Genomic DNA, 269,486 nt, shown 5'->3' on the forward strand with positions numbered 1-269,486 from the left:
TTTAAGCTCCACAAAATCAAATACTTTGAGTTCATACACAGCCACTCCAAACGAAAACCCACGCCATATAATTATATGTTACATCAAAAGATATCAAAGAATCGAATATAGTAAAAATCTATGGATTTGATTTCATTTATATTAATCCGACATTAACCCATCCAATAAAAATGAGTTAAAAAGGGGAAGGAATGATTCATAGAAATCATTCTAAACAAGAAAGGGTTTTTAATTTCTTTTAAAAAAAGAGGCATAGTCAATATAAATAGGCAGTATTTAAATAAATAAATGAAGAAAATGGTGGCCTTGGAATTTCTTGTGATGGAAGGTTAGAATCAGCAAAGGCTGTTGAAGTTCATCACGTCACCTTTATGTGAACCAATTTCATTGTCAAAAGGACAAAAAAAAAAAAAAAAAAAAAAAAAAAAAAAAAAAAAAAAAAAAAAAAAAAAAAAAAAAAAAAAAAAAAGAAGAAAAAGATGAGGAATTGGATTGGATTGTGGATTGCTGACTTCGGGTTTCTCATTTGTCAATCACGTGGACAGCACGTCATGGTAGACCACAAAACTTACAGCAATAACTTTTTAATTTTTAAATTTTCTATTGTAGGCCAACCTGATAAGATCAATAACATTTAAAGAAAAATCCTACCAATCCTAGAAACATACGAAAAGGCAATAAGAAAGGGGGGGTCTCCATCAAGCAAGGCCAATTTAGAAATTTTGAACACAACTAAATTACCCATCACAGAAGGAATTGTGATGAATTATGCAAGTTGACCAGTTCTTCACCCAACCACTCTTATAAGCTGTTTGTTTTGGACGAACATTAAATAAGAGAGGTTGCTTTGCATCCCTGCAACAATGACATCTATCTATCTATCTATCTTTCTTTTTATACTTCTTCCCCCCTTCAATCTCTCACCAAAATCAAAGCTAAAAATCATCTTAATCCCATCCATCCCACAAAGTTCCGGTTGGTGGGGTCCACTTACTGTAAGCAAGTGAGGAACAATCAGCCTCCCCTTTCACATCAATGTTTAATCAACCTACTCATACTCTTCTCCAGTTCAATGGTTCGTAAATGCCTGACATTTTGAGACACGCATTTCCAACTTTTAATGGAAACACTTGCAACAAATGCAATATTCAAATTAAATGAAAACCGGGCAGAAAGGTCGTACCTGTAATTGGCCACATTTCATGCCCAGCGGTTATATACTCAAAACACTTCCTGCAAAACAAACCATCTGCAAGACACTTGGGGCGTTTAGATGGTTCAGCCAGATATACAAGTAGATGAGGAAAGATATCTCCAATCTCCATGATGGAGGGCAACCCTACCCACAGACCCTATCTACCATTTAGATGCCGAGTACCACTTGCCGTATAATACAAGTTAAGCTTTCAAGTACCGAACTGTACAAACAAGTTTATCCTGAAACTTTTTTTAGCTGCATTTACCTCAGCAACAGGTTAAGTATCATCCTATTGAGGTCTGAAATCAAACAGAATAACCATCAAGGAAAAAGTCCCTAAAGAACTTCGAAACAAATTAGAACTGTATGCAAAGTCCATATCAGTCCAATAGATTCAGTAACTAGAGCTGTTTTCTCCTAACCTATTTACCTCAATAAGAATTTGCATATCATATTCATATTTTCTGCCAATCAAACATAAAGGAGTACGTATTTCAATAGAAGTTCACATAATTCCATCGTCCATCAACCCACCTAGAAGGCTCATTCTACTCCATCATACAAAACCCATCTCATGTGTTTAAAGGTTGTGACTAGTTAGAAATATACTACACGAACACTAGAAAGGATGAACATTTTTCTAGAAGGCTTGTCTTTCTTTTCCAATTCAGATATTTTCAGCCCGAAACTTCCAATTTCAATGGTGAATTTGCTCAGAAAGCTAAATATCAAATATTTTTAGTGAAAGACGAGTCATTCATGAGGCAGTCAGGACCATGAAAAACTAATCGCATTAAATCAAATGACAAAAACAAACAAAAATGGTGAGAAACTCCAGGCAATAATTCCACACTAGTGTGTTATCTTCGCTTACATGCGAGGATTACAACTTTTGAGATCACTCATATCTACTTAATGTTTACTCTTCCTTGCTAAAAGGTCCAGATAAGGGGAAAAAGATTGGCACTGCAATGCCGAAGTTGCCAAACTCTTTTGGATCCTACAGAGTTCTTACTCATTTTTTCCAACTTGGCTAATTTTATCTCCTGAAGATTTAGGCGGAGGTGGCTCAGAACATGCCTTCAGAACAGCCTCATTCTGGAAAGAAGGAAAGATACGAATTTAGTTACATCAAAAAATTTAAATGATAAATCTAGAATCGGTAGAGTTCCATTTTGTAAAATAACAATATATAAAACAAGAACAACAGCAGAACAGAAATTCGAAATAGAATTCCATGGTAACTACCAAAAGGCCAAGCATGTACATCTCCAAAGTACAAATACAGAGGTGTAAAAAAATAGAAAATTTGGCTTGGTTCGAGAATGAACCACCTTCAGATGGATGCATTTGAGAGGCATAATTTATACAAGTCAACTAAAAATAAAATTGTATTCGCTCCTGAACAATAAACAGTCAAAAGCCGCAATTTTCACCATACATAAGACTAAACAAATACCTCCACAATATTGTTAGAAAGAGAAAATCCACTCATGAAGAGTAATCAAGACTTGACATAATGTCCTTTTTAGCATATAAATTTGACAATCATAACAAGATAATTCGATTAAGTAAAAACTAATTACGTGAACCTTTTAGTCACTTTGCCAAGACTTATAGAATAGTATACATTATCCTTTCTGATGCAATTCTAACAGCTAAATAGTGAATATCTATGCTGACCCTCAAAATTTTTATTTCACCGAATAGACATTCCACTTTATAAACTTAAGGAGGCAAGAGATAAAGCTAATGGGGGCAAAAGTCTCTTACTATTCTTACATATGATTTCCTTAGGGATAGGGTTCGTATCAGCTTCCTTCAAGGACTTGTGAATGATATTATCAGGGGGGAAGATATATATTTAGTACACCTTCGGATGTTTCTAAGACGTTTTGAAGAACTCAACAATAAATCCATCAAGACCCAGAGCTTGTTGGAAACCAAGCCATAAATAGAAAGGAAATTTTCCTCCTTTGAAATCAGCATTTAGGGGTGAGCTTTGAGCGATGGAAGTTGGTTTCATTCCAAGTTTGAAGCTAGAAATCTGATCCCCTTTTTCATAATTCAGTCTATGAATGAAAGAAGAAATTATTTTTTCATTTAAAGGTGCTTTATAAGGCTGCGCCATCCAGACTGAGGATTTCAAAGAAAAACTTTCTTCCTCTTGCTGTCAATTATTATATGTTAGTTGGAAACTTCATCTCCTCCCTCCAATGTGAGAGATTTGCACAGTTGAATCCAAAATTACCTTCTTCCATCAACAAGGTTTTGGAGTTTGAAATAAACGGTGCTTTTAAAGGCCTTTCAAGATGTGTCAAGAGGGGCAACATCTTCCAACTCATCAACTGCTTTCAGATCAACAAGATTGTTGGCATTTTTGAGAAAATGTTGCCAAGAGCTTCCTAATTCCATCTTTCCAGCAAAGACTTTATTTTTTAAGATTTGTTAATCAAGCCATGACCTGGCCAGCCTTCGAAGGGAGAAGCCAATTTTCAAGATTCCATAAAAAGGCGATATGCTTAAGCCACATTTACACAAAATTGAAAGATATAAGGGCCCATTTTAATTAACACCAAATGAGAATCAGAAAATGATCTAAGGCAAACCTCTACAGTCATGAAGCTGAGAAATCTATGGAAGAAATGTAAGGCTACTGTTGCTTTCCCAAGTTTGATGGAAGTTTTTTTAAAAAAAAAACTTCAATGGCTTCATCCTCTCCAAAAATCAATCTCCCTGCAACTCTGTTCAAGTGGTCCCTTTCCTTCTCATTAATTAATTAATTAATTTATTTTTCATTTTTATACCCATGAGTATCCCAGCTATTGGCTCATTGTGTGAATGCAAAGTTTGTTTCGTACAATAGCAAAAGTCCATGGCTCGTTGTTGGTATATGTAGCTACAGATGTAAGCTTATGAAGGTCCATGTCCAATGGTCCTTGCCCCTCAGTTCCTCGACCAGAAAGGCTATTTTACACATTGCTCGGTTGATTAAACTTGCTTTCTATGTGTCTACCTAATTTTGAGTTAGTCCATGGAGATTTTTATACAAGGTTTGCCTAAATTCTGCAACTTGAATGAAAGTAATCATCGATATGAACCAAAAAGATAATATTTCATGTTAAGACATTCTTCTTTTTCGGATAAGATGTGTCACCAAAACATAAATAAGTGCATGAAAGGAAGACTCGAAGGGAAGAAAACACATTCTCCAACTCATTCTAGCCAAGAAAGTTACAAATGGATCCCCATAGCATGAATCGAAATGAATCACAATTACAAACTCTTTAACTAAGAAACTCCATCTAGAAGCTAAAAGGTTATGGAGAATCTATTTTCTTCCAAGATAGGTAAAGAAGACTTTTTTTTTACAAATGGTATTCTGATTCGGAACCATCCACCTGAAGGTTGTTTTACCAAACTATCTCTATTGGCAAAAACTCCAAAAAATTCTAATTAGAGACAGGTGACTAGAAAATCGTGAGGCCTAACATTTTTAGTTTAGAAGAGCCCCTCTCACATTTGGTCTTCACTGTTAACTGTTACGAATGTTTAACATGGTATCCAATGTTTTCAACATGGCTTTCAGAAATGTCAGTCCAATGCGTATATAAAATCAAAGCGATGCTCCGACATTAAGGGGATTAATGATTCGATGTCATCGTCCAGTTATATCTAAACCCCTGAAGTTCTACTCCTAAAACCGACCCAGAGCAAGATATGACGGACAATCGAGTACTGACAGAACTCTCCAGAGACCCTAACGGCGACCATAAACAGCGAAGTGATATTGAGATTGAAATTGAGAGAAAACCTGCCAAACACGAAGAAGCCTTTTTTTGGCGTTGGCCTTACGGGTTGTGGTGAGCTTAATTCTCTTCCAGACTAAACCTCCAGAATCGTGCTTCTTCACAATCTCCAATACCCGAGTCCCCCAAAATGCACCCGCCATCTTCCTTCCCCTTCCGCTTTCTCGATTCCGAGCGTGGCCCAGCTGTATGCCCGAATTCCCCCCCCAAAAGCTTCGGTTTTATGGCGCACTCACTCAACCCCCGCGAACACAAACAATAACGTTAATAGGTTAAATTACTCTCCTCAATTACTAAATCAAATTATACACTAAAAAGCTTTTGAATATTTGAATGAGATTAATTTCATAATTCATTAATCGGGGAACTCATATTTCAGTAAATAAGAAATGTACAGTTTCAACGAATTTGATTATTAAAAATAAAAGATGGATACCAAATTATTTCAATTAATTATATTTAATAAATTACTAATTTACTAAACGTTTCAATAGATATTTACTTACAATAATTAATGTACTTTTATAAATGATAATTTATTGGATTTTTTTTAATCAATACATTATTTTGAATTTATTACCATCAAATCATTAATTAGGTTAATTCAATGCATTATTATAAAAATTAAAAAAAATATATATATTATAGGTTGATAAATTAACTTTAAAAAAAAATAATTTAATCCAATATTTCTCTAATTTGCCCCCTACTCTCCGTTGCTTTGGCTCACAGTAAAAGTTCATTGTGGAGTTTAAACCAAAAAATAAAAAAAATAAAAAAAATAATTCCAAAAGTAAAATTGGGAAATATTAGGAGAGTTTGGTAAGGTGGTGGTGGGCTCGCCGTTTTCAAACCCCTGCATTCCCCTAAATTTCTTGTCTCATCGGATCTAAACCTTTGCAGCGGTCCAAATCCATATACGCCGGCCGAGCTAAGGTTCATATTATTCGCCTTCTTTGTTTATCCATGAATCTGATTCTCTTTCAGCTGCCGCTTTTTTTTCCATTGTTGAAGCTTTGCAACCTGTTCAATTGATTCTTCGATTCAGGTTTTGAAATTCTGCTACAGTTGTTGTTTTTGCAGATGCATCTGGTGTATCAGATATTGTTGTTTTTGTTGATATTGATGTTGATGTGTTTGTTTTCCTTTTCCTATTCCCCTTATCTTGCTGAAGTTGAAAGTGAAACTGGATTGCATGTCGGTGAATTGACGTCTGTGAGATACTTTGATGTTTGAAATGGAACTGTGAGTTGGATCGTTTGAAATGTATAAGCTTTTGTTTTTTCATTTCGCAGAGCTGTCTTTCGCGCGAGAAAAATGTGGGGAATCGTTCGGAAAAAAGTTGGAGCTGGAGCCTCCTGTATTCTGGTCCTGTTCCATGCACTTGAATGAAATTTCTCTTTGCATTGGATAGAAGATTTTTTTCCAGTGATTTTTATGCTTTCTGTGTGCGCGTTTTTTTTTTCTTTCCAGACTTCCGGCCAGGCTTTGCAGAGGCTTCGCCCTGCCGCCTCAGCATCGAGATACTATTCATCTGCCGCAAAAGAGGTAGTATACTGTCTCGTGTCCTTCGATACTTTATCTATTCTTATTCAGCCTCAGCTGGTGTTTTTCGTAGTTTCAATACATCATGTCCTTCTTGCTTTAGGATTCGGGTTGTTAGGGACCATTTTTCGATATTGTATGCTGAAACATTTTAAGAGCACAGTAATTTGGTTTCTTCTCATCAATAATGGTTAAGGTTCCTTTTATTTTTTCGTTTTGAAAATAATGTTCAGGACTATATTTTTTCCTCTCTCACTTTTGAGCGAGTTATTTAGTCACCCATCTATTAGATATCTGTGCATGATTTAATGACTTTCCATTTACTCTCTCTCTTTCTCTCTCTTTGAGCTCATTCTGTCGTATTATAGTCGAGGAATGTCTGTCCATCATGCTGCTCAATTTTGTTGTTTAAAAACGAAAGGCTAACATTCTTTCGTAAACTTATTCCAAATATGCACAGATGACTGTGAGAGATGCTCTAAACTCTGCACTTGATGAAGAAATGTCTGCTGATCCTAAAGTTTTTCTGATGGGTGAAGAGGTGAGGGAGAATGAACATGAATCCATTTGTATATTATATTGACGTGTCTATCCTTATGGCTAATTTCAAACATTCTAACGCAGGTTGGAGAATATCAGGGTGCCTATAAGGTTAGACATGTTAAAGAGATGATATCTAATTCATGTGATATTTGAATATTGTATCCGTTTGTATTGTGCATTTCAACAATTGTTGGCCTTTCTCTCCCCTTCAAGTAGATAACCAAAGGGCTTCTGGAGAAATATGGTCCTGAGAGGGTTCTTGATACCCCAATCACAGAGGTTGGTGTTTCATCCAGGATATATTCTTTTTCCTTCAATTTTTATTGAGCTATTTTGAATTTTTCACTGCTATGGTAGCAAAATATATTAAAGGAAAATGATTGTTTTCTTTCTGACCCAATGTTCTCTAAATTTATGCAGGCTGGGTTTACTGGTATTGGCGTTGGCGCTGCTTACCATGGTCTGAAGCCTGTTGTGGAGTTTATGACATTTAATTTCTCTATGCAGGTTATAACAATGAATTGCATACAATTCATTTTCATCATTTTAATTGGAATTTGGTTATTCACCATGTACAAGGATCCCCTCGTGTGTTTTCTGCTTGTATTAGCTAACTCTAAAATCTTGGTTCTGAACTCTGTCTGCTTAACGAAAAACTGATGAATGTGTTTTGCTGTTGCCTGGTGACATGTTCTGGTTTCTTTCATTAGCTGGTTGGAGTAAATTTTGATTCCAAATCATCTGGGAGCAGTGGTGCCAACTGTTAACTTTATTTGGTATTTTTAGTTTTTAAACTGGATTAGTTACAGTATTTGTGTGTTTTAAATAGTTTGTAATGTTACATCCACCCATATGTTGAGGATTGACGATAGCAAAAACCTGTGGTAATATTGAACTGTTGTTGCACGTGTATTCCCCTTTTGAGTTATAGTAAACACGTCAAATCCTCGTAAGGGCTTTGACTAAAATAAAGAGGTCAAAGAAAGCTGCAAGGATTAAGTGTCTTACCTAGCATTTGTAGCGCCATAAAGTTATATGAATTCCAATATATATATTAAAATGTATTTGTTTCCAGTTTTAATCGTTTGGATTCTGTATATAGCTTGATTTTTCATTTTTCTTCTCATCTGGAGTTTGTCTTTCTTCATGTTAGAGTTGTTTGCCAATTGAATTGTTGAACTGTCCTTTAAGCATTTATGTTGTTGTAATTCATCCTGTTGTTCTGTTCTCCAACTTTTTGCCTTCACATTGCTTGTCTTTGGTATGCAACTATATTTTAGCTTTCTCAGGGCTCAAGTCTAAATGCTTATGTCCAATTTATTTTCCACCATATTGATTGTTTCTACTATTTTATACTCCCAGTCTCCTTTTTCAATCATTGTTTGTCTCAGCTCTTTGTCATTACTGTAGGCCATTGATCATATCATTAATTCTGCGGCAAAAACAAATTATATGTCAGCTGGACAAATTTCTGAGCCAATTGTCTTTATACTCCCAGTCTCCTTTTTCAATCATTGTTTGTCTCAGCTCTTTCTCATTACTGTAGGCCATTGATCATATCATTAATTCTGCGGCAAAAACAAATTATATGTCAGCTGGGCAAATTTCTGTGCCAATTGTCTTTAGAGGACCCAATGGTGCAGCTGCTGGAGTTGGTGCGCAGCACTCTCAGGTTGATTTTTTTTCCTTTCCTTTTTACCTTTTGCGTGTGCATGTGATTGTATATTAATGCCTAAAAAATTTGAGTTAACTTTAGGTCTTTCTTTCTAAAGATTTTGGTAATTATTCGCTAGGCCTTATGCATTTGGATTGGTTGGAGCTCTTTCTTGTTGTTTTTTTCAGGCTATTTTCAGTTTGGTTCCTCTTTGGGCTGCCATTTTCTAGGCTCGTCTTTTGTTAATCTGTTTTTCTGTTGTCCTTTAGTTGACCTTTTGGTATTCTTTCTTATTTTGTTCTCTATGAGTGTTTAATTTATCAATGAAAAAACAATTTTCTACTCAACTTCATATGGTGAATTTGGGAAATCCATGCAATGTGCTTCAAATTTGCCTGTGCAGTGTTATGCAGCATGGTATGGCGCCTGTCCTGGCTTGAAAGTCTTGGCCCCATATTCATCTGAAGATGCTCGTGGGCTTTTAAAAGCTGCTATAAGGGATCCAGACCCTGTGGTGTTTCTTGAAAATGAATTATTGTAAGTGGTGAAAGAATTTGCTTTTATACTTTCTAGGAAAATAATTATTAACGATGTGCTCTGTTGCCTCAGATATGGTGAATCCTTCCCTGTTTCAGCGGAGGTCCTTGATTCCAGTTTCACTGCTCCCATAGGAAAAGCTAAGGTGATTCTGTTGTTGCTTTTGATATATTTCAGAAGATAGTTTCTGTTTTGGTACTCATCTTACGTTTTTAACTTTATACCATTTCTTTTTGATAGATTGAGAGAGAAGGGGAGGATGTGACCATTACTGCTTTTTCAAAGATGGTGGGATATGCACTTAAGGTTGGTATCCTTCAGTTATTTGGGTCTTGGGGTTTGGTTGTTTATTTAACTTGCCATGTCAAGGACTAATTTGACCTGTGAGGGGCAAGTTAAGTTCTTCAGTTGGTGAATATTATTTGAAGTACAACTTCTTGAATATGCATCTTTAGAATTGCTGATGAGAAGCGAGTCTTTTAGAGACATTTTGTTCATAAGAATGTAATATAGGAGGTTATCTTACTCTTCAGGGCTTTTTTTCATGATTATGTTAGATTTCAAGGAAAGTCTTCTTGGGTTCCAAAAGACTCCTTACGCACTTTATGTAAACAGTGATAGTTTTGCATTAGCTCAACCAATTGAGGTGGATCTGAAGATCGTACCTTAAGATGCTAGATTGTTTTTCTGGCAACTTTTAGGTTGGAATAATGGGAAATTATAAGAGATTTTCCTGGGTGTATGTGATCTTAAATTTTGATGCACATCTTTAGCGATGTTTAGAGTTTCTTAGATCCACGACTAACTCTATTGCTTGAACTATCAGGCAGCTGAAGTACTTTCCAAAGAAGGAATTAGTGCTGAGGTAATTTTTTTCTAGATGTGTTCTTTTAGATGTTTGTAGATTGATTTTGTTTTGTTGATCAAAAGTGTTATGGCCTATTTTGTTGGTATAGGTTATAAACCTGCGCTCTATTCGACCACTAGACAGAGCCACAATTAATGCTTCAGTTAGGAAGACCAACAGATTAGTAACAGTTGAAGAAGGGTTTCCTCAGCATGGCGTTGGAGCTGAGATCTGGTTTGTGATTTCCCCCCTCTTTTCACATTTATTCACCTTCTTGATTGACATTGTAGACGCCCTATTAACTTAAAGTGAATATTTTTTTTTTTATGTTGGCAGCACATCTGTTGTCGAGGAAAGTTTTGGCTATCTTGATGCACCGGTGCAGAGGATTGCAGGGGCTGACATTCCCATGCCTTATGCAGCCAATCTCGAAAGGATGGCTGTCCCTCAGGTTCATTTTCCCCACCTTTTCTAAAAGCCTTTTATCCCCTGAAAAGTTTAGTGTAATTTCAATAGAGTGAGAGAGAAGAAAGAACTCGTCTAGTGAGATAGATATATGTCGCTGATCTAGCATCCTTCTTCAAAAGTTCATTTGACACAGTGCCAGAGATAAAGAAAAACTATTAGTCTTTTGTCAAGGTAACAAGACCCATCTATTGTCTTTTGAGAAATTAATTTCTGTCAAAGGCAGTCCCAGAAGTTATGTTAAGGAGGGAGTAAAATTGTACTTTCTAATTTACACAAATCTTTCAATTCTTCAAATTAGGGCCAACTTTTATTTTGTTTTTGTTTTGTTTTTAATATCCGTGAGTGGCTAGGATAGCTTGGGCACACTTTGCTTAATCTCACAGGACAATCGACTAACTCTAAATATTTGGGTGCCAAGGAAGCTCATAAAGTATTAAATCTTAGGTAGGTGACCACCTTGGATTAAACTCATTTCCTCCAAGTCTTTTATTCAACCCATGACTCTTATTGTCCACCAGACCTATCCAGCCAACTTAGATCTAAGATTTTTAAAAATCATAGTGATAAGATAAGGAACCACTACAAGGGGAGCAGGATTCGGATTACCTTTTTGATCGAATCACTCCACAAGTAAGATCGATCATGTATAGCTTGAATGATTCTTGTTGATCAAATATCTCAAACACTTGTTTGAGATTCGAATCACTCCATAAACAAGATTGATCATGTTGAGCTTGAATGATTCTACATGCAATCTAAACTCCATAGAATTGCAAATAAACTTAGCCATTGGCTAAACAAAAGCACAAATGCTTCTTTTACTATATTTTTCAAGTCTACTTACAAATACAACATACATGGCTTTATATAGCCTCAAAATGAAACTACTAAAGGCATTTCAAGAGTTGTAGCATTCGTACTTAATGACCTTAATTAACCATTATGTAATTGTAACCTAAAGTAAATTAAAAGTCTTAAAATACATTAATGAAATACAATAACTCTAAATTACTCTAAATTGTAATCCACTCAAAATTCAAAACATGAAACTTCATTCTTCTTCAATGTGGCATGAATTGAAATATCTTTTGATAATTTCAACAATTTTTTCTTCACATCTTCATTGAAGCATATTGTATGACTGATGTCTCTTGGTTCATATCATATAGTTTTTTTGAATCTAAGACTAACTAAAACTCCCCCGTCTTTCTTGTTTGTTCCACTCCTGATAGACGGTTTTCTTTTTTTTGCTTGATGCTAATAATTGTATAGGTTGAGGACATCATTCGAGCAGCAAAAAGAGCATGCTACAGGGCTGTACCATTGGCGGCTTCCGGTTGATTTTACTCTTCCAATCTTGAAAAAAAAATTCCATCTTAGGGGTAAGATTTTATGACTTCTTTGTCCTTTGCCGTTCCTATTGTCTCAATCCAGGAGGAATTTCACTCTTCCCTTGTACAATAAAACTATTTGCTATTTAAACTTCACTCGCCTTTTAGCCAAGACAATTACATCCATTCTTTTAACGGGCAAGTCCAATCAAACTACAAAAGGGAATGATTTGGCTTTTAGTGAATATATTTTGTTGGGACTTGTAAAATAATAATTGGCTTGGCAGATGCAGGAAATTGTACATTGTTTCTGTGATGGTGTCTGATCTGGGGACGTAACCAAGTTGTTAAAATGACTTGGGAGAATGTTGTCAAAGATGGGAATTTCATTTTTGTCAACTCTATTTGATAGTCACATGCTTCCTTCTTCTTCTGCTTTGCGCTACTGATCCTTTGCTTGTCTTGTAAGTTCGAATCTTCCATCGCGCCTGGTTTTACATTATGTCCACACCAATTGGACCTACTGATTTTACATACATACATGCATACGAATTTCATTTTCTCTTTAGTTCTCTTCCCCCACTCCACACCGATTTTCTCCTACTCTCCTCACTTCCATGGCTTGAAGCTGAAACATAAAATAACCTGTAGTAATAGACGTTGTCGGACAGTGGTTTGGCATTCTAAACCCCCACTTTGCGCCTATTGCAGAGAGCAAGTAGTGGGTTGGGGCCGGTGTGTATCAACTTGTTACTCCAGACAATCTGTAGTTGAAGTGAGATGGGTAGAAAATTTTCATGGATTTTAAGGTTTCTGAGATTCTCTTGCTCCAGATTCTTTCATGGCTAACTAGTGGCTGTGGGTTTTATCTTTTGGTAATATCACATAAGTTGGTTCAGGTCCTCCTCCATAAAATTAAGTCATGAAATTAAATGATTTTCAATCCTCATCGTAGATTTTAATTTACGAAGAACCCTCAGAAGAAAGGAAAAGAAAAGAAAAGAGAATCATTGTATAAATCGAGAACTTCCAACACTTGGTTCATTTTGGTCCAGTAAGAAACGAAGTCAAAGTTGTTGAACAAAGAAAAATCTGCTCTGCTGTTTCCAACTTTGTGTCTGATGGGTGTTCTTTCCGGTTCCTTCTTAATTTTGAAGACCTATCGATTCTTTCACACTGCCCACTTTTGGCTGTCTCCATGATTTTTATTCACACCACGCAATTGTAAATTGCCGAATGATCAAATGAAGTTGGCTTCTTAATATGAATTAAAACATTTTGAATTGCATTTTTCTTCTAGTTGAAAACCCTTAATTATTGATTATTTGTTTTATATAGTTCACATTATGTTTCCATCACATCTAATTCCCTTTTCAATGCTAATTGTGTGATCAATTTAAACACTCATTAATTTTCCATTAATTAATAGCAACAACTATTGACATTCATTACGAGATTCTGTAGTTCCGGTAGGTCTATTTAAGATTCACACTGTTGACTAATTTATCAAATAATGTTTTGTAGAATGGTAAGAAAACTTAGATGAAGTAATTGAAATTTCTTATTATTATTTTAGAAATGATTTTTCAATATTTTTAGATACTTATGTATACCAACATCTTATCGAATAAAATGACAATATGCTTACTTTAGATTTATGTGAAATAATTTCTTAAATATAAATTTCTTTTTCAAAGTTGAATAATATTTAAATACATTAAGCTTAAAAATAGAGGATACTTTTTATATTAAAAAAAAATCGGTAAAAGTCAAACAATTTTGTGGCACGACTGTAATGATGGTTGTTGCCAGGGCGACAACGTGGTATAGAAGGTTTGACTGGCTGTTGACCTTCATTATTTTTTCTACCTGTGGCCCCTTCAAATTTTGAATATTTGGAAAAAAATATTATTATTTATCATTTTTATTCGCCTTAATAAGTTGAATATTCTTTTATTCCTTTTGCAAGATTTTTTAACTTTTTATTATTAAAAAAAATCCAATTTTCAATAACTTTGAAAATAAGTTTTCCCCCATAGTCTATTGTTTGTTTTCAAATGTAGCTAAGAATAAAATAAAATGTTGTTTTGAAAATAATAGTAAAAAAGTGATTAAATTACATAGTTAACCTTAAAACAAATAATAAAATAAATATTCATGTTTTTTTTTAGTATGAGTATAAAAAGGCGACCAAATTTTTAAAAATAAAAATAAAAGAAACCTAAATGGTATTTTTCTGAAATTTCAAATTGCTTTAAATGTGTGGATTAGATCTCACGTGCGGCACCTTGAAATATAAACTCATTACAAGAAAAAGAAAATTAAGAGAAATTGCAAGTAAAAAGCACGCTTTCCAACTTACGTGTAGACGACTTATGAAAAGTTGTTTTTTTTCTTTTAATTTTGTAATATTTTAAAAAACTTAATTCCAGACCATTTAAAATATTGGTGTAATATTATTCCATACTACTTGTTATATTGACAAATATTTATTAATGTAATTATTATTCCACCCCACATTTATTGTTTTATTATTATACTTTACTGTCCCAGCAACATTTCTTGCTATTTCCTAGAATTAAATTAAAACTCTGATTTTTATTTTTTTTTATAAATTAAATAGTTAGTTGGTGACTGAAAAGGATCATTTAAATGGCTCCCATGAATAATGAAACTTCTTAAAATAAAATAATGGTTTAAATATATATTAAAAAAAAAAAAAGTAAATATATGTTTGACCATTTTTTCTATATCGGTCCTGATTTAGACAAATAAAAAATGATTCCAAGATTACAATAAAAAGAATATTTAAATAAAAATAAAAATAGTGGTATCCGCTAATCAACGAGAACACAGTCAAACTGAAATGATCAATTCCACTAATTTTGCGCACTACTACGTGGCCTTCACACACGAATTTNAAAACGGAAAATTTATTTTTTTTTTCTTTTAACAAATAAAATTAAAGTCAAGATGTAGAAGAAGAAGAAGAAGAAAGGAGCTTTGAGATTTTTTTTTTTTTTTTTTTTTATTACAATTTTGGGGATAAAATTGTGAATTAATAATTATTATTTATTGAAATTTGGTTCTTCCCTTTCTGCCTGACGCAAGCTGAGAATGGAGGAGTTTGAACGAAGAAAAAAGTGGCATTGAGATTGAGGGCTTTTCTTCATCTTCCTCATACTCTCTGCATCTTTTGGTTTTCCCCTTCTACACTTCACCAATTGCTTCGATTTCGCAAAATGAAGACTTCTTTGAGGAAGTTCAAGGGTTTTGGACTGCACAGGCACGAAGCTAAGGACCGTGTAGATCTTCGTCCTTTGGCTCAATTGGATGAGCTTGCTCAGGCTTCTCGGGTATTCCTTTTTTTTTTTTTTTTTTTTTTTTTTTTTTTTTTTTTTTTTTTTTTTTTTTTTTTTTTTTTTGCTTCCACCCTTTGCCTTCTTGGGGATGAATTGCGGAATTGACACGGAATTGCGAAATCTAGACCAGGGCTCCCCCAGTTTTCTTCTATTTCATCCTCAGTTTTTGTTTTCCTCTTTTCCTTAATCTAGCTCTGGAACTGATCCTTACTATTGGGATTTTGTTTCTGGCAATTAATTGAGATTTGTTAGATGCACGAGGAAGAATGGAAACGGGAATTTTAGGGTTTTTCCTCTGTTTCTCATCTTTTCCTTCTTCGTAGGAGTGCTTCAGGATTGTTTTAAGTGTTGATTATGTGAAATTCTTACTGGTTACTGTGGTATTGTGCTTTCAGGACATGGAAGAAATGAGAGACTGTTATGATAGCTTACTTTCTGCAGCTGCCGCTACAGAAAATAGTGCTTACGGTAACTTCTAGATCAACCAATGTTCTAACATATCGAGTTTCAGTCAACTCTCTTTTATATCTCTTACCAGCTGCTTGAAGCAGGAGGCTATTATGCTGCCTTACTTTATTTGCATGTTTCCCTTACATTTTCTCTGCAAACAAAATGCCATAAGATCTGAATTTTATGTTTGCAATGGTCTTATTTAATTGTAGATTGAAGGATGAGGTTGATATCGGTATACATGCAATTGAAAAGGAATGAACGATCGAAATTTTCAATAATATTATTGAATCAAAATTTTCAGGATGCTTTAATGCATAAAGACGTGAACTCTATGCCTCCTTTAGCCAATGTCGTCGCACTGTTAATTATTATTTGGGGCTGTTATTTTCAATTCTCAAGCAAAGTGGTTTGGTGGATTTTCTTGTTTTGTTAACTTTTTTCCCAGATGATTTCCTTAATAATATCTTCATACCTCTAGCTTTTGTATCCACCAGCTTTGAATGTGTCTATATATGAATGACAGAGCTAAAATTTGGCTGATCGATCCACTTAATTTGCCTCCTTTCTCGAGGAAAATAAACAGTTACTACCATAAGGAAATTCTGCAATATTCAAATTTATGTCTTTGAATGCATAATGCTGCATGACTCTTTTACTTTCATGATATATAATTTTGAATTTGAGCCTTCTTAAATCTATGGGTATGCCAGATTTTAAGATCTCCATCTCCGTTGGTATAACTGGTCCTGCAACTTTGTTATTTAACTATGGTTCTTATGTCTTATTTTTAGAATTCTCAGTCTCGTTGCAAGAAATGGGTGCATGCCTTCTTCAGAAAACCGCACTGAATGATGATGAAGATAGTGGTATGTAAATTTAAATTCTCTCAATGCCATTATTACAATAGGTGTGTAGGGATGACCATCCACTGATATTTGCGTTGGTGTATCTTAAATCCTGTTAGTTAACTTAGTTTAAGGACATACAATTTCTTGGTGTGGGCATATTTATATCCAGAACTATGTTTTTCAAGTAGGGGGTTATGAACGGATGTCTGCTCATATTTCTTTTTGCAATCCATGTTGCAACTGTTATGTTCTCGAGCTTTCCTCCTATTTGAATTGGTGTTAGTTTGTTGAGTCTTGAGATTTTGGTGCATCCCTTGCATCTATTTATTTTAGGTGGATTATTATTATTATTTTTTTTTTTTTTAATTTGATTGATGCCTCATTCTCTCGATAGCAATCCTTTTGTTGATCAATAATTTTTCTGTTACTGGTAAAAAATAATAGTTTAGGCTAATTGCATGGAGCTATTTTCTGGTTGAAGCTTTCTTATTAGTTAATTTTTTTTAGTTTTGTTATTACTATCTCAAACTTGCAAATTATAAGTTATGTATCTTCTACCCCCATGCAGGTAAGGTTCTGATAATGCTGGGAAAGGTGCAATTTGAGCTCCAGAAACTCGTTGATCGATATGTGAGCTGGCTTCTTGCTCTCCCTCTCTATTTGACATTCTATCTACCTATGTATCTATTGTCAAAACTCTTGGGTTTTGAGTGCTAAATTCAATTCTACTTAAATTTGTCAGCGCTCTCATATTTCACAAACAATAACACGCCCATCTGAATCTCTTCTGAATCAACTTCGAACAGTTGAGGTATGTCCTTTATGGAACTTTGATTAACTGTATATGGCAGCTGTTCTTCAGATCTCTTATTGTAATTAGTACATATACTTTGAAACTGGCCATACTAGCTTGCTTCTGTCCATCACCGTTCCTGATATTGTTTGGGCGTTCATGTATCTATGGGCATCTAGTTTACAGCAATGAAGTTTGTGTTGAAGATTAAGCACGTCCTGCATAACTACTTCTAAACGGTGAAGGTTTGTTGTTGGCTGCTGTCCCCATCCCTACCCTTTGGTTGTATGTGGGACTTTTTACTGGAATGATACGTATAGAATACTAGAATAATCTGAACAAAAGTTTTGAAGGATGAGATACATTCTTTCCCCTCCTTTCTCTTTTCCTGTTTTAGACAGTAAACAGATAATTCTTCACCAAAGGCTGAGATGCTTTGGAAATTAGAAATCCTAACTTTTTAAAGAAATAATGAAAGCCTTGTTCACTGTAGCTAATTCTCTCAAATTGACACATGTTCAAGAGTTCAAAGCATTCAAGTTTAATGACAGATTATTCTCTTGTTTTTAGTTGTTATCCTTTTACCATTTTCCTGTTGCTTGTTTATTTCCTATGATCTACCGCCTTTGCAACCTTTCAGTTCTTTCTGCGTGCATGTGTGTGTTAATCTTGGCATGGTCATTGGATTGTGTTTAAAACTTCACATGATGATCGGATTAACTATGTATAATATATTATGACTGAAATCTAGATTTCACTCTGGGTTTTTTACTGTTTCCCGTACCCCATTTATCTTCATTTCGTTTGTGAATAAATTGCATTTAACACGCTGTAAAGGTAACAATATTGTGTATGTTTTCATTGTATAATTGTTTCAATTCTGACCATCTTTTGAATAGAATATTGATATGAAGCACTTAACATACTGGCCTTCACTTGGGTGCAGGAGATGAAAAGGCAATGTGATGAGAAAAGGTTTGTTGCAAATAACTGTTCTTACTTAAACCCACATGTATATTGAAACCTGGTTGGTGGGTTAATTTACTTCCTGAAGATGTTCTCCTATATCATTGTATATTTCACAGAGAAGTATATGATTACATGAGACAGAGGCATAAGGAGAAGGGGAGGTCAAAAACTGTAAAAGGGGAGAGCTTTACATTGCAACAGTTGCAAGCAGCCCGAGAAGAATATGATGACGAGGCAACACTGTTTGTTTTCCGGTTGAAATCTTTGAAACAAGGACAGTCTCATAGTCTTCTCACACAGGCTGCACGTCATCATGCTGCTCAGGTTCAGTTTGTCCATTTCATGGGTCTTCCCTTTTTTCCTTTTAAAATTTTTCCTCTGAAATTTCTTTTTGATGATTTACACCATCTCCTGCTTGGAAACAGCTATGTTTCTTCAAGAAGGCACTTCAATCTCTTGAAGCAGTGGAACCACATGTTAAATCACTGACAGAACAGCAGCACATAGATTACCGATTCAGTGGACTGGAAGATGACAACGTGGATGATGGACATAATGATGGCATCGATGATGATGATGATGGCTATGATGAGGGTGATGATGGGGAATTAAGTTTTGATTATGCTCAAAATGATCGCGATCAAGCTATTTCAACATTACGAAGTTCTGAGGTGATCAGTTAATTTAAAACAGTGACCCCATAATTTGTGAAGTCTTTTCCTTTCATCTGTGCATTTCATGGGAACATTTGAAACAGGGTTGAGGGGAACAACTCTTTGCGATCATTCTTTGTAGATTTATCTGATGAACTCAATTCTTTTAACTTAAATTTATATCTTGGAGGTCATGGGTCTAAATCATTGTAGTCACCTATATGGGATATGAAATGTCCTATGAACTTCTTGAATATTCTAAGTTTGCTTCTAAGGTTGCTTATCCAGAATATATACATTCATATATTCCAAGGTTGAAGTTGTCTCATTAGATTAGTAGGCGTACATAAGCTACCAAAAGTTGACTTGGAGTTCTATCTCTAGTAATTTTTCATTTGGGAAAATGATTTGTTGTGTACCATGTTTATTTTTATGCAGTGTGTTGGAAAAGCAGGATGTATGGGTAGGAGAAGGGGGATGATACATGTCTTAGTTGTTGAATTTAAGCTCTTAAATATATGCTAGTTGTGTAATATATGTTTCAATGATGCAGTTGGACCAGCCAGATCTTGCATTTCATCATGTGGAAGCTTTGAAGGTGAACCTAGTTTACTTTAAATTTCTTCCCTTGTGTTATTATCCTGGAGAGACCATTTTGTAGATTATGTAGATTCAAGATATCACTTATTTTATAATGTTGGTTAGTGTATAAGTACATGCACTGCATGCGTCACATTTTCCTAACTTGATGGAGTACTGGACTTTGGCAATAGCTGCGTTTCTGTACCAATTTCACATTTAACATCATTGATTCATGAAAGAAAATGCAGTCTTCCATCTTCATAAATTTATTTTTCTACGTGGCCATGCAGGAAAATCTGCAAAGAAGTCATAGGAATTCTTTTTCTTTTGGTGGTAGAACAGTAAGCCAGTCTGCCCCACTTTTCACCGATAAAAAATTTGATGCTGCTGAAAGAATAAGACAGATGCAGCCTTCATCAACCCGGAGGTTCCATACATATGTTCTACCCACCCCAGCTGATACAAAGGGTTCAATTTCTGGAGTTCCCGGAAATCCCATGCCTAACACCACCCAGACAATACATCAGCAAAATTTATTGCAGCACTCGTCCCCATTGGAGCCAAGGAAGTATGACAAGCTAATGGGAGATGAAAATATATCAGGTTATGGTGCCGCAAAGGTGCAGTCTGTACTCAAGGAGAGCAACACTAACGCATCTTCCACTCAGTTACCTCCTCCTTTGTCTGATGGTTTGCCACAGCACAGTCTAGCTGCTGCTTCTGATGCTAAGAAAATTAAGAGACTAGCCTTTTCGGGCCCTCTAATAGGTAAGCCATCAACTAACAAGCCTGTTCCAGTCGAAAACCCCCAGTTATTTTCGGGACCTCTCCTACGAAATCTAGTGCCACAACCGTTGTCATCATCACCAAAAGTGTCCCCATCTGCTTCCCCTACTTTTATTTCCTCACCTAAAATAAATGAGCTTCATGAGCTTCCTAGGCCTCCCATTAGTTCAACATATAAGCCATCAAGACCCTTAGGTTTAATTGGTCACTCAGCTCCTTTGATATCCAAAAGCCAAGGACCCTCTGCTGCAACTCAAACGGTTGTAAGGAGTACGGCATCTCCATTGCCAATGCCTCCTCTTCAAACCATCACACGCAGTTTCTCCATTCCTTCCAGGAGTCCTAGGGAGACAGAGACCTTATTTCACGAGCCAAAACCTCTGGAAACCATTCGATCTTCTGAAATGTTATTAGACACATCTTCACCTCCCTTGACACCACTTATCTTATCTAACAACCAGAGTCATACATCAACAGGTTCAGAGAATGGTCCTGCAGTTAAAGGTAATAAAACCCTTTGCTATTGAATATTCTCTATGTCTGGAAGTTAACTTTCCTAGTCGCTTATGACTTCTCATGAATTAGGTAGTACACAAATTGTGAATCTTCAGTTAAACTTAAAGATTTGGGGTTTTAGATTGAAGCATGGGGTGGTTGACTGTGTAGTTACTTGGATGAATATGAGATGGGGCATTCATTTCAGTTTCAATTTGTTAGGAGTTCATGACCATCTCAGTTTAACTACCAACGATGAATGCACAGGGCATCTGGATACTTGATTCCCAAAAGATGTTACCTATTCCTTACTAGGTTCAACGACTTTTCTGATTTCTAAGGCTAGATTGTGACAATGATAAATGGTATTACCGTATTTTGTTTACAAGTAGATAATCTCCATGTTGCTTTACACTGATAAATATAGTTTTTGGTTTTTGAATCTTTTATCTATCCATATACAGATTCCAATGATAATAAGATGACTCAGATCTATTGAAAATTTGCTAATTTGTGGCTAGCATAAAAGCATTACATTAGCGATCAGTGTATGTCAATAAAATATATCTTTCTATGACTTTCATCATTGCCCAACCTTAGTCTGCACATAGGTTTAGACAGATTTAGATTTGGATGTTCTTTTCCATCTTTATACTAACTATAAGATGAAGATCAATCGAGATGAATATCTTAGACATAATGAGGGCGGGAATGAGACCCATGGGAACCAATGTAGAGAAAAAAGAGACCAGAACACGTTCAGTAAGCAATGCAGGGTAGTTTGAGGTTGAGAAGATTTTTCATTTTGAGGTGGTTATGGGCACTTTCCATGAGGAACACATAAATCATAAGTGTTGAACTATGCTGAGTTGAGCTAGAACTAAGAATTAGGTTGAGTTTGCTGGAACAAACTAACAAGATTGCTTCTTAATTATGTGGTAAAAACTCAGAATACTGGAGAAGAAAGGTAGATAGCTTTTTGTGGCTTGTTTTTGACATCCTTAGATTTGCCTCTGTTTCTGACTATATTTGTCTTGTTTGCCAGTATTGATGTATTTCTTTGCAACAGGTGCAGATTGAGGAAAACTTTGTGGAGATTATAGTCTGTTGGTCGCAGTGAGAACTGGCCGGGGCAAAAGGTAGCTGTTCCCAACCATCATGCAGTACAGGTCTTACGTTGTAAATAATTCCTCCATCTATTCTGTTCTGTTTTCATGGTGATCACTTGGCACGTAATTAATTAAATAATTGCCATGGCGTTCATCATCAAATGAGTTTTGTATCTCCCCAAGCAAGTAATGGAAAAAAGAACACACCCCACTCCCCCCAAGCAAAAAAAATCCAGAATAACAAAAAATATTTTCCCTTCCAATTTTGTACCCTTTAGTTTCCATTTGTTAGGTTGAGAAATCAACGCTCCTACAAAATGTTGAATGTACTGTGACTTTCTTCTTTCATTCATGGATCAAGTAACCTTTCTTCAATTGATATGTGAAGACTGTGTACACAAATTCCTCTTCAGATGGCACTTTTGTGTAGAGTTAACCTGTACTAGTATTTTAGTTTGTATATGCGATTATGCATTTGGGGTGTACTTGTTAGATTTGAATTGTGACATCGAGTTACATGTATGAGGGAGTTTTTTTTTTTTTAATTTCCTTGTCATGAGTTTATAATCTTCTACCGCACTTACAAGCTTTCGACTGCACATAAATTTAGGGCATATTTGGAATGGCTTTTCAAGCCTTGAAAAAAGGGGTTAAGATGTCGTTCCAAACATAAACCCTTCTCAAGTGTTTTGAAAAGTTATTGTAAACAAGCTATTAGAAGTTTGCAAAGGTTTTAGCCATCTATTGTTTCATACCATCTGGAGAATATGCTACAACAATCTAGTTATATTATTTTAGTTTAGACCATCACAAATCTTGATTTATGAAAGTTGTGAGCCAAACATCTCCCAATTCAATAAAAATGTACATTCATTTGATATTTCTTACACATTAAACGTGATGGAATATGAAGCTTTTGTGAACGATAGTTTTATTATTACTTAGCTATGATTAAGTTGGTTTGCTCTTATTTGGCAACGAATGGTTTCTGCACTGTTGAGCTACAAAATTCCTTTGCTATATATATTTTTTGTTTAGTCTAGAATTTGCAGGCTCCAGTTTCCAATATTGGTCAAGACCTCAAACATCTGCCGGGATGATTTAGAAAGCAAACTACTAACCAGAATGACCTCCCAAAAGTAAGCATTACAGTCTTTTGATATGGAATATTAAGTGATACTATTTTTACAATACAGAATCCTCTCTCCCCTTTTAATTGAGGCACATTAAGTCAAACATCAGCATGTTCCTCCATTTTCATATCTCACAAACCCCATTAGTTCTGGCCCCTCCAATCTCGGGTTGTTCTTGAAACTGCATCAATCAAAACCGTGAAACGAAAATGAAGCAAACATCTATACAAAGCAAATGGATCATCTTAAAAACCAATCAATTCGATCGATCACCTTTCCTCCGAGAACTTGGAGAAGGAACCTGATATTGGGATCGTCCCGCACAGATCGTTATCTGACACATCGCTGTGAAGATGGAATTGTTAGATCATCACAGGCTACTTGTGATGAATGCAAGACAGAGAACATGAAAAAATTTAATGTACTCACATGATTTTGAGGCTGCCAAGTTTGGTGAGTTGCCTTGGTATTTTACCAGTGAGCCTGTTCCCATTCAATCTCCTGTAGTTTCACATGAACAGTTAAGGATCATTCATAAAGGTTAAATTAAACTAGTTTAGCTCCTAAACCTTCTTCGATATCAGTATGAAAGACCAAAGAAAGAGGCACATTTAAGAAAGAAAAGACTGACAGGAAGTTGAGATTGGAGAGGTTGGAGAGGGAAGGAGGAATGGGGCCAGTGAGGTTGTTGTGGTAGAGATCTAAGCTGATGAGGCTCTTCAGCCGTCCGATCTCCTTTGGAATTGGACCCACCAATTCATTCATGTACAATTCCCTGCAACAACCAGACCCAACGCCCAATCCCACATTAAAGTTTGCAATAAATAAGTTTTCAAGAAAGAATCACCAAACCCAATTTTTTTTCATGTTCATTATGATCCTTGTAGTGGTTGATTGACTTGGGAATTGGAGTTGGTGACTCATTCTTAAATGAACCCTCCAACTTTCCCATCTCTTACCATTTTCTGCTCCCCAAGTCTCTGCTAATCTAATTCAAATTTGTGTGTTGGAACATAAGTGAATGAACAAGAAGATGTTACTCACAAATATTGAAGGTGGTCGAGATTCCCCAACTCAGGAACCAAGTTGCCAGACAACTTTGCATTTCCAAGATCGCTGCAACACAAACAGGACATGTGTGTCAAAAGAGTTGGAACACAAAAGGGGCTTGGTAGAAAGTGGAGAAAAAGAAGATATTTACAGGCGAGTGACGCGGTTAGCAGAGTCACAAGTGACATGGAACCAAGTACAAGGATCAACAAGAGTTGGATCCCAGCTCTGTAACACATTGTTTGGATCCTTCACTGATCTCCTCAAGGCGTACAAAGCATCCCCTATGTTCATCCAAGCACTGCCCCATCATTAGTTAAAGAAAAAAAGGAGTTTAGTTTATTTGAAGGGGTAGGTTGATTACCTTCTGAGTTGGGAGTTATGGGGACCAACAGATTTGAGAGCACAAAAACAGCAAGAGGAAGAAGAAGAGGAGGGAAGGTTGCCATTGTCAAGCAGTTGAAGGGGGAACAAAGATGAAGTTTATATATATATATATTTTTCAGAGAGAGAGAGAGAGAGAGAGAGAGAGAGGGAATTGAGAAATTGGAAGCGTGAAGAAGAATTTATAGAGCCCACAAAAGGGAAGTGGCTGCTCTTGGCTATTGGCTATTGGCTATTGGCTTTTGGCTTTTGGCTTAGTGCTGCGCTGTGTACCAATCTTGACGTCTTGTTTTTGTTGTATACTTCCTCTGTCATTTTTGGGAATTTTGTAATTGGTACCACAAAAACTGTACAACTCTTCCATGTTTTCTTGGAGGATTTGGGGCGATTGTGCGGTGCTCCTCCCTCTCAGCAAGTGAACCAAGGCAACTTAAGATAGCATCGTCTATGACCAAGTAACATATGCTCAAGCTTCTGACTTCATTTTAAGAAAAAAGTCTTAGAGAGTTTGAAAGTAAGATTGAAAGAGAAATATTGAAAGTAATGTTATATGTCTACCAACCCAACGACTTAAATGACATATAACTTTTGTGTGCAGCAGGGAGAAAAAGGTCCCGACTTTTGATTAATCTCTATTTTAAAAAAAGTCCTGACTCGAGATGATTTAACTTCTAATTTTTTTATGTCTCTCGATTGCTATATCATCATAATGTTTATATGACAAATTGAAATGAGATTCTGGGTGAGGGACATGTTTGAAAAATGTGGTCCATGGATGGAATGTGACCATACCTATCTCTATAACTTACTTTTTCCTACTCACCTAATAAAACCCAAAACAAAAATGGTTGGTAAGAAAAGCATCCGAGTGGTTATTTTTTTTTTAATAAAATTTAAGAGATTCTTTAGACTTCTAGTTTATTCCTAAATAAAACAAAAAAAAAAAAAAAACAAATCAAGAATAAAATTCAAAAAAAAAAAAATAATAAAAGAAAAAGAAAAGGAAGAAGAAGAAGAAGAAGAAGAAGAANAAGAAGAAGAAGAGTGAGTGGGAGGAAGAATCGGATACTCAAAAGGTGTAGAAACCACTGACATTTGTTTATTAATTTTTTCGTCAATAATTATTAAAGTAAAGAAGAGAAAGAAAAAAGAAAAAAGAAAAAAAAACATAAAATAGGAATAAAAGTTTGACTCCTAAAAGTGTGCTTTTCTATGTTATCTTTTGATTGAGATTTGGTTCACCTAAAAGCACCACTGCCCATTGCATTCCATAGTTTTATATAACCAATGGAATTTTCGAATAATGCCTGTCCCAACCCTATTTTATTATTCTCTTTGTAATTTTAATTCTTTTTTTTTTTTTTTTTATTCTACCTTTGTTCCACAACCATTAACACCCATCTCCATCTCCTTTCTCCTTTATCTACTTTCATTTCTTTACTCACTATAACATTGTCCAGATTTTCCTTCTTTTGATCCGTTCGGTATGTGGTTGTGTTTTTAGCCATTCAAGTGGGTACATTGAGATCATGAGCGTTGTCTTGATCATTGGCAATGAAGATTACATAAAACTTGTCGTGATCATTAATGTCATTGACCCGAATAAACCAGGTAGGCCTGAATCAATATTAGTATTGTATTTGATTGGGAAGTGTTGGAGAGTAAAGGAAGTATGAAAATGGTGGGTATTATACGAGGGAGATGGGGTGAAGAGGAAGGCCCACTTCGGTTAGAGGAGAGTGATAGCACATTGCAGGCATGTGAGAGACTCTTCTTTTGATGCCTAATCACCAACATAAATGGGTCCATTCACATCTCTTACTTTTGACTTTCTATCTTTACCAAACAAACACTAAACTAATTATTTAATTATTCACGGGGAGGACAAAAAATGCTAGAAGAATTATTATTGGTATATGGGGATAGGCTTATTCTTCTCCTACGGTCGTCGAATCTTGAATGACTATGTTTTTTGTTCTTAAATTTTCTTTATTTGTTGGTGTAATTAACTTGATTATTGCTTGAAAATGAAAATGAAAGGTGATAATCATAGTCCACCCGTTTGAAAATGACCCTAGTTGGGTAGGATATTAATGATGATAAACATATGTCCTTAAAAGAAGTGATTTGACTAAGTCTCCTCGACCCAGAAAAATAATAATAATAAATAAATTGTTTTCCCTCCATTTTTCTATCCAATTCTTCATAAAGAAAGGTGCAACAAAAACAAATAATGATGCAAAAAGTTGTCCATTTTCCTCCCCTCTGAGAGTTTAGTCACACAAACACCAAGCTCCTTGTTTCTTGGAGTACGTCGCAAGTCACTCGTACAAATATAACATTTTTATTCCGAGGTCACTACGCAGCCTTTACGAGTCTTAGTCTACTTCGGACGCGAAGCAAATAGAAAATCTTTGATACATAGAATTGGAAAAGCTTTTATCATCGTCAAACTCAGTCCTATGCTCAAGTTTGACCCAATTATCGATAAGGGTAAAATATTCTTAAAATGATGAAAATGGAGGAGGGAGTTCATGTGGATGATAAAAGTTATCTATCCATTTCTTTTTCCAAAAGTGTGAATATCATTTCAAATGCATATGTGATATTGACTCTGTTTTCCACTTACAAAATCAATCATCAGCAAAAATCTAAATTGACAAAGAAAGTTCATCTTCCTTTACACATCAAAGCTGCTGCCCAAATAATTAAGAACAATAAAGATTGCCTGAAATCACATATTCTGTTCTATTCTACCACTTTATAAGGTGCTTAACCACAGAGAACACGGAAGTACATAAGATGCACCCAACTATTACTCTTGCATACACAAGTTTACTTTTAAATTATTCCGAAAAAGTTCATTTTTCATACTAACTAGAATACACGTGTTTGTTCGTTTTTTCGTTGTCTTTAATAAAATAAGCATTCTTCATTTAGCTAAGTATATCTTAGCCAAACACACAATGTTGTGTATATTGTATGTTGAAGAAAATGAGGACAAGGAATGAACTGTCCTCTACGGTGACGCATAAAAAGATTCTCTGAGAATAGGTGCTGGGGAGGGGTTTGATCTATAGAAATAGCCAACACACATTTTGTAAGTCCAATTATACAGAATATATTCCGAGACAGAAACCTCGGTGAGTGTAGAGTGCAGTATATTGTTGTGGGTGGGGCTGCTCCTAATTTTAACTTATAACCCAAACTCCAATGAAAACATACATACATACATACATACATACATACCTAATATCTCCTTTTGCTTCAAAAGGAATGGACTGCACTCTCGCATTCAACATACGAGGAGAGGCTTTAATTCTACCTGATTTATGAGGAAGGAAGGAAAGGTTCAACATGGGAATGGAGAGTCATGTACTGTAGCCAAGGATGACTTGCCTGCAGCCTGCAACTTCATGAAGGGATCTGTAAAAAGCTGCCCCCTGCAATGGCATACTCATGCAGGCAGTCTCTTTGGCTATCGAGACCGGCTCTTATTTCCCATGCCGAACTTTCGCTTCCAGATTGAAAACCTCTGCAATCGACTTCGATTGTCTTTCTCTACATCTGCATCTGGGCAAGACCCCCTTGAACTCAGGTATACCATCTTTTCCGAGATGTTTCTCATTGTTTACTTGCGTGAGTGATCCCAGATCCTCATCGCTCATCAGAATCCAAGTCCCCTCAAACCAAGCAGGCAATAGCAAACCATCGATTATGCTCGACTTCATTTTGATATCGATAGCCAAATAGAGAAGAAAAAGAAAATCCCATCGTTGATTCATCCAGATGATGAGGTGCATGCTCAAAATGTAATTTGAGAGAGGTTAGAACAAATGGTGTCAGGAGATGCAGATAGTGAATGGCCACGGGAAATTAATTGAACAAACGCATATACCCATTTCAACTTATGAGGTGAATGATCAAGAGGTCTATGAAATGATTCCTCCAGACTAAGCTAGCGGTATTATATATCAACAACAATGCCAATGTAAGAACAAGTTATTTACAAGCGGTAAGTTATAAAAAAACATGTACTTGATTCTATCACAATTGTATCCAAACCTTGCCTATCCCTAATTGTAACAAGAACATCTCAAAAATAGCACAAGAGTATAGCAAATAAAAAACATGTACTTGGTTCTATCAAATAGCACAAGAGTATAGCAAATACTGACTGCAGACAATGCAAAATAGCCACACGATAAACTAGCAGCTCGTAAAAATCAAGCAGGCAATGCAAAGCTTGGCTGTGTCCAGTGTGGAGGATCCATCACAGCACACGCATCCGATTTCTCAAAATCACCAACCTAAGGAAATATGATAGTATCATTAATTACTCCAATTATCTATAATAGAGCAAAGTCTCAAATAACCAATATGCAGATAAGAAGAAGCAACTGAAAGAATTAAAAATGACAGGAAATAGTCATACCTTTTCCTTGCAGCTGGGACAATAGTGATACTTATGCCAAAGGCAATCCATTGAAGGACAAAGAAAGCATACTCCCAACATAAATGGCATCATACAACCGACGACAGCAGCTAAACTTATCTTCGATCTGCAGAGATCATGGAAGCATCACAACCATATGAAGAGGCATAACTATTTGACTGTTAACACAAATATACGACATCCACCTCTCTCCCCTCCTATATCTACACTATGTCCAGATAATTATACACAAAATTTTGCTGCCTAACCATGATAAATCATATTGGTGCCCTGCTACAGCAAGTCTTGAACATACGAGTACCAACATTTTTGTCAGTGTATATACAATCCCAACATTTGGTCTTATATTTGATTAGGCTACTCTCATTAAAAACTGAAATTGTAACATGATAACCTATTTGATTTATGCTATTATTGTAATTTTCATTGTTGCCGTTGAAGAAAGAAGGAACAGAACATTAATTTTAACGCACACCAAGAAACTAGATTGATTGATAAGTTCTGAATGGTAAAATTTCAAGTGTCCCCACTAAATAATGCTATTTTAAAGAAGGGAGCATCTTATGTAAAAGTATGCAATTTGAATGTTTCTAAAAATGAAAATGATTTAAAGCCAAACAAAACTTTGTATGGTGTAAACCATTTGCGAGCCCCTGAGTTTGTACCACCTTGCACCTGCGCCCTGACTGAGTGTTTATACAAATTTGAAAACAAAGTAACTGCCCTTGATCCAATTAGTTTTATGTAAGAAATCAAACACAAACAGCAATCCCTCAAAACGACCACAACCTGGTAAAACATTATTGGACAACAGTAAAGTTGGGCGTCAGACGATTTTGAAACCAATGTAAACGAAGAAGTGTACTTAAACACCCAACCAACAACTATTTCAAAGACATTTTGAGTATATAGGGTAAAAGTCACTCAAATCATTTCAGTTAATTGTTAGAGCATAGCAGCAACAACCAGACAGTTCCTGCTTATGATGTAAGCAAAGTTTCACGACCCACGAAATCCAATAGCGACAAGTAATTTTAATCCTAAAGAAGAAAATTAGGTGAAAGACAAAAATGGGGAAGGCCCATTGATCAATCAAATACAAGTTCCAATAAACGAAGTAAAAAAATTCAATGCCCAAAACCGTTCCTGAATTCACGATTCAAGTAAAACAAACAATGGGATAATCATCGGTTAAAACAGAAAAAGACAGCTACCGGACTATTAGACACAGAAATTCAAATAGATCAAAGAAAGGAGACAAAAAAAAAAAAAAAAAAAAAAAACCTAGACGCAGAGATAGAGAGAAGGTAGAAAAGGAACCTGATGGAGGTGAGACCGGAATTTCCACAGTAAACACAGCAGTAAGGAGCAGGAGTGTCGCGGTACATGGTTTGGTGGATAGGAACTCCCTGGGGATGGCCAAAAATGGCGTTCGGAGGGATCTGTCCAGCCTGATAAGAGTTATTGCCAACATAGAATGGAATTCCGACGACCGGCTCATCGTTCTTCGACATTTTCCCTAAGCTTTTTCTCTGTGCTGCTCGGCCGGCGATTCGGAAAGTTGTTGGAATGGAAGTCAATGAAATTGTTGCAGGAGAAGAAAGGAGAAACGGTAGAATTACGATGGAAGCAAAAGGGTCGAAATTTCTCGTCAAAATATTCTTAAAAAAAAAAAATAATAATAATAATAATAATAATAATAAAGGAAGAAAAAAATGAATTATTAGCTGGCATTAGTTTGGGTTGGGCCCACACGGAAGCCCACCGTAAAGTATTTTTAAATGGAACATTCAATCAACTAATTACTTGGAATTTATTTGGGAAAATAGAAGCAAAATACTTTATAGTTGTAATTAAGTTTCAATAGTTTTTGAGAGCAGGCCATGAATGATCCAAATTGGTATGAGAATGAGATGAGTATTGTTATGGGGTGAGTTAAAAAGGAGTGTAGAGTTGAACTTGTATGTCTATAAATGTAATCTCTGCATGCAAGCCTACTACTAAACTACTCTGAATTAACTCCATCTCATAAATATTGTATTTCAGACATATAAATGACAATGATGATGTACAAGGGTAATATGGAGATTTTGGGAATTTAGGTTTGGGTAGGCCACAATTATCCTATTTGTTTTTGTGTTTGAAATGGTGGGATTGGAAGGGAGAGAAGAAAGGAGGAGGGGGTGGGGGCTGGGCGGATGGCAGAAGGCCGCAGGGAATATTTGTGCAGAAACAGGGAGAAGCTCGTGGTGTCAGAAGCACTTGGGTACGCAACTTTTCAGAAACATCAAATTAATTTAATTTTAACCTAATTAATAAAGATTCCCCCACTTCCTGCCCAAATTCCTCTTTTGCCCTTCTTCTTCTTCTTCTTCTTCTTTTTCTTTTTTTTATTTAGCATAAATGTTTGAATTTTAGTGGGCGAGGAGCAAAGCCCCAGCCTTGGTTTGGTTTGGGAAAGGAGCGGATCACTCGCCCCAAAATCCAAAACAAAACAAATTAAACTCCCCCTTTGAGGCGCGCGTGAGGCTGCTCCAATTTCCTCTCTTCACTCACACCTGGCACCATTTCTGTTTCTACAGTTCCGAATATATGGGTCCCACCTGAGATATTCTCAACAACTCCCACGCGCGCCTTCTCTCCTTTCTTTTCTTTTCTTTTCTTTTCTTTTACTAACTAAATAAATAAATAAATAAACAAACAATAATTTCATCTTTTTATCATCCCACGACGATAATACGCTTTTCCGTATTCTCATTCTTCCTTCCATCTCATCTCTTCTTCTTCTTTTTCTTCTTCTTCCTCCTCCTCCTCCTCCTCCCCTCCTCCTCCCCTCCTCCTCCTCCTCCAGATGAAATCTCCCGATATGGCGGCGGTTACTGATTCCCTCGAGCAGTCTTTCCGTACCTTCTCCCTCAACCACCGTCTGGTCTCACCTGCCCCCTCGGCCGGTGTTCGTAGGTCGTCGTCTTCTTCTTCTTCCGCCGACGAACGTCATCTTCCTCTTCATCATCATCATCATCGCTTCGACACAACCTTGGAGCTCAACTCTCACATCTCCCTCCCTCCTTTCTGGGAACAATGCCTCGATTTGAAGGTCAGGATCACCATTACCGCCTTTCGCTTTCTGTGTTTTGCGTCTTAATTTTCATTGATTTCAACTCTCACTTCTCTCGCTTTGTTTCTCTTTGTCTTTTTCTCTCTTGTTCCAGCTTCTAATTCTTTCGTTTTCTTTTTCTTTTTTCCTCTTCTTAACCTGCCTTCATTTATTGCGGAAGGGCGCATATGGCAGATCTTTGGAAATTCTGTTGTCTTGTACTTTTGTTTAATTTTCTGATGATTGTGTGTTCGAGAGGGAGCTTTCGTTTCGATCTTTAATTAATGCGTTTCTGAATCCATAAATTTGTCTTTACGATTAATGCCTTGCTTTCTAAATTCTCTCTCCTTCCCATACGGACTCCATCCGCCCTTCCCAGGATTCGGATTCCAAACCCTAGAATTAATTAATTTCATACTCCCTTTTATCGTCCGCCATTTTCAGTTTTCTTTTCGTACGACCTCAGAAAAAGCTTTCTGGATTTCGGATTCCCTTGCCTTCTTTCTTTCTTTCTTTCTTTTGTTTCTTTTGTTTCATTTTCTCCTCGGGAACACTAAATTAACTTTTCCATTCTATTCCGTTTGACTCTCTAGACTGGGGAAGTCTACTATAGAAATTGCCGGACCGGAATGAGAGTAACGGAAGATCCGAGGACAGCGGAAGCACACGGCCGAGATTTATACTCGGAAGATGACGACGACAACGATGCGGATGAGAGCTCGTCGGACGACAGCAGCGAGGAGTCGTGTTCTTCGTCGTCGTACGGTGCTAGTAGGCAGCAATACCCGCCGGGAAAGGAGGAGGACGTGCTAGTGGTTGCCGGATGCAAGAGATGCTTCATGTACTTCATGGTGCCGAAACAGGTTGAAGATTGCCCCAAATGCAGCAGCAGTCGTCTTGTTCATTTCGATCGCTCCGAGGACAGTAATGGCTTCCCATAAAAGAACGAACCACAATTTTTTAAAAATCAAACTGTGTTTGGGTTAATTCTGACATAATCATTGATTCTTTCTCTTTGGATTAATTTGGTGAGCGAAGGCAAATGGGGTTTGATTTCGTAGCTCGATGTATACGCCTCTCTCCCTCCCTTTGACGTTGTTTTATGAGTTTTAATTGTATGGATATATATTTTACAAAGCTTGAATTGAGAAGCTAAAGAAAAAGAAAAGGAATCTGGGGGGGCCGCCATGGATGTGTGAGTGGGAGATGCAGAAAATATGCAGGCATGAATGGGATGATGGTCAACGACTCAAACGAGGAAGAAGGAATAATATTTTGCTCGTGAAGACAGCAACTCATTGCTTTCATTATTCCACAACCCTCTCTGATTGAATCGTACGCAATTAATTTTAATTTTTATGTTGTTTTTTTTATATGAATAATAATGTAAGGAAGTAATTAGAATGGAAATGAAAATGAGACATCCCACACACAACATATGCACAAAGCATGTTAGGGTACGACTCTATTTATACCTGCTCTTCATAATAAAAATGTGAAACCCTTGCTCTTTTCTCATCCCTAATGGTGCATAGTAGCATAATCATATCGTCTTATATTATATCATAGATCATAGATAGGGCATGGTAAATTGCTATTATATCATAGATCTTAGATAGGGCATGGTAAATTGCTATCATATCATAGATCATAGATAGGACATAGCAAGTTGCATAACTAAATCATCTATCATGCTCATCATTTGTATCAAAATGAGTATACGTACATACTTTAATCATCCATCATCCTTTCACAGGTCAGTTTTTTAGTCCATTCCATCATAATTCATCCTAAAAAATGAATACTAGCGGAGTTTTTGAATTACTACTGACCTCTATGGAAGATGATTATGGTCTGAACCGACCATTTCTTCTACCTTGCAAATTTTAGCACAGGCATCTGTTCTTTCCTGTTCTCATTCAGCAACTCTGGTGATTGTCTTCCACCATGAATTTTTTCAATTCCTCCTACGAATCAAAAGAAGCAACTGTTGAGGTAATTAAATTGATTGGGACCATAATCACCCAAAGTTGTTGGTTAATCAGAGGGAGAAAATAAGGGTTTAAAAACCCTAAAGACATACTGTCTTGAAGCAAACTTGAATCTCACAAGTGTAGATGTAATGGATTGGGTCTACAAAATAAACTTGAACTACGCGGTAAAAGCCCATAAAACTCCACAAAGAGTTGAATTGAAATGACCACTCATTTCTATTATATCCATGCCCCCAAAGAGTTCTCACTACTACCGCTATATCCAAACTAATACTCTTTTCTTTGGATACTTTTGGCACTTCTATTTAGAGAGGTTGTTTAAATGGCTGGGATCCGCTTCCAAAGAGATGAAGAATCTAATGGAATAGAGTATGAACGAAAAGCTTTTCTTTCTATTAACTGAATCCGCTTCCAAAATAAATAGAGAATTTCAAAGAGATATATATTCATATATAATTTTTTTTTTTTTATCAAATGACACGTCAATTTGGTTTGGTCCAGTTTTTGTTTTAGCTTAAATGAACCAAATCATGGCTTAGTGGTGCATAGAATTGTATTGTAGCCAAATTCATTGATGATGACAATTCAAGAACTAACGACTTTAATTCTTTAACATTACAATCTAAGTTTGACTTTTATTTATTTCCATTCTTAATTGGTGCCCACTTATATTCAAAGTCAATGCTTAACACTTCATTTTCGACCACGAGCTAACAAGCAAGACAATCATATTAGAGACTTTAAGGTTAAGGCATAATCTATGGCGGTCATAAATTGGAAGACTTTAAGATTAAGATAATTATATTGGAGACCATAAGTTTTAAGTTTAAGACATAATAATCCTTTTCCAATCATTAATTATGATATGATTATCCCTTATGGATTGGATAGAATTTGGTATTCAACAGCTATGGCTATGGCGGTTCAATGTGCCAACATCTATGAACTAAAACCCAACAAAGTGGTTGGAAGAGAACAAACTATGGTAGTCTACCAAGGGATGGTGTGCGGTGGGAGGCAAAGAGGATGGTCAAAGAAAGGCTACATGAATGGATGGAGGAGATGAAATCAAACTTAGTCAATGAGTTCGAGTTCAACAAGTATGGTATGAGAATTTGAGCAAAAATATATACCAATGACTATTGAACTATGCTCATTTTAATGAACTGACGTTAAAGACAAACAGGGAGGCAATATGCAAAGCATATTTCTTCAACATTCTCCACCTCCCCCCTTATTCCAATGCAATGTATAGCACACTTCATTTTGTTCTTAATTATGTTTTGAATTAGGAGGAGGAGATAACGACATGGTCAAAAAGGCACAAAACAACAAACCATCAAACATATATCTCTCTTCTAGACATCGCCACCATTTCTAATTTTTCCGAACCCACTTTTGGGGATAACAGTCTCAATAATAAATACACAATAAACATCACGTTTCAAATAACCACCGCTACCAATTGACTTCAAAAGTCTACCAAAATAGATAATATTCAAAGAACCGAAATTCCAGTACAACTTTGATTCCTTAAATCCCAACTTTCAAGCCAAAAAGTTGGAATTCAACCGGCAAGAACAAATAAAAAGAAAAGTCAGGTAGCATATAAACAAATAAATAAATAATAAAGCAACAGGGAATGATCAATGGAAGTAGGAAGTCTACCCCAGTACCAGAAGTTGCCATAACATAATGTGGCCTATGGCTATACAGAGGGAGTCCAAAAGGAGGGCATGAAATTAAGATTATATCTATATATTTATATATAAATATATTGTCATAATCTTTTTAATATTTCTTAACTAAAAGCGAAAGAGAGATTATTTGACTGTGTCAGAAGACGCGTAATGTTGATCTTGTCCATCTTTTCAGGTTAGGTGGGGGCAGGGGAAGGCATATGGTGAAGCCGTAGTCAACCTGTACACACAACACAATCAAATATATAAAAGCTTTCCTTAACTATTCCCTTTTCTTTCGTTGTTGTTTATTCCATCGAAACAAGTAAAAGTAAACAAAAACGCACAAAAGAAAAATGTGAATAAATGAGAAGCATCCAGGAAGTTTCATGGAACTGAATCCAATCCTAGTTTTTTTATGCCACAAGTCAAAAAGGGAAGCTTTCTTGCCTGACCCTCCTAAACTCCTCTACCGTCCACCCACTTCCCTACAAAGTCTTTCAACTTGTGTAATACCCTTTATTTATTCTCTAAAAAATTACTTTCTTCACAACGTTTTTTATATGCTAACTGAATTTTAAAAATTCAAAACCATGTTAAGTATATGCATTTCAAATAATAATAATAATAATAATAATAATAATAAATAATAATAAATAAATAAAAACGAGCTTCTTTCAAACAAACCCCTAACTTTTGCCACAATTTTTTCCAAGGGTCCAATCCCAACCATTCTCCATAATACATACACATTATTTCAGTATTATTATTTATAAAAAAAAAAAACGGTTTTAAATTCAATATTAAATTTATTATCATTTTGGTTCTCTACTTTTAAATACTTAAAATTTAGTTATTGGTCTATCAATAAATTTGAAATTCAATCTAACAGTGTGAAATCTATTAACAAACCATAAGAACTATCTAGAGATTAAATGGGATATTTCAACAATAAAATGACTTTGTCAGAAATAATAAATACAGTAATAAAATGAACCAGGGAAGGCCTTAAAGGCCTTAACCAATCCAGTTTTATACTATCATTCACTCAAAAAGCTATCAAATGGAATTTCCCTATCTCAACTCTCTTCCAACTAAAAGTTCGCTTCTCTTCTCTCGTACTCTTTATAGGCGATACAATCAGAGAAATCAATATAAGAACAATAATCCTATTTTTTTAGAAAAAACAATTTATAATTATTACAAATCAACAGTATCCACCCATCGTTGTTTTCAATAAACCGGCCTAAGCTACCAAAGAATAAGACTACACACCGAGGGAAAAAAGCTTAGCAAGAATTTTGAAGGCAAGTACAAAAAGAACAAATAAGGGATAAATAAATAAATTGGAAAATAATAATAGCAGTGTGTGATGGATTTCTCTTAGTTATGCAAATTTAGTTTACAGGGAATATGGATCATTACCTCTCCTTACGTTTCTCCAAGAATCTCTGAAGCGACTTCTTCCTTGCAATTGGTAGATCTGCTGAAAAAACGCAACTAATTAGCATGTATTTTAGACAAAATATGAAAATAGTAAAAGGAAATGCTGATAAATATAAATATCTTCATAAAAATATATATATTATATATCAGTTCAGTACAAGTCGGTGGATGCTTAATCACCTCCGTCGAGAGATGCAAGCAACCGTTGCTGGCGGTCGGTGGATGGGATTGCAACCGTAGGATTCGCTTCAGCTTTTCCTTCCGCAACGAGTTTCAGAATGCTCTCGGCCTAAACGAATTTTTTCACGCCACAAAGAAAGAAAGCGATTGATTAATTAATCGGGAAGCAACAAAAACAAAATCAGTTACAGAAAAAGAAAAAAAAAACTGATGTAAAAGTCGTGTACGTAAGACGATGATACAGAGGTGGAACGAACCTTATCACGAGGAACGTCAAAAACGGCGACGGTTCCGTTGTAGAAGATAGTCATCGGAGATGTATGTTGAAGAGATTCAGAAGTCGGCCTGAGAAGCAGAAAGGGGAGCGAAAACGATGAATTCGGAGGAAATTGGAAACGGAATCGGAAACACGCTGAAGTAGGTAGGATTTTGTGTAATATTACCTGAAGAGAGGGTTATAGAGAGGCAAAGGCGAGAGAAGGTTGTGGTTGGCGTCCTTGGGAGTGGGAGGCAGAGCAATGGAGGCAGATCCAATGACAGATTTGAGAAGCTCGGGGTTGATCTTGGAAATGGCGCTGTGAATGCCTGCAAAGAGAGAAAAAGAGAATTAGGCAAATGAAAAGGAAAAGTAAGATATAATAATAGGGATTGGGGAGGAGAGGAAGAGGAGGACCTCGAAAGCTTCTCTTGCGGTGAAGAAGGTTGTGGAACTGAGACCTGGAGGAGGCCTTCTTCTCGAGGCCGAAGAAATCAAGCTCGACAGTAGCCCTAGCCATGGCGGGAGAATGGAGGAGGAGGAAGAAGAAGAGGGAATTAGAGGAAAATAGCGTTACAGAGAGTTACAGAGAGGGAAAGAGACGGAATATTGAAGTACTAAATAAATAAGAGAAAGTTGAGAGTAAATAGTAAATGAAAGGCACGAGCTACATGGGATGACCGCTTTAATGCGACACGTCTTCCACGAGGCCTTTAACTTCTATGAAATAAAAAATCTAATTTAATAAAAATACATTAAAATTTTATATCTCATCTCAAAAATATCTTTAAATTTAAATTTTTAATATTTAAAAAAGCACGGTCTTCATTCAAAAAATACCTTTTTAACTTTTTTTTTTTAATACATTTTTAATTTTCGTTTAAAAAATATCTAAAATTTCAAAATTAAAACACCCAAACGGACAGAAAATTAAAAATAATATTAAAAAGTGTAGAGATATTTTATGAGCTTTTAACAAAAAAAAAAATAATAAATAAATAAATAAATAGACAAACGGAAATTACTATAGAATTTATTTGATTAAAATAAAAAAAGAAGAAAAACATGGGATTTTATTGATGTTTGGTGTAAAATAGTATGGATAAATAAGAAGTAGACATCGTCAAAGGCGGAGTAATTGGTTTGAATTTGATTTGTTTGAATAAGAAAAAGAAATGTTAGGAACATTAATTTATAATACAGTTTAAGGAAAAGTGAAATAAATATGAATTTTAAAATAAGAAAATAAGTAGTTGCTATTTGAACCACTCTTTGTCGTGTGATAGGATAACAATGACACAAAATATGTTATAATATTAAAATATTCAAATATTAAATTTGAAGAATATATTATAATATTATATTGAAGTTTTTAGAGATTAACCTTTAATTTTTTTTTTTTTATGAAATATTATTAGATTTAGCATATTGTCTTTATCTTTTTAATAAAAAAATTATATTAGAAAATAAAAATTATCTAAAATAATTTAATTGAATTAATTAAAATGAATAATACATAGGTGAATTAAAAAAAAATGAAGAGAGGACTCATTCAAACTGTTATTTAAAAATTTGATACCATTATTTTACTAACATGAAAAAATGGTGGACCTATTTGAGAATTTGACTATTCTTATTAAGTTTGGAAGAACAATATATTTTTATGAATTTGACCAAAAATATTTTTTTTAAAAAGGAAAATAAATTGTTGGGTGACCTTACTATCTTTGTATTTATTTTTTATTTTTAGTGCAAAAAAGTAAAAGAAAAAAAAAAAGAAATAGTTGAAAATTGGAACCAATTTGTGAGAACCAGGAAAAATAAATTGTTGAAGTTCCATTTATATCCACGACTTTCCCGTTGGAGCCATGATTCACGAGATAATTGTTAAGCCAGTTTTTTTAATAATAATAAAAACGTACAGGGTTTTGGTTTGGTGTGGTGGAGTGTTGTTGCGCTGCGTGTTGTCGTGTCGGCAAAGACACGAGGATTTGGTGATTTCCATAATTGGACGAATATTGGGCCTTAAATTTGGGCCCATTTGGACATTTGTGGCCTTTTTCTCCCAGGTGACTTGGCGATTAAGGAACACGTGACTCAAATGTCCTTTATCCAATCACATTCCTCCACGCATGCCATTCCTATATCCACGATGGTTGCTGACACCGCATGTTCAAATCGGGCCATTGCCAGCCAATCGGATCCCTCCGTGGGCCCCACCCATGGTTTTTCAGGAAACTCGGGACTTGTTTAGGTTACAATCAATTTAAAATTACGAACGCTAATACTTTATTGGAATGTTTTATTAATTGTTTAATAGCCTATGCATGTGTGTATAATTTCACATATTTAAACTATTTTAAGCTTTTAGGTACAAAAACATATACATATTATTTTATTTTTCTTAAACTTAGACAATTTAGACAGTAATCTTTAATTACACAATATCGTTACATATCTCATCTACATGCATAGTATTTAATTTTTATCTATATTATTTACCCTTTTAATAGGCCTTCAATATGATCAAAGTATTGTTGGGAGATGTTTAATATTAAAAAAACAAAGGAACAGAGTGATGTTCTTCCACGTAGACGCCGAGATGGATTTGGACATAGATCCTCGTTTCGGTACACTGAAACGGGCTGAAGCCCCATTTAAGGGTATATGGGCCTGTTAATGGGCTTGCTTATTTGCTCGCGCTTATTTCACAACACTTCCCAACATATGCGAACTTCATAATGATTTTTTTTTTCCTTTTTTTTTTAATCTTTTTAAAAAAATCAATTATCTATTTGGTTGCAACTTTTTTCTGTAATATTATATAATTTTTATATATAATTAAATTTTATGAACTAATATTTTTACAGCAGAATCCCAGTACAAAAAATAAATTAATACACTATTTGTGAAATATCTTTTTATTTTTTCTTCTCATGGTCAATTTGATGCTAGTTACCGATATATTTTTTTTTTAAAAGTTGATTTCAATGATTAAATATAAATTGATTGATTATAAGTATATCGATCTTTGTTTGATCTAGACAAGGACATAGAAATATGATTTAATATCATACCCACGTATGTATACATCTTGGGAATATTAGTTTGAGCTGATATATGTTTTTACGGTATTCTATTCTTGTTAAAATAGATTAGGTTAAAATTGTGATATTAAATTAAAACATTTAGAAGAAATAAAGTATTGAATATTGAGTTGTATAATTAAAATAAAAAGAAACTGAATAATGACAAAAAAGACTTTGCAATAAAATAATAATTTGGTAAAAACGCAGCGGCTTTGCGTTGCGTTGTTGGAATTATTAAACCAGCTTAATCATTACAAATGTATAATTCGTTATTTTTAATTCAATTATTTAAAAATAAAAAGAAAAGAAAAGAGTAAATAAGAAAGAAGTACGTATTGGGCCCACCGGGGGTGGCCCCCCCATGAAGTCCGGCTTTGCACGCGCAGTCAGGTTCCAGTGGGACCCACATCCCGCGCACGTCCATGCAAACACCTCCCCTCTCTGGGTCCCACTTTCCACGCACGTCCATGCTGTCTTTTTACCCTTTCCCCTATCAATTTTTTATTTTATTTTATATTACACTCTTTAATTTCATTTCATCCTACAAGAACCAAAAATAAAATAAATAATTTAATCCCGACCTTTCTTTTATTATTTTTTTAATTAAAAAACAGACAAATCTGCCACCAATGAAAAAAAAAAACACGACTGCAGCTCGAAATCCCAGAAAATTCTACTGAAAATTGTTCATACTACTTAGAACTGGTTGATTCAACAACCAGTGTAATGTAGCAATTGGAAGAGTACGTGCATACTTCATACTAATGAGTTGACTCACAAAACTTGCATTAACTCGAGCGTTGAAGTATGCATCTCGAGCTCAATACTGCAATAACGATGCATAGTCCTATCTATTTTGGAGGGCGAATTTGATGATTAAAATGATGGTACTTTTTAACACTCATCAACAAGTAGAAAACATTTATAGCTTTTGTTAATACCCTTTTTCTAGGTGGTTTCGATGCATAAATGATTCAAACTCCACAATCTCATTGCATACGGTTAAATTCTGTAATAATTAATTGTTTTTTTTTTTTTACATTTTTTATAATAATAAAAAATAAACAAATAAATAAAAGAGATGAAGGCTTATATTGGAAGGCAACAAAGCAATTTTGATGAGAAAGTCGGAACCCTTTTGCCTTTTTAATCATTTCTCCCACAGCCCACTAGAGAGGAGAAGGGATCAAAACCTTTCAACGTTATATATATTTATATATAAATTCAGACTTGAATGAAAGTAAAAAGGCAAAAACAAAAACAAAAACAAAAACTGAATCTTAGCTTTGCCTCTAAGACTTGTCTCCATCACAAGATTGTGTGTTTTTTTTTTTTTTTTTGGTGGGGCTTACCACTCATATTCACTCCTCATCCCTCATTTTCAACATTTACGTTCTAATTTTAAATAATTTGAACGGCGCCTCTAAAATATTTCAACTAATTAAGACATATATTTTAGTTCCACATATTCAAACGAGTTCTATGGAGTCCCATGTTTGTGCAGCTCCACCACATGCATGCACTGACATGCACACTCATTATATCCACGCACACATTTATTCATTTTATGCACACACCCAACTCCCCACTTAATATTATTATTTAATCTTCATTTACTTTTTGACTATTGTTTTTTTAATTCTTTGATACACAATGAGGCTATTATTTTCAACCTTCATTCTTGAATTATTCCTTCATCATTGTAATTTTTAACCTTTTTCGCTCTTTTCTTAATCTCTTCTATTTTCAACATGCTCATCTATGTTTATAAGAATCACACACAACCATCTACAATTAAACAAGAATTTGTCTCCAAAAGACACATACTCAATCTCCCCTCCTTTATGCTTCCTGGTCTAAATTGCTTCAAGATCTCTCTAATTCAAACTTTGACCAACAATAACTTCAACCATTTTTTTTCTGAACAATAAAGACAAAAAAAAAAAAAAAAAAAAAAGAAAACACTAGAATGTTGAGTTAGTTGAATAAATAGGAGGGGAGAGTGTGTGTGGTGTGGAATAAGTATGGTGATGGTAGTGATGATGGCATGATGATGAGATTAAAGGCCAATATGAGAAATATTGATTTTCCTTTTCTTTTGTTTTCCTTTTTTGGCGGGGTTGAAAAATTATAATTATTAATATATGGTATGAAGTGGGGAAAGGTAGTAGGGATTAGCCTACATTTCTTTAATGGGAACATTCCCACCTTTCTAACACTTCATCAACTACTTTTAAGCCCGTGTCTGTATTTTCAGGCCTTGTATATTTTTAAATTACTCGAGCGGAAACAGTTGCTAAATTTTATTAAAAATGTAAAAATACCAGATAAAACCCTACCATATATTAATTTAATTTTTTTTAAAACAAACTTTTAATTGTATATAAAGAAGAAGAAGAAAAAAAAAGAAGAAAAAAAAAAAAAAGTAGAGTGGAGCGGCACATGGTTAATTTGGTTACGTACCCATAACTATTTAATTTAATCAATTTATATTTAATTTGTTAAAAAAAATTAAAAAAAAGAAAAGAGAAAAAAACAGGACAGCCTCCATGGCTGATGCTTCCCATCCCATGTGTCGTTTTGTATGTTTCGATTCTCGGATCGAGGACGAACACCATCATTATCATTCTCTCTCTCTTCTGTTTTTTTGTTTTTCTTTAATTTATTTTAATAATTACCTATTTATTATTATTATTAGTTTTCTTTACTTGGGTTGTTCTATTTTATATTAATATTAATATTCCCCCACTGGATTCCTTTTCCTTTCACTTTTCGTGATCTCCATAAAAAAAACTGGTTCTCTCCTAACTCCATGACTTGGGGTTTTTTTTTTCTTTTCAAAATAAAACGGTAATTACCTGACTATTATGCATAAAAAAAAAAAAAAAAAAAAAATTAAAAATTTGTTATTACAGGAAAATATATCACTTGTTTATGATTGAGGTTGCAAAACATAATCACATATAACACGGTTATATTCTCGATTGAAGAAATAATCTTTTCATATTGTCTTTGATCGAACAAAATTAATGAATGTGTGATTGAAAAATAATAATGTTGGAGAGTAAAGTTAAAGGTGTAACAGGTGGGATTCCTTTTTCCCCAATTCCCCAAACTAAAATGTGAGCTAAATGAAAAGGACCCTTTTTGTGATATTGTAAAATCGACACCCTTTTTCCTCTTCCTCATGTTGTCTTCTCATACATACCCTCAAACCTTTTTTCAATTGAAAATGGTTGGAGTTTCACGTTGGATATATAAGTAAGAGACATTATCTTATTCGTATAATACTCTTTTGAAGAAACTAAAAATAAAATCACTAGAACTAGAATTTATATGGAGAGCGGACCAATTAATTAAATTTTATTTATTATATATTATTGTGAAAAAAAAAATAAAAAATAAAAATGGATTTGAATTATATAGGTCAGCTTATTGGTGTGTGTGTGTGTGTTTGTTCCTCTCTGTGTCGACCCACAAACTTCCAAACAAAGAGAATTAATGGGAAGTGAGATTTGCAGCATCCATTCTCTCCTCCTTCTCGTCTCTTCTGCACTTTCCCAATATTCTCTGCTTTTCTCTCATATTTATATACATAAAATTCCCTCCCTCATGCCTCCCTCTTCCTCTCACCTCCGCCTCACATGAACCAAATGGTCCCTCTACCTCCGCCTCCTCCGCCGCCTCCTCCGCCCTTCCCTTTTCCTCTCATGAATCATTTTCAACCTTTCCATAACAATTCTAACAATAATTCTCTTGATCATCATCATCATCATCATCTCTTCCCTCTTCAACACCATCCCACAACAACTAACCAAACCCCTTCCGCTCCCAAAGATCGACCTCTTCACGACACCCCCGACGAGGGATGGCTTCGCCTTAGCATCGGAGCTGCCACTCCTGATGTTGTCGTCCACCATCATCGTCCCCAACCGCCAGGCTTCCGCTTTGGATTGACCGAGCTCGATTTATTGTCCCCCGGAGGCCTCAGTTCCAAAGGACATGAGTCATCCAGCGTTGGGGATTCTTCTCCCGGGATGGTTTTGGCTCAGCCGCCACCCGAGCTTAATTGGACATTTAGACCTATCTCCTCTCATAACCCTTCATCCTCTAATTGTTCTTCCTCTTCTCTTCCATACGGACCTTACTTTTCCACGCCCTTTCAACTCCACCCCGGACTTGACTTAGTTGCTGCTGCCACCACCGCCGCCGCCGCTGCCGGACCCAGCTCCGACAACAACATCAGGGTTGTCGACCCTCCTCGCAGCCCTCATTCCGGGATTTGGTTTTCTCTTCAACCTTGGGAATCAAACCAGTAAGAAAACTCAATCTAATTACACCCCATATCTTAATTCTTTGTGCAATTCGTATAATAATTTCTTGTTTAATTTTTGCAATACAGAGGGAAACAACCGGCGTTGCCTCAGAGATCCAGCTACTTGCGAATCAAGTATTGATTTTTTTTTTCATCTTCATTACTCAAAATTGGTTCTTTGTTAAGTAATTAGCACGTGGGTTTTATTTAGAAGTGATTATTTTGAAATTTTGGGTGTAATAATTAAATTTGATCTTTATGAAGGGATGGAAGGATGACAGTTCGATTACTAATCAAGTACTTGGTGAAAAAGCTGAGGCTGGATAACGAATCAGAGGTATTTATGAACAACATAATTTCTTTATTATTATTATTTTTTTAATTTTTGATTTGTTACCCAGAAATCAAACTTGTAGAACATGAAAGAAACAGCACAACTAAAGTAAACACATAAGGGTTATATTTTACATTACATTAAAAGCTAGAAAAACACAACAAAAACAGAAATTTAGGATTAGTTTAAGAAACCTATGGGTTTGATTGAGATGAAAAGCTTTTGTCTTGTCGAAATCTAGGGAATTGGGGTTTTGTTGTTTCTAACAACTGGGGCTCAAGCTTTCATGTCTGCTTCGTTACGGATGCTTGTTTTTTTTTTTTTGGTTGGGTAACAAAAAAGAAAGCATAAAACATACACTAACCAACAACCGCTCCCCTTTCCAAAACCTACAAAAAATGAAAAACATTACACTTCCTAAACCTAAAACTTAGAAGAAGGGTTGCTATTTTGCCATTTTCAGAACCAAACCAAAAACTCTTCCTCAACACCATATAGCGAACAACCTAAGCAACGACAACCTTAAAATAATCGAAAATAAAAACTTCTCAGCTAAACAGTTTAAACAGATCGAAAAAAGCCGCCTAGAATAGGTGTAGCCACTTATTGAAATGTGATAATTTTAGGTATTATCCATACATGTTACTTCAATTAATGAATGGAAACTGCTTAAATGTTCATTAGAAGTGTGTGAGGGTTAAAATTGTTCATAATTGTTGCATTATATTGCTTCTGCCTTACACTTCATGATGAAATACCCACTATTATATGTCTTCTTTTCTAATAATTGCATTGCCTTAAAAGTTTTCTTCCTACGCATTATAATTTTTTTTCTCTCCATTATTTGTGCCTAAAGTTAGCTTTGTTTCGCACGAACGCAACCATTTTCTCTTTATTATTATACATTTTCATTTCTACGCTCATTCCTTTAACCAATGGCATGCAATCCCAAGAGAGCCTTTCTTTTTCCCTTTTGCACTCGATGCATTATGAATTGCTTTCTTTTCTATCTTTTCCAACTGGAATACTATACGTCGTCAAGATTTTAAAGGGAATGATTCGGAAAGTGTTTGTTTTTTTTTCGTAATTTCTCGGGTTTCGTTCTTTGTAAGGAAACCCGAGAAAACGAACGTATAAGGTAAAGAAGATTTAGTGTGATATTTTGAAACATGCATGCATGATGATATGAATATACATGTGTGTAACTATTCCCATGATCATCATTCATGCATGTTCTTCATGATGCTCCAAACAATATCAAACCAACACTGAGCTAATCTCTTATTTTATGTTCAAAAGACTTTGTTTTTGTTTTTGATATCTTGCATTTATTCTTTGAAACGGACTTGGGATAATACAAGTATAGAAAATTAGGAAGCAAGATCATTAGGGTTGTCTTAATCAACAAAATTAATTCTCTTAATTATTATGTCTATGTTGATTTCAAGCCAGTTGTCTTTCGTTTTTAAAAATTATTATACATATGTTTGATTATTTAGGATATGTATATGCCATAATCAGACATTCCATTCGATTAAACTAATCATTAACTTGTGTCTAAGCATTATTATTGTTATTAATTAGGAGTCAACTCTAATTATTGATTTATGGATGCATTTGTTTTTTTTTTTTTTTTTTTTTTTTTTTTTTTTTTTTTTTTTTTTTTTTTTTTTTTTTTTTTTTTTTGTCTTATTGCATGCTCTTCATGTCATGAACAGACAGCTATGTCATGCCTTATTCTATTCATAGGGAGAAAGAGAGAGAAGAGTTAGGATGGTTGACTAATTAGGGCTAACTCCTTCCTTCATCGAACAAATTAAAATATTAACCATTTTAAGTTTATATTTTTTAATGAAAGATTAGAGGTTTAAATCACTGTTTTTTTTAAAATGGTGTTGGTCTTGGTTTCTTTTTAATATATATTTTAATTGTATATTGGAGTATAATATTATTTTATGTTTCTACGTGCCGCCTACGTATTCCATATACGGATTGGACTGGCATGCATGGAAAATGCACAGTTTTTTTCTTTTTTTTTTTGGAAAAAATATGCAGTTTGAAATGGAATATAGATTAAGGAAAAAGAAAAGGTACAGAAGTAGAAGGGAAGGGATGGGATGAAAGGTGATATCATCGTAGGGCCAGGAAACTTCCACCTCACCATCTTATGTCATGCTTTCGTCTCTGCCACCTCACCATCTTCTCCTTCCCGTTTTCATTTTTGCTTCAAAAGTTGTAATCAAAGCCTTTCTCTCTCCTGTTATTTATTTATTTTTTTTAATAACCAACCAATGAATTGAAGAGAGATAATAATAAAATAATAATAATAATAGGAAGAGTTAAATTTTTTTAATTTGAAGGGGAAAAAAAAAAAAGAAAAGGGAATGATTTGAGGTATTAGGACTGTGAAAGAGACTTGCATGAGCATGAGATATAAGATTTTGATAATACGAAGTGGGGGAATAGGCGCAATACTATGGTTGGTGGGTCCTTTTATTCATTAGGGTTTCGGGGCGACATTGTCATCTTGTTCATGATTACGTTGCAGTAGCTCAGCGCTCAGGCCGTCCCTAGGTTTATGGATTTGATATTAGGTTTATGGATTTGATATGAGTTTATAATACAATGAAGGTTGATTTCAGATAGAGATACGATGCAGAGGAGAGAAGGTGGAGGGTTGCTTGACGATGCAGCATGTTAGAGATACCATTTGGTGCTCCAAAGACTCAACGCTTACAACTTTGCTTCCAAATTCCTCAACCATTGATCACATTATGGTTCTTCACTACGCCATTCTTCCCACTCTTGACTCTTCTTCTCTTTCTTAATTTATTCTAATAATCCCATTATTACCATCTTAGTATATCATTATTATTATTTCTCTAATCCAAATCTTCCTTTTCTTCTCCTTCTTACCTAGGGTTCTCCCGCTTTAATGAATTTACATTGTTATTTAACCCCATATTTCTTACTTTATTAATCAAAATAAGTTATTATTAAGTTATTGTTCTTAACCTTCTTTTATTACTGTAACCATTGAATGAAAAGGGTAAATTTTAAAAACTTCTAAAATAAACAAAAACTTCACCCCAAATTATGTACTCTATAAGTTATGAAAATGACCTAGATTGGGTCAAGCCCAAGAAAACGTATGGACAGAAGGAATTCAACATTTGCTTGGGCTTGGGCTTGGTCTTGGGCTTGGCTCTCTTATTTGTAGGCTAAAACTATTTGTTCCATGGGCTTAAGTTACATCTTTTGTACGTGAGCTTTATCTAAGAAAATATGAAGGGAAATGAAAATCAACAATAAAAAAAAAAATTAATAAATAAATCGTATTAGAAAAGTATAAACCAATTTTATTTGTACATGTTATCTAATAAACAAATAAAAAAGTTACATGCAACAAAAGAATAAATAAAGAATATAAATAAGGGGGTGATTACAAGTGAATGGGATTGGGCGACGAGGAAGGAGTCGACGTTGAGGTCCACAAAGTGAGAATAGTTGCCTACTTGGCACCTGACGGATGACTGGTGGCTGACTGGTGGCTGCTGCTGCTACGACAAAAATACAAATGCGATTATGTGCAACCTATTTTACCTTTTCTGGATCGCTGACGTGTACGCCCCGATTTCATTCACTCCCTTTTCCCTCACTTTCCCCCACCGCCCCCTCTTTTCTTTATTGATTTTAATTTTTTTTTTTATTATTATTTCCATCTGCCCCTTACTCGTCTACTCCCTTCGTTGTATATTCTTCTTCCCGTCCGCCTCGATTCCCAGTCGGGTTAGGTTATAGTTCGTACCTCTCACCAGTTTCTTTCTCAACGCTGCGGATTACAGATCTCATATCAATTTTCTTTCTTAATTCAATCAACACTGCGTTTTTCTCTGTTCTAATTGGATCCCTCCCTAAGAAGAAGAAGAAAGAAAGAACATCGCCAATTCCGAACTATTTTAATTTAATTTTTGAATGTCCGGAGTGTAATTTCGGTTGGAGATCCATCGTTTTCTTTTGTTTTTCTCGTCCCTCGCTTCCTCCACTTTCTCAGCAATACTATTCATGGACTTTTCAGATCTGATTCGAACGATTTTGTCGAAATTTTCCAAGAAACCCTAGGTGGTGTTGATGGGGAAAGACGGGAGTGTTAAAATTGAAGGCGTCGAAGAAGGGGAAGTCTCTTTTACAGCTTCGGTTCAGGAGATCAGTGAGGAGGATTTTATTAAGCTTGAATCTGGTCCTAAGGTAGTGCCCCCCAAAGATTCCAATCGGGAAACTAGAGTTTGGACCATGAGTGATTTGTATAAGAATTATCCCACCATGCGTCATGGTTATGCTTCCGGTTTGTACAATCTTGCTTGGGCACAGGCCGTGCAGAATAAGCCTCTGAATGATATTTTCGTTATGGAGGCCGACCCCGAGGAGAAATCTAAGCGGCCGTCTTCCTCTCCTTCTGCGGATGGGAAGGGTGATGGCGGTAGTATAAAAGAAGAGGATAGAGTCGTGATCGATTCTAGCGGTGATGAAATGAATTGCGATAATTCGAATGGAGAGAGAGAGGAAGGGGAATTAGAGGAGGGTGAAATTGATATGGATACGGAGTTCATGGAAGAGGCTGTTGATTCCAAAGCAATGTTGTCCGACAGTCATTCTATGATTGATAGTGAGGGTCAGGAACTTGATTTGATGACTAAGGAGTTGGACGACCAACTGATACTGATTCAGAAAACATTGGATGGTGTTACAATCGACTCGGCCCAGAAGTAAGTGAACCGATTTACTTGAGTTTTCGATCAATGTGAATGGTGTTTTGTGATGCGCCCCCGATATGAAATCTCTAGGCTCTGGAATTGACAACCTGATTTCTTTCTTATAGATCGTTTCTGGAAGTTTGCTCCCAACTACAGAGTTCTATAGAGATGTTTTTGGAATTGCTCCAGGTAAAGGTAGTCCCGAGAAAGGATGCGCTCATTCAACGGTTATATGCTGCTCTTCGAATAGTCAATTCTGTAAGGCATCTCAATAATTTCCCGCCCTCTTTCGTTTGGCGAATAAATTTTATTTTGCCGGAAATCTTATTTAATGTATATTATTGATTGACGATAATGACATTGATCACTGGAGACGTTTAATTTTCATCTCAGGTGTTCTGTTCCATGAGCCTCAATGAAAAGGAGGAGTACATGCAACATTTGTCGAGGTTTTTTCTCATCCTAGTCCGTAGTTTCGTATTCATTGTCGAGGGTTAGTCTATTTGTTCACCATCTAACGACCAATTGCTGTGATGCTGTTCATAGGTTGCTTTCTTATGTTAAAAATTGCGATCCTCCTCTCTTTTCTCCTGAGCAGATAAAATCGGTACAGTAAACCATCCTTAGTTTGCTTGTTATAATCCTTGTGATGATGTTGATATCTTATGAATGCGATTTTGGTGTGTTCTAGCTAAAGTCAGAATATTTTCTACAGGTAGAGGTCAAAATGCCATCTACAGATTCCCTCTTCCATTTGCCCGGCATGAGAGCCAGTGCTAAAGAGGTCGAGATCCATATGCCTAATGGGGTGAAAAATAAGGATTCCTATTCTGCATATACAAATGCTGGTCAACATTTGACTTCTTCAACTAAATTCCCTTCGAACTCCATGCCTGTAGGGATGACAGCAAAAAATAGCCTAAATATCTTATCAGAAGGTTTGCAATCTGGGGTATCTAGCCTAAAGGGTAGAGCCCCCCTACTCCCTCTGTTAGACCTTCACAAGGATCATGATGCAGACAGTCTCCCGTCGCCTACTAAAGAAGCTCCTACAATTTTTTCTGTCCAAAAATCAGGGAATACCCCTGCAAAATTGGTCTTTGCTGTAGATGGATCTAGATCGCATCATTATGAAACTGATGCTCATAAAGCTGTTTCGACCTATCAACAGAAGTTTGGTCGAAGTTCCTTTTCAATGGCTGATAGACTTCCTAGTCCAACTCCTTCTGAAGAATATGATGGGGGTGGTGATATTGGTGGGGAGATTTCTAGTTCTTCCATTATCAGAAGTCTAAAGTCTTCAAATTCTTCTAAACCGGGTCAAAATGTATCAAACTCTGCCTCTAATATATCTACCGGTCTGTTTTCTAGCTTGGAAAGTTCCAGCACTAAAGGACTGATTAGTCCTCTAAATGTTGCTCCTCCAAGTTCTGTGTCAGATCCAACAGTTAAGCCTTTAGCAAAAAGTAGGGACCCTAGGCTACGAATTGTCAATTCTGATGCAAGTGCAATGGGTCTTAATCCACGCACAATGATTTCAGTGCAGAATTCTTCTATGTTAGAATGTGCTGCAACCATAAACTTGAGAAAGCAAAAGATGGATTTGGAGCCTAATACAGGTGTCCCTGAAATAAAAAGGCAGAAGATTGGATCTCAGAATCATGCAGTAGCTGCTAGTGATGTGAGAGCTGTCCCTGGAAGTGGTGGCTGGTTGGAAGATACCATGCCCGCTGGACCCAGACTTCTAAATAGGAATCAGATGGAGATTGCTGAAGCAAATGCAACTGAAAAAATCAATGTTACAAACAATTCTAGTCCTGGAAACGACGGCTGGCCTACTATAAATGCTAGCAATGATGCTTCCTTGCCCTCACTGTTGAAAGATATTGTTGTGAACCCAACCATGCTCCTAAATTTACTTAAAATGAACCAAAAGCAACAATTAGCTGCAGAATTGAAATCAAAGTCGAGTGAATCTGAAAAAAATACAATTTATCCTACGAGCTTGCGTCCTTGCCAAGGATCTAGTCCACTTATAAATGCTCCTGCTGTGACCTCAGGAATTTTGCAGCAATTAGCAGGAATGCCAAGTGTACCAATAGTGGTTGCTGAGGTAAGCGATTGTTGACTATTTCACAACATTTAAATTTATGCCCAATATTTTCCTATGCTCTTCTTATGCATATCTGTTTTTCAAAGGGTGCTTCTTTGCCTCTCCCCATGTGCAGTATAAAATTTCTTATTGCTTATTGTCTTCGTGATAAGAGATTGCCTTCCAATCAAATGGTTGATAATTTCCTTTACACAAGTGCTTGGGTGACCTTGCTTCTAATCTGACTCAAGAATTTAACAAATGACATTTTGGTTATGATTGTTCTGGTATGACCCAAGTATTTATCAAATGCCAATTTTTTTTATTTAAACCGATGGTGGAGCGTGTTTTTTCCTCCATTTTTGGCATGTTATCTATGCTGTTGAAGCATTTGTGACATTGTTTATCATTTCCTGTGCATTAAAGTATCTGTATTTTTATTCTAGATTGGTATTGTGTTTTTTTTTAAATATTGCACATCTCATCATTTTCAGAGTCATCAGGATGATTTGGGAAAAGTTCGTATGAAACCTCGTGACCCTCGCCGTATCCTCCATGGTAATTCTCCTCAGAATGTTGGGAGCTTGGGAAATGATCAGATAAAAGGAGTTGTACCAACTACTCCGAACTCAGAAGGATGTAAGGACATACCAACTGGGCATAAGCAGGAAAGCCAGGGAGATTTGAAATTAGCTTCTTCACCAACATTACTACCTGATATTGGTAGGCAGTTCACTAACAATCTGAAAAATATTGCTGATATTATGACTGTTCCCTCGCCACCGACTTCACAGAATTCATCATCAAAGCCAGTTAAATTGGGCAGGATGGATACTAATGTTGTAGGGTCAAGCTCTATAGACAATAAAGTTGTGACAACTGCTACCCAAGAAGGAGATATGGTTGAGCCCTCTCGTTCACAGGGTACATGGGGAGATCTTGAGCATCTATTTGAGGGCTACGATGACAAGCAAAAAGCTGCTATCCAGAGGGAGAGGGCAAGACGAATACAAGAGCAGAAAAAAATGTTTGCTGCACGTAAACTCTGCCTCGTATTGGATCTAGATCACACACTTCTGAATTCAGCTAAGGTTTTTTTTTTTCTTCTTCTGATAACTGAAATTGATTTTCACTATCAACTCGGACTTTCAATTTCATAACTTGGTATGATCTCGTTCTAGTTTGTGGAAGTAGATCCAGTGCATGATGAAATTTTGAGAAAGAAAGAGGAACAGGATCGTGAGAAGGCACTGAGACATCTTTTCCGATTTCCTCATATGGGAATGTGGACAAAACTACGGCCTGGGGTCTGGAACTTTCTGGAAAAGGTATGTTGAAATAGTCAAAGACTGTTTTTCCTTTTTTTTTTTTTTTTTTTTTTTTTTTTTTTTTTTTTTTTTTTTTTTTTTTTTTTTTTTTTTTTTTTTTTTTTTTGCATTTTATTTTCCTTGAGTTACAATTGGATAATGGATGTTGACTGGGTAATTTGGTGTTTGTGTTTTCTTTTGCATTTTAGGCCAGCGAGCTCTTTGAACTGCATCTGTACACAATGGGAAACAAGCAATATGCAACAGAGATGGCAAAAGTGCTTGATCCAAAAGGGTCTCTGTTTGCTGGGCGAGTTATTTCTCGAGGTGATGATGTAGACTTAGTGGACGGTGATGACAGGATACCCAGGAGTAAGGATCTGGAGGGTGTTTTGGGCATGGAGTCTGCTGTTGTTATAATAGATGATTCCATCAGGGTGTGGCCACATAACAAAATGAACTTGATTGTTGTAGAAAGGCAAGCATATCATCCATCCCTCTAAACAATAAAATGTTTTTGTGTTTGTTGATCTAAGAATTTGAGATCTCTTGAATTTACTTGTTCTGGCTTCAATGCAGGTATACTTTCTTTCCTTGTAGTAGGCGCCAGTTTGGGCTTCTGGGGCCTTCTCTTCTAGAGATTGACCATGATGAGAGACCTGAAGATGGTACTTTGGCATCTTCACTGGCGGTAATTCTGTTGCTCCACTTGTTCACCCGAGTGCAATGAATTAATTTATTTTCCTCATCGTCTTGTTCTTTGGTCTATTAGGTTATCCAGAGCATCCACCAAACTTTTTTCTCCCATCCTGCATTAGATGAAGTAGATGTTAGAAATATCTTGGCCTCCGTGCAACAAAAGATTTTGGCTGGTTGCCGTATAGTGTTCAGCAGGGTTTTTCCGGTTGGTGAAGCAAATCCGCATCTGCATCCACTGTGGCAGACAGCAGAACAGTTTGGCGCCGTGTGCACCAACCAGATTGATGAACAGGTTACTCACGTTGTTGCAAATTCTCTTGGGACTGATAAGGTACTGTGCCACTCACTTTTAACTATGGACTGCGGTCTGATATACTTGGGAATTCATTATTCCAGTTTCTCATCAACTTCTACACATATTCGGTGAGGAAATATTTGTTGAAAACTACCTGTAGACCTGCTGTTAGCTAAAAGTTTGCAGACAGTTTGAGGATTGGGAGGGTACTTTAGATGCATTGATTTAAATGTACTAATTGAACCTCCTATGAGGTGTGTTGATATTTCTGTTTGCAATTGTTTTGTGCAGGTGAATTGGGCTCTCTCCACGGGAAGATTCGTGGTCCATCCAGGGTGGTGAGTTTCCCATTCGCATGTGTTGTTTATATTAGATGTTGAAGTTAGTTATATTTGCACGTTAACCTTTTTTGCGTAATGCACAGGGTGGAAGCATCGGCTCTGCTTTACCGGAGGGCAAATGAGCAGGACTTCGCCATTAAACCATAATCCAACCAACCCGCAACCTTAACACACCTCTTGCTAAATTAAAACTGAAAGGTTTAAACCCAAGATGATATAACACGGAGAAGAAATTCCAACACAACAACACGGTGCCTTCATATTTGGGTTGGAGTGTTGGGCGCAAAGCCCAAGACTAAGAGAGAGACATACTAACTCCCTATTTAACACGCCCTACAGCTACAAGAATGTGTCCAAAGCCCAAAAAGATTTGAGATTACACTCAAATTATGTGGCCCCGATTGATTTGAGAGTGACTTGGGGTTAGATTTGAAATAATCAACGGTTAATGGAGGGAGGGAGGGGGAGAGTTGCAGAGAGATTGAGACAGGCGGGACGGTCCAATTTTCGCTAGTGGTGGGGGGGGGGGGGGGGGGGGCGAGTCTAGATCCAACTCAACGTCGGAAGTTTTTCATTTTCGTTTGTTTTTGCTTTGAGCTTTTTTTTTTCTAAATTTTTTTTTATGGCTGGAATTGCATGGGAGAATACTTGGGATTTTTTCTCTTTAATTCGTCCTGCCCCCCAATTTGAATGAGATGAGGAGAAGGCATAATAATGCAAGAAGATTGGGCAGATGATGATGGTCGGTCGGGGTAGCAGATTTGTGCTTCTTTTTAGCTACAAACAAGTCTGTGTCAGGGGAGGAATAAGGTTCTCAGAAGATGCATTATTATGCTTTATGAAATAGGAATCGTGGGGGGGTTGAGTGAAGATTAAGTAGGACATGGCAAAAGGCTTCCTTCCTATTATTTGATGACGATATAAATGAGGTCAACAATCCTTCCTAATGGGACCAATTTTGTTATTCATTTTCAATCCTCCTTTTTTCCCTTCAAAAATAGAAAATACATCAAATTGGACAAATTGGACAAATTGGACAAATTTTAAGCTGATTTTTTAAAATATTTCTGTTTTTAGAACTTGGATAGAAGACAAATGGAATTGGGCTAATGGGTTTGGTTTGGTTTGGTGGCTGTAACGAAGGCAGGCCTCAATGAGATTGGTTAAATTATCAACATTTTAAACTACTTGGTAGTTGCAAGATAGATGTTAAATCATTGATTGTGGGGATATGGATGAAATCAATTTGGGTGTACCGAACCAACGCCATAACTCGTCCCCCAAATTTCAAGACGGTATTAACCACATAATTATGTGTCATTGCTAAAGTCTTAGCATGGAGTATAGCACCAATCCACCATATTGGATCCACATCGCTAACTCTTCTAATCCTTCTACATTTGCCAATTCGTTGCTCCATTTCAGGAAAAAAGAAAAAGAAAAAGAAAAAGAAATGAATGTTCAAACACTAAATATGTAACTTGAGTAATGTGAATAATACATTCTAGGTAGCTATAATAAAAGAGGAGTGAAAAAGTCCACACCCATAAAAAGGTTCTAACATTTATATCGATTTGAAACTGGTCCAAAATCAAATTTTTACCTTGTCGGTGTGGTTGAAGATAGAACTGTTTTTTTTTTTTTTAATATAAGAATCAAATTGTTTTTATGTGAAAGTTTATAGACTAATAAAAAATTGTATCCTAAAAAAAATGAAATTAGTAACTCCATGTCCGGTTTTAAAAAATTACTTATTGATTCTCTTCAACTAAAAAATAATAATAGTTAAATCTACCTACCCATTTATTTAGACCACGAAAATTTGCAAGGAATTTAGGTCGTTAGGTTTTGATAGGAAAATTATTTTTAATTATTTTAATCTAACATTTATTAGAGATCCATTGTTTAAGTCCCTCTAGTCTACGTACCTTTTTTTTTTTCTTTTTTTCTTAATACCGAAAATAAGAAAATCTGCGGCGGCTGTTTTCTTCCCCTTTTCAATGTTCGTTACAGCGTCCATAAACTGCGCTGGCTCTGTTTCTCTCGCGATTCTTCCCTCCAAATTCCCTCACTTCCCAGAACTTGGAACTCTTCTTACCATTTCTTACTAAATCTTTGTGCTTCTCCGATCTCTTTCACCAAGCTGCTGCTACTGTAGATGGATGTGAAACGGACTGAGAGCCCGATTTATGCTCGCCAATGGAGCAGCGAATCAGGCAGCACAGGTGGTCCCGCTTCGCCGGCGATGTCGCCGGCGCGCGGCCATCACGCTCGATCCTCCTCCGTTTCTGGAATTTCCAACTTTAAGCGCACACAGAACTTCGCTGCAAAAGCTGCGGCTCAGCGGCTTGCTCAGGTTATGGCTTCTCAGACCGCCGTTGACGACGAAGACGATCAGGACGATTTAGGATTTCGTTATAGTGCTCCTCCTCCTATTTCGTTGTCTAGGAATGTTAATAACGGTGGTAGACTTGCTGTTCCTACTGCGAAAACCACTAGATCTCCCTTCTCTGGGGTAAGTTAAATGCCTTGTGCTCGAGTCTGATTGATTTATATTGTAACTGAAGCGGACTACTTCTGTTTTCTGCTTCTTTGCACATTGTCTTCTGCTCTCTGTTCCCGACTCAATTTTTTCTTCAAGTAGGTCTGCTCGGTGTAAATGTTGGTTAATATCTGTCTTGAGTAACTTAATTTGGATTTCTTTAAAAAAAAAAATATATATATATATATAGATTCACGGATCCTTCCTTTCAGGAATTGAATGCCATTTTTCGTTAAATTAGCAGGTCTTCCTAATAAATGTTCCTCCGGTGCTTTACGCTCCATCTGTTCTAGAAAGGCGATAGCCAGTTATCTTTTCTGGAATGAGAACACCGCTGAGCTGATTTCTGACGACTAATCGAATTTCTCTTTTGCGACTTCTAATTAGTTAGCCAGAAATTTTTTAGAAGACATTCCTTCAGTTCGTTCCACTTCAGCAGGAAGATCGTCAATATCTCACCTTTCACTGCCAGTGGCTCCACCCAAAACAACACTGAGGACGGCAACTTCAATGCCACCCCTAGATCCGCCTACTCAAAGAGGAAAAAGGTAAATCATTTTGACTACGACGTAGATTAGAAAATCAAATTGATGGTTCGGACTGTATGAACACAATGCAAGTTACTTATCTGATTCTGACATCTATACTTCTTTCTGTTTTTTATGGTTTTTCTCTTCGTTTGGAATTGAAACAAAGCCTAAACAAGTTTAATAATGAATTGGTGGTGGTTGGGATTTGAAATAAGTTCGTTCTTTCTACCTTTTGTTTCGGCGGTAAAATTGCCCACTGGCCCCAACAAAAATGTAAAAAATAGATAAAAAGAAAAGAACTTGAACTTTAAGATTTCTTTAGTTTCCTCAATATCTAGGAAAAGAAATATTATTTCTTGCTGAGTGATGCTTGAAAATCTCCTTCATAGTTACCTGAGTTGTTGACTAATTTGATTATCCTTCTCAAGTCAATGATTTGTTATTCTGGGTAATGATTAAGTTAAGAGTACTGTTAGAAACTTAAAAATCTTGTTTGCCCCTTACATTGATAGCTGCTACATCTCTGGAAATATAGCCTATATTTTCCATACGTTGCTTTTTCCTGGTATCTGCTGATGAGAGTGGGATAGTTCTGAGGACAACTACTATAGTATAGAATATCAAAAAATTGGTGATTGATAAATGGAATACTGCAGATGCTCATCAGATGCAGTGCGTTTTAATACTAAAGATTCAGGAGATCAGCGAGAAGCATCTGGCCTTCGTGATGAAGTATGTCCATAGCATTATTGTTTCATATCTGAATGGTTTGATTGACTGTGTGACTGTAAACCAGCATGTCCGTGACAATGCTCCTTTTCCAGTCTTCGAGTACTTAAAGGTTTTCAATTCTCTGTGCTGTAGCTTGATATTCTACAAGAGGAGAACGAGAACATTCTTGTGAAGGTGCTTTGATTTTTCACTTTTTCTTTCTTTTTCACTGGTTTTGAACATTTTGTTAAATATCCTTTGTGCTTAAATTTTGTACTTGGGTATTGTTTACAGCTCAGGCTTGAGGAAGAGAGATGTAAAGAAGCAGAAACAAGAGTTAGGGAACTTGAGAAGCAGGTAATGCATACATCATTTCAATATAATGTTCATTACTTGTGCTTGTCTTTTTCTTTGCCATGGAAAATCTTTTCTCAGAAGCAATTTGGACGTGTAATGTGCTTCAGATTTGTATAACAGCATCAAGTGTAGCCACCCAACCGTGAAGAAAGAAAATAAATGAGAAATTAAGCGTAGCCACCTAGAAAGGACAGGAAGTGAGAAAATTTTGATATTTTGTCATGTGGTGAGAAACTAAAAGGAGTAAACAGATCTGAGGACAAATAAAAAGCTTAGAGGAATGTTGGTTGTGTAAGAAAATGAGTAAAGAAAGCATTGTGTTAAAATGCGCACAGCTCTTCTAGAAATGCCTGGCCTGATAGGAGAAGTGATAATATGGTTCGTTTTAGGATGCTACTGGCGATGGACCAATAAGAGAACACGTAAGATTAGTTAATAAACTGAAATGAAAGAACTAAATAAACAAAATAGAAAAGGAAAAAGAACAATGTACTACATTGATGTTCAATGAAGTGTGAGCTTGAGCGAGGTCCTTCACCTGATAGGTTAAACGTCAAAGTCAGCTTGTGACCAATAGAGCCCAAGCGTAGGTCTTCGAAATGGAAGTCTTTGTATTCTGAATTATTTACTTTTGTCTTTACTGTTTGTTTTGGTGATCCAATTTTCTTCTGGAACTTTAGTTTCACTTTTGTACTACGGTGACAAAATACATGTGATTGATGTGTTTCTAAGTTATCAGGTTGCTTCTCTGGGAGAAGATGTTTCTTTAGAAGCCAAACTTTTGAGCAGGTCAATGCAAGTTTAAGTTAATTTCATTGGATTGTTTTCCTTCTTGATGTCTGTATAACATGTTGTCTGTGCTATTAATAATGCAGGAAGGAAGCTGCATTACGTCAGAGAGAGGTATTTACAGCACCAGATGTGTAAGACTTATGATCGAGAACATAGGGAAGCTTAGTTATAACCATTGAAATATTTAATGTACTAAGGTTGCTAAGTTGTGAGATTTTTCAAAGCTACCTAGTTAGAATTTTAAAGACATGGCTTATTTAGATATTGCTTGCAGAATGATGGAAGTTATTGTCTATATTTGATCATTGGTTCCTATGCATGAAGCAGCAAAGAAAAAGGCATTATGTCTGATTGTACTTTCAATTTCACAGGCTGCACTTAAAGAAGCAAAACAATCGAAGGATGGGGGGGACAAGGAAATTGAATCCCTTAAATCTGAAGTTAAGGTTATATTCCTTGCTTCCTTTTACGTCCAAAAAATTAAACAAGGTTATCTTTTACTGATTTAAAATAGTGCTATTTCTTATTTCTTACTCGAATTAGAAAGCAAAAGAAGAGACTATAAGTGTTGTTCAACACCTTCATGGAGTTGAACATGATGTGAAAGCCCTTCGATCTATGACGCAAAGAATGATTTTGACTCCAAAGGAGATGGTCCGTACTTGCTTTAGTTAAAGTAGCTTGTCATGTTAGTTTGCATTTAGAGATGAATTATTCAACATTTTTTATTTCAGGAAGAAGTCGTTCTTAAAAGGTGTTGGCTTGCTCGCTACTGGGGACTGGCTGCAAAATATGGTAAATCAGATGACATGCCTCTTTCATTTATTACTTTGAATTCTACATAGTTTTCTCTTTTTCATATGCTGAAGTCCTTAGTTGAATCTAACTGAAATACTATGTTGCTTGCTTTTTTGCATTATATCACCCCATTGTCGGAAATGTAAAATATCATGAAAGATTTTAATATTTCGAAAATTTTACTTAGACCTCTATCAAGTTATGAACTATTGCAGAACCTCGGCCTCCCTGTATGTGTGAACCTTTTTACTTGTCCTTTCATTTTGATATCTAGCAGGTGGCCAATAGCTTCTTGCAGCTCATTAATCTTGATATATCTATTTTCGTGTTTTTCAGGCATTTGTATGGATATTGCTGTGACTAAGTACGAACACTGGTCATCTTTAGCACCACTGCCATTTGAGATTGTTATTTCTGCGGGACAAAAGGCTAAGGAAGAATTTTCTCAAAAAGGCTAGTTCCTGTTCGGTGCTTGTACTTTATTTTATTGATCTTCCTGCCACTGCCCACCAATAAAAATGGGCCCTTTTTTTGTGGTTGCATCATCTAAATCAATATGATTTTATCCCATCCCATAATGCCATTTACATTTACCAGGATACCTGGATCCTGAGAAAAGGAGCCACTTTGTTCCTGATATAAGTGATCTAACCGGAGAAGGAAATATTGAAAGCATGCTATCTGTTGAAATGGGATTGAAAGAACTTGCTTCCTTGAAGGTTTCTTTATGATACGTTACTCTCTCTCTCTCTTCTTTTTTTGGGTTGGGGTGATGGGAGTGGGGATGTTGGGAACTTTAATCATCAAGTATAAATTCTGTTGTGTTCTGTTTCTTTCCTTTTCTAAACTATGTTCTTTGTTGTCATCTTGTGATTGCTTTTACTGTTTAAATTAAGTTTAAGTTTGATTTGGAAAACAAAGGTGGAGGAGGCTCTTGTGCTTGCTCTGGCTCAACAGAGGCGACCAAATTCTGCACGACAGTCTCTCTCAGGTGTGAGTTGTTAGTATGACATTCATTTTATTATACTCTAATTAGCTTATATTTAAATCCTAAATGATTGTTTGTATGAATTAAAGGTTGCCAAAAAGAAATTTTTAGCCTCGTCCCTGCTTTGGACCTCATGTAATCATTAGATTGACATTGCTAAATTTGCCGAACAGACTTGTCTAATTTGTCTTGCTTGAGTACGCTTTTGCATCTTATTTTTTTTCCTATGTTAGCGAAAGAGGGAGTGATTGATTAGTTGATGAGAAATTATATTATGAAGAGCAAGAATGCTCTCTATATATACCGAGAAAAAATCTGATAATAAACTACTAAATCAAATCAAAACTAAATCAAATCAAAATTAAATTAAATCAAAACTAAATCTAACTCCTAACTAAAACAAAATCTAACTCCTAACTAAAACAAAATCTAACTCCTAACTATTAGAGATTTAATCAGATATAACAATCTAAACGAATACGTGATCTTTAACACTCCTCCTTGTTTAGATGCTGTGAACTCCAAGCTTTTTTCTGAACACCCATCTTACTCCAATTATCTTTCTGTTTAGAGGTCGACCAACCAACTCCTAAGTTTTGTTTTTCTCGATCACTGAAAGCTCCTCCTCTGACAGGTGCATCATCAACCAAAGCATCTTGTCATTCATCTTCAGACTCTTTTTGTCGTTCATCTTCAGACTCTTCTAACATGCTACCAAAATGAACATCTTGTGATAAGATAAGGAACCACTACAAGGGGAGTAAGATTTGGATTACCTTGTTGATCGAATATCTCAAGGCAAGAACATTGTTTGAGATTCAAATCACTCCACAAGCAAGATAGATCATGTCTAGCTTGAATGATTCTTATTGATCAAATCTCTCAAACACTTGTTTGAGATTCGAATCACTCCACAAGCAAGATTGATCATGTCGAGCTTGAATGATTCTCAAACACTTGTTTGAGATTCGAATCACTCCACAAGCAAGATTGATCATGTCGAGCTTGAATGATTCTACATGCAACCTAAACTACATAGAATTGCAAATAAACTTAGCCATTGGCTAAAGAAAGGACAAATGCTTACTTACAAATACAACATACATGACTTTATATATCCTCAAAATGAAACTACTAAATACATTCAAAGAGTTTGCAAGAGTTGTAACATTCATACTTAATGACCTTAATTAACCATTATATAATTATACTTAATGGCCTTAATTAACCATTATATAATTATAATCTAGAGTAAATTAAAAGTCTTAAAATATATTAATGAAATACAATAACTCTAAATTACTTTAAATTATAATCCACCAAAAATTCAAAACATGAAACTTCATTCTTCTTCAATGTGGCATGAATTGAAATATCTTTTGATAATTTCAACAATATTTTCTTCACATCTTCATTGAAGCATATTGTATGATTTATGTCTCTTGGTTCATATCATTCTCCACTTCTTCAAGAGGATTCGTCATCGAATCTATTTGTGAAACTTTGCTGCAAAAAATAAGTTATGGAAATACGAAGGACCTCACAACACTCTCTCACGAGTATACACTCTAGGAATTTTAGGCCACTCTTTTCACACTCATTTACACAAATGAAGCTCTCATTCTCACCTCTCAAAGTTTTAAATAGAGAAAAGATTGAATTTTGAACTCTGGGTCAATTAAAAACTAAAAAGATAAAAATAAATAAAAATCAAATTGAGAAGAAACGCAAAGGAAACATATATCCGATCTTGAGCTTAAAGCTCTGATACCAAATGATAAGATAAGGAATCACTACAAGGGGATTAAGATTCGGATTACCTTGTTGATCGAATATCTCAAACATATCTCAAGGCAAGAACATTGTTTGAGATTCGAATCACTCCACAAGCAAGATCGATCATGTCTAGCTTGAATGATTCTGGTTGATCAAATATCTCAAACACTTGTTTGAGATTCGAATCACTCCACAAGCAAGATTGATCATGTCGAGCTTGAATGATTTTACATGCAACCTAAACTACATAGAATTGGAAATAAACTTAGCCATTGGCTAAAGAAAGCACAAATGCTTCTTTTACTATATTCTCCGAGTTTGCTTACAAATGCAATATACATGGCTTATATAGCTTAAAAATGAAACCACTAAAGGCATTCCAAGAGTTGTTACATTCATACTTAATGACCATAATTAACCATTATGTAATTGTAACCTAAAGTAAATAAAAACTCTTAAAATACATTAATGAAATACAATAACTCTAAATTGTAATCCACCCAAAATTTATCACATGAAACTTCATTCTTCTTCAATGTGGCATGAATTGAAATATCTTTTGATAATTTCAACAATATTTTCTTCACATCTTCATTGAAACATATTGTATGATTGATGTCTCTTGGTTCATATCATCTTGGCTCACAATAACACGACGAGTGTGGTTGAAAAACTCTGTAAGCCTTGGATAGTGCTATACCCAACAAAGATGCCAACTTCTGACTTTTTGTCAAGCTCATCACGCTTGACGTGTGGAATGTAAGTGAAGCAAAGACACCCAAATACTCTAAGGAATTTTAAAGAAGGTTTGTAACCATACCAAACTTCAAATGGTATCAGGTCCTTCGCAGCTTTTGTTGAAATTCGATTTTGCAAGCACGTAATAGTGTTTGCTGCTTTTTCCCAAAAACGTTTTGGAAGATCCTTCTCATAAAGCATGCATCTCGTCATTTCCATTATGAATTTATTCCTCCTTTCACTGACGTCATTCTGTTGAGGAGTGTATGGTGTTGTCAATTGATGTTCAATTTCAGCCTCTTCACAAAACTTGTTAAAAGTTTCTGAAGTGTACTTCTTGCTATTATCTGATCTTAGTCTGAATCAAGCATGCACCTTCAACTTCTGACTTTTGCTTCAGCAAGAATATCCAACACATTCATGTTAGATCATTAATAAAAGCAATTTAATAAAGATTACCATTTAATGATGGTGTTCGTTGAGGACCACAAAGCTCAGTGATTCTTATCTACTAAAAAAACAGGCAAGACTGCAGGGCTTTTTTTGTTACTTGTTTTATTAAGCATTCTCAATATAAATCAATCCCTCTTCTGGAACCCATAATTGCATGCCAATTCTCATTACAGTTGATCATGAAGATCAATTATTCTCTTTGCTCAAGTGCTCATGGACTCTAAACTTTGCTCAAGGATCATTTTAGTGTCGTTAATTTCAATTTTCCACGTCACCTATCATTTATCAGTTTGTTTGGTGTGTGTCCATAATGCTATTGCAAATGCCATTCAATCAATTGAGCATTCCAGCCATAAATAATTTTAGCCTTTTGAAGACGTCTATTGATAGGTTATTTGATGAGAAACGCGACTAGTGTTATTATTGTTTTAGTGAAGGTTTTTTTTTATCTTTGAATCTGTATGATAAAATAGAAGAGTTATGTTATAACCGATTCCTCCAAGGATGCATGAATTACCGACTTTAAAGTACCAATTCTAGCACTTGGTAGTATCCATTGCTGAACAGTTTCCAAATCAATTTAATGTTGCAGATATCAAATCGCCAGTTGATCCGAAGTTCATGGAGGCATTTGGTATGTCATTTTTGATGCCCATCACTTTTCGATAGTTTTGAAGTTTGGAAGGGATAAAGCTTGCTAAAATTTCTCATTGAATTGCTCCTGCTTAATTCTGTGAATTTGATAACAATCAGGACTGCATTTCATTTCCATGGGATGCTAATATACTCTAATACTTTTCGTTTTATGCTGTATTCTTTAATTTTGATGCATGAAACAATAGTTGAGCATGTACTGAAGCATTGTATATATTCTTCATCACTTTAATATTCGGTCAGTGTTTTATTTCAGAATTGAGCCCAGAGGAATCTGAAGATGTTCTTTTCAAAGAGGTCTTTCCATTTTCCCTAATTTGTTCTCTTTTTGTAACCTAATTTTCTGTTGCATGATATATAGGTGGTATTTTTTTAATGATTAGTACATTGCTTTCCCTGTTAGAATTTTCTTTCTTAGCACACCAAAATACAAAAACGCCCTTCATACATCCATATGCTTCCTGCCCTTAGCGAGAACAACTCTCTTTGACCTTTGTCTGGTCATAGAACCTTTGTTCAGACGATGTTAGTTCTCTTTTACAAGTCTTATATACTGGATGAGGGCCAACAAATCCATCCATCAGCTGCAAATGTTATGACTTTCTTGTCACTAATGATTTAACTGTTAGGTTTTGTACTGACATTTCGTGTGATGATGGTTAGAGTGAAAAAATTTTGAGGTGCCATTAGAATTTCTTACATTTGATATCAGGAAGATGAAGGAAATTATTTCACCATCTCTTCTTTTGAAGAAACAAACTTTCATGAAAAAAATAAAAGCCTCTCACCCTTGCCGTCAAGGTCTCGGATTTATGGGGCCAATGCTTTTAGTATTTGGCACTGCCTGGCTCTGATCAGAAACAATCAATGTTGTTGGTGGTTCTCTGGAATTCGAAACAGTAGCCTTGTTGTCTAGTCCCTCGAGAAAGGTGGTGGTTCCAAAAAATCTTTGTTAAGCAACCATAGTAACAAGCTATCTATAGTAAAACCTTCTGGTGGTAAACGAGTGAACTGTATGAACTTACGTCACATTTACGCTGTGATACTAATACCTGTATAAAAATGTGTTCCATATTTTGCTCTTCAACTTCTGTATTGCATGCTTATGTCATAAACAATCTGATTATACATCTGAAATACTCTTGGTCTCCAGGCATGGCTTACATATTTTTGGAGAAGAGCCAAAGCTCATGGTATTGAAGAAGATATTGCAAATGAACGACTTCAGTTCTGGATTAATCGCAGTGCTCACTCTCCTTCATCACATGATGCTGTTGATGGTAAGTTTTGCAAAACTCGTTGACTTGACTTTTCAGGGGTAGACTTGTATCGTATACTTTGCCTCCTTTCATTTTCTTACCTTCCTCTTCTTTTATCCCCCTTGTGTGGGTGAACGCCAATTTTCAGTTGAGCAAGGCCTCACAGAGCTCAGGAAGTTGGGAATTGAGCGTAGAATGTGGGAAGCATCACGTAAAGAGAGTGCTTGAACTCAATTACATAACCTTAGATAATGTGTCGCTCTGATTTCAAGTTCTTGTTTCTAATATCACGACACTGGCTAAAAGTTTAGTGCCTTCATATCAGCAGTTTCTTTTTCTTTTTTTTGGGGGGGTGGCAAATCCTCTCATGTTCTATATATATGTTGGTTACCTTGTTTCTGCTAATATAATATATGTCTCATGCACTGAACTACTGATATGAAAGTCACTTTCTGCATTCTAGAGAGGTGGGGGCGGAAGAATCACTTCCTGTTTCAAGTACACAATAATCTTTACTATCCTGGAAAAAAATACGGAATACAAAGAAATTGATAGGTCTAGCTGGTTTGGAAAGTCGGTGTTCTGGTGGTTATAAACATTTGTGAATTCTCCATTGAAGAAGAAATTGATAGGTCTATTCACCACTTGGTGGTGATTTTACAAGTTTAAGAGTTTCTGATAATTTCATTGGAACATAACTCATTTTACCCAATCATATCACCAGTAACCATTGCAAAAACATTTCCCCTGTTTGAATCTCTAACTATTACATCCTGAGCTGCTTCTTGCCATTTTCCAACATACAATTTAAACATGTTTCTATGACTGGTTTTGTCCTCTGAATCTAGTTGAAGGAGGTCTCCAGCTGCAGTCTTCCCGATTTCTGAGGTTCTTGTGGATCCCATCCAACGACCGTCCAACAAGCTTTCCCAGGTCATCGCATCTGCATTGATGTCTTGCATAATCTTTATCAATCTAAGGGCATCATCTAGGAGTCCTGCAGGAGAGTTTATATCGTTCATACTATCTCAGTGATCAATTGTAGGTTCTACGTCGTATGCAGTACTCATAGAATCCAAAATCTGCCTGCCCTCTCTTACCAAGCCTGAATGGCTGCAAGCAGTCAGTACTGCAATAAAGCTATACAGTACAGTTCTATTGCAAGCAGCATTCCATCCAGCAGTTTTCATATAAACCAAACATTGCGACGAAAACATAGAATACTTTCAAAGTATGTCCGAAATCTCCTAAATAAGAACCTAATTGGGGGAAAAAATTGAAGAACCACAGCTGAAAATTTGTTTTGTGCATGCGAAAATCTGTCAGAAAGTTTACCTTAAAACTGTGAAAAACAGGAATTTTCCACTTCACTTTTGTCAACGTTAAATTACACCATGATACTCACTTGACTTTCTCTGTCTATTTAATTCTCAACTGAAGTGTTTCAATTAGTTTTTAAAATATTTAAGAGACTTTTAAAAAAAAGTTGAAGTTTAAAACTTAAAAAATGTCGTATCTTTTTTAGCCTTAGACATGGCTTATGCAGTCTGATACTCTTCACAGTCTGTATTCTCTAGTTCTGAATTCCAAGGTATTTGGAGGACGACGAAGGATTTAAGACGTATTTCTCAGCGTTTCGCCATCTCGTTAAAACACGATGTCAACAAAAATGCGTCAATCCTCGTGGATGAGACTTAGCAATGGAGCAAACTGATTGTGTGGCCTTCATGATTGTTAACTGATATGCCATTTTGACCTGTCATTGAATTAATTGTGGTTAATGTTGCAGGTGATGGATCTGGATGGTTCATCTTGAGAAGTATTAACAATCTTGGCACCTTCAGCGCTTCATTTGTAAGTGATTAATTGCTGTCTCTATATTCTTACTATTCATAATCAATCGAGTATTTCGATGTCTCAATCTTGAAACAGTTTGGATTTTCTTTTGTTTTCCACTAAATGAGCAAGCAGTTCGAGTGTTGTTTTGGGAAGATTATTGCCTTTCAGATGATCACAAAAAACTCAGATAGTTTTTTATGTTGTTGGAGAGTATAAAGTATTGATCAGTATTGAAGAACTTCGTAGTCTACTAATCATTTACAAGCATAATAGGAAGTCAGTAAAGAGAGGAGGAAAAGAGAACAAGTGGAAGCTCCTTTTCCCAACAAGTTTTTCTAGTAAACTCCCTTTTGATACTCTGGATCACAGAATTCACCACCCAGATCATCACAAGCCTCCGCAGGAAAGACTCTGCAGCAATCATTAAAAACCAAGATTATCAATGCATATTGAAGCATGAAATAGTGTTTGTTTCATAGGAAATGAGAGATCTTACGTCTTAGGACTGTCATATTGTAGATACTCTCTATCAACTGCCTCTGAGACACTGCCACCCTTTTTAGCCTCTGGTTTTAGCTTTACTTCAGGATACATTTCGACATCACAAGCTTCACCTCCAACAGTTTCACAAGCCTCTGCTGGAAAAACACTTCCAAAAACCAACACAGAAGGGCAAATGAAGGTATTGAATCAGATATATTGTTGTGTAACAATGAGAACTAAAATGATCTAGCTTACGAGGACACGGAGCTGTAGTCAACCGTTGAAGGGTCTTGTCCAACCGCACTTGCCTTCGCTTTTAGGATGGGGCGATGAGTTTGTGAAGTGGGGTGCCTTCGCATGGACCTAGATGGGACTGAGAACGCCATCAATTTGGTAGTTGGTGGGAGAAGGTAGCATGAAGATGGATGTGCCAGGGAAGGAGCTGCCTGCAACTGCATGATGAACAATGGCGGTCTGCTGCGAACTTGATGCCTGGATGTATCTTTAGAGTGGAATTCAGATTTATAAGGCTCAACAGATAAAGATGGCAAGATATCTCGTGAATGGATAAGGTTTTAGACCAATAATGCAGAGGAGAAGGCTACTTTTTGTTCCCTTGAGAAACGAGTGGCTGTGAAGGTTTGAATGGATGCATTATTGTTAGATCTTTTGGATCCCAAGATATCTCTCCAAGTCTCAAATCTCTTTAAGGTGGGCTGTTGGATAGTCAATTTGGTTCAATTTAAAACCTGAAATCAACCTTTCAAGTTGATCATAACAACCCATATCAAATGGGTTGATTCACGGATAGCTCCAATTATCAAGTGCAGTAATGAAACGAAGAAAACTTATCATGGCAAACGTATGGGTTTCCATCATGAAGTATTACTAAAAGTCCAAGCAAAAAACAAGTTATATATTAATGGAGGCATTGTTAGGAGGTGCAGTGTGTGAGGCAGGTGATAGGTAAGACACATTTTTTGGTCAGAGGCTGAGCTGTTCCTGTTATGGAGCATGATTGGTTGGGCTTAAGGTCCCACATGGGGTTTGGGGTTTGAGATTTGAGTATGAGGACAAACTCAAGTTAATGCCACTCTTTAAGACCTTGCCCCTGGCCCCTCCCCTTTTCAATCAATGTTGGCCGGAAAATATGCCTACAAACTGCTTTAAAAGCTTTGTAATTGGGTCAGCATTGCAAGTAGCTCATCGCTGCAAGGCCTGTCCTCAGGCAATTCTGATGCGCACACACCAGCAATTCTCAATGCCAACACCATCTCTTCTTCTTCTTCTTCTTCTTCTTCTTCCATTCCTTCTCCTCTGATGGCTTTATCCAGAGCTTCTCGTGGATCCACTGATTGGTCGAGCCACCGTCCTAAACGTCCCTCGCTGCCACTGTCATCTCCTCCGTCCAACGAAGCCTGCTCGGTCGGATTTCTACCGGTTAACAGAACACTCAGTATAACCCCAAAGCTGAAAATGTCACTCTTGTCAGTATACCTGTTTCAAGATGAACACTACCATATCAATCCACATGTTTCCAGCCTTGGATTAAGATCCAACTATAATCTATCTACCCCAAGTTTCTTACCTAGAGAGCGAAGGAGTATGATCATTAATGCAGGGAATGAATATGAGGCCAATAAGTTCAGCTAAATTTAATAACTTATCAACATTGTAAGCTTAGAATTTACTTTCCAGACATTGAATATCAGGTAGACATTTAATGGGTAATGCTTATAATTGTTCAGAAGAGAGCATTATTGAAACAACTCTGTCGGATTTACCTGGAGCTGTTAAGACACTCGGGGGCAGTGTACAAAGAAGGTGGTGCATCAAAATCAGAGATGAGATTTGTTAACCCAAAATCAGCCAATCTTGGTTCAAACTCTGCATCCAACAGCACATTTGAAGGCTTCAAATTGCAGTGAAGAATTCGAGGGTTGCATTCAAAATGAAGAAACTGAAGCCCTCTGGCAATCCCAACGGCAATTCGCAGCCGAACTTCCCAATTAAGTTCCAATTGGTTCTCTCTCACTTTCCTCATTGCGTCCTCAAGAGACCCACTGGGCACAAAGTCATAAACCAAGCAGCAGCTTCCCATTTCGGCGACGTAAGCCCTTAAGCTCATCACATTCCGATGCTTCAAACCACCAAGCACTGCCAGCTGCTGCTGCATCCGCCGCCGTGCCTCTGCCCTACCGCATTCAATGGGTTCGAGCCTCTTCACCGCCACCGCCAGCCCATTCGCGAGAACCTCCCTGTAGCACTTCCCATTTGGGCTCGAACTCGAACTCGAACCCAACAACTGGGTTTGATTCCGCAGCGCTGACTGAAGAGCATCGGCGTCGATTTTGGGGGAAAATATTAGAGGTCCTTCGAGAAGTGGGGTTCTGTTTAAGTAACCCACAAGGCTCCGAATGAACCAAACAGAAAGCAAAGCGCCAGTAAGTCCAGTAACGACCCCTAACGCAACGCTGAGAAGAATCCTCTGAAACCCATTCTTGAAATGGAGAGTTTTAGGAGACGGCACGAAATGCTCGGAGGAGCCAACAAGTGCATCGGTTTCAACACCGCCTTTGGCTCCTGAGAAGAAGGGAAACCAAAATACGAACAGCAAGAGAAGAGTGTGGATGGTGAATGCAAAGAACCCCATTAAGAGGAGCTTCGACTTAGGCGGCAATGGCGGGTTTCGGATAAATTTTGGTTTGCTTTACGAAATCCCCGCCATTGAAGGTCAAGTTTCCTACAGTAGCTGTTCCATGGGCAGCAGGTTGAGAACAAGAAAAGAACCAAATCAAATGGAGTTGTTGAGAAGTGGAAAGATTGAGGCGGTGAGAAACAAAAAAGGTAGCTGCGACTGTAAGAAATGAGTCTCAGCGTGGGTGCTTGGAATCAGCAACTCTGTAAGGTTCTTTTTTGTTTGAATGGAGTACAGAGGACCATCCATACTTAATGTAATCAAAGGACAATTTCACGGACCCTTCAAATCCAAATTTCTGATTTCTTTTCTACCTTCACTCCTTTCAAAATGAACATTTGACTTTGGGATCTAACCGTCCACCCCAATTTCATGCCATTATAAGACAAAGAAATGTTCTGTGATATGAGACCTCACATATTAATTTCATACTTAATTCCAACAATATTCATTATTTATACACATATATTGGTATTAAAGTCGGGGCTAAGGACAGTTATGTTATATGTTATATGAGTACATTATCGACTCCATCAGTTGGGTTACTCACCGAATATTTTTAGATCCTAGCCAATCTCATGTTTAGACTAAGTTTGAGAAGCCAATACAAACATAATTCGGGAGATACTTATTCTTCTGGAGGGTTCAAGTTCAAATCTCGAAATCAGATTTATACTTATATAGAACGAAAACGACATTCCGAGAAAGAGAAAGATTGAAACGTGTTGGGAGAAAATGGAAGAAGTGAAGTTGGATTGGGAAAAACCAAAAATGGAAATAAATAATAAGATTTACAAATATTGGAATCCGTATAAAAAAGTAGAAATGTGGTAAAAATATAACTCTTTCAGTTTATGTGTATCCTTCTTCTTATCTGTGTATGGGAAATCTATAATTTCTAAACTCACCACTAATTGGTCACAAAGGCAGTCTGAAACTAGAAATGGCAGACACAAGAGGAAACCTCCTTCTTCATCAACCTTCCTCCTATCAATCAATCCATCAATTTCTTCTATCTCTTATGTGTCTCTATCATGCTCCAGGAGAGAAAAATGTTGTTGCTTATGTACATCTACTCATCTGGATTTGTCTCTTTGTTTTCCTACAGCTTATCCGCAATCCTGCCTAGAGCGTCTGCGAGCTTGTTAAGAACTGCGACTAAGCCATCGGCATGGTGCTTACGCTGCTCCCGGTCCAGCTCAAAGTTCATGTTTTGAGCTTCCAGTTGGGCACTCAGCAGTTTCCCATTCTTTTCCAGGATGCCAATCAGTTCATTCTGCACCATGGTTTCCTCATCCACGTCTAATGCAACATGCTTTCGTTTCCGTCCCTCTTGTGATGACGTCGATCCGATCCCGGGATTTGCTGCTGCTGCTGCTTCTCTGTCATTTGATGTGCCTGTCGAACACCAGATTGGGTTCAGATTAAATTTATATGTCAATTAGCATAACTCATGACGATATTGTGGGGATTCAGAGGGCCAAAAAACAGCCATCTCTCTTCATAATGTTGAACTTTACAGCTTGCCAAAGTAAACAACACAACAACTCCAACAAACAAACAAACCTAATTCTTTTAGATATAATCTGATGTTTCTCATCCATTCAAAATAGCGAATCGAAAGCTCGTTAAGCCAGCAGCCCAAAGGCGGTCAATGGTTCGAAGTTGAGCCATGACAGTATTAGCAATCGGACAGTACAGCAAAAATATGATGGACAGAGCCGTGTGAATAAGAACATCAACTGAAACTCCATTATCATTACATGAGATGATCAAAAGATAGTTTGAAACTGAGAAGCGCATAAGATAGAACATATCAAATCAGCAATCTAAGAAGACAGTGTTTTGATGACATGATCATTTATCCAGAATTGAAACACCGAAAATAGAATTGTTCTTTGCAGTTCATGATCACAGGCGTGTATCAACAGCTGAGATTTTTCATGAACAAACATTGTTCTGTGGACGAAGGGTTTATAAGAAAATCACAGAATAAAGATTAATTTGAGTTTACCTTGGACGGGACAATCTTGAGCAGCAGGTTGGTACAGCTTCTCTGTAAATCAAAGGGGAAAAAATTCAAATGAGAAATAAATGGAACTTGAAACCTTGTTCCAGTAATGGGACGAAGGTAGAGACAGAGGCAGCTAAAAGAACATTCGAAGCCGACAGAATATATAAAATGGTTTTTTAGTAAGGGGTGGAGGAGAAAAGAATAATTGGAACATAAAGCTGCAAGAATCTCAAATAACCAGAAACATTTATCATTTAATTTTCTGAAATCCGATCTTTTGGAGACCATGCATGGTCGTAGAATGAGAATTAAACAAATCGAAACAGATTTGAATTGACCCATCTTCCCCAATTACCTGATAAAGGTGTCGGAGCAGGAATTGCCCCGTCTGCCGTCGGTGCTGGAACCTCCTTCCCGGCGACTTCCTTCATGGGGCTCCGGCTGGTTTCGTCCTGCTCGAAATCGGAAAACAAACCGTCGTCCACTGTCGCTATTTTAGAACTGTCGAACACGTGCTCCGGCTCGGCATCGGGCTTGACCTCATCGGAATTGAGAGCGGGGGGCGGAGCAGGAGCAAGTGCGAGAGCCAGAGCCGGCGATGGTGAAGGAGCTGGGCCGGAATCCAGTATATCATAAACCTCCTTGTCGAAAAACCCTGGCAATTTCCTCTCGCGTCTCAAATCGTTCCTCATGACCCAAAAGGATTCAGTATCTTCCCTAATTTGGGACTCCCACTCCTTGATCTTCTTGAAGTCACCAGCCAAATTGCTCCATCTCTTGCGGCACTGGACCGGACCCCGATTGACCCCATGCCTCTTACAGTAGGAGGAGACAGAGGCCCACTTGGGTTCAACCTGGGCGGAGCCAAAGGCAAGACTAGCAGCCCGGCCGCCGCGAACCCTTGTCTCGGCAACCTTCTTACCCTGAATAAGAACGAGAATCTCCTGGCGAGTCCACCGGGGAAGCCTGGGTGTTTTGGTGGCGTCGTCTCCGCCGTCAATTGACATCGGCCGAACGTCAACACCATTAGTGACGGCGTCAAGGGGAGCTGGACCGAGGCTAAGCTGCTGCAAAGCCATATAAAAATAGAAATAAATTTTATTAAAAAAAAATAAAATTAAGAATATTGTCAAGAAGAAGAGCACGTGAGTTATTGGAGGATGGTTTAGGGAAGGCGTAAACGGGGTTCTCTGGGGTCTGTAACGGCGTTTGGGTTCAGTCTGTCAGACCATCTCTCTCCGTAACATAGAGAGAGAATAAAGGCGGAGAGAGAGAGAGAGGAGAGAGAGAAGAGAGAGAGAGGGAGGATTAGGGATGGCAGGTTTGGTTGGGATTTGGGCTTAATGGCCCTCTTATTGGGTTCTTATTACAAATTATTATAAAATATAAAAATGAATTAAATTAATTAAATGGGTAACTGCTCCTTAAGGATTTCCCAATTAGAATTAATTAAGAATTTAATTGTTTTAGTAATTGAAAAATAATAATGGATGAGGCCACCACTCTCCCTTCCCTACAACCACCCTAATACCATCTCTAATTAAAACCCAAATTATTATTACTCAAATTCACCACAAAATTAAATAAATAAACAATAAAAAATAAAGGTTTTATTAGTGGAGGGGTTAGTAACAAGTCGCATTCCATCGCTCATTTTGGGGGACCCTTCAAAGATGCCATACACTCTCCCTTTCCAATCCTTCTACCAATTTTTAGGTCAATTCCTTGTTCGGCTACACACGTCGCTTGTTCATGCATGTCAATGGTTTACTATTCTAGCCGACTTATCTCTACATTAAGTCAAGTCATTTAATTCGGCATTCCCATTTTATTTTTTTAGTTTCTATGATTTAATAGGCTTTAATTTTGTCCTTACAAAAAATAATTCATTTTTTTTTTAGTCTCTACATTTTCATGTTTAGCAAAAAAAGAAAAAAAAAGGGATTTTAGGACATGAAATGGGGGCGGAATAATATTGTTGTAATTATAACATTGATTACTAGAGCCAATTAATGTGTTAGTGATGTCTCCCATCCCCAGAGGACTTTTGGGACAACATTTAGTCCCCAAAATCTTTTTATATATGGCAGAGAAAGTCAACTTGATAAAGTTGTAACATTCCTGAGGTTAATTATTGAGTTTTATTTACTATATGAATGGGGGTATGCTACAAGTTTTGGGTATCAAATGTAAAGCTGGTACTCAAAATCTAACCCCCACCCCTTTAAGCCCCCAAATTCACAGCTTCTCTTCCAAAATTTAAAATTGAAGTGGTTAAATGTGATAATTTGATAGCTTGATTTAGAAGGTTACGATAATGAAAAGGATTAGCCGTTCATTTTCACTGTGGTTTGTGTCGTCTAGTGTTTTGGCTTTTTGTTTGATTTGGAGGATTTGGGTTTAGGGTTTGAAATTCCGCCCCAAATTTTCCCAATTTCCCCCAATTTCTCCTTTCCCATCCAACTCTTATCTTTCCCTTATACGCTCTCAATACCTAATTCTCCACACTCTTTAACGTTTTTCTATTTTTTGCAATAATCCAACAAATCCTATTTCCCTTTCCTCTAAATAACAATTAAAATTACATAATGGATAGACTATGGCGTCAATTTTAGTGATAGAAATTGCGAATATAATTAATTTTAATTTTCAATTACATAAAACGGGTTTTCTTCTGTCCTAAGCATAACCGCACTTTTGCTTTATCTCTTAATCACTCACTTGGGTCTTCAGGGCTTTGGGACTGTTTGGCAGACAAACGCTAACATTTGTGTCCATATTTTTTAACCGTTTTATTGTTTTTCACTTTCTCTTACTCATTTATTTTCAAAATCCTTTTGGAAGATATATATATATATATATATATATTTTTTTGTGTATTTTAAGCTAAAATTAAACAACAACAACAACAACAACAACGTTAATGGGAGTGATTTAACGTAGCACGTGAAACAACATGGGCAGTCGGGGTGGGGGGACAGAAAATGAGAGTTAGGCGTGTTGTCGATTCCAGAGAAGGCCCATTATTGAAAAGCCCATTGGGCCGAGATCCATTAGCGTTTTTTTTTTTTTTTTTTAAATTTAATTTGTTGGGTTCTTGAATGCGCATTAATAAATCCCTCCAAATCTGAAAGAAATGAAATGAATGATTGGTGTGACATGTGATTAGCGTCCATAATTTGTAATAAAAATTAATATATATGTTTAAGTTTTAAAATAAACAAGTAATCGGTCCAGTTGGACCGACAGGCATGTTGGTTGTAATCCAGACATGAGTTTAAATTCTTAATTTAGTTAATGAGGGAGTTGAAACAAAAAATGGGAATGGTTAGTTTTGTTTTGGTTGATTTGAAATATGAAACAAAATAATGATAATAATAATAATAATAATAATAATATAAAAGAGAATAAAATGGATGGGGGAATTGAGGAAGTACAGAAACAAGGTAGAGATTCCTTTTTGTTTGCAATAACAAGAAATCGATCACTTGGGGTTTCGTGAAACATATATTCCTTCCTTCGTATATCAAAATTAATTCAATTTTGTATTTAATATAATATAAAATAGTTTTACTTAAAAAAACGCGTGGTATTGAAATGAATGAAAATTTGAAAATAAATTTGAAAATAAATAAATAAATAGCGTTCTGTAAATTAATCTTTACTTCTATTAAATTAAGGAGTGGAATAATGGGAACCAAGGAAAGAAAGCTTGGTAGGTAAAAAAAAAAAAAAGGGGAGAAAAAGTTTGTTTGAGGTAAAGGAAGGGGGGATCCAGCGTGGAGGAGAGAGAAAGAAGAGTTAAAGGTGAATTATGGAGACCTCCCAAAACAACGCAACACAACACAACACAGCACAAGGAAAGGAAGGAAAGGAAGGAAAGGCAGGAAAGGAAGGAAAGGCAGGAAAGGAAGGGGAGGGAGTTGGTTTTTACTGCCACCGCACAAAAGAAACGGAGAGGAGAGGCGAATTGACGGCGTTAAGAAACGGCAACTCCTAACCACTTTCTCACTCTCTCTCCTCCCCCCCGATCTATCTCGCTCGTGTTTGTAGGCAAAAAACTTGTTCTTCCTCTTCTCCTCCTCCTCCTCCTCCTCCTTCCTTCCCTCCTTCCTTCCTTCCTTCCTTCCTACACCTAAATTTCATTTTTCTTTCTCTCCCCCTTCTCCTTGTTTCCTCCTCCATCTCCCCCCTTCTCTCAGGCNAGGGCTCCGAATCTCGCCGGAGAATTTCTTCCCTATTCTTCCATTTACCCCTAAGGCTCTCCTCCTGCGCTTCACCCCGAGCTCTGGAGGAACATACAGATTTCCGCCATACGCCAACAATTGCAGCAACCAGACCTTCAACAATGGCCGCTTAGTATATTTATTTATACACACACACACACATATATATATATATATATATATCCAACATGAAGGGGCTGGAGGTGCTGGACCTAACGTGCAATGCAGGAAATTTAAGCATCAAACCCTTTGGAGGATCTTGCACGCCACAGATGCTTACATGATTCCTTCTTCAACCTCCCATGCCTTATGCCGTAATCTATTCTTTTCCCTCTCCCTCTCCCTCTTTCTTGTTTAAATTCTTCCTCTTCTTCCCGGTTTCTCATCTCTCTCTTTTCTCTTAATTGCCTCTCCCTCCCATCTTTCTCCTGCTCTCTTCTCTTCCTTCTCTTTTTCCCTCTCTGTTTGCTCTTTCTACTCGGATCTTTTCAATTTTTTTATTTCTTTTTTAATCTTTTCGGCCTTGAAGGTAAACTGTGCTGTTTCTAGCTCAATTCGGGGTTTTGATTCTCTCTAATTTACTTCCTGTGCTTTGGTTTTCTTTCTGTGTCTTGCGATCTAGCTGGTTCTTGCTTGAATTTTACCGCTGGATGGGCCTTTTGCTTCCCCTCGATTTCAGCCATGGTTTTGTATTTATGAAACTTAATTTTTATCAGGCGATCTTTAACTTAATGCTTATGATTCGTTTTGTGTAATTTGTTGCATTACTGTCGAGATCTCAAACGAACAACCGTTTTCTTTCCTTCCTTTCTTGTTTGACTGTGCGGTACTTGTGAATTAATATGTCCAACCCAGTTTAATCAATGGTTCTTCGGCTTCTATTTTTCCCAACTAAAAATTATTGATCTACCTGCAGATTTTTGTAGGCTCGAGGGAAGCTTTTGAATTGCCTTCTGGAGGAGTGGGCTTGCAGATTTTGGCGTCCTTTTTTATGGAGCTTCTTTGAGTTGGTTTATTTTTTTTAATCTTTTGGGATTTGTTCTTTTTCGGTTCCATCATGCCGTCTGAAGTATTGGACCTTAAGGGTTTGTCTTCATCTTCCTTCTTCTCCGACGATTTACATCATTCAGACGAGGTATGGTCAGACCCTTGGCTTTCATGAGCTTTTTTTTTTCTCTTCTTCTTTTCTAGCACGAGAGATTGATTGTTCCTGCAGTTCATAATACTGCATTTTTGAGGATCTGGAACTTCAGTCTAACCCACCATTTCTGTTTCCTTCCAATTTCTCTCTCTCTTTTTTTTTTTTTTTTTTTTTTGTTTCCTTGCGTTCCAGGGGCAGGTTGGAGTTTGGACGTCGGCTGGTGTGCCAAATCACCGTGGTCAGTGCAAATGACCCATGAACCACTTTTATCTTTTCTTTCTTTTTGGTTACTTTTAGTTTCTTGTGTTATTATCTTTTGAATACTTGAACTTTCAAGTAGAGAATATAATTGTCCTTAATTGATTGACCACCACTTATTTCTTGTTTTGTGTTGTTGTGAGAAAATGTAGCATGTCTAGGGGTTCTAAAGAGGCATTTGGAAATTACAATGATATGGAATCTAATTGCAGGGGAAGTAAATTCTCATAAATTGGAACATCAACATGGCATAGAATGCATGAAAAGTGCAGTGTTCGAAGATACTTGTCTGTGATTAACCCACTGCAAAACAGAAATAGACTTTATCAGTTGTTTTAGATGATGTACTATCCATGAATTTCTATTTTCTGGACCTGCTAATTATCTTATATTCTATTTAATATCTCAGTTTCTTAAATGGTAGGAAATCCTGCTTATGTTTTGTTTCTAACTAAGAAGTTGATTGTCAAATTTGAAATTGGCATCTAGCATATTTTGACCTTAAGCTTATTTGTCATTATCAATTAGTTGTGTCATGATACTATCACTGTTCGAGAAATATTTTGAGACTTTAGTCTCTCTCTCTCTCCTTTCCTCCCAACAAATGTCCAGTATGAGGCACATGTTAAATACCTAGTATATGTTTCTTGTTCTAATTATCTTTCTTTCATATTTGCTCTGTATGCCTTTTTCTTTGATAATCATGGGTGTTCTGTCAACTTTTGCACCATGGCTAATCTCACAAAATAGCCATTTTGACCCCTCTAATGTTTGGCATGAGAAATCTCGTAGGATTTTAATGTCCGATTGATGGTCATTGTGGGTTGACCCCACAATGCTTTAAAGACTTTCAGTTTACAGTTTGCCTCTTTGATAACTGTGCCTACGCACATTTGTTCATACTGTAACATTACCTGCCTGAAAGTCTATAGTACAGCTAATCGACAGATTCATGGTTAATTTCACCCACCTGTGCCCAGTCACCATGCACATGTGCGTGCATACCCAAAAAAATAAAAATAAAAATGAAAAAATGAGATCAATTTTGCATAGTTTTGTCAGTTTCAATTTTGGTCCTGACCTATGTAGTTTGTTCCAATTTTGTTCTAAACCTTTTATGAGCTTCAATTCTACTGTCAATCTATTAAATCCTCTAGGTACTTTAACGGGAATTCTGAACAAAAGAGTTTGTCAGAAAGCAAATTAAAGGATTGGAGGTTAAATTGAAACTTTCAAAGCATTAAGGGCAGAATTAAAATCAGATATGGGCAAGGATTTTATTTCAGCAATATTCCTGGGATGGAGCTATCTTGAGTTGGTTCTGTTGTGTTGTTAATTAAGCTTCTTATTGTAGTGTGTGCTGAGAAGGCTTTTCTTGATTTCCTCTACTGAAAAGATGTTTGTTTCAATGTTTGTGAACAGCCAGTAACATTTCAGGTGCTTCATCATCTGTGGAAAAACTTTCAATAGGCGAGTGCCTGACAGGGAACTCACTGGAAAATCACGATTCATTTCCTGTGAGAGACCAGAATGCAAGTCTTATCTTGAATAGACATGCTGTTGGAGCTGAAAGAACATCCAATTATTTTGCTCATAGTAATGAAGTCAATATGATGAATTCTCAGTATGAGAGTAGTCTCTTCTCGAGTTCTTTATCTGATATATTTACTAGGAAGTGTAAGTCTCTTGATTGCTTCCTCACATGTATGTACCTGATGAGGATGCTGGCTAATGAACTGAAATCTAAAGGAACTTGCAAATAAGTTCTGAATGAGATTCATTCTTGGCTTGCTCAACCTTATCAACTTTATCCCTGTAAGCCATTCTTTTACGTGTATTTATTTGTGCAGTGCGATTTTCTCCAAGCAATGCACTATATGGCCATTCTGTTGACACTGTTGCATCACACTTTGAGGAGGAGGAGGTTTTTGAGTCACTTGAAGAATTGGAGGCCCAAACCATTGGAAACCTCCTCCCTGATGATGACGACTTACTTGCTGGAGTAACTGATGGGCTTGATTGTTTGGTTGAAACAACCGGCGAGGATGATGCTGAGGACTTGGATTTCTTTAGCAATGTTGGAGGGATGGATTTGGGCGATGATGGCATATCTGTTGGACAGAAGAATTCTGAATCTCCTGGAGGTATTTTTAACAATTTGCCAGGGATGTTTAACAGTGCTATGGCTGGAGAGCATCCTTTAGGTGAACATCCTTCCAGGACACTGTTTGTGAGAAATATAAATAGCAATGTTGAAGATTCTGAATTGAAGGTTCTTTTTGAGGTGCACATTTTTCTTACTCTCTATGTTGTTTCCTTTGTGCTTTTCAAATTATCATCTCCACTAATTTATATATCTACACTTTTTTTTAATAATCTGCAGCAATATGGAGACATTCGCACTCTTTATACAGCCTGCAAACATCGAGGGTTTGTGATGATATCCTATTATGATATTAGAGCTGCTCGGAATGCAATGAAAGCACTTCAGAATAAACCATTGCGACGGAGGAAGCTTGACATACATTATTCTATACCGAAGGTTGGTTTCTGCTCAGTATTGTCTTATCTTTTTGAGTTCAAGTCACCAGTGGTGGATCGATTTGCTGACCTTTAAGACAAATGTAAAATGCATTAATTGGTTGAACTATTATCTTATTTGTTGTTCCATTTTAAGTAGCTGTTTACGAAGTATCTGAATTTCATGGAGATTTATTCTTAATCTATCATTACTAACCGCATCAAGTTACCTTCCTTAAATTCTTTAAAGACTTCTTTCGTTCCTCACATCTTTCCTTATACTACTTTTTCAGGACAACCCCTCTGAAAAAGATATCAACCAAGGAACTCTTGTTGTTTTTAACCTTGAGTCTTCTGTTTCAAATGAAGAACTTCGTCAAATATTTGGTGTCTATGGAGAAATCAAGGAGGTGTGGCCGTGATTCCTTTTTTTTTTTTTTTTCATTGCATTCCATTATATGCTCTGAGCAATCTGACACTGTTCTTCAAAATTGTAGATTCGTGAAGCTCCCCTCAGAAGTCATCATAAATTCATTGAATTTCATGATATCCGAGCTGCAGAGGCTGCTCTTTGTGCATTAAACCTGAGTGATATAGCAGGCAAGCAGATAAAGCTTGAGCCAAGTCGTCCTGGTGGCGTGAGACGCAGGTTCTGACAAATATGCTCTTTTGATGCTTGTTTATGCTTAGTTTCAATCCTAGCCTCGTTGAATTTATATATACATATATATATATATGTCTTCTTATCTCCAACAGAGTTAGATTAGAAGGAACAAGTTATTAGCGGATGCTAACAAATTTATTTATTTATCTTCGTGCTCCAGTTTGGTGCAACAATTACATCCACAATTGGAGCGGGAAGATATTGGTCTCTATTTGAAACAGGGTAGCCCACCCATTAACAGTAGTGCCGGCTTCTCTGGTATTATAACCAAAAGAAAATCATGCTCGTTACTTGTGAATTCTGAGTATTTTATTTGTCTCACCCAAGGAAAATATTGTAGGCTTAGTTCCTGGTGGGACTATCAAGTCTAGCAGCATGAGTAATGGATCTGTTATTGGAGTACACTCTATGATGCGAGCTCCATCTCTGGAGACTGTGTTGCATCATGGGATATCTTCTAGCGTTCCAAGTAGCTTACCTTCTGTGATGAGATCTGAATCAATTGGCAACCAATCTGGCTTCATTGACTCTGGTCATTCACCTTCACAACTAAAGCTGGGTATCCGGGCAGCTTCGGCTATTCATCCTCATTCCCTTCCAGAACATCCTGATGGGTTGAACAACAATGTTCACTGCAATTCTATGAATGCAATTGCAGGAAACATCAGTCTACGACCACCCGAAAGAGCTGATAGCAGGCAGCTATGTGGAGTGAACTTTAATGGTCGCTCAATTGAATTAAATGAAGATGGTAGGTTTAATTATTTTCACGATTTGTCCTATAATGATACTGAATGTCTTCTTGAATATTTGATCAAGGGTCTTCATTTTCCATGTTCAATTGAAATGGTTGGTTCACTATGCAGCTGATTAGAGATTCTTAATAAACTATTCATATTTTCTTATAGACATCAAGTGGGTAGCTTTTTGTGATCCCTAGTTGGTAGGTTTTGGGGGGTTCCTTATCCCTTCTTTTGTCCTCGGTTTGGTTTTAGTACTTTATTATGTTTCCTGCAAAAAGCAGAAAACAAATTGCTGAAATCTGCGCTGGTGAATGGTGTTTGACAGGTTCCAATCCCCTTCGCAGGCATGGGCAGAACATTATTATGTTTAAATTGATTGTTACTTACCGGAAGCCATTTTATTTTCTGTATATATCAATTGTTAACAATTTACTTTCGTCAGGATGAAAGGATGGTTTTTTTTAGCTTTCTCGTGCTTTCATTTAGCTGGATGCTATTATTTTTGCAGTTTTTGCATCTGGAGGTAACAGAGCTGGCCCCATTCCGGGACCGCATTATACATGGGGTAATTCCTACCGGCCCCAGCCTCCAGCTCCAGGTGTTGTATGGCCAAATTCTCCATCGTATATGAATGGAATTTCTGCTGCTCATACCCCGACCCAAGTCCATGGAGTTCCAAGAGCAGCATCTCATTTGATGCACACAGTTCTGCCCATGAATAATCACCATGTTGGATCAGCACCAGCAGTTAATCCTTCTATTTGGGATAGGCAGCATGCTTATGCTGGGGAATTGTCAAAAGCCTCTGGTTTTCATTCAGGTTCTATTGGGAATATGAATCTGCCTAACAATTCACCACAATCTATGGAATTTTTCTCTCGCATCTTCCCACAAGTTGGTGGAAATTCTGTTGAGCTTCCTATCCCCCAACGAAATGTAGGACTACAATCCCATCATCAGCGGTGCATGGTTTTTCCTGGACGAGGCCAAGTTCTTCCAATGATGAATTCATTTGACTCTTCAAACGAACGTGGTAGAAGCCGAAGAACTGAAGCTGCCTCTAATCAAGCAGATAAGAAGCAATATGAACTTGATATTGATCGCATACTGAGGGGTGAAGACAATCGTACTACACTTATGATAAAAAACATTCCTAACAAGTTAGTACTTCTCTCTTAAATTTTTATAGTTTTTCTCATAATCACGATGGTTTCTTTCCATTAGATTATTGTTCAGTTTTCAGGGTATAATAAAGGTTAGTGCACTGTACGTATAAACTCATGTTCTGTTTTTGCATGGAAGAGTTTTCATGTGATCTTGATGACCATTCAAAGATCATAAGACAGTTTTGCCTTTCATTTATGATATTGTTAACTCATACAAAAAGATTATGCCAGTTTGATTCTGAGAGCATAGTTATTTTTTCTTCTGCCTCAAAATTGAAATTTTTGCAAATGTGTGATAGGTGCTAATTGAATGCCACTTCGTTAGGTGATTTTTTGCTCAACATGGTTTGAGACCATGTGTGGATTTCAAAATTGAAATTTTGCAAATGTGTGATAGGTGCTAATTGAATGCCACTTCGTTAGGTGATTTTTTGCTCAACATGGTTTGAGACCATGTGTGGATTTCTCCACTTAAGTTAACTTTTGGTTTCATGCTCCAATTTTTTGTATCTTTTCTTCGTGTTCCAATTTTTTTGTATCTTTTCTTCATGCTCATTTTACGAGGAGGGAGTTTTTTTTTTTAATTAGTCTCAGGTTTGTCTTGTAACTTCAAGGACTTTTGTCTTCTTGTATTTAAGATGTATAGGGCCACAAGGGGATGCGACCACTACATAGTTATTTCTAATAAATGATGGTTTCTTTAGACTTCAAGGACACAGTTATATAGCTTATAGAACCGATTCTGTTCAAGTAAAGTCATGATAAGATTGTTTCTTACTATCTCTGCTTGTCTTTAGCTACCCAAATTAAATGCATTGTGCTTCAGTTCATTAAATTCCCAAACACCTACATCTAAAGTAGTTCCTAGTCTCATGAGATGATTGGAACCATGTTTATGCCACCTTTGCTCATTTAGTGGAGGAACACGTGCCACTTTGGACTCGACTTCTTTCATCTTATGTTGAGTGCATACACGAATGATTTGAGCCAGTAGAGTTGCTGTTTTATGAAACAAGAGAATTATGTTGCTTTGTGTCTACCATATTAGATTTTCTTTCTTTGTCTGAGGAAATTTATTGGTTGCTATGAGTATGGCTGGTCGCATAATGAAGTTACTATTTCACTGAATGAGGGTTATTGAGAATGTGGCAATATCACTACCAAATTTGCCCCTTATTTTGTCCTTTTCTTCCGTCTGTAGATCTGTTTTTTATTGATGATTTTCCTTTGAAATTAACCCTCGCTCCTACCTAGACAAAAGAAGAAAATAAAAGAAAAGGAAAATGTGTGTTTTCCCTTGCCTTAATCATCAACATTGTCTAGTATTTTGAGTAGCAAGTTGAGCTAATTAACGCAGGGACGTAAAGATGTTGAACTGCGTAATTGATAGTGATATCTATAATATCATCCCATTTCTAATGCAAAAAGGAAGAGTTATTCACAATGTTTTAGTAGTTTTTAACATCAGTTGTTGGTCCCTTCTTGCTCTTGTTACCATCTGAAAGCTCGTAATCCATCATGATTGTAATTGCAGATATACTTCAAAGATGCTTTTGGCTGCAATTGATGAACGCCATCGAGGAACTTATGACTTCATCTATCTGCCCATTGACTTTAAGGCAAGTTTTTCCATGTTCAGAAGCTACCACTCAATTTTATGGGAGAAGTGCCACAAAATATCTTCCTTCGTTCTGTTTCATCACAATTTTGTTGCTTATACACACTTTTTGGTTGCAGAACAAATGTAATGTGGGATATGCGTTCATTAACATGACTGATCCTAGCCTAATCATTCCATTCTATGAGGTTTGTATGCTATTGAAGCTTGCAGGAAGAATGTTGAGGTCATACTTGCTAAGTTTTTATTGACAAAGGAGTGCCCTACTTGCAGGCATTTAATGGAAAAAAATGGGAGAAATTCAATAGTGAGAAGGTGGCATCACTTGCATATGCTCGCATACAGGGAAAAGCTGCTCTCATCGCTCATTTCCAGAATTCAAGCTTAATGAATGAGGATAAGCGATGTCGGCCAATCCTTTTCAACACTGATGGCCCCAATGCAGGCGATCAGGTAAGCAATAGAATAACATAGGAAAGCCTTTGAATGGTGGAATATTTGCTGTTTGTTTGCTGAACACTCCGCAAGAAGTCATGTTGACTTGTATTTCTACAGGTTCCGTTTCCAATGGGGGTAAATGTTCGTACTAGGCCTGGAAAAGCCCGAAGCAGTAACCAGGAGGAAAACCATGATGAAGCTCTAGTAATTTCTGAAAACGATGAGAATTATTCCAGTGGAGACGCATCTTCTTCATGTCCTGCCAAGGATTTGGACCATCCAGTACCATAATTTTTGTGTTCACTAACCTTGAGGACGGTGTAACTTAAAAACTGCATCCACCAAAGTTTGACTTAATTTTTTTAGTGGCTGAAGGTAGGGAAATTCGCTGCAGTTCGTGGCATTAGAGAAAGGAATGCTTAGCCAATGCTAAGTCGTCTCCCCACCCCCTCTTCAAAGGGAAGAAAAAGAAGAAAAAGAAAAAAAAAAGAAGAAAAAAAAGGAGCTCTGAAACAATAGTTCAAGGAGCATCTGTTGGAGCCTCCAAATTTTGATTTCGAGAGTGATATATTATAATATATTACAAGAGATGGAAATTAAAAGGGAAAGACTTCATGTATATGAGTATATGATCCTGGAGATATTTTGTCATGGTTTGACGTGAGCAGATGAGGCTTCCTCTGCTATACCCCCACCTTTTCTTTTGCTTTTGTTGATTTTTTTTTATATTTTTTTTTATTTTTTTTTTAATCTTTTCCCTTCTTACACTTTTATTTTTGGGTTTGACTTGGAAGTTACCTGCAACAGTTGAGAATGTGAGAGACAGACAGAGGGAGCTCATGTGAAATTTTTTGAAATGAACTAATTATCGAAATTTCGGTTGCTTCTGGCTTAAACCTGATGGGGATACCGTCCACTTACTATTCTTATGAGGTTACTATGATATTCCAGGTTAGCAGTCGACTCTGATCGACATCAGCCATTTCTTTGGTTGAGGCTAAACAAAAGGGTACGGCCATATGGCTCTGTTACCATTTTCTTAGCCCAAAAATGGTCAGGATTCAGACCTGGTTCATTGGGCCACCAGCCCCTAAGACTATTAATATGAAATGGACCTAAATAAGGTGATTTTTCTTTAAAGTAAAATAACATTTATAATATACATTGGTTTGGCAAAACTTTCCAACAAAGGATAAGTCATAGCCGTACCTTTTCCACAGCCCACGACTCAAGTTCGATATCGAACGCTAATAGATTGGTCCTTTTCACATTTTAAGATTGGTGTTAGCCATTGATAATCTTTTTGACGTTGATGGATACTCTTGAGCCAATTTTGAACCAAATCATCAATGAATTTGGTTATAAATCCAAACCATTTGAAACCCAAATGGGGAATTGAATGGGAGAAAAAGAAAATTACTCGGTTCTTTTTTTTGTTCTAAATGACCCGAAGCTTCCATTGAGAAAATTTACACACACTATTCCTTTTAGGATCTAAATTATTTTTGGTGACTTCAATTGCTTTCTTTGTTCTTACATAAACTTTCATGTGAGCTTATTTTGTTTCTGTTATCAGTTCTATTCTTGTAATTTTATACCTTCAAATAAGATTATCTTGAATTTATTTGTTTAGATCTAATTTCATTAAATTAAAAGTTAATACAAAAAAAAAAAAAAAAAAAAAAAAAAAAAGGTTTGTCGTCATTGATGACATGGTTGGATTTAGATGGGCGGTTTACAAAGTCAATGACAAATGAGAATACAATAACAATCTCTTCCAAACTCAGACTAAAACCTAATCCAATCATTTATTCTCCAATTCTCACATTAATATTATTCATTTTTCCATACTCTTTTTACGTCACATAATCAATTTAGATCATATATTAAACTCTTTGTTCCCGATAGGACTACTTAAGATATGGTCTCTTTTCCTTACAAACCGTGTTCTACCGTGTTCTAGAAACAAATTGAATATAATCGAGGATTTGCCAATCTATTGGCACGACTAAGTTTAGGGCATGACTCTGATACCATGTTAGACGAACACGACTCTCCACAATAGTATGATATTGTCCACTTTGAGCATAAGCTCTCATAGCTTTGCTTTGGGCTTCCCAAAAGGCCTCACACCAATGGAGTTAGTATTCCTCACTTATAAACCCATGATCATTCCCTAAATTAGCCGATGTGGGACTTTCATCATCCAACAGAATTGACCTAAAGAGATTACCCCAAATCGTCCTCACAACAACGACAAAACGTTACATATACCCACGACACAATTACGATAGGATGTTGCACGTACTTGATCAGTATGTGCCACTCTGTAACGCTTGCAAATGAGTACGCCAAGAGAGAGAGAGAGAGGTAGGTGAGAGGCAAGACCAAAATTGAGAGAGACAATGGTGCCTCCCCCATGCAGCTTTAGCACCACATCCACAACAAGGCAGCAGCCGTGGGATGGTGAAGTTGGTCGGAAGTGAATGGAGCCAGAATCGTCTATTTGGTACTCGATCCATGCGTGTGAGAGAAAATAAGATAGAAGACGATGGATTAAGATTCCAAATTTGGATTCAACACCTAATGGCCCCGAGATTTCCTTGCATCTCCTGCAACATAAGACTATCTCCACAGACTAACACGAATCGTGTCTTCTTTTTTGGTAGATCAATCATATGAACTCTATATTTCGTGCTTTGCTTGGACTAATTCCAAGGTGGGGCGATCTGTTGAAAATTTTTCTAAGATGCATGTAAGTGAGAACAAAACATGTTGAAAATACTAGTGTTAGTGGATGAGGATAATCTTCATTCTTAAGAAGCAAGAAGTAGGTAATGTGACTATATCGCACGAGAATGACAGGGTTATTAAGTGCCGAATCCATATTTCAAATTCTAGGTATGAAACATTACGTAAGGCGTAAAATTACTAAAATTAAGCTTTTAAGTTAGAATTATAAAAAAAATAAAAATAAAATCATGAAATAGGGATATGATAATGAACTCAAACTGTATACAATAAATTCATATCCACAACTGCTTGCTTGATTATTTTCTCTATTAAAAAATTAAAAATAAAATAAAATAAAAACACACATTGGCTTTCTTCCCAAGAAAATTTGACTTACTTTCCCTTTGACTTTTTGACTGAAATTTTTGAAATTTTAAAATAATATTATAATAATTTATTTTTACTCACAACCCATTATTACCTATTTTTATCAATGTCTTTTCACAATCATAATTTTCAACATAATATCATAACACAAAATTTCCCAACAATTTCGATTTAATATTAGATTATTAATTATTTTTTCCAATTACCTCAAAATAATATTATTAATTAAATTTTATTATTTTCTGTCCATTATATTTTGTTATTTTATATACGGGATGTGTCCAAATATTATTTTCTTCCAATACATAATATATAGGATGGCCTACCAATTTTGACTTGAACATTTCAAAAATCAATTTAAAATTTAATTACAAGTTTCAAAATATTCATGAATCAATTTTAATTATTAAATAAAAATTGCAATAGTTGTCTACCTATCATTTTATGGACAGATATTATTAGACCTATAATTGGTCATTAGGCATTTTATATAATAATAATAATCAATTGAGCGGTTACTCGTGAGTTATCATTTAAGTTGTAATTATTGTCTCTCGACATTTTTTAAAGATTTCAAAATTAAATTTTAACCTTCTAAGAGACGGAAAAATTTTCACAATTCTCATTCCGTATTTCAATCTCTTTACAGAGATCAAACTCTCTCCCAGATATATATATATATATATAATTTAGACTGAGTCGAGAAATATACCATCCTCTTCTATCAATAATAAATGTGATAGGAAGGAAGGTTCTTCACTTCTCTCCATGTATATATATATATATAAATATCTATTTGGAAAATAAATAATGGATTTAAAAATTAAGTCAAAACTAAAATGCAAAATAAATGATGAATGGATTCTAATTTTTTGAATTACATCCTAACCAAGTCAGATTTTGGTTGGAGGTTCATTATTAGAATAAGATTTTCAATTAATTCACAAGCACTACTATATTATTTTAATTAATTTTAACGTGGCCTTTTAATAATTGATTTTTTTAGATCTATTTCTCTAAAATATATAAATTTAACCAGCTCACAATAATCCAATTTTAATTTTTTTGTAATTAATTTAACAAAAAATAAAATCTAATGTTAATTATAAATAATTTTAGTTTGTGGTAAAAAATCAATAAATAAACAAGTATATATAAATCGTTATATTTCAAAGAAGAGACCTTCCTCTCCTTTGAGCAAAAAACATTTATCACATTATTTAATTTCTAACCATTTATTTAGACCAGAAGTTTAATTGAAAAAAATTGAGGAAAATAATACAATTTATATAAACAATTAATTTAGAGGGAGCCAATTTCAAGACGTGGGGTCCACTCGCAGCGCATATATCTCAATATATATATATAGTATTCGAAGAAAAGAAATGCTTTGAGTTCCCAAATTCCATTTATTCCTTTCATTTTCAATTATAAACCAAATATTTCAATACTATTTTCATTTTCATTTTTTTAATATAAACTCTATTAATAAAAAAATAAATCAAAATTTAAAAAAATATATAACATAATATCTAAAAATTAAATTACCCTACCTCCTCTATATAATATAGTGGGATGGGGTAAAAATTTAGATGGACATCTCGAGTCTTGTTTAGTTAACAAAGAGAAATTTCTCTTCCTCGTTGTGTCTCTACTTTGAATCTAAACCTAGATTCTCCGGCCGGTAAAAGGGACGTATTTAATATTTTTGTTTTAGTATTATTTTTAGGTTGAAAAATTAATATTAGAGGAGAAATGATAGAGAAAAACTTTACCTTTATGGGTGGCCCCTTGTCGGTAGAATGAATGGTAATATGAGACTATGAAGTATATGTGTATAAATAAATAAAAATAAAAATAAAAATAAAAAAAGAGATAAACACAGCAAAAAACAAGGAAATCTGGGTGTCTATATATGCGTTTGATGTTCCACTTGCTTCCCCCTTCCTGGGTTCCTCTGGTTGTGCCATTGCGTGAAAATAAAAAGGAAAGAAACTATATGTAAGAAAGAGAGCAGTAGAAGTAAGAGAAAGAGAAAAAGAAAGGTGGATCGGCGGCATGGAAAGCGGGCACTTCCATGGGAGGCGGCGGCGGAGGAGAAAGAAACAGACCAATCCTTCCCTCTCTCCGCTACTCTCTCCGCTCCTCTCCCAAATCAAGGTACTTTTTCTTTTCCAACCAAACCCTCATAAACATGGATGGTTTCTCATGTGTTTGTTCGTTGTGTTCCTCAAACCATCCGAAACAATGAACCCAATCGTGTTAATTGCCTGTGTGTTCTCTTAATTCCGTAACTCTCCATCTAACCTACTTGTTATTCTCTTTACGTTTTTGACCATCCACCAAACCTTTTTTTTATTTTTTTTTTTATTTTAATTATTACTATATATATATATCCATACGCCTTGCTTCATTGTCAAATCTTGAAAATGATGCCTTATTTGGGCATTACCCATGCTTGCTTTATTTTTTTATATACTCTCTACTAAACCTTTGGAATTCAACATTTTTTTGACGGGTAAAAGTGTGCAATAAAGGTAGGGATTGATGCATGTTATGCTACACAATTTGGTCACTCACCACCCACCGACTTTTGTTTTTATTATTATGCTCTTTTGTGGTGCATGGGAAGGTTTATGAACTCAAGAACATGGGGGCGCTGTAGGGACACAGATGCTTCATCTCATGTGTCTTCATGCTTCTTTTACTTCTTTATTCTATTAAAATATGACAAATATCGAGTCTTTCTTTTGGTAACATGTTCCAAACGACAATTCTCTAAATATCTCTATAATGGTATGATATTAATCTCTCGTGGATTCCTCCTTCGAACAAAGTATCATTGAACTTCTGTGTTACTGCCCAAGCCCACCACCGATCCCGAATATAGAACTCAAAATTTTTTGAAACCCTTATAACCTCTCTCCAACTTATGTGAGATCTAACAATTCATTCTTGTTAGCACTCGTTCTACTCTCCAATCGCTATGGATTTCACACTTCGACTAGGATTTTAATGTTTGATAAGCTCAATACAACCGAAGAATATAGATTCAGAAATCTATATGTTTGTCAGTCAATATACAAATTTGAAGTATTTCTATCGTTGGTCTAACCGTTTATTAAAATTGAGATTCCTAAGGTAGCGGTTATTGAATAATTTTGTACATACAATGTATTTGTATATAATATATTATATATATATATATATATATATATATATAGCGGGATAGCTCTTGCACATGCACCCATTTGAATAATATTCGAATGGAGAGATATTGGTTATAAATTGATATGATAATATGTGGGAATGTGATGGCAGAAACAGAGAGGAAGATACATTATAGAGGCGTGAGACAAAGACCATGGGGGAAATGGGCAGCGGAGATTCGTGACCCGAAGAAAGCGGCTAGAGTTTGGCTTGGCACTTTCGACACGGCCGAGGCTGCTGCCATTGCGTATGATAACGCCGCTTTGAGGTTTAAAGGCACCAAGGCCAAGCTTAATTTTCCTGAACGAGTTCAAGCCAACCCTGCTGAGTTTGGCTTCCTTCCCTCCACTGGCGGTGCCGCTGCAGCTCCGGCAACCGTAGCATCCTTGTCATCATCATCTTCTGTTGCTCTTCTCCCGCCGTTGCCGCAGGAAGAAGCCTTCCCCGGCCTTCAACAGTACGCCCAACTCCTCTCCAGCACCGACGCCGACTTCCCTTATTATTCTTCCACTCTTCTCAACCAACAACCCCATTACCCTTTTTCTTCCTCCCCGAGCCACCCACGCCAACAAGACCACGATCACTACGGCAAAGATTTTGGCGCCGGTGGCTCAACCAATTAGACCCTTTTTATGTGCTTTTGTAGTATCACATTTTATATGCTTTGCTTTCATGATTCCTATAAACCATATAATTCTCAGTTAAATCCTTTTTCATTCCCCCTTGAACTAATTCTATTTCTGCATACAATAATACTTAGCTCAAATAAAAAGTAAATTAAATGTGGCAAAATGTGATGTGAAAGCCTACCCCAACCACTCTTGGAAATGACCAAGTGGGATTAATAAGGTAGGTAGGTAGGTAGGTAGGTAGGTAGGTATTATAGGAGGCTCAAAGTTGATGAGGTTAATATCTATTGCTCCAAGGAGTTATTGGAAATGATAGGAAGCCAATTGGGGAAGGAACTCAAGTTTTCATATTTTGTAGCATAGAATAGGAGAGGATGGGATATGTTTATATTAGGGTAATTTAATTATGGAAGTTTAGGTACTTTAGCAGCATGCCAGAGTTGGTGTGGTTAAAATAATATAGAAGCTACCAAAAAGTGATGGTTTGGTACTAATCTAATGAATTGCATTAAATAAAGGCTTGCCGACCTTAAAATGGGCCTACCACACGAATCTAATCTAATTTCTTTGTTGTTAGTATGAACAGTTTGTTGGTTACATTCATGAACCCACGATTCTTAATCAACTCTCCTGCATCTCTCATGTTTTATTGCTTCAAAAAGCTTTATGCTTCTCGGCGACATAAAAAAGAAAACAAGATGATCCATTATCGATTATGAGATTAAGAGTTTGAAATCTCTGTACCAATGGAAACGATAGCTTATATGACATCTACTACTTATTTAATTGATCCTGAGATTAGAGGTTTGAAACCTAGCTACGGATGAGGATTGATTGGAGAGGAGTTCCACGTTGGCTAATTAAGAGCTTGACCATGAGTTTATATATAAGTAAGGAATATATCTCCATTGATATGAGATACTATGGAGAAACAAAAAGTAGAGTAATGAGAGGTTATGCTCAAAACAGACAATATTTTACTATTGTGGAGGTCTGTGATTTTTAACATAGTATCAGAGTCATGCCCTTAACTTAGCTGTGTCAATAGAATTCTCAAATGTCGAACAAATAAGTTGCGAGCCTCAAAGGTGTAGTCAACCGTGACTCAAGTGTCAAACAGAGGATATACTTTGTTCGAGGACACCAGAGAATGAGTCGAACCTCGATTAAGAGAAGAGCTATTTGAAGGGCTCCATAGGCCTCAAAAAAGGCTATGTGGTGTACCTTGTTCAAGAGTAAGATTGTTGTGAGAGGAGTCTCATATCGACTAATTAAGGGGTTGATCGTGAGTTTATAAGTAAATAGTACATCTCACCCATAATCTCTCGAGATTAGAGGTTCGAAAGCTAGCTACGACATGGAGCTTAAGTGGGCCTTGTCCACTTGTTTGAAGTGGGGCAGGTGAAATCGTTGAAAGCCCAGAAATGGGCAATCTTTTGGATTTCCGTCGGCGGAGAAGGATGGAGTGGAACTCGAATAAAGAATGGTGGGGGGAAACGACAAGAGAAAGGAAGGTTGTTTTGTACGTCCACGTAAGCGGCGTGGAGGGTGACGTGGAAGTGGGGTTTGGGGGGTTGCAGACCCATTATTGGGGTGGGGGGGACCATTTTTCTTTGTAGTTGATGTTGATTAATTGGACACGTCCGGCTCTGCTGCTTTCGGCTTTCTCTCCACGTCAACTTTTGCGGCTTTGCTTTGTTTAACTTTCCGTTGGTTCCTTCCCTTTTTTATATTTTCTTTCCTTTTTCTTATTCTCATCAAACAACAAACCATATTCTTTTTCTTCTTCTTTTTATTTATTTTTTTTAATATTATTCCTCCACATTTTATCCGTGCCTTTGCATCCACCAATTTACTTTATTTCAATTTTCAATTTAATTCTAATTTTGTCCATACACCTTTTTTGTTTAAAAATATATTGTTTTAACTAATTAAGTTATAATTTTGAGTTAAGATTATAAATTAAAAAAATTAATATCTAATTTCTTGAAGTCGCTACAATTTGAGAAACTTGTGGGCTGGGCTGGGCTGGGCTTCCAGTGATTTTCGGCCCATATTACAATGTAATGAAATCCGTCCCGGCCCATGGTCTGATTATTTATTTATTTTTTTCTTTTGGGTTAAAAGAAGAAAATATTGACCGGTACGGCGGAGTCGGAAACAAGCGGGAGATTTGTGGCGGAGGCAGTCTGAAATGGCGCGTGGATGTTTATGTGCCTCCATTCTTTCTCCCTCCAAGCTTCCTTCTCTTAGTTTCTCGGCTGATACTAAAACTAAGTTGCTGCTTCGTTCCGCAGCTTCTTTTCCTCCGCCATCTAAGTTATTAGCTCTCAATTGCAAGGCCGCTGGCCAAACGTCGCCCACTCCCACCGTCTAGCAGGGAGTTTATGGCCCTTGGACCGTTGATTCTTCCGACGTTCGAGAGGTTCAGCCTGCTTTCTCTTTCTCTTCTCTACTTATCCTTTAATTCTTTCTAATATTTGTCTCTTACGATTTGGATTTGCGTTTTCTTTGTAAGTTGTAACTGATTATTTGTATTAACTCCATTATTCATGTGCATTATTGTATCGACTCCATTTGATTAAAGACTTTCATGTAATGAATTATCCTTTCCACGGATTACACTAAGAAAATCAAATAGCCTGCATGGTACAGGAATTTTGTGTTTAGATAACTCCTTCCATGAGATTATGTAGGAATACTGTGCAAAAAGGTAATTTAGCCGCTTCTTCTAGCATCTTATCAAAATAAATCTCTTTCTTCTTCTTACAGGTCTCTTATTACCCTTCCTAATCCTTTGATTTTGGGTCTTTAGTCATAAACTCAACATGAAAACCAGTAATGAGTAATTCAACCTTTATATTACTTATTAGTTAAGTGATTTTCGGTTCATAGTTTCTCGATTGCATGTGTATATGTGTTTCTCACAATTTATTTCACTCGAATTTCAAGATGATTAAACGAGAAATTCAAATTTGCTGTTTTTCACTACACTTAATGTTGGTGTGTTGTCTGGTTCTGGAATTTTCATGCAGCATACTATTGTAGCCTACCTAATGTTGTGTCATCTAAGCCTCCTTACCGACAAGATCATGGTGCCTGGCTCAATAATTCTAAATGATTTGATCATGGTGCCTGGCTCAATAATTCTAAATGATTTGATCATAGTGCTTAAAGGTGATAGCTGTCTTCATTTACTTGCTAGTAATTTAGGATTTGACGTGTACTCACTTTTCATTGGTGAAGACAGTCTCATGCGTTTGAACCTGCGTAGAGAGTCTATGACAAGATGAAGATGTTCTTAAATATTTCAGTGTTAATTTGCTTACTGTGGCAGGTAATTTCATATAGAGCGGACTTAGTGACAGCTGCTACCTCTTTCGTGATAACTCTTCGTGACACACTTAAAGCAAAATATTGGTCCGTCGTTGAGGATTGTTGGGAGAGGAGTCCGACATTGACTAATTAAAGGATCATCATTGATTTATAAGTAAGAATGCTATCTTCATTGGTTGAAGTATTTTGGAAAAAGAAAAAGTAAAGCTATGAAGCTTATGTTCAAAGTGGACAATATCAATATCATACTTGTGGATCTTCCACATAGTTTCTGATAGAGGATTGGGCTTATTGATTCACATATATTTGATTGCAATTAAGTGCAGTATGTTGTTGATAATCCATCGGCAGGCAGTCTGGTTTATTGGTCCTCTCTTTGCAGCACCGACTGGACTTGTCTTCAAAGAAGGTATTGGGTATTTTTAATATCTTCCAGGACTTTTAACTTACTATTTATGCCTTTAATGTTGTATTGATAAGGCAAGCAAATTATAAGGAAGAAAATATTGAAGATTAGTATGGTCGTATATTGATGAGGTCTCATATATCTCTATTGTAGTCTTGATGAAGCAGGCAAATAATAAGAAGAAAGAAGATACTGATGGCCGAGTCTACAATGCAGTTGAAGAGGACGAAGAGAAGGCCTTGATTCCAAAGCTTGAGCAGCAAGAGCTTAGTCAGAATGGTGATTAGAACATTTGGATGACACCCATCAGGAAGAACAGTGTCAAGGAGTCTTACTGTACAGGACGGTATGTCTGTACTGTCTTAATGCAGCCTGTATTATAATGATTAGTTTATACAGAACGCATTCAATTAGTTTTCTTTCAAATCTGTTTCCAGAATAAATGCCACTCTGATAAGCAAATGGCTCAATTGAGACATGCAATCTTATTAGGAGACAATAAGACTATACTCGAAACTCCACAAGCAATCCTATTAGTAAATTTCTCCCCTTTGTCATCTCATCTAAACCATTCAAATCTAGTAATCTACCTAATCGAATTGGGAGAAGGATCACAGTCTCTCTCCCTCCATAGATGTTAAGTTCGTGATGAGATGTTTTGGTATTAGAATGGTTAAGTTGGAACACAAATGAGGAGAGAGACCCTTTGTTTCAACAAACAACAAGATATAGATCATAAACTTCGGTGCTAATTTATTCAATTGTTGTCCAACAAGTTTAGGGTGATGGGAGTAGGCAGGAAACAACAAGGTTTCAGATAGCTGGAAATAGGGAGCCCCTTAGAACTCCATCCATTACAGGCAAATTCTGGTGGAGAACCCCATTGTTAGCACCACCTCCCTTGCCGTCAAAGCAGTAGACAGGGGCTTGCCATTTCTCATCCTCCAGCACAGCACCCACTTCAAATGTCATCACATGAGCCTGTCTCCCTGCACAATTGGGGAAGGGAAACTGAAAACCCTAATGTATAGCAGCAAATTAAGAATCGGGCAGACAGAGACAGAGGGTTACCAGTATAAAAGACCCAATGAACAGGCCTTTTGGTCTCAACATCCTCGTAATACCAGATGAAATCGACCTTCTCCCAGACATTGCAAAGGAAGCCATTGACATGGCGTTGACCAAGATAATTGGCTCCATCGAGCCAATTGGGTCGGAGAATACCCACCTCGAGCTGAGCCGAAGAGCAAGTCTTGGAGGAGTCCAAAGTGTAGAAGAAGGAAGTGCCGTTGTTCCACTCGAGGTCGTAGAGGACGTTGCCGAGCTGGTGCTGGATGATGTTGAAATTACGACCATTGGGCCAGTCGTACCAGAGGTCGATTATCTGAAGAATCCCGCTGTAATTCATGAACAGAATTGAGTGGAATTGGAGAGGCCATGGGATCGGAACAGGATCCTCCGAAACGGAACGCCGCACACTCACAGTCAGCAATGAAAGGACAAGGAAGAAGGTCGCCTTGGAAACCATGGCTTCTGGGGTCTCTCTCCTCTCTATCAGCCAGTAATGGATGGAGAAGAAGATGGAATTTAACTGAAAAAAGAAAAAGTTGCAGAAAATAAACCTTATTTTCTGGATAACGATTTTCAAGTGGGAAAAATTTTAATTATTAAATATCTGAATGGACGGTTATACCCTCTGCGAGTGCGTAGCCCTAGGCATGTCAAAAGTTAAAGGCTGAGATTTGTTTCTAAACAAATCCAACGGTGTTCACAGTTTCCAGCCGCTCCTTTATATTCATCCAAGACGGCGCTCTTCTCCTGTTTCCTTGCATTCATCCTACCGCCCTGTGTCTCTCGCGAACTCCCGTTGGGATTTTAGGGTTCGCGATCCAGACGGTTGCTTCTTGATCATCATGGTAAACTCCAAATTTCCCTGCTACATCTGGATTATGCCTCTTCATCTCTTCCGAATTCGGATCCTATAATTTTCACTTTCTTTCACGCTATTGACAGGTTCTTCAAAACGACATCGATTTGCTCAATCCTCCGGCCGAACTCGAGAAGAGAAAACACAAGCTCAAGCGTCTCGTACAGTCGCCCAACTCATTCTTCATGGTATGTCGATTCGTGTTCCTCCTTTTGACTTTTTTATTTTTTATTTTTTAATCAAATCGTTACTATGATAATGGTGATCGAGCTGTTCTGTTAATTCTGAATGCAGGACGTGAAGTGTCAGGGTTGCTTTAACATGTAAGTATTCATCTTTTTCATGTATTATGGTTACATGTACTTTGTGTTTTCCCTTAAGGGTTGGATATTTAGGTTGTTTATTGAGTGATGACATATAACTCTTTGAATGGAAAACAGAACGACTGTATTCAGTCATTCACAAACAGTCGTGGTATGTGGGAATTGCCAGACGGTCTTGTGCCAGCCAACTGGAGGGCGCGCTAGGCTAACAGAAGGGTGCTCCTTTAGAAGAAAGGGCGACTAAGTCCTTGTCTCAGAATTGGCTTGCAGTAGGATCAGGATGGGTGGGTTTGAATTTTGATATTGCAATTGAGCACATTTTGTCTTTGTCTCGGGTTTTCTTCGTTATGGATGTTGATTATTCAATTTTGTTTGAGAAGAAGAGCATTTAGGCACCGTTGTTGTAGTACATTGATCTTAATGTTATCCATGAAACTAAGTTTTGTTTGAAGGAATTCACATCAAGTGTTTTTGCGAGCTCCCCAATTCCTTTTAATTGATCGGTGTGTTTAGATTTGCTTGCCTTTATGCCATGAGTTATAAATTTGTATCGTATTTTTAGCTGCTTTTAATCTTTGAAGTATTAACTTGTTCTTTCTCGAATAGTTTGTCAATTGTAAACCATTAGAATTATTTGTTCTCGTCTCAATGTCCTGGAGAGTATAGTGGTTGCCTATTTGCTCTGCTTTTGACCCCCTTTTTTCAAGTGTGCTCATCACGTAGTGTAGTGGTTGTCTATTTGTATGATATTTGCGTTGTCATACAATTTTTTTTGCGTGTGATGGCCTTATCCTTCTGGTTGTTCGGCTCTGGTTTTCCGATATGGCGAATGGATGTAGAAAAAGTTTGTCCATTTGTTCTCTGTGGCTGACATGGGCTTGTTGGATATGTTATCAAGAGTAACTAGATATGTTGTTATATATTATCAGAACAGAGCAACAAATTGTTTTAAAGCAGGGTTTCAGCAATGCAAATCGTTTTTTCTTAATGGTTTTCAAGCCAATGCATTAAGGGCGCCCCATATTTAGCCTGATATTCTGTTTCTGAACTCATGGTTTTTGTTGATTCAAGGATTTTGTGTATTCAATTGGGTTGGTTTGGATTGAGTTAGATTTAAATAAATGGAAATTTTACGTGTTAGGGTTTAAAAGTTCTAAAATTAGTTTAGGTTAACTAAACTACCTTGATTGTTAATGTTTATGATCTTCAAAATCATCTCTTGATTTATTCTTTTGGTTTGAAAATAAATAAATAGATATTTTAAATGTTTATTTTATTATAAATAAAATTTTAAATTAGTAATCCAATTTATTATTGATACTAGTTGTGAGAAAATTTACTTTATGATTTGGGTTAAATTTTAAAAAGCCTCAATTGGATTCAATTGACCTTTAATAAATTTATTTTTTTAAAGTCTTGTAACTAATTATTTAATATTTTATAATAATTTGGTGGTTTTATTTGTAGGTTAATATTAAAGTTCTTAGATGAACAGGATTCCCTGTTAATTATATATTGTTAATTGCAAATAAAATTTTAGAAATTAAAATTAAATGGAGAGGCTTTATATTTCAATCATTTTTTTTTTAAATTAAGCTACTACGGTAAATTGCAATTAAAATATTATAAATAATTAAAAAAATAGAAACAGCAAACCAGCCCAGCCCAACAACTTCCACCCTGTCTTTTGGAGAAACCCTAAATCTCCCTAATTCAATCTTCCATTTCTCAATCTCCCATTTCTCAATCTTAGATCTCTCTCTCACCTCTCCCGAGCAGAGTCTACGGACCCCGTCCCCCGATTGCTTCCCCAACTCCCCAGCTCTCCTTTTCAATCCTTCTCAGATCTCTTCCGGTGGTCCGAGATCTCTCTGTCTCCAACTCCCAGCGGCATCTCTTACGAGCATAATCCCCCGTACTAGCGCCCGGCAGCAGCTCTCTCCCACGAACCCACATCGCGGCGGCTTCTTTCTCTCTCGAGCACCCATCCCCGCCGGTAACTCTCTTTCAAAAGCACCCAAGTTTTATCATAAATTCTTGTGTTGTTGGAAATCATATGAAAACTTCCACCAGACCTCCTGCTCGAAAAACATTTTGTTGCTCTATTGTTTCTCTTTTAAATTTAATTCAATAACCTTTCCCTGCTTAACCACTCATGGAAACAATGGATTTTCTTGATTCAATGCATTCCCTCATGTATTTTCTTTTTCCTTTTACACAGTAGTCTCATTTTATTACGATGGCTGATGGTCATGAGACTGATAAGAACATTGAAATATGGAAAATTAAGAAGTTGATTAAAGCACTTGAAGCTGCAAGAGGCAATGGGACTAGCATGATCTCTCTCATCATGCCTCCGCGTGATCAAATATCTCGTGTTACTAAGATGCTTGGTGATGAATTTGGAACTGCTTCGAACATTAAGAGTAGGGTTAATCGCCAATCTGTTTTGGGCGCCATCACGTCTGCTCAGCAGAGACTCAAGTTGTATAACAAGGTTCCTCCAAATGGGCTTGTGCTATATACTGGAACAATCGTGACTGAAGATGGAAAAGAAAAGAAAGTTACAATTGATTTTGAGCCTTTCAGACCTATAAATGCTTCTCTCTATCTCTGCGACAACAAGTTCCATACGGAAGCCCTGAATGAACTTTTAGAATCTGATGACAAGTTTGGCTTCATTGTCATGGATGGTAATGGAACACTTTTTGGGACATTGAGTGGTAACACACGTGAAGTCCTTCACAAATTTAGCGTCGACCTTCCTAAGAAACATGGAAGAGGAGGTCAATCAGCACTTAGGTTTGCCCGTCTTCGGATGGAGAAACGGCACAACTATGTCAGGAAAACAGCAGAGCTTGCAACCCAGTTCTATATTAATCCGGCCACTAGTCAACCCAATGTTGCAGGATTGATACTGGCTGGATCAGCTGACTTCAAAACAGAGCTCAGCCAATCCGACATGTTTGATCCTCGTCTTCAGGCTAAAATACTTAATGTGGTTGATGTCTCTTATGGAGGGGAAAATGGATTCAATCAGGCTATTGAATTGTCATCCGAGATCTTGTCTAATGTTAAATTTATACAGGAGAAGCGCTTGATTGGAAAATACTTTGAAGAGATTAGCCAGGACACGGGGAAATATGTTTTTGGTGTTGACGACACACTGAAAGCTCTGGAGATGGGTGCTGTTGAGATACTCATTGTTTGGGAAAATTTGGATATCAATAGGTACGTATTAAAGAATGTTTCCACTGGTGAGGTTATTATAAAGCACTTGAATAAGGAACAGGAAGCCAATCAGAGCAACTTCCGTGACCTCATCACCGCTGCTGAATTGGAGGTTCAAGAAAAAATGGCCTTGCTTGAATGGTTTGCAAATGAGTACAAGAAGTTCGGTTGTACCCTGGAATTCGTTACGAACAAATCACAGGAAGGATCACAATTCTGCAGAGGTTTTGGTGGTATTGGAGGAATTCTTCGTTACCAGCTTGACATAAGATCGTTTGATGAACTATCCGATGGGGAAGAGTATGGTGATTCTGAATAGCAATCAATCAATCACTCCTCGTTGCTGGTGCAGATGGGGGATAAAGAGCTTGCACCAGCGCCCAGGGTTCTCGGAGGTTAGTTTTGGATTGAACTTTGTGAAGGCTTTATATAATGAACTTTGTCTTAATTTTATATTTGTATGGTTACATGCTCAATAATCTACCTTTTGTACTCGTAGGGGTTATGTCCTTTTGATCTGGATTTGGCGCCTATCTGATAGATCTTCAAGGATGCGTGCTCCAATCTATAGCCACAGTGCTCTGCCCTTGTTCTCGTGGAATGGTTGCTTCCTACAGCAGATACTCAGTTACAAAAATATTTCAAGTATTACAATAATATTCAATGCCGTATGATCTTAAAAGTTTGTGTCGTTTTGACTATTTATCGTTGCTGATAAACCATTTCAGTTGGATTTGAATTCATATGCATGTTACAGTGTTTTAAGGTTGTTTTGCTAGGTATGGTTTTTGCATCTCTAAAAACAATGTGTTTGGAATTAATAGAAAACGGCATCAGGAACTAGGCTACTCTTTTAACGATGCAGTTAAAGCGTTATTATACTTTGCCCAAGTGTGTTAGGTATACCCTTAGGAAGTGCTTATGGATGAGTTTGTTTTAGTTTGACGCATGGATGTGGTTTTGAACCTTTGTCAAGGAGCTATGTCCATGGCGGGTGATGATTTGTTTTGATGAAGTGCTTTTACCCAAGTTATTTACTTTTGGAGGTGCTTATAAATAATAGGCGAAGTGTGACAGTTTGGTGCGACTTTAGAAGTGCATATGGGTGATTTGGAGTTATCCTCGTAGAAGTGTTTCAAATTTGCACACCTCTTTTTTAAATCTTCTCAAAAGGTTTCAAGAAGGACAGCATTGATGAATGAATGGCAATAGAAGAAAAACAATCAATCTTCGTTAGCTTATAAAACTGCAATCTACTTCCATTATAAAAACAAAAACAAACTTTGAGATGAAATCTCTAATTGCTGTAAGTTCATCCTTGGATATCATTTTTTTTGTCTCCGTCTTTTGAGGTATTATCTTCCAAAAGATTCAAATTTGCAGGCAACTGACCTGACTTGAGCGTTTATGATATCCATAGAAACATGAAGACTTCGTTAATTGATCACACAATGTAATAATAGGAAACAATTGACATAATGAACCAATATATGAAGCATTGAAATCTTAGAAGCCCCTGAAATAGATTATTTGATTTAATTTCTTGAATTTGTATTGTTCATTTGTTAATAAAATACTAACTTCACTTCATACAGTAAGTATAGAATTATAATTTGCTCCCCACTGACTTCAACTTGTGAATGACATACAATCTATAGTTTGGCTTCTTCCTAATATTGTTATCCAACAAACTAAGAAACTGTAGTTTTGGAAGGGATGCCAACGCCTCTATCTCTACCAACTTCACAACTCTGTTGCTCGTAACAACTAGTGTGTGTGTAATTTTGGCAACAACTCTGACAGCAACAAAGACATAATCTTGAAATGATTATCAAATAGGTCCCAATCGATTAAGATAATGCATATTTTCCAATTTCCAGCTTCACAATCTCATTATCACACAAATCAATGCCATCAAATTGGTCCTGGTCAAGCAAAATGCACCGTCATATGCCTAAAAGATAAAGGAAAAACATGTCCTCGAACAAACAGCAAAGGAAGGGGAAGCTTATGATTTCAGATGAAATAGCACTTTCAAGTCAAAGAAGTTTAAACCCAATATTTGTTGGTGCCACCTTCCTGGTGTATTTTGTCCATTTTAAAACGAGATTAGGGGTATTCTTTGTCCTTATTTTTATATCCGTGAATGTTCAGACCAGCTTGCACGCACGTCAACTAATTTTACGAGACAACCCGCTTGACCTTGGGTACTCTTTGTCAAAAGAAGACGAAACTTTATTCCACCTGAGTAACAAGAAATCAACCCTAGAAGCTCAACACATAAGAATGAGGATTCCATTTAGAAAACTTGGATTAAGGTTGTCACTCAGTCAAGTGAAAGTAGGCTGCCATCCTTGAGTCCCTATTTCTTTAGGTGGATTGGACAAGAGATACCTCAGATACAAGAAAGAACCCTCAATGATACAGTGACCATTTAGGTACTTTCTTGAGGACCTTGGTGAAAAGTTTTATAGTGTAAATATGCTTCTTATCCGATCAGGTGGCTCACAAATGTAGGAGGTGGTTGTGAGATCCCATATCAGTTGGAGAAAGAAACAAAGTAAAACCTCTACCTAACAAACACGTTTTAAAACCTTGAAGGAAAGCTCAGAAGGGAAAGCCCAAAGAAGACATTATCTGCTAGTGGTGGACTTGGACGGTTATAATTGGTATCAGAACCAGTCATCGAGTGGTGTGCCATGAGATTCCATATTGGTTGGAGAGGGGAACGAAGCATTCCTTACAAGAGTGTGAAAACCTCTTCCTAGTAGACACATTTTAAAACCTTGAAGAGAAAGCCTAAATAGGACAATATATGCTAACGGTGAACTTGAGCTGTTTTAGCGGTGGTGATGGATGGTCATGAAGGTAATTTTAGTTATCAAAACCAAAGGCCCGTTAGCAAATTTGTACTGAAAATAATTATTTTTGGAAGATGGTTGGTTGGGTACTAGCAACTTCTGTTTCTTTTGAAAATAATGCTGTTCCAAAAACTGAAGGAGCACTCACAGAAAGGAGTCTATGGGATGTAGGCTTGAGAAGGAAACAAAGTGATAGAAAATTAAAGAAGGGATCCTTTCTTCTCTTAAGCTCAATTTGGTAAAGCTAGGCATTGATAAGGATATTGGAAACTAGATTCAAATGGCCTCTTCTCCCATGGGCCGGTTAATTCACGCTCAACTCTAGTTCTTCCAAGTTGTGTTCTGCTCATATGGGAAGGTAAGTGATGTGGGTAATCCTTTGATAAGTCTGAAGTGAATTTAAATACGTCACCAGCCGATAAGGATGTATGCAGCTTACAGGCGGGTAAGAACATAATTCAAATTTCAGACAACAACAAAACTAACCCAAGAGGAGAAATGGTATGGCCAAGTTATGGATACATCATAGGCAGGTAAACAAGAGATAGAAGGCGGTGGAAATGGCTCACCTCGGTGGCACCCAGGTTTTCAATCACTGCTATCTTGTTTCCTGGAGACGAGAAGAAATGAGTTAACAAATGCGCGCCCAAGAGGGTGAAAAAAGTACCGAGTTGAGAAAAGATAGACAACCTCGAAGGTCCAGTTCTCGCTCCTTAATGGCATTGAAGAAATGAGGGCTTTTCCAGATTAAATCCACTCTGGGTCTCACCATGTTCTTCTGACTTGAATTCACTGGACGACGATGGGGTTTCGGGGTTAAAGGGTTTAGGGCGCGACGACAAACGACAGCAAGCAGCGCTGCGTGGATCGGAACACGAGACGTCCACATTTCGAACCGGACCAACCCCCTCTTAATGGACTTTCAGACGACCCAAATGAATTCACATTTGGGTCTCTCCATCTATGTGGCTTGTGTATTAAAGTTCTAAACTTTTTGCGAAATTAGACAGAATTCACATTTGGCTCAATTCATTATTCATTTTATTAGTGAAAACTAATTGAGTATTAATCTCGTCAAACTGGGATTTTCCCGCCCCAATCAGGTTAGGGGGTCGCAGTGTTTACCTTTTCTAACCCAGCTACACTAATAATGGACTGGGTCCTCGTACATCGCTACACATACCTTCCCTACTCGTTTCTTTTCTCTTCTTCTCTCCTTGGCCGGCAACTTTCACCTCGTGGGTAATCATTGAAGAGTCATCAGGGTAGTGGGACGGGTTGTTACAGTATGAGCGGCGGAGAAAAGAACGAGAACCATGAGGATGTGAAAAAGAAACCCACGAAGGGGGAAAAGCGCCGGGGCCGAAGTCCGTCCAAAAGGGAACCAATCGTTGACATTGAAGATATTATGTTCAGCATAGATAAAGTTCAGACAATGAGGTCATCGCTATTGGATTGGTACGACCTTAGCCATAGGGACCTTCCTTGGAGGAGGTTGGACAAAGGGCAGCCTGAAACACGGGGTTATGGTGTGTGGGTATCAGAAATAATGCTGCAGCAGACGAGAGTTCAGACCGTCGTTGAATATTACAAGCGTTGGATGCATAGATGGCCCACCGTTCAACATCTCTCTCGTGCTTCTCTCGAGGTTGGTTTTATGATTTAGTTTGAGCTACAATATTGTCTTCTTCACTCTCAGTAAGCAGTTTAGATATCTGGCAGGAGGTGAATGAAATGTGGGCAGGCTTGGGATACTATAGACGAGCTCGTTTTCTCCTAGAGGTAATCTTTACTCGCTGCACTAATGGAATTTTTGGTCTCTTAATATCTGCCACCACGATTACTCCTTCCAATTTCCTTGGACATGGTTTAGGTTGGCATTTACTTTTAAATATTATCTTCGTTTGTTAAGAGGGCACCTTTTTGTTTTTAATCTTTCTCACGATAGAGGTAGGAGAGGCGGGAAGCTTTTGAAACTCCCTTAGCTTGTGTACGCCATGTTAACAAATAAGATTTTGATTGTATCACATCCCAACCAACCAATCAATTTTCTAATCGATTTAACAACCTTAAGAAAGAAAATTTGAAGTTAAAGTTTCTTTTGCTTTTAGATGCTGATTGTATCAAAATTATGTATATGTTGATAGTCTTTTGCAAAAAGTATCTCAGGCCTTGGCCTACTAACTACTGCCTTGCGACAAGGATTAGACTTGGAACCATACTGTGTAGGTCTCGTTCATGTGATTCTGGTATCCATTTGGAGTTTGTTTTCTACCACCACTGATCGATTGCTGGGAAAACACACACTGATTTGCTTTACTATAGCTTATATCACTGTCTCAATCTCTATCTACTCTTTCCTAAATAAAACAAAAATTCTGCAACAGGATAAGAAAAGTTAAGAGAACATTCGTTCGAGTTTACGCCCATCCTTCTGAGTTCAAAGGGAGATTCGAGGGAGGGAGGGGGGGTTTACATACAACTGATGCAAGATGGTGATGAATTGCAATTGGTCCAAACCTTCGACCAATGACTTATTACGGCCCCGTCAGCCTATGGGAAGATGAGGATAAGTAATAAAGAGTTGGATGGTTCAGCCAAAACTGTTGGACTCATATGGGTCTGCTATCCTACCATTTTAACATTAGAATAGTATTTAAGAAAGGTGAAGTACAAGATAACCCTAGTATTCAGGATATTGAAATAACAACCTAACTTGTGGTCTCCCTCCCAACAAGCTTCTCAAACTCCCTTACACCCTATAAGCTCCTTCCTCAAAGACATACTCAGAAAACCCCATGCTCGCTCTTGTTTCCTAAGGCTTCATGATTCTAGGCTTTATAAGACTCCCTTGATGGAGGGAGATTTACTCTTTTATCAAGCGTACTGATTTATTATATGTCTCCTTTTGCTTTGTCTGTGTCGATAAGGAATTTGAAAAGACCATGAGGCACTTTTTTCTCTTGGGTAGGCCATGGTGATACGGGAATCTCACATTTAGTGAGATATGTGAGAAGGATGGAATTTTGTAGAATCCCTTGGGTCACATTCTGGAAGTGAAAAATACTTTTCCTAATTTTATTTCCGATCTCTTTTTGGAAGGTTCCTTTGGATTGCCAATCAGTTATTGGCCAATTGATTTCTCATATTATATGAACTTTGATATCAGACAGGTATGTTAGCAGTGAGTCAGTGACATGTCTGGGACAGTTGCTAAGATCATCGAAACTTGAAAGTTTGTATTAAAAGATGAGGAGTTAACTGGATATTGAAGCTTTCTTGAGTTATCACGTGGAAGAGTTCTATGTAGAGAGGAAGATTGTAGAAGCTGGAATTTGGAGTCTTTAGGATGGGACTCTGTCAAATCTTTGCCAAAACATTTTGAGGGAGCTGCTGAAATCTTGAAATTTGAAGAAGGTGAATATGTTGACCTGGCGTTTATGGAGAGGGTAGACACATGCAAAGCAGAGCGATCCTGAGGATAGAATGAAAGCAAGCGATCCTGGTACATGAGTGAAACTGGACTACATTCGAATGAGAGTGATCCTAAGGATAAGATGGTTAAAATAGGTTTAAAAGAATTGGAAGTTACTACCTTTACCAATAAGGTGCATCTTCTTTTTGTTTTCGATGGCTCAATCATAGGAACTCTGAAGTTAAGCATGCTTTTCTTAAAGCAGTTCTATGTCGGGTGACCTCCTGAGAATTTGCCTAGGATGCATGTGAGTGATAACAAAACATGCTGAAAGGTCCTGTGTTGGTCTGTAGGGATAGTCTTCACTCTTAGAAGCATTAAGTAACATACCCATGTTGTAGAGGTGCAAGGTAATATCGAGGCACATAGGTGTCGAATCCAAATTTCAAATAAAGTACAAAAAGACTGTAATGCACACCATTTGCATACATCCTAGTGGGTTTTCTTTTCTACTTGTATATTCTTTAGTCAATTAGAAAATTGACTGCATGTTACTTATCAAAATATTACAATGAAGTACAAAAAGAACTGCAATGAAATATATATATATATATATATATATATATATATATATATATATATATATATATATATATATATTGACATCTCTGGATATTAATCATTGCTATGAAATTTTGAATAAACCCTTTCTAATTTTGTTGTTAGGGTGCAAAGTTGATAGTCAAAGAAGGTGGCGAATTTCCTAAAACGGTTCCTGACCTTCGAAAAATTCCTGGAATTGGAGAGTATACAGCAGGCGCTATTGCCTCCATAGCATTTGATGAAGTGAGTGTTTTTCTCGCCTATTGTTTCTCTGACTCTCCCTAGCGGACGCGTTTTAAAAACCTTGAGAGATAGTCCAAAGAGGACAATGTCTGCTAGCGGTGGGCTTGGGCCGTTACAAAGCACTTCTAAATATGTTTCCTGATCAGGTGGTGCCTGTGGTTGATGGTAATGTGATTCGGGTAATCGCTCGATTAAAGGCTATTTCAGGAAATCCAAAAGACTCGAAGTTGGTTAAGCAAGTTTGGTGAGCATATTTTCTAGTTGTTCTAAAGGCTTTTATAGAATCTTTGTATCCTAATTGTTCTCATTATTTTTTTTTGGCGTGGGGGGTGGATGAGTTAGGAAGGCAGCTGCTCAATTAGTTGATCCTTCCAGGCCTGGGGACTTCAATCAGGCACTCATGGAGCTTGGTGCAACTTTATGCACACCAACAAGCCCAAGCTGCTCAACATGCCCTGTGTTTGACCACTGTGAGGCCCTTTCAATCTCAAAGGATGATAGTTCAGTTCTTGTCACAGATTATCCCGCTAAGGGGATAAAAACCAAACAAAGACATGATTACTCTGCTGTTTGTGTGGTTGAGATGTTGGAAAATCGGGGCACATCTGAGTTGAAGCAATGTAGTAGATTTCTTCTTGTAAAGAGGCCTGATGAAGGCTTGCTTGCTGGCCTATGGGAGTTCCCATCTGTCTTGTTGAATGGAGAAGCTGATTCAAGTACAAGGAGAGAATCCATTAACAGCCTCTTGAGTAAATCCTTTGGACTTGAACCAAAAAAGAATTTTGAAATCGTTATTAGAGAAGATGTTGGAGATTTTGTCCATGTTTTCTCGCACATCCGTCTCAAGATATATGTTGAACACTTGGTGTTACGTTTAAAAGGTTCGAGTTACTTCTCCTTTCTTTCCTATCTGTGCATTCAGTATGCCATGAACTCTGTGACTAGAAACTTGCTACAAAACTTAACCTATATGAGATTTACTTATCTTTTACGCTGTCAAACATTTTGATGCAGCTACAATTAGTCATTATATGTTCTTTTGTGTGAGATCTCATATTAGTTGGAGAGGGAAACGAAACATTCCTTATAAGGGTGTGGAAACCTCTTTCTAGTAGACGTGTTAAAACCTTGAGGGAAAGCCTAAAGAGGACAAAATCTAGTAGCGGTGGACTTGGACTGTTACAAATGGTATCAGAGGCAGACACTGGGCAGTGTGCCAATGGGGACGTTGGGCCCTAAGGGGGGTGGATTGTGAGATCCCACATCGGCTGGAGAAGGAAACGAAACATTCCTTATAAGGGTGTGAAAACTTCTCCCTAGTAGACGTGTGTTATTTCTTTTCATTTCAATTAATTTGCTCAATCTGTTTGTATGTGTTCTTGAAGGTGAAGGTAGCAAGCTGTTTCGGAAACAGGAGAAGAAATCTATATCATGGAAATGTGTGGACAACAAGGTTATGTCGAGCATGGGGTTGACGTCCAGTGTGAGGAAGGTAAGCAAAGATGGTGCTTTAGATGACTTCCCTTGTGAAATATTTAACTTGAAGGTTCTATTTTCATCGTTAAACTTGAAAGAAAACTCTTTTAGATGGCATGCTTACAGTATCCCAAACCTACATCTAGCAGATATTGTTTTCTTTGGGCTTTCCTTTAAGGACTTTCCTTCAAGGTTTTAAAATGCGTCTTATAAGAAATGATTTGTTCTCCCCTCCAACCGATATGAGATGATCTCACAATCCACCCCTTAGGGGCCAGCGTCCCCACTCGCACACCACTCGGATCTGGCTCTAATACCATCATTTGTAACAACCCAAGCCCACCACTAGCAGATATTATCCACTTTGGCCTGATACGTATCGCCGTCAGCCTCACGGTTTTAAAACTTGTCTACTAGGGAAAGGGTCTAGCCCTACTCCGGCTAGTGCCTCGCACACTTTGGTGACCAGCCCTAATACTATTTGTAATAGCTCAAGGCCCACCCTTAGCAGATATTGTCCTGTTTAGGCTTTCCCTTCAAAGGTTTCTCCTCAAAGTTGTAAAATGCATCTACTAAGGAGGGATTTCCACACCCTTATAAGGAATGCTTCGTTCTCCTCTTCAACCGTTGTGAGATCTCACATTTAGTATTCCTTCGAACAAACAAATCAATACTCATATAGTCTCCGATGTTGAATGGTATGAACATTAACAACACTTGAGATTCAAAATCATATATACGTTGGATTAAGTGACATTGAGAATCGGTAAACAGGGACTTCTCTGATCACATGATCACTCTCTTTGAATGCCCTGGTGCATGCACATTTATTTATGGATTGCATAGAGATTTGATATCTGTAATCCAAGTTTGATGGACGTCAAGATTCACAAACACAGTATCCTTTTACAGTCCATGATATCATAATGAATACATGATATTATATACAATCAGGAGATCGAAGAAGGTCAACATACGTGTCGTTTTCACATTGTATTTGTAAAGAATGAGTGTTACTAAACATGATTATACTCGAGAGGTCAAGTTGATTAATAATCTGACATCTTTTTGATAGGTGTATGACATGGTGGAGAAATTTGAGGCAGAGATGATATCTCCTAGCCGTGCAGTAGCCACAAAAAAACAGAGGGCTACTTCAACAAACTTGAGCTGCAGGAGCTGTTGACCTTAATCAAAGTAAGCTAATATATCCACCCACCCGGGCTTGGGATTAGAAAACTAGTAAACTATCGGGGTCGAACCGACTAAACCATCAGTTTTTTGTTGGTTTAGTGAACCAATGATAGTATGACTAAAAAAAATTAAAAAAAATTTCTTTTCGGTACTCTGATATTTTAAAAATTTAAATATCTGTAAAGGGATAAAAGCAAAAAACGTGAATCACGATGCCAAGAGAAAAAAACACATAAGGGTTAAAAGAATATTGGATTTGGATTTATTTGGATACATATTTCATCGATGTTAGATTTGGAGTGGGGGCCGTTCTGCCCATTACGTATCTCTGGATCAATAATTGGAGGAGGAATCAAATTACATACATTAAAAATAAATATATTCACTTCACTATCTAATTCATAACCATTCAGGTCATCAACTCGACCAACCGTTCAAACGTTCAAATTTTGAACCGTTCATGAATCCTCTTAATTTTTTTTATTTTATTTTGTGCTTGAAAAATGTGATTTTTGAAAATTTATAAATAAAAATGATAATGAGTTAACGATATTAAATGCAGATTAAATTGAAAAATTAGTAGAGTTTTTAAGATATTAATAGAATTTTAATGATGGATAAGACATTATCTGTTATCCATGTGATGAATTGTATATGAATAATGAATGATTTGTTGCTCCACAAAGAACATATATTTTGGAATGATCTGTATCCACATCCGCTACACATGATACACGCCAAACCATGACCATAATTAAATTTTCGTTTATATTTTTACACCAAACATTTAAATGATTTTTTTTATTTTTTTAAATATCTTTTTGTATCAACATCTTAATAATAATAAAGTTCGATATTTTCATCGATGTGGACATTCACTATAAGAATGCTTTATGTTTTCCGATGACATTTTTTATGTAATATTTTCGTTAGCATATCCGTACTTATGCAAACGAAAAACGAAGGCATCAAAAGTTATGCTAATGGTAAAGGTCGGATATATTATTCATGTCTTAAAATCAATGTTTAGTCTCAAAATGAGTAGGTTTAGATGAATCATACGAAATATTAATCTTCTCACCAACATAAGATTGAGATGAATCATATGACCTCGATTTTTTCAAACATATAACCAAACCCAATGTATGCTTAGCTGCAAAACTGATTGGTTCAGTTATCTTACGTCTCGTTTTCATAAGCACTGGTTAAACATGATGTCCAATTTATGAGAAAATAAAAAAGCAAAGGTTTTGATTTTTTTAAGGAAAAAAAAACTAAAATGTCCAATTATCGAAAACCATCGAACCAAACTAGTTGGTTCTTGTTGGCCAGTTATTACAACCAATATCAAAGCATTATCGGGACAAAACACATAATATTGTTAATATACTATAATTTTTTAGATATTTATTAAACATGATTGTTTTGTATGTCAACAATATATTTTTAAGATTACACTAATAAAGTTAATAAGAATCCGAGAAGAAGGCATTGAAATACTAATCTCGAGTATCTTGTCATCAACTTGTTAGTAGTCCAAAAGTCCGTCCAAGATGACTTAAAGTTATCATTCTAGTAGCTCAACCCAATCCAACTTCTTCATTTAATTAGATTTGACCTAACAATAAAGTCATTCTAATGAATTTATCATTAGGTCAACTCACTTTTTTTTTTTTTTTTTTTTGTAGTTTAATTTATGATTTATTTTTTTAACCTTAACATCTAAATTTACTTTTTGTAAAACTTTAAAAATTAACTATTTTGATATAATGGTTAAAATAAAGGTTACATTTGGTAAAGAGAGCCACAACCACTATTTATTTTTTAGAATATAATAAAAATTCATGGAAATCTATGTTTAATTCTGTTGACTTGTACAAGACAACACGTGAATCATGAGAATTGGGATGATGGGCTGAAAGCATTGCTTTTCTCTCTTTTAAATAAGAATTGTTTTTAATTCTTCATGCAAATTTATTTTAATATTCAATTTTTTTAAAACCAATATGGTGATTTAAAATTACTAAACATGATTTTTAAAAAATAATTTAATATAATATAAAGATAACATAACAAAAAATAAAAAATAAAAAAGTCCTCGTTCCAACCACATTGCATAGGATAGATGAAATTCAAATTAATAAAATTTATAACGTAAAAAAATATATATTTTGGACATGCAAGATTGATTTATATATATATACACACACACACACACACACATATATATATATATATATATATATATAACGTGTCGTTGGTGTGGGAAGAGTAGGAAGAAAATTAGATAATATGTGGAGGCTGAAGGTGGGAGCAGAGAGCGTTGGGGAGAAGGATGAGAAATGGGTGAAGAGCGTAAGCAATCACTTGGGCCGCCAAGTTTGGGAGTTCTGTGCCGACGCCGCCGCCGACACTCCTCACCAGTTACTACAAATTCAGAATGCTCGCAACCACTTCCATCACAATCGTTTCCACCGGAAGCAGTCTTCCGATCTCTTTCTGGCTATTCAGGTACCTTTCCACAATCGTGTGATATTATCCACTTTGTAGCTAATTTAAAAAATGTATAATGAAAGAATAAAAATAAGAAAATGACACGTGTAAGGCTTACGTGTACAGTATGAAAAGGAAATAGCAAAGGGCGCAAAAGGTGGAGCGGTGAAAGTGAAAGAAGGGGAGGAGGTGGGGAAAGAGGCGGTGAAGAGTACGTTAGAAAGGGCACTCGGTTTCTACTCGGCCGTGCAGACAAGCGATGGGAATTGGGCCTCGGATCTTGGAGGGCCCATGTTTTTACTTCCGGGTCTCGTAGGTTCCACGTGTCCTTGTCTTGCCACGTATATAAATTTTGAATTATTTGGAAACTAAATACAAAAAAATTGTGCGATGCGAACAGGTGATTGCCCTTCATGTCACAGGCGTCTTGAATTCAGTTTTGTCCAAGCACCACCGCGTAGAGATGTGCAGATATCTTTACAATCACCAGGCACGTCACTTTCAATACAAATTATATACAAATTATATAGTAATTGGCACTGATACGTGGGAAGTGCATGCAGAATGAAGATGGAGGGTGGGGTCTACATATTGAGGGCACAAGCACCATGTTTGGTTCGGCACTGAATTACGTTGCACTAAGGCTGCTTGGAGAAGACGCCGATGGCGGAGACGGTGGCGCAATGACAAAAGCACGTGCTTGGATCTTGGAGCGCGGCGGCGCCACTGCGATCACTTCGTGGGGAAAATTGTGGCTGTCCGTACTTGGAGTGTACGAATGGAGTGGCAACAACCCTCTTCCGCCTGAGTTTTGGCTTCTCCCTTACAGCCTACCATTTCATCCAGGTCCACATAATTTGATGCCTTATTCTTAATTCCCTTTGATTACATAAAGCTAACTGGATTTTACGTGATGTCCAGGAAGAATGTGGTGCCATTGTCGAATGGTTTATCTTCCAATGTCTTACTTATATGGGAAGAGATTTGTTGGGCCAATCACTCCCAAAGTTCTTTCTCTAAGGCAAGAGCTCTACACAATTCCTTATCATGAAATAGACTGGAATAAATCCCGCAATACATGTGCAAAGGTAACATACCCACCATACTCCATTCTTACTTCAAATTTATACCAAAAATGACATGACCCACGAGACCGTTAGATGTGGCCCACGATCGAAATATACCAAAACAAACAAATGAAATAGGAAGAACCACTCGAGGGAGAGAGCTTTTGAATAGAGTAACTTTCGGCACTTGTACTTTTCAATTCTATTGGCTATTTGTTTGGGTATATTTAGATGGTGGGCCACCTCCAACATTTGGTACCAGAGCCATGTCTTAATTTAGTCATGTCAATAGAATATCAAATGTCGAATAAAGAAGTTGTGAGTCTCGAAGGTGTAGTTAAAGGTAACTCAAGTGTTGAACAAATTGTGTACTTGATTCGAGGGCTTCAGAGAAGAAGTCGAGCCTCGATTAAGGGAAAGCTGTTCGAGGGATCCATAGACCTAAGGGGAGGTTCTATGGTGTACTTTGTTTGAGGAGAGGATTGTTAGGAGAGGAGTCCCACATCGGCTAATTAAGGGGTTGATGATGGGTTTATAAGTAAGAAATACATGTTCATTGGTACGAGTCATTTTGGGAAAATCAAAAGAAAAGTCACATGAGCTAATGCTCAAAGTGAACAATATCATATCATTGTGGAGGTCGTAGTTTCTAACAAAGACAGTAGTCAAAGAAATTATAAAATTACGTTTGATTTTGTATCCAAACATTAGTTAGAGTAGATAAATTTTAAGATCCATGTGAGCCAAAATTATAGTAGTCTCATTGAATAATTTGTTACGAGCATCGTTCTTAGTCACATAATTTCATGGCTGGCATGCAGGAGGATCTGTACTATCCACATCCCAAGATGCAAGACATTCTATGGGGATCCATCTACCATGTATATGAGCCATTGTTCACTCGTTGGCCTGGGAAACGCCTGAGGGAAAAGGCTTTACAAGCTGCAATGAAACATATTCACTATGAAGATGAAAATAGTCGATATATATGTCTTGGCCCAGTCAACAAGGTACTCAACATGCTTTGTTGTTGGGTTGAAGATCCCTACTCAGACGCCTTCAAACTTCACCTTCAACGCGTCCATGACTATCTCTGGGTTGCTGAAGATGGCATGAGAATGCAGGGTTACAACGGCAGCCAGTTGTGGGACACTGCTTTCTCCATCCAAGCCATCGTAGCCACCAAACTTGTAGACAGCTATGCCCCAACTTTAAGAAAAGCACATGACTTTGTTAAGGATTCTCAGGTTTTGTGTGTGCAAATTATTGTTATCATGCAAATTTCTATGTTGTTTATGATCATAATGGCGTATTGGTTTGTTTCAGATCCAGGAGGACTGTCCTGGGGATCCTAATGTTTGGTTCCGTCATATTCATAAAGGTGCTTGGCCATTTTCGACACGAGATCATGGATGGCTCATCTCCGACTGTACAGCTGAGGGATTGAAGGTATAAAACACGACGTGATCCAAAAACTTAAGTTGATGGGTTACAGTAAATTGAATCGTATCAAAACTTTAACGTTTAAGCAAAGTTTAACAAGTTACTCATGCACTTGGCCTATTGCAGGCTTCTTTGATGTTATCCAAACTTCCATCCACAATGGTTGGGGAGCCATTAGAAAAGAATCGCCTTTGTGATGCTGTTAATGTTCTCCTTTCTTTGCAAGTGAGTTTACTCGTACATAATCCATTAATATTTTCAAGGTTGATCGTGAGATCTTACCTTGATTGGAGAGGAGAACGAAGCATTCGTTATAAGAGTGTAAAATTCTCTCCCTTGCAGACGTGTTTTAAAAACTTTGAAGGGAAATTTGAAATGGTTAGTTCAAAGAGGACAATATCTGCTGGCGGTTGACTTAGGCTGTTATAAATGGTATCAGAGTTAGACATCTGGTCGAGAACACTGGCCCCTAAAGGGGCTGGATTGTGAGATCCCACATTGATTGGAGGGGGAACGAAACATTCCTTATAAGAGTGTGAAAATCTCTCCATTGCATACACGTTTTAAGAACCTTTGAGGGGAATCCTGAAAGGGTAAACCCAAAAAGGACAATATCTGCTAGCGATAGGCTTAGGATGTTACAAATGGTATCAGAGTTAGACATCTAGTGGTGTGCCAGCGAGGACACTGGGCCCTTGAAGCGGGTGAATTATGAGATCCCACGTTGATTAGAGAGGGGAACGAAACATTTCTTATAAGAGTATGGAAACCTCTCCCTATCACATTCATGCCTTACTAAATTGAAATATATGCATGGTGCAGAATGATAATGGTGGATTTGCATCATACGAGTTGACGAGATCATACCCTTGGTTGGAGGTAACAATTAATCTTAAAACAATACCTCGATGCGTCATGGACCGAACCCGTCTAATGTTGTTTCATTGTTCTTGATGTTTCGTGTTTCATCAGTTGATCAACCCAGCTGAAACATTCGGAGACATTGTCATTGACTATCCGTAAGTGTGCGGATCGTTAGAGTACTTTTCCCACTTTAGTCGTCGGGTTTGTGACGTTTGATACATGCAGGTATGTGGAGTGCACCGCAGCAACAATGGAAGCACTGACGTTATTTAAGAAGCTACATCCAGGCCATAGGACCAAAGAGATTGACACAGCTATTGGCAAGGCAGCCAACTTCCTTGAGAAAATGCAAAGGGCGGATGGCTCTTGGTTTGTTTTCTTAGCTACATGTTGCTTTGGCACTGACAAACGTGGTCAAGGTATTTAGCTAATATGGACACATATCAATGGCTGCAGGTATGGGTGTTGGGGGGTTTGTTTTACGTATGCGGGTTGGTTTGGCATAAAGGGATTGGTGGCTGCAGGAAGAACATATAATAGCTGCCTTGCCATTCGCAAGGCTTGTGAGTTTCTGCTATCTAAAGAGCTGCCCGGCGGTGGATGGGGGGAGAGTTACCTTTCATGTCAGAATAAGGTGTACACCAATCTTGAGGGGAACAAGCCACACTTGGTTAACACTGCCTGGGTTTTAATGGCTCTCATTGAAGCTGGCCAGGTACAATCTTTTATTATTCTACTCTTAGTTCCACGTTGGATAATTGATTTTTTCTCGGTTCAATCCAATCCACTCGAAAATATGACTCATAGTCCAACCTGTATTGTGAGATCTTACATTGGTTGGAGAGGGGAATGAAACATTTTTTATAAGAGTGTGGAAACTTCTCCAGAACAAACCGTTTTAAAAATCGTGAGGCTGACGATGATATGTAGCGGACCATAGCAGACAATATCTATTAACGGTGAGTTTGGGCTGTTACAAATGGTATCAAAGCCAAGCACCGAGTGGTGTGCCAGTGAGGACGCTGGGCTCCTAAGAGGATGGATTGATCTCACATCAGTTGGAGAAGGGAATGAAGCATTCCTTATAAGAGTGTGGAAACTTCTCGATAACATACAGGTTTTAAAAATCGTGAGGCTAACGACGATACAGGTCAAAACAGACAATATCTGTTAATGGTGTGTTTGAGCTGTTACAAATGGTATTAGAGCCAGGCACCAACGAGGACGTTGGCCACCAAGGAGTGTGGATTGTGAGATCGCACATCAGTTGGAGAGAGGAACGAAACATCCCTCATAAGCTTGTGAAAACCTCTCCCTAACATACACGTTTTAAAAACCGTGAGGCTGACGACGATACGTAATAAATCAAAATAGATAATATTTGTTAATAGTGAAGTTGAGCTGTTACATGTATACCGTCTTAATATCACATCATTTTTTCATTAATCCACTAACGGTCTACTCAACACACGGACCATTCTCAAACCTCATTGACCAAAACTTTCAAAACTTTCAAAACGAAACTGTTACCGAACGATCGGATTATTGAGAATTTGGTTTTAACATAGGGTGAGAGAGACCCAGCACCATTGCACCGTGCAGCAAGGTTGCTAATGAATTCCCAATTGGAGAATGGCGATTTCGTGCAACAGGTAAGTCCTGTCCTGCACATATCCATTTTCATCAACTTCCTCACAGATACTTAAACTTTGAACATTATATCACAGGAGATCATGGGAGTGTTCAATAAGAACTGCATGATCACATATGCTGCATACCGAAACATCTTCCCCATTTGGGCGCTTGGAGAGTATTGCCATCGGGTTCTTACTGAATGATGTGCACTGCTTCAACATTATGATGTATAATATAATGTATCACATCCTTTCTTCATCTTATTATCATCGCCATCATCTATATATAATAAGCAAACCATTGTTTTGCCAACGAAGGAGCTCATCTTGTGTGTATTAGTTCAGCCAATTGCATGGCTTTCAATGCCCAACCCGACTAGTGTTCTGTTCATCTTTGATTGTATAAAATTTTAATTAGTTAAGTTATGCTCGTGATTGTATTGTAATTGATAATTTTGAGGCTATGTTATTTTTTATTTTTTATTTTTTAAGAGTAACTCTTAACTTAAGAATGCTTAATAAATCTCGTCATAGAAGCTCTCTCATACATTGGTGCATAGTAAGTAAAATATACATGATAGAATAATCCTTGTTATAATATACATTGAATAATCTCTATATAAATAGCATATGATGAAGAACATCGATTAGAAGTCCAAATTCTAAACAAGACAGACCATACCAAAGTAAATATTAAGGATTTTTGAAAAAAAATTGTGGTTAAAAACTAAAAATTTAAGCTTAATAATTTTTTAATTTTAAACTTTTGAAATTTGGACTTGTTTTCTCATTTCACTTGAGATCGAGATTAAAATGTGTTGTTAATTAATTTTAAATAATGATATGTGGAATTTTCAATTAATTTTCGTACGAAAAGGTAAAAATGTTTTAAAATTAGAGTCCAAATAAAAATCAAACTCAAAATTGGTATAAATAAAATTCAGAATTCAAACGTAAAAGGTAACGGTTGAAAAGTATATTATTTTAAAAATTTGAATGTATCTTAATATTTAGGTTAATTTGTTTTAGTATCGAAAAGAGAGTTGATGGGTGGAAGGGGCAGTAGTAGAAAACGTGAATCACGTTGCGACAATAAAGCAGATCTTATTTTGTGGGCCTGCGAGTGTTGAATTAAATATAATATGTTAATGAGCATTAAATCACAGCCGTCCATTCTTCCTGATCATGTGCCCTTCCGCAGCACGTGATGCATGCCAAACCACTACCTTCCGGGGCGCTATTATTCTTACTATTTTAAAAAAAAAACTTACTCTAAAAATATTCTTTGAAACTTTAAAGAGTTATCAATGGTTTAAAAAAATATACTTATTATTATTAATTTTATAAATGGTTGGTTTATTATGAATTAATTATAAAAAATAGAAAAAGAGAAGTCACTGTTAATTAATATTGCACCTTGTTGTTATATAGAGAGTTATTGGAGCAGAGGAACCCATGTCAGCCACATTGCACTCACAATTAACTGAGCTTCCATGGAAACCAGCAGCTATTTTGCAGCGTTGGTTACTCTCTTGGCTCTGGGTTCCATTTTTTTGTTGCAGAAAAGAAAGAACAGAGCCAAAAATCTCCCTCCGAGTCCCTGGGCTCTGCCCATCCTTGGTCATCTTCATCTCCTCAAGCACCCAGTCCACAGAACTTTACAGTCCCTCGCCCAGAAACACGGCCCAATTTTCACTCTCCGACTCGGCTCCCGTCTCGCCATCGTCGTATCATCGGCACCAGCCGTCGAAGAATGCTTCACCACAAACGACATCGTTTTCGCTAACCGCCCTCAATTCGTTTCCGGCATGTACCTCAGCTACGGCAACACCACGATGGGGGCTGCCCCGTACGGCGATCACTGGCGCAATCTAAGGCGCTTGAGCTCCACAGAAATCTTGTCGTCGATCCGCCTCAACATGTCGGCCGGTATCCGGAAGGAAGAAGTCAACATTTTACTCCGCAAATTGTATCAATTTTCGAGGCATGATTTTGGGAAAGTGAAATTGAAAACCCTGTTTTCGGAGCTGACATTCAACATAATTATGAGAATGGTGGCCGGAAAACGGTATTTCGGCGACGAAGTGACGGAATTGGAAGAGGCGAAAGAGTTCCGAGAAATTATGGAGACGTCGTTTCGATTGGGGTCGTACCCTGGTGATTTCTTACCATTCCTGAAGTGGGTTGATCGGCAATACCCCAAAAGGATGAAGAGTCTGGGCAGAGCCCTGGATTCGTTGCTGCAGAATTTGGTGGATGAACACCGGAGATATCAAAATGAAGGGAAAAAGCTTGATACCATGATCAGCCATCTGCTCTGTTTGCAGGAGTCTCAGCCCGAGTATTACTCAGATGAAATTATCAAAGGCCTCATCGTTGTAAGTAAATTCTCACCGCTAAACTGATAATACTCTGTTTCTCAAGAACATGTTTTGATTTGTTGAATTTGCAGACAATTTTAACAGCAGCGACGGAAACATCGTCTGTGACGATAGAATGGGCAATGTCCAATCTACTCAACCATCCAGAGGCATTAAACAAGGCCAGGGCTGAGCTTGACGCACAGATTGGGCAAGATCGGCTACTGGAAGAAGAAGACATCCCCACTCTGCCATACCTCCAGAACGTGATCTCTGAGACACTGCGCCTATACCCAGCAGCTCCACTCTTGGCGCCACATTTTTCATCCGAGAGTTGTTCTCTTGGGGGATACCATATTCCTGCTGGCACTACCATGTTGGTGAATGCGTGGGCGGTGCAAAGGGATCCCGAAGTTTGGGAGGACCCGACAAGGTTTAAACCTGAGAGGTTCGAGAGCGGGGGAGTGGCTGCCAACGCTTACAAATTCTTGCCGTTTGGATTGGGGAGGAGGGCTTGTCCTGGGATGGGCATGGCCAACCGTGTGGTGGGCTTGGCTTTGGGGTCACTGATTCAGAGCTTTGAGTGGAAGAGGGTGAGTGACGAGGAATTGGACATGACTGAAAGCCAAGGGATCTCTATGTACAAAGTTGAGCCATTGGAGGCCTTATGTAGAGCTCGCCCCATCATGAAAAACCTTGCATTTCATTGATACCTCTACCTAGGAATGCCCTTCAGATTATTATTAGTATTTTTTTTTTTTTTTTTTTTGAATGTCAGCTGCACTTTGATGTCGAGAATAAATCAAGATTTTGATATGTTCTGAAGTATTTGTGTTTGAAGCAATCAACCCTTCATTAGCATAAATTTTAAATTTTAAAATCTTAATTTGTTTGTTTATTCTAAATTTTAAATATTTATTAATGTCTAACTCATCGTCCTTCGCCGCTAGTATTTCCTCTCAAGTGAGTTTTTCAGCATCGACAACTCAAGACAATGGCCAGCAACACCACATGACTCAACAAATCCCCATAATCCAATTCGTTTGCACTTAAGAAACTTGGTTTAGGCGACTTCTGGGTTAGTTCGATTGATTTTGGTCTAGTTCAACAATGCACAACCCAATTTTAATACAGTTTTGGCTGGTTTAGATTTGCTTCATTCTCTGTTCTACTTGATTTAGATGTAAGGTTCAACGGACCACTTTAATGGAAAGACTCTAATACCCATACATATGATATTAGAGTTTGATTTAATGATGTTCCTGTTAATTCTAGATTTTGATTTGTGAACACAAAGCATTAATTAAAAAATTAATTTCGACCAATCAAACTAATACATTATTATTTGAAATTAAGTCGGTCTAAATCTTACGATAATAAAACAGAGGACGTGGACGTGGACGAAATAGTACGACATCATACACACAAGATGCATATCTTCCAAACGTATGAAGCTAACTAGAAACCGCCCTCGGCGACAAGTAGGAGAGCAGCGGTTGTTTCATGGTGACAGCAGATTCCAGCTTCTCACACAGATCAACATCTCCGGCAGGCGTCCACTTGAAGTTCCACACCAAATTCCCAACGAAATACTCCAAATGCAGCAACCCCAAAGCGAATCCCGGGCAGAACCTCCTCCCAGCCCCGAACGGCATCATCTTTATTTCCTTACTCCCTGTGATATCAACTTCCACCTCAACCCCACCCTCCGACCTATCCGTCAAGAACCTCTCCGGCTTGAACGCCATCGGATCCGGCCACACCTTCGGGTCCCAACCCATGTCGGCAACCATAAAGTTCACCGACGTTCCTTTTGGCACCCTGTATCCGCCCTCCAGAACACTGTCCTCCGTCACTGTATGAGGCAGCAGCAGATGCCCCGGCGGGTGCCGCCGTAGCCCTTCAAGCACTACGGCTTTCAGATATGTCATCTTCTGCAAATCCTCCTCTTCTATCTCCTCCTTCGCACTCTCTCCCACCACTTCTTTCATTTCCTTGAACAGCTTCTCTTGAATTTCTGGGTATTTCACCAAATTCGCCATTATCCATTGCAATGACACCACCGTAGTGTCCGTGATGGCGTCTATGAACTCTGTGCATAAAGTTATCAGTTCATCTTCCACCAATTTTCTCTTCCTCTTCTCGTCGTTGTTCTCTGCAATTTCTAAATCAAACAGAGTATCAACGTACGGAATCGGGTTCTTATTCCCATCACCTGATCCGCCCTTCTCTTTGACTATCTTCTTTCTTGCATTGATCAATGGAAGTAACAGATTTTCTTGCCGCTTACGTAGCTGACGAATCTCTTCCCAACGCTTCCGGAACAAAATTTTCCCCAATTTCGGAGGCCAGAAGTTAAGATCATTGAATTTACCGATGTTCAACAAAACCCCACGTTGAGATTCTTGTATTTCATCGATTAATTTGCTATCAAATTTCTCCCCAAAACACATAGCGGCAGCCAGGCAAAATATGGCGTGGCGAAGATGGTCCACGAGTGTTACAGGAACAGGGGATTGGGCAGGGGAGGTGGGGTGGGAATGTTGGATGAGGCGATGGAGGAGATCATCCAAGACCCATTTGCGAGAAGGGGAGTGAGCCTTCAAGCGAGATGGATGGAGGAGCTCGGAGGTGAGGTTGCGGCGGAGGATGCGCCAGGTGGGGCCGTAGAAGGAGGTGCTGATGTTGTGTTGGTTGCTGGTGATGATTTTGACAGTCTCCATGATAGGGAAGCGGTCTGCGAAGACAGCGCCGTTTTGAACCAAGGCCTGGTGAGCGGCAGTGTGGCTGGCGATGAAAATGGAAGGAGTGTTGCCGAAGTGGAGGGTGATTACTGGACCGTATTTGGAATGGTAATGGCGGAGGGTGGCTTCCAGCTCGGAAAGTGGCTTGAAGAGCCATATGGGGTTGCCTATAAGCGGCAAGGCAAGCGGACCAGGAGGGAGCTTTTGTTTGCGCCACAAGATACGACTCAACACAAAATGGAAGACTGCGCCGATGGCCAGGGCGCCAAGTGCTGTCACCCAACGATCCATGACTCTGCTCTTATGCTCATTATGCCTCTACTTCCATTTTATAACACTTGTATTGAGAGGAGTAAGAAGGTAGTTAAAAAAACAAATAATTTTTGGTTTAGCCCCTAATCTTTTATTAAATAGCAATTTAGTCTTAATATCGGTCTATAACCATGTAATAGAAAATATCAATTTAGTTGTTTGTTGATTCAATTTTAGTTTTAGTCCCTAATCTTTTATGAAAATAACAATATATTATTATTATTATTACTATTATTTTGTATTAACAATTATTGGAAAGAATACATCATCCCTTGCTTTAGCATGATTCACGTGATGGTGTGTTATGTGCAAGAATGGTTGAAACACGTGATACACGTCAAACGACTTAGCTTCCAAGATTTGCTATTACTTACTTAAAATCTAATATTATAGCAAGAATTCCTTTTAATATTCATCCATCAAAAAGGTTATAATTAAAAAATATAAAAATATAAAAAGCTATATTTAGAAATATATATATATCAATATAAAAAGCTATATTTTCCTTCTAAAATCCCATCATAATCGAAGACAAAATTATGGTGTAATTTATTTTTGAATAAGTAGAAAAATTAGAGAAAAATGAGTAAATAAAAAAATTACTAAATTTAATGAATATTGTCACCCTCTATTTAATTTCTAGCTAGAATCGTATTCAGTGGTCATTAAACTTTTCTGGGCTTTCTTCGAGCCCAAAAGCCCAAACTGGGATAAGTAAATTTAAAAAAATTAAAAAAGAAACTTCCGCAGCCAGGAATCGAACACGGAACTTCTAAAGAAAAGATGAAATTTCCATTGGTGCTGCAGATTTTAATTCTCGTTTCAAAAGTAATATAAATCATTAATTCATGCAATTATGGGAACAAATACAATAACTTATGGGACGTCAATTCTTATGTTGTAAATAACGTAATATCACTTAATTAGCTAGCATACAAAATTACTTTTCGTTTCATTTTTTTATTGTGCTAAAATTATATTTAGTATTTAAATTATAGTTTAACTAATATAATATTAAATGAAGAATCATAAAATGAGTACACACTTTAACATTAATATACTAATTGTTATTTCATGTGAAAATAATGAGAGTTTGAATATCAACAAAATTCCATTTAAAGCTTTCTTTTCTTCGTAAATGTAATATGTTGATTGTGATAGCTGGAACACACATATTTGAATTAGGGCAAAAGTAAGCTTATCTAACAGCACACCACAAATGGCGGAAGAAACTTTCGCAAGGCCTTGTGAAAGCTCAACTCTGGTGGGTACAAAGGAGTGGTTATCAGGCATCACTAGAAATCACGTGGGCTTTACCCGCACATATTCGAATCTTGTTTAGAGTTTTGTATTACATTAGCAAACTTTCTCCTAACGCAAGGCTTTGTGATAGCTCAACTCACATCTTGTGGGCGTGTCGAAGTGGTTAACGGGCGTAACTAGAAATCATATAGGCTTTGCCTGCAAAGCTTTGTATCCTGTTTGCTCACGACTTGATTTTTTTTTCTTCGGACCTAAAATTAGGGTTTAGCGTTTTGTATTACATAAGCAAACGTCTTGTGATAGCTCAACTCGCATCTTACTTTCTCCCGATGCAAGGTCTTGTGATATCTTAAATTGCATCTTGTGGGCGTGCCGGAGTGGTTATCGAGCATGATTAGAAATCATGTGGGCTTTGCCTGTGCAGGTTTGAATCTTGCCACTCACGACTTGATTTTTTTTTTCTCTAGACCTAAATTAAGGTTTAGAGTTTTGTATTACATCAACAAACTTTCTCCCGACTCAAGGTCTTGTGATAGGTTAACTTACATCTTGTGGGTGTGTCAGAGTGGTTATCGGGCATGATTAGAAATCATGTGGGCTTTGCCTGCACAAGTTTGAATCCTGTCGTTCATGACTTGATATTTTTTTTTATCTCCGGACCTAAAATTAGGGTTTAGAGTTTTGTATTACATCAACAAACTTTCTCCCGACGCAAGCTCTTGTGATAGCTTAACTTGCATCTTGTGGGTGTGTCTGAGTGGTTATCAGGCATGACTAGAAATCATGTGGGCTTTGCTCGTGCAAGTTCGAATCTTGCCGCTCATGACTTGATTTTTTTTTTTTCTCTGGACCTAAAATTAGGGTTTAGAGTTTTATATTAGATGAGCAAACTTTTTAGAATTATTAAAACTTTTAGGAACCAATTTAGAAGAAATTGTTGTTTTTGGATGAGGAGGTAAGAGTTGCAGCTAACACAGGCTGTAATGGTGAGTAGCAGAGGTGTCAAACTTTAAGCTAATAATAGAAGTTAAAAAGGTTAAAATTACAAAACATTTTTATGCCTAAAATTTGGATTGGTGGACGTAAAAAGAAGGAAACAATAATGGGACATGCAGCTCAAATTATCGATAAGCTTCTCTGGAATAGACATATAGTTGGCCAATCCAAACCTTTTGAAAACCATTTTTTCCATGTTTTTCCTCAACAAAACAAGAAGAACCAGACGATGAACAGCATCAACATGCTTGCCTTTTCTTTTGCTTGAACAACATTTCTTCATCCAACTGGGTTTTCTTGTTCTTGTTCATAAACCCATTCAGCCTTGATCGAGTCCTCCCAGCCACTTCAAACCCTCTAAATCATACATATTCTTGATGTCAAACGGCAAAGTGAAGGGGCTTCTAAAGGGCCTCAAACATATATCTCAAATATTTGGCAAGTTCAAACATTTTATTGCTTTTTATTCGTATCAAAAGTGCATCAAAATAGAGTTTATATTTGAGATTTTGGGTTTACAGAGAATGAGAAAGAAGCTGAAATGCAAATTGGGCTTCCAACAGATGTCAAGCATGTTGCCCATATTGGCTGGGATGGTCCTTCTGCCAATAATCCAAGCTGGGTAACATTTTTATTTATTTCACTCCAAAATTGCATCCCATGGAGTTATGATTAAATACGATTTAATAATCCCATGTTGGCTAACTTTTCAGATGAATGAATTTAGTATGGCACCATCGATTACATCTGCTCCTTTTAATCGTTCTACCCGTGCAAACATCAAAGACAAAGACGACGTTTCTACGAAGCAGGCCTCTGAAGGTAAGCTAAACACTTAGGATATTATTTTAGGGTTAAATTAGGGTCTGAGATTTGTGTCTATTTGATCTCACGAATTTATAAAATGGTTTAGATGAAAGCGAAAGTGGAGAAAAGGGTTCAAACAGATCGCCGGACGTGCGGCCTAAATCATCAAAACACCGGTCGTCAAGTGAGTCTCCGACCAGCCAAGAAAGATCAGAGAGACACAAAGCAAGACGGTCTTCCAAGTCTAAGGAGAGCTCCGACAAAAAACAAAGCAGCCCAGGAGGGGAGGCTCAGAATGAGTCGCCCAACTCAAGCCTCCCAGACATCCCAAGACACGGGCGGCGGAAGAAAACGAGCAGATCCAAGCCCCATGCTGCGGATACATACAAGTCCTCGCATTCGGATCCTGGTCCCAACTCTGGAACGGAATCCATATCTGTATCCCTGGAAGCCACCATGTGTCAGACACCTTAGAATTCAAACCATTTTCACATTTCTTTAAACAAAATATCCTAGAAATTCATACATATTTAATCGTTCAATTCAATAATTCATAATTTTAAGTGTTATTACTGTATCAAACAATTTTAATCCAATCCAATTTAATTAAGTTTCTTTTAGCTAACCGTTCATAAATTCTCCTCAACCGAATCCAATTTTGTCTGTGATATTTCATGAAATCGGCCATAAAAATAAAAATTATAACTTAATTATCTTAAAATCAATCCTAAGCCCTGAACCGGCTCAATTACGTCGAGAACGCACTGAACCGGTAAAACAAGCTAACAAGTTGTCTGGAGCTGCCGTGAGCTGACTCCAAGCTGATATCTTGGAGGTGAGCCGTTCTTGAGCTGCACGCGTGCCAAACGGACGAGCTATCGACTTGGAGGAGCTGGGATCATAAGCTGGTGTGAGAAGACAGCTTGGACGCGCGCCTAAGCTGAGGCTCGGAAATGATTGGGTCGTGGGCTGGGCCTGATCGCATGCCTTATTGACTATAATGCATAATTCATACAAAATAAAATAACTATGAGTTTAAGCGGTAAATTAGGACGGCGGTCGTGGCCTTCGGTCTTCCGTTTTGTATTTATTGTCATTAGCGGTAAATTAAGTGGTAAAGAGCGGGTGAAAAAGTCATTAGTATTGACTGTCGTGGCCTTCGGTCGTACGGGGCATTGCTTTGGTTTGGTTTGGTTTTGGGTCAAATTTAGCGGCAAAACCAGAGTCTTCAGTCAGCCGCGAGAAGAGACGATTCACTTACCAATTTCATTGTTCGAGTGTTTGTCGTTGATTCATTTTGTCATCAAATTTCTGAAACTTTTGAAAATGGCTATGGCGGGGTTGTATAGGCGGATTCTTCCTTCTCCTCCAGCGATCGACTTCGCTTCCTCCGAAGGGAAGGTATGTACTTGCTTGCTCTGTTATCTTTCATTTTTCTCGCCGTTGTTCCTCCACTGGTGTTCATTACTATCTCTCCCTTCGTTAAAATTTAGTCTCGAGTCCCTACTTTTCATTTTCTGGAATGTGGATTTGAGTGTGTTCGCTAATGTGCAGCATTTTATAAATTAACTCAATTTAATCCTTGAATTTCTGTTGATGCTTCTGTTAATCGATTGCCGCTTTCCAGGTGGATAGTTTTTCTGGTCGTAGGTTGCTTTTTGAAATCATGATTGTATACCAATGATAACTGAATCGAAGTCTCAAGAAACGAATGTGATGCACCTAAATAGCGAATTGAAGTTCTTGCTTTCTAGATTAGAAGTTATTTTAATGAGACGAGGGTTCGGATTGAATGTAAGTTGTTACACTTATAGGAAATTAATTTTGTTGTCATCATGTAAATCATTCCTCGTCCTTAGATATTGTGATGCCTACTGTGTTGCCAACGGATATATTTCTGAAGTACGAAAAATAATTTACTCTGATCACTTGATATCTTGCCTCAATTCTCTTTTCGTACGTCGTATATGAATATTAAATAATTGAAACGCTTGTATATATAGCCATCTGAACACAGAGTTTTTTTGGTTATAATCTTATGAAAATAATACCTACTTATTACAATCTGTCCTTACAACTTAAAACGTTTGAAGTTGGGATTTCTCAACCGATCATTTATCCAGCACAATCAGTAAAAGGAAAATATTGACTCCCACTAATTATATGCATCATTTGGAACTGCAGCAACTCTTCATAGAAGCTGTTCAACATGGGACTATGGAAGGTTTTTATAGGTTAATCTCTTATTTTCAAACACAATCAGAGCCTGCATATTGTGGTCTGGCCAGCCTATCAATGGTATTAAACGCACTTGCCATTGATCCAGGAAGAAAATGGAAAGGTACTGTGAGAAGTTTTTGCCTCCGTTCATTTTATAGATAAGATGTGCATTTAAACGAAGTGTATTAAGGAAACCTAGTTGAGTCATTGATGGGATAATTCCAAACGAAAGGGAGCTAAATCTGTTTTGATAGAATCTCTTAAGAAGCATCGGTATATGAAAATAATGACAGTAAAACTGCGAGTCTGGTATGGCCTTTGGGAAATGAAAATTAGGGCATCCAAATGACTAACCAGATTATACAACATTATCAGTAGCATTTATCTCGTGTTGATGATGTAGACCATTACAGAGGTATGGGGGGACATTTGAGGGCTTTCTGCTCGGCTTTCAGAATTTTCAGCCAATTTCGTCTTTTTCTTGTGCCCTTTCATTTATGTTTTATTCTCCTGTCTAGTCTCTTTCACTTTTTAGTCTTCAATAAAAAGTTCTGTTTCATGTTACAATAATTATTAAGGAATCCCAATGAATAAGAAGAAGAAATCCTTGAGCTTGGCTAAGTTGAACTACCTTCCCATTCCTTAGCTTTTGTTACTGAAACTCTATGGCCATCCTTTTATTTTCATGTTGATCACTATATGAATTTGAGCGTAGTCAGTAAAAGTGTATTCATACTTTCTATTTTTGTGAAAGGACCTTGGAGATGGTTTGATGAATCTATGTTGGATTGCTGTGAGCCATTGGAAAAGGTTAAAGCTAGAGGCATCTCATTGGGAAAACTTGTATGTCTGGCTAACTGTGCTGGAGCTAAAGTCCAAGCCTTTCGAACAAACCAAAGTACTATAGATGATTTTCGTAAATACATACATAGATGCTCCACTTCTGATGATTGTCATATCATTTCGTCTTATCATAGAGCAGCATTGAAACAGGTTAGTGTTGATATATTTAATACTTTCTTTTCACAATCTCTCACTTATTCATTGGTTAAGGTGCTTTTTCAATTGACAATAATGATCAAAGAGATATGTTGGATCATTACAGTAGGTAACAAAACCTGTAATATGAGTATCCTCAATTTGACAATATACTCATAAATCTTGATGCAATGAACTTTATTCGCTTAAAGAATTGATAAACATTTGTTCTTGTCGTGCAGACAGGAACTGGTCATTTTTCGCCTATTGGTGGCTATCATGTTGGGCAGGACATGGCACTTATTTTGGACGTTGCACGCTTTAAGTATCCTCCTCACTGGGTTCCGGTCAAACTTCTTTGGAAAGGTATGGAACACGTGGATGAAGCAACAGGACAACATAGAGGGTAATTGGCTTTGTGCTTGAATGAAATGCTTGTATCTAATGATCACAGACAGGTAGGCACATATAGAGGAGCATATCTTAATTGTTTCACTCCATTGGTTGATCTGCATTATTCCTTATTCTCTCTCTTTAATGTGAGCCGTTATAAAAGGTTCATGTGACAATGAAGAAGGGGAATGCACAGAATTTTTAAATTTTATAAAATCTTATAAAAGTCTCATTATATAAAATCTTTTTTTATTAGATTTTATGAGACTAGTTCTTGAGGCATATTCTTTCTTTAATAATAATAACAAATGTTTAAATAAGTAATAAGGTCATCATCAAAGTCTTTATACAACCCAACATAGAGTTCATTCTAATGATGAAATGAAAGGGTCTGTGCTTGTTTGATATTCGACAATGATCTTGAGAGGAAATTAACAAGATTCCTACATGAGATATAATATGACCATAATGGATATGCGATTTGTGAATACAGCTGTTGGATGAAAATTATTTGGCTAGATTTTGTTGTCCTTTATGAACTTCCCGCTTGTACTTTTGTAGTTTAGGTTTCTGATGAAATAGAAGTTACTTCGCTGTATAAAAGGAGGGAAATAAATTATCTTGAATTTCTTAGTTGGAAAAATGTAAAATGAGTGGAATTATCAACTTCATGAATAGAATATCAAGGGACACAAATTTTCTAGAATGTCAACATGGAGGAATTTAATGATATGCTGCTTTGAAAGCATTTCTGACCTTTGGTTTGGCTCCTTTTTCAGTTCACTTTCTTGTTGCATTATGAGTTCGAAGGAAAGTTCTTGACGCATATGTAAATAATGAGATTAGCATTTGATGGATTTATTGGTTTATGAAGTTCATCCTACTTCTTGATAAGATTGCGTCTAGTCAATTATTTCCCTAATGTTGCTCGTACCTATTGCAAATAATATGCATTTACCTTTAAACCTTTGTTGTCCTTTGCTCATCAGGTTCATGCTTATATCTAGGCCGCACAGGGAGCCAGGATTGCTCTATACTCTGGTGAGATGACAATTTTATGATTTTTTAAGTTTACACATAGGTGAGAGAAACAAGCACAAGCACCACTGTAGGCACTTTTCAACACGTGGAATATTTTTTCTACTTTTCTTCCATTTTGCTTGCGTGATGAACAGATAGTCACCAAAATAATTTGAAATAACTATTTCCATGACATATTTATATTATGAAGGTGCTTGTCTGTCAAATTATTTAGTGACAAGCACATTGACAACATCAAGAGGCCAGAAGATATCTTATTCCCTATGATCCTCGTCTGAGTCAATATTGGTGTTACTAATTGTGATCAAGATGATTTTTATATGATATCCCATCAAATCCCAATTGGTTAGGTTGAAGGTTTTTTTCTCTTTTTTTTCTTTTTTTTTTTTTAACTCTAGTACTCTTTTTCTGTGATTTGTACGCATGCTAATTTTAAGAGCCTAAGAGGTATATTTATTTATGTCAATTGTTTATGGAAGCTGCAGGTTGTTTTAGTTACCTCATTATGCCGAAGTAATTACTGAATACTCCATACTCCATACAACAGTTTAGAAATGTCTTTGATTATGAGATGTGTGATTGTGTATAGTATTAATATACACATTTTTAATATGCACGGACTATACAATAGGGATTTAGGAATTGATAAACTTTACCCTTTTGATCTATTTTTTCCATAGAAGACATTTTTTTATTGTTAGTAATAGATACTCTTTTGATTTTGACGTAATCTTGTCGAATGGATAGAGTTCTTAACAGTTTGCATTGTTGCTCTGAGCCAAAACTCTTATCCTTCATTTTGAATATCGATGGATTGATATATGCCATTCATCTTCTGTTTTCAGGGCTACTTCTCTTTTTGTCTAAATTAAAGCTTTATTGTATGATATCTGAAAGTATAAAAAAATCGAAATTTTTGGTTCACATTAGAATTTAGCATACGGAATTGGCTATGGAATGAAATTTATTATATCTGCCTTAGTAATATATATACTGCTAAATATTGAGAGTGCGCTGTGCCAGTGTCTGAAGTGGATTAAGTGGCTAGTAGCCTCAAATTGTTTTCTGTGAGAACTTTTGGGTTATTGGGCCCTACTTTGGCTTTTGTTTCCCAATGCTTTGATGTTTCACTGCTTCACCCTTAAAAAGGGGTCCTTGTCAAGGAATTCTGCCCCTTCGCTTCACTTTTTGTTCTATTTAGTAAAATAGAAGGCTATTTTGTTTTACGAATGGATTAATGGAACCAACTTTCTCCCTTTGTTTTTCCATCTTCAATATGTCATATTAACATTATTGGCTCTACTACATGTAGAGGCTTATAAAATAAAGCTTATATTTTATTAGACTTTACGTTTTTGAAGCTATTAAGTTCGTTTCATTTTAAAGTTGATCTGGATAAACCAAGATCAATCTTTAGTCCCAATTAGATGCATGCTGCGACAAACGATTATCCAATGCATAATAAGGTTATTTCTGCCAACAATAATTGTACTCCGGAACTTCTTGTAGAGCTGTAAACATGAGGACTGGGTTAACATAGCGAAGTACTTGATGGATGATGTTCCTCTTCTCTTGAAGTCAGAGGACCTTAAAGACACACAGGATGTTTTAACTGTTATTTTTGCATCACTGCCCTTAAATTATAGTGATTTTATCAAGTGGATTGCTGAGGTCCGAAGGACAGAAGATAGTGGTCAAAGTTTAAGCCCAGAGGAGAAAGCAAGGCTTGCTCTGAAGGTGTTGGTCATATACTTGCCTCGCCGTTTGTTACTAGATCTATGATATACCTATCTGTGTTCTTACCAGAGCTTGCCATTTTGCTTGCAGGAAGAGGTGTTGAAACAGGTACAGGAGACTGACCTTTTCAAACACGTAGGACAATGTCTGTCTCTAGAAAGTTCGTGCCACAAGATGGTCACATTGTCTCATGAAAACAATTTGCCTGAGATTGCTGCGGGTGTATGTTGCCAAGGAGCAGAAATATTGAACGGGAATGCAGGCGTCTCAGCTGGTTATTGCTGTCGTGAAACATGTGTGAGATGCTTCAGTGCTAATGGCGACAAGCCTGTTACAGTTGTGTGTGGAATGGTTGTTAATGGCAACGATGAACAGGAGTTTGACATGTTGGTTCCATCATCATCTCAAGTAAGATCTGGATGCTGCTTTTCTGGCTCGAAAAATGGAATCGGGATTCATCCAGCCACTAGTGATGTGTTGACAACACTTCTTCTTGCCTTGCCCGCGGAAACATGGATTGGTATAAAAGAAGAGAAGCTTTTGCGGGAACTACAGAAACTTGTTTGCACGGAAAATTTTCCCACCTTGCTTCAAGAAGAGGTAACTATTATCTTCCTATCTTTTCTTTTTGTTCTTCCCAAGCTAAGGCTATTTTTTTTGTCCTCTTGCCAAGCTTCCTTACTTTTTTACGACATGTGGCACTTGATGCTAATAGGTCTTCATAGTGATTCATATCTATTCATATTGCTTCCATAAATATCTGACTTAATGTTCCCCATAAATATACATATGAACACTTTGAGGTCAAATGCCTTTGAACTTACTTTAAAATTGTGCAAAAAATCAACCAGGAGTGGATATAATTACCAAATTCTTGATTCAATGAAATGGTTTTGGCTAGTCTTTGATCTCTTAAATACTTATGAATGGAAATTCACTGAAGACCTAAGCATCATCGAAAAATTGTAGAAGATGGTCGCATTTACAAATATCTTGATTGCCTGAATCTTGAATTCTATGAGGTCTGGTTTGGAATATTGGTAGAAATCCACTTCCATCAATTGGTGCAGTTTTTTCCTGAAATTCCATGATAGGGAGAGGTGTTGGAACCTTATGCTTGGTTGGAAAATTATAAGCAATATTGTTGAAGTAATCGAAGCAACTATTAATAAAGCTTCAAACCATCAAGGTAAAGGAACAAGAAACCTCGTATAATAAACCTTGTCACACTCATGAAGCTTACTAGAAAATTCATGGAAGGCAGGCAAATTCAAAGGGGAATAAAATTGGTAAGAGAGTAATAATAACCAATAGTTTTCTAGTGCAAATACAATAGAGTCTTACGCAGAGAACTTTAAAGTAATATTCCTCTAGGAATGGAATTTACTGAATCAAAAAAAATGATCTCTTGCTGTTTGGAAGAAGTATGTTACTGATAAACTTGAAGCCACGTGTTTACGCTTTATTTATTTCAAAAAGTTCATAACCGAATATGTATGGAATAGAGATACCGAATCAGAAGTTGCAAGGTGCAACAAGTGAATAGGTCAAAGATAAGGAGAAATATCAAACAGTTGTGGGAAAACACATTTATTTGTCTCACACACAACTATATATTACCTTTGCAGTGATCATGGGAAAGTCAGTTCATGATGTTTCTTGGTTTTGAGATATTTGAAAATGAGCCCTAGGTAAAGGTATATGGTTTAGAAAGCATGGTCATCTATTTGTAGGTTGAAGTTTCTATTGATGATGCCAATTGGGCCGATAGTACTGTACATGAATTATCTTGGAGGCAACCTAGTGACCCGGTGAAGCAAAAAACAAAATACAGTGGCAAGTAGTAGTGCTGAAGTTGAGTTTAGAGCTTTAGTCCATGGTATTTGTGAGGGTATATGGAAACTACAATTCAACATGTCGATAACCAAACTCGCCATAGAAGATTCCTTCAAACTAGCTCGAAGGCCAGTCTTGGTTTTATTTTGAGTAAATATTTATTGAAAATGTCTTATTTTTCTTTTTCTTTTTCTTTTTCTTTTTCTTATTCTTTTTGGATGCCAACTGATACAATCTTAGTTAGTTTCCATGAGTTCTGCGGTAGCCATAATAGCTATGAATGTCACAAACCTATAAAGGCAAAGTTCAGATATTTCAGTTTTGGTGTATGTGATTCCAGGTTTTGCACTTGCGGCGTCAGCTCCATCTTCTCAAAAAATACCAGGAGAACAAGGTCGATCTGGATCTAAGTGCACCACCTCCTTCTTAGCGAGAAGCCAGGCCAGTTACTCTTCCTTCCCTTAATCAAACAGTGCCTACAAAAATTGTTGTGGAGAATTGAATTTATTTATATGAGGCCCCAAATCAAAGTGTCGATCAAGATATCACAACCTTGTAACAGTTAGCTGAAGACTGAAGTGGCCATTGCAGAAGATTTTTGGTGTGTTGATTCAAGTGAATTAGTGTGTCCATTGTTGAAATATCATCACTAGCCCAATAGAGTCAAGCCCAATAATTGTACTAGCCCAATAGAGTCAAGCCTAATTGTACGAGCCCAGTATATTTATTTTAGTAGAGATTTTAGGAGAAAGAGATGTAGATATTTTAGGAGAAAGATTCAATTTGTTAGGTCTAGATTCAAATCGGTTAGGTCTAGATTTAGATTGGTTAAATATAGATTGTTTACTCTTAGTATAAATACCCCCACCCTACCTAGGTTATTCATCCAAGAAATCTAAAAACAATAAAAAGCAGAAGTATTCTACAGAGTGTCTTGTATTCTCTTCTCGATTGGTCTTAATAAAGAGAGCGAGTGTTTCCCACAGTGAGTTGTGTTCAACATTTGGTATCAGAGCGAGGTTAGTGTAGGTTATCTGATCTCTTGGAATCCTTAGTATGCTCTGTGGTTGCAGCTCTGCCTGATCTTCCACATCAGAAACGATTTCTTGAGATTAGTGGTGAGTGAGTTTCTTTTGTGTCGTGAGAAGTCTGTGACTCTGCAAGTCTTGTGTCAAAAGAACTTGTTTGGTATTACTGAGGTATGGCCAACACGATGAGTGATTTCCAAATCGTTGGAGGAATTAAGAAACTCAACAACAACAACTACAACACGTGGGCAACATGCATGATGTCCTATTTACAAGGACAGGATCTTTGGGAGATCGTTGGCGGGTGTGAAACTACGCCGCCAGAGGAGGATTCTAACGACGCCTTGCGCAAATGGAGAATCAAAGCAGGCAAAGCAATGTTTGCCTTGAAGACCACCATCGGAGAAGAGATGTTAGAACATATTTGGGATGACAAGACACCGAAAGAAGCATGGGACACATTCGTGATGTTGTTCTCAAAGAAGAATGATACGAGACTACAACTTCTGGAGAATGAGTTGTTGTCAATTTCACAACGTGATATGACGATTGCTCAGTACTTCCACAAGGTCAAATCGATCTGTCGGGAGATTACTGAACTAGACCCAAAGTCCGCCATTGTAGAATCTCGAATGAAGAGGATTATAATCCACGGATTGCGACCAGAATATCGAAGCTTCATTGCTGCTGTACAAGGATGGCCCACTCAACCATCACTGGTAGAGTTCGAAAATTTGTTAGCCAGCCAAGAAGCCATGGCTAAACAAATGGGAGGCTTCACGTTGAAGGGTGAAGAAGCACTCTACACGAGTGAAAGTCAGAGCAATAATAGGCCGTCTACCAGACGTGGATACAATGGTGACAAAAGAAGAAGCCACCAAGGGATTGCACAACCTGAGAGAGCTCAGAAGAACGACAACAAGAGTTTTCAAAGAACGAGATTTGGTGGTATTTGCTATAACTGCGGGAAAAAGGGCCATATGTCTAGAGATTGTTGGTCCAGGAAAAAGACCATTGAAAACAATGTGGCAATATCCAAAAAGAAGATAGAAGATGAATGGGATGCAGAGGTACTATGTCCCATAGAAGAAGACGAGCTAGCACTCATGGCGACAATGGAAGACCATATCAACTATGAGAATGACTGGATCGTTGATTCAGGATGTTCAAATCACATGACTGGCGATCAGAGAAAATTGCAAGACAAGAAAGAGTACAAAGGAAGTCGTATGGTACGTACAGCAAATAACACACAGTTATCAATTGCTCAAATCGGCAATACGACAATCATGCCTGGCAATAAGTCTGATACAGTGTCGCTACATAATGTTTATCATGTACCGGGTATAAAGAAGAACTTGTTGTCAGTGTCACAACTAACAACATCAGGAAGCTATGTCTTGTTTGGGCCAGAAGATGTAAAAGTTTATCAAGATGTTAAGATAATAGGAAAGCCGACGATAGAAGGACGAAGAGTGGAGTCTGTCTACGTTCTATCTGCAGAGTCTGCCTATGTTGACAAGACCCGAAAGAATGAGACGACAGATCTATGGCATGCAAGATTGGGACATATTAGCTACCATAAGTTGAAGCTGATTATGGAGAAATCTATGCTCAAAGGTCTACCACAACTGGAAGTCAAAACAGACGTTGTCTGCGCTGGATGTCAGTATGGTAAAGCTCATCAATTACCATACAAAGAGTCAAGTTTCAAAGCAAAGAAACCATTAGAGTTAGTTCACTCTGATTTGTTCGGCCCAGTCAAACAAGCATCGATCAGCGGAATGCGGTATATGGTGACATTTATTGACGACTACTCAAGATATGTGTGGATTTTCTTTATGAAAGAAAAGTCTGACACGTTCTCAAAGTTTCAAGAATTCAAGATGATGGTCGAAGGAGAAGTAGGAGCGAAGATTCGTTGTCTACGTTCAGACAATGGCGGAGAATACACGTCAGATGAGTTCGATCAATATTTACACGAGTGTGGGATACGACGTCAATTTACATGTGCCAACACGCCACAACAAAATGGTGTAGCAGAAAGAAAGAATCGACACCTTGCAGAAACCTGTCGAAGCATGTTACACGCAAAGAACGTTCCAGGAAGATTTTGGGCTGAAGCTATGCGAACTGCTGCCCATGTGATCAACAAGCTTCCTCAACCAAAGCTAGGGTTCGTCTCACCATTTGAGATACTATGGGATATGAAACCTACAATTAGTTACTTCCGAGTATTTGGCTGTGTTTGCTATGTATTTGTGCCTGACCATCTACGTAGCAAGTTTGACAAGAAAGCAGTCAAGTGTGTATTTGTTGGATACGACAATCAAAGAAAAGGATGGAGGTGCTGTGATCCAACAAGTGGAAAATACTATACATCAAGAGATGTAGTTTTTGATGAAGCATCTACATGGTGGTCCTCGGAGAAGAAAGTCTTATCAGATTCAAACATTGAAGAAATTCTACAACAGAAGCTGGGGGAGCAAACTACACAAATTCAATCAAATTTCGATGCATCTGAAAGTCCAAGCGACATTGATATTGACAAGCAGGAGGTGACTCAATCAAGCGAATCTGATAAAAATGAAACAACACATCAACAACTTAGGCGATCAAATAGAATCCGAAGGCCAAATCCTAAGTATGCAAATGCAGCTATTGTAGAAGATAGAGTTTACGAACCAGAGACATATGAAGAAGCATCACAAAACTCGGTTTGGCAGAAAGCGATGGAGGAAGAAATTATAGCCTTGGAGCATAATCAAACTTGGGAACTAGTGCCAAGACTAGGAGATATCAAACCCGTCTCTTGCAAGTGGGTCTATAAAATAAAGCGTCGACCGGATGGATCAATCGAGAGATACAAGGCTCGACTCGTGGCTCGAGGATTTTCTCAACAATATGGACTAGATTATGATGAAACATTCAGTCCAGTGGCAAAGATTACTACCGTACGAGTTCTGCTAGCACTCGCAGCAAGTAAAGATTGGAAACTGTGGCAAATGGATGTGAAGAATGCCTTCTTGCACGGAGAGCTAGACAGGGAGATTTATATGAACCAACCAAAGGGATTTGAGAGTGCAGCTAATCCTAATTATGTATGCAAGCTTAGAAAAGCTCTTTATGGACTGAAACAAGCACCGAGAGCTTGGTATGGTAAGATTGCTGAATTTCTTACCCAAAGTGGTTATTCAGTTGCGCATGCAGACTCAAGCCTATTCATCAAAGAAAGAGAAGGAAATTTGACAATTGTGTTGGTCTACGTGGACGATTTGATTATCACCGGGGACGATGAAAGAGAAATTTATCAAACAAGAGAAAATTTATCAATACGCTTTCAGATGAAAGAGCTAGGAGAGCTTAAACACTTCTTAGGCCTAGAAGTTGATCGCACAGATGAAGGACTGTTTCTCTGCCAACAAAAGTATACCAGAGACATGCTTCAGAAGTTCAACATGTTAGAGTGCAAGCAAGTTTCAACACCGATGGAGATAAATGCCAAGATTTGTGCACATGAAGGCAAAGAGTTGAACGATGAAACAACGTACCGACAACTAGTAGGTAGTCTTATCTACCTAACTTTAACTCGACCTGATATCTCGTATGCAGTTGGGGTTATGAGTCGATACATGCAAAGTCCAAAGAAGCCTCATCTGGATGCAGCTCGACGGATCTTGAGATATATCAAAGGTACAATCGACTATGGTCTTTTGTACAAAAGAAGCAAAGACTGCAAGCTAGTTGGATACTGTGATGCTGACTATGCAGGAGACCACGATACTCGGAGGTCAACCACTGGGTATGTGTTCAAGTTTGGTTCGGGAACAATTTCTTGGTGTAGCAAGAGACAACCAACAGTATCATTATCAACTACAGAAGCAGAGTATAGAGCAGCGGCTGGAGCAGCCCAGGAAAGTACATGGCTAAAACTCTTGATGGAAGATTTGCACCAGAAAATTGACTATCCAATATCACTTCTTTGCGACAACCAATCTGCGATTCGCCTTGCAGAAAATCCAGTGTTTCATGCTAGAACAAAGCATGTGGAGGTGCACTACCATTTCATTAGAGAGAAGGTCCTAAAGGAAGAAATTGAGATGCAGCAGATCAAGACAGATGACCAAGTGGCAGACTTGTTTACAAAAGGGTTGAATACTAGCAAACATGAGAGCTTTCGCTGTCAGCTCAACATGATGCAGCGAATGAGGACTAGTGCTGAGGGGGAGTGTTGAAATATCATCACTAGCCCAATAGAGTCAAGCCCAATAATTGTACTAGCCCAATAGAGTCAAGCCTAATTGTACGAGCCCAGTATATTTATTTTAGTAGAGATTTTAGGAGAAAGAGATGTAGATATTTTAGGAGAAAGATTCAATTTGTTAGGTCTAGATTCAAATCGGTTAGGTCTAGATTTAGATTGGTTAAATATAGATTGTTTACTCTTAGTATAAATACCCCCACCCTACCTAGGTTATTCATCCAAGAAATCTAAAAACAATAAAAAGCAGAAGTATTCTACAGAGTGTCTTGTATTCTCTTCTCGATTGGTCTTAATAAAGAGAGCGAGTGTTTCCCACAGTGAGTTGTGTTCAACATCCATATGGGGTCCAATTTTGACAATGTTGGCAGGTACTAATTTATTTCTGTAGATTATTTTTCCTGTGTATAAATTAAACTAGTTTGTCATTGAGATTGAGTTGGCCCAATTCAATGAAAAAATTAACTTAATTGTTTCGATTAATCTTTAAAATTAAGACGTCTGCAAATGTCGAACTTTCTTATAAATAAATAATAGTTATGTAATTCAATAATTTTATACTTAATAAAATAATTTATTTAATTTTCATTCATAAATAAATATTTGATAATATATCTTAAATATTAGGTTTTTAATTTTAATTAACAGTTAACCTTACTAATTATCTTCAAATAAATGAATTTATCAAATTTTAAAAATTAAATACCATGGTTATCAAACTTGATAGACTACGGGCAAAAAATTTGTCCTCCTTGAGAAACTATTTTGATTAAAATACCACATCTTGTATTTTAATTTTATTTCATTTTTAATAAATTTTAAATTTGGTTCGTATAATTTCAAATTTAGAGCATTAGAATATATACAAAAGCAAAAATTATATTTTAATTAGTTTTTTTCAAACAGAAAAAGGCGGGCCCACCGGTAATAAGCCCACTCTTAAATTTGATTCAAAAAGAATAAAAAATCTCGAATCTGTCGTCTTCGCTTTCTGATCTGTTCATGGTGAAAAGAAAATGGGAATAACAAATGGAAGAAAACAGGAGGCTTCCATGAAGAGTATCCAAATTCTAATCGAGCCTCTTCCAGTTTCTTCCCCCATAGATTGCTTACGGAATTACCCAAGTTGACGATCTTTCTCTTCCACAATGGCCGTCGCCGGATTTTATCGCAGAGTTCTTCCCTCTCCTCCGGCTATAGATTTTTCTTCTTCCGATGGAAAGGTGCTTTCATCACCTCAGATCTTTTTTTTTTTTTTTTTTTTACTAACTTTAGCTGTATGAATCTTGCAGCGTCTGTTTACTGAGGCGCTTGGAGATGGAACCATGGAAGGGTTTTTCAAGTTGATTTCTTACTACCAAACGCAATCGGAACCTGCTTTTTGTGGACTTGCCACCCTTGCCGTTGTCCTCAATGCTCTTTCTATTGATCCTGGTAGAAAATGGAAAGGTCAGTCCAAATTCGATACTTATTTTCCGTTATTAATCGAGAGCCCATTTTTCATTGGATCTGCTACTAGCAATACTATCAATCGATGAATTACAATCCCATACCAATTTTGTAGTATCCGCTTCAGTATCTTGTATGCATATATCGACCAATGCATTGATATTTCTTTTCAGTCATTCTAATACTATGCTGGAAGTCCCTTTTCCAGTTTGGAGAACGTTCGCAATTTCAGTTCCAAACAGGATTATTTGGTGCCCTGGCTATTTTTTGCTAATTGGATAGGACAAAACTGTTCTCTGTCAATGAGCAATATTTAGACGCAAGAAAAGAGAAGATTTGGATATACCTTCATAGCAACAGGACTCATGTAAGTTTGATGAAACGATTGTTCTTGTTTTCTTCAGGTCCGTGGAGATGGTTTGATGACACTATGCTGGACTGCTGTGAACCTTTAGCAAAGATCAAAACTGATGGTATCACATTTGGCAAGGTTGCTTGTTTGGCTCGCTGCAATGGTGCTAAAGTGGTAGCTTTTAGGGCAAATGAAAGCACCATCGACGATTTTCGCAAGTATGTCGTGTCATGTTCATCTTCTGAGGATTGTCATGTGATCACTTCCTACCATAGAGGAGCTTTTAAGCAGGTATATCGAAGTATATATCTTCACCAATGGTCTTACTATATGTCCTCAAAATTAGCGGTAGTAACTGGAAGAGGTGTATAGTTTTGTAAATCTAAACCAATGAGCCGAACTTTAATATATATATATATAAGAAAATACTAATGTAAGAGCCCTAGTCCACTTGTAGTAGATATTGTCCTCTTTGAGCTTTCCCTTCAATGTCTACCAAGGAGAGTGAGGTTTCTACACCCTTATAAGGAATGTTTTGTTCTCCTCTCCAACTAATGTGGGATCTCACAATCCATCCATTTTGGAGGCTAGCGTCGCTAGCACATCGCTTGGTGTTTGGCTTTGATACCATTTGTAACAACTCAAACCCACCACTAATAAATATTGTCCTCTCTGGGCTTTCCCTTCTAGACTTCCCCTCAAGGTTTTATAATGTGTTTGCTAGGTAGAGGCTTCCATACGCTTATAAGGAATGTTTCGTTCTCCTCTTCAATTGATGTGGGATCTCATAGTTAATTTTTAACATTCCAAAGAAGAAGTGGTGTATTTGATCACTTGTCATAGAAGTTAATTTGAGGCTTGTCTTTAACATAATAATTGGTTTCAGACAGGAAGTGGTCATTTTTCACCAATTGGGGGTTATCATACTGGAAAAGATATGGTTCTCATCTTGGATGTTGCGCGTTTCAAGTATCCTCCTCACTGGGTTCCACTTACCCTACTGTGGGATGCCATGAACACAATTGACAGTGCAACAGGACTACCAAGAGGGTAAACCCACATTCTCATTTCTCTTGCTTATTTGTGGAGTAGGTTCTGTTCTGAAGCTTTCTTTTTAACGCAGGTACATGATTTTATCAAAGCTTCCCAGGGGACCGTCTATTCTTTACACTCTGGTACATCTTTTTCATAAACTTCAAAGTTGATTGATAAGTCTCTAAACTTCAAAGTGTATGTTTTTAGGTCTTCTCGTCTATGTACGTGTTAAGAATTAATATTGAACACTGGTCGTAAATTTGTTTTGTGCAGAGTTGTCAGCATGACGGATGGAATAACGTTATAAAATACTTAACAGAAGAAATTCCTCAACTTTTGAAAACAGAAGATGTGAAAGATGTAGGGGAATTACTTTCTGTAGTATTTAAAATGCCACCTCCAAATCTCAGACAATTTATCAAGTGGGTTGCAGAAGTCCGGGAGCAAGAGGATGGCAATGTAAAATTAAATGCAGAGGAGAGAGGAAGACTAGCAGTCAAGGTTGTAATCTAGAGCTTGCTTCTGTTATTTTTCTTGCTATGACTTGTTTTATGAGGTTTAAGTATGGGAATCTCAGGAAGAGATATTGGAACAACTCCGAGCGACTGAACTCTTCAAACATGTCAAACAATGGTTGGCATCTGAGACACTATGCAAAGGCTTGACATCTTCGTTTGACAAAGATGAATTACATGCAATTGCTTTAAGTGTTTGTTCTCAAGGGGCAGAAACTTTAGGTGGGAAACGATGCTCGGCTGATCGAAGTTGCTGCAAAACCGATATCCATCTTCTGAATGGTGAAAATGAGAAGGCAGCAGTGGTGGTGTCAGGGAGCGTTGTTAGTAATGTTAGTACTAAACAAGGGGTAGTAGATATGTTGGTACCTTTGTGTAAAACAGATGAGTGTTGTTGTGAGTGGCCATCTGTTGTTGATGTTCTAACCATATTGTTGCTATCACTGCCCCAACATATTTGGTCCACCGTTAAAGAAGAGAAGCTGTTGGCAGACATTAACACACTTGTTGCAGAAAAGAACCTTTCTGCTTCGCTTCAGGATGAGGTAATCCAGCTTTGAGCTTCTTTGTTTCCTTTCTGCTTTGGTTGAAAAAAAAAAGTATATCCATATTATTCCTTGCAGGTTCTGCACTTGAGACAACAAATGCACCTTCTTATGACTGATCTCGGCTCTCAATAATCTTCCTCATCTTCTTCATATTTCATTCTTCGGTAATGTTGAGAATTTATATTTTATTGTCTGGTTGAATTTTCATCTCATTTCTTGTATAAAACTAGCTGCTGATGAAGTTTGTGTTAGTATTGCGCTATATTTATTCCCCCAAGGCTGGCATTGTAGTAATGGTCAATGCTCCAACGAGATAACCATTTTATGTTATCTTGTGGAAACAATCAGATGTTAATGGATCGGCTGCATTCATGGTGGGAAAATCAAATTTTGAAATAACATATTATTAGATAATCTGGGAGGTTACAGATTCAACCACTAAAACTCGTGCATCTCAGCAAAAAAAAGCTACTCATTATTATTAAAATTTTGGCTTCTTTCGTTTTGCGGCAAACAAGGTACTCAATATTTTCTAAATTATATTATTATTGTTAAATATTTACCTGCCCTTCATGTGCATTTTCATGCATTCTCCTATAAACAATGACAAAAACCACACCTCTCCAGCATCCTCCTGCTTTTTCTATCATCAAACTTCAGCTTAGCATCAGCAGCAACCAGCTGATTATCACCACCTTCGCAGCGTCTTCGTCTGTAATTCCTTGGAAAACATCAATACGTACCTTCCAAACAACAAACAACAAACAAATGGATGACATCAAAACATCGCTCCTTGCTTGCCAACACTGCCAAACAACCAAAAACATTGCAATAACAACCTTTATTTTATTTTTAAACAAACCAAGTATAGGCACGCATTGTAATAGAACATACTGGACCGGCAGTTTTACGATCCAGAGTGATAGTTAAGTACATTTCGTTGATAAGTGACAACTTCTCACACAGAGATAAACCTGCATTTAGATATACAAAGAAAAAGAAGGAAATCAAATTAATTCAGTCATTAAAACATCAATAAGGGTCATAAGTATAATAAATAAAAGGCTTAGCCAATGGGTTCAATATGAGGTGGTGACCACGTTACTTAGGATTTAATCTCCGATCAGTTTGCTTGGCACCCAAATGTTGTAGGTTCAAGCGGATTCTCTCGTGAGATTAGTCTAGATGCATGCAAGTTGACCCAAAAATAGCTTTAGAAAGTCTAGTTCGATGCTTAAATAATAGGGTCTTTGTCAACTCCAAGGTGAATTTGCTCAATGAACGCCCACAAAAACTATAGAGAAAGGCAACATTCCACTTGCTCACAAAGTGAATTCAACCAATGCAAAATCTTCTTCCAACTTGTTGAGTCAAAAAATTGAGCCATGAGGAGCTAATGCTATACAGTATTAGAACCTTGGCAATGTTTCAAAAAAAACAACGGAGGAGGAAGAACAGAATCCATAAAATCTATTACATCTAGATTCACACATTCAGGAAGATTGTGCATAAAGGAACTCGAGCGACTACGCAGGGTCAAAAGACATATGTTACCTTACTGACAACTTTGCCCTGAGGACCAGTTTGTTTAGTGACAAGTATCTGCCCATGCATCTTACCTGCACACAGAATAGGAAAAAATGGGGAAGGATTTTATTTCATGATCCTAGTTCCAAGAATTCAGGAGTAACCATCTATGTACAACAAAACACTGCTGGTTTTTTTTTGGTAGAACTTGAATATTCAAAAGCGCATCCTACCAGCAAGCTCTTCAACCTGTTCCACGTTCACTATGTGTACTCCACCTTTAAGCCGCTTTTGAATGTTCCCAAACCTCTTCCACCAGCCAAAATTTGACTCTTAACGACCAACTGCACAACATCAAATTTTGTATAATGATTCTCATAACTGCCCAAGTTTTTGCCATGGGCGCGTTAGCATTATTGTGAGAACCCACATTGGTTGGAGACACAATCCCACCTTGGTTGGGGAGGAGAACAAAACAACTTTTATAAGGATGTGAAAACCTTTGCCTAGTAGACGTATTTTAAAGCCTTGAGGGGAAGCCCGAAAGGAAAAGCCCAAAAAGGACAATATCTGCTATCCGTGGACTTGGGTCATTACAAATGGTATCAGAGCTAGACACCGGCCGATATGCCAACTAGGAGGCTGTTTCCCGAAGGGGGTAGACACGAGACAGCGTGCCAGTAAGGACGTTGGGCCCCGAAGGGGTGGATTTGGTGGGGTTCCACATCGATTGGAGAAAGGAACGAGTGCCAGTGAGGACGCTGGACCACGAAGGGGGTGAATTGTAAGAACTCATATCGATCGGAGAAATTAACGAGTGTCAGTGAGGACGCTGGTCCACGAAGGGGGTGGATTGTGAGAACCCACATTGGTTGGGGACACAATCCCACATTGGTTGGGAGGAGAAAGAAACACCATTTATAAAGGTGTGCGGAAACCTTTCCCTAGCATACTCGTTTTAAAGCCTTGAGGGGAAACCCAAAAGGGAAGAGGACTCTGCTGCCGGGCTTGGGCAGGTACAATTACCGATGCCCAATTTCTAAACAAAAATGCCATCCAAAATCATACTGCAACTGTAATGATTCCTACTTCTTCAGAATTTGCAAGCGCCCAAAGAAAGAAACGCCCCATGCTTACCTCTTTCGCATCAGGAAAACCAATTTGAACTGCGTTTTTTGCTTCATCAACAGAAGAAATATCAATACCCTTAGGCACATTGATCCCATATTTTTCATCAACTCAGCCCCCTGATCTCCACAGTAAAAACAACAACAAAAACAAAGTTCGTGGGCAAAATGAAAATTCTCTCGCGGATTTTAAATCAAATACAAGAAGCCGCCAAAAACAAAAATTACCCAAATGTTATGACGGCTAAACATGTCCAGAAATCAAAATCCAGTATATGCGCATAGTTAAACAAAGTATTAGAAAAAAGAACCTGATACTCATGGACGTTAAGACGGCGGAGCTGTTGCTGCTGCCATTTGCCTGCCACAGAAAGAGATCGAGAGACGATCTTGTTGAGCAACCCTCTCACCATGACGTGTATGATAGAACGATCGATACAATCTGCAGAAAATGATGGTAGCAGAAGGAAATTTATGGCCTTTTTATGGCGGAGGCAGAGAATGATCGTTCCAGCGAGGGAGAAGAAGAAGCGAATTCTTCTTTTCTTCTTCTTCTTTATTTAAAATTTTTAATATACGTTAATATTTAGTTAATTACTATTACGTCTTTTAAAATTAGGGTTTAGGGTAAGTAAAAAAATAAAAAGATATAAATGGACTCTTTACATAAATAAAATATAATTTAAAAATAATTTATGTCATTTAATTTTTTTAAAAAAATACTTTCATAAGTATTGTCAATATCCACCTGCACCATCCACCTACGTCATTCATGATGTTTTAACACAAATTTGAAAACTTTTAAAATATAAACCCATCCGTCCAACTTAATATATACGGTGGAATCAAATTGATTTTGACTTAAAGCATTAGATCGCGTGTCTCGGTTAAGAGAAGTCATGAAAAGAACGAGTTCAAAATCGCGATCAATTCCTTTTCAAATCTTACGGCGAGTCCTTCCTGAATGTCATAAATGACCTCCGAATAGGAAGAATCCTAGAACAAAATTAGAGGTAGCTATCCAACTTCTAGGAGACATAATTGACTGCATTAATTTCAATAGCTACGCCACCACGAAATTTAAAGAACCTAAAGGAGCAAATGTAATATATTACTCGAAACCTCGTTCCTACCAAGGTTGTATGTCTTTTTTCAGTCTACTCAAGTCCAAACTATTAGGACATCTTAGTGGTTCTGACCAAGGAGCACACATATTCCAAAAATGACTTTTCCGATCGGAGAATGTATTGTATATTTGCCTAAACCAGTAGCTCCTTAACGGATCCAACATTAGCTCGTCTCGAACTAAAAAAGTAAATGCTCGAGCTTGAGAAGTTTCAAGTCCAATCGGCCCATAAAACTCACTCGAATAAGGAGTAAGTTAATAATTTGCATCTAAATTATACCAAACAAACTTATTTATATGTTTTTTTAGAATATATGACTTAGCATACGAGTATTTTAAATAAATGTAATATTCTTTTTCTTTTTTTTTTTTAACAGAAAAAATAGTTAAAATATTTTAAATGAAATACATTTTTTATACAATTTTGATAAAATAAAAACATATAATTAACTAATCTATATTAATTATACCTACGAAAAAAATATTTGCGACTCAAATAAATGTAATATTCCTTTTTTTTTTTTTTTTTACAGAAAAATCGTTAAAAATCCAGATTTACTACCATACATATTATTCTACTCTATATTAACCAATTTTTTAATAAAATACATCAGTCAAATAAAGGTTAATTAGTGGTATTGTATAATAAGTAAGTAAATACATTAAATTAAAATTGAAAATAATAATAATAATAAAACAAACTTAAAGATTTGGTTTACAAAATAATTATTCAAAAGAGATTGATTACTTAATAGTAATAAAAATAAATTACTCATCCAACAAATTTGTAAGAAAAATATTGTTATTATTTTTTTATTAACATGTAAATTATATTAAAAAAATATATATATATTGTAAATTCCAAGCCACAAACCTAGATTTAATATTCATTTATCTAAATTCACAAAATTTCAAAATCTATTTTATTGTAATAATATAAAAATGGTATTAGCATAATTAATTAATTAAACTATTTTAGCTATTTTATTTCAAAGTTAATGGTCTTATAAAGTAATATTATTAAAAAAAAAAAATTAACTTTATTACCATATGCATTTCTTAAATTAAGAAAGTTTTGGTAATACAAAAATTTATATATTTGTACACAATTTAGTAAATACTCTAAAATATTTTCATTTATTCTATCAAATAACTAGTGGAAGAAAATTGAGTGGACAAAATAATATATATTAATTAAATAATTCATATATAAATAAACTTTTATTTTTACGAATTCTAAATTCACCCATAAATTACACTTCGAATAAATAAATTATGCAATTGGAATGGATTTAATTTTTATAATTAAATTGAAAAGAGAGGACAAAATATTGGCGGATTACATTAAGATAAAAGGGAAATTAATTTTCTCAATTCTTATTTAAAATTCAGGTGGTCCCCCTAAAAAAAATGGTCCACAGCACGCCACATGTTACACAGATAGGGTTAAGAAAAGGGGAAAAAATTAAAATATAATCATAGGTTTAGCAAGCGAGCTAGCTGGGTGGGATTGACAATACCTTGAAAGTGGGCCCCACCGTGTTTCAACAAATTAGCTACCTCCACGTAGGACTGGTAATTCTTGGGATGCAGCTCGGCTTGGCGTTTCTCGGAGGGGTCAGGTGGTGAAGCCGCCATAGACACATCCGGATGATCCCAAGCTTGGCCAAAGAGGGTGCCTTTGGTGAAGAACTCGTGAGCTAAGTAGCCGGCTAGGAGGTGGTTGGATTGAGGCGGTGTCGGCTTCGATACTTTAGCTGTGAATGACAGTTGGTGGGCCTCATCATCAAAGCCCTTTCTCTCTTTCCTCTTATTGGGCCTGGAACTGGGCCCGTCTGAGGTCAGTAATCTACGAGGAGGTAAACGCATCGTTTTGGTGGTATTCATCCTGCCCCTCCCCCTTAACCCTCTAACCTAAACCTACTACTGCCAGTTCACGCCACGTCAGCAAAATATATTCTCTCAATCTCTACGTATTAATAATTATTTAAATAAAACGCCCCCCAGGCCAGCCTGATAAATTAATTTAATAATTTATAAGGGGCCTAAAATAAAAAACAAAATAAAATAAAATAAAATAACCCGATGAGGTGAAAATTGAGAGAACGGGAGACGAGGAGAAACCGAGAAACCAGTGGAACAGAAAGAGAGAGAGAGATTGAAAGATGCTCGTCTTTGAGAGGACGAGGCGGAGGAGGGAGGTTTTATTTATAGAACTTGGCCTATGGATTTACCCTTGGTAGTCAAGGAAACTACGAAAATGCCATGCGGAGTTAAATTACCAAACTACCCCATATTGGCAATTTTCCCTTTTTTCATGCCAAACGTACGGACTTATCTGTTTTTCAGAAAAGGAAGGGAACTAGATTCTTATTTATCGCTTCGCTATCATTTTGTTTTTTAGAAAAAACGCTCGCGTGTTAACAAATTTACTCAATTCTTCAATTATAAAATTTCACTAATTAAATTCTTCTAATCTTTAGTTTCAATCAAAATTATTTTAAAATTAAATAATTTATATATCATTGGCCAATCAAAATGAACGAACCAGATTTAATATCTCTAGTGTAGTTCTAGTCGTCTTTAAGCATATTAAGACAACAACAAACTAGCCTTAATAAGACTTTTCATACGTGTATGCCGTTTTACCTTCCTTTTACGGAAAAGCAATCTACGGTACCTACATAAGCACTTCTACTCTCACAGTCATATTTTTGCGTTCAAATACATGACGCTAATAATCTTAGCCATTTTAAAATAGATTTCATTCTACCAAGTCTACGGGAAAATGTTTATTTAACTATTAACTCAACTAAAAATATTGGTATAATTTATTTATTTGTTTTTAAAAACTTGGTGGTATTTTTATAAATGGATGGCTTAAATGGAAACTGAGCAGTGATTAAAGCTATTAATTTTTCTTAATAAATTGCTTTGAGTTATTTTTATTTCCATTCAAATAATAAATAATTAAATGGTGTGAAACCTTCTCTCTCCAAAACCAACTTACTTTTTTATTTATTTTTTATTTTTAGTTTTTTAAATCAAGGATAAGTTTCTATTTTCAAATATAAGGAAAATAGTTTTATTTATTTATATTATTGAAGAAAAATTATTTTAGATAATTGAAAGGTTCAAACATATTATATTAATTAATTTTTTTTTTTTTTTTTTTAATTTACAATTGTCAACTCAACAAACCATTTGTTTTATGAAAAAAAATAATTTATTAAAAATTATAAGTCAAAATTTTGACTTTTCATAATGATTTAATACTCTAATTTTTTCTAACATAATTTAATTTAAAACGGAAGGTCAATTAAGTAAATTTTGTAAGAATTACTTTGGGGCAAGTTTTAAAAAAGAAAACATGCATTTCTTTATACAAGTAATAACTATAAACTATTGTTATTTTTTCTTTAACCATAGTTTAGTCTTAATAAATTATTACATTTAGAATTAATATTTTTATATTATTTTATCTATTTAATATAAATTATTATTATCTATGGTTAATTTCTAATTATTTTGTACTTATTTAATTATTTTTAGTAATTAAATTAAACGGTTTTGTTATCCATATTACTTATATTACGTTTAATGAATGTTGAGGTAAAATATTTATTTAACAGATTAAAAAATCAATAAAAAGTATAAGATATTTAGGTATATATATATTCCGGCATTTAACCTCCCTATTAATTATTAATTTTTTTTCAAAGTCAAACGGTAATAATTAAATTATTAATTTTGGATCGACTTTTAAATTAATCTCTATTATTCCTATCGAATAACAAAATAGAAAGCAAAGTAAAAAAGTGCGAATCAAAAATCAAGGGGGTGGTGGCGCAGTTGGCTAGCGCGTAGGTCTCATAGCTTCTGAGTTATCCTGAGGTCGAGAGTTCGAGCCTCTCTCACCCCATTAATTATTTTTCCTTTTTTTCCTTTTTATTTTAAATTTTATAATTGTTGGACCTCTAATAACGAAAGGGGTGGTGGCGCAGTTGGCTAGCGCGTAGGTCTCATAGCTTCTGAGTAATCCTGAGGTCGAGAGTTCGAGCCTCTCTCACCCCAATAAATTAATTTTCCTTTTCTTGATTTATTTATTTATTTATTTTTTTGCAGGCTCCGGTTGTTAGACTTCCAATATGAATGATGCGATCCCCAACGGTCACTTAGAGTATAATACCAATTAATTTAAAATTAATCACACAAAACCGTAAGCTCTCAGCCCAAACTTCAAATTTGCAGACCACTTTTTCCCCTCTCCAACGAGAAGGAGAATCTTCCATGAAAATCCATTAGCCGAATCCTCTTCTTCTTCTTCTTCTTCTTCTTCCAAGCGATTACTGCGCATTTTTCTTCAAACAAATACACGTAGCTACAGGGTTTCTGAATTACAAAGCGATGGGTTGCTTTTTTGCTTGCTTTGGTTCATCCAAAGATCCCAAACGCCTCAAGAATCATCGCAAATCGCGGCATACAAACCATCGATCCACCATTCAGGTTAGCAATCTTCATCATTCATTTGAAAATTTTCGACAAAACCCTAGAAAGTCGGCAAGAATTTTCTTCTTTATGACTATTTTCTCCTCGTTCGTTTATCGCAATGAAACTAATTTGGATGTTGCTTTGTTGCAGAGGAATGAGATCCCTAAACCCGGACAATCTTCTCTTCACACGTTGCCTGTTGAATCTAACAAAAAATCCTTGCATCCAGTTGAAGCTGGGTTAGTACTTCAAATTCGGAATGTAATTTTTTTTTGTTTTGTTTTTTAGATGATACAAAAATGAATGAAACTTTTTTTGAAACCAAAGTTGGCATACTTTTGGGGTATGTTTCGATTTTGGTTTTTGGTTAGAAATGAGAATAATATGGCTTTTGATGATATGAATAGGCGTGATGGGTCATTGAACATCAGTACCACAGAGGAAGTAACTTCTATGAAACCCCATGAGCATGTTGTTTTACCCCAGGAAGATGTTGCTTCAGTTCATGGGATGAATCAGGACCTGGAGGAAGACAGTGTGGAAAAATCAAGCAAACCTGAATCTTCATCTGAAGATTTTGTTGTTCCTCTCAATCCCAACTTCAGATCATCTTTCCCTCCAGTTCATCGATACAGGAACTGTAAGGATAGTGATGATGAGGACGACGTTTTTGATAGTCTTCTTGGTAGAGATGAAAATGATGAATTTGGAATGGTTGAATCAATGAAGGAAAGTTCATCTGTGGCTGATAGCTCGATGAGTGTTTCCCGGCTTAACCCCACAAATGTGAGGCATAGGACTGCTTTTGTTTGTCCGGTACTGAAACCAGTTGAAAATCTCTCTCAATGGAATGCTGTGAAATCAAAGAGCGCGTTGCCGTCAACACCTCAGAAAGAGAATCTGGAGTTGGAACAAGAATCAACAGGCGAGGAGTTTCCATACAGTTCCAAGGCTAGTCAGGAACTGTGTGTTGATGCCAGCCTTTCTAACTGGTTGGCTTCATCAGAAGCATCACCAGTGAGTAAGATTACTGCAACAATGGCTTTAGAAGCCACTGTTACTCCAGTGAAAAGCAGCATGTTGCAAGGATCGAGCTCACAGAACAGCAGCCACAGTGAGTTGCCTGTAGTTCGAACTGTTGGTACATATAGGAGGCAGGGAGCGAGTGATAAGGACCGTGATTCGGCCTCTTCGTTTAAAGGAATACCAAATACAACCAGCAAGTATAGAGAGGTATAGATTTGAAGTCGTAATTTACGGTCTGTTTGGAATGACTTGTTAAACACATAAAATATTCTTCCAAACAGGCGCTTAGAAAGTGGAGGGACTGAAATAAGTTGTTATTTTTTGTTGTGGGTGCAGGATAAGACAGTGAATTGGCACTCTACACCATTTGAAACAAGGTTGGAGAGAGCTTTGAATAGTAGAGGGGTTGCTAAAGCTTGAAGCTGGTGGAGCTCTGTTATTTGAATTTTTGAGAGGTAACAGAAAATTACCAATTCTTCCGTACAAACTAGAGCTTTGAACTCTGAAGCAGTCGCCAATTGTTTGATTTTCTTCTGTTTGGTTGTGTAAAGTGTGCTTATACTTGTTTGTTTGTAAATCAATTGTTACCGGTTTGTTTTTCTTCTATTTGGTTGTGTAGAGCCTATATATACTTTTATTGATTTGTTTGTAAATCAATTTGTCCACTGTTTGTTTTAACCTGCTGGACTGTATTCCTAAAACCTACAACAAGCTGCCACTTATGCCAACTACATTTTCAAATGTAATTTTAGTGTGTTTTTACATGAAATTAAGCTATTTTGGACTCTGGAGCTAGAATTTCAAGTTGTAGTATGTTTTTGAATCAATGATGATCGAATTAGAAAAGAACTGTCGTTTCATTTTCTCCATTCAACTCCCTGAGAATGCCATAACAGAAAGCTTGGGAGATGATGTATTGCATTACTAGCTTTACTAAATTGCTGTAGTGAAGTTCATTCTGTTCTTGTGTATTCATTCAAACAATAAAGGCTACAAGAATGTATCTCAAAACTTCAAACATTTGAACACAACTGAGGCAACCCAACAAAAAGAAGTGAAAAAAGGAGCATTGGAGAATGACTAGCAATCGACTCCACATTGTTTGAGGACTGGACCAGTTTGCTTGGGCAGGAAGGGATCAATTCGCACCCAAACCAGTGAGAAAATGGATGCAAGAAGCACGGACCAAAGGACTACAATGGTGGGCGTCCTGTTTTGTCTTCCCATCAGACCCTTGAGGAAAGGATAGAGATGAACAATGACCCAGAAAGCAAAAAATAGCTTTCCAAATAGAGGACCCCATGACCCGTAGCCATTGTTTATTGCATCAGAAACTCCAGCAACCACTCCCACCATGTTCAGGATTATGAGAGTGGTCGGCGGGATAAGGAGGGTTGTCCACTTGAAAAGATAGAGTTCTCCAAACTCGGTGTCGTCGGCTGCTTTTGCTGTAACTGTAAAGTTGGTGTCTACACCACCAAGGACCTTGAGCAGGCCTTGGAACACTGCAAAAAGATGTGCAGAGACACCACCAATCACCCAGAATTGCTCATTACGCCACAAGTCCTCAATACTCACTTCACTCCATCGAAGCTCCAGTACAGCCGTCGCAATGATGGAAAGAAATAGGGCCATGAACCAGACACTAGCTAAGTTCGTCAACTGCAGAAAATATATGCATAACTTAGTTGTTCTTTTGCTGATTGAGCAGAGATGCAACATAAAACAGTGTTGAATCACTTACAGTGGGGATAATGAATTTTCCAGTGAGAAGACAAACAGCAGGGATTGTGCAGTAAGCAAGTAATGGAATGGAAGTAAAAGGGTAAACAATAGTGTTGATGTAGGCAAGCCTCTCGAGCCATTTTAGCTTTCCTCCATAAGCATACCACAGCGGGCAGTGTCGACTGAGGAAGATTTCAACAGAACCCAATGCCCATCTCAGAACTTGGTGCAAACGATCCGAAAGATTTATCGGAGCTGAACCCTTAAAAGCTGGTCTCTGTGGCATGCAGTACACTGACTTCCATCCTCTACAATGCATCTTGAATCCTGTCAAAATATCCTCAGTGACCGAACCATAAATCCAACCTATCTGCAAAACAAATATATTTGTTTCACCAGGAAATGTTAGCTAAATTCACATGGAAGTTCCAAAACAGAACAACAAAAGCTAATTCCATCGGCCTCGACCACAAACCTCTTTTCCCCATTCTGTTTTCTCTTCATAACCACAGCTTATCACATGGATGGCTTCTTTGACGAGTGATGTGCTGTTCATCCCTTCTGGAAGACCTCCATCTTCCTTAAGAGTGGAAGCGATGAAAACAGGCGACTGTCCAAATCTTTTCTCGAAATTCTTTTGCGACATAAGTGATGACTTCTCCAACTCGTCGTAACCTTCAAATCCTTCTTCAATCTCTTCAAGATCAAAAACTGGTCCAGACCCTTTCCTTACATAACTCTTCCCCATCATTTTCTTCTTCCTTGAGAACAGGCCTCCAAGCAAACCTCTTTCTCCTTTCTTCTTCGTCTTTGACTTCCTTGAACCACCGCAGCAGCAGCAGAAACACCAGGAAGGCCAGCAATCGCATGTCATCTTTGGCCTTTTCTCAGAGACCGGTGGTTCATATCCATATAAAGCCTGCCTGTTGAAGACACATCCTGTGCCAACATAAACTGGGCCTTGTATTCCATCTAGTCCTCGCATGTTGATCTGCGAATGTAGTTGGTATCCACTCAATAATGAATTGTTTGCAGTTTTAATCAAGCACAAAGAAATGACTAATACGAAATAACTTCCAAAGAAATGAAAAATACGAAATAACTTCGACTTACATCAAAGAACACAATATTCCGATTAGCATATCTGTCGTGACGATCAATACCATCAAATCTTTGAGGAAACTGAATATAGCATAGTTTCTTTCCAAGCTGAGGGTCCATTAGAAAGCACATGGCTTCCCTTACAGCTTTGCTATTATTGACGTAGTGATCACAATCCAGATTTAAGATGAATGGTGCATTAGTGAGGACTGCAGAGACTCGAACCTGTCAAACCCACAACACAATAAGAACTTCCATGTCCATGTTCATAGCCTTACTTCAATCAATGATTTGATGCAGGAGAGGAGACACTTACCAGAGCATTCATAGCACCAGCTTTCTTGTGGTGCTGATATCCAGGGCGCTTCTCACGAGAAACATATACAAGACGAGGCAACTCTTTACCATCCACATCAAGTGCACCTTCACTTCCCAGATACACCTGCAAACCAAGAAACACGTTGGGATTTTTATTCGCATAGAAAAAGTAGGCATGGAATTTCTTTTCATACATAGAATAAATAAGTAAAAATGGTGGACCTGTATCATGCCAGGATGATCACGGGTGAGGTTTCCAGGCCATGGAGTGCCATCTTGCATAACCCATCCCTCTTCTGGTTTCTTCTGAGCCTTAGCCACCAACGCGTTGATCCTCACCTTGAACTCTTCGTATTCCCTCTGCCCCAAATCACCACAAATTCAATTTCAGTTTACACAAAATTGCATGCCATCAAACCATTAATCAAAGCAAATCAAACCTTACCTTCATTGCCCTCCTCTCCTTCACGAAACTGGGCAGCACCTTATCCTTCAAGTAATCCATCTTCTGTGAGAAGTAGAACTCCGGAGCCCTAGGCTCGACGCTGAACTTCTTGCAGAACGGAACCCATCTCCGAGCAAACTCCGCTGTCTCCGCCAGCGCGTCAAACAACAACATGGACGCTCCGTCATCCGACACGTAGCAGCTCACCTTGTCCACCGGATAGTCCACCGCCAGGATGGACAGCACCGTGTTGGCGGTTATGATGGGCGGCTCCTTGAGAGGGTCCACCGAGCTGACGAAGAAGTCGATCGGAGCCAGGCGGTTGGGCTCCCCATCCCGCTCGAACCGCATGGACAGCCGGTCCAGGTAGGTCTCCCGGTTGATGGGAGCCCATTTGGGGAACTGATCCAGAATCCAGGAGAAGCCGAACCAGATTTCGCATATGACAGAGATGAGCCACAAGGGGAAGGCGTCGTAGGCCGGAGTTAAGATCCGAAAGCGGAAGAAGAATGCAAGAATTACGAGGCGGAGGACTATGACTATCCGATATGGACTGATTTTGCTCGACGATATTGGAACCTTCCGCCATAGTGGTTGCCGGGCTTCTGCCAATCTGCAAGTGCCATTCTTTTCTAATTACCACCTAAATTTCCCATTTATTAATTTCATAGAAACAAAATATTATTTTAAAAGTTATAGAAACAAAATATTTAAATTAATGATATATTATGGTCAAGGTTAAATTATGTTTGAAAAAAAATGCTATTATTATTTCCATAGTATTTTGTAAATATTTTAAAACTAAGTACAAATAATTTAAAATTTTAGATAAAAATTTAGAACCCAAAATAAAAATAAAAATAGTTTTGACACATTCTTTTTTTTTTTTTTTTTGCAATTTAACCCAAAACTAACACCAAATTATGATTTTAACCCTTAAAATTTTAAATTTATGTTATTTATTTCTAATGATTAAATTTTCAAATTTATTTCTAATGAGTTCACAAATTTTATGATTAATAGATTATTAATGTATTTATTTTTAAAAAAAACAATGAATCTTATAACATAGAATTAAACTAGTTTGGTGTCGGGTTATATCTAATAGATCAGTTAATTTAAAAATTGAGAAACGGAACGGAACTCGGGTTTAGGCGGGCTTACAAGAAGTCATCTTCTAGGGGTTGATCATGGTTACTTTCATCATCTTTGTTCCCCAAACCTCTCTTCTCTTGCCTCACTTTCCACTTATCTATTCTCTCCTTCCATTCAGCATTTCCATAACTGTCCTTCTCGCCTTCCATCTCCTTCCCATTCACTGCGCAATTCCACAATCAAATCATGAACTCATTATCCAAATTATGAAACCACAAACGTAACCGGATTTCATCATACCACTGCCTGCAACTGAGAAGGAACTATGGACGTTTTGATGCCAATTCTTCTGGTTGTAGTTATCGTGTTCCTGCACGCCATAAAACCCACAATTGATGTTCAACTTCCTCTGTTTTTTTCTCTGCAAATCAATGCACCAACAAAGTCTACGTTACCGAAGGATTGGGCTGTTTTGATTCGAACTCATCATTACTGTGGTGTTTGATGGGGAATTCATCGTCGAAATCGTCTGCATCGTCAGCTTCTTCGTCGTCACCAATGACTCTAGGCGAGCCTGAGAAGAGTGTTCATCCAGAGTAAGTTTTTGAGTTTATTAGTGTAGTATGATCGAAGTGAAAGAAACGACGGTAATGTGTTACCTTTATGACGCTTGTAGCGAGTGTTGCATTGAGGACAACACTTGTTGCCTTCGCTCCTTTCGTACTCATAACAAGGACGACAAACAGGGAAATTACACACCAAACATGCCACAAATACTTTCCCATCATCTTTGAGTCCAATTTCGTCACCACAAACTCTACACGTTTTCATCGATGATGCAGGTCCACGGTGACTCTACACCCATCAAAACATATCACATTAAGTTCAAAGACCTGTTAAAAATATGATAGTATATAACAAGAAAACAAAAGGATGATATGTCTGACCTCATTGGCTACGTGGGGATAGTGTTGGGAACCGGTGACCAAACCGGCCATGTCTTTGGAGACGAATCAAAACTTAAAAGCGGACGTGAAGAAAGGAGAGAGTTGAGTTTGAGATAGGAAGGAAGAGGGGAAGAGTTGTATTAAAGGGTAAGAATGATATGAAAGGGAGCAGAAAAGGGAATGATACCAAACTGTGAGTTGGGAAGTCATTGGGTTGGGGTTGAGTTAAAAAGACTTCATGTTAGGTCCTGATAGGTAGCAGAGAGGGACAGTTTGGTTCAAAATTGCTTTGCTTTACCTTGCCTTCAATTCAAAGGCGCCTCTCTCCCTCTATATATATATCTATGTGTACTTCCCTACGCCATATGCCATTATATATATATATATATATATATACACAAGGCATATAATATTGAGATCTAATATAAACTATGCATCCATTCTAGAGATCATCTCCACTACTATAGCTCCTCTCTTCTCGAACATATGGTCAAATTGGTGCATTTGGAGTAATTTAAAGAAAAAACAAAAACAAGATCTCTTTTTCTATTTCTAGGAAGATTTTCTAGTTCACTTGGATTTTTTTTTTAATAAACACGATATCATCACTTGGGAGTGATTTTCTAGTTCACTAGATACTAATACAGCCGTAGATACGAGGCGAGTGATGAAATTAAACCAAGTATAACAAGTGATGGAAACTATAGGAGTGATTTTCTAGCATGAACATGTTAGCGTTACTATAATTATTCATTTAGGGGAACGACAAGCCATCCACCAATCAACTCTTATGAAAATGTCATCCAACCCAACCACAAAAACATGCTACCAATAAACTAATATTTCAACATTCTCATTAAAAGGAACCCTTTGGTTTCAAGTATTTCACGTTTCAATAAAACATTTGATCCAAGTTCTGTGGCAACGCAAGGGTGTGTTCATGCGTTGCTTGGCATTGAACAGTATCTTTAGTAACAGATGATTATTTGACCAACAAGAGCAGCCAAGCACAGCACCAAAACTTTAATATTTCTCCATCGTAATAAAACATGGGTACTCCGTATCTATAGCAAAAACTGCAAAAGTTCCCAAAACAGAAAGGAGCAAGCAAAGCAACAGCAATAAGACTTGAGCAATCCATTAGAATAAGAAACCTAAAAAATGAGCCTGCATCTGTCTAACAAAGCAGAGGCAAACCCAACCAAAAGAAGAATTAAGAAGAAAATCTAAAACATGGCACAACCTATAATTGCTTTGATTATCTGTTTCATACGATGGCATTAGCAGCACTTGCAATTCTTGGCCAAAGATCAGCGCATTCCTTTCCAATGGGGCCAGTAATAGCCGAACCTACAATCAAATACAGCATCGTTATAGATCTTCGTGACTACCCATGCCAGTGTCATCCTGTAAGAGAAAATTAGCGAAGGGGTGCTATCCAAACCGAAGTAGCCAGGTATAATCGAGCATCATTAGTTCTTTATTTAATAAACAAGTCGAGCCCTCACGTGGTGGGATCAATGTCCAAAATGAAAAATAAATTTAAATTAAACATAATCCCTAGGCAGGCTCATTGTTAAAAAATGAAGCTGACCTTATAAAACCAAGAATAATTAGGAATTGGTATTTCTCTTTTCTCCTTCACCTTCGTTCCATTCTAACTATTGTAATCTTCATTCCATTCTAACTATTGTTATCGTACCACAAACACGCATTTATAACATTCTATACTCGCAGGCCAGAAAGACACTACCCTTCAAGCTGACCCAAACACTTGCCGGTATAACATCAATTAATATTTTAGAAAATAAATAATAAATAATAAATAAACATTACCTTTCATCTCACCCTTGGGATTGACAATAACTCCAGCATTATCTGAAAAAAAAATTACAATGCATACATATAAGAAAAAACACAAGGATAAGCTATAGTGGTGGTAAGAAATTGACATCTGCAAAACCAGCATGATAAGTAATATAAATATGCATTTTAATCATTTTATTCACTGTTTCACAATCAATTGTCCATTTTCCTTCAAGGACAGGTAGAGGTGTAGCACTTCCCAGTCAAGATTCCAGATATAAAAATCTCATCAAAAGAGAAACAGAGACTCCAAATTACAAGGAAGGAATCTCATTTGAAGTCTTCTAGTTCTTGAAACTATGAAGTAGAAATATAAAAAAAGTAAGAAAATCAGCTAATAAAATTACATCAATTCAGATGCACTTTTTAAATTAAGAGAATGTTAAAAGGGAATTAAGTACTATGACGAACGAACTACTTCTAATTCTGAATCATGTCAAATTTCGAAAGACAAAGAACTGTTGCTGAATGCAGACAAAGAGCAGAAGCCTTCGCAATTAAGTCCACAATATGACCAATCAAAGTTCCAATTTAGCAGCAACCTTTTCTCATACGCCCAGACAAATCAGTAAACTAATCTTTTTACAACCTTACAAGTTCCAATTTAGCAAATACACACTATCTAGAAGTACACGAGAACATATAACACAATGTAGTTGTAAAATGGCACTTCAACATACGCAGTTGTTCATCAATGAAATTAACAACCAGAAAAGTATATTTCGAAAAAGGCAGCTTTTTTCAAACTAAGAAGAAAACATGAACAACCATAGAGAAAGATTAAATTAAAATGCTGCAAGTTAAACCTACAAACTACACAATAAAACCAATAATTAATATCCCCAATACTTAAATTTCAACAGTCATAATTTCCCACCCAAGTAAGGAAAACGCGTTCTCCTCCATCCAATTTACCGCTGCCTAATGGAGTAAAAGAACACCAAACAAAAGCTCTAAAAAAAAAATAAGAAAAGGATGGATATAGGCAAAACCTTCGAAATACATGAAGACACCGTCCTTTCGGCGCCATGGCTTGCGCTGCCTAACAATGACAGCAGGCAGGACCTTCTTCCTGAGATCAGGCTTTCCCTTCTTGACGGTGGCCATAACCATGTCACCAACACATGCGGATGGCAATCTATTGAGGCGGCCCTTGATCCCTTTCACTGAAATGATGTAGAGATTCTTAGCTCCTGTGTTGTCGGCACAGTTGACAGTAGCAGCCACTGGAAGACCCAGTGACATCCGAAACTTGTTACCAGCGGATCCTCCCCTTCCTGTGGTAGCAATTAAATTAGTTCCAGCATAGGCATTAAACAGAACGAAGAAGAATAACATCAAATTAAATTCAGTTCGATCAATGAGACAACATGCGGAAACAAGGAGTAATGAAGGAGAAGAGTACCTCGCTTCGACATTGCTGATGGACTTCAGCGTTTCTCCGGCGGCCGCTAGCACAGATGTATCACCATTAGTTTACATATATATATATATATGCATGGAGATCTAGGGTTTTGGGTGCCGCCAAAGGTGCTCATATTTACATAAATACCCCCACTAACTACCACTTTTAGCATAAATGCCCTTCTATCATTATGACGTCAAAATAGTCACTACTGGAAAAAAATAGAATTCTTGCAATATAACGAATAATTATTTTTTAAAAAAAGAAAAATAGTGATTTAAAACACTTCCCATAAATAATAATAATAATTATTATTATAAGGGTGTTTATGGGTTAAGACTGGGTGGAAATGATTTTTAAACCCAACCCATTCTTATTAAATAAATTAAATAATAAATTCAATCTAAATAAGCTATAAATTTTTTAGAATAGTTGAGAGTTATTATATTTATTTATTTAAATTTTATAAAAAAAAATTAAACAAATAATATTTTTATTCAACAACATTGCCCAACTGGAATAAAACAATACTATGATAATAAGTTTGTCGAAAATATATTTTAATAAAAATTAACAAAAAAATGCAATATTAACAACAAAAAATAACTATTTTTTTTTTCTTTCAGGATTTTCTTTTATGTACGTTTTGCTTTGGTATCCATAGTAGCCATTCCAGGATATCAAGAGAGGAAACAAAAAACTTCATTCCGCTTTCCCACTAGAAATCACTACAATCTTCAAAACTTTCACCACCACTAGGAACCATGCTCAGATATCTAACATCTATGAACATCATAGTGGTAATACGTACAAACTAACAGCAAACAAAACCATAGTTTGAATCTGCAATCGATCCTCAGCTTCACTACCCAAACCGACCGAGCATCTTCGAAACTACGAGACTAAATTGGTCAGTAGACAGATGAACCAAATTCATTGTGGGGGTTTCAGTATTTCCTAGTAACTTCTACCTGCAAGGCCATGATATCAAAAACTGAAACTGGCGCCATCAATCCCACTTCATCTTGTACTTGAGGCTGATTTAGATCCTAAGTTAAGAACAAGAACACGTAATAAGTTAGTACAGCAAACTTAGTGTGAAACCACAACTCTACAAGCAAAACTGGGAAGCGTCAATCGGCTTAGATAAAGTATATTTGCATATGTATCAACTACACAGACACGGACTTGCATGGGAGATCTTGAATGATATTGTACAAAAACATCTTGAATTATGGAGGAACTATATCACATTTATTTTAGTTTATAGTCTCCACAAAGTGATGGAAAAAGTTGGGAAAGTAAAAATTTAACTCAAGAACAAAAAAGATTCAATAATAAACAAGGATGAGAGCGAATTCTATCAAGATAGGAGTGGAAAAGCTGGGAGAGAAAAGTAAGAACCTACTAGAAGATCGTTTCATGTTTCTGCAGAATTTGCTGCCACATTGACAGAGAAATGGCTTAACATCAAAATCGATGCCATAATCCTACAGGTAAAGCAAAATTTCAGTAACGGCCTTTTGAACATTCCAAGGAATTACATCACAAGGTGATAAAAATTCTAAAAGAACACTTTAAAAACCATTTAGTCACGACCAAAACTGCATCATCATTCATAAGGAAGACATACAGTTAATTGCCTCGTTGCATATAAACCTGATATGCATACAAAATGGGCCCATAAACCTGAGTAGAACACATCATAATGAGAGATATCACAATATAACTAATGATGAAACATTTGCAGCCAAGTACAATTTATCACCTCCCTGAGGTATCTCTCATTATGATATCTTCCACTTAAGGCCTCATAAAAGTTGACCAAGACATAAAAATTTATGCAAACAAATAAACCCAAACCACAATTATACATTAACAATACCCACTGACCCAAGTTAGCTCTTCCATGGCGTCTATTTTTCTTGTAGTGAATAAGGCAAGCTGCAAAAAGGAAAGGAACTGAATAAGACGATCACTATGGTAGTTCGTTTCTTGTTCAGAAAGAGAAAAAGATGATCACTATTGTAGAGGAAGAACGGCTGTATACAAAAACAATTAAGAAAAGGAAAAACTTGCGAGAGTCAATACATGATAACTATGATGATCCGGAGTCTCTATCTCAACTGCAGCATCAACCAAGTTTGCATCAAAGCATCTAATAAATTTGAAGAGAAACAGAAATTAGATTGTCCTAATAAATGGACGCCAACAACCACAGTTCACATCCGACCTGTGCTATTGATCTAGTGATATTAGAGCACAATATATAGCCAACTAATTGTATCTTGAATACTAGAAAGGAGTTTATCGAAGCCAATATCAACAAGATTAGAAACAGGAACAATCTTTTCAACTTCCAAACCCTCATCACAGTGTTAAAATTCCAATGATTAAAGGGGGATTTCAAGAGTAATGACAAAGAAAAATGAAAATAGAAAATGATTATTTCAAAAGAAAAAAGAAGTTGCAGTTGCCATAAAAATTTCAAAACGAACCTAGTACAAAGGGTATGGAAAGTAACATCAGCAGCAAATAGAAACGTGGGCAACAAGGTGGAAAGTATGAGATAAAGGATGCTTAAACTCTATGAAGTTTAACCAAATACCTGTGGTTGATAAATCTAGCTACATTCCCGAAGTTCGTTGCATCCAAGCAGAGTGCTTTTTCCTCTTGGAAAGGTCCTTCTTTATTCCAAAAAGCATCCAATAATACTGGGTCGGTATGCTCCCCATTTTTGGTGCTTTGCGCCTTTCTATGACACATCTCTGAGATAGTTAATATTTCTCCAACATATTCACAAATAAAAGAGCCTTTAGGTAGGTCTTCAAGGGTTCGAAGGCCCCATCCATTTCCTTCTGAAGTAAGAAATACCTGAAATAGAGAGAGAGAGTTTTCAAACATATGCAATAGCCAAAGTTATGTTTATGGTCTGATTCTACATGCAGGCAGATGTGGAAAGTGGAGGGAAAATTGAAAGCATAAAAGCAGTTAGAAACTCCTCGAGTTATCAAATAAGTACATGTCAAGTTTTTCCTTGCTGCGAATTAAACCGTACCTGCAACTTGAGAGAGGAATTGAGAGAGGGGATTTGAGAGAGGAAGGTACGAATTAAACTGTACCTGCAACTTGCAAGTTATTCCTCGCTGCACCACTCTATTGCCGCAATTCTTACTGCAACCACATTTACTCCAACATTCTTTTATAAGCCTCCTCTCTAGGTGCCCTTTGCACGGTTCTAAGCAATCATCATTCTTTGATCTTTCAAGAGGACATTCCTTGCAATAGAACTGGTGGCTTCCTTGAGAGTCACGAGCAAGAGAGATCCACTCTTCCAAAAAATCTTCCTTAACAAGACCTTCAGGTGTGTATGCATACATATCCCCAGTTTCCCGTGCACAAGCACAAGGGACAGAAGATGTAAGGCAATTTCCAAAGCAAGACTCGCAACAATTATCATTACCAATCAGAGATAGAGAGAAATTTACAAAAGCGCTTTGGAAAATTAGACTGCTAGGTATGTAGTGAAAGAATGGTGGATGCTCTTTATTAATTTCATTCACCCAAGGAACTTGAACCCTTTCTTCTCCCTTGGTTATATCATCCACATTATGGGAGAAGCTTAAGTCATCAGTAGCCTGTTCACTCTGTGAAACAACCACCAAATTGTGCGGATTTGCAGCCTCTAGATTATCAAACTCCTTCCCGGCTACATCTTCAGAATGACCTTTTGGTATTCCTTTGCTGCTTTGAGAGGCATCATGGATAGCCTGGTCATTGGAAACACTTGAAGACTCTAACATACTAGGAACTTGTGGTGCAAGTTCTCTATCAGAGACAGTACTGGCTGGTTGACGATTCAAATCTCCTTCATTGGCAACAGCACCTGGAACATACATTGGGTCTGAATTCTCCATTACATCTAGAGGTGGAATCCTACTAATTGAACCTTCCTGTTGTTCATCAGGAGAATCAGTTCCCAATTCCAAGACGCACTCACACATGTCATTCAAAAGTTTCATAACAGAAAACGTGGGGTCAATGATTCTATATGACTGCAGACATTTTTCCTCCATATATTTTATAACTGCATCACGACTAGGCATATGGAAATCTGGTCGTCCAAAAGCGGAGTTGTAGCTCAAAGAAATTTTTACCTCCCCTAGGGGCGACGATGCAATCTCTAAGTTAGGATGTACTTCTTCCGAGACAGTTGCCAGCTCACTGCCTGTTATCCTCTTACATGATGAGGTCTCCGTATCATCGCCTTTGTTACTTCCGTCTGAAGGAAGTGATGCTTGAGCAACTTGGCCATCCGGCTTCCTAACTGAATCATTTGCAATGGAATAATCTTCTTTTCTTGAAGAACCTGTTCAAGTTATAACAAAACAAAATAATCCAGTAGTTAGAATTTAGAAATAATGTGCAGGTTGAAGATTCCACAGAATATCACTTTTTAAATGATTGCCTTCACTAGCAAAATGATCTTCTCATTCATGTAGGGGCTTCATATAAGTAAATGTCGATTCATTTTTAGCAATTACCAATGCTTGCCTCAAATTAGAACAAAACTCTGTTCTACCCAACAACATTATACTGTAATTTTGAACCAAATAATGCTAAACTCATTGAAAGAAAGTATCCATTGACCTGGATGAATCGCAGCAATAGGCATCTCATTTGTAAATGTATCATCTGTAAATGGCTCATCTTTAGGCTTGAGTAGTGCTTGAGCCCCAGATGCCCTCACTCTGGAATTTTTGGCACCTGACTCAGCCCCTGGTTCCTTAATACGCACAGCAGCAGATGGTCTCTCTAAGCTGGATTTTTTCACTCTTGCAACCACATGTGGTGATACAGGTTCCTTCCCTTTGTCTACACGACGAGAAGAACTTGGATCAGTTTCAGATCTCTTAGACCCACTTAACTGCATCTGCTGTTTGGGACATGTTTCAGGAAACACGTCCTCTTCCAATTTAGGCTTTTTTGAAGCCATCCCATCCACCTGGGTTTCTTGGCCTCTTAAGCGCAACCTTTTCAGAGGGCGTTCTGGCTCATCAGGCGCCTGAACCTCTTCCCCAAAATCTTCCACCTATTGTTAACAAAAGCAAAGGCAGCAAGTATCAGCACAACTAAGAGTGTCAAAATAAGACCTTCACATCAAGCAGGATAATGAGTACGCACTTGAGAATTCTGACATTTCTTTTCCTCTATAGCCTGAAAGATGATGCATACATATGTGAGAAATATAAACTCAACGCATAAAGAGCAAGAGATACAATTAAAGGAGTTTCGTAGAATGTACCTTACTATCTTCCTCGTCAAATATAGAATCCGCAAGAACTCTATAGCTCTCTTCTTCAATAAGTTCCCAGTTCTTATCATACAATTTCAGAAGTTTCTTTAAGACAGGTTTTGTCTTGTCTTCACTGATCCCAATATCCTTCATTGCATGAAAAGCCTTCAAAACCCGAGGATTCGGTGCCATATTTATTCCGATCCAAAGGACAAAAGTGCCTACATTAGTTAGAATTACATCAAGACCTTTTTACTTGATTGTCAGGGAGTCCCATCTTATGAGCACTTGCCATTTGCACTTTCTAAGCTGATCATAGAGCATTGACTTGCCTGCTACGCCGTATGAAACATGAAAACACACAGCAAACAAGGCCCTTGAACACAAAAAAAGTTATTGCGTCCTTCAGTAGAGCATTTATCAGTTTCCTTCTATCCTACCCGTATGCATCACATCTCCTGCCAGATAGTTCTTGGAAATTTGCTAGAACTGCCAATCTGCAATATTGAAACATCAAGCGCAATGCAAGTTTCCATTGCAATATATGAAATTCTTATTCTGTTGCTCAATGAGAAGAAAATTCTTTTCTACTTTTCCATCATAAACTTTACAAGTCAAAACTTTAGTGTTCTTTGTGTTTGACTGGGTGCAGGCAGAGCAACAACAGGTGGACAACTATTTAAATATACTGTACCAGATTATTCAGTAGAACTTAGTTTAGATCAAGTAACAGTATGACATGTTACCCATTGTTTTCAAACATTAAAACAAATATCCAAAACGCTAGCATATGGAGTTATCACATCTAAATGTAATATCGCAAAACATACATTTATGTTCTTGAGGAGATAACGAAAATAACAATGCGTTCTTGGCTAAGGTAAAACCAGTAGAAATCAGCTATGGTCAACAAGACAGTAAAGTAGTATGAAATACAAGAATGCATGCAAAATTAACCGGAATTTCTTGATCAGATAACGGGTATATGCCAAAAACCGCGCGATTAAACTGGGAAACAGAAATTAAAACCCTAAAACCCAACAAGAAAAAGAACTACAGGCGAAGAACTTGCCAAGTAAACAGATCGATTCGGCCCACGAAACCCGAAAGTTGTCCAATACCGCAAGAGGGAAGAAAGCTGAAAAAATAAAGTGCAGGATGATTTGAGGTGAGTCTGTGGGTTCAAGTTTGGTAGGGAAGCAATAAAATGGGAAAATGTGGTACAGAAATGGGAGAAGAAAGCAGTTCATCTAGCAGGCGGGAAATAGAGAGGGGGAGGAGGAGAAAATCATTTGAAAATGATCGTCGTGGTAGAGACAAAGCAGGAGAACAAAATGGAGAAATTTTACAAACCAGTGAAAGAATTGGTAGGAAAGGCTGCTCTTGTCTCGCAGCGATCAATGGCGGGAAAATGGAAGCCGCCCGCTTTTGTAAGAACTGGAAGTGGAGCGAGTGGTGTTACTACTGAACCTCGATCGTTACCATTACCGTCCAATGGAAATCCGATTTTTTCTATTAAAAATAATCAATTTTTACAATTTCCTGATCCGAGAAAATATTCGACAGTATTATTCTTTGATTTTAGACCCATGATCATTCTAGTCCCATGATCATTCTAGTCCGAGACTTTCATCATCCAAATAGGTAAACTAAATAAATATATGAAACAAAATAAATAAAAAAAATCAAAAGAACATTATTATTAACAATGTTATGCTCATATTAACTACTATTTTTTCACTTCATAATAATTTCCCTAATTTTAACAGAATCGAAATACCATATTTTTCAGGATTTGCCTATTTATACATTCTGCATGGGTACCCATATTATATCAGCCATGGCAGGATATCAAGAGAAGAAACAAAAATTTCATTCCCCTTTCCAAAAAAACAGCGACCAGATCCTGATCAGATCAACTACAATCTTCAAAACTTTCAACACCACTAAACAACATGGCCAGATATCAAATATCTATGAACATCATTGTGATAATACATATAATGTTACAACAAAAAAGCCATAATGTGAATCCGCAACCGATCCTCTGCTTTACTACCCAAACCGAACCATCGTCTTGGAACTAAATTGGACATTAGTCAGCTGAACCAAATTCATTGTGGTGGCTTCAATATTTTTTTAATGACTTCAGCTTGCAAGGCCATGATATAAAAAGGCAGAAACTGGCGCCGTAATCCCACTTATCTCATACTTGATGCTGATTTAGATCCTAAGTAAAATAAGAACAAAAGCCCGTAACAAGTATGTTAGTAGAGCAAATTTTGTGTGAAACTTTAACTCTACAAGCAAGCTCAAGTATATTCGCATACAAAACAGCCACACACATATACATGGACATACATGCGAGATCTTAAATGATATCGTACGAAAACAAAAGCAAATAATGGAACAAAATTAAATTAGGTGTCAAAAGAAAAACGAGACACAAGACGATAACGTGCGCAAGAGGGAACCCCAGTGAATGTGCACGGACCTACTAAATTTCCATCATTTAAGGCAACACTGTGCGGCAAACTATAAACTTGCACGATATTGGATCTTCCAGCAGTATACATTAGCAAATCACCATAATAAGCATCGATAAACCATCAATCATCAACCCATAACATGCTTAGCAATAAAATCTTTAAATGTTTTCATTCCCACAATGGTTGATCTGATGGTGTATCTAAGCAATAATTGATCCCATAAAATTTTGGTGTTTAAGAAGATCAGTTGGTTCAATCCGTTTTAATCGAGATATGTATTCATCAGAACACTGGCACCAAAAAAAGATAAACTACTGAATGCGACAATTATATTGATTTTATGGAGGAACTATATCACATTTATTTTAGTTTATAGTTCTCCAAAATGATGGAAAAAGTAGGGAAGTATAAATTTTAACTCCAGAACAAAAGTTTCAATATGTTCACGAAAATAGATGAGATCAGGAAATATTAAGAAGCAAGGTTCACATGGAAATAATAAACAATGATGAGAGCCAATTCTATCAAGACAAGAATGGAAAAGCTGGGAAAGAAAATTAAGAACCTACTAGAAGATCGTTTCATGTTTCTGCAGAACTTGCTGCCACATTGACAGAGAAATGGCTTAACAGGGTGATCAAGGTCATCAAAATCGATGCCATAATCCTACAGGTAAAGCAAAATATCAGTAACGGCCTTTTGAACGGTCCAAGGAATTACACTACAAGGTAATAAAAATTCTAAAAGAACACTTTTAAGCACCAGTTAGTCACAATCAAAACTGCATTCATCATTCATAAGGAAGACGTACAGTTCAAAGGAAATGACTATACTACCGGCTGCACCAATTTTATTGCCGCAGGGAGAAAATCAGAGTAGTTGTTTACAATTGTCTATCGTCTATGGATAATGGTTGTGTATTAGGAGTTAGCTGGTTTGTATATAAGCAAGGAAAGCTTATGGAATTGCTTCAGTAATTGTAGATCTCGATTTTAGGAATTGTTGCTGGTATTTGAAGATGTGGTTCTACTCTAGCATCGTTGCTATTAATGAAGCTATACTAATGATACATGCAGTTTCCTTTCTTTTGCTGCTTCAACTCATTCAAAAATCCGGGCAAAAGTTCTCTATGGAGCAAGGGTTATTGTTTATTGTGTAGCTTTCAGCAAGCAGTCTTCAGTTTCGAAGTGTCTCTGTTGTGCAGTTTTGGTTTGTATTGCCAGGTCTTTCCGGTGATTATAAGTTCTAGTAAAGGTTTTTGGCTTGTTTAGTTCTTTAGATCAAGCAAATTGATTGGCATTTGCTTCTGAATCTAGTAGTATGTTATTTTTGCCATGTGCCGTATCTTCTTGGTACCTTCTTGTTTCATTGACAATTTAGAAAAAATTTAAAAAAAGTCCATGAAAGCGATGGGAAGAACCCTATAACTCATGCAGAAAATCTTGCATCCAAGACACATTCTATTGCCTCATTGCTTTACCATCTATAAACCTAACATGCATACAAATGTTTCCACAAACCTGAGTAGAACACATCATAATGAGAGATATCACAAATATAACTAATGCGGAAACTCTTGCAGCCAAGATGCGGTTTATCACCTCACTGAGGTATCTCTCATTGAGATGTCTTCCACTTAAGGCCTCAGTTATAAGGACAGGACAGGTAAAAGTTGACCAAGTCATAAAAATTTATGCAAAATAACCCAAACCACATTTATATACAATAATGTCCACTGACCCAAGTTAGCTCTTCCATGGCATCTATTTTTCTTGTAGTGAACAAGGCAAGCTGCAAAATGAAAGGAACTGAATAAGATGATCACTATGGTAGTTCGTTTCTTGTTCCAACAAAAAAAAAAAAGGATATTGCTATGGGAGAGAAAGAACGGCTGTATACAAAAATGATAAAGAAAAGTAAACTTGAGAGAGTCAATACATGATAATTATGATGGTCCGGAGTCTCTATCTCAACTGCAGCATCAACCAAGTTTGCATCAAAGCATCTAAAATTTTGAAAAGAGAGAAATTAGCTTATCCGACAACTAGATCAGTAAATGTACAAACGCTTGCCTAGCAAGTTTTTGCATAAGTTACAGCAACAGTTTCAAATATACATACACTAGGATAGCAAAACTATTGTTTACTAAAAAGAAAGAAGAAAAGGATTAAAAGATATGTTTCAACTCAGTATCGGCACTTCTGGAAACCTTTTTTCACTCAACCAGCTGATATACAATTTTCACTAAGAGAAGGATTCATGTTCTGTTCTGGCACCCATAAAATATACACGATTCCTTTTAAAATCCAGACCTCAAAATGTTCATCGGGTTCTAAACTAGGGCCAAACATATAATCATAGATCATTTGGTGGACAGAAAATTCATGGGATATTTAAAACCCCAACCTGAGTAACTCCAAGAGGTTTCTAAGCCATGAAAATTTAGTGATTCCAAAGCCTTTTACTGCTTTGCACCATGACTCTTCATAAATGGAACTTCCATATATCAGACCCTTGTATCAACTATTTATCCCTACCACTAAAAGGCCATGACATTAACGCAATCTTCATACAGCATAAAATGCTGAAAACTTCTGAATTTGCAATGCACACATATACCTTCTGCAATATGTTTTTGAACCCAAATAGTCACAAAACTTCCCAATGGACGCGAATAACCACAGTTCACATCCAACCTGTGCTATTGATCTAGTGATACTAGAGCACAATACATAGCTAACAAATTTGTATCTTGATTGCTAGAAAGGAGATAATCGAAGCCAAAAACATTAACATCACAAACAGGAACAATCGTTTCATGTTTCAAACCCGCATCAAAGTGTTACAATTCCAAGGTGGGAGGGAGATTTCAAGAATAATGCCAAAGAAAAGATGAAAATGGAAAACGATGAGTTCAAGAATAATGAGTAATGCAAAGGAGCGGAAAGAGGTTACTATTCCCATAAAAAAAAAATACAAAAATAATTTGGTGCAAAGGTTACAGAAAGTAAAATAAGCATCAAACAGTAGAAACGTGGGCAACAATGGGGAAGTATGAGGTTAAAGGAAGCTTAAACTCTACTCAGTTTAATCAAATACCTGTGGTTGATAAATCTGGCAACATTTCCAAAGTTTGTGGCATCCAAGCAGAGAGCTTTTTCCTCCTTGAAAGGCTCATCTTTATTCCAAAAGGCATCTAATAATACAGGGTCAGTATGCTGCCCATTTTTGGTGTTTTGCACCTTTCTATGATACATTTCTGAGATGGTTAATATTTCTCCAGCATATTCACAAACAAACGAGCCTTTAGGTAGGTCTTCAAGGGTACGAAGGCCCCATCCTTTTCCTTCCGAAGTAAAAAATACCTGAAACAGAGAGAAATAGTTTTCAAATATATGCTATAGCCAAAGTGAGAGAGAGCAGAAGGTGTGATTTAAATTGTACCTGCAGCTTGCGAGTTATTCCTCGCTGCACCACTCTATTGCCACAATGCTTACTGCAACCACATTTACTCCAACATTCTTTTATAAGCTTCCTCTCTAGGTGCCCTTTGCACGGTTCTAAGCAATCATCATTCTTTGATCTTTCAAGAGGACATTCCTTGCAATAGAACTGGTGGTTTCCTTGAGAGTCACGAGCAAGAGAGATCCACTCTTCCAAAACATCTTCCTTAACCAGACCTTCTGGCGTGTATGCATAGTTATCCCCAGTATCCCGTGCACAAGCACAAGGGACAGAAGATGTAAGGCAATTTCCAAAGCAAGACTCGCAACAATTATCATTACCAATCAGAGAGAGAGAGAAATTTACAAAAGCGCTTTGGAAAATTAGACTGCGAGGTATATAGTAAAAGAATGGTGGATGCTCTTTATTAATTTCATTCACCCAAGGAATTTGAACCCTTTCTTCTCCCTTGGTTATATCATCCACATCATGAGAGAAGCTTAAGTCATCAGTAGCCTGTTGACTCGGTGAAACAACCATCAAATTGTGTGGATTTGCAGCCTCAAGATTATCAAGCTCCTTCCTGGCTACATCTTCAGAATGGCCATTTGGCATTTCTTTGCTGCTTTGAGAGGCATCATGGATAGCCTGGTCATTGGAAACACTTGAAGACTCTAAGATACTAGGAACTTGTGATGCAAATTCTCTATCAGAGACAGGACTGACTGGTTCGTTCACGGAAGTGAGTAGATGATTCAAATCTCCTTCATTGGCAACATCCCCTGGATTATATATTGGATCTGAATTCTTCATTACATCTAGAAGTGGAATTCTACTAATTGACCCTTCCTGTTGTTCATCAGGAGAATCAGTTCCCAATTCCAAGAAGCACTCACACATGTCACTCAACAGTTTCATAACAGAAAACGTGGGGTCAATGATTTTATATGACTGCAGACATTTTTCCTCCATATATTTTATAACTGCATCACGACTAGGCATATGGAAATCTGGTCGTCCAAAAGCGGAGTCGCAGCTCAAAGAAATTTTTACCTCTCCTAGGGGCGATGATGCAATCTCTAAGTTAGGATGTACTTCTTCCGTGACAATTGCCAGCTCACTGCCTGTAATCTTCTTACATGAGGTCTCCGTACCATCACCTTTGTTACTTCCGTCTGAAGGAAGTGATGCTTGAGCAACTTGAGCAACTTGGCCATCCGGCTTCCTAACTGAATCATTTGCAATGGAATAAACTTCTTTTCTTGAAGAATCTGTTAAAATTTTCACAAAGGAAAACAATCCAGCGGTTAGAATTTAGAAATACCGTGCAGGTTGAAGATTCCACAGACTATCGTTTTACATGATTGCCTGCATTAGCAAAATGATCTCCTCATTCTTATAGGGGTTTCACATTGATAAATATTGATTCATTTTTAGCAATCGTCTTACTCCAATAGTTTTTTTTTTTTTCAATTCTTTCACTTCTAGTAAATTTTACCGTTTAGGCAATTGGTTCTTTTATCTTTACATAATACCTTAAAATTAACAATTTTATTTTTATAGCTGCAATTTCCATAACTTGCATTTGTTACAACTATGTCTGTCTTCAGTTTAAACTTCAATGTTGAATTCTAATGCTTGGCTTGAACCAATTCGATTTGAGCATTAATAACTATGATGCATCGTAAAGTTAGGTATTCCAATATTTAACTTATGTTTTACTCCCTTTCCTGAGATAAGCAGCAACAGCAAGGAAAATTTTTATATTCTAAAACCCATGCCTTATTTTAAAGCTTCTTAACCTTGATTATCACATATTGCAGTTTAATGGATTTTAATTTCAATTAAACTCTAATTGGACTATCAGTTACCGATACTTGACTCAAATTAGAAAAAGACTCTGTTCTACCCTACAACATTATACTGTAATTTTGAACCAAATAATGCTAAACTCATTGAAAGAAAGTATCCATTGACCTGGATGAATCGCAGCAATAGGCATCTCATTTGTAAATGTATCATCTGTAAATGGCTCATCTTTAGGCTTGAGTAGTGCTTGAGCCCCAGATGCCCTCACTCTGGAATTTTTGGCACCTGACTCAGCCCCTGGTTCCTTAATACGCACAGCAGCAGATGGTCTCTCTAAGCTGGATTTTTTCACTCTTGCAACCACATGTGGTGATACAGGTTCCTTCCCTTTGTCTACACGACGAGAAGAACTTGGATCAGTTTCAGATCTCTTAGACCCACTTAACTGCATCGGCTGTTTGGGACATGTTTCAGGAAACACGTCCTCTTCCAATTTGGGCTTTTTTAAAGCCATCCCATCCACCTGGGTTTCTTGGCCTCTTAAACGCAACCTTTTCAGAGGGCGTTCTGGCTCATCAGGCGCCTGAACCTCTTCCCCAAAATCTTCCACCTATTGTTAACAAAAGCAAAGGCAGCAAGTATCAGCACAACTAAGAGTGTCAAAATAAGACCTTCACATCAAGCAAGATAACGAGTACGCACTTGAGAATTCTGACATTTCTTTTCCTCTATAGCCTGAAAGATGATGCATACATATGTGAGAAATATAAACTCAACGCATAAAGAGAAAAGTATACAATTAAAGGAGTTGCGGGAGAATGTACCTTACTATCTTCCTCGTCAAATATAGAATCTGCAAGAACTCTATAGTTCTCTTCTTCAATAAGTTCCCAGTTCTTATCATACAATTTCAGAAGTTTCTTTAAGACCGGTTTTGTCTTGTCTTCACTGATCCCAATATCCTTCATTGCACGAAAAGCCTTCAAAACCCGAGGATTTGGTGCCATATTTATTCCGATCCAAAGGACAAAGGTGCCTACATTTGTTCGAATTACATCAGGACTTTTTACTTGATTGTCAGGGAGGCCCGTCTTATAAGCACTTTTCAAATACGTTAGCATATTTGCACATTCTAAGCTGAAGGAATTAATGTAAAGAACCACCCTGATCATAGAGCATAGACTTGCCTGCTACGCCGTATGAAACATGAAAACACACAGCAAACAAGGCCCTTGAACACAAAGAAAATTATTGCATCCTTCAGTAGAGCATTTATAAGTTTCCTTCCATCCTACCCACATGCATCACTCACATTTCCTTCCGGATAGTTCCTGGAAATTTGCTAGAACTGCCAATCTGCAATATTGAAACATCAAGCGCAATGCAAGTTTCCATTGCAGTATATGAAATTCTTATTTCTGTTTCTCAACAAGAAGAAAAATTATATTCTACCTCAAACGTTACAAGTGAAAGCTGAAATTTTCTCTATGTTTGACTTGGTGCAGGCAGAACAACAATATATGGACAAAGAACTAAATATACTGTAACAAGATTATTCAATAAAACAGTATGACATGTTATCCATTGTTTTCAAACATTGAAACAAATATCCAAAACGCTTCTTGAAAGCATGAGAGTGAACACATCTACAAGAAACTTTTCGCAATTAAGAACAAAAAAAAAAAGAATACCAACTAACAACTCTAAGGTAACAAAGAGTAGAAACCTTTTTTGTTCAAAAATAATAAAATAGAATAAACACAACAAAAACGGAATTCTATAACAAAACTTGGCTACAGCAAGCAGCAAAATGCATACGTTTTTGAGGTCATTCGTCATGGGTTCAAAGTTTCAGATCAACGCGACCACCAATTTAAAACTTTTTTCATAAGGATCCCGGCACCAAATAATCAAAGAGGGAAAGCTCGGCCATGATATCATAGTAATGTTCAAAAGTCTAAATCAGCTACGGTAAATAAATTTCAGGAAGAATGGCAAATAGCTAAAGATACACTGTGATCTTGGCTAAGGTAAAACAAGTCTAAAGCAGCTGTGGTCAACCAGACAGTAAAAGAATATGAAATACAAAAATGCATGCAAAATTAACTGGAATATCTTGATCGTTACCGTTATGTGACTAAAAACCGCATTATTAAACTAGGAAACATAAATTTGCCGATGAAATCTTACAATCGAAATTAAAACCCTAAAGCCCAACAAGTAAAAGAATCGCAAGCGAAGAATTTACCAAGTAAACAGAAATGAGGAAGCAAAACCTCGAAGATCATTCGGCCCGCGAAACCCGAAAGTTGTCCGAGACTCCAAGAGGGGAGAGAGCTGAAAGACAAATGCATAATGGGTTTAAGTGAGAAGTAGGTTCACGTTGAGTGAAGCAAGAAAATGGAAAAATGTGGTACAGAAATGGAAGAAGAAAGCAGTTCATCTAGCAGGCGGGAAAGAGGGATGGAAGAGGAGAAAATCATTTGAAAAAATGAGCGCCGTGGTAGAGACAAAGCAGGAGAGGTAAAGGGAGAATAAAATGGAGGAATTTTACAGACCAGTGAAAGAATTCATGAGAGAGTCGGCTCTTGTCTGACAGCGTCTGATGGCAGGCACGGGAGCACCTGGTTTTGTTAGCGCGAAATGGAGCGAGAGCTGAGAGCCGCAGCGACTTAAACCACGTTACAACAATTTTTTTTTTATATGTACAATTACAAATTACCAAAATTATCAAGACAACTAAACATTTAATTACGTCTATCTCTGATTAGTTGATAGATATAATTATTACAACATGTTTATTTTTCTTAATATCTCTCTAATTACGTCTTATATTTTAACTATCACTAATTATCTAATGAATAATTTGTTTACGATCTAATCTTAAGTTATGTCTCTTATGTTAATAAAAGAGGGAAGTCTGATTGCTTGAGTTCTCAAATTGACGCTTTAAGAAACTACTCGTCGTCTATTTAGCATTGTGTGAAAAAATAAAAAAATTGAATTATATTTTTAAATCCATATATGGCAAAGTTGCAAAATTGTAAAGTTGTTTTCCGTTACAAAAAGTCACTCTCATGCACGCTAAATGATAGGCTATGGCGTGAATAATTAATAACTCACTCGTGAATGAGATACGCGTGTGACCATATGCGAAGTATTGGTATTATTTATTAATATATGTATAAATGAATATTAAATATTTCGTAGTTTTGTTTTGTACGATTTTTTTTTTTTTTTTTTTTTTTGTATATGATACTTACCCGCTTTTCATATATCTTTATGTACTCTGAACAAATCATTTGCAACGATTACAAAGTAAGTCAGTAGTATTGTTGGGGCAAGACACTCAGCCTTATCCATGAATTATAGACCATTTATGTAATTAGTCGAACATGGTCATGGTCATTGAAATCAAATAAGTTAATAATTAAATTCAAACCAGGCTGACGCATTTAAATAAAATTCCTACCAACTCGATTCATAATTTATTTAATTATTTTTTTCAACGACCAAAATCAAATAAATTAATAATCTGAAAAACTGAAAATAAAATATTTAATGAAAAGAAGTTGGAACTAAAAAAAATTGGAAAGGTTGGGATTGGGCTGGGCCGGAGTCCAGGAAGGCATTATAGTGCAATGGAAGGTGGATAATGGTAATATGTGTATCAGCCCTTGTCGCCCAATTGCCCTCGGCCTGGCCTCGCAGTCGTCTCCCTTCTTAGAATCGTTTCCTCTCAAATTCCCCTCTCTTCCTCTCTCACTCTCAAATTCTCAATTCCGCTTCGCATTTCATCAACTCTTCTTCTTCTTCTTCTTCCTCTGGTTTCCGGTAAGTTCTCTTTCCATTTTATTTCTTTATACCCCAACACCCTTCCCTTTCTCCTTACGCCACTTTCTTATTCAGCCACTGTTCCCCTAGATTTAGCGTGCTGGAACATCCATCAATTTCGCTTCCTGTTATGTTTGTCATTCTACTGCTCTAGTACGTTTTCAAGTGATTGTGTTATTACTTTTTTGTTTGTTTGTTCGTTTGTTATGCCATGCTCTTCCGTGCCATTTATATTATCGAATGCATACAGAAAAGGTAAAAAACAAAACCCAGCATCTATACATATTCTTTTAAGTACTTGTACGTCTGTTTATTCTTTGGATTAGCTTTAAACTAGTATACAAACCAGAGTTTATGCCTTTCAAATCAAGGGTATCGCAGGAATATGTTGGGATTCGCTGTTTAATTCAAGCACTATGTTTTTTTTTCTGGGTCTAGCTGCATTCTTTTTTTGAAGGACACGTCCTTCTGCTCTGGGTTTGCTTCTTTGTCTGCGCTTCTCCGCATCAATTCTATGTGATAGTTGTTTAAATGCATGCAGTTAGGCTATCAAAGAAATAGTTCTGTAGTTTAAGCATGGGGGACAGTGAAACTGTAGTTGCCCAAACATCTGACGTCATGGGGTATGCATCTGCTGGATATGTTTCGAGTGGCTATTCTGATAGCAGTTCAAATCTAATTCCTCAACCGGGTGCTTTTCAATCTGGGATCACTGGGGACTTTTCTGTTTCACATACCTCTGCAGATATGGGCAGCGGCAATGCATATGTTACGGATCCCAATTCTATTCAGCAAGGAAATCATGTTGGGGTGGTGGATGCGACAAAGTCAGATGTGGTAATGACTGACCATAGTCAGAATGCTGCTGTATCAGAAACTTCAGGAATGGAAACTGCTGAAGTAGCCAGTCACGATTCTTCTTTAAATGGAAGTGTTGCTGCCTCATCAGTTAATGCTTCATCAATTGAGAACGGAAATGTTATTGAGAATGCCAATGATGATTCTGAGGAACAACACTTCATTGATGGTTCTGGTATGTGTCTCCCATTTTAGTTTTCTGCATTTTCATGGGATTTTCGTTTGGACAAAAAAGAATTTTAACAAATTGGGCGGAAAAATAGAAAGTCAACCTATAAGGTGCTGCAATTTGAAGGGTGCACAAGTAGATGTGTTATGTTTCTGAACTATTAAGAGTAATGATGCTCCTTGAGAAGCATTGAGTATTTCTGCATTTTGTTCTATATAAAGATATGTGATATGCACACCTATCTTTTAAAAATATTAAAAAATTTACTCAATTATTTTCCTTCTAGGCATGATATTATAGGGCTCGTATACTAATCTTAGCGTCATCTAATACCCTGACATGTAGCTTGTACTAGCTCTATAAGACTCGTATGTACCTAACCCCTATACACTCCTACTTTAGGGGTGTATACCTAACCCCCTCAGGGCCTTAATATAGGGTTTCAGATATGCTTAGCTCTATGTTTTCGTTTTCTAAAGTCTATCATCAACCTTGCGCTAATTGCGCGTAAGTCAAAATATCCTTGCAACAGGCCTTGGGGTAAGTCTCGTGCGTATGAGGTATACTGTCCTCTATAAACAGATGAGTACTTTGACCGTCTGTACCTCATATGTACCTGTCTACTAGGTGCTCCCCAATAGTATTCCCAATACGACCCTTGGGACCCTTTGTGGGTAACAACTTTACTATGTGTACCAAGTACACCCTAACCGCTCTAGGAAAGTTTATGATTAGAGGTTTTCCCCGAATGGTTCCTACTTTATACTTGGTGAACCTAAAATGCCCATAGGGCCCAAATGTAGGTTCTATGACTTGGGAAATGTAAAACAACAATTCACGTTCATTCTTATATCCTTCCAGATTCTCTAGGACACATAGCGGATATTGAATGAATTAACTAGGCATACACGAGTGTCTAACCCTTGTAACATTCTCCTATGGGTGTATCATGCATGTAAAAATGTCCAACATGCTTGATCAAACGATTAGTAATCATACAAAACATGCTGGGGTCCTAATAATTTCATTAGGGCTAATCAGAGCTCTCAAACATGCAAGCGAAGCTGTAAAACATATTATCATGCTAAACCAGAAAACTATCAAGTTTCTAGGCTTAGCTACCATACATCTTGGTCAGTTAGGCCTATAGTCATGCTTTCTAACCAATAGCTTAAATGTCCTTATCGACTCCTACAAGTATTGCTTGAAAAACAATCCATATGGCTACTTACATGTTTTTTGACTTCTCGGGCTCAGATTGGGTCTTCAAGAATTTTCAAAATATATCAAAAGTCCTTAATTAGGTTCTACATTAAGGGAAAATATCAAAACCACTGAAATTGAGGCGAAAATCATGTAAAAATAGTGTAGTTTTTGGTTCGGTTTGACCAAAACTGGTCCAACCGAGCTGGTTAGATCTGGGTCAAGTGAATCGGTTCTCCTTCGCCTTCTTCACACATTGCTTACCTGTTGGCGGCTTCTCTTCTCCGCTCTTTGCCAATTTTCTCTCCACGGTTCTCGAACGCGTTTGCCTTCGTCATGTAACCCAAAGATACCTTGATATGAACCTAACCATTCCAAATTTGTGAGTTTTTGTGTAGAATCGAGTTAACTACAACCATTAGAATTTTTTGGGTTTTGAGCCAGCAATTGCAGAGGTCGATACTCAACCTCACGAGCTCCTTCGTTCGAATCCATCCAACCACCTTCTCCCACAAGGTCCCTTAGATGAAAACCCCACAGTTTCAAGTTGTATTGCTTTGTCGGAGGGGCGAATTGACATTTGTAGTTCTTTTGGTGACAATGGGCTTTCAAGTTGGGGTTCTCGGTTCTTGCTCACGAGTTTTCTCTTCCAATCACCTTCCCCTTGCTTTTAAACCGCCATAGGGTCCCCAATCTTCCCAGAATCCGGCCAAAAACCAGTCCAAAGCAAGCTCCCCCCTTTCGTGCATGCTATTGCTGTCACACACTGTTGATGGCAACGACAGTATACGGTGGTTGTTGAAAATGCGTTTCAGCACTTTCCTTTTCCTTTTTATTTTTATTTTTCTTTTCCAGCTGTTATTATTATTGTTAAAAAAAAAGAATCTTCCTCGTTAATCCACCAATGTCAACTTCAGATGTCCATTATATATATATATATATATATATATATATATATATATTGGTGTTACACCATTATTGTCTAATACCATGGTTTACGAAAACAAGGCATCGATTCATATTTCATGTCAGAGCTCAGGGTGAGAGCTTGTTCTCAACCTGTATATTTAATTATTTATATGAAGAAAATAATTTCACATTTATCTTACCATTTTTTTGTTTTCATATTTAGCTTACATGATTACTAAACTCCTTTCTATTTTAATACTGTAATCAGTACTCACTCTATTATGTTGCCTATAGTTTTTTAGAGAAGAAACTCAACCTCTCGATGATATTTTGTTACCTAATATTTTTTGGCAGTACCTCCACTATCTGCGGAAGAAGATAGACTCTGGAACATTGTGAGGGCCAGTTCTTTAGATTTTAATGCATGGACTTCTTTGATCGAAGAGACGGAGAAGGTGGCAGAGGTATGCAAGAATGAATATTAGCAAGTTGTACGGTTTTACCATTTTATGTTTGAACTTGGCATTGGTGGGATCTATAACGAACTACTAACAAAGGCACAATAAATTGGCAGTCTTATCTTCAAATTTCATCAACCACATGGACGCTGCCACAAAGCTTAATGTGATGCAGCCTTTTATTTGTCTTTATTTGTCTTTAATTTTGTTGGCGACGTTGGGAACTCCTGACATATTTTGTGGTAATGATTGAGGAAGCAATGTGGAATTTTTCCATGACTTGTAAACTTTTGACTCATGTCTGGGTCATGCATGCTAATGATCCACACAATCAACTTTTTTTTTTTTCTTTTTCTCAGCTATGTCTTTATGTATTGTAGGTATGATATAGCCTGCAATATTATTAGGATAATGTTTAATTGATTTTTCACATGAAGAGTGTTGATATTGAAGCTTTATCTATAGGAGTGGTGTATTTCTTCCGTATTTACATTTTGGACATCCAACAGTCATAATATGCTTCCTTCTAGTGGACACTAATATGCTTTACTGATAGTGGACACTAATATGCTTTACTGATGCAATGGGAGAATTTACGTTGATATTCTTTTTTTGAGGGGTATCTTTCTCTGAAGCCTAACACTTGCCTAAGAATTTTCTCTTACTTCCCTCTCTTTTACAGATCACCGTATTCCACTTGGCCAACCCACTGGTTTCCCTACCACATGTTAGGGCATTACCAATTTTCTAACAAAATATAAGCTAAAAATTATCTACTTTCTTAAAGATTTGTATTGGGAGGCTTATATGTAAACAAAATATCTTTGATAGTATTTAGGGGTGCAATCTGAAACTGTAAGACCGACAAAACTGACAATATGTCTAACCTGGTTCCTCTTGATAGAATTAAAGCCAAAAATTAGTTGGCTGGTTTGGCTTTGACAGATCTTATTAGTTTTGGTCAATTTGTTCAATTTTGTTTGTTTTAGGTTAGTGTTTGTGTCAATCTTTTTTATAAATTGGTTTTGGCATTGGTTTTTCATTTTTCTCAAACTGATAAGTTGGTTTGGCATTGGCCTGGATGGACTTGCTTATGCCTTTTAATAATATTTAATGTTGATGGTTTTCAGAAAAATAGTGTGTGGTAAACATGATCTCTGGTAATTATGATGGATCTATTGCAAATAACATGGATTTTTTCATCCACAAATTTATGAGCCTATATTGTTAGTGAATATCTTAACCCAACATTTAGAGCTCAGAGAAAAGTTTTGTGATTTCCAAGAAAAAACATCTAAAGAGTTGTATATGTCGAGCAGAATTTTACATTTTATATTGATTCTTCAGAATTTGATATTGACTGAATTTAGCACTGGAAAATACCCCAGTTCTAACGATCTCATGTGGGCCAAACTCATATGCCTATGAGAAGACTTATTCCAGTTTAAGAGAATTTGCTTGGGTTCTTTTCAGGATAACATACTCAAAATTCGGAGAGTGTACGATGCATTTTTAGTAGAATTTCCTTTATGCTATGGTTATTGGAAGAAGTATGCAGATCATGAGGCCCGTTTTGGATCTACTGACAAAGTTGTTGAGGTGTATGAACGAGCAGTACATGGAGTCACTTACTCAGTTGATATTTGGCTGCATTACTGCATATTCGCTCTTAGTACATATGGAGATCCAGAGACCATCAGAAGGTATTGCCCTCTGTTTCTAATGGCATTCGTGTTTTTTCCTGGAGTGCCATTACTATGATTCTTAGCTACTTGGACCTGATAACGATCTTTTTCTTTTTGCTTGTAACCTCGTTTTAGATGGCTGTACCAGTGATTTCCTACGTGTAAGGCGGAAAGATTTGATTGAAATGTATATTGGAATTGCATGTTCCAATGTGCATTCCCATGATTTGGGGCTACACTGTTACTTGCCTTTTTTAAAGTTATTTTTAATGAAAGAAATAGTGTCAATCTCCTGTTGTCTATTATGGCTTATGCCTTAGTCTGTAGTTATGAATGAACTACGGCAGTTCTTTAACCTTTTTCTACTGAGGTACATCAATATACAAATTGCTGCTGGGAATATCTCGTTCAGTTATGGGTTAAGATGGCCTCTATCATTGCATCATTCACCGACATAAAATGATTTTTAGGAAGGTAAATGCAGCATGCAGAAGTGTCATATGCTGTTATTAGAGTAAATTGCTCCTTCACCTTCAACCCTAGTGCAGTTACTCTTCTGGATACTTTTGCATCACTTGATGATCTTTGTTTACATAATAACCAATTTCCTGGTTGATGATGTTTCAGACTTTTTGAGAGAGGATTAGCTTATGTTGGGACAGATTACCTCTCATTTTCCCTTTGGGATAAATATATTGAATATGAGTACATGCAGCAGGAGTGGGGTCGCCTTGCCATGATATATACACGTATACTGGAAAATCCAAATCAACAGTTGGATCGTTATTTCAATAGGTGAGTATTGCACATCTTTGCAATACTACGCTGTTCTGATAATTTGATATTGCCCTCATTGATCTGAATTCTTTTGCTTTTGAACTACGATAATACAGTTCTTCTTTTGATATTGCCCTTAGATGTACTTGTTGCACTTTGCTAAGTTAATGTTTTTGGGGTTATGCACCCTTTCGTTGTTGAATTGCATTCTGTGCGAGGAAAAGCTAATTTAGATAGATGGTTTCTTATTAGAATGAAGCCCCTGGGCTCTTTAATTTTTAGTTATGACTGACCCAATGGTTTATTGAATTTCTTTCCTTGATAAGCAAGCTAAAATACCTTTTCCCCTTGGATCATGATGCAAATGTGTAACAGTTTTAAGGAGTTAGCTGCAAGTCGACCATTGTCAGAATTGAAGAGTTCTGAGGAGGCTGCTGTCGATGTGCAATCAGAGGTTGGTGATCAAGTAAATGGGGAGGAAGGTCGTCCCGATGTCACGGAACCATCGTTTAAAACTGTAAGTGCTGGCTTAACAGAAGCAGAGGAGTTGGAGAAGTATATCGCCATTAGAGAAGAAATCTATAAGAAAGCTAAAGAGTTCGATTCTAAGATCATTGGTTTTGAAACAGCTATCAGAAGGCCCTACTTTCACGTTCGGCCACTAAATGTTGCAGAGCTTGATAATTGGCATAGTTACCTGGACTTTATAGAACAAGAAGGAGACTTAAATAAGGTACTTTAGCCTGTTCTGATTTTCAATGTGTATATTTTCTAGTTTCTAGTCGTCCTCGTTATGTATTGACTTACAGTTAAAAAATATCTTCTGCACCATATGCTTTACTGGCTAAACCATTGGATGAAGCAACTATTTAATCGGCAATTTGAACTGAGACTAAAGCAGGCTTTAAGGCTAAGTACTTCAAACTCTCATTTTATCAGTGGAGATTCTAGGTTCATGATGTGTTTGTACGGTAACTTTTTAAAATTCCAATGTTATGCATGCAGGTCTCTTATCTTCCTAACCATCTGTCTGTCAGGCAAGGAGGGTCCCTCATCTCATGTTTGAGGGGCCTCTCTATTCTTCTGAGGAGTATTTCTGTTGCATATCTCTTTTCTGTTTCTTGTCACATCTTTACACAATGTATTTTTAATATAAAGACCATTTTATATGTTCTTCCATTTTTTTGTTCGAAATTTTTGTGAACAGGTGGTGAAATTATACGAGAGATGTGTGATTGCTTGTGCCAACTATCCTGAGTACTGGATACGATATATTTTATGCATGCAAGCAAGCGATAGTATGGATCTTGCCAACAACGCCCTTGCTCGGGCAAGCCAAGTTTTTGTCAAGGTAGGCAACACATGCATCTGCCGTTTTACCTAACCTTATGATAACTGGTTGTAGTTATCATGATTAATGATGGTGCAATCATGATCATAATTTTCTAATAGTGTATTACGATCCTTTCATTTTATGCATGCAAGCATGCAATTAAAATGTATCCCCTTTTCCTTATCTTGATTTACTTGTGATTATTGAAACGTGTAAAAAGAACAAACAAATAGGGATTCTAGATGTCTTAGACAAGGCGACCCTATATCTCCTTTCCTTTTCCTCTTAGTGGTTGATGTTTGAGTAGAATTGTCTCCATGAGTGTTGAAGAAAAAGTGGTCGGGGTTCAAGGTTGGCAAGAAGAAAGTGCCTTTATCCCACCTACAATTTGCGTACGATATTATTTTCTTTTCCTCAAGGAAAGAGGAACCGTTTTTGGTGCTGAACCATATTCTTGCATTCTTTGTTGGACACCTCTCCCATGAGCGACCTTGTTTTCTTGGGTCTCTGGAAGATCAATATTGCAAAAAAAGGTTAAATTCTTTGTTTGGCAGGTTATCTACAGTCGTGTTAACACTTTGGACGGACACTCAAGAATTTGACCTTCATTGACTGGCTCATTTTTTTTGAATCCTTTTTCGGAATGTGGAGGATGACGTAGATCATTTCTTTTGGAGATGTGATTTTGCCACTCCATGAGGAGTTTTCTTTTTTGGGCGTTCGGATCAGCTGGCTGAATGAGATGATTGAGAAGTTACTTCCCCTTTAGTCGTTTTGGGAGAAGGGTTGTTTCTTGTGGCTTGCCAGGGCGTGTGCTTTATTGTGAGATCTTTTTTTTTTTTTTTTTTTTTTTTTTTTTTTTTTTTTTTTTTTTTTTTTTTTTTTTTTTTTTTTTTTTTTTTTTTTTTTTTTTTTTTTTTTTTTTTTTTTTTTTTTTTTTTGTATTTACTCAATAGGTGTTATTTTACTTGACTGGAGACCCTTTTCTTTAGTGGTCTTTCTCTTTTGTGGATTTGTTATTTGGTTGCGTATGCATTCTTCCATTGTATTCTCAATAAGGGTTGATTCTTATAAAAAAAATTGTATCCCTGTTTATTTATACGTTAAACGTTTTCTTATTATAAAAAGTTTGAATTTATAAATGTTATAAAATATACCCCCTATGACTAAGTTTGTCAGCAGGAGATATTGTTGTCTATGATGTATGGAATATAACTTTTTTCTCAGTTATTAAATAAATTTTTATTTGTATGCGTTAATATGCACATGCTTCCAAAACTTCAACAGAGACAACCAGAGATCCATTTATTTGCTGCTCGGTTCAAGGAGCAAAATGGGGATATTGCTGGCGCTCGAGCCTCCTATCAACTTGTGCATACTGAAATTTCACCTGGCCTTCTTGAAGCAATTATTAAGCACGCTAATATGGAACATCGTCTGGTAAGTTGTCTTAAATAAGTTGTGATACATATTGATGCATGCATTTTCTAATTTGGCCGTTGGTATTTCCAGGGGAAGCTGGAAGATGCATACTCTGTATATGAACAGGCCATCGCCATTGAAAGAGGAAAAGAACATTCTCGTGCGTTGCCACTGTTATATGCTCAGTACTCAAGGTTTCTGAACTTGGTATGTTGCTGAAATTGTGGTCCTTGCACTGCTTGTAGTCTATTCACATAATTATCCATTTTGCACTTGATCTTTTGTAGTTTTTCTTTATGCTTCTTTATTAGGTCCCATGTCTCCTTCGTGTTTCAATTTTTAAGTCGAGGCTTATTGTAAATGCCCTTTAGATGTTATTCGGCTTAATTGGAGCTTATTTTTTAGTTTGGCTTTTTTTTGTTGGGCCGTGGGTCATTCTACTCCTTGAGTTATGTGCAGCTGATTTCTGTGTCAGTTTGAGGTGAATTCTAGGCATAATTTTCTGTTGAAACTTATGACCTTCAATAATATGGTCCTGTTATTTATTTCCCCCCAGAGTTAAAGAAGCAAAGAAGCTTTCTTATTTAAGGCCAGAGAAGAACGACCTTTAGAAGACAAAATTTTGGTGGCTGAAAATCTGTGAAAGAAGTATTTTCATAGAATTTATCTTGAATTTAATCGATACTCGTTTTGGTAGTTCTCACAAATGAATATTAATGTTCTAATTTTATTATAATTTCTTTTTCATGAAGGAAATTCGGGTACTTCAAATTTTGTTGTAGCTAGTACTTTCCGGGTGGTTTTAAAAATCTTTTTAAGTTACTGGCCATTGATATTTTTTGGTAATACTGATGTATACTCATGAACGAAAATATTCCACAGTTGTGCAAGAAAGTTCTTTCATATTAAAATAAAGAAGCTTGCTATTTTTTGCTTTGGTCCATGCTCAATTATTTAAGCAATTTTAGTAGTTATTCATGTAGCTAATTAACACAGTCTCTTCTGGTGGCATATGATCAGTTGAAATGGTATTTTTCTTGATTTCTTAAGTGTTGTTTTCTAGAATCATATCTCTTGATTTTGTTGACAGGTATGTAAGAATGAAGGAAAAGCTAGAGAAATTATGGACAAGGCGGTTGAGCATGGTGAATTATCCAAACCACTCATTGAGGTACTCTCTCTCTCTTTCTTTATTTGAAACATTTGAATTTTACTCTGGTAAGCGTTGTTTTCCTGTGGTTAAATGTATACCTTTCTGCCTCCATGATTCACTCAGGCCTTGATACATTATGAGGCAATTCAGTCATCAGCAAAGAGAATTGATTATTTAGATTCATTAGTTGAGAAGGTAATAGTGCCCAATGCAGAGAATGCAATGGTCGTGAGTGCTTCAATGAAGGAGGAGTTATCGAGCATTTTCTTGGAGGTAATATTAAAGCTCTTCATGTTTGCAGGGGACAAACTTTTGAGGGTAGATAGACGTAATTGCATTAACTATGAAGAATAATGTTCTTGGACATCAGTATACTAGCAATTGTTCATTTGTTTTGGTTGACCTTACATTGAAACAGTTTGATATAAAGTTATCTAGTTACAAAGGTCCCATGTTTTTTCACCTTGAGTTGGATCTCACTCCGTCTCTTTGGAGTTGTCAATATTTCCATAGCATGTATGATATTCTAGTTCAAAACAACACTGAGTTGATGTATGTCGAATGAAGAAATTTCTCATTGGATGATGCTTAAAACTGGAAGTCTGCTCATGCCTGAAATCTTTCTAATATTTTCTTGATCATAAAATCTCTCTAGCGGTGAACTATGTTTGGATTGTATTTTACTGAATTCACTAGTGAATGGTTTTGCAGTTTCTAAATCTCTTTGGAGACGTTCAATCAATCAAGAAGGCTGAGGACAGACATGCAAAGTTATTCATTTCATATAAGAGTACATCAGAACTTAAAAAACGCCTGGCGGATGATTATCTAGCTTCTGAAAAAGCAAAGATAGCCAAATCCTATCCTAGTGTTTCTTCACCAGCACAATCTTTGATGGGTGCTTATCCTACTGGTCAAAACCAGTGGGCAGCCGGCTATAGTGTACAACCACAAGCCTGGCCTCCTGTCGCTCAAGCACAGGGGCAACAATGGGCATCTGGTTACACCCAACCGGTAAAAACCTTTCTATCTTTCACCCTTTTTATTTTCCATACTAATATATGTCATGCAGTTTAAATAAGGAAACTTTTCACACAAATGGTCTAATTGCCCTTTTTGTGTTTTTTCCTCCGTGCATTTTAATTTATTGGTTCCGAAGAAATTACTTCATATTATGTTGTCATCATAAATGCACCTTCACCCCATCAACAAACAAGACTATTTAAAAAGTAAGGGAAATCACTCTGTTTCCTTTGTTATAAGGATTGGGAACTGTGGCTGTAGAAGTGATTAATTTTTGCATATAACTTGCATGGTCGCAAGTGATCCTTCCTGAACTATTCTTGAAGACTGCAGTCTCTATTAATTTTTGTGGATTTTTTGATGGTTAGGATCTGCATTTTAATTTATTTGCTCTTTCCTAGTATGATACGTGGAAGGGTGTTTTTATTTATTATTATTATTTTTTTTTAATTTTTTATTAAATATAGTTGATACCATGCAGTCAACTTGTGGAAGGTAAAGGCGAATTCGCTAGTGTTTCTTTTCAGCCCTTCTAATATATATATTCATATACTTTATTTCTGCCTTTCCAGTCGCATCAATATAAAGTCATTTCGGATATATTGGGCCTGCTTTAATTTTAAGATTGGAATATTCATGAGCAAACTTGAGGGCATTTTAATGTCCCTAGCAACAGCACGAAAAAGTTATGAACAGAAAAAGAATAACCCTTTGTTTTTCTTCCCATCTACTTGAATACAGGCCTCGTATAGTGGGTATGGAAGCACCTACACGAATCCACAAGTGTCCACATCGGTGTCACAAGCCTCCACTTATGCGACGTATCCTCCAACATACCCTGTCCAGGTATTCAATCTTCTTGTCTGGAGAGAATTTCATAATATTTGGTTTTTAGTTTCTAAAATTAAGTTTCTAAACACTACTACTACTACTACCTTTGAGTTCGTTTGTTTTATTATCTACTCAAGTCAAGTTTTGAAAATTGAAAAAAGTGGATCATCCTTTAGGTTTTTTTTTGAAAATTGTGCTGGTTTTTGAAACTGGGTTATGAACTCCAACTCAAATGTTTCGTCACTGAATGAAAATCATTGTAAAGAAATTTTGAGAAAACAAGCGCAGTTTCAATAGTTATCAAACGGAGTATTAGCTAGTTTTCAAAAGCCAAATAGTTATCAAAAGGAGTATTAGCTAGTTGGTCTCTTTATGACTTATTCCAAGAGACATAGAACAGTCATCTGTTTTGGGTTTATGAACTATTGTGTAAATTATCAGCCGCAGGTGTATTCTGCTCAGAGTTATGCCCAACCGACCGCTCAAGCAACGATAGCACCATCACAGCAGCCAGCTTCAGTCGCTCAGCCATATTACGGGAGTTACTATATGAATGGATGAGAATGGCCATTAATTTGTTCTTAAACTGTAATCTAAAATTTTCCCCTCATGTACGAATATGATCTACTACTGATATCCTGTACCTTTGTTTTTCAGAGACATGGGTATGGTATAGCTAACACACTATGGAACAGTTCTAGAATCTGCTTCTTCCTAATTCTCCCTCTCTTTTAATTTTGATGTGCCAATGAGTAGTGGTTTGGATATCATCAGAATTTCCCATTGCCAAGTAGTTATGAATTATTGAGTTCAACTGACTGTTCTTTTTATGTGGTGCCATTGATGGTTTGTTTGTCATCAAATTTGGAGGGAATTTACAAGCTCTTGCCTGTTTTGTATGACGGTTTGTGTTTATATTTATACATTGCGAGCATTTTAAAGTCACTTTAAACTTGTTCTTAGTTTTGTCCATTTGTGGAAGAGCTCTAGTGTTATATATTAGGTTAAATGTCTCGGTGCTTTTATCACTAAATTAATGATTTCTTACGAAGTTAGTATAATATTGGAAGAGTTTAATCTAATGAGACCTAATCAATTTATACTACCACTCCTCGGCCTTGCTACCATGTGGCACATATGCGTGTCATAGTGTGCGCAAGCGTGTCGAGACGAGTGTCTCACGCGATTTCCTTTGAAATGGGTTTTTGAAGGATAGTATCAAACGAGACGGGTGTGTTGGTGTTGGGCCCTAGCCTGTGTGTTGGAGGTTGTTACATGCACCTGCTATCTGGTACGATATCCATAAATGACTTGGCATGGGCATGGGAGGGCCTATGCCTCCATAGAACCCGGATGGATGGATGTTCGGGAAGTCCCGATGAGATGAACAACATGTGGACCCATTCTTGATGGCATGATCGAGCGAGTTATGATGGTTGACGACATCCCGAGACTCGAGATGGCGTCAAGACATATGGACCCTGTCGATAGGGATCGAGATGGAAAGATAAGATGCAACGTTGTATTGAGAGACATTGACCGAGTTTTTATGATTAGTGGCACTTTCGACTAAAAAGTTAAATGCACTAAGATTTAGTATATTAAATGATACATAAGGATTAAATTATTTTATTAATTTATGTGATAAGATAGATTAAGAATTAAGATAATTAAAATGTATTAAATTAATACTATAATTTTTTTTAATTTCTTACCTGTAATTTGTAAATTGGCTCAACTAACATTCAAACAATGAATTAATAAAATATTAGATTTTAAGAAACTATTTTCTAACATCTCATTATTTGATGATTAGATTTACCACACTTATAAAAATGTTAAAAAGTATTTTTCAGAATTGACAGAGAGGACAACAAATTTGTTTTTTCTTTCTCTTTTTTACGTCATTATCCTAATTTTAATTATTTTCTATTATTCCAAATGAAACTAAATAATTTATACTATTTTAGATATTATGTAATAGATTATTTCTATTTATATCCTAAAAATTCCATATTTGGATCCCAAACATCTTACATACAGCAGTAAAAGAAAGCACTACGGAAGCGTTTTGTCTTGATGGAATTATATCCTACCAGGTCGGAATCGGGTCGGGGGAATGACCCACCCGCCCGGAAAAGCATCCGCAGCCAGGGAAGCTTGTGGAGATCTGAGCCGTTGATGGAGTGACGGGGATTACGTGGCGGTGTTGATGGAGAGTAGAGTCCAGTGATCGAAGGGCCGTGATTTGTCGACGTTTTTCTTTATATAAATAAAGGGAAATCGTTTTTGTCTCTGAAACTCTGCAACCCAAAAAAGAGAAAGGAAATCCCTTTGGCTTTCCCCTTCCATAGATCTGCAGCTGCCTTTGCTTTTGAGGTTTTTCCTTATCGCCATCTCTCCGATCTTCGGTTAACTCATCGGCGGCGCCTTCTCTTTTTTTCCTTGTTCTTTTCGAGTTCTCTTCCACCACATATAATCCACGATTCGCCATTTCTATAACGAACTTAAACAGATTTCTCAACTACTCTCCCTCCTAGGGTTTTTTGCTTCCTTTTTTCTTTTGTCTCCCTTGGATCTACTCATCTTCGTATTTACGCAACTGGGTTTTAGGATTTGGGGATTTTGCATGCTGTTCGCGGTGAACTGAGTTTTACTTTTTCCTCTGCTTATCTACAGTTGCGAAAATGGCAGCTTACTCTGGATCTGTCAGCGCTGTTCAGGTTCCTATCTTCTTCTATCCTTGCCTTCATATATGTTTCTGTGTGTAAATTGTTGGTTTTTGTGATGAGTGGATATGGTATTTGAGATGATACAGGTTGGGTCCTACTTTGTGGAGCAGTACTACCATGTTCTTCGGCAACAACCTGACCTTGTCCATCAATTTTACGCCGACGCTAGCATCATGATTCGGGTTGATGGGGATTCTTCTGAGACTGCTTCCACAATGCTGGTACTTCTGGTTTTTTTACTCCTTATGCCCATGTCTCAATTTTCGGCACTAGTGAAGTATAGGCTGATTTGACTATGTTTGAGTAAATTTATTTGATGAAGTTTTGGTTTGAGTGGGAAATTTCGTCATTTCTTGATTTTTGTCCTTTAGTTTCTAATTGTTTCTTGCTTCTTTGTTTTGTTCAAAATGTGTTGATCAGTCGTAGTGGTAGTACTTGTTTTTTATAAGGGTTTGAGCTATGAAAGATTACTACGGGTTCTTGGATTTGTGGGGTTTTGAATCTTTTACTTATGTTTTACGGTCAAGAAAACCAGAAATATATACGCCGCTTCTTTACTTGTTTGTTGTGACAAGCTCTGACCTGGGTGACGTAAACAGTTGTTACTGCTATTCTCATGTTGCTTACTCTAGCTTTTCTTCTGCAGCAAATACATACGCTTATCATGTCGCTAAATTTCACTGCATTTTCAATCAAGACGATCAACTCAATGGAGTCTTGGAATGGGGGTATCCTAGTTGTGGTTTCAGGTTCTGCAAAGTCAAAGGAGTTTAATGGGATTAGGAAGTTTGTTCAGACATTTTTTCTTGCTCCTCAAGAGAAGGGTTACTTTGTTCTTAATGATATCTTTCATTTCATTGAGGAGGAGATAGTTCAGCAGAATCTGTTGCCTGTACCATCAGAGAATAAATTTGAAGCTGAACTTAATGCTCCCAGTTCCGTACCAGAGCCACCAGGTACTTCGTCAATATTGTTGAAGAATGGGCAACAAACCACTTCGGTTTTTAGTTTTACCTACAGATGGAGAAGAGAAAACTATCAAAAGTACTTCTATCATAGCCATCGATAGTGGATTCTTTTCCCTTCATGTGGTGCATTTGATCTTTTGAAGCAACTTGTATACATAAACTTTTTAGAAGATTTAAAAGATTAGTAATAGCTGAAAGTGAAATTTTTTGTTGCTGAAATAGTTTCTACGCAGATCATTAATAGCTAGATTGACTTGAGCAGTTCGGTAGGTTAAGTTGATACTTATCTTGATTTTGTTTTGGCAGTTTCCGACTATGTTTTGGAGAATAATGCAAGGGAGTATGTGGACTCAATTCATATAGAAGATGATCCAGTTGATAAATACAGCCTTCCTGAGCAACAGCAACAAGAAGAATTTGAATCAGAAGTTGTTGTGGTGGAGGCCCCTGTGGAGGATTTGTTTGCTGCTTCGCATCAAAATGTAGATAACAGCGTAGAGGAGCCTCATTCTGCAGTAGTTGATGAACCCGTTGGAGAGCCAGAAAAGAGAACTTATGCTTCCATTGTATGTGCACTCTACCATAGCTCCTAGTGCTGGTGCCTGTGTCTGTATGCTATGTGTGTATGTGTGTGTGTGCAATGGAAATATGCCATCAAGCCATAATCCTTTATTAGTTAGTTTTTGTGACTGACTACATAATAATCTGTGGAGTTCGGAGTATAACAGAAGCCTAACCAAATTGAGGAAAACAAAAGTTGAAAAGCTATATTTATTGTGTTCTTCTTTCATCCTTGTCATAAATTGAAGGCTTCTTAGGCCTCTGTCCTTGTTTCCAGTCATTCAGCTTGAACTGGGATTGATCTGTGTTTCAAATGTGGGATTGTTTTCTTTTATGTTGATAATATTATTACTATGTAGTTGAGAGCTGCTAGAGCGGAATCTGCACAATCAGCTAATCCCCAACCGTCATTTTATCCAAGTGCTCCAGCTAATTCCGAGTGGAACCATACTCCAGAACCTACCCCACAACAGATAAACCTTGCATCGTCATATACCCCAGAATCTGGAGCAGATACATTTGAAGAAGGTTTTGGTGCCGAAGATGAAGGTCAAATTCTTGATTCATCTTTAAATAATGGTGCTTTGATTCTAAATCATTGCAATAGTTTGACTTCATTATTGTTTTCTATTTGTACTTCAGTCTTTATAATGTGGCGTGAGATTATTGATCTTTTGGTTATACCGTGGAATTTTAATTATTTTTTGTTTGTTGTGTCCAGGATCGATACATTCACATGAAATTTTACATGACATATGTTCTTAGGTGTATTTTGTAGTACGACATTCTGCATTCTGTTTGAACTGTTTATGTGTCAAAACGTTGTGAAAGGACTCTTGTACTTTGTGTGATTTTCACTCCCAAAGCATCTGATTAGTTTTGTGTTGTCTTGCCTTCAGGTGAACCAAAATCTGTCTACGTAAGAAACTTGCCGCCCTCTGTAACTGAATCTGAAATTGAGCAACAATTTAAAGCTTTTGGCAGAATTCTGCCTGATGGTGTATTCATTAGGTCTCGAAAGGTCAGTTTTATATATATATATATATATATATATATTTATGTTGTTGTTTAGTTTTTATTGGCTAAATATAGATTGCTTTGTACAGGAAATTGGGGTTTGTTATGCTTTCGTTGAGTTTGAAGATATTCTTGGTGTTCAAAACGCCTTAAAGGTTTGGACCACACTTAAAAACCAAGTTTGTATAGGGTTCCGCCCCCTATCCTTTCCTATTCTTTAAGGAATTAATTTTTATTTGATCTTAAAAATTTTATTGCACCTAGCCCTGGTAATTATTTCAAACGATTTTGGCTTTCTGGACAGTGCTTTGAACGTGTTCGAGTATTCAACACTACTAGTCTTTTCTCTCATGTTGTGTGCCGTTTAGAATTGGTTTTTATTTTTCCCTTGTAAAATATAAGTCGTCATATTCTGCTACAGGCATCTCCAATTCAAATAGCTGGAAGGCAAGTCTACATTGAGGAACGAAGGCCAAACAGCAGTGGTGCACGGGGAGGAAGTAAGTGTAACTCTGAGACATAATCAGTTGTATTATAAGCCAACTCTGTATTGATAATCGTTACTGCAGTCCAGTTTATATATGGTTTTACTTCTACTTAAAAGTAGCAGAATTCTTGCTAATGATGATTTATTTGCATCGTCTAACATGGATGCTTTCTGATGCATTTTATTGGTGCCATGATCAGGAAGGGGAAGAGGCAGAGGAAGTTTTCAGTCAGACGCCCCCAGAGGACGATTTGGTTCTCGTAATTTGGGACGAGGAAGCAGCCAGTATGGCAGTGACTACGGTAGGTTGAGAGGCAATGGCTTCCCTCAGCGGGGTTATCACAAGGTCCAATAGTATCATCAATCATCCAGTTTGTGCATAACCATTTTGGAGACGAAACTGTGTTAGAGTTTTTGGTATGAAGGTGGTTACTACGATTGATGGTTCAGAGAAAGCCAGCGTCTCTGGTGTGAGTGGTTTAGGAAATTGGTTTGTACTGTGTTTTGAGTGTGTGAGTTGACGTTACTGGAAATGTTAATTTGTGAGGGATTAATTAATTATTAAGATAAGATGGTGGTGATTTTCTCACTTGGATGGTTTTTGAGATGCAATTCAAGTGGGAAATTTTGGCATTTCTCAAATACAAGCACTTGTTAGGCAATGTGAGAGACAGAGACTTAGAAAATGATCCTTTTCATTAATCTTATACTCAACTTGCTTACTTATGCCCTGCCTCCTCTATATGCTATTCTATTCCTTGTTTCTTCACTTTCATTACATTGCAGACATGGAACAACTTTGAAAATGCTTACAGAAGCCACAAGAAGCAGCAGCAGCAGCAGCAGCAGCAGGCATTCACTTTCATGTCAAGCTGTTGCAGCTGCCGTGTAAGTCTGTTGCCATTTCTTTTCCTAAGCTGCGTCCATCCTCATATTCTTCTGTTTCCCACAGGAAATTAGCATATGCTGCTTGCACATGGCTGAAGAATCAAGTAATATTACTTCTTTTGCATTAGAAAAAGCTACGATATCCACAAAAAATTGTAATAACATATTTGATTTTTCAGATTTTTCATGAACTTAAAACTATTCTTTAAGTGGAAATCGTGGAAATTGGAGCCTAGAATGATGGAAACGTCTGATACTTCACATAATATCACAACTGAGTTGAGGATTGAGTTATGATTTAAGCTTTCATTTTGTAGAACAGTTGAGAGAGTATTAAAGGAGTTACCTGTCATGTGGAGAAGCTTGGAGAGCCCGTTGGAAATAGGATGAAGCTTTTTGCTGGTCACTATGCAACTCCCACACTAACTTCGCATATTTTGATAAAATTTCTCCGTCTTGGGAACAATCCATCAAAATGGCTCTGCTGTAATACTCTTCCGCTCCTCGCAGGTCTCCTTTCCACTGCCAACAAAAACCGAAAGGAAACCCCTTACTTAGATGGACTGGGTGAGTGACAGTAAAGAATAACGTAGAGAGAAATTTAAACAAGCTTAGATCTTGCCTGGTACAAGAACTCCGCATAGTTACTCAAAACCAGAGCATTCCCTGGATTTTTCACTACCATTTTCTTGTAATGCTCCTCCATGCCATGCTGCTCACCCCCTCCACCTCCGCCACTCCACCGTCGACCACCACCGCCGCCACCACCGCCACCACCTGGCCCTCTCGCCAGATGCATCTCTTTCTTTACATCACCCACAAACCCAATCCCATCTCCTGAATTCATTCTAGTCCAAGCTTGTTCCATGGCCCTAACCTCCGGAGTTACAATGGCAGCGTCCATCCTGTTATGGATGCCAAAATTCTCCAAGGCAACTTCATCTTCCTCCGGATCAGCATGTTGATCATCGTCTTCGTCATCTTCTTCTTCAGTCCTGGCTCTGGAACCGTAGAAGGAAAACGAAGGTATGGTCTCGAGAATGGAGCGGTTAGGCCTGTGACTGAGTTTATTGGAGGGTTTGAAATTGAATGAATCAAATGAAAAAGGGTCTTCATGGACATCGATTACATCAGAAGCATGGGAAAGGGTAATCAAATTTCCTTCGGAGTGGGTTCTCCGAAAGCCAGTGGGAGCAGCGCGATGGTGGTCGGAGAAAGAAAGGGGTTTATTGTTACAGCGAAAGGCGAAGGGGGAGGGGGAGGGGGAAGGGGAGTGTTTCCCGACGGCATCATGGTGGTGATGGAGGTGGTCCGGCGGGAGAAGAGAGCGAAGAAGCGGCGTAGAAGAGCTTTTGAGCAGCATAATTTTGATCGTTGAGTATTGAAATCAATGGAAAGATAGAATTGTATGGAAGAGGAAGTAAGTAGCTGTGATGCAGATGAGGAGTGGGAGACCTAAACCTCACGGGAAAACACCCAAGACTTCCCTTTCCTATGCTTTTCATGATGCTCCCATCTCGAGCTCAAAAATTATTTAAGAAATATTTTATAAATAAATTTTTTTAATTATATTTATTATTCGACGTAATTTTATTTATATTTTGTAATTATAAGGGTTGGAATTTCAAGTTTTGATTTTTATCTTTCATTTGACAAACTGCTCAAAATCAGCCGACACTTTTCCTTTTTTTCTTTTTTCAAAGGAAAATTTCTATCGAGAAAGCGCCGCAGAACCATTTTGGTACTCGGAAGAGTGGAAGCGCTGAGCGGCTGAGGGAGCGAAGAACCCCCCACAAGCTGAAAATGCTGGCGAAAAGGTTCCTTTCCATATTCAAGCGCTCTCCAACTCCGAACGCTTCCAGGTGCGTCCTTCTTGCCATTCCGATTCTCGTTTTTTTCTGCTGTTTGTTCACGCTTCCATTTCTCGGATTGTTACACGAACAATTACTAACTCATCCACGAGCTTCCGTTCAACATGGAATTGATTGCTCGCATTTTTTTCAAAGAGATACATCTAGGTTCTTCACTTTTTACATGTTTTGATCGTATAACAGGTTTAATTTTCGCCTTATATGTTCGTTTAGAACTTGGAACTGTTTTATTTTGTTTTCTATGGAAAAGGAGATGTTGGGCTTTGATTCTTACAAGATTTTTCATCGATCTGTAACGGATAGAATGAAACTTGGCGATCTCTGATTAAGGGTTGCTTGCAGCAGTTCCGTAAGGCCATCGGAGGAAGGGGTGAATAAATCCTGGGGTCGCAAAGCAGTCTCCTTTGTACTTGTTACTGTTACTGGTGGTGTAGCCTTGAGTGCTTTAGATGACCTCGCCATTTATCATAGCTGTAGCAGGTATGTCTGACTTGTTAGGGATTTTCAAAATTTGGATGAATTATATCGTTTATGCTAATGGAAGTCTGAATTTGGAGAAAATAAACTATGTATCTTGGGGTTGCTTTTTATGCAACTGTTTTCTGCCATGTTTCACTTATTAGTGCTTTGAAGTTTTCGGAAACTCTCACCATTGCTATGTTGTTTTCAACCTTTAAAATTGGCTATGGTTTTACATTACTCAGGTCATTGTATTTTTTAAACCAAGCCTTTTCACTTTAGATGAACTAATGAATTGGATAGGATAATATCTCTAATACTCCGTGATGTTTACATCATTGCTACCAAAAGCGTTCAGTTATCAACCTTGGGGACGAGAATGCAAGAATTCTTTTTCTTTGCTTTCTTTTACCCATGCGTACTTTGCTTGCTCTGTTTTTGTTGGGGCTTTAAATCTTTGTCATTGGCCTAGTTACTCAGATTTTGTGAGGTCCCACATCGGTTGGAGAGTGAAATAAAACATTTCTTATAAGGGTGTAGAAACTTTTCCCTAGTAGATGCGTTTTAAAACCTTGAGGGGACGCCCTTGAAGGAAAAGCTCAAAGAGGATAATATTTGCTAACGGTAGACTTACAATGAATACTCACCAGCACACTTTTGGCTTGGTGTATCTATAACCGTTTTGACCTGAAAGCCTTTCTTTTCTTGGCTTGCTGTATTATATATAACTAAGGTCACCATTTTCAATAAGTTAGCTACCTTGTTACAATTAGAACGAGACCCTAGATTTGATCAATATTTTCGGAATGAATAGGAACATGACTTAGAACCAACTGAACTAGGACCAACTTTCCTGTTTGCATATCATTTAAAACTTAAAAGCATTGGAAAGTTCAGACAAGAGAGACGGACTTTGACCCCACACTCTGTCTCCTACCAAATATTTTCTTCACACCATTCGACATAAAGAAATCCCAATCAGCAAATCCAAAAGATCTCGTGCTTCCCTTTAGTGGATAAACTGAGCTTTTCTAATACAGAAGAGCATACAAAAAAGGAGCCAAACTATAACTTGACTAACTATACAAAAAAGGGCTCCACCAATGCAAAAGAATGAGGAATCGAGGTCTGATTGTTTCATGGGTTCTTAGATAAACATTTAATATCCTTGTTTGTATAATATAGATTTAATATATTTTCTCAAGTTATGCTTGCATCTTGCATTGTACCTTAAATACATTGGTTAAGAACTGGTGCTTTGTAATACTTTAAGAATGAGAAGCTTTTACGTGTGTACGTTTGTAGCAATTTTCTTTTAATTGCTGGCATTAGAATAATTTGATTTTATTGTATTACTTTTCCTATTGTATTACTTTTCCAGCAAAGCCATAGAGAAAGCCAAGAACAATAAAGCAATTATAGATGCTATTGGAGAACCCATTGTTAAAGGTCCATGGTACAATGCATCACTTGCAGTAGCTCATAAGAGACATTCTCTATCCTGCACGTTTCCGGTATCAGGACCACAAGGCACGGGGATCGTCCAACTGAAGGCAGTTCGTAATGGAGGTCCTTGTTCAACTTTTTATTATCTTGTTCTATATTACTCTTTGGGGCGAGAAAGGTCGACCTCGTCTTTATTCTTTTTATAATGCTTTTTGAATTGTATTCTCAACAGAGGACTCCTGGATATCGTTTCTCCGGCCACGAGACTGGGACATCCTGATCATGGATGCTCTCCTACATGTTCCCGAAAACGAAGGTAAGCAGCAAACACTGCGTATTAATCTCACTGAGAAGTTTGCCCCTGCTGCTGCTCCTTGTGTCGCATGCACTGATTGTCAGTCTCCAACGGCAGAGAAGAGATGAAGTCAGCTAGTAAGTTTGCAGCTTCTCATTAGTTTTCTGTCCCGACATGATTTCGAGCTGACCTAAGGATTAAAATATTCGTTATACGCATCAAAATAATATTTTTCTGTGGAACCAGCTTAGAAGATTATTATCCAACAAGATTGCTAACATCAATCACTCTGTTTTTTATTTCATTTTTTTGTATGGATAGCGTTCATGTTATGGGCGCTGACATAAACTTTCATTTATACCACTTTGTGAGATTTCATTATACCCATGAGAAGAACACTTGTTGACATGCCGCTTTAATCTGTAACATATTGCTTCAACTCCATACGTCATTCTTGTATGTGTTGCTTATGAATTATGATACTCAAACTAAAATTCATGGATAAAAGCTTGGGATGACAAGTTTATGCAGTGAAGATGGTATGGAAATTCCCTAGAATGCAAAAGAGCAGTCACATGAAAATGGCGAATTTCTAAGCTCGAAATGGTCATATCAACTGTGCATGCATATTCAATTGTATGTGACTCTAGCCGACTTGTATCTATGTCAAGCCGTATCATTTGGCTCGATCTTATCTATATTGGAATCAACTCATGTGTCACTCATCTCATCGGGACTTTCGAAACATCCATATATCCAAGTTCTCATCAAAGCATGAAGACTCTTGCACTTATGCAATCATTTACACAAATAGCTAGTGCATATACGTTCCCCACCACATGAATCAGGGCACAGAATCCTTGTCGTTCGATATTCGTCCACACTATGACACATGACACACATGTGTGCCATATGGTAGTTCGCTTAGGTCCTAGAGGTAGTTTGCAACGTTCGTCCACAGTGTGACGCACGTATGTGTTGAATTAATATCGTTCTCTCTGGTCGCATTATAATACTTACATGGTCGAATGGGCGCCACCTTGTTGATCTTCAAGTTTAAATATTTTTAAAATAAGTTATTCCACCGAGTAAATATATTTAAAAAAGAAAAAAAAAAGATTTATAGGCACAAAATTAATAAAGTTAGTAGAGAGTAAGGGTGGTGAGGAAGGGATTGAAATGGAAGTGAATGGCTCTCGTGGTTACACACCTTACCAATCTTCACACCACATCATTCTCCCTTCCTTTTGCCTTTTATCTCTCTCTCTCTCTCTCTGCTGGCTGCGTTTCAAAATCAATGGCGACTCTGCAATCTCTCGCATCCACTTCCCTTTCTTCTCCCCATCTGCATCATCCTTCATCCACAAACACCAAAGGTAACTCTATCACTCTCTGCATTCCCCTTTCCCAACCCTAATTCTCATCATCATCACCAAACTCACTCTTCTTCAGCAGCTTTTGCCTCCGCCAGACTCCACAGCAGCGCCTTCTCCGCATTCCACGGCCGTTCCCTTAACGTCTCTGGCGGCAAATGCCAGACGGTCACTCGCCGCAGATGTAAACCCCACGGACGGCTGTCCAATACGATCCTCATGGTTCTGCCGAAGATTCAGTTCATCCAGGGCACGGACGAACAGACGGTGCCGGACGTGAGGCTGACCAAATCCCGAGACGGCACCAACGGAATGGCCATTTTCAAGTTCGAGCAGCCGTCGGTGTTCGACTCGTCGGGGGAGGTCGGGGACATTACCGGATTCTACATGATCGATGAGGAAGGTGTGATTCAGTCCGTGGATGTGAACGCCAAGTTCATTAATGGAAAACCTGCGGGAATCGAGGCCAAGTACGTGATGCGGACTCCGAGGGAGTGGGACAGGTTCATGAGATTCATGGAGCGATACTCCAACGCCAATGGCTTGCAATTCGTCAAGAAATGAAAATCGCCTAATACGGTTTCTGCTTCTCATTGTCTGTTCTGTGATTAGATTGACCTGTTTTGGCCAATTTTGTTCTGCGTTGAATCACGATCAATACTGTGTTGATGCTGATGGATGAAGAATTTGTTGGAATCTATGTCTTCTTCTTCAACAAAGCGAAGTCTTCAACTTTCCAACATACCATTTCTTACTCATTCAACTCAATTCTATCCTAAACCATTTCTTCATCCAATTCTATCCTAAACTATATCATTCACTCAAAGTATATAGGAAAGGATAATAAAACCCACGAAGGGATCTTGGGAGTTTGCATGGTTGAGTTTAATGCTCAAAAAGAGACACTAAGAACTTGGGAGATTTTGATTTTGGAACTTCGGATTTTATGCTACATGATGTTTGAAAATCGGTGTAAAAATGGGACAAATTGGAAAAATATAAGAGTACCCATATGATTCTTTGTTTCAAATTGGATCTTTCCCAATTGAAGGTAAATTCAAAGTTGTTATAAGAAATTTTAAAATTGGAGTATGTTTGAAACAATGTAGTATACTACGGTAAAGATATTTGCGACTAAATTTATGCATCCATAGAAGCATATAGACTAATAATGCTATAAGACTAAAATAAAAGATGGTAAAGATAGCAATGAGATCCTAACCGTACTATATAGCCGATTACTACTTCATAGCTCGGGAATTTGATGAAGTGATGCGTTAGTTTGGTTCCAAAGAAGAACAAAACTCCCGGGCTTCTTCCCATTTCTGTTCTTTTCTTTTTCCTGAAAAAACACATTTTATGATCATAGTATGCTGTAGCCAAGCATCCCAGCCTTTATTAATTACAACACCAAATAAACTGTGAATTCTAAATCATGAATCAAGAAGATTAGGATACACGAGGGTTGAACTCAAAAACATTCTCCATTTTATTTGTTGATCAAATGGAGACATAAACCAGGCGGTTCTCAAACCTTTTCAACTAAGTTAATACAAATTATCTCGAGAAGCCTGGAAAAGAATCAGGATCCACTCTTTCACTGACTGTCGAACCAAATTGCGGGCCACCTTTACGGAAAGATATAAGAAACTCGACAGGATATCCCTTCAACTTATGTGGTGCAATCCCAAGATCACTGAATGTCAATGCTGCATATCCAATTGAAAGATCAAAGAGTATTAGGGAACATCTCGACTTATTGGCAGAGCAAAATAAGGAGGGGCGTGCATACCATTTTCAGAAACAACTGTATCTTGTGTTAGAGCTAGGATCTGATCCAGATTGAAAATGGATGGCGTTGGCAATGGAAATGGGACTTTGTTCAGTAGGATCTCGCGGGGAGTAGAAATTGCCTGAAGCCAAACAGCAGCTTTTAGTTTTTTAAACAACATCAACAGCAAGGATCACAGGGGGGAGTCATGTTACATCTCAATGAGCAACTTACACTTCAATAGGTTTAATTTGTTTTGTACAATTATACTAATGCATTAATATCAGAAGAGTAGTCTTCAAATTATCAATTAACAAGTTTAAATTATATGCATCAATGGGTTCTAGAAATAAATCTCCATTTAACCTACACAAATGACGATCTCTGTTATCATCAGACTGCAGTTTCTTTAATAAATAAACGCCACTTATTTTCTTCTTAACATTGATAATAGCTACCGTTCTAACCCCTGCAGTAACCGCATAGGATCCACATTAAAACCGCATACAAAAGATGATTTCAAAAGGTTCAATTTTTAAGGCTATAAATAAGAATATCCTATCCAAATTGGATACAAAAGATGATTTCCAGAGGAACTTCATTCTTGATTCAAGTAAAACAGCGATCATCATGCTGTGCTATGCATAAGCAAGTAAAACTCTAGAAGTATACCATGACTAATTTACATCACTAAAAAAAATCATCTGGCATAGTCCAAGTTATGCAATTATTAGGGGGGAAAAGGCAACAAGTAACAAATATGGATCAACAAAACGAAGGAATACAGCGGGACATATAAAAAGAACTTGAAGAAAAGCATAGATACAACGTTGCACATCATCATCAACTTCTACTGATTTTACCTTCGCAATAGGGAAAGGGACTTTCACGTAGCGAGGCCATTCACGGATCATGTCAAACATAATTTCTGCCTGCATAGAACATGAAGCTTTAAAAGGAAACCTCTTTTCTTTTTTTCTTTAGGGGAGAGCAGGAAGGATATTCGAAAAAAGTAACATACCAAGTCATGGACCGTAAAGATCTCTGGACCACCTAGTTCATAAACTTTTCCAATGCTGGTTCCATCATCTGTCAAGGCTGAAACAGCTCCAGCAGCAACATCAACAACGTACACAGGTTGGATTCTGCAAGGAATGCGCTGGTGGTTAGGAAGGATAACAATCAGAAAATTCTAACCATTCAATACCTACAATATGAGATTTTGATAAATACAATATGTGATATGAAATGCGTACTTTGTAGATCCATCTCCAAAGAGGGGAACAAAGCCATATTTTTTAGCAAAATGTGCCCATGTATTCATAATACGGTCCTCTGTACCAATCATACCTGCAGGTCTCAGAATTGTTGCCTGTAAAAGCATATTTTAGAAACATCAGCTCCCACACTAACCACTAAATAAATGGAGAAAAGTTGCAATTAAAAGTATATTAAAAATCTCTAGCATTTCTTGAAGAAATATTGTTGTGCTATTTGCTAGATTAACAAGTTGTCCCCTGTGCAACAATGTGGCAGAAACTCAAGGTCACCGTTTCAGCTCATGTCCCTTGGCTAGATACATTTTGAGTATTTATCACAATACAAAAGCAGAAGAGAAAACCAAAATTCATTAGAGTTAAAGAATGGCGTGGATCGATATTTATCTGACCTCAATGAAGAACTTGATGATAATTTTGAAGTTTTGGCATGGTGGAAAGCAAATGATTTTAAATATAAAGTTTTATAAAAAAATTTCCAAAATGTTTTGGTCGTTCCAGTGTCGACTGTAGCTTCTGAATCAACATTTAGTATTAGTTGGAGGATTCTTGATTCTTCTAGGAGTTCGAAGCTTTGATATGTACCCAAAATTGAATTTGAATTGATAGAAAAACAGTAACATGGTTGAAGATTTGTATATTTGTTCTAAAATTGAGACAAGTAACTCTAACTTATTTATTATCTATTTGTTGCAATCTGCTCTATATTATTCCATCACAACTTCTATTTTTCTAATTTTTCAGGTGATTTAATGCCCTCCAGCTCCACCAGTGTCATGCACAAATAATTCTCAGTAAAATCTTTTAATAATAGTTTTCCTTTTCTGTTATGCATAATATAAACTAGTTATTTTTATTATTTTATATAATGGGCAGGTTCAAGTTCGTGCTCAAGTTTGTAAAGATTAACTACTTGCACTTTTACAAAAACAAAATTTTTAGGTCTTATGTTGAACGGTTATATATTGTGAATGTGAATAATTAATAATATGTAGGTGTCATTGGAATTGATTCATTGCATATCCATTGCATGTTCATAGGCAATAATTTTAGTTTAGTACTTTTAAACTAAAAGTTTATAGGTGGTAATTGTTTTAGGTGACAATATCACAACTTTTAGTTCAAATTAGTTATGAATCCATTGCCCAACTAAAAGTTTATAGGTAATAACAATTTGAACTTGTAGGTGATAATATCTCTATGCAATTGATTCACAACTAAAATGTTATAAAAAAAAAAATAAAAAAAAATAAAAAAAATAAAAAAGGAACATAAACCCAACTCGAAAATAGAGGACAGGGTTGTGAATCAATTTCGGGTTGGGTTGGGTTACCAATCCAACCAACCCGAACTTTTAGGTTGGTCCAAAAAATTCCCTCAATCCAACGCAACCTATGTACACCCCTAACCTCAATCTTCATAAACAATTGCTCCCATAAGAATAAAAGATAAATACATGATAAATGAGCAGCTATAGAAAAATCAAGATTTGTAAGATACTCTAATAAAAGAAAACTACCATCAGAAGAAAAAAAAAACTATATTTTCAGATACGTTACTTCATGTGGCATTATCAACTCAAATTCAGGAAACAAATGGTAACTATTTACCTCAGGGAATGCCTTTAAAACAGATTCCTCTGCAGCAGCTTTAGCCCTCAGAAATCTGGATGGAGATGACGAAGATGCCCCTAGGCAGGAAACTTGTATGAACCTCAAGATACCACCGTGTTCTTTGGCAATCTACAACATTGAAATAGAGGGCAAAGACCTAATCTACATCAGACTCAAAAAGAAAGGAGAGTAGAAAACTTACTTAAAGATCATAACTTGATTTTTTACTACTTTTCTAGCTTTTAAAAAAAAAACACTGAAAGCACATTCGTGATTTATTCCTTTGCTTACGTAAAGAAGAAAGTTCATATTTCAATTAGAATCAAAGGAAAATATCAAGAAGTTGCAGCATACCTGAGTTATATGCTGCAACTACTCTTAACCCTTTTTGTGTTTATCTTGCCTTTATAATTGATATTCAGAATGGTAGAGGATTAGGGGAGATTCTATTTTTATGAATACGAGATGTCAACTGCAGCAGTATCTTAACGTGGAAAACAAAGATCACATATAGGCCCCAGTGTTTTAAAAAGTGCCTCAATGCAAGTGCATACCCTCTGCGCTTGAAGCCTTTTCTAAAATAGCTTATTTTATTTTATTGAATTAACTACGAATTAGGCATAAAACAATGATCATTTCTCTCCCCACTCTCCTGCAAAAGCTCTAATTTCTTAAATTGATTCATTATCATATTATCCATAATAATAAGATGTAGTTTAAAATTGTACCTTCTTCTATCAAAATTTTGAATTTGTTTCTAACCAAAACAATTATTCGATCTCATCAATGAAATTATTTCTAATCAAATTTTGTATGTTAGTAACTAATTGTATCAGTGTAGGAGGTCATATGTTCAAATGCCATTTCCTCTCCAATTAATATTAATTTCCCCTTGTTGGCTTTCTACAAATTTCCAATCAATATTAATTTCCACTATATAATTAAAATTTCCATAAACCATCAACTTAAGCTTTTGGGTTGACTGGTGATTTAACAATCATATATTCCCTCCCTTCCCCTAGCTACTTTACTTCTGTGATGATTTTAGCCTGCCCACCAATTTTTTAATCCTTGTTTTTTTGTTATAAGAATCACTTTCACGAAAGTATCAGAAGGCCATATGAAAACACAAGCCAAACAAAGATGTAGAAGCTGCGAACAGAACAGCTGAAAGAAGGCAACTTTCATAAGAAAAAACTAGAAAAAAACATCCCTTCTAAGAAGAGCAACAATTAATCACATACTGATTTTTGACAATTTAGAAATATGGCATTCAAGTGCAGATGCATACCGTGGCAAGTTGTTCTGCCATTGAATGATTCACTTCCTCAAAGCTGTAATTTCTTGTTTCATACTCTCTTCCTGTCAACAAAGTTGGTAATGTTGAACATTAAAAAGGCTTACAAAAAAAATAATAATAATAAATAAACCTTTCACAAGAAGGGAGAAAAATGGGACGTCCATACCAATAAGATTAAGGACCACATTAGCCTTTGCCATGACAGCTTTTACTGAACTTTCATCCCTTGGGTTGTATTTCATTGGCACTATCTGAAAACAAAAGGAAAAAAAGAGAAGGTAAATGAATTAACTTTGAGGGGGAAACGAAATCATTCAGCAGCACAAGGAAAAAAGATATAGGGCTATCATCCATGGCATCACAACATCGTATACTGCTCTACCTGTCCCAGATCTCCCATTAATTTGAGATGACGAGGTGAATCTTCAGAACCTCGAAAAGGGACTAACACTTGGGACCCCATTTTAGCTGAAACAAAATTCATTTCCAAAACAATGCTTAGCATAAAATTAATAGACAATAAATAATACAGCCAATGCTTCCAAACCCACTACCAGACCCATTTAAAAGTAGTAGGTATACAGGCACATAATAAACTGCATATTTAGGCAAAAAGAAAACCGAGCGGTAGCATCATTTATGCTCGCGTATTACCTAATTGCTGTACAACATAACGGCCAAGGAATCCAGTAGCTCCAAAGACAGTAGCCACAATCCCGCTGCAAAAAATTATTGTGATGAGACAATAAAATCAGAAAATTCAGAGACAGAATTTCGTTTCGTAACTAAAAACTAGAACCCAAATCGAGTTAAATATCAATAACCGGATCTGCCTGAAAATCCTAATGTGTATGCTTAAGGAGCACAGATAAGCAGATTCTAGGATTATCTGACAGCGACAGAGAAACCAACTCAGAATAAGGTTGCCCGCTTCATTATCCCATAGAAGCTGGGGTGACGCCAGAATGATCGTANAAAAAAAAAAAAAAAAAAAAAAAAAAAAAAAAAAAAAAAAAAAAAAAAAGCATGTTTAACAAACGCTTACCTTTATCTGCAGATGAATCGAGCGATTAATGACAATGGAGAAAAGAAAGTAAAAGGAAAAAGTATTTCCGTTCAATATCGGCTGAAAGATTACATTGACATTCCAATGCACCACTGTTCATTACATTAAATTTCTTAAATTCCCACACAATTCCAAAGCACTCAAAATCCATCATTCTTGTCCGACATTAGGCGGACGATCAAATAGAATAATTCAAACACGAAAAATATAGGGCTAGATTACCTAACGGACGATCTCCCACCAGTGCCCTTGCGGACAAGGTGCCCGACTCCCCTCGTAGCCAAGGTGGATTCATATCGTGGACGATCAGCCCCACAATCTGGAAAAAGAAAACAGAAAAAAGAAGATATAAAAGAAGAAATCAAGGCGAAGGGGAATCGCGCAAGGAAGAGAAAGGCGGAGGGGAATGAGGGATTACGGTGATGAGAAAGAGGGTATATGAACTTGAGAGAAGCAATTGAGGAAGGAGAGTTGAGACTCTGCTGCAGCGCTAGACGCCTTGAAATGGCCTGCATCTTTGATCAGAATCTTGCCGGAGTGAGGGACGGGGGGAGAGAGAAGCGCTTCTGTTAACAGGGGTGAGGAATTTTGATGAACACGAACAGGCTTCCACTATTGGATTTTGGGTTTTGTCATTTTAAGCGGGCCTCAATGTGAGCCCATACGTTTCATCACAAAATTTCTAAGGAAAATTTTTAAATTTTATATATTTTCTAAAAAAATATTAAAAATAGAGACTTTGATGATATTTTATCGTTAAAAGAGATGTCCATTTAACTTGTGGAGTGAGGCCTATGAGTACCTGTCTCAAACATAATCCTCATTTAAACGAGGGAGAACTCAAATAAATTAAAAAAAAAAAAAAAGGTGAAAGTAATAAAAGTTTTATAAAATTATTAACAATTAAGTTCCCGCTAAACTACTAATAGATTGATTAAAGCTTGACCCAATTCAACTTTGTCTAAGAGCACGATACACTTAATTAAAACATCTACCATCGACCAAATGGTCAAAGATTTGAACTACTCTCACATGTTGGTAAAATAGAAAAAGTAAGAGCATCAAGCTAAAAACACAATATGCTTCCAAGCGTAGAAGGTAAATAAATCAAAATCGATAAAAGATTGAACATCATCGCTATAAAAATCTGATAACAATGAACAAGAGATCCATTCAATTGGTAATAAAAAAGAATTAGTCGAAGTCCATATATCATCGATTAAGAGATGAAAAGTTAGAGAAAAGGGAAAAAGGCAGAGCAATTTCAAAAGCTTTCTTCATTGAAAAGGGGAAAAGAAGAGTATTTTGGCTAACTCAACTCTACAGATTAGCCCCCATCTAAACCAACCGTTGTATTGCCGGAAAAACCATGGCGGCTCTCATTATCTCGTGTGTTAATTATTGTTGTTTTGGCATACAGGGGTTTCATTTATTCTTCATCCTATTTCTCCTAACCATTAATCATTCATACATTCATTCATTCAATAAAACAACAAGACCCTCACTTTCAATTTACACCTTTAACTCACCCCTTCTGCCCCCATCTCCTCTCTCTTTATTCTTCAATCCTTCCTTTTGCTGCCATTGCTGAATGCAGCCGCAGCTCATCGAGCACTGGTCGTTTCGGCCCTTCCACCTCCTGCATCCGACTGAGATAGACGTCGTTTTCAGGCATCCCATCTCAACAAAACTGACTGCTCTCCTCATTTTATCTCGTGGAATACTCCGTCACTAGTTTGAGGAACATAGATGACTTATCCTCGAATAATCGTGCTGGGGTATCGAACTCTGCAATTCTACCTGCAAACCACATCCAAATCTAGATCTCAGTTGATTGTCCAAGTAAACACGCGATTGTGCTTTTCTAGGTTCGTACTAACGTAAGATGTATAATTTGGCTTTGGGTTACGAGCAGTACTCACCGTCGCTTAGTACCAGAACCAGATCACTGTCGACTACAGTCGGGATTCTATGTGCGATTGTGCATACGGTGCAGTCTCTGAACTCTGTTCGAATAACCTTCTGGATGAGATTATCTGTGGCCATATCGACCGATGCTGTGGCTTCATCGAGAACAAGTATTCTGGCTTGTCTCAATAGCGCACGGCCCAATGCCACGAGTTGCCTCTGCCCTACACTCCAGTTATCTCCATTTTCGAGCACTGCAAGTTCATTGTAAAGAGGATTCCATCAGCAGCAACCAAACATGCATGAAATATATGTCAAGAACAGCCGACAAAGGACAATAAAAAAGGAGATAGGTTCCATATCTGCTTGTTAAATACCTGGTGTGTCTAGTTTTTGCTCCTTTTCACGGATCATCTGTCCTAGTTGCGACTTATCCAATGCCTGAAAGATGTTAAATACAAATCAGGAAAACCCCATTTCATTTTACGGTACAAGAGTATTAGAATATTCAACGGGTACAGACTATGTGAGATCCCACATCGATTGGAGAGAGAAACGAAGCATTTCTTATAAGGATCCGATTGGAGAGGGGAACGAAGCATTTCCTTATAAGGGTGTGAAAACCTTTTCCTAACATACACATTTTAAAACCGTGCGGCTGACGGCGATACGTAATGAGCCAAAGTAGACAATATCTGCTAACCAATGAATGCTGGGGCCTTACACTTTAGCTTTTCATTGGAGACTCGTCTCGTCCTTTCAGTTACAAAAAGAATTACTACTATAGCTATTTAGTAGAAAAATCAGTGAAGTGGGAATTTGAGAGAGAGATCAGACCTGCCAAATTTCCTGATCAGAATGCTCTTCAAGGGGATCAAGATTGCCCCTAATCGTGCCTTCAAATAACGTGGGATCCTGCGGTATGATACTGAGACGGCTACGGAGGTCATGAAGGCCAATCGTAGAAATATCGATGTTGTCAATAACGATCCTTCCGCTTGATGGTTCGACCAATCGGAATAGCGCCTGGATCAAAGTAGATTTACCACTTCCAGTCCTGCCAACAATCCCAATCTTCTTTCCACCGGGAAAGCAGCACGTTACACCTCGGAGCACCAAAGGAAGATTTTCCTTGTACCGAACCTTGAAACAAAAAATAAGAGGAATTTGTCAGTTTCCATCAGGCATTGTATTACCATGAGAAAATTTTTGTATTACCTTTAGATCAGTAAGCTCGATAGTTCCGTTCTCAGGCCACGTGGAAGAAGGACGAGAGTCCTCAATAAGTAATGGTGCCTCGCTTGGAATTTGGCTATACTGATAAATCCTTTCAATAGATATAATTTTGTTTTCGAGCTTGCAAAAGCTAAGTATCCACCGTGACAAGCGAGCATTTAGATTCAAACCGTACGTTACCGCAAGGCCAGCCATACCTACACAAACAAAAACCAGTGACCGATAAAATTTGACAATCCAGTCCCCATTTTTTGTCTACAGCAGTAAACAGTTTTTAATGTTGGTTACAGCTCATTGAGACGAATGTTGGCAGGACTGGTTCGTTTCCGAAGTTGTCCAAACCAGTGGCTGATAACTGAAATTGTCTTGGTTCATTTCTTTCAGGAAACATCAATTCAATCAAAACCACATCCTCCCAACTTAAGTCGGGCGACTTCAAATCATTATTTTGAAGGACCGACCGACTCCATAGCATGTAATAAACTCAGCATACCAAAAGGCAATGAATCTAAAAGAGAATATGTGACATACTTGGATCAATACTTCCAGGAGGGAAGCTGACTAGTAAAACCATACAGAAAGCGAAGACGAAGGTGGAGAGCAACTCCATACGAAGGCAGAGCCACTCGATAGCAGAAAGACTGCAGAAGAACGGGCGAGAGTAACAATCAAGAAGATATAGATTTCTCTTCATAAACCGTTTTTCCTGTCCAAAACCTCGTATTGTTGCTGCTCCAGAAATTGACTCGCCGAAAAGATTAATAACTGGAGATTTCTGAATGCTGACAATGCGAACAAGCTCCCTTGATGAAGCCATGTAGTATTTCTGCATCATAAAATGCTCTTAGTAAGGTCACACACCCTCAATACCCTTAATCAAAATATGGAAACAACTGAATTTTCTATTAATCCTTGAAGAAGAAATAGAAATGGACAAAGTAGATTTTTTTTTTTTGGAATTTATAATCCTAGAACCGATGTGGTACAACTACATAATACTTTTGTACAAATCTATACCTTTCGAGAGATGAAAGTACGACATAGTAAAAGTGATCGAAAAAATAGTTTTATTTCTTATAAGAAAGCATGAGTATCATAAGAGAAACATCAGAAGGGGGAACCTGAATCCAGTACTCACCTGCATCCACAAACAAACAATAGCCATGGGAATGACTAAAAGCAAGACTTGCCAGGTAACTTCTGTCATAACACCAACTATGCCAATAAGTTGTATTGTCGTTGAAGCAAACCCACCAAGTCGAAATGGAATATCAAGATCCACAACACTTTGATCAATGGACACCTATAAGGCCAAAAACAATAAAATACTTCGATGTTGAAAGAAAAAAAATAAAATTAAGAGAAAAAGAAGAACAAAACCTATGTGAATAACATGATTAAATTGATGGACATTTGTTTCTGAGAAAGAGAAACTTACGCGATTCAAGATCCGTCCTGCTGGTGTTGAGTCAAAGAATGACATGGGTGCACGAAAAATAGATGTAAGCATCTTGACAAACAATTTTTGTGCAGCTGCAAGACCAAACATAGCAACCAGAATAGCCCTAACAAATACAAACCAAGAACTCCCAAAAGCAAGGGCCATGTAGACCACAAGGAGGATCATGGGAGTCACTTTAGGTTGATCCCCTTCAGTTTGGGGATTTGCCCATGCCATCCACCAGTTGCTTGCAATCTGTAGGAATTGAAATAATGCTTGTGCAACAATTATGAGAGGAATCAAACAACCTTTATACGCTGCAGCCATGTATGACAAGTAGACCTTCATGCTAACCCGCCCTCTTACCCTTTCCTCTTCCTGTACAAGCTGTCGTTTCCTAGAACGTTTTGCCTTCTTTTTCTCCTTGATTGCCTTTTGCTCTGCTGCAGATATAGATTCTTGCACTTCCTTGGACAAATTGTCAATGTTAGTTCCAACAATATTACACTTTCTACCAAGATTAAGAGATTCATCTGCCGACAGAGTTTCATCTGAATCCTCAGATGTATGGTTGGGAATATCCATAGCTTCAATAGCTTCGTGATGAGCAGATACCAAAGTGTTGAAGTCAGTTCCTGCTTGTAAAAGATCATCATATTTTCCTGCCTGTATAATGCGGCCTTCTTTGATAACCTGTACAGATGGAAAAGGAATGATCAAGCGAAAGATAATTGTATCTCCATTAATACAGAGTTATGGTCGAATACCTCTTTTCCTTTTTTAGGGAACAAAACGAAAAGACATAGGAGAGATCACAATTGCATGAACAAATGTGAAAAATAGTTCACTAAACGTCACTCTACAGCCGTCTACATGGACAAAAAACCATCAATGGCCAACTTCATTTCAATGATTCATTCCTGCACTTTTCCCATCAACTCAACGCTCGAGGCATATCAATTCCTAAAGTTCGAGAAAGTTCCAAACATATGTTTTCAACCCCATACTAACCCCATTGAATTCAACTTCCTTAGGCCTTAAGAACAATAATTGCATAAAATATGAAGAAAAATCCATACCAATATCAAATCTACAGCGAGCAAAAATTCGACTTGATGTGTAACAAAAATGACAGTTTTGTCTGCAAGGGCGGTCATTATGTATTCCTGCATTACATGTTGGCGTTATCAGTAACCATACGACCAAATACCTGAGAACAATACGGAAGGTCATAAATCATATATATAACCTTAAACAAGTCTAAGGCAGTGTGTATATCAACAGCGCTGAAGGGGTCATCAAGTAAATAAATATCCGCATCTTGATAAAGTGCCCTGGCGAGCTGAACACGTTGTTTTTGACCTCCACTAAGGTTTATTCCTCTTTCACCAATTATTGTTTGATCTCCATGCGGGAGATTCTCTAAATCCTTCTTCAGTGAACAAGCCTGAATAGCATTCTTGTATTTTGGTTTGTCAAGAGGACTTCCAAAAAGAATATTTTCTTCTATGTTTCCCGATTGTATCCAAGGTGATTGAGGCACATATGCAGAAGTACCACATAATCTTACCTGGGCAGAGTAAAAAGTGAAGTACTCAAGAAACTCGCAACGCCACCAACAACAAAAAGGGGAAGAACATGGGATAAAGTGGGTGACAATTGTGGCATAGAAATATAAAATTGAGAGTGGAATTCTAAAAGACTTACCTCCCCCGTGATTTTTGGAATCTCCCCAAGGATGCAAGATAGTAAGCTTGATTTCCCAGAACCAACAACACCACAAACAGCAACACGCATCCCTTTCTCCACTCTCACTTGTATTCCCGATAAAGTCGGCTTTGGAGAAGAAGAGTCCCAGGAGAAGATGCCATCTTTGATCTCTACAGCGGGATTTGGTGTGCCTCGAGGTAGGACAATAGTTGCGTCTTCCTGCAACTCTTCCTCCAGAAGCAGTCCAGAAATGCGGTCTAGGGAAACTTTTGTCTGAGCCATCATCGACACCAGGTCGGGGAAATTCCTAAGTGGTTCTTGGAGGATTCTAAAAGTGGCTAGTGCAGAAAGAACACTGCCTGCAGTAAGCTGACCACCCAACAATATGCAGGTGGCAAAAGTAACAACAGAGACAAATATTGGGGAACTCCAGAAAATGAAAGTAATGAAGGCTTGGGAATAAAGAGCTTTTCGAAGCCACTTGAACTCCACACCCCGCATCTCCTCCAACATCACTTTATACCTGTCTTCCCAAGCTTGCAGCTTCAGAATCCTCATACTTCTTAGGCATTCAGAAGTTTTTCTCATCCTATCATCCTTGGCAGCCATCAATTTGTCTTGATAATCCTCTTGTATTCTAGCTATTGGAATGGTAACAATAATGGAGACAATAGTGGCAATCAATGTTGCAATAGAAGCAATTCCAACATTCTTATACAAAATAGCTAAAGCAAGAATGATTTGCATAGGGAGCATCCAAGCATCATGGAGATACCATGAGTAATCCCCAACTCTTTGCACATCAACAGCCATGTAGTTCACGATCTCTCCACTTGTATGACTTTGTTTGGCAGAGCTGGAAAGCCGAAGTCCTTTTCGATATACTAATGCTGTGAGAGCCGATCTCACGTGCATCCCCAATATGTCAACCCCAAGATACCACTGTCTGGCTGTCAGAGTCTCCACAAGCTTTGCTGCGAAGAACGTACCAGCCAATATGTATCCTTCATGGGGGAAAGTTTCTTTCCCCCCTAAGTAATCAACAAAGTAGCTAATCATATAAGGACCTACATACGAAACTAGAGTATTCAGGCAAGCGAAGATGGCATTACAAGCAGCCTCCTTCCAGAAGGACTTCAGAATGGCCCACGCAAGAGAAGGCTGTTTTGAAGGATTGTCTGCTTTCAGTTTCTCCCAGTTTGAGTTCAAAATCTTATAATTGGTCTTAGATCGATCTTTCGGAGCAAGAAGGGGAATGTCCTTGAGTTCAAGTGGTCTTTTTGCACCAATTGAGAGAAGATGGTTCAGCCAAGAAAGTGTAATTAAACTAAAAAGCCCGGCTTCGCTGTAAGGCGTAACCTTGAGACATCCTGGTTCTTCCTCAAGAAGCAAAGGCTCTTGAAGATCAGGGTTCCTATAAACTTTGATACCAGTAACCCCCCTAACAGCAACAAAACAAAGGAAAGCTAAAGCAGGAGTTGCAGCAAAATTTGCAACAACATGAAAGCGCAGGTGTTCCAGGCCTTGTACAAACAATTCCCTTCCGTCAACATACAACGCACACAGACAAACAACAAACGACACAAACCACCAGACCCTCAACAACCATGGAAATCTCTCAGAAGCCTTGAATTTGCAATGTAGAGCCAAAAAACTCAAAAGAAACCAAGACAAAACTTGAGCAGCAGGGAAGCAAACAACAGACCAATCTTCATCCTCCTTCCCTTCAACAGACTCTCGAATTGAGCTAATGACATCAAAAGCTAATACCAAAACTTGTCCAAACAACACATAGAAACAACATGAAACCGATATTTTGAAACTGACCCCGACTTCAACATCATGAATTTCACCATCCGCGCTGCGCCGAATTGGACTTGTATTCGCACCAGACTCATCATCCTTGATGAAGCCAAGGCGAGTAACAAAAATAGATATCCGCCTCGCCAAGACAGTGAAGAAGAAGAAGATAAAAAGTGCTAGATTTATGCAAATTGATACGAGCTCCAAAACTGGCAATGTTCCAAATGCTTCCGACAAGGTATTAGACGATCGTACATCAGATGACAAAGCTTGGGTTGTATTCAATAAATGGGCAACACCCATTATTGACTGCGGGATGTTTGTGAGGAAGGCGATTCAAAACAGTGAGTCGGCGGCGAGTTGATTGAGATAAATAGAACCCTGTTATGAAGATGAGCATTACTCCATCTGGGTTCTCGTAGACACCTAATGAGCGCTTCGGTAGACAGCCTGCAGACACATAGCACATGCCAACAAATCCATTTTTTGTTAACACGAAAGTCGAAGAAACACAGAGAGAGAGAAATAGAACGACGCTTTGCAAGTCTTTCTGTCTGTAGCGAAATGGGGAATGGACAAAAGGGGAGAGGAAAAATCAAAAAAAGAAGACGACCCATCACTGAAAGTACAAAATAAAACTGACCAACCTGCCTTCTGGGAGAGGTAACTATGTGATTACTGATGACGAACAGCAAACCAAACCCAGTTGCACTAGAAAATCCGCCGCCTCGCCAGTCTCCAACACCAATTAATTCGCCACTGATAAATCCAGAGATGAAACAAGAAAGGGTGTATACATATAACAACCAAATCTCAAAAAAGAAAGAGATGAATTAAAAACGATCCAAACAAATGAAGAACAAGCGAAAGCGGCACCACTCTCTCTTGTTCTGTCGTTAAGAACACAAAACCAGAAGCGGAGGGAGGAGGGGCTTTAAGGGCATGGGAGGTTGGGGTTTAATACAGAAACAAAGTACCGAGCGAGAGAGAGCGAGAAGTGAAAGCAAAATAGGAAGAGAGGTATTTAGGGAAACTCAAATCCGCGCGGATTTTGCAGTTGGGTTTCATCAATGGCATTACTAAGAACCTGAAGATGCTCCAAATTCCAAATTCCAATTTCCACTCAAATTTCGTCTCTGTTCAAGCACATTGTTTCGTTTCGTTTTTGTTTTGTTCTCTAATCTCCTCCTCCTCCGTCTCTTACATCTGTTCCTGCGCTCTGCCACGGGAAGGAAGATCGCTGCCAACAGAAAAGTTCCGAGTTGGGAAAAAATGAAAGGAATCCCAATAATAAACAAAATTGCCTCGAAACTAAAATCGCTTTCACATTTGAAATTAAATCTTATAGAAATCCCAAATCAGAATAGAAGACGGTGGTGCGTGGGTGCTTGCTAGGTCGGTTAATAGGTCATCACATTCCTCACTCTGAATCTGATACCATTATCATCTTCCTCGACATCTTTTCCCCAATTTAAATGTCGTTATTCTTAGTGCGTACTATCCTTATGATTAAAAATAGTTCGTTAATTTTTTTTTTTTAAAAAAAAAACAAACAAACATTAAAAAATATTATTATATATTTAACTCCTAATATCTAAATTTTAATTTTAAAAAAAATTAAAATTTTGTAAACTTTTAATTTTATATAAAATATATTAGAAACTTATATTATAAATATTTGTTTCATCTATTATTATGGTAAAGTTGGTGAGACGTTCCACCAAAATAATTGTAATTAAAAATAATAATAATGAATCTTGGGAAGGAAAAGTAAAGATTGGATTTAGATTTAAGAATGTAAATAAAAATAAAATAATAATAATAATAAAATTATGGTTTAATGAGGTGTGTCCAAGTCATACCATTTGTCCACATTACCCTTCTCTCTCTCTCTCTCTCTCTCTTGCTTTCTTTTGGTTTGCAAATGTACCTAACTAAATTCTTTTTAATTCACTTTTCTCGTTCCTTTTCGGCTCACGAACGTCATGTTTATGGTCTTGTTTTATTCATTTTTTAGCTCTCGATCGCCGTATTCATGCTCCTATTTTTTTCGTTTTTTTCGACTCTCGATCATTATGTTTATGCTTCTGTTTTTATATTAGTTTCAACAATAACGTCTTGTCTTTTGTGGTAGATCTCAATTGCAACACTCGAAACAGAGTTTATGTTGTGTTTTATTTTAATCAGACAGTATATTAAAAATGACATACAAATTTTTGGTTTATAGTTTTATTACTATAGGTGGATTATAACATTAATTGCAATAAATAATGGCTATTTAATAGAGTGTCGGTTACAAAAATGGATATTCTTTTAATTTATATATTTCCTTAGTAATTTGATTGTTACTATTATTATTATTATTATTCCTTTTTTGAGTACATGAATAAATGTACAATCATTTTGTTATTCTAGATTAAGAAAATGGATGAAATTAAATAGGGTACATTTATTACCGTTCTAGACTTTATATTAAAAAAAAATATATTTCTTTTGTTAAATTACAATTTTATCCTTTGTTTATTTAGTATTTAAATTTTGTATTTTATTTATAACAATCAAATCCTAAATCCTGAATTTTTAACTTTTGTGTTTAGTTAAAATTTTAAATTTAATAAAGGTATGAAATTTTATAAAATAATTTCGCTATAAGATGCATTTTGACCCAATTAAACGTTTGAGATAAAAAAGAAAATTATATATACTGTAAATTTTGGGTAAAAATTGATATGTCGATTCAAAAAATTAAAGATAAAAACAGATACATCGAACAATTGAACGTAAAATTTAAAAGTTCGAGATATAAGGTCAATAATCAAACCAAATTTAGGGCAAAAAGAAGTTAAAATGGATACATCAGATCAAATTTGGGGTAAAAAAATTAAAAGTCAGAGATAAAAATTGACACATCGAATCAATTTAGGATAAAAATTGACCTATTTTCTCGAGGGTTCGAATACAAATGAACCGAGATTGGTATGATTTTGACTACACAAATGGTGAGAGTTGAAAATAGGGCAAAAGCTCAGTCTTTTTAATTAATTTCAACAACCTTTCAAAGGATTTTATGAATTTGGTCCTTTTTTTCCAACCCAAATTTATTAGCCTTCTTTCCTTGTGGCCTGTTTTCTTTTCAAAGCCAATTTATTATTATTATTATTATTATTATTATTATTATTATTATTATTATTATTATTATTATTATTATTATTATTATTATTATTATTATATTTTTCTTCCTTTTTTCCTCCCTTTCACATTACTTTAATTTGAGTTGGAATATTCAATATTATTAAATGCTTTACTGTTTATTTGTCCCACGTGCGTTTAAATCATCATTATTTCCAAGCTTTACTATAAATTATGATCAAACAATTTAATGTATTATTATTTTTTTATATTTTCTTGAATTTGTAATGCCCACCTTTGTTGAAAATTAAAGATAGGCTGACATTTTTATTCTTGATTTTGACAATTTTATTTTATTATTATTTTTTAGTCCAACAATTATAAAATTCTACCAGCAAAAAAAAAAACTTTTATTTAGTTTTCATTATAATTATTTATTTAGTTCAACAATTACAAAAATCAGACCGTACCATCGATGTTTTGAATTATAAACCCTAAACTATGTTCATAAAATTTTATTTTTTGAGTTTAACAACTATACAATGGGATCGAAACATCAATGTTCAGAATCATAAACTCTAAGCTATGTACTAATATGACTCTTTCGAACTATACGTGATTTTATTATTAATATAAAATTATAGAGTTGGCACACATTTTAAAGAAGTTTTTAAAAAATGGCAAATTTTTCATCGAAAAGAACAAGGTTGAATTAAAGATGGATAGAAGACCTATAAATGAGACCTATAAATTCCGCCCTTTGGTGTATGGGTTGGATTAAGTCGAGTTTCTAAATAAAATATTAATTAGTAAAATATACATTTTATTATTTTGAAACATTTAATTAAAATTTTCTACTCAATTTTAATAAAAAAATTTACAAGAGGTAAAATATTAGAAAGGTTGAAAAAAATATTAGAAATTATAAAAATTAAATAATATGTAAATATATATTATCTTGGGATTTATGTTGGTTCCAACAATCAAAATAGAATAAAAAATAAAAAAATAAAAAATAAAAAATAAAAACCATGAAAAATTGGTTGCTTGTTTATTGTAAGTAAACAACATTTACATGACTTTTCACATATCCTTATATATATGTATGTATGTATCCTCACTAAAAAAAAAGAAAAAAAAAGGGATATTTTCAGTATTAGTATTAATGTTATGTTACAAAACTGGTATGCCTTTAAAACACTTCAGCAATGAGTAGTGATCCCCCTCAGGGTTTCTTCATCTGCACCTTCTGTACTTTCACTTCTGCCATTGGAGCTTTGGGAACATTATTATTAGCTTCACAGAACCCATTTTCGAAGCTCGATAAGCGAGAGTCCGAAAGAACACTGAAAAGCTGCGTGTCTACTAGTAGCTGCAAAGAAATTCACACTTTTTGGCTTCAAAGAAAACTACACTGTAACAGCCCAAACCCACCACTAGCAAAGGACATTTCCTTTCGGGCTTCCCTCGGGCCTTTTAAAATGCGTCCGCTAGGGAGATGTTTCCACACCCGTATAAAAAATGTTTCGTTCTCCTCCCCAACCGATCTCAAGTATACTATTTGCGTTTCAGAATACAAAGAAAATACAGAATGAAGCAGATCCCATCTATCTAATTCATAAATCACTAACATGAACAATGACCAAAGCACAAATCTATGAAGGAATCAAAAGCTGAGAAGTGGGAAATCACCTTAATAAATGGTCGGTCCTTACTAGAAAAGGAATCAATAAAGCTATCTTTAAGAAGTAAAGAAACCTGCAATCATTGAAATAAAGAGCTAAGTTTCATAGTGATCAGCCATGGAATGTTGAAGATCAAGACGGAAAGTAAAACGAAAGGTAGATTAGATCGTCTGACCCTGTCGTTATTCGATTGGACACTAGTTATGGTATGAGATCTAAGATTTGAACACAATGACTCCATGTATTGCCGCATGACCTTCAAAAACTGGGCAGCGTATGCAGTCTGCAAATCAAAGTTACATCTCAGTGAGTGTTGAGTAGAAGCAGAAGCAGAAGGCGTGGGAGTAGAAGAAAATTCACCAATCCATAATAACCTGAGATTCATTGCACCTATATACAGGATGCTTTTTGGCAATTGAACTCTTGTTAGCCAATTTAGCATGGACCGGGCCTAGTTCAGAGACTAGCTCTCTGTGTCGTGGAAGTGTCGGTAAGGTACATGTTTTCACCTGAATCGCAGAAGGAGTGGGGAAACAAACCGAAATGAAAAATTAATAAGATACCAATAAGGACAGTTCGAAAATCTGTTTAGGAAACAGTTCTCAATATCTACTCTCAAAGAAGTCGTAAGGATTAACTATTTTGACCATCAAGGGCATCTATGGCTAATTTTATTCGTAAGTTTCCTTTCGGTTTGAACACTTAACAAGTTGAGCTTCTTTTCGTAATTTTGGGACCATCTCAGTTGGGTCAATGTTTGGTATAGCCCTTGTTTTTGTTAAATAAAAGCACAATAAAAATGATCTTCAGAACCTGATTGATAAATAAACAGTGGAAAAACAAAAGGATAGGCAAGCTTCCAGCAAACCTGATCCTTGAGCACATCAACAATAACTAGATTAGACGTCTTCATCTTTACATCAGTTGGTCTATTTAGTGTACCGACCTGCGAAATTATCAAAAGGGGAAGGCATCGTTAAAAAGTAATATGGATTCGCTCAAACATCTAGATCGACGAACTTTCGGTTTCATATTTGAATCTCCCGATCATCTACGAAAAGGGTTAATAAACTTAGAAAGCAATACTTTTCATTGATATCTTGGTTTTTTATATCAAGGTGATATCTTGGTTTAAACTAAAATATCCCATTATTTTCAAAATGAAATGCCTCTAAACGTGAGCAAGAATTTAGATAAAAGAAATCAATGTTATACTCACAATAAAGGGAACTGGTGCATCAAGGAGGTCAAACATTTTTCCTGGCAGAACCTGAAAATTATTAAAATGAGCATAACACGGGAAGTAATAACTCAAGCAACTTCTAGTTTTCCATTTAAATTCTGTTCCTCTTAGAGATTGCAAGAACTGTGAAGCATCTCGTGAAGCAAATAGCAAGCATAAGAAAGCAAAGAAACAAAGGCTTCAAGGCACAGAGGAGCATGCACTTCGTTGATGGTGCTTCACTTAAAACTTTTTTTATTTCCGCTTACGCTTGCTTTTTAAAACATCGATTCAACCAGTGGTGATGTTAGCCATTTCCATTGACTTTTGACTACGAACAAACGGACATACCTTTTAAAAGATTTTCTTAGTCAAAGTTTAAACAGAGTTTTTCAATTCAAAATTTTTCAATTCTCTAAACCAAGGTTAACAGGTTAGGGCATTCCACAACCACATAGACATCTCTGATTTGTGAAAAAGAAAGGGATAACACTGTAGAGATCAATATCAATGAACTCACCGGAAGAAATAAACTTTGCCATTGGAAAGGACAAATCATAGGAACAAGAGATAACACTGTAGCTGAAAGTAGACCCTGCATTAATTAATATACTCAATGAGAATAAGATCAAATAATAAAAAATTCATAGTAGTCAGAATAATGGAGATATAAACAAAATGTAGGACTAACTTACCAGGTTTGGACACACTACTATCACTTGTTTTTCTAGCAAAATCACTGCAACCAATTGCAAAACCTATAAAGACAACGTGATCAGACTTCTAAGTTCACAGCCAAAATAAAGGACACACTACTATCACTCCATGAGGTTTATTGCAGTGAAAACTCGTGTCATGACGTAAACATGAGGTAAGAACAAACATTTTAAGAGCAGGGAAAAAGATAAGGGAACAATATAAACTGGCAAAACAACCATATACTTGGGTACGTTAACTGAATCAACCGAATCTGCAAGGGAGTTGCAAGAATTTGTTCTGAAACTAATAGAAGTGCATAACTTTTGGAGCTTCAGAATCAAACGAAAAGCATTCTGCTTACAGTTTCAAGAGAGAGAGCTCGGCATAAAGTGGCCGTTGTCCATATTGACAGAGCAAGAGTTTCTTCAGCTGAAGCCAACTTTGCCTTGACCTACCAAAGATTTAATCACCCCTTAAAGTGATGTGAAACACACCCTATGAACAACGAGCAATAAGAAAAATACCTCAACAGGGTTCAATGAGTCTAGATATTTTTCACAAAATCCGAGCAATGCAATGGAAGGTCTTCTGTATTGAATAGATTGCAAATGTTCAAGAGGTTGAAACAATAATTTGCATCCCCTTTCAGGAACAGGAAGTGCATGATATCCGCAGACTATTTGCAGCACATCATGCTTATTCTCCTATCATAATAAATCCATTAGGCAAGTGATTAGATGAATGATAATGTAGAAAGAGTCTAGTTGTTGAACGAAAATTAGAAATCATAATTAACTAACCCTAGCCCATTCCATTATCAAGCCATCATCGAATTCCTTTTCACAGTTTGGAAAAAGATCATCATCCTCATCTTCTGAAGCCATACTTCTAGCTGGACTGCCATATGATTCAATATTACTGAAATTGGTACTGGGCAAAGGGTGTCTAAGTATTAACAATTTACAAGCATATTAGATATCAGGGTAAATCTACCACCTGAACAGAGACTCAGAACTCCCAAGGCGCTCTAATGCGCGATGCTTTGATGAGAAAGACATCTCTGTGCAAAGGTGACCATTCTCGAAACTTCCATTAGTTCTTTCCGCCTTGTCAAAAAATTGAAAACAGTTATAACCTCAGCAATCACCAAATGATAAACACAAACGGAACTAAACACCCATCTAATATTAATTGATATCTTTTAGATGTGTTCTTATAATAATTTTACATTGGTATAATGAGAATTTTCTTGCAGCCTCAAAATATCGTTAAGGAAACTTTAATCACTCATTTTTGTTTTGCTTACTTGACCCAACTCTGAAGCATCGCTGGTTGTACCACTTTCAGGAGATCGAGGTTCCCACATCTTCATCGAAGAGGTTAAGATCTCATCATCAGATATAATCCCTGCAGCAGCAGCAGTCAGGGCCACTGCACTGTGAATAGGTATTGCTGACGCCATCCAATCACCGAGGGACTCCCTTTCAGGAGAGTCAACATTTTCATTATAATTTGACCTTGACACTGATGGCACATAATCAGTGAGAGAGATTTCACTAATCAACTGTGTTACTCGATTTAAACGTTCCTGGGCTATAATACTGCAGACCACAACAAAAAGGACAGAGTTATTTAGACCCCAAGCGATTTTTCTATCATGAATCTGCATGTAGCTCAAAGAAACAGAATTACAAAGGACCTGTTCAACATCTCGAAGTGTAAGTCAAAGAAGGGTACTCTTGTTAAAAGACAATAGCAGCGAGGTGCAGAAACCAAAAAACGGCTGCATAATCCAGGAGAATGAGAAAGAGAAGTTGAGATGCCTAGGATGGCAGGTGGCCTCTGGACAATTTCTTGCACATGCAAGCATACACCATAAAGAGTTGAATTGTTGGCAACCTGAAGGAAAAGAAAGTAGCTTCAGCCAACATTCCATTTCTTCTAAGAACTAAACATATGGAAATGAGTAAAAAGATCATTAAAAAAAAAAAAAAAAAAATGAACTCCCACTTGAAAAGATAAAATTCTCTCATGCCCATTGGTTAGGTAAGTGGTGAATGAAAAATAAGCACCAAAACCTCAAGAAAAGAAAATAACTGTTATTGTTCAGTTTTCCAATTTTAATAAACATAACTTAATTCAGGACATATTTTACATTTTCATGATGAAATAATAGACTTGAAAAAAGCTAGATGAACAATACTTCAAGATTGGAAATCAATACAAAGAATATGAAGAAGAAGTAGAAGAACTTATCATAGACTTGCAAACACAATTAAAACAATATACAACCAAGTAGTAACTCGACTATCAATCAAAAAGTAAGTGAATCTTGTATTACTCACAAAAAGTAAAGGACATTAAAGAAATTCTAAAATAAATACGTTCATAGGTTGATTTAGACACATATCTGGTGACAAAAAAAAGAACTTCAGATTCAACATTAGCTGAAGAAGCAATCACAAAATTTACCTTAAGGGAAAAAATAAATGCCAAATCATCTCTTTTCAAATGTTCCTGTGACAATAGAAGAGGCTAGCATCATTTTTTATTTTGGAAACAAAAAAGTAAATTAACTGCTTGTGAAGAAGTATCTCCATTTACCGATCAAAACGGATAAAACATCCTCAACAGATTATTTTTTTTTCTTAGCATCGGTGTCTTACAAATAAAATTCCATGTTTAGAAAATAAAACTTGTCCAGAATCAGAGAGAAAACTGGATGGAGTCATCACAAAGATATTAATATTGGTACCAGATACCTGACCATAAACAATTTCGTTCAGCTCACTGAGCGACGGAGTCCTCTCCATGACCTGTGCCTGCATTGTTAGAGTAAATGTGTGAAATTATGTTCTACTGGTAAAGATGCATTACCAGAAAATAGAACAAATTAAAACGATCAAGTCAATAGTAAACATCTAAGGCCATTGTGATTCATAAGGTGACATCATTGTGAAGTTAAAAGCACCATAAAGTAGACTACTTCTAATGCACAGTAATCCACACAAAAAGTAATGAGAAAGATGATAGCTTAGTGACACCATTAATTTGTTAAAAGTAAATAACTATCACCAAATACTACTTTCCCATTCAAGATTTTCATCAACGTTATAAATCCTCAAAGAAAATAACATCATAACTCACATCCGCAATTTATTGGCAAACAAGTAGCTTATTTAATATTTAAATGTAGATCAACATAGAAATGACACGGAACATATTAGTGATAGAGTCAAATTTGACACTTGAATATATACTTCACCTGGTTTACTAGATTTTGATTTCACATAAAGGGATAAAACCAATATCATGAATCAAAGATAATAGTTAACCAACCTAACCTTCCTTAACACATCATGGCTAATGGATTATAGCTCACCTTAACACCGTCGGGAAAACAAAATGCAGACAAATCCTTCATACGCATTGGCAGCCTCTTCCCGGGTGGATACTTAAAAAGTATCTGTAGATGCAAATACAACTTCAATTCATCAATATTGCAAATATACAAACGCAAGAACGCAATTAACGACCTTCATCCCAAAGTTTATGAGTAAATTACTCAAGCAAACTAAATTTTAAGTAGACAACGACAAAAAGAAGCACCTCAAATATTTATCCTTCAATAGACATAACAAAGGCACAAAAAATTAACTCACTACACATTGGATAATTCTACAATACAAATAAAAGAGTTCTACCAAACTAAGGATCCAGATAAAGAGTTAACCTGAGGTTCCAGCAGGGGAACTGATGGCCCTCTATGCTCTAGCATTTTGTTTTCTATCATCTCAGTATTTTTCTTTTGTAACTCCCATTTTTTCCTTTCAGCAAATGCATCCTCCACAGTCTCAAGGTTAGTATCCGGATGGAGCCCCACAATAATGAAGTGTTCAAAGAGAGAGGTGGGCTCTTTGTATAATACACAGTCCTATAAAATATGAACCTATTAAAATTCAATGTATAAATTTTTTTCTTATTTATCCAAATATGGTAGATGCATTTAGCCTAATGAAACCTACTCAGCTGAGCTTATTGCAATTCAAAAGACCATGCAATGATCCGACACTTTTGCTTTACATCACAAAACATGCCTTTTGGAGCACCAGTTCTCCTTGGCCACATGACACTAGATAGTTATACCAACTCATTTGTTATACTTAATTGTAACACGAAAAATTATTCAATGAAGCCTCTACAAGATAGTTGCCTCGTAATAACCTTTAGATGTGGATTCGACAATATGTGTCTCCTAGTAACCACTAGATATAATCTCAAGATATTTCTACAATTTCTTCTCATACATCTAACCGTGCAAAACTATCGGCACATTGTGGAAGCCTTCTCAAATAATTTCTAGTCAAACACTGAATTTAAAGCTGAACAACCAAGCAAAAGCAGAACAGCCAGTAATTCCAATAATTTTTCATGTCTACAAACTAATACATGGCATGTGGAGGTGGGAAATGTTTGAGAGCATTGAAAAACTTCAGTCCAAGAGGAGCCTAGTTTCAGAAATAAGGCAGGGTATTGCATCAGTATAATACAACATCGCCCAGAGGCCAGAGGACCTCATAAGCAAAACGTTCATTCATAAACATGATCTCCTTTTCTGCTTCAAAAAACAACATATCCAGCTTTTCTTTTTCTTGGAAACCCGGAAAAAACCAGGTTGTAGAAAGAATATAGAAACATAGAATCAATTAGATACCAGAGATTTGGAGTGAAACTGATACCACTGACGTTTTTGATTCGCCAAGATCTCAGGATCAAAACTACAGAAGGCGTAATCCTCATCTCGCGTGACTCTCCCCCATCCCCAAACCTTCTGCACATGGGATTTTAACCTCTGGAAACCGTTGGTTCGATTGTGCACGGGACTCGGAACTTCACTTCGAGCACGTCGATGTCCAGTCCCCATTTCCTGAAGCCCGGTGCCCCCTTGATAGACGCTATTCAGAGCTTCACCGGCCACCCTAAACGCCTCCTCCGAGAAATGTTGCAACACCCACATTGGCGACGGAGGCCGCTCGTCCGCGAATTCACCATTTTCCTTCATATCCATTCTCAAACAATCAATTCATCTTTTGCGCTCATTGAACCAGTTTATCATCGCTCAACACCTCTCGCTATCATCACATTCTCAATCTCCCACTGATTTCGGAGATTTGGGCATATAATAAACAAGCAGACCACCATTTAAAACCCCCAATTCACTATCGGTTCCCTCTGAAAACACGTTTATCCATCGATTTAACCAACCCCCAAGTCGCAAAGAAGCTGAAACATTCCCAAAAATCCATCTCTACTGCATCATCACGTAAATGTTTCCATGCAGAAAACCAACAAATCCCCTGATAGCAAAATGAAGGAAAACAGAGAACAGAACGCAAAAGTTGTTAAGGGAAAAACACATACAAGAAGGTCGAGGGGGGATGAACACGGGAAGCGAATCAACCATTTATGAATCCGGTGGATTTGCAAAAGTGAAAACGATGATTGATATCATGAAAAGGGAAGAAATGGGGAGATAGGAAAGAAAATACAGAGAAAAAAGGAAGAGAAATCATAGAAGAAAACGGTGGTAATGGCGGAAATCACCTGATGAATGGATGAATGGATGAATGGATGTTTTAAGTTTGGAAGTTGGTGTTCGGAGGAAGGAGAGATAGAAAATAAAATTCTGCAAAAATAGGAAACAGAGAAAGGCAGTTTTTATAATGCTATTGGAATTCCCCCATTAATATTTTAATACTTTTTCATTACTCATAATTAATTTTTTATATTTAAACATTTCATACTTTTTATATTAATTAATATGTGATTTTTTTTTCTATTTTCAATAATTTTTTGACTTGTAAAAACATACCAAATTTTAATTTTAGGATCTTATTTGCTATAAAATTTAACTATATTTATTAGATTATTTTACTTTTTAAAATTATTAAATATATTAAAAACAAAATTAAAAGTCTAAAAGCTTAGAAAATTTATTAATAATTTCAAGAGAACAAAATCTTAATTTTAAAATAGTAATTAATATGTTATTTATTGAATTATGCTACGCTTATGATAACATATATATTTAAAAAAAATTGTGATATTTTCATAAATTAAATTATAAAATAGTGACATTAAATAATGAGATATAATGATGAAAATAAATAAATTTGAAGAATTAGAAGGAAAAATAATTAATTAAATGATTGTTAAATTCGAGTATTCGTAGAATTTTTTTAAAATTATTAAATAAATTTTAGGATGTGAGAAAACCGACGTGTCTTACTGATTAAAAACTATAATTTCCACCTGTCGGAAGATAGGGCCCACCTGCCCCCACTTCCAAAAGCCTTTCCAGCTTTGGGCCGTTGATTTTGGCGCAGCCGTTACGGTTCGATTTCCACCGTTGGATCTCCGTTACCCCAGGTGGGAATCCGCTGCTTCCAAGACTACGACAATCGTTATTTTATTTCACACGTCATCTACAAGCAATTAATGTTCGTTTCTTTTTTCCTATTGATTTATGTGAAATAAATTAGGTAAATTTATTAATTACCCAATACTCATTTATTCACTTCAAATATAATGTTTTAAATTTCACCAATATATGTTATGTATGAATATTTAAATTAAATGATCCAAAAGTCAAAAGTTTATTAATTGCATCTAACCATCTTTTATGCATTTTACTTTATCAGCATACAAAAAAGGAAAGTAAAATAATATCTTATTTGGGAGTTGACTTTATTATTAATTAACTTTTTGAACACTAAAATATATAATAATGTATACCTTTTTGAACACTATCCGTACTTTTAAAAAAAATTTAAAAAATTAAGAATATTAAAAAAAATGCCTAGTGAATAACTGTAACTTTTTTAAATAATTAAAAAAAAAAAAATAGAAGGTTAAATTGGGTCGAGTTGTGGCATAGTTAATTTTTTTTTTTTTTTTTAATTTGAACTCAATGCAACCCGTATACAGCAAGTAAATACGAAAGTCGAGGGCCAGGTCCACTTATGCATTAGTAAGGGGGAGAGTTACTATGGCACGTGGGGGAGGAAGCGCAGTATTCTCCAAGGTAGAAGCAAGGAGTCACATGCATAATTGCTTTGGAAATCGTTCATTCAGGAGTTGCTTGTGCTTTTAGCCTTTTGTTTTTTTTTCTTTTTTTTTTATTAAACTTGGTATTGGGGAGTGATGAATCATTCAAATGTTGCTTATGTTCTTTTATTCATTATTTCCCATAAGACTAAATACTTCCTCCATTATAGGTGTACATTTAAACCCGACAATTCAAACTGACCAAACTCTATAATAGAGGTTGAATTGATTGGGTTAATTTTTTGAACTCAAATAGAATTGGTTAAAATTGGTTCGATTTTAGTTTCACTAGACAAAAATTTAGGTTGACTCGTATTGGATTGTAAAAATGTGTGGGTTGGTTCGAAAAAATTCCCTCAACCCACCCAGCCCATGAAACGAGCCAGAAGTATCGAATGAAAACTTAGGAAAAGTCAATTGTATCCTTCAAACGAGGCAGAAGTATCGAACCAAAATAGTATTTTAACATTTTGTGGGTCTCTTTTGTCTAGTCTTATTTATTTATGTATTTATTAATTTTCATATCTCCTGTCATTAATTAATTGGCTGAATAACACATGGCATGTTTCAACAAACTGCTTTAAATGTATTTGAAGTTTTACCCAAAAACAAAACAAAGAGCAGGAAATGTTAGTTTGTAGGTGATAATTATATCTCCTTTGTGTAGTTACAATCTTGGCCCACCCCTTCCACATGTGAGAAAAGAGGTCTTGAAGAATGAAAGTGATGGAGGAACTGACTGCAGCATTCACAGAATCAAACAACTTCAAGGATCCACCAAGTTCTCTACACTAAATTCATGTTCACTTTTCATCATCACCAATACCATCCAAATTCAAATATCAAAAACATTATGGATCATTGCATATATGGTCAGATTTCAACACATCATTATTTTAGGAACTTACATAATGAAGAACAGATGAATTCGCGCTAGAGCTTAGGGATGGGCAGAAAGAACGCAGCGCAGGCAGTCGCCTCCATGCATCAGATCAAAGGCTTTGTTGATCTCTTCCAGGGTCAGGTTGTGCGTTATGTATTCGTCAACTTTGATTTCCTGCAAGCATATGGATAAATTACTAGTGAGCATCCTGGAAACATGAAAACTAAGATCTATGTAAAACAAAATTGAATTTCTTAAAAGCTCAAGTACTAAACATGTATTATAACCTTTTAAAATGTAGTTAACATCTAAATCAAATTTTAAACACTTAGTTAGAAAGTGCAATAAACAACCAAGAACAATTGCAGATTTCTTTTTCTAAAAGATAACAATCAAGCTACAAGATAGCATCTGGAAATACCTTCTTCAAGTACTTTTCAACGAGCCAAGGGACTTGGGAACGACTCTTGAACCCACCAAAAGCTGTTCCTTTCCAGACGCGACCAGTCACTAACTGGAAAGGCCTTGTGGATATTTCCTGGCCAGATGCTGCAACTCCCACAATGACCGATTGCCCCCAGCCCTGGTAAGTAGATGCATAAAGAACTCAGGCATGTTCACAACGTTAGCTACTTCAATGATCTATCAAGTCAATAAAGTTTGTTATAGCACTTACCTTGTGGCAGCATTCCAGAGCAGACCTCATCACATTGACATTCCCTATGCACTCAAAACTATAGTCCACGCCACCATCTGTGAGATCAACGATGACCTGCTGAATTGGTTTGTCATGTTCCTTTGGGTTCACAAATTCATTCGCTCCAAATTTCTTGGCTGCAAAGGTGTCAGTAAATAATGTCATAAAAACACCTCATTGCCCCCTCAAGAATCATTGGAAATAGAGAAAATCTTATCCTACACTGTTAGTTTCGTTATCCAAAAACACGAGTATATTCTGTTTGATTGGATATGCATCTCCCAAACAGCAGATTTGGGCGTTAAAAAGGCCAGGGAAAGTTACCACTTAAATCAAATAAAATTAAAGAAAATATAAATTTTCTTGTATGAGAGGCTGATTTCATTGATAGAATGAAATTGCAAAAGACAGAGGATGATAAAAAAAAAAATAATAATAAATAAATAAATAAACTAAGCCAAGAAAGAAACCGAAAAGGTAATCCAATTGCCATAGAAAAGGTAAGCTAAGGCATTGAAAAGGAGAATACAATTTACACCAAGAGAGAGAGAGAGAGAGAGAGAGAGAGAGAGTAGTAAAAATTAAAGAGATCAAAGAAGTTTAAAATTAAGTGTTCAAGAACCCACGCTGCTCTCAAGCCGAATGAAATTTTTTAATACAAACAAACTTTTATGAAAAGAAATCGAGCCAAATGAACAAACACCACTCTTTCAAATTTTCTCAATAAAAGCTCATTTTGCTACTCCAAACAAAGTCTCTCCTCGAGATCATAAAATAGAAAAGAACAAGAAAACAAACATCCCAATATTTTCCAGACGACATATATGTCAAAAAAAAAAAAATTAGTGAAGATTTAGCAGTAAAAAAGTTCAGTTATGTTCAAACGACCATATCTCCCCAAATTTATAAATCTAGAAAATACATTGAGGTCGCAAAACAGTTACAAAATATGGCCATGAAAAATAATAATAATAAAACCACAAACCTCAAAGATTATAATATGCTTTAGAACGACTCTCCTTTAGATTATAAATTCAAGAAATAGAGCATAAAATGTGAGAAATCAAGGTATACCAAGTTCAAACTTTTTGCTGTCAATATCAATGCCAATTATGCGTGAGGCACCAGCGGCTTTGGCACCTTCTGCCACCTGTCAAATTTAAGGTAACAATGAAGTTGATGCTATTAGCCATAGAAACAATTTCGCAGATAAAAAGACAAGATATAACTATGAAAAGGATTGGGTGATATTTTTGGGGTTCATGAAGAAATGGCTAGCAGCAATCAAACCACTGCAAACATTTTTTAGAAGGCTAAAGGCTGTCTGGCTTTGCTTAAAGAGACAGTGCATAAGCTTTGATATATAGACAAAAGTTAATAAATAACATTAAAATGATGCAAAACCCCAATATAACTGTGTTAACAATATTTAAAAGCTAATAGGGGAAAAAACTCATCCAAATGCCACTTCTTCCCATCGCATCCATCTTAAGGATGATCGAGCGAAAGATTTGTCCCTAGTATCAATTGTGATTTTTAATAAAGATTCTGTTTTTTAACATATAACCAGTATCACACGTAGGATAAGCATATTCTACAATTTTAGTCATTTGCGTTTATTCTTAACATGTGGTAAAGTAATATGAGTATTATATATCTACGTGCATTAGTTATCTTTTATATTCCAAAATATTAGTTAACAATATTCTTATAGCTATCACGTGAGGCCCATCTGCCTTTAACCTATAACTACAAGCAAACATTAAGTCTATAAAAGGTCAATTTAGAGGAAAGAGAGGGCAGTCAAAAGACAGGAGGGTCTGATATGAAGCTTACCGCAAGGCCTACAGTCCCTAGGCCAAAAATAGCCACATTGGACCCTGGCTCTACTTTTGCTGTGTTCCAAACAGCTCCAAGGCCTGAAAATACCATTCGATATGGCATATAAAGAATTGTGAAATGGAAAGGAACAAAAAAAAAAAGTTATGTTGGAAGATATTATTTTATGTGAACAGCTCCCCCTCATTCAAAAAGAAAGGAATAAATAAGAGAAACAAAAAGAAAATTGAGAGTCAGCTGAATTTTTTTAATTTCCCCTTGGATAGAAAACATCACCTTGACATCCAAATAAACTTTAACAAACAAATACACCTATTTATCTAAAATCTTCTTTTTTCTAATTTTTCATAGTTAAAACAGGAAAATCATGCTAGTTGTAAACGTGAAAGTGTGGATGTATGTATGAACGTCATGTATATATTGAGAGTGTTTAAGAAACCTTACGTGCACCTTAACTATTCTCAAGAGAAGACCGCCAGACATTATTATATTTGGTAGTCAAAGTAATTCACAGGATATTCAATCCTGGCTACCATGACTTGAATCCACTCTCTCTCTAAACCCTTTATTATTTGCCTGATCCTTATTGACCACTATCAACCCATGGTGGTTTATATATATATATAAAACATTATAGATGCAAGTTTAACATATCGCTACCTGTGGGAACACCGCATCCAAGAAGGCATACTTTATCCAATGGAGCCGTGGCATCAATCTTTGCAACACTGACATCATGAACAACAGTGTATTGACTAAATGTTGACGTGCCCATGAAGTGATATATAGGTTTTCCATTTATGGAGAAACGACTCTGACGATCTGACATCATCACTCCCACTCCAGTTGCAGCACGGACTTTGCCACAAAGATTTGTTTTCCCTGATTTGCAAAACTTGCATTCTCGACATTCTGCTTGGTAGCAAGGAATTACATGGTCTCCAGGCTGAACTTCCGTCACACCTTCACCAACACTTTCTACTATCCTGCACATGGGTTTCATATTGCCGCTTAAGTAATGAAATTTATATATATAATGAAAACCAAAATATCTGGCATGTGATATCAAGTTGCCTACCCTGCAGCCTCATGACCAAGAATACAGGGGAAGAGACCTTCAGGGTCCTAGAAAGAGATGAAAGTCAAAAAAAGTCAGATATCAGGAGGTTGGGTCTCAACCGTGCACAGGAAGTGATAATAATAATAATAATAATAATAATAATAAGAGAAAATTAAACTTTAGGCAGGTGCCAAATGGCCAGGAAAGGTATTGAGCTAATGATGTCTTAGATCGAAGTGTTTGTGGCTTGGTTTTTTTTCCCTCTCTTTCATATTTCATTCATCAATGAATTTGTTATTTATCTAAAATACATAAAAAAAAAAAATAATAATAATAATAAATAAACATCTTGGTAATCAAAGTGATCGACTTCATTGATCCTTTATACTAGAAACTCCTCAATTTGTCATAGCACGTGCCAAAAGTAGATTTGTCAAACACAACTTTAACTGCCACTTAAACCAAAGAATCAATTGGACAACTAATAGGAGGTTCAAAACTTGCCACATATTGTAATATTATACATGATGACTGAAAAATGAGAGACAATTGTTAATCCTCGATTTTGTTAAGAGAAACCAGCTTTCAATAAAATGAAGGGTAGTACAACGAACAGCCCACCACAAAAATAAATATCAAGCCAAAAGTGGGAGGTGCAAAAAAGTCCTGCACAAAAGAACCCCAACATTTGGTAATAAATAACAAAGGGTAGTTACGAAACCAATTTAAGTTAAAATCCCAAAGAGATGCATTAAAATGTGCCCATATATCTTCCCACTATCTACCAAACCCCAAAAATGTTTTCCTATTTTATTCCCACCAAATAAACCACAAAATAATAAAGAATCCAGCCTACCAGAAAACAAGAACTTCCTTCACAAAGGAGGATCCAGTTCAGACCAAGAACAAAAAAGGAGGCTCTCGACATAAATGTCTTCAGTATTAATCTATCCTAAGACTGTAAGCAAAGCAAAGCAAAAAACCAAATCCAGCCAAGACTATTAGGATTTTAGGAGCGAGCAACAAATAAGAAACTTTAGGCCAGTAACATGAAGGTGGGTTGTACTCTTATCGAATGGGACGTTTTCTCCAAAAACCTTTTTCTTCATGAGAGTTTAGGCATTGGAAATCTAGAATAAGAATTCTCTCCTTTTTTTTTTTTTTTTATTGAATAAAAAGAGATTAAAAAAAATCAAATAAAAATATGTTATACATCAGTTAATATGCTAAATTATTTATTTCAACCTTATCACTAATATAGAAGTGGAGAAATCCTTTGCCCAGAACAATTTGGAACCAGAAGGGTTCTTAACAAAAATTAAGTTTGGAAGTTCTCTAAGAGATTTAAACATTTTTTACAAAATTGAAAGAAGAAATTCCAAAGCGGGTCTATTTCCAAAAAAGGTGTTTCTACATATTCAAAGCATAGCAAACATGGGAACAAAACGTGTTTTCTTTCTTCAGTTTGGTTGGGTAATTCCACAATCTCGAAAAGGACTTTTAGCTGTATCTGTAGTGTGATCACCCTTTCAAGTTTAAGGCTAACTTAGTTGGTACAATGCAGTCGAAGTGTCCTTAGAGAAAGAAAAATGGTAGTTATCTAAACCTATTGATTAGAAGGGAGGTTGCTTTTTTTCAGTAACCATTAGAGCTAGGATATTGGAAATTAGATTTTCAGTTATCTAAATGCCACAGAGCATACGGGTAGCGCACCAGATCCCGTCTCATCCAGGATCCTCGTGAAGATTCCAGCACTGGTGTTAACACGTTGAATTTATCGATATAGAGCAAAGAAAAATTAGTAAGAACATAATAGATCCTAACCATACAAATTCTGTCTTTGGAGAAGTAAACCAACCTTGTGCGATTGGACAATCTTGCAAACTCGAATAAAATACTACACGCAGAAATTAGTATTTCCTAATCTGAAGACAGCATTACAATCATCAATGCACAAGAACTCCGAATTCAATTTCATTCCACCACCCAATAGAAAGGGACTAAAAAATCACGAACTCTTCAAATAGCGAAAACACACCCCCGAAATGAATCACTAAAAAATAGTACAGAAATTAAGAAAAAAGAAGCGCCATGCAATGACCGACAATTCAATCAATTAAGATTCGGAAAATCAAAAGATAAACAACCTTGCCGCTCCAGGTATAAGCATCAGTGTGACAAAGAGCAGTGTAGAGGATCTTGACTCGGACCTCGCCGGCTTGTGGCGGAGCCACCTGAACATCCTCGATCACCAATGGCTTGTTGGGTTCCCAGGCCACCGCCGCTGACAGAAAAAGAAAAAAAAAAAAACGCTAGCTGAATCAAATGGATCGATGGCAGGAAAAAGTGAAGCAAAGCATATAGAGGAAGAATGAAATGTGTATGGGGAGTACCTTTGCAAGTGATAACTTGACCTTGAGTCGCCATGGATAGAAGAACTGAACACAGTGAAAGAGATCGAGGAAGAAGAATGAGAGGCTAGAGAGAAAAAAAAAAAGTTAAAGACCCAACCAACTTAAATACCGCCTCTCTTTCCCTCTTTTTTTTTCTTTTCTTTTTTTTTTAATTTTTAATTTTTTTAATTTTTTTTCTTTCATGTTTACCAATCTCGCGTATAAGTAAATAAATAAATAAGATATGGAATATATATATACATATATTTTATTTAAACCTGAAACTCATCAACCTTATCAATTTTATTTTCATCAATTATTTTTCATTTCCGAAGAAAATAAATAAATAAATAAATAAAAATAAAATATTTATACCAAAATATCTCTACGAGTATTTTTATTATAAAAAAAATATTTTCCGACTAGTTATAAATATTTTCTGCCTCATTCATAAAAATTGCTCAAATTTCGAAAATATGGTTAAACTCTAAATTTCATAATTTAATATTTATCCAATTTACTATTCTAACAAAAAAATCTAAATTTGTGGACTCAAAGATAACAAGAAAAAAAAAATAAAAAAACAAATTGAATCGAATTATCAAAAAAAAAAATACAGTTAATTAAAAAGTCAGCAAATTCAGCAGATAAGGTTTTTTTTAAATAAAATCTAATATATCCGACGTGGGCCCTTCGTTGGAATTAGATAAATAGCCACGTGTCAAGTTACGGAGACCAACGTGGCAACACATGTGATTGGGCCAGGCCCACATATTTTTTTTTTTTCTTTTTCCAAATTTTATCCGTATGATGTGCAATAAAATTAAAAATAGGTTATATTATATTTTTCGGAATGGGAACGTTTTACAGATCGAAATATTTTAAAATGTATTAGAATGTTCATAGTCACCCACTTATGAAAATAAAATAAAAATAAATAAAAGAAAGGAGAACCATAAACCCTGAACCCTCTCCTAGTCTATTTTTTCACGTTGTGTGCTCCTCTCCAGCAGTTAGTGTCGCCACCTTTCTCCGGTTCAGTGGCGCCACCGCCGCCGTTGTCTTTCTTCCGCTTGTGCCGCTGCAGCCTCTCTCTGAGCGGCTTTGTACAGGTTTTCGACTTTCTTGTTCTTACTGGTATTCTTCCAATCGTTATCTATGTCTTTCTCGGCACTTGAGAAACATAAATCAGGACTTGTCTAATGAATGAATGAATGGATGAATTTTTGTTTTTGTTTTTTTAGAATATCAATCACAGAATAGAAACCATAAAAAAAAAATAATAATAAAATAAATAAATAAAACAGCATTGTGCTAATTGGTACTATTCGAGCTGCGTTTTGATTTGTTGCATATGTCTGTCAATTGAGAGTTTGATCATCGGTATATCTCTTTAGTTTATTAGAGAATCAGTCGAAGTAATCTGTCACTAATTGCACTTTGAATTTATTGAAACTAATAGTCATATATATGCTTTGTGATTCATGTATTCGATCTTGAAAGTTTTAGAAATTTTATGGTTTAAATAATCATATCTTAAAAGGCAGAGGGATTAGAGAGGACCTAAATATTCTCCTTGCAATTCTTACAGTTTCCATGGGAGGTAATAGGGCTCAAGTCAATAAGCCCCATAAATCACGCTTCTCATCCAAGGCAACGCGACAACAGCACAAAACCTCTTTAACAGGTGTGGATCTTCTTTTCTTTTAGTTCATGAAAGCCTAGTTTTTGTATTTTTCGTTTTAAGATAATTTTTGGTTCATGTAGAACCTCAAGGTTTAATTTTCTCTATAACTAATACTTAGGGTTGTGTAGCTATTGGGTTCTAATTTGAGTTTTGGGTCACTAGATAGAGGCAAAGTAACAAAGAATAATGTTGCTAAGGGAGCTCGGGCTGCTCGTCTTCAGCGTAGCAAGATGGTACTTGTCGTCCAATCTTCTTCTACCCAGTCTTCCTTTTCCTTGGGCATATTTGACATGCCTCATTGTCATTGGTGGTTTTTTATTTTCATTACTGAATTTGTTGTTGCAGATTCGAGAGCAGAAAAGGGCGGCTGTTTTACAGGAGAAAAGAGCATTAAGTGGATCAAAGAGTCCTCCCAGAGTCATAGTGAGTTATTAGAATATCCATGGAATTTCATATCTGCCTTTATTTCTTATTTACTCATTCCCTGCTCCGATCAATTTTCTTGTAATATGTGTTAATGTTTACTGATTACGCTGCCCACAGGTTCTTTTAGGACTCTCTGCATCAGTAGACCTGAATCCACTGGCTGAGGATCTCTCGTCTCTATTAACTCCTGGAGCTTCGTCATCCACAGTTGCTTCTTCAGAATACAAGCTTCGGGCAACAGTAAGATCTATGCGATTCTTCTTCATGTTTTTTCTTTAATTTTTGAAGCCGTGGCCAAATTACTCTATTTTATTTATGTTTCTTATTCAAACTTCTCTATTTTATTGAGTTGTCCTGAACCCTCGGCAATTTTTTGTGTACCAATCCTTATGTTTGCTTTCATTGTGCTAAATTTTTATTCTCCAGGTACTGAAAGCACCCTATAGTGACTTGCATTCATGTATAGAGATGGCCAAGGTTTTAACTTCTCATGCAATTGTTTTTTTTTTTTTTCTTCGCTCATCAAGTTTTAAGTTTTGATCATGTACCTCTTAATTTGTAGGTAGCTGACCTAATTGCTTTTGTGGTCTCTGCGAGCTACTATATTGAAAGAAGCACAACTCTCTACATTGATTCATTTGGAAGCGAATGCCTTTCTGTATTAAGATCTCTGGGCTTACGTGAGTACGGCAGTGCTTATTCGAGTATGTTATCATGTTATTTCATTTTTGAGACTTATAATCCTAAAGGAGAAGAATTATCTGCATGTATAGGTAAAGCTCTTTTCCTTTTCTGGCAGGACCTACCCCACTGATATAAAGAAAAGAAACGACTATAAAAAAATGTGTATTTCTAGCATTACATCTGAATTTCCCGAGGATTGTAAGTTTTATCCTGCCGATACGAAAAATGAGTTGCACAAGGTAAACAAGTGTAGGTTTTTTGCTTAGGTTCATTTACACAACTTTCTATGCTTATTTTCATTTTCCATGTTTTATATTGCAGTTTATGTGGCTTTTTAAGGAGCAAAGGCTCACTGTTCCTCATTGGATAAATCAAAGGCCTTATTTGATGTCTCAAAAGGTTCTAAAATATGTGTATTTTAATACATTTTGCAAATTTTGACCAATATTTTCCTTTCACTCTAAGAGTAACATCTTTTGTTAGTTATTGTTTTTCTAATTCTCTGGTTCTCCCACAGGTTGATATGGTAGCTGATAATTGTACTCCAGGAAAATGTACCCTTCTTCTCACTGGTTATCTACGAGCTCAAAGTCTCTCTGTGAATCAACTGTTACATTCTTCTGTTTTTCCATTTTTCTTGCTTCACGTAGGTTGGTATGTCGTTCATACATGCCTTTTCCTTTCATCAGGTTCATGTCGCTGGAGCAGGAGATTTCTAGCTTTGCAAAATCGAAGTTCTCAAGGATCCAGTCCCATTGAATCCAAGAATTGAACAAGATTCCATGGATACTCAGGACGAGGAGGTAACAAATGTAATCTTTGCACGAGCGAAGTGACCGTTTTTTTTCTTGGCTGTTTGTTCTACTATGGTCACTCATTCTGAGTTTTCTTATCCAAGAATACTATTACATGCCCTCTCATATAATTTGAAATAAAAGAAGTTTGAGCTTTAGAACCGTTCTGCTCATAGCTACTAAATTGTTGAGGAATTCTTGTTATTGGTAGATATAGGATTTGAGTGAATGGTTCATGAAAATTTAGATGGAAAATAGTGTTTTTTTTTTCCTTCTGCAGACTGAAGTTCAAATCAAATTGATGACTCATTCTTCTTTCGTAAATGGTTCTGATAATTTTTTTCAGTAATGATAGATGTTTGTCCTGAAAAATTATTCTTGCTAGTTTCTTCACTAACTGTTTAGTTTGAGAAAAATTATTATTCGGGGTTGAAATTTCCTTCGCTGATGAGTTATACTATGCATATTTTCCTTGACGTTCTATCTCATGTGCAGCTTTTTTATGATATTTTATGTTTGCATATGACACTTTCTCCATACTTTTTGTTCACATTCCCATGCATTATAATTTACACCTTTCTTGACATGTAGGTTGTTCGCTTGTTGGAGCCATCAGAGCTAGAGCCATTGGTTGTTGAGAATGAGCTTGATCCTCTGTCTGGTGAACAGGTGTTTTTCTTAACAAGAAATAAACTTTTCTATAAAAACAACTCAAGACATAGATCTTTTTTCATTCTTAGTTTACCATTCTCAATTTCCCTTGCCATTTCTTCTTTCTTGGGAAGGATATGGCCAACATGGCGGCTGGTGGGAGTTAATGCATGATATTAAAAAATGCATGTAAAACTTAAAAAGAGCTAACTTAAAGATATGGAATGTTTGATGAGTGGCTTGATTATTTTCTTTTACTTTGTGTTCTTGTTATTTTTCCTTGTTTATGGATTGTATTATTTTTGTGATACGCCTTCAAACTAATCTATAAGATCTAATAGGTGTTTCTACGCTCTTCAATCTTGATGTACAAATGCTATTTCTAGGACAAGATGTCATGTCACTTCGTTAGTTATATTTATTGTTGATATTTGATTACTGATAATTTGTTTTTCTCTCAGACTTGGCCGACTGAGGCAGATAGAGGTCAGAAAGAAAAGCATCTGAGGAAAAGAGCACTTGCTCATGGCACTTCTGACTATCAGGTTTGCATATTAATCCGCTAATTCTCTCCCCCACGATTTACATGTTCGTAAAGTTCTTGTCAGCATCACATATGTTTTTCCTTTGCTTTTGTCAAAACACACAGGAAGCCTGGGAAATAGGTGACGCAGATGATGCGGATTCTGATGTTGACAATGAATCTGATGGTATGATATTAGACAGTGGTTATACAAATGGAATGGATGACCTTAATAATCCAAGCCTCAGTGATGATGATCAAGCATCTTTTGAGTTAATAAATTCTGATCAGGAGACGGATATAGATTCTGTGATGATGGTGAGAATCTCATTATTTTTTTTGACTTATGATACCATTCCTCATTTTACCAGACTGGTCATTGTAAGCTAGAGAAGTAGCCTTGGGGTGCAAGTCACAATGGACAACCGTATGATTAATGTTTTCTTTTGTTGAAAAATAATGCTGAAAAGTGACAACCTCATGATTATTATGACCTCTTTATAGTATGCGGAAAAATAGAATATAAGGGGATGTTAAATTTTAAAAGAACTGTGGAAAGTTTCAAATAGTCTCCCCGGTTAGGACTCATCATGTTGAATATAATTTCTAAACCTAGAGACTTAGCATGCTTGAACCAGTAGAAATTAAAGGATACAATTTAATTGTATTCAAAACTATCTTCAATCTGCATGCTTATCTGTGATGCATTGGTTTCTTTCCAGCCAAATAACCTAGAAATAGTTGAAGTTTGCACAGTTCTAATGAGTGTTTCATTCTTTACGTACACTTCCGTAACATCTCGGGATATCTTCTAGTATTATTCAAGTACTGTCAAATTGAGACAGAAGCATATATATGAGTGAACTCGCCGTAATAAACAAAATGGTAAACCATATCTTGTGCATTACAAGTTACAACAGAGAAATGACACAATCATGAAAGCGCTGAAAAGGGCATTCTCTTTTGTAACTATAATATCTTGGAATTTCTCATGTATTGAGAACAAGAAGGTTACTTTTCACTTCTAGGTCTATATACTGTTTTTTGTTGATGCTGCTATTCACTTGATTTCCCCGCAATGCAGGATGGTGATAACTTGACCAACGAACAAAGATTGGATGAGTTTCGAAAGATAAAAAATGCTCACGCTGAAGATGAAGGTTAGTCATTTGTTTCTTTTGGCTTTTGATGAGTTATATGTGCTATACTTATTTGTAGTTCTATTGTTCGTAACTTCTTAACCATCAATCTCTAATTAATCACGTGAAAATTCACATGGCAGTTTGGGCATGGTATCTCCATTTTAATGCAAGATTAATGGGTGTATTGATGTCAATTTCGTACATGTTATACATCTGAGCTTGAAAGTTTGTGGTGGAGGCTTGGTGTCATGTTATACACGGATGTTTAGTGATCTTTCTTATATTTTCGTTGCAGAATTTCCAGATGAAGTGGATACACCTATGGATATCCCTGCCAGAAAGCGCTTTGCAAAGTATAGAGGTCTTAAATCCTTTAGGACATCTTCATGGGACCCCCAAGTATAGTTCCTGTTATTCGATTATGATTTCCCATACTGTTTCATAACATTAGGAGCATTCACTGAAACTTCTATCTCTTAATTCAGGAAAGTTTGCCTCAAGACTATGCTAGAATTTTTGAATTCAGTAACATATCCAGAACACAAAAGCATGTTCTAGCTAAAGCTTTAGAAAGAGAGAATGGGAACAGAGATGATTGTGTGGCATCATGCTCCTATTTAAGGCTGCACGTGAAGGAAGTGCCTGTTTGTGCTGCTTCCAAATTGTGCGAGTTAACGAAGTCAATGCCAATTACTGCGTGTGGACTTCTGCCACATGAATCCAAGATGTCTGTCCTCCATTTCAGGTAATTCCTAATTGCTCATTATCATCTATTTTACTACAAACGATTTCTAGGTTCCGAGTTCCAACTAATCTTGTTGTTGCAGCATCAAGAAGCACGATGTCTCTGAACAGATATCCGATAAAGTTGGGACTACTGAGAACACCAAGAAGCATGACAAGAATTCTCCTCCCCTCATGGGAAAGGAAAAATTGGTGTTTCATGTTGGGTTTCGCCAGTTTGTTACGAGGTACTTTTCCAACTATGCCATTGAAGTCATCTAATCTTTCGGTTTTTTATTTTCAGATAACCATTTCGTAACTTTCAGGCCAATATTTTCAACCGATAACTTCAATTTGGACAAGCACAAGATGGAGAGATTTCTTCATGCTGGAAGATTTTCTATTGCTTCTATTTATGCTTCTGTTTCATTTGCTCCCCTTCCTTTGATAGTTCTTAGGAATGTTGAAGGAATCTCTTCATTTGCTGCTTCTGGTTCGTTAAAGAGCATCGACCCCAGACGGATAATTTTGAAAAAAATTATTTTATCTGGGTAATGTCACCTATGACCTTATCAAATAAGTAATGATTATTTTATCTCCTCATTTGAAGAATTTGTTTTTATCGTTCCCTCTTCTATTTGCAGTTATCCTCAACGAGTATCAAAATTGAAAGCTACTGTGAGATACATGTTTCATAATCCCGATGACGTGAGATGGTTCAAGGTAAGAGAAATGCATATGAGATGGTAATCTCTGTTACCTTTTTTGTTGGAACTGGTAGAAATTGAACACTTCTAGTATCAGAGAATGCTCTATGTTTTGCTGTCCTCTCTCGTTCTTAATACTCTGTGGTTGACGGCATGTGACTAAAACTCATCTGGCAGGATGTAACTGTTTTGTCTGCGTGTTAAGTTAGGAGGAAATCTGTAGTTGGTTTTGATGAGGGATCTGAAGTAGTATGGAGGATGAAACTATCTTCCTCGGGCATTGATTTGGGGCTAGAAGCAATAATTCTTTTTTTTTTTTTCCTGGGGTTGGAGTCTGTGCTAAGATCTAGAAAATANGGGGGGGGGGGGGGGGGGGGGGGGGGGGGGGGGGGGGGGGGGGGGGGGGGGGGGGGGGGGGGGGGGGGGGGGGGGGGGGGGGGGGGGGGGGGGGGGGGGGGGGGGGGGGGGGGGGGGGGGGGGGGGGGGGGCTTGGAATTTCTTTTCAGAAAAGGAAGTGCTTTTCCAAAAATATTTGCATTACAATGAATGCTTTTTCCAGTAGTGACAAACGAAGGAAAAGAGGATCCTAATTGACTGGTATAAATTTTTGCTCAGAGGAAAGCTCAAAGCACTTTTGCCTAATGGATCAAAAAAATTGTATAGAGATCTTGATTGAGTTGCTGTTCTCATTTGATTGAACGGTTGTTATTTTTAAATAAAAACTTCTTTTGTGCATAAAAGGTTACCACTTGCCATTGAAGGCGAAGTACAAAATATATCTTACAGAATGGTTTATCCTCCTAATGTTGAAATTGTTGATGCAGCCTGTGGATGTGTGGACGAAGTGTGGCAGACGTGGTCGCATCAAGGAACCTGTCGGCACACACGGTAAGCTCCCCCATACCCGAACATCTATCGAAATACCCTTGACATGCCACTGCTGTCTGCTAATATACTCCTCACAATCCTTTAGTGTTATCTTGTTGTTGTTACATAGCACGGCCTGTAATCTTGTGGAACACAGGTGTAATGAAGTGTGTTCTGAATGGAGTTTTACAGCAACATGACACAGTTTGCATGAGCTTATACAAGCGTGTTTATCCCAAATGGCCTGAGCATCTTTTCCCTCTCCTTGATGCTTGAATACTGCTGGTTATGAACCAGATTTCAAATTTTGGTGGTAATTTTTCTCTAGCTCATTGTTTGATCATTTTTTACCTTATAATGTATTATATTCCACAGGAAGGAACAATTTCTGTAAGATCAGAAAATATTTATCTTTGGTGGATTTTCAATGTATTTATCTTTATCCTTATTTTTGTATAAAGTTTGATGTGTATATATATAGATAATTTTTTCTCCTTGCTTCATTCCTCTTCGTCAATTCATTTGTTTCGGGCGAGAGCGAAAGTCTGTGCAGTCTTTCATCCGTATTCAAAGAGGACAGATTTGTCGTGTCCAATTCAGACCGAGAGGAACGGATTTGCCATGTTCGATTTAGATAAGTTGCTTGATGACTTCAATTCATTTTCTATACGTGCATAGATGGAATGGATGATGTATTTTCTGTCTCCGATTAGTCCTCCTCAGGCAGAAAACTTTATTACTTTATTTTTTATTAATTATTTAAAATAAAAGGTTCACTAATGTAGGCTTTTAATTTTATTTATTTATTATTTTTTTTTTTTTGGCTAGAAAAATTAAAAATAATAAACTTAATTAAGTAATTTAAGCTTACAAAATTCAAATATTTTAGTTCGGATTTTTTTTAATGTAAAAAAGCCAAGATGTCAAATCATTCTCCTCTTTTTTGTGATAATAAAATAAATGTTATTATTAAGGGAATTTTGGAAATGAAATAATGATTTTTTTAGTACAAAAAAGAAAGTAATAAGAGGTAATTAAAGGCGTTGATAAAATAGGAGGCCTTCACGTTATCTCACCCCAGCAGCCATGATTTTTTTATTTTCTTTATCCATTAATTATTATTTTTATTTTTATAATTAAATAACATTGAGAATAATAATTAATAATTAATATCCCCGTCTTTTATGGCGGTGATGCTGGAAACAAGCTTTTCATGTTCGTCCAATTATGCTATCAATCGACGGTTGAAATTGCACCGTGCTTCAAGATCTTTCATCTAAACCGTTACTTTTTATCTGCTCGCGTCTTTTCTTTATTTCTGCATGTTCTCAAAGTCAAGGCGCAGTGACAAGGACGCGCTTTCCCACGTGGCATCTCTCACGCGCTTTCCTTGCCGTTCCTCACTATTCTTTTTATTTATGAAATAATTTTATTCCAATTTTCTTAAGAGTAACGCATTTCTAGGATTTCATTCTTTCTTAAAGTAGAGGCGGTTGGATGATGAAAGTCCTTTTAGCTAATTTAGGAATGATCATGGGTTTATAAGCGAGGGATACTAACTCTATTAGTATGAGGCCTTTTGGAGAAGCTCAAAGCAAAGTCATGAGAGATTATGCTCAATATGGACAATATCATTACATTGTGGAGAGTCGTGTTCGTTTAAGATGGTATCATAACCATGCCCTAAACTTAGCCGTGCCAATAGATTGGCAAATCTCGAAGGTACGAAGGCAGTAAAAAATGACTAAGACTCCAAAGGAGTCGAGCCTCGATTAAGGGGAGGCTGTGTTGGATGATGAAAGTCCCACATCGGCTCATTTAGGGAATGATCATGGGTTTATAAGTGAGGAATAGCCTTTTGGGGAAAGCCCAAGGCAAAGCCATGAGAGCTTATACTCAATATAGACAATATCATACTATTATGGAGAGTCGTGTTCGTTTAATAGAGGCATCCTGTTAACTAGCTGCCCCGCGTTGATTTGGTAGTAATAAGTCAGATAATAACGAATATAAAAAAATGTAGAGGTAGAGATACTTGCATTTTAATTTATAAGAATTTAGTATCCAATAACTTTATTATGTGCTTGAGCATGACGAACACGTGGGAAGGCCGCTCATATACGCATATATCAAACGAATCCATTGAATTCTCATATGCGTTACTCGTATCGAGTTTTATAGAGACAGACCAACAAAGCAATGATCGGCGGATTTTTCATATTTTTCAACAAGCCCTTGCGGTTTCTTTTATTTGCAAGGAGGTGGTCACATAACTGATGATTTAATTCAATTGCAGATCATAAATATAAAAGATGTAACATGTGATTTAATTATTATTTTTCATATTATTTTTTTCTTTTTGTCTAATAAATCTACCCACTTTAAAGGTTTTTTATTCAATAAATTTCTAAATTAGGACTTATTAAATATTTGAGGGATTATAATTATTATTTGACCTTTGTAATAAAATTATTAAATTGCCAATTGCACTAATATCATCCTTTTGGAAGGCAAATCACGTGTTAAAAAGTCTTATTTTTATTTTCTTACCTTCAAATAATTTTCATTAATCCTTTGATTAAAAAAATAAATTGTCTCAAAATTTATATTTATTTTTATTGAAAATTTCAAAATTTATTAAATTATATAAATATCTTAAAATATAGTCTTTATATTTTTGAACTTATTATATTTAATCAACATTATTTTGAGGCTCTCGATTTTAGTCTATGAATCTTTAATAAAATTAGGGAGGGGAGATTGAACCATAATGTTTAAAATGTTAATTAACATTTTAAAAATAAAATAAAAATGAATATGCTAACATAATAAATAAATAAAAAGGTTAAATAACTCAAAAAGATATAAATATGTTAAATAAATAAAGGGAGAGATATTTATTATTTATTTAATGATAAAAAAAATTGAAAATGGTTTGATTGGATTAGGACTCAAATCAGACTAAAGTTTACCGCTTCAACGTTTTTAATTTTCAGACAGACCTGTCCCTCTCATTTTCTGTAATTCCACCAAAGTCCAGGGCTATTCTCGTCATTTCACTCCGTCAATAGCCCGTTTAATTTTTGTTCCTTAATTAACTCCTTAATTACCCAAATTTATTTTCTATTATTTTGGTATTAACAAAATAAACAAAAGGACAATATACCGGAAGGTGTGGGAGGGAAGCAAATTAAGAAAACACCCGAAGTCTAAACCTTTTATTTTTCTGTTTCAATTTGTTCTTCTTCTTCTTCAGCAGAGGAAGACTTAAAATCTCTTCTTCAAGAAATTTTCTGATTTGTTCAAAGGGGTTTAAGTTTAAAACCCTTTTCTTCTTCTTCTGATTCATTATTTTGCTTCTTCTTCTTTGTTTCCCCATTTTTTTGAGGGGTTTGTTTGGATTTTTGTCTTCCCCCATTGAAACTCAGCTCAAACTCGCCAAGAACTTGGTCAATTTCTTCATTTACTCAATTGGGTTGCTCTTTTTCAACGCATTCGAGGTGGATCCATAAGCATCCCTCAAGATTTTGATCAGATCAGAGTCTTTTATAGAATGGTACTTGTTTCTCTTTGCCTCTCTGACTTTTTCTTTGCGCATTTGGATTCATTTTCTAAATGGGTTCTTATAATTTCATGGGATTTTCCTTCCTTTTGATTGTTTGTTGTCATATTTCCATGGGTTTCTCTTCTTTTACTACCTCGATGACTGATCTGTGCTTCTGGGGATTGATTTTTTCTGTGCATCAGGGCTTTCTCGAAGAGTTTAATTTAGAATTAGAAGTTGGTTTTGTTTGAATCAATGCAATAATCACTTGTTTAAGTTTTGTTAATCAATGGTTTTAGTTTTCTTGACAAACAGTCAACTAGAGCTCAACTTATTGGACTTCATGAACATCGAGTAGCTACTCAACTGAGAGTTCAGTTCCAATAATGAATCACATTGAGATTCTTCTTACGAACCCGTTTCTTTTCGCACCATGTTATGTTGATTCATTGTAGTTCTGAACTACTCAGATGAGTGGGAGACAAGTAAAATAGACATTCATTCAGCTGTTCTTGTCACTGGATAGTTCATGTGCATCTGTCACTTTTTCAACCCTGTTTAGATAACAAAAACATGCTTCAAACATGGACCATTTACCCTTCTCGTGCTGTAGATCGTCGATAATGGCATAATGTACACTTTGCTTGTGTGTGTATTTGTTAACTCGGGATACTTGCAGGCTTCTACTACCGGTCTTGTTGGAGTTGGATCGCTTGTTTGGTTGGAGGATTCTGAAGAAGCTTGGATAGAGGGTGAAGTGTTAGAAGTTCGTGGCGAAGAAATTAAGGTCCTATGCACCTCAGGGAAAACGGTGAGTTTTTACAAAAAGGATTAATGAAAAATTAGCAAGGACTAGTAGCTTGCTTGCATGTGCTTTTATTGTAGTCGTAGTAACTGAGATGCTCAGTTTAAGAATAAACTTTTGTTAATCTGTTCCTCTTCTGTCCTCTTCCTCTCTTCTCCGTTCGTAGGTTGCAGTTAAAGCAGCTAATGTCTACCCGAAAGATTCCGAAGTGCCACCTTGTGGTGTGGATGACATGACCAAGTTGGCTTACTTGCACGAACCCGGGGTGCTACACAATTTAAAATTGAGATATGATATTAATGAAATATATGTAAGTATATGAAGAAAATAATTCATTCTTGAATACACATTCAGGGAATATTGTTTTAAGAATTGATATTGAAGTGCCCTGTCGATCGATTTGCATTCCATTATGTTAGGGAGATATTTTTATCGGGTTGGAACGTGCAAATCTTCCGATATATGAGGTTACTATGCTGAAAAATTGTGCTTCCAGACTTATACAGGGAACATATTGATTGCTGTAAACCCTTTTACGAGGTTACCCCATCTGTATGATAGCTATATGATGGCACAATATAAAGGGGCCGGATTCGGTGAGCTGAGTCCACACCCATTTGCAATTGCAGATGCTGCCTACAGGTATTTTCCTGCTATACTTCCGTAATTTTGTCATTGAAAACCACACTATTTGATTAACCGAAACGCCTTTTTTTTGGATGCAGACTTATGGTCAATGAGAAAAAAAGTCAATCCATTTTGGTCAGTGGTGAAAGTGGGGCTGGAAAGACGGAAAGTACAAAGTTGCTTATGCGTTATCTTGCGTATATGGGAGGGAGAGCTGCTGCCGAGGGGAGGTCGGTTGAGCAGCAAGTTCTGGAGGTGAGAACATTTGAATATTAGCCTTCATGATTATGTGATGCAAATGTTGGGTGTCTGATATTTGAGTTTTCGAAATGTAATTCCATCATACATTTGTTACGTTCATTCATCTTGCAGTCAAATCCTGTTTTAGAAGCATTTGGGAATGCAAAAACTGTTCGGAACAACAACTCAAGGTACGAAGATCTCTCTTTGGAACACTTATTTCCCAATTTAACTAGTATTGCTTGAAACCGTATTTTTGACTTCCACTTATGTATGGTTTTTGATGAATCTTGTAGTCGTTTCGGTAAGTTTGTGGAGATCCAATTTGACCAAGGGGGAAGAATATCAGGAGCTGCTATCAGAACTTACTTGCTCGAAAGATCTCGTGTTTGTCAGGTGTCCGATCCAGAGAGAAACTATCATTGCTTCTACATGCTTTGTGCTGGACCACCTGAGGTAATGGGAGCATCGATTACTTACTTGAGCTTACAACCACTCGAACCTACACTATTCATTGTCTCTACCCTTTTCAATCTTAAAGGATGTCAAGAAGTATAAATTGGAAAACCCAAGAAGTTTCCATTATCTAAATCAATCAAACTGCTATGAGTTGGATGAAATTAATGATGCCAAAGAATATATTGCAACAAGAAAAGCAATGGAAGTTGTTGGGATAAGTTCGGACGAGCAGGTAATTCCTCACCCCCTACTTTGTTATGAAAAAGAAGAGATTCTTAACATATGCATTTTCTCGTCCTTATTTTGTTCTTCCTTCCCCCTAGGATGGAATATTTCGTGTTGTAGCTGCGATTCTTCATCTAGGAAACATTGAATTCGCAAAAGGGAAGGAGGCCGATTCTTCCATTCCGAAAGATGAAAAATCTTGGTTCCATCTAAGAACCGCTGCGGAGCTTTTCATGTAAGTGTGCAACTTCTTCGAGTTAAAACCAAAATTTGGAAGAATGACGGCACTGATAAAAGGTTGATAACGTTAACATCAACTTCTATCTAGGTGTGACGAAAAGGCTCTAGAAGACTCTCTTTGCAAACGTGTAATCGTCACTCGTGATGAGAATATCACAAAGTGGCTGGATCCAACTGCTGCAGCCCTTAGCAGAGATGCTTTGGCAAAAATTGTATACTCAAGATTGTTTGACTGGTGAGTCTTCTCTCTGAAGAAAATATATGATGCTTTGTAATTTTAGTACAATCTTCGTTTTTCGGTACAATCTTCATTTTATATTGTTGATTAATATTTTTGACGTTCCTTCCCTCAGGCTGGTAGACAAAATTAATAATTCAATTGGACAGGATCCCGATTCGAAGTTCTTGATTGGAGTGCTGGATATCTATGGATTTGAGAGTTTCAAGACAAACAGGTGCTCATCCGGTATGCCTTTTTCTTGAATGAGAAACAAAGACTTTTAAAAGAGAGAAGACAATTAACTTCTCATAGAAAAGGAAAAATAGAGACAACAAAGGGCTTCTCGGACTAGAAATCTAAACCTCTCTTTGTCGGTCTATGATAGAACAACGTAACACAGAAGATGAAAGTAATCTTTTTTTAGTTCAATAAATGTGAGATAGAAGATCGAACCTTGAACGTCATGAAATGTAATAGGTGCCTCCCGAGTCTACATTTTTTTTTTCTATATTTTTTATAGCAAATATTGTCTGGAAAATTGTGCACACCCCTTATTACCAAATTATTTATATATATATCCGTAATTCTAGTCTAGATCAATTACTCGAAGATTAAGTCTAAAAAATACCCTTAAACGGTAATAAAAGTTACCCTTACGGTTAGTTTTAGATAGAAACCGTTTCTTAAACTTTCAAAAGGGTTTCAAAAATACCCTTTTTAACTTTCAAAAGTTTTTAAAAAATACTCAATAGTTTTCAGAAGTTTCATCAATACCCTCAACATTTTTAAAAACTTCAAAAACATCCTTTTTAAAAAACTTCAAAAATAATCTTACATCTAGAACTGCCTCTCAAAATACTAATGAACTTTCAAAAGTAGCATTAAAAAGGGAGACAATCTATGAGGTGTCGCTAGACTGTTTCCTTCCATATATTGATGGTAAGAACTTTTATGAACTTGTTTTTATAATGGTTAAGAGTGTTAAATGCTACCTTTAAAATTTCATGGGTATTTTTTAAATATAGTACTAACGGTAAGGGTATTTCTGAACTTTTTAAAAAAGTTCAAGGATACTTTTGAAACAAAGTATTAACAGTTTCCATTTGTTTCTTATTTGATCCTTAACCTTCTTTAAATATTACAGTTTTGAGCAATTTTGCATCAACTTGACTAATGAAAAGCTTCAGCAGCATTTTAATCAGGTAAAAATGAAGCATATCGTGCATTTCCGGTTAATTAGTTGACTTTTTCTTTTTTGTTTATAATAATTGGTGCATATACTCATAACGTTTATATCTTCAACGAACAGCATGTTTTCAAGATGGAGCAAGAAGAGTATACAAAAGAGGAAATTGATTGGAGCTATATTGATTTTGTTGATAATCAAGACATCCTTGATCTCATTGAAAAGGTTTGTAGTGTGTGATTCATTATAATGTTTTCCCTTGCTTTTCCTACATTTTGTATCATTTGGCTTGTTTATTACTTCATTTTATCTTAACTCTTTAGATGGATGCCAAATGACTGTTTGAATCGGATATTTTAAATCGAGAAACCTGAGAGAATATTTAGAAGTGTATTAATCAAAACTAGATTAGCAAGTCCGGCAAAGGTGACATTAGTTGCGTTAAGTTGCTTTGTGGAGCGTTGGGTGGGATCTGATACCCAATGGATATTAAGAAAATCCCACTATGCACGAAATTCCTTTCAAGATCCTAGAAGTCTTAGTCGGATCTTCGGAGGCTGAATTTGTTGAAGAGAAGCCATCAATACAAAATTTAGGAAAAATAATTTTTATTATCTTTGTTGAGGATTGTTGGGAGGGAGTCCCACATTGACTAATTTAGGGAATGATCATAGGTTTATAAATAAGGAATATATCTCCATTGGTATGAAGCCTTTTAGAGAAGCCAACAGCAAAGCCATGAGAGCTTATACTCCTCAAGGTGGACAATATCATACCATTGTGGAGAGTTGTGATTCCTAACATGATATCAGATCTAGGATGCCGAAACAAATTCTGTCACCATTACTCACGAAGGAGTGGAAGGGAGTACACTCCAGTACTCGTTACTCACGAAGAGTAGCTATGCAACATGGTCGATAAGGAGTGGAAGGGAGGGGAGTGGTTCCTAAACAGTCTTCGAGTATCATTTTTATTGTCTTCCTCCGAAAAATAACATAGTTCCTTTACTATTTTCTTTTTTGAATGTTGGCACATTCATTCTTACTAATTGAAGTTTGGTTTCTCTCCAGAATAACTTAGTAAATTGTTTTCCAAGTAATCTTTCATACCACCCCATAACATTTACTGATTAATCTTTATAACCCTTTTTCGTAATCATTTGCCATTTCAGAAACCTGGTGGTATTATTGCCCTTCTGGATGAAGCATGGTAAGCATAGTGATATTTCCATAAGCGTTTTCTTTGTTTGCGTCGGTCTTTGATGTGCAGTTCATGAAATGAGTATTGATCTTTACCATCTACTATGTTGTTGAATAAGATGGTTTGTGCTTGTCATTTGCAGTATGTTCCCCAGATCAACTCATGAAACATTTGCTCAAAAGTTGTATCAGACGTTCAAAAACCATAAACGCTTCAGCAAACCAAAATTATCCCGGAGTGACTTCACGATTGCTCATTATGCTGGTGATGTGAGTTTTTCATCTCTCTCCAAAAATACATAAACGTTATCGTATAATCTGGCCTTATCCATGGATCGAAGACGTGATAATCTTTGAAATTGATACACTTGCATTTAATTTGTTAAATAATTTTCAGGTCACCTATCAAACTGATTTATTTCTGGACAAAAATAAAGACTATGTTGTTGCTGAACACCAAGCGCTCTTGAGCGCTTCCAAATGCTTCTTTGTGTCACGTTTGTTTCCTCAATTAGCTGAAGAATCATCCAAATCTTCGAAATTCTCATCAATAGGTTCCCGTTTCAAGGTCCGATACAGCTCTGTTAGGAATTGGGATCTTTGATATTGGTTTAGTCATTTTGTTTATAAGGAAATAATTTTCTTGCAGCTACAATTGGTATCACTGCTGGAAACTCTAAGTGCTACCGAGCCGCATTACATTCGATGTGTAAAGCCCAATAATCTTCTAAAGCCTTCTATCTTCGAGAATAAGAATATATTGCAACAACTACGATGTGGGGTAAGAATACGTTCCTTAATCAGATCTTCTGTCAAATAAAAATATTTTTATCAAAATGTTATCGCTCGCCTTCATTACATTAGGGAGTTATGGAGGCAATTAGGATAAGTTGTGCCGGTTTTCCAACGAGGAAAACATTTGACGAATTTGTTGACCGATTCGGACTCCTTGCTCCTGAAGTTTTGGATGGGAGGTATAATTGGTTCTTGGTTTTCTTCAGATTGCAGAGTATGTCTAATGATTGGTGCCTCTGACTCTCTACAACTTTTATTTTGCTAGCTCTGATGAAGTGACTGCTTGCAAGAGGCTTCTAGAAAAGGTCGGACTTAAAGGATACCAGGTAATTGTTTGACGAGATATCAAAATTAGTTCTTGAGGTGTTCGTTTATTGAAATCGGCGAACTATTCGTCACTGTTCATAAGCTCAGTACTTTATGTTGGTCTCTGAAAGAGATTTGTTCTTGAGCTCAAACTTTTGTTCTCTGATATTGACTCAATTCTTTAGTTTTAACCTTGGAATGATTTACACTCAGATTGGTAAGACAAAGGTGTTTCTTAGAGCCGGTCAGATGGCTGAACTCGATGCACTCAGGACTGAGATCTTAGGGAGATCAGCAAGTATTATTCAGCGGAAAGTTCGTTCTTATCTGGCTCGTAGAAGTTTTGTATCGCTTCGGAGGTCAGCTATACATCTGCAGTCTGCATGTAGAGGTAGTAAAATGTTATGAACACATTTTCATTAGAAGGCTTTTGTAATTCGGCGAGAATTACTGAGTTCCAAGTTTCGATCCATGTTTGTTTCAGGACAACTCGCTCGACAAGTATTTGAGGGCATGAGGAGAGAAGCTTCTTCTTTAATGATTCAAAGGAATTTGCGCATGCATCTCTGCAGGAAAGCTTACAAAGAAAAGTACTCGTCAGTCGTTTCTATTCAAACTGGAATGCGTGGAATGGCTGCTCGCAATGAGCTGCGCTTCAGACGGCGATCTAAAGCAGCAATTGTTATCCAGGTTTAATATTTATATTTCATGTTTTGCGGAAAATCCTATTACGTGATCCTCGAGTGGAGAAAAGAGAGATATCAATTCTGAATTTTGAATATCGATACGAAACCCGTCATTTTATACACCCATTTTAGTTCCCCTAAGTAGATCATGATGAACCAGAATTCTATACTCATCTCTTGTGGTTGAGAAGATTTCTTTTCCTGTCCTATCAGAGCTATTGTCGACGATATTTGGCTCAGCTGCACTATAAGAAGTTAAAGAAAGCAGCAATCACCACTCAATCCATATGGCGAGGACGAGTTGCTCGTAAGGAACTACGGAAGCTGAAGATGGTGAGATCGCCTTGTTTTTTCTAGTCACGTTGTTTCTATTGGCTTGTCTTTCTGAGTTAAAGACAATGGCGAACCAATTGGCCATGAAAAGAGCTCCATGTGCTGAGTTTTGTTGCATTCCATTTGTCTTTAATGTAGGCTGCAAGGGAAACAGGAGCTCTTCAAGCTGCGAAAAATAAATTGGAAAAGCAAGTCGAAGAATTAACATGGAGACTGCAGTTGGAGAAGCGTATGAGGGTAAGCACGACTAAATGGTCATTGGATACGTAATACATTGAGTGGGATTCCTTGTATTTGAATATACTTTGATTATCAAATAGAGATTTCGATGAAGAGCTAGGAGATTTATTTCGTTCGATGCTTAGCTGCATCGCTATTGTACTCGAAAATGTTTTTAATATGATTGTCCATTTGTCTAATGAGCCAAATATTATCAGGCTGACTTGGAAGAAGCTAAAACACAAGAAAATGAGAAGCTGCAATCTGCTTTGCAAGATATGCAGCTTCAGTTGAAAGAAACAAAAGCAATGTTTGAGAAGGAACGTGAAGCTGCGAAAAAGGCGGCGGATATTGTTCCGATTGTGAAAGAGGTTCCAGTTCTTGATAATGCAGCGATTGAGAAAATTTCGAGTGAAAATGAAAAGCTCAAGGTAAGATGCTTTAAAATGTCTAATTCATATGATACATGCTATGAGAGGGGAACGAAATATTTCTTATAAGGGTGTGGAAAGATTTCCCGAGCAGACGCGTTTTAAAATCTTGAGGGGAAGCCAGAAGGAAAAGCCTAAAGAGGATAATATCTGCCAGTGATGGGCATGGATTGTTACAAATGGTATTAGAGCCAGTCACTGGGTAGTATGCCAGTAAGGACGTTGGCTCCCAAGGAGGGTGGATTGTGAGATCCCTCATCGGTTGGAGAGGGGAACGAACCATTCCTTGTAAGGGTGTGGAGACTTCTCCCTAGTAGACGCATTTTAAAACCTTGAGAAAAAGCTCAAAAAGAACCATATCGGCTAGTATGAATTGTTAAGGCATCTTAACCACATTTATTTCAATTATGAATGAGCTAGTTTAGCTGCTGATTGTTGCTTCCTTATGGTGAATTGTAGGCTTTGGTAAGTTCACTGGAAAAGAAAATTGATGAAACAGAGAAAAAGTACGAAGAGGCGAACAGAGTTAGTGAAGAAAGGTTGAAGCAAGCATCAGACACTGAAACAAAAATTATTCAATTAAAGACTGCTATGCAGAGGTTGTTGCCATTAGCCATTAGCTTCTTGTTCCTTCATTTATAATTTCAGCTAATTTATACCAATATACATTGTTTTGAACTTTTATATACAGGCTTGAAGAAAAATTCTCAAATATTGAATCTGAAAACCAGCTTCTTCGGCAGCAGACCTTCATGAAGACACCAGTAAAAAAAATGGCTGACCATCTTCCTATTGCAGCAGCAGAGGTAAGTCTTGTTTAAATTTCTATTCTTCTCATATCTTCCTCTACCATTCTTGTTAGTTCGGTACCTGTTTATTTTGCGGTTTGATGCTGCCTCTGTTAGGCCTCTTGTTAGTGGTCGAGTTTCTTGTCCATTTCCTTAGCTATCTTTGTAAGATCCTACATCGGTTGGAAGGGGGATCGAAACATTCCTTATAAGAGTGTAGAAACCTTTACCTAGTAGATGCGTTTTAAAACTGTGAGGCTAACGACGATACGTAACGGGTCAAAGCGGACAATATCTGTTAGCGGTGGGCTTGGACTTTTACAAATAGTATAGAGCCAGACATCGAACGTGTGCCAACGAGAACGCTGGGTCTTGAGGGGGGTGGATTGTGAGATCCTACATCGGTTGGAGAGGGGAGCAAAATATTCCTTATAAGAGTGTGAAAACCTCTACCTAGTAGACACGTTTTAAAATCGTGAAGCGAACGACGATATGTAACGGGCCAAAGGGGACAATATTTTCTAGTAGTGGGTTTGGCTTTTACAAATGGTATCAGAGCCAGACATCGGACGGTGTGCCAGCGAGAACGCTGGCCCCCAAGTGGGTGGGTTGTGAGATCCGACTGACTTGCTTTCGTGCTTGATGGAAGATAGGTGTCAGGCTCATAAGGTTTATCCTATAATTCTAATAAGGTGAAAACTCATCATCAAGACCTCTACCTAGTAGACGAGTTTTAAAACCGTGAGGCTGACGGCGATTCCTAACGAGCCAAAGCAGACAATATCTGCTAACGATGGGCTTGAGCTGTGATAATCTTCCTCCGCCTTTGTGCACCATTCTTCCTCGTTCTTGAACAGTAACATCGTGTTTGGTTTTTTGCAGAAATTGGAGAACGGTAACCATTTGATTGAAGAAAACAGAACTGATGTAATTCACCGTATTCTTTGCGTTCTATATTCGTACTGGATGATGTTATTTTTGTTATGTGACCGTCGTAAATTTGTCTAATTATAGGAGCAGTTTGTAACGCCCGTGAAATCACTGAAGAGAATTAGCTCAGAATCTGAAATTAAGTTGAGTAGATCACATTTTGAACATCAACAAGTATGTGCTTCTAAACCACTGGTTGCTACTCATCCTTGTTCTTCCTCCATTGTGATATAATTCTTCAATTTCTGATTCCTGTTACAGGAGAATGTTGATGCTCTTATCAGTTGTGTTATGAACAACACTGGGTTTAGTAATGGGAAGCCTATAGCTGCATTTACCATTTATAAATGTCTTCTTCACTGGAAATCTTTTGAAGCGGAAAAAACAAGCGTATTTGATCGACTAATTCAGATGATCGGATCCGCAATAGAGGTAACTCGGCTCGTTTCTACCGTGTTTATTCAAATTATGCTGCTTACTATATTGAATTCATGATTTTTTGTGCTGAGTTTCAGAATCAAGATAACAATGATCATCTAGCCTATTGGTTGTCAAACACGTCTGCGCTACTATTCTTGCTTCAACGAAGCTTGAAAGCTGCCGGCGCTCCCCGAAAACCGCCACCGTCAACGTCCATATTTGGAAGGATGACTATGGTATTTCGGATTCAATGTTGCTGTTCTTTACGAGTCTTCTTTATTTTCGGTTATTTAATACTTTAGAGTACGATGTTGTTTAGGGCTTCCGTTCGTCTCCTTCTTCCAACAGTCTTGGATCTGCACTTAAGGTAGTTCGCCAAGTGGATGCTAAATATCCAGCTTTGCTATTCAAGCAGCAGCTGACAGCGTATGTCGAAAAAATATTCGGAATTATCCGAGATAACTTGAAGAAGGAGTTGACAACATTGCTTTCGTCGTGTATCCAAGTAAGTTGGATCCTCTTTGCAGCATTTTCTCTCATGGGTATTCTCAACCTCATTTATGTAATCTACTCGGGTCCTTGTTAGGCACCAAGAACATCGAAAGGAGTGTTACGATCGGGACGATCATTTGGGAAAGATACTCAAACAAATTACTGGCTGAGCATCATAGAACACCTTAACTTGCTTCTCTGTACATTGAAAGAAAATTTTGTATGTCTACTTTTTGGAATCTTTCAACTTCGTTATTTTTAATGTTGTCGGCATGTTTCTCAAGGATTTCGTTGTCATTGTGGTTTCAGGTTCCGCAAATTCTTATCCAGAATGTCTTTGTTCAAAACTTTTCGTATATTAATGTTCAACTCTTCAATAGGTAAGCCATTGATCCTGTGTCTTCAATAGTTCATCCTAAGAAGGACACGATGTTGACACAAGTTTTATTTACTTTTCAGCCTCCTTCTCCGACGAGAATGTTGTACGTTTAGCAATGGGGAATACGTTAAGTCCGGGTTAGCCGAGTTGGAGCTCTGGTGTTGCCAGGCAAAAGAAGAGGTACTTGATTCCCTTTTTGATCAATCAGGCTGTCCCATTGTTGCTTGGGCTAATCTTTTGTTTTACAGTATGCTGGTGCTTCTTGGGACGAGCTTAAACACATAAGACAAGCTGTTGGCTTCTTGGTATGATATCTTCTTCGTTTCATTGAACCGTATCAAATCAATTACTTTCTTTCTTTTCTTGTGAGATTCCACGTTGGTTGGAAAGGAGAAAAAAACATTCTTTATAAGGGTGTGGAAACCTTTCCTCAGTAGACGCGTTTTAAAACCATGAGGTTGACGGCGATACATAACGGGCCAAAGCGGACAATATCTGCTAGCGGTGGATTTGAGTGGTTACTAATAGTATCAAAGCCAGGCATTGGGCGGTGTGTCAGCATCTCGTTGGGCTCCAAGGGGGGGTGGATTATGAGATCCTACATCGGTTGAAGAGGGGAACGAAGCATCCCTTATAAGGGTGTTGAAACCTCTTTCTAGTAGACACGTTTGAAAATCGTGAGGTTGATTGCGATACTAACGGGCTAAAGTAGACAATTTCTGCTAGTGGTGAACTTGAGTTGTTGGGTATCAAAGCTAGACATTGGGCGGTGTGCCAGCAAAGACACTACGCCCCAAGGGGGGTGGATTGTGATATCCCACGTCGGTTAGAGAGGAGAACGAAACATTCCTTACAAGGGTGTGAAAACCACTTCCTAGTAGATGCGTTTTAAAACCGTGAGGTTGATAGCTATGCATAACAGGCTAAAATGGACAATATCTGCTAGCGGTGGGCTTGGATTATTACACGTACATATTGATATACCTAATGTATTGTTTTCTTACTTGTTAATGCTCTTGATTACAGGTTATACATCAGAAATACAGAATTTCCTATGATGAAATCACCAATGATCTTTGCCCTGTAACTCTCTCTCTCTCTTCACTTATTTGTCTATGAATGTTTACTTGCACTTGTTTAGTTCTAACACAAAGTCTGTTTATCTGGTTTAGATCCTGAGTGTCCAGCAGCTTTATAGAATATGTACGCTCTACTGGGACGACAACTACAACACTCGAAGCGTATCGCCCGGAGTAAGTGCCTTTTTTATGTCCGTTCATCCTCCGAGCGCTTTTCTCGAAGCGAGATTTGCTCATCATAACTTTTAATGTGTGAGAATAGGTAATATCCAGCATGAGAGTGCTCATGACAGAGGATTCCAACAATGCAGTTAGCAGTTCCTTCCTATTAGATGACAATTCCAGGTGAGTCTTCAATCGACTTTTTTTCCGACAGGTCGTTTATCATCGCTCGACATAATCGATACTTCCCTTTTGATTCACAGCATCCCCTTCTCGGTCGAAGACCTCTCGAACTCGCTGCAAGAGAAAGATTTCTCCGGCGTGAAGCCTGCCGACGAACTACTCGAGAACCCCGCCTTCCAATTTTTACACGAGTAAGGCTAAAAACGGGTCGAGTAGGTTGTTTCTCAGCTCATTTCTGGTCTGTTGGGTGGCTCCAGCAGCTCAGAAATGTTGTTTTTGTGTCCTCCCACAAAGAAAGGTCCTTCTCCTTGAAATTTATTTATTCATTCAATCTGTGATAGTGTACATTCTTCTTTACTGGGACTGAGGATTGGGGGATAATTATAATTTTGGGTATTTTGGGTATAGTGTGCATTATTTTATAGAAAGTTAGAAGGCATGCATTGTATTGTATTCATTTCATTGTATAAAGGAGGAATGATATCAAGTTTGTATAAATTTGGTATTAATTATGCACGTTCATTATACAAGTTTCATGAGAATTGATATCTATTTCTTCATGAAGTTTTAAAATGATATCAAGTTTCATTAGAATTGATATCTATTTTGTTCATGAAGTTTTAAAATTAACATTTTTAGTGTTCGAGATTTGATGGAAAATTGTCCTCTTTATTTTCTTTGATCGATACGAGACCACGTTTCCATTTACAATATCAGGCATATGAACATCGAACATCTTAATCGATGTGGAGTAATACATTTAAAAGTTGATAGTCACCGAGGCAAAGACATACGAACACCTTGTTGGAATAGATGTAATGAGGCGGCAATTGTCACTTGTCGTATATGAGACAAGGTATATTTTATTTTTTTGGCTTTGAACTAGACACGTCTTTGAAGATTTTCTTCCCCCGACAAAGATAATAGGTCTCCCCATGTCTCCGGCTATAGTTAAGATAATGCTCATTTTCAACATTTAACACGTCACTAGATGATATATTTGTGACAGCTTAAGCTTACCGCTAGCAGATATTGCCCGCTTTGGCTCGTTACGTATTACCCTCAGTTTCACAGTTTTAAAACGCATCTACTAGGTAAAGGGAATGTTTCGTTCCTCTCTTCAATTGACGTGGGATCTCACAATATTATTTTATTTCGTGAATTCCACATAATTCTTAGATGTTTATTTTACGACAAACAATGAATAGATGCATACATCAGAATGGGACTGACTCTTACTTTTGGATTTCCTACAACAACCGAAATCTCGAGCCGAACGCACCAATGAAGTGAAAAAACACATGCTTTGGGACCATTTAGGACCCCAATAGGACCACCCACAATTCTATTTGCCTCTTTTTTGGGGTAATTTTGTGTATGAATTTATGAGATTTGGTCCATGTTCTTCTCAAGAATGGCCCCAAAAATCCACATCACTCACATGAATTTTAGACCCTTCATATGGTATTTTCATGCTATCCATTTGAAACATTGGTCCCTTCCCAAACTTCTCTCTTCATTTTTTTCTTCACAAAAATGTAACATCAACATCTTCTTCTTCAAATGATTAGTATCAATTTTCATAATTTTATCTTCTAAAAATACCCACTTTAGCCTTGACGTATCGACTAGTGAAGCTAGCACTGAGACGTTTTATTTCAATTTCATAATATCGATTAGTCATGTTTAATTTATTTGTTCATATTTTCATATAGTATAGTTTTTCTCGATTTGGATTGGATTTTTGGAAAGCTGAAAAAAATGAAGTTCGATGTGTGGGTTGACTTTTTTTTTTTTGTCGAGTCAACCTAACCAACCGAACCACCCAACCCTACCTACGGTTAAAAAGATTAAAAATATTTAACGTTTATAACTGATATTTGAAGTTTATGAGATTTTAGTTATTAATATAACATGTACGATGGATAAGCATATATTTTTTTTTACAAAAAAATAAAACAACCTGACAACTTAACCTAACTCCTTGTTCACATCAACCTAACCAACCCAGAAATTCAGATTGGTTCAAAAGATTTTTTCGACCCAGCCCATGTACACTCCTAATATTCTCGTCACTCATTCAGGTCATATATTTTGTTCAACAAATTCTCTTATGAGCTCGAGTGAAATTAATAAATAGAGGAATTTGAAGGACCGCATGTTTAAATATGACTCGGGATTATTTGAACTTTATTAGGGTTGGTCCCTCCGATCTTCCATATCGTCTTTTCATTGGCCAAAAATCTACATCATTCACATGAATCATACACACTTCATATGGTGAAGTGATGCATTCCATTTGAAAATATTGGTCCTATCCAAAACTTATATAAACCCTAATTGGCAAACATTTTATATTGTTTGACTATGATTATTTATTTCCTCTAACTATTTAAAAATATTTACTTTGTTCATGTGCAATATGAAACATAGGTACAAAGTCAAATATTGCAATTTGTACCCTAAAATTGACTTGCTCATATCCATTGATGAAGGTGACATATGAATGTCCCATTCAAACCCACAAAACATCCATAAATGTGATGGAATTTTCCCATTTTCAACATTAAATTCCTTGAATGAAATTTTGTGGTCGAGATTGAATTGAATTTTGGAGTCTCGAGAGTGATAGGAGAGTAAAAGAAAAACGATTCAGTACATAATGGTTTCGATATTCTCCGCGATATGGTTACGTTACCTACCTTTGGTTCTTAAGAGCGAAGATTATCTGAATTTGACACCTGTGAGTCCCGACATTCTTCTGCAACATAGTTACACTACGTACTTTTAGCTTCTTACGAATGAAGACTATCTCCATAGACTAACCCAAGTTGTTCCAGCATGTTTTGTCTCACTCATATGCATCCGAATAAAATTTCTAGGAGGTCATCCAACATAAAACTCTCAAAAGTAAAGTGTTTTTAACCATGAAGTTCCTATGATTAAGTCATTGAAAATGAATGTGCACCTTGTTAGTTATTCTATCCTCATAATCACTCTCATTCCGATGTTGTATCAGTTTCTTCACGTACCCCTCGTTTACTGACTCTAAATGGTATTTATTAGGATCGCACAACAACACATACACTCGATCTAGATGAACACAAAAAATAAAATGCAAAAGAGAATATTGGTTAAAGGTTTTGTATTGATCACACTATATATATATTTATATTTATATATAAATAAATAAATAAATAAAAATAAGAAAGAATATAGGAAGTATATTTTTAAAGTTAGAGATAAATATATAGCTCAGCTTACTATAATATAACAATTTACTATATATAATTATATATCATATATAGTTTTTTACTATACATAGCTATTTACTGTGACAATCGTTATTTATCATATATATATATATATATATATATATATATATATATATATATATAATTCTATTATGTATAACCGTTCATCCCGCTCTAAATAATTCGCGGCAACTAACAGTATTTAGCAATTTTTCAAAAAATTGAGTCAACTAAAAATACTCATTTAAGATTAAATTTTTTTTTATCATAACTTAATTCATTTAAACCTATTTATTCAAATTAGATCTCTTACCAAAATTCTAATTAATTCAATTAAATTTAAATTATTCTCTTAAATATGAAAATAATGTGGGACGCGTTAAAATGATAACATAAAAAATATTAAAAATGTGATATATTTTAATAAAAATAGAATAACAATTTTTAAAATTCAATTATTAATGAGTTTGTTGTTAATATAAATTTAGTTCTTTGAATTTATCTAAAAAAGGTTTTTGAATTTTTTTGTCCTCTGTCCAAAAATAGTTTCAAATATCTCGAATTTGCAAAAAGACAAATGTTCTAAAGTCCTATATATGGACATTACTTGTTTTTATTTATTTATTTAAATATTAAAATTGTTTCAATAATTGAATTTTCCATTGCTAAAAACTAATTAAATACACCAAAAATATATTTATAATTATGTCTTATCATAAGGTTGGTTCACAATATTTTTAAAGCTATGGTATGGACGTTATTTTAATTAAAGCTTTCGAAATTTAAGTAAATCAAACCGACCATATCAATATTTGAGGTAACGATCCTATTTCTTTAAAATAATTATATTTATATAAAAATCATGTGTTTGGTCAAAATAGAATTTTTCTTTTGAAATATTTAAGCACTTTGGTTTTTCCAAAATTAATATTTAATTTTAAAATTTGACCAATTTCCAATTTAATTCTCTCTTAATAAATAAATTATCAACTGCCTTTCCATGTGGTCTCATGTGTTTCCCCCACAACTCTCTCTTTGTATTAATTCAGTTATTATAGTTGCTAGGTTAGTTATTGCTTCTGAATTAACTAATATTAATTAATTAACTAATTAATTTAAGAGTGTAATTTTTTAGTGCATCACATGAATTAATTCCTTATTTATTTTTTTTATTTTTTTAAAAGAAAAAAAAAACTGAATATTTGGGCGGTTAGGATCATTTTAAAGCAAACACAAAAACTCAAATCTGGCTAACTACCGCCCTTAGATATTGCCTGCCACCTATATATAATGCATCCCATGTGCTATTTTTTATTTCCCCTCTATTTATTTATAATTAACCTAATTAATTAATGTATATTATTTTATTTTCTATCTCAAATTTAATTCTATTTTTTATTTTTTATTTTTGAAATTTTAGTCATTTTTTACCATGTCTGAGGCTCAGAGGCTCACAATACCATGTTAAATGATACTAGCTCTCTACAATGATATGACATTGTCCACTTCTTATGACTTTGCTTTCGGCTTCCCCAAAATGTCTCATACCAATGGAGATGTATTCATTAATTATAAATTTATGATCATTTCTTAAATTAGCGATGTGAGACCTT

General features: G+C 36.8%; 41 protein-coding genes, 2 long non-coding RNA genes and 2 other non-coding genes across 92 annotated transcripts; 26 read left to right on the forward strand and 19 right to left on the reverse strand.

Annotated features, from left to right (window-relative positions):
- Nucleotides 1-5,789: 5,789 nt before the first annotated feature.
- LOC111488043 (pyruvate dehydrogenase E1 component subunit beta-1, mitochondrial) lies at nt 5,790-12,474 on the forward strand. 5 transcript variants are annotated; one of them, XM_023135625.1, is made up of 17 exons: nt 5,790-5,943; nt 6,303-6,375; nt 6,481-6,555; nt 7,013-7,093; nt 7,177-7,203; nt 7,312-7,374; nt 7,516-7,602; nt 8,506-8,562; nt 8,699-8,767; nt 9,153-9,286; nt 9,359-9,431; nt 9,527-9,592; nt 10,113-10,151; nt 10,243-10,367; nt 10,470-10,584; nt 11,874-11,983; nt 12,220-12,474. In XM_023135625.1, the coding sequence occupies exons 2-16, from the start codon at nt 6,325-6,327 to the stop codon at nt 11,940-11,942; spliced, it is 1,131 nt and encodes a 376-aa protein (XP_022991393.1). In that variant the 5' UTR covers nt 5,790-5,943; nt 6,303-6,324; the 3' UTR covers nt 11,943-11,983; nt 12,220-12,474. The 5 variants fall into 5 exon arrangements, with proteins under 5 accessions (XP_022991393.1, XP_022991394.1, XP_022991396.1 ...); XM_023135626.1 differs by having other exon boundaries at nt 12,226-12,474; XM_023135628.1 differs by lacking the exon at nt 12,220-12,474 and having other exon boundaries at nt 5,790-6,055; nt 11,874-12,127.
- A 2,490-nt stretch (nt 12,475-14,964) lies between these two features.
- LOC111488056 (uncharacterized protein At2g33490-like) lies at nt 14,965-22,456 on the forward strand. 2 transcript variants are annotated; one of them, XM_023135649.1, is made up of 11 exons: nt 14,965-15,288; nt 15,690-15,762; nt 16,539-16,613; nt 17,164-17,225; nt 17,338-17,406; nt 18,335-18,363; nt 18,474-18,681; nt 18,783-19,028; nt 19,564-19,608; nt 19,883-20,882; nt 21,943-22,456. In XM_023135649.1, exons 1-11 carry the CDS (start codon nt 15,175-15,177, stop codon nt 21,951-21,953), a joined length of 1,932 nt encoding a protein of 643 aa, XP_022991417.1. In that variant the 5' UTR covers nt 14,965-15,174; the 3' UTR covers nt 21,954-22,456. The 2 variants fall into 2 exon arrangements, with proteins under 2 accessions (XP_022991417.1, XP_022991418.1); XM_023135650.1 differs by lacking the exon at nt 14,965-15,288 and adding an exon at nt 15,466-15,580.
- Nucleotides 22,457-22,949: 493 nt separating this feature from the next.
- On the reverse strand, nt 22,950-24,707 carry LOC111488057 (leucine-rich repeat protein 1-like). The gene is made up of 7 exons (XM_023135651.1): nt 24,530-24,707; nt 24,317-24,449; nt 24,160-24,231; nt 23,747-23,890; nt 23,545-23,616; nt 23,389-23,460; nt 22,950-23,296 (listed from the first exon to the last, which is right to left on the reverse strand). Exons 1-7 carry the CDS (start codon nt 24,612-24,614, stop codon nt 23,221-23,223), a joined length of 654 nt encoding a protein of 217 aa, XP_022991419.1. The 5' UTR covers nt 24,615-24,707; the 3' UTR covers nt 22,950-23,220.
- A 3,773-nt stretch (nt 24,708-28,480) lies between these two features.
- LOC111488277 (GSH-induced LITAF domain protein) lies at nt 28,481-30,678 on the reverse strand. Its single transcript, XM_023135976.1, has 3 exons — nt 30,326-30,678; nt 28,985-29,111; nt 28,481-28,859 (listed from the first exon to the last, which is right to left on the reverse strand). The coding sequence occupies exons 1-3, from the start codon at nt 30,517-30,519 to the stop codon at nt 28,776-28,778; spliced, it is 405 nt and encodes a 134-aa protein (XP_022991744.1). The 5' UTR covers nt 30,520-30,678; the 3' UTR covers nt 28,481-28,775.
- Nucleotides 30,679-31,759: 1,081 nt separating this feature from the next.
- On the forward strand, nt 31,760-33,574 carry LOC111488350. The gene is made up of 2 exons (XM_023136049.1): nt 31,760-32,102; nt 32,696-33,574. Exons 1-2 carry the CDS (start codon nt 31,857-31,859, stop codon nt 33,041-33,043), a joined length of 594 nt encoding a protein of 197 aa, XP_022991817.1. The 5' UTR covers nt 31,760-31,856; the 3' UTR covers nt 33,044-33,574.
- A 1,987-nt stretch (nt 33,575-35,561) lies between these two features.
- LOC111488365 (protein TIFY 9-like) lies at nt 35,562-38,277 on the reverse strand. 2 transcript variants are annotated; one of them, XM_023136070.1, is made up of 6 exons: nt 38,075-38,277; nt 37,845-37,986; nt 37,659-37,746; nt 37,402-37,510; nt 37,201-37,261; nt 35,562-36,016 (listed from the first exon to the last, which is right to left on the reverse strand). In XM_023136070.1, the coding sequence occupies exons 1-6, from the start codon at nt 38,175-38,177 to the stop codon at nt 35,968-35,970; spliced, it is 552 nt and encodes a 183-aa protein (XP_022991838.1). In that variant the 5' UTR covers nt 38,178-38,277; the 3' UTR covers nt 35,562-35,967. The 2 variants fall into 2 exon arrangements, with proteins under 2 accessions (XP_022991838.1, XP_022991839.1); XM_023136071.1 differs by having other exon boundaries at nt 37,201-37,258; nt 38,075-38,276.
- A 5,937-nt stretch (nt 38,278-44,214) lies between these two features.
- LOC111488795 (protein LAX PANICLE 2-like) lies at nt 44,215-48,294 on the forward strand. The gene is made up of 4 exons (XM_023136708.1): nt 44,215-45,061; nt 45,149-45,196; nt 45,326-45,398; nt 48,038-48,294. Exons 1-4 carry the CDS (start codon nt 44,391-44,393, stop codon nt 48,221-48,223), a joined length of 978 nt encoding a protein of 325 aa, XP_022992476.1. The 5' UTR covers nt 44,215-44,390; the 3' UTR covers nt 48,224-48,294.
- Nucleotides 48,295-48,946: 652 nt separating this feature from the next.
- LOC111488473 (RNA polymerase II C-terminal domain phosphatase-like 3) lies at nt 48,947-55,267 on the forward strand. The gene is made up of 12 exons (XM_023136218.1): nt 48,947-50,161; nt 50,275-50,407; nt 50,543-50,598; nt 50,696-50,756; nt 50,865-52,262; nt 52,736-53,332; nt 53,423-53,569; nt 53,758-54,026; nt 54,128-54,239; nt 54,321-54,578; nt 54,834-54,880; nt 54,967-55,267. The coding sequence occupies exons 1-12, from the start codon at nt 49,527-49,529 to the stop codon at nt 55,028-55,030; spliced, it is 3,777 nt and encodes a 1,258-aa protein (XP_022991986.1). The 5' UTR covers nt 48,947-49,526; the 3' UTR covers nt 55,031-55,267.
- A 1,573-nt stretch (nt 55,268-56,840) lies between these two features.
- Nucleotides 56,841-66,947, forward strand: LOC111488474 (coiled-coil domain-containing protein SCD2-like). Of its 2 annotated transcripts, XM_023136220.1 has the most exons (17): nt 56,844-57,398; nt 57,813-57,973; nt 58,612-58,687; nt 58,820-58,861; nt 58,961-59,023; nt 59,763-59,812; nt 59,899-59,926; nt 60,187-60,261; nt 60,359-60,469; nt 60,550-60,610; nt 60,950-61,066; nt 61,211-61,332; nt 61,535-61,604; nt 65,161-65,202; nt 65,479-65,519; nt 66,376-66,502; nt 66,630-66,947. In XM_023136220.1, the coding sequence occupies exons 1-17, from the start codon at nt 57,042-57,044 to the stop codon at nt 66,707-66,709; spliced, it is 1,623 nt and encodes a 540-aa protein (XP_022991988.1). In that variant the 5' UTR covers nt 56,844-57,041; the 3' UTR covers nt 66,710-66,947. The 2 variants fall into 2 exon arrangements, with proteins under 2 accessions (XP_022991989.1, XP_022991988.1); XM_023136221.1 differs by lacking the exon at nt 66,630-66,947 and having other exon boundaries at nt 56,841-57,398; nt 65,466-65,519.
- A 1,542-nt stretch (nt 66,948-68,489) lies between these two features.
- LOC111488476 (light-regulated protein, chloroplastic-like) lies at nt 68,490-69,318 on the reverse strand. Its single transcript, XM_023136223.1, has 3 exons — nt 69,059-69,318; nt 68,817-68,969; nt 68,490-68,731 (listed from the first exon to the last, which is right to left on the reverse strand). The coding sequence occupies exons 1-3, from the start codon at nt 69,259-69,261 to the stop codon at nt 68,656-68,658; spliced, it is 432 nt and encodes a 143-aa protein (XP_022991991.1). The 5' UTR covers nt 69,262-69,318; the 3' UTR covers nt 68,490-68,655.
- Nucleotides 69,319-69,642: 324 nt separating this feature from the next.
- LOC111488475 (inactive leucine-rich repeat receptor-like protein kinase CORYNE) lies at nt 69,643-71,734 on the reverse strand. Its single transcript, XM_023136222.1, has 2 exons — nt 70,588-71,734; nt 69,643-70,300 (listed from the first exon to the last, which is right to left on the reverse strand). Exons 1-2 carry the CDS (start codon nt 71,454-71,456, stop codon nt 69,970-69,972), a joined length of 1,200 nt encoding a protein of 399 aa, XP_022991990.1. The 5' UTR covers nt 71,457-71,734; the 3' UTR covers nt 69,643-69,969.
- A 517-nt stretch (nt 71,735-72,251) lies between these two features.
- On the reverse strand, nt 72,252-74,868 carry LOC111488156 (trihelix transcription factor ASR3-like). Of its 2 annotated transcripts, XM_023135817.1 has the most exons (4): nt 74,661-74,868; nt 73,871-74,582; nt 73,516-73,557; nt 72,252-72,899 (listed from the first exon to the last, which is right to left on the reverse strand). In XM_023135817.1, exons 2-4 carry the CDS (start codon nt 74,520-74,522, stop codon nt 72,604-72,606), a joined length of 990 nt encoding a protein of 329 aa, XP_022991585.1. In that variant the 5' UTR covers nt 74,523-74,582; nt 74,661-74,868; the 3' UTR covers nt 72,252-72,603. The 2 variants fall into 2 exon arrangements, with proteins under 2 accessions (XP_022991585.1, XP_022991584.1); XM_023135816.1 differs by having other exon boundaries at nt 73,871-74,868.
- A 2,277-nt stretch (nt 74,869-77,145) lies between these two features.
- LOC111487995 (protein MEI2-like 4) lies at nt 77,146-87,185 on the forward strand. Of its 9 annotated transcripts, none has more exons than XM_023135536.1 (16): nt 78,173-78,270; nt 78,364-78,567; nt 78,658-78,876; nt 79,075-79,120; nt 80,563-80,817; nt 80,991-81,424; nt 81,524-81,682; nt 81,954-82,070; nt 82,158-82,309; nt 82,485-82,582; nt 82,665-83,075; nt 83,576-84,227; nt 85,768-85,852; nt 85,971-86,039; nt 86,125-86,304; nt 86,407-87,185. In XM_023135536.1, the coding sequence occupies exons 3-16, from the start codon at nt 78,799-78,801 to the stop codon at nt 86,578-86,580; spliced, it is 2,910 nt and encodes a 969-aa protein (XP_022991304.1). In that variant the 5' UTR covers nt 78,173-78,270; nt 78,364-78,567; nt 78,658-78,798; the 3' UTR covers nt 86,581-87,185. The 9 variants fall into 9 exon arrangements, with proteins under 9 accessions (XP_022991308.1, XP_022991312.1, XP_022991307.1 ...); XM_023135538.1 differs by having other exon boundaries at nt 78,364-78,425; XM_023135542.1 differs by having other exon boundaries at nt 78,364-78,425; nt 78,668-78,876.
- Nucleotides 84,234-85,447, forward strand: LOC111487997. The gene is made up of 2 exons (XR_002719144.1): nt 84,234-84,532; nt 84,631-85,447. It is a non-coding gene; the product is annotated as an uncharacterized LOC111487997 (long non-coding RNA).
- Nucleotides 87,186-91,334: 4,149 nt separating the features above from the next.
- On the forward strand, nt 91,335-93,347 carry LOC111488287 (ethylene-responsive transcription factor ERF113-like; the record flags this gene model as incomplete). Its single annotated transcript, XM_023135987.1, has 2 exons — nt 91,335-91,569; nt 92,731-93,347. Coding segments are annotated over 2 exons (747 nt in total), but the record flags the coding sequence as incomplete, so codon positions are not given.
- Nucleotides 93,348-96,903: 3,556 nt separating this feature from the next.
- On the forward strand, nt 96,904-99,736 carry LOC111488139 (40S ribosomal protein S27-2-like). The gene is made up of 6 exons (XM_023135799.1): nt 96,904-96,993; nt 97,144-97,336; nt 98,765-98,906; nt 99,004-99,105; nt 99,212-99,240; nt 99,358-99,736. Exons 2-6 carry the CDS (start codon nt 97,287-97,289, stop codon nt 99,482-99,484), a joined length of 450 nt encoding a protein of 149 aa, XP_022991567.1. The 5' UTR covers nt 96,904-96,993; nt 97,144-97,286; the 3' UTR covers nt 99,485-99,736.
- LOC111488138 (uncharacterized protein At4g14100-like) lies at nt 97,720-98,586 on the reverse strand. The gene is made up of 2 exons (XM_023135798.1): nt 98,062-98,586; nt 97,720-97,979 (listed from the first exon to the last, which is right to left on the reverse strand). The coding sequence occupies exons 1-2, from the start codon at nt 98,516-98,518 to the stop codon at nt 97,804-97,806; spliced, it is 633 nt and encodes a 210-aa protein (XP_022991566.1). The 5' UTR covers nt 98,519-98,586; the 3' UTR covers nt 97,720-97,803.
- A 1,218-nt stretch (nt 99,737-100,954) lies between the features above and the next one.
- LOC111488098 (eukaryotic peptide chain release factor subunit 1-3) lies at nt 100,955-103,328 on the forward strand. Its single transcript, XM_023135736.1, has 3 exons — nt 100,955-101,236; nt 101,462-102,866; nt 102,971-103,328. Exon 2 carries the CDS (start codon nt 101,480-101,482, stop codon nt 102,788-102,790), a length of 1,311 nt encoding a protein of 436 aa, XP_022991504.1. The 5' UTR covers nt 100,955-101,236; nt 101,462-101,479; the 3' UTR covers nt 102,791-102,866; nt 102,971-103,328.
- Nucleotides 103,329-103,991: 663 nt separating this feature from the next.
- Nucleotides 103,992-106,242, reverse strand: LOC111488368 (U2 small nuclear ribonucleoprotein A'-like). The gene is made up of 3 exons (XM_023136073.1): nt 106,023-106,242; nt 105,902-105,942; nt 103,992-104,396 (listed from the first exon to the last, which is right to left on the reverse strand). The coding sequence occupies exons 1-3, from the start codon at nt 106,219-106,221 to the stop codon at nt 104,322-104,324; spliced, it is 315 nt and encodes a 104-aa protein (XP_022991841.1). The 5' UTR covers nt 106,222-106,242; the 3' UTR covers nt 103,992-104,321.
- Nucleotides 106,243-106,496: 254 nt separating this feature from the next.
- Nucleotides 106,497-112,283, forward strand: LOC111488366 (adenine DNA glycosylase). The gene is made up of 7 exons (XM_023136072.1): nt 106,497-106,980; nt 107,055-107,114; nt 109,474-109,593; nt 109,740-109,837; nt 109,936-110,474; nt 110,979-111,085; nt 112,145-112,283. The coding sequence occupies exons 1-7, from the start codon at nt 106,621-106,623 to the stop codon at nt 112,253-112,255; spliced, it is 1,395 nt and encodes a 464-aa protein (XP_022991840.1). The 5' UTR covers nt 106,497-106,620; the 3' UTR covers nt 112,256-112,283.
- A 2,250-nt stretch (nt 112,284-114,533) lies between these two features.
- Nucleotides 114,534-120,219, forward strand: LOC111488502 (cucurbitadienol synthase). Its single transcript, XM_023136263.1, has 14 exons — nt 114,534-114,774; nt 114,883-115,068; nt 115,157-115,246; nt 115,320-115,602; nt 115,678-115,844; nt 116,645-117,070; nt 117,150-117,272; nt 117,393-117,491; nt 118,089-118,145; nt 118,239-118,285; nt 118,356-118,499; nt 118,587-118,845; nt 119,699-119,782; nt 119,858-120,219. The coding sequence occupies exons 1-14, from the start codon at nt 114,556-114,558 to the stop codon at nt 119,966-119,968; spliced, it is 2,295 nt and encodes a 764-aa protein (XP_022992031.1). The 5' UTR covers nt 114,534-114,555; the 3' UTR covers nt 119,969-120,219.
- A 999-nt stretch (nt 120,220-121,218) lies between these two features.
- LOC111488144 (cytochrome P450 81E8-like) lies at nt 121,219-122,946 on the forward strand. The gene is made up of 2 exons (XM_023135803.1): nt 121,219-122,142; nt 122,217-122,946. The coding sequence occupies exons 1-2, from the start codon at nt 121,258-121,260 to the stop codon at nt 122,832-122,834; spliced, it is 1,503 nt and encodes a 500-aa protein (XP_022991571.1). The 5' UTR covers nt 121,219-121,257; the 3' UTR covers nt 122,835-122,946.
- A 497-nt stretch (nt 122,947-123,443) lies between these two features.
- Nucleotides 123,444-125,266, reverse strand: LOC111488490 (cytochrome P450 89A2-like). Its single transcript, XM_023136245.1, has one exon. It carries the CDS (start codon nt 125,157-125,159, stop codon nt 123,579-123,581), a length of 1,581 nt encoding a protein of 526 aa, XP_022992013.1. The 5' UTR covers nt 125,160-125,266; the 3' UTR covers nt 123,444-123,578.
- Nucleotides 125,267-127,980: 2,714 nt separating this feature from the next.
- Nucleotides 127,981-128,720, forward strand: LOC111488288 (CRIB domain-containing protein RIC6-like). The gene is made up of 3 exons (XM_023135988.1): nt 127,981-128,061; nt 128,153-128,261; nt 128,353-128,720. The coding sequence occupies exons 1-3, from the start codon at nt 127,981-127,983 to the stop codon at nt 128,718-128,720; spliced, it is 558 nt and encodes a 185-aa protein (XP_022991756.1).
- Nucleotides 128,721-129,417: 697 nt separating this feature from the next.
- Nucleotides 129,418-137,078, forward strand: LOC111488495 (glutathione gamma-glutamylcysteinyltransferase 1-like). The gene is made up of 8 exons (XM_023136250.1): nt 129,418-129,647; nt 130,431-130,587; nt 131,221-131,459; nt 131,687-131,850; nt 132,827-132,878; nt 134,388-134,615; nt 134,706-135,215; nt 136,792-137,078. Exons 1-8 carry the CDS (start codon nt 129,573-129,575, stop codon nt 136,879-136,881), a joined length of 1,515 nt encoding a protein of 504 aa, XP_022992018.1. The 5' UTR covers nt 129,418-129,572; the 3' UTR covers nt 136,882-137,078.
- On the reverse strand, nt 133,261-134,430 carry LOC111488497. The gene is made up of 2 exons (XR_002719212.1): nt 134,230-134,430; nt 133,261-133,768 (listed from the first exon to the last, which is right to left on the reverse strand). It is a non-coding gene; the product is annotated as an uncharacterized LOC111488497 (long non-coding RNA).
- A 5,626-nt stretch (nt 137,079-142,704) lies between the features above and the next one.
- Nucleotides 142,705-145,901, forward strand: LOC111488492 (glutathione gamma-glutamylcysteinyltransferase 3-like). 2 transcript variants are annotated; one of them, XM_023136247.1, is made up of 8 exons: nt 142,705-142,963; nt 143,033-143,189; nt 143,594-143,832; nt 144,428-144,591; nt 144,665-144,716; nt 144,850-145,077; nt 145,154-145,636; nt 145,715-145,901. In XM_023136247.1, the coding sequence occupies exons 1-8, from the start codon at nt 142,889-142,891 to the stop codon at nt 145,769-145,771; spliced, it is 1,455 nt and encodes a 484-aa protein (XP_022992015.1). In that variant the 5' UTR covers nt 142,705-142,888; the 3' UTR covers nt 145,772-145,901. The 2 variants fall into 2 exon arrangements, with proteins under 2 accessions (XP_022992015.1, XP_022992016.1); XM_023136248.1 differs by having other exon boundaries at nt 142,883-142,963; nt 143,016-143,189.
- Nucleotides 145,902-146,016: 115 nt separating this feature from the next.
- Nucleotides 146,017-148,913, reverse strand: LOC111488496 (succinate--CoA ligase [ADP-forming] subunit beta, mitochondrial-like). 6 transcript variants are annotated; one of them, XR_002719211.1, is made up of 6 exons: nt 148,605-148,913; nt 148,304-148,413; nt 147,416-147,510; nt 147,194-147,258; nt 146,539-146,613; nt 146,017-146,445 (listed from the first exon to the last, which is right to left on the reverse strand). XR_002719211.1 is itself a non-coding variant. In XM_023136252.1 (3 exons), the coding sequence occupies exons 1-3, from the start codon at nt 148,704-148,706 to the stop codon at nt 147,430-147,432; spliced, it is 276 nt and encodes a 91-aa protein (XP_022992020.1). In that variant the 5' UTR covers nt 148,707-148,903; the 3' UTR covers nt 147,265-147,429. The 6 variants fall into 6 exon arrangements, 2 of the variants coding, with proteins under 2 accessions (XP_022992020.1, XP_022992019.1); XR_002719208.1 differs by having other exon boundaries at nt 147,400-147,510; nt 148,605-148,900; XR_002719209.1 differs by having other exon boundaries at nt 146,534-146,613; nt 147,400-147,510; nt 148,605-148,900.
- A 4,343-nt stretch (nt 148,914-153,256) lies between these two features.
- On the forward strand, nt 153,257-153,341 carry TRNAM-CAU. Its single transcript is given in 2 exon segments — nt 153,257-153,294; nt 153,306-153,341. It is a non-coding gene; the product is annotated as a tRNA-Met (tRNA).
- A 67-nt stretch (nt 153,342-153,408) lies between these two features.
- TRNAM-CAU lies at nt 153,409-153,493 on the forward strand. The gene is given in 2 exon segments: nt 153,409-153,446; nt 153,458-153,493. It is a non-coding gene; the product is annotated as a tRNA-Met (tRNA).
- Nucleotides 153,494-153,619: 126 nt separating this feature from the next.
- On the forward strand, nt 153,620-155,777 carry LOC111488494. Its single transcript, XM_023136249.1, has 4 exons — nt 153,620-153,925; nt 154,061-154,149; nt 154,318-155,143; nt 155,273-155,777. The coding sequence occupies exons 1-4, from the start codon at nt 153,827-153,829 to the stop codon at nt 155,354-155,356; spliced, it is 1,098 nt and encodes a 365-aa protein (XP_022992017.1). The 5' UTR covers nt 153,620-153,826; the 3' UTR covers nt 155,357-155,777.
- Nucleotides 155,778-155,865: 88 nt separating this feature from the next.
- Nucleotides 155,866-160,688, reverse strand: LOC111488491 (cellulose synthase A catalytic subunit 4 [UDP-forming]). Its single transcript, XM_023136246.1, has 12 exons — nt 160,568-160,688; nt 160,280-160,475; nt 160,076-160,194; nt 159,921-159,990; nt 159,690-159,843; nt 158,526-159,138; nt 158,303-158,440; nt 158,079-158,204; nt 157,775-157,987; nt 157,137-157,652; nt 156,681-157,031; nt 155,866-156,598 (listed from the first exon to the last, which is right to left on the reverse strand). Exons 1-12 carry the CDS (start codon nt 160,616-160,618, stop codon nt 156,017-156,019), a joined length of 3,129 nt encoding a protein of 1,042 aa, XP_022992014.1. The 5' UTR covers nt 160,619-160,688; the 3' UTR covers nt 155,866-156,016.
- A 702-nt stretch (nt 160,689-161,390) lies between these two features.
- On the reverse strand, nt 161,391-163,952 carry LOC111488238 (60S ribosomal protein L23). 2 transcript variants are annotated; one of them, XM_023135934.1, is made up of 5 exons: nt 163,839-163,952; nt 163,426-163,710; nt 162,404-162,445; nt 161,811-161,917; nt 161,391-161,643 (listed from the first exon to the last, which is right to left on the reverse strand). In XM_023135934.1, exons 1-4 carry the CDS (start codon nt 163,849-163,851, stop codon nt 161,835-161,837), a joined length of 423 nt encoding a protein of 140 aa, XP_022991702.1. In that variant the 5' UTR covers nt 163,852-163,952; the 3' UTR covers nt 161,391-161,643; nt 161,811-161,834. The 2 variants fall into 2 exon arrangements, with proteins under 2 accessions (XP_022991702.1, XP_022991701.1); XM_023135933.1 differs by having other exon boundaries at nt 161,400-161,917.
- A 475-nt stretch (nt 163,953-164,427) lies between these two features.
- On the reverse strand, nt 164,428-179,546 carry LOC111488058 (histone-lysine N-methyltransferase SUVR4-like). Of its 16 annotated transcripts, none has more exons than XM_023135668.1 (13): nt 179,435-179,545; nt 179,125-179,213; nt 169,467-169,631; nt 169,144-169,355; nt 169,023-169,055; nt 168,489-168,930; nt 167,996-168,207; nt 166,961-167,791; nt 166,447-166,712; nt 165,930-165,996; nt 165,732-165,782; nt 165,243-165,328; nt 164,428-164,875 (listed from the first exon to the last, which is right to left on the reverse strand). In XM_023135668.1, exons 4-13 carry the CDS (start codon nt 169,324-169,326, stop codon nt 164,848-164,850), a joined length of 2,199 nt encoding a protein of 732 aa, XP_022991436.1. In that variant the 5' UTR covers nt 169,327-169,355; nt 169,467-169,631; nt 179,125-179,213; nt 179,435-179,545; the 3' UTR covers nt 164,428-164,847. The 16 variants fall into 16 exon arrangements, with proteins under 16 accessions (XP_022991436.1, XP_022991433.1, XP_022991431.1 ...); XM_023135666.1 differs by lacking the exons at nt 164,428-164,875; nt 165,243-165,328; nt 165,732-165,782; ... (6 more) ...; nt 169,144-169,355; nt 169,467-169,631 and adding exons at nt 170,991-171,364; nt 172,193-172,289; nt 173,364-173,414; ... (6 more) ...; nt 177,701-177,912; nt 178,064-178,232 and having other exon boundaries at nt 179,435-179,538; XM_023135656.1 differs by lacking the exons at nt 164,428-164,875; nt 165,243-165,328; nt 165,732-165,782; ... (6 more) ...; nt 169,144-169,355; nt 169,467-169,631 and adding exons at nt 170,991-171,274; nt 171,305-171,364; nt 172,193-172,289; ... (6 more) ...; nt 177,701-177,912; nt 178,064-178,232 and having other exon boundaries at nt 179,435-179,538.
- A 1,056-nt stretch (nt 179,547-180,602) lies between these two features.
- Nucleotides 180,603-193,428, forward strand: LOC111488070 (pre-mRNA-processing factor 39-like). 3 transcript variants are annotated; one of them, XM_023135690.1, is made up of 14 exons: nt 180,603-180,710; nt 181,252-181,743; nt 184,204-184,313; nt 185,781-186,010; nt 186,620-186,787; nt 187,145-187,502; nt 187,977-188,120; nt 189,390-189,542; nt 189,615-189,731; nt 190,615-190,695; nt 190,801-190,950; nt 191,389-191,691; nt 192,442-192,546; nt 192,973-193,428. In XM_023135690.1, exons 2-14 carry the CDS (start codon nt 181,287-181,289, stop codon nt 193,090-193,092), a joined length of 2,496 nt encoding a protein of 831 aa, XP_022991458.1. In that variant the 5' UTR covers nt 180,603-180,710; nt 181,252-181,286; the 3' UTR covers nt 193,093-193,428. The 3 variants fall into 3 exon arrangements, with proteins under 3 accessions (XP_022991458.1, XP_022991461.1, XP_022991459.1); XM_023135693.1 differs by having other exon boundaries at nt 192,979-193,428; XM_023135691.1 differs by lacking the exon at nt 180,603-180,710 and adding an exon at nt 180,823-180,863.
- A 1,392-nt stretch (nt 193,429-194,820) lies between these two features.
- On the forward strand, nt 194,821-199,018 carry LOC111488049 (putative G3BP-like protein). Of its 2 annotated transcripts, none has more exons than XM_023135642.1 (10): nt 194,821-195,254; nt 195,350-195,484; nt 195,910-196,219; nt 196,538-196,797; nt 197,152-197,341; nt 197,692-197,813; nt 197,899-197,964; nt 198,231-198,309; nt 198,497-198,558; nt 198,589-199,018. In XM_023135642.1, the coding sequence occupies exons 1-10, from the start codon at nt 195,219-195,221 to the stop codon at nt 198,649-198,651; spliced, it is 1,323 nt and encodes a 440-aa protein (XP_022991410.1). In that variant the 5' UTR covers nt 194,821-195,218; the 3' UTR covers nt 198,652-199,018. The 2 variants fall into 2 exon arrangements, with proteins under 2 accessions (XP_022991410.1, XP_022991409.1); XM_023135641.1 differs by having other exon boundaries at nt 194,833-194,910; nt 195,211-195,254; nt 198,497-199,018.
- LOC111488052 lies at nt 198,975-199,918 on the reverse strand. Its single transcript, XM_023135645.1, has 3 exons — nt 199,807-199,918; nt 199,531-199,706; nt 198,975-199,276 (listed from the first exon to the last, which is right to left on the reverse strand). Exons 1-3 carry the CDS (start codon nt 199,888-199,890, stop codon nt 199,159-199,161), a joined length of 378 nt encoding a protein of 125 aa, XP_022991413.1. The 5' UTR covers nt 199,891-199,918; the 3' UTR covers nt 198,975-199,158.
- A 908-nt stretch (nt 199,919-200,826) lies between these two features.
- LOC111488050 lies at nt 200,827-203,638 on the forward strand. Of its 2 annotated transcripts, none has more exons than XM_023135643.1 (4): nt 200,827-201,046; nt 201,398-201,535; nt 202,896-203,083; nt 203,193-203,638. In XM_023135643.1, exons 1-4 carry the CDS (start codon nt 200,988-200,990, stop codon nt 203,381-203,383), a joined length of 576 nt encoding a protein of 191 aa, XP_022991411.1. In that variant the 5' UTR covers nt 200,827-200,987; the 3' UTR covers nt 203,384-203,638. The 2 variants fall into 2 exon arrangements, with proteins under 2 accessions (XP_022991411.1, XP_022991412.1); XM_023135644.1 differs by having other exon boundaries at nt 200,830-201,046; nt 201,401-201,535.
- A 794-nt stretch (nt 203,639-204,432) lies between these two features.
- On the forward strand, nt 204,433-205,391 carry LOC111488181 (photosystem II reaction center PSB28 protein, chloroplastic-like). Of its 2 annotated transcripts, none has more exons than XM_023135849.1 (2): nt 204,433-204,631; nt 204,708-205,391. In XM_023135849.1, the coding sequence occupies exons 1-2, from the start codon at nt 204,445-204,447 to the stop codon at nt 205,190-205,192; spliced, it is 672 nt and encodes a 223-aa protein (XP_022991617.1). In that variant the 5' UTR covers nt 204,433-204,444; the 3' UTR covers nt 205,193-205,391. The 2 variants fall into 2 exon arrangements, with proteins under 2 accessions (XP_022991617.1, XP_022991618.1); XM_023135850.1 differs by having other exon boundaries at nt 204,443-204,631; nt 204,711-205,391.
- A 534-nt stretch (nt 205,392-205,925) lies between these two features.
- Nucleotides 205,926-212,265, reverse strand: LOC111488180 (NADH dehydrogenase [ubiquinone] 1 alpha subcomplex subunit 9, mitochondrial-like). The gene is made up of 12 exons (XM_023135848.1): nt 212,074-212,265; nt 211,878-211,974; nt 211,244-211,308; nt 210,972-211,057; nt 210,756-210,840; nt 210,581-210,651; nt 209,287-209,418; nt 207,656-207,771; nt 207,421-207,544; nt 207,263-207,331; nt 206,421-206,541; nt 205,926-206,337 (listed from the first exon to the last, which is right to left on the reverse strand). The coding sequence occupies exons 1-12, from the start codon at nt 212,168-212,170 to the stop codon at nt 206,186-206,188; spliced, it is 1,215 nt and encodes a 404-aa protein (XP_022991616.1). The 5' UTR covers nt 212,171-212,265; the 3' UTR covers nt 205,926-206,185.
- A 725-nt stretch (nt 212,266-212,990) lies between these two features.
- LOC111487983 (ABC transporter C family member 5-like) lies at nt 212,991-221,203 on the reverse strand. Its single transcript, XM_023135513.1, has 12 exons — nt 220,401-221,203; nt 217,948-220,203; nt 217,490-217,810; nt 217,320-217,406; nt 216,238-216,933; nt 215,938-216,102; nt 215,331-215,625; nt 214,782-214,996; nt 214,401-214,706; nt 213,941-214,004; nt 213,578-213,817; nt 212,991-213,455 (listed from the first exon to the last, which is right to left on the reverse strand). The coding sequence occupies exons 2-12, from the start codon at nt 220,054-220,056 to the stop codon at nt 213,364-213,366; spliced, it is 4,590 nt and encodes a 1,529-aa protein (XP_022991281.1). The 5' UTR covers nt 220,057-220,203; nt 220,401-221,203; the 3' UTR covers nt 212,991-213,363.
- Nucleotides 221,204-223,914: 2,711 nt separating this feature from the next.
- LOC111488447 lies at nt 223,915-232,189 on the reverse strand. 4 transcript variants are annotated; one of them, XM_023136185.1, is made up of 20 exons: nt 232,093-232,189; nt 231,203-231,845; nt 230,222-230,422; nt 229,871-229,954; nt 229,251-229,310; nt 228,961-229,005; nt 228,188-228,387; nt 227,795-228,089; nt 227,485-227,594; nt 227,289-227,385; nt 227,013-227,192; nt 226,850-226,939; nt 226,485-226,547; nt 226,310-226,384; nt 225,787-225,837; nt 225,436-225,513; nt 224,942-225,076; nt 224,743-224,850; nt 224,575-224,640; nt 223,915-224,254 (listed from the first exon to the last, which is right to left on the reverse strand). In XM_023136185.1, exons 2-20 carry the CDS (start codon nt 231,554-231,556, stop codon nt 224,108-224,110), a joined length of 2,439 nt encoding a protein of 812 aa, XP_022991953.1. In that variant the 5' UTR covers nt 231,557-231,845; nt 232,093-232,189; the 3' UTR covers nt 223,915-224,107. The 4 variants fall into 4 exon arrangements, with proteins under 4 accessions (XP_022991953.1, XP_022991951.1, XP_022991952.1 ...); XM_023136183.1 differs by having other exon boundaries at nt 227,289-227,406; XM_023136186.1 differs by having other exon boundaries at nt 224,240-224,318; nt 227,289-227,406.
- Nucleotides 232,190-234,215: 2,026 nt separating this feature from the next.
- LOC111488173 (alcohol dehydrogenase class-3) lies at nt 234,216-240,581 on the reverse strand. Of its 2 annotated transcripts, XM_023135844.1 has the most exons (10): nt 240,468-240,581; nt 240,222-240,358; nt 238,093-238,139; nt 237,675-238,000; nt 237,012-237,094; nt 236,250-236,325; nt 235,155-235,312; nt 234,900-235,061; nt 234,504-234,652; nt 234,216-234,386 (listed from the first exon to the last, which is right to left on the reverse strand). In XM_023135844.1, the coding sequence occupies exons 1-9, from the start codon at nt 240,499-240,501 to the stop codon at nt 234,536-234,538; spliced, it is 1,140 nt and encodes a 379-aa protein (XP_022991612.1). In that variant the 5' UTR covers nt 240,502-240,581; the 3' UTR covers nt 234,216-234,386; nt 234,504-234,535. The 2 variants fall into 2 exon arrangements, with proteins under 2 accessions (XP_022991612.1, XP_022991611.1); XM_023135843.1 differs by having other exon boundaries at nt 234,314-234,652.
- An 822-nt stretch (nt 240,582-241,403) lies between these two features.
- On the forward strand, nt 241,404-249,119 carry LOC111488360 (pre-rRNA-processing protein TSR1 homolog). The gene is given in 23 exon segments (XM_023136062.1): nt 241,404-241,579; nt 242,059-242,154; nt 242,317-242,387; nt 242,500-242,577; nt 242,698-242,820; nt 243,007-243,057; nt 243,143-243,264; nt 243,380-243,503; nt 243,586-243,663; nt 243,782-243,886; nt 243,954-244,067; nt 244,650-244,727; nt 245,171-245,254; nt 245,359-245,550; nt 246,317-246,392; nt 246,670-246,773; nt 246,860-247,119; nt 247,202-247,345; nt 247,424-247,648; nt 247,742-247,820; nt 248,629-248,692; nt 248,829-248,950; nt 248,982-249,119. Coding segments are annotated over 21 exon segments (2,382 nt in total). The 5' UTR covers nt 241,404-241,579; nt 242,059-242,063; the 3' UTR covers nt 248,948-248,950; nt 248,982-249,119.
- A 2,763-nt stretch (nt 249,120-251,882) lies between these two features.
- On the forward strand, nt 251,883-265,164 carry LOC111488067 (myosin-6-like). The gene is made up of 39 exons (XM_023135688.1): nt 251,883-252,227; nt 252,895-253,026; nt 253,187-253,330; nt 253,517-253,662; nt 253,746-253,902; nt 254,020-254,078; nt 254,184-254,343; nt 254,429-254,578; nt 254,670-254,806; nt 254,900-255,046; nt 255,165-255,266; nt 256,176-256,233; nt 256,341-256,442; nt 257,389-257,426; nt 257,560-257,686; nt 257,814-257,984; nt 258,066-258,197; nt 258,281-258,390; nt 258,477-258,537; nt 258,731-258,908; nt 259,002-259,207; nt 259,417-259,536; nt 259,675-259,773; nt 259,974-260,186; nt 260,646-260,785; nt 260,878-260,992; nt 261,857-261,901; nt 261,989-262,078; nt 262,166-262,336; nt 262,420-262,560; nt 262,644-262,829; nt 262,911-263,036; nt 263,126-263,196; nt 263,276-263,375; nt 263,444-263,500; nt 264,222-264,278; nt 264,368-264,448; nt 264,537-264,619; nt 264,700-265,164. The coding sequence occupies exons 1-39, from the start codon at nt 252,225-252,227 to the stop codon at nt 264,812-264,814; spliced, it is 4,530 nt and encodes a 1,509-aa protein (XP_022991456.1). The 5' UTR covers nt 251,883-252,224; the 3' UTR covers nt 264,815-265,164.
- The last annotated feature ends 4,322 nt before the right edge of the window (nt 265,165-269,486 follow it).

The sequence above is a fragment of the Cucurbita maxima genome, unplaced genomic scaffold, assembly GCF_002738345.1.
Source record: "Cucurbita maxima cultivar Rimu unplaced genomic scaffold, Cmax_1.0 Cma_Scf00013, whole genome shotgun sequence".
In the NCBI taxonomy this organism is placed as follows: Eukaryota; Viridiplantae; Streptophyta; class Magnoliopsida; order Cucurbitales; family Cucurbitaceae; genus Cucurbita; species Cucurbita maxima.

Excerpts from the sequence above, each read along its gene's own strand:
- LOC111488043 (XM_023135625.1), top strand. The coding sequence starts at position 6,325 with ATGTGGGGAATCGTTCGGAAAAAAGTTGGAGCTGGAGCCTCCTGTATT. Across the intron at positions 6,376-6,480 it reads CTGGAGCCTCCTGTATTCTG|ACTTCCGGCCAGGCTTTGCA; the intron begins GTCCTGTTCCAT and ends TTTTCTTTCCAG. Across the intron at positions 8,768-9,152 it reads TTGGTGCGCAGCACTCTCAG|TGTTATGCAGCATGGTATGG; the intron begins GTTGATTTTTTT and ends TTGCCTGTGCAG.
- LOC111488056 (XM_023135649.1), top strand. The coding sequence starts at position 15,175 with ATGAAGACTTCTTTGAGGAAGTTCAAGGGTTTTGGACTGCACAGGCAC. Across the intron at positions 17,226-17,337 it reads AGAAACTCGTTGATCGATAT|CGCTCTCATATTTCACAAAC; the intron begins GTGAGCTGGCTT and ends TAAATTTGTCAG. Across the intron at positions 19,029-19,563 it reads CAACATTACGAAGTTCTGAG|TTGGACCAGCCAGATCTTGC; the intron begins GTGATCAGTTAA and ends TCAATGATGCAG.
- LOC111488057 (XM_023135651.1), bottom strand. The coding sequence starts at position 24,614 with ATGGCAACCTTCCCTCCTCTTCTTCTTCCTCTTGCTGTTTTTGTGCTC. Across the intron at positions 24,450-24,529 it reads CATAACTCCCAACTCAGAAG|GGGATGCTTTGTACGCCTTG; the intron begins GTAATCAACCTA and ends GGATGAACATAG. Across the intron at positions 23,297-23,388 it reads TCCAAGTTCTCGGAGGAAAG|TTTCAAGAACAACCCGAGAT; the intron begins GTGATCGATCGA and ends TGATTGATGCAG.
- LOC111488277 (XM_023135976.1), bottom strand. The coding sequence starts at position 30,519 with ATGTCGAAGAACGATGAGCCGGTCGTCGGAATTCCATTCTATGTTGGC. Across the intron at positions 29,112-30,325 it reads TCCGGTCTCACCTCCATCAG|ATCGAAGATAAGTTTAGCTG; the intron begins GTTCCTTTTCTA and ends TGATCTCTGCAG. Across the intron at positions 28,860-28,984 it reads GTCCCAGCTGCAAGGAAAAG|GTTGGTGATTTTGAGAAATC; the intron begins GTATGACTATTT and ends ATATTTCCTTAG.
- LOC111488350 (XM_023136049.1), top strand. The coding sequence starts at position 31,857 with ATGAAATCTCCCGATATGGCGGCGGTTACTGATTCCCTCGAGCAGTCT. Across the intron at positions 32,103-32,695 it reads AACAATGCCTCGATTTGAAG|ACTGGGGAAGTCTACTATAG; the intron begins GTCAGGATCACC and ends TTGACTCTCTAG.
- LOC111488365 (XM_023136070.1), bottom strand. The coding sequence starts at position 38,177 with ATGGCTAGGGCTACTGTCGAGCTTGATTTCTTCGGCCTCGAGAAGAAG. Across the intron at positions 37,511-37,658 it reads TTGACGTTCCTCGTGATAAG|GCCGAGAGCATTCTGAAACT; the intron begins GTTCGTTCCACC and ends AAATTCGTTTAG. Across the intron at positions 37,262-37,401 it reads GCTTGCATCTCTCGACGGAG|CAGATCTACCAATTGCAAGG; the intron begins GTGATTAAGCAT and ends GCGTTTTTTCAG.
- LOC111488795 (XM_023136708.1), top strand. The coding sequence starts at position 44,391 with ATGAACCAAATGGTCCCTCTACCTCCGCCTCCTCCGCCGCCTCCTCCG. Across the intron at positions 45,062-45,148 it reads CAACCTTGGGAATCAAACCA|AGGGAAACAACCGGCGTTGC; the intron begins GTAAGAAAACTC and ends TTTGCAATACAG. Across the intron at positions 45,399-48,037 it reads GGCTGGATAACGAATCAGAG|ATAGAGATACGATGCAGAGG; the intron begins GTATTTATGAAC and ends GGTTGATTTCAG.
- LOC111488473 (XM_023136218.1), top strand. The coding sequence starts at position 49,527 with ATGGGGAAAGACGGGAGTGTTAAAATTGAAGGCGTCGAAGAAGGGGAA. Across the intron at positions 50,599-50,695 it reads TACATGCAACATTTGTCGAG|GTTGCTTTCTTATGTTAAAA; the intron begins GTTTTTTCTCAT and ends TGCTGTTCATAG. Across the intron at positions 54,240-54,320 it reads CTTTGGCATCTTCACTGGCG|GTTATCCAGAGCATCCACCA; the intron begins GTAATTCTGTTG and ends TTGGTCTATTAG.
- LOC111488474 (XM_023136220.1), top strand. The coding sequence starts at position 57,042 with ATGGATGTGAAACGGACTGAGAGCCCGATTTATGCTCGCCAATGGAGC. Across the intron at positions 60,470-60,549 it reads TTTTGACTCCAAAGGAGATG|GAAGAAGTCGTTCTTAAAAG; the intron begins GTCCGTACTTGC and ends TTTTTATTTCAG. Across the intron at positions 65,520-66,375 it reads AAGATGTTCTTTTCAAAGAG|GCATGGCTTACATATTTTTG; the intron begins GTCTTTCCATTT and ends CTTGGTCTCCAG.
- LOC111488476 (XM_023136223.1), bottom strand. The coding sequence starts at position 69,261 with ATGCAGTTGCAGGCAGCTCCTTCCCTGGCACATCCATCTTCATGCTAC. Across the intron at positions 68,970-69,058 it reads GACTACAGCTCCGTGTCCTC|TGTTTTTCCAGCAGAGGCTT; the intron begins GTAAGCTAGATC and ends GGTTTTTGGAAG. Across the intron at positions 68,732-68,816 it reads CAATATGACAGTCCTAAGAC|AGTCTTTCCTGCGGAGGCTT; the intron begins GTAAGATCTCTC and ends TGATTGCTGCAG.
- LOC111488475 (XM_023136222.1), bottom strand. The coding sequence starts at position 71,456 with ATGGGGTTCTTTGCATTCACCATCCACACTCTTCTCTTGCTGTTCGTA. Across the intron at positions 70,301-70,587 it reads GAGTGTCTTAACAGCTCCAG|GTATACTGACAAGAGTGACA; the intron begins GTAAATCCGACA and ends ATCTTGAAACAG.
- LOC111488156 (XM_023135816.1), bottom strand. The coding sequence starts at position 74,594 with ATGGCTTTGCAGCAGCTTAGCCTCGGTCCAGCTCCCCTTGACGCCGTC. Across the intron at positions 73,558-73,870 it reads TGCTCCGACACCTTTATCAG|AGAAGCTGTACCAACCTGCT; the intron begins GTAATTGGGGAA and ends TTTGATTTACAG. Across the intron at positions 72,900-73,515 it reads TCAAGATTGTCCCGTCCAAG|GCACATCAAATGACAGAGAA; the intron begins GTAAACTCAAAT and ends GGTGTTCGACAG.
- LOC111487995 (XM_023135540.1), top strand. The coding sequence starts at position 78,799 with ATGCCGTCTGAAGTATTGGACCTTAAGGGTTTGTCTTCATCTTCCTTC. Across the intron at positions 81,425-81,523 it reads AATTGAAGGTTCTTTTTGAG|CAATATGGAGACATTCGCAC; the intron begins GTGCACATTTTT and ends AATAATCTGCAG. Across the intron at positions 81,683-81,953 it reads TACATTATTCTATACCGAAG|GACAACCCCTCTGAAAAAGA; the intron begins GTTGGTTTCTGC and ends CTACTTTTTCAG.
- LOC111488139 (XM_023135799.1), top strand. The coding sequence starts at position 97,287 with ATGACACCCATCAGGAAGAACAGTGTCAAGGAGTCTTACTGTACAGGA. Across the intron at positions 99,106-99,211 it reads CGCCCAACTCATTCTTCATG|GACGTGAAGTGTCAGGGTTG; the intron begins GTATGTCGATTC and ends TTCTGAATGCAG. Across the intron at positions 99,241-99,357 it reads TGTCAGGGTTGCTTTAACAT|AACGACTGTATTCAGTCATT; the intron begins GTAAGTATTCAT and ends AATGGAAAACAG.
- LOC111488138 (XM_023135798.1), bottom strand. The coding sequence starts at position 98,518 with ATGGTTTCCAAGGCGACCTTCTTCCTTGTCCTTTCATTGCTGACTGTG. Across the intron at positions 97,980-98,061 it reads TCATTGGGTCTTTTATACTG|GGAGACAGGCTCATGTGATG; the intron begins GTAACCCTCTGT and ends CCAATTGTGCAG.
- LOC111488098 (XM_023135736.1), top strand. The coding sequence starts at position 101,480 with ATGGCTGATGGTCATGAGACTGATAAGAACATTGAAATATGGAAAATT.
- LOC111488368 (XM_023136073.1), bottom strand. The coding sequence starts at position 106,221 with ATGTGGACGTCTCGTGTTCCGATCCACGCAGCGCTGCTTGCTGTCGTT. Across the intron at positions 105,943-106,022 it reads GCGAGAACTGGACCTTCGAG|GAAACAAGATAGCAGTGATT; the intron begins GTTGTCTATCTT and ends TCTCGTCTCCAG. Across the intron at positions 104,397-105,901 it reads AAAACCTGGGTGCCACCGAG|GACCAATTTGATGGCATTGA; the intron begins GTGAGCCATTTC and ends TTGCTTGACCAG.
- LOC111488366 (XM_023136072.1), top strand. The coding sequence starts at position 106,621 with ATGAGCGGCGGAGAAAAGAACGAGAACCATGAGGATGTGAAAAAGAAA. Across the intron at positions 109,594-109,739 it reads CCTCCATAGCATTTGATGAA|GTGGTGCCTGTGGTTGATGG; the intron begins GTGAGTGTTTTT and ends TTTCCTGATCAG. Across the intron at positions 111,086-112,144 it reads TGACGTCCAGTGTGAGGAAG|GTGTATGACATGGTGGAGAA; the intron begins GTAAGCAAAGAT and ends TCTTTTTGATAG.
- LOC111488502 (XM_023136263.1), top strand. The coding sequence starts at position 114,556 with ATGTGGAGGCTGAAGGTGGGAGCAGAGAGCGTTGGGGAGAAGGATGAG. Across the intron at positions 115,247-115,319 it reads GATATCTTTACAATCACCAG|AATGAAGATGGAGGGTGGGG; the intron begins GCACGTCACTTT and ends AAGTGCATGCAG. Across the intron at positions 119,783-119,857 it reads ATGGCGATTTCGTGCAACAG|GAGATCATGGGAGTGTTCAA; the intron begins GTAAGTCCTGTC and ends ATTATATCACAG.
- LOC111488144 (XM_023135803.1), top strand. The coding sequence starts at position 121,258 with ATGGAAACCAGCAGCTATTTTGCAGCGTTGGTTACTCTCTTGGCTCTG. Across the intron at positions 122,143-122,216 it reads TTATCAAAGGCCTCATCGTT|ACAATTTTAACAGCAGCGAC; the intron begins GTAAGTAAATTC and ends TTGAATTTGCAG.
- LOC111488490 (XM_023136245.1), bottom strand. The coding sequence starts at position 125,159 with ATGGATCGTTGGGTGACAGCACTTGGCGCCCTGGCCATCGGCGCAGTC.
- LOC111488288 (XM_023135988.1), top strand. The coding sequence starts at position 127,981 with ATGCAAATTGGGCTTCCAACAGATGTCAAGCATGTTGCCCATATTGGC. Across the intron at positions 128,062-128,152 it reads CTGCCAATAATCCAAGCTGG|ATGAATGAATTTAGTATGGC; the intron begins GTAACATTTTTA and ends CTAACTTTTCAG. Across the intron at positions 128,262-128,352 it reads TACGAAGCAGGCCTCTGAAG|ATGAAAGCGAAAGTGGAGAA; the intron begins GTAAGCTAAACA and ends AAAATGGTTTAG.
- LOC111488495 (XM_023136250.1), top strand. The coding sequence starts at position 129,573 with ATGGCTATGGCGGGGTTGTATAGGCGGATTCTTCCTTCTCCTCCAGCG. Across the intron at positions 131,851-132,826 it reads GCAACAGGACAACATAGAGG|GTTCATGCTTATATCTAGGC; the intron begins GTAATTGGCTTT and ends TTTGCTCATCAG. Across the intron at positions 134,616-134,705 it reads AAGCAAGGCTTGCTCTGAAG|GAAGAGGTGTTGAAACAGGT; the intron begins GTGTTGGTCATA and ends TTTTGCTTGCAG.
- LOC111488492 (XM_023136247.1), top strand. The coding sequence starts at position 142,889 with ATGGCCGTCGCCGGATTTTATCGCAGAGTTCTTCCCTCTCCTCCGGCT. Across the intron at positions 143,190-143,593 it reads TCCTGGTAGAAAATGGAAAG|GTCCGTGGAGATGGTTTGAT; the intron begins GTCAGTCCAAAT and ends TGTTTTCTTCAG. Across the intron at positions 145,637-145,714 it reads CTGCTTCGCTTCAGGATGAG|GTTCTGCACTTGAGACAACA; the intron begins GTAATCCAGCTT and ends TATTCCTTGCAG.
- LOC111488496 (XM_023136252.1), bottom strand. The coding sequence starts at position 148,706 with ATGGTGAGAGGGTTGCTCAACAAGATCGTCTCTCGATCTCTTTCTGTG. Across the intron at positions 148,414-148,604 it reads TTAACGTCCATGAGTATCAG|GGGGCTGAGTTGATGAAAAA; the intron begins GTTCTTTTTTCT and ends TGTGGAGATCAG. Across the intron at positions 147,494-148,303 it reads GTTTTCCTGATGCGAAAGAG|AATTTTGGCTGGTGGAAGAG; the intron begins GTAAGCATGGGG and ends CGTTAAGAGTCA.
- LOC111488494 (XM_023136249.1), top strand. The coding sequence starts at position 153,827 with ATGGGTTGCTTTTTTGCTTGCTTTGGTTCATCCAAAGATCCCAAACGC. Across the intron at positions 154,150-154,317 it reads TTGCATCCAGTTGAAGCTGG|GCGTGATGGGTCATTGAACA; the intron begins GTTAGTACTTCA and ends TGATATGAATAG. Across the intron at positions 155,144-155,272 it reads CAACCAGCAAGTATAGAGAG|GATAAGACAGTGAATTGGCA; the intron begins GTATAGATTTGA and ends TTGTGGGTGCAG.
- LOC111488491 (XM_023136246.1), bottom strand. The coding sequence starts at position 160,618 with ATGGCCGGTTTGGTCACCGGTTCCCAACACTATCCCCACGTAGCCAAT. Across the intron at positions 160,195-160,279 it reads TCGCTACAAGCGTCATAAAG|GCTCGCCTAGAGTCATTGGT; the intron begins GTAACACATTAC and ends CACTCTTCTCAG. Across the intron at positions 159,991-160,075 it reads CAAAACAGCCCAATCCTTCG|GAACACGATAACTACAACCA; the intron begins GTAACGTAGACT and ends TATGGCGTGCAG.
- LOC111488238 (XM_023135934.1), bottom strand. Across the intron at positions 162,446-163,425 it reads TGTCTTCATGTATTTCGAAG|ATAATGCTGGAGTTATTGTC; the intron begins GTTTTGCCTATA and ends TTTTTTTTTCAG. Across the intron at positions 161,918-162,403 it reads TCCCAAGGGTGAGATGAAAG|GTTCGGCTATTACTGGCCCC; the intron begins GTAATGTTTATT and ends ATTTGATTGTAG.
- LOC111488058 (XM_023135657.1), bottom strand. The coding sequence starts at position 177,883 with ATGGCACCAAATCCTCGGGTTTTGAAGGCTTTTCGTGCAATGAAGGAT. Across the intron at positions 177,612-177,700 it reads TTGACGAGGAAGATAGTAAG|GCTATAGAGGAAAAGAAATG; the intron begins GTACATTCTCCC and ends ATCATCTTTCAG. Across the intron at positions 174,989-175,067 it reads GAATAACTCGCAAGCTGCAG|GTATTTTTTACTTCGGAAGG; the intron begins GTACAATTTAAA and ends TCTCTGTTTCAG.
- LOC111488070 (XM_023135690.1), top strand. The coding sequence starts at position 181,287 with ATGGGGGACAGTGAAACTGTAGTTGCCCAAACATCTGACGTCATGGGG. Across the intron at positions 184,314-185,780 it reads AGACGGAGAAGGTGGCAGAG|GATAACATACTCAAAATTCG; the intron begins GTATGCAAGAAT and ends GGTTCTTTTCAG. Across the intron at positions 190,696-190,800 it reads TATCCAAACCACTCATTGAG|GCCTTGATACATTATGAGGC; the intron begins GTACTCTCTCTC and ends TGATTCACTCAG.
- LOC111488049 (XM_023135641.1), top strand. The coding sequence starts at position 195,219 with ATGGCAGCTTACTCTGGATCTGTCAGCGCTGTTCAG. Across the intron at positions 195,255-195,349 it reads GATCTGTCAGCGCTGTTCAG|GTTGGGTCCTACTTTGTGGA; the intron begins GTTCCTATCTTC and ends GAGATGATACAG. Across the intron at positions 197,965-198,230 it reads GTGTTCAAAACGCCTTAAAG|GCATCTCCAATTCAAATAGC; the intron begins GTTTGGACCACA and ends ATTCTGCTACAG.
- LOC111488052 (XM_023135645.1), bottom strand. The coding sequence starts at position 199,890 with ATGGAGGAGCATTACAAGAAAATGGTAGTGAAAAATCCAGGGAATGCT. Across the intron at positions 199,707-199,806 it reads ATGCGGAGTTCTTGTACCAG|TGGAAAGGAGACCTGCGAGG; the intron begins GCAAGATCTAAG and ends TTTTGTTGGCAG. Across the intron at positions 199,277-199,530 it reads CAAGCTTCTCCACATGACAG|CCATGTGCAAGCAGCATATG; the intron begins GTAACTCCTTTA and ends TTGATTCTTCAG.
- LOC111488050 (XM_023135643.1), top strand. The coding sequence starts at position 200,988 with ATGCTGGCGAAAAGGTTCCTTTCCATATTCAAGCGCTCTCCAACTCCG. Across the intron at positions 201,047-201,397 it reads CCAACTCCGAACGCTTCCAG|CAGTTCCGTAAGGCCATCGG; the intron begins GTGCGTCCTTCT and ends GGTTGCTTGCAG. Across the intron at positions 203,084-203,192 it reads GAAGGCAGTTCGTAATGGAG|AGGACTCCTGGATATCGTTT; the intron begins GTCCTTGTTCAA and ends TATTCTCAACAG.
- LOC111488181 (XM_023135849.1), top strand. The coding sequence starts at position 204,445 with ATGGCTCTCGTGGTTACACACCTTACCAATCTTCACACCACATCATTC. Across the intron at positions 204,632-204,707 it reads TTCATCCACAAACACCAAAG|CAGCTTTTGCCTCCGCCAGA; the intron begins GTAACTCTATCA and ends ACTCTTCTTCAG.
- LOC111488180 (XM_023135848.1), bottom strand. The coding sequence starts at position 212,170 with ATGCAGGCCATTTCAAGGCGTCTAGCGCTGCAGCAGAGTCTCAACTCT. Across the intron at positions 210,841-210,971 it reads TAATGGGAGATCTGGGACAG|ATAGTGCCAATGAAATACAA; the intron begins GTAGAGCAGTAT and ends TTTTGTTTTCAG. Across the intron at positions 207,545-207,655 it reads TTTGGAGATGGATCTACAAA|AATCCAACCTGTGTACGTTG; the intron begins GTACGCATTTCA and ends CATTCCTTGCAG.
- LOC111487983 (XM_023135513.1), bottom strand. The coding sequence starts at position 220,056 with ATGGGTGTTGCCCATTTATTGAATACAACCCAAGCTTTGTCATCTGAT. Across the intron at positions 217,407-217,489 it reads CTGCCTTAGACTTGTTTAAG|GAATACATAATGACCGCCCT; the intron begins GTTATATATATG and ends CATGTAATGCAG. Across the intron at positions 216,103-216,237 it reads CAGGACGGATCTTGAATCGC|GTGTCCATTGATCAAAGTGT; the intron begins GTAAGTTTCTCT and ends TTGGCCTTATAG.
- LOC111488447 (XM_023136183.1), bottom strand. The coding sequence starts at position 231,556 with ATGGATATGAAGGAAAATGGTGAATTCGCGGACGAGCGGCCTCCGTCG. Across the intron at positions 229,955-230,221 it reads TTCCCCTGCTGGAACCTCAG|ATACTTTTTAAGTATCCACC; the intron begins GTTAACTCTTTA and ends TTGCATCTACAG. Across the intron at positions 227,193-227,288 it reads TGATAATGGAATGGGCTAGG|GAGAATAAGCATGATGTGCT; the intron begins GTTAGTTAATTA and ends TTATTATGATAG.
- LOC111488173 (XM_023135844.1), bottom strand. The coding sequence starts at position 240,501 with ATGGCGACTCAAGGTCAAGTTATCACTTGCAAAG. Across the intron at positions 238,001-238,092 it reads CTTGGTCATGAGGCTGCAGG|GATAGTAGAAAGTGTTGGTG; the intron begins GTAGGCAACTTG and ends ACCCATGTGCAG. Across the intron at positions 237,095-237,674 it reads TGGATGCGGTGTTCCCACAG|GCCTTGGAGCTGTTTGGAAC; the intron begins GTAGCGATATGT and ends TGGTATTTTCAG.
- LOC111488067 (XM_023135688.1), top strand. Across the intron at positions 259,774-259,973 it reads AGTTGGAGAAGCGTATGAGG|GCTGACTTGGAAGAAGCTAA; the intron begins GTAAGCACGACT and ends AAATATTATCAG. Across the intron at positions 262,337-262,419 it reads TGATCGGATCCGCAATAGAG|AATCAAGATAACAATGATCA; the intron begins GTAACTCGGCTC and ends GCTGAGTTTCAG.